At 39.8% G+C, this 255,853-nt stretch overlaps 10 protein-coding genes across 16 annotated transcripts in view; 4 read left to right on the top strand and 6 right to left on the bottom strand.

Annotated features, from left to right (window-relative positions):
* The window catches only part of cxxc4 (CXXC finger 4), a 29,600-nt gene extending 28,408 nt beyond the window's left edge, over positions 1 to 1,192 (bottom strand). The window contains 1 exon segment of the mRNA XM_034130306.1: positions 1,007 to 1,192. The gene's annotated coding sequence lies outside the window, so the exon portion shown is untranslated.
* A 27,046-nt stretch (positions 1,193 to 28,238) lies between these two features.
* On the top strand, positions 28,239 to 60,597 carry tet2 (tet methylcytosine dioxygenase 2). Of its 2 annotated transcripts, none has more exons than XM_034129456.1 (10): positions 28,239 to 28,699; positions 50,747 to 53,731; positions 53,808 to 53,898; positions 53,995 to 54,088; positions 54,192 to 54,400; positions 54,979 to 55,129; positions 55,228 to 55,317; positions 55,605 to 55,742; positions 55,895 to 56,243; positions 56,386 to 60,597. In XM_034129456.1, the coding sequence occupies exons 2-10, from the start codon at positions 50,791 to 50,793 to the stop codon at positions 57,792 to 57,794; spliced, it is 5,472 nt and encodes a 1,823-aa protein (XP_033985347.1). In that variant the 5' UTR covers positions 28,239 to 28,699; positions 50,747 to 50,790; the 3' UTR covers positions 57,795 to 60,597. The 2 variants fall into 2 exon arrangements, with proteins under 2 accessions (XP_033985347.1, XP_033985348.1); XM_034129457.1 differs by lacking the exon at positions 28,239 to 28,699 and adding an exon at positions 35,166 to 35,270.
* Positions 60,598 to 60,687: 90 nt separating this feature from the next.
* ppa2 (inorganic pyrophosphatase 2) lies at positions 60,688 to 66,469 on the bottom strand. The gene is made up of 12 exons (XM_034130497.1): positions 66,226 to 66,469; positions 65,236 to 65,300; positions 65,091 to 65,135; positions 64,945 to 64,998; positions 64,490 to 64,609; positions 64,260 to 64,346; positions 63,156 to 63,282; positions 61,848 to 61,975; positions 61,627 to 61,712; positions 61,463 to 61,532; positions 61,306 to 61,345; positions 60,688 to 61,210 (listed from the first exon to the last, which is right to left on the bottom strand). Exons 1-12 carry the CDS (start codon positions 66,413 to 66,415, stop codon positions 61,188 to 61,190), a joined length of 1,035 nt encoding a protein of 344 aa, XP_033986388.1. The 5' UTR covers positions 66,416 to 66,469; the 3' UTR covers positions 60,688 to 61,187.
* A 6,491-nt stretch (positions 66,470 to 72,960) lies between these two features.
* Positions 72,961 to 91,983, top strand: arhgef38 (Rho guanine nucleotide exchange factor (GEF) 38). Of its 2 annotated transcripts, XM_034130202.1 has the most exons (14): positions 72,961 to 73,314; positions 81,961 to 82,145; positions 83,892 to 84,009; positions 84,100 to 84,247; positions 84,362 to 84,379; positions 85,172 to 85,371; positions 85,534 to 85,667; positions 85,924 to 86,028; positions 86,102 to 86,221; positions 87,589 to 87,963; positions 88,049 to 88,186; positions 88,648 to 88,849; positions 90,137 to 90,420; positions 91,315 to 91,983. In XM_034130202.1, the coding sequence occupies exons 1-14, from the start codon at positions 73,098 to 73,100 to the stop codon at positions 91,495 to 91,497; spliced, it is 2,427 nt and encodes an 808-aa protein (XP_033986093.1). In that variant the 5' UTR covers positions 72,961 to 73,097; the 3' UTR covers positions 91,498 to 91,983. The 2 variants fall into 2 exon arrangements, with proteins under 2 accessions (XP_033986093.1, XP_033986094.1); XM_034130203.1 differs by lacking the exons at positions 84,362 to 84,379; positions 85,172 to 85,371; positions 85,534 to 85,667; ... (5 more) ...; positions 90,137 to 90,420; positions 91,315 to 91,983 and having other exon boundaries at positions 84,100 to 84,251.
* A 44-nt stretch (positions 91,984 to 92,027) lies between these two features.
* On the bottom strand, positions 92,028 to 95,545 carry ints12 (integrator complex subunit 12). Its single transcript, XM_034129225.1, has 7 exons — positions 95,446 to 95,545; positions 94,458 to 94,621; positions 94,170 to 94,328; positions 93,863 to 94,044; positions 93,568 to 93,727; positions 93,287 to 93,430; positions 92,028 to 92,824 (listed from the first exon to the last, which is right to left on the bottom strand). The coding sequence occupies exons 2-7, from the start codon at positions 94,611 to 94,613 to the stop codon at positions 92,270 to 92,272; spliced, it is 1,356 nt and encodes a 451-aa protein (XP_033985116.1). The 5' UTR covers positions 94,614 to 94,621; positions 95,446 to 95,545; the 3' UTR covers positions 92,028 to 92,269.
* Positions 95,546 to 95,977: 432 nt separating this feature from the next.
* On the top strand, positions 95,978 to 152,323 carry gstcd (glutathione S-transferase, C-terminal domain containing). The gene is made up of 12 exons (XM_034130469.1): positions 95,978 to 96,075; positions 97,015 to 97,424; positions 98,602 to 99,054; positions 100,991 to 101,260; positions 105,096 to 105,189; positions 135,127 to 135,242; positions 135,592 to 135,636; positions 136,176 to 136,304; positions 143,161 to 143,294; positions 146,341 to 146,371; positions 149,191 to 149,260; positions 151,942 to 152,323. Exons 2-12 carry the CDS (start codon positions 97,026 to 97,028, stop codon positions 152,130 to 152,132), a joined length of 1,932 nt encoding a protein of 643 aa, XP_033986360.1. The 5' UTR covers positions 95,978 to 96,075; positions 97,015 to 97,025; the 3' UTR covers positions 152,133 to 152,323.
* Positions 152,324 to 156,859: 4,536 nt separating this feature from the next.
* Positions 156,860 to 207,647, top strand: npnta (nephronectin a). 4 transcript variants are annotated; one of them, XM_034130441.1, is made up of 14 exons: positions 156,860 to 157,201; positions 166,859 to 166,959; positions 174,591 to 174,641; positions 177,962 to 178,054; positions 184,090 to 184,182; positions 189,101 to 189,220; positions 190,438 to 190,557; positions 193,529 to 193,663; positions 194,687 to 194,809; positions 196,136 to 196,636; positions 201,719 to 201,808; positions 202,959 to 203,057; positions 205,739 to 205,998; positions 207,372 to 207,647. In XM_034130441.1, the coding sequence occupies exons 1-14, from the start codon at positions 157,131 to 157,133 to the stop codon at positions 207,480 to 207,482; spliced, it is 1,968 nt and encodes a 655-aa protein (XP_033986332.1). In that variant the 5' UTR covers positions 156,860 to 157,130; the 3' UTR covers positions 207,483 to 207,647. The 4 variants fall into 4 exon arrangements, with proteins under 4 accessions (XP_033986332.1, XP_033986333.1, XP_033986334.1 ...); XM_034130442.1 differs by lacking the exon at positions 174,591 to 174,641 and having other exon boundaries at positions 156,861 to 157,201; XM_034130443.1 differs by lacking the exon at positions 184,090 to 184,182 and having other exon boundaries at positions 156,864 to 157,201.
* A 7,075-nt stretch (positions 207,648 to 214,722) lies between these two features.
* LOC117482231 (arachidonate 15-lipoxygenase B-like) lies at positions 214,723 to 225,394 on the bottom strand. Its single transcript, XM_034130275.1, has 15 exons — positions 225,332 to 225,394; positions 224,986 to 225,163; positions 223,954 to 224,158; positions 223,782 to 223,863; positions 223,077 to 223,199; positions 222,814 to 222,917; positions 222,505 to 222,671; positions 218,652 to 218,795; positions 218,208 to 218,411; positions 217,943 to 218,029; positions 217,677 to 217,846; positions 216,735 to 216,856; positions 216,530 to 216,630; positions 215,989 to 216,159; positions 214,723 to 214,902 (listed from the first exon to the last, which is right to left on the bottom strand). The coding sequence occupies exons 2-15, from the start codon at positions 225,136 to 225,138 to the stop codon at positions 214,723 to 214,725; spliced, it is 2,013 nt and encodes a 670-aa protein (XP_033986166.1). The 5' UTR covers positions 225,139 to 225,163; positions 225,332 to 225,394.
* Positions 225,395 to 228,834: 3,440 nt separating this feature from the next.
* LOC117482233 (hydroperoxide isomerase ALOXE3-like) lies at positions 228,835 to 253,414 on the bottom strand. Its single transcript, XM_034130276.1, has 17 exons — positions 253,351 to 253,414; positions 253,001 to 253,178; positions 252,501 to 252,702; positions 252,264 to 252,345; positions 251,908 to 252,030; positions 251,698 to 251,801; positions 251,276 to 251,442; positions 250,998 to 251,141; positions 248,300 to 248,503; positions 247,855 to 247,941; positions 247,572 to 247,741; positions 246,715 to 246,836; positions 246,554 to 246,606; positions 245,169 to 245,216; positions 244,446 to 244,616; positions 243,347 to 243,618; positions 228,835 to 229,319 (listed from the first exon to the last, which is right to left on the bottom strand). Exons 2-16 carry the CDS (start codon positions 253,151 to 253,153, stop codon positions 243,439 to 243,441), a joined length of 2,010 nt encoding a protein of 669 aa, XP_033986167.1. The 5' UTR covers positions 253,154 to 253,178; positions 253,351 to 253,414; the 3' UTR covers positions 228,835 to 229,319; positions 243,347 to 243,438.
* LOC117482230 (hydroperoxide isomerase ALOXE3-like) lies at positions 230,358 to 239,316 on the bottom strand. 2 transcript variants are annotated; one of them, XM_034130273.1, is made up of 15 exons: positions 239,209 to 239,314; positions 238,868 to 239,045; positions 238,345 to 238,549; positions 238,135 to 238,216; positions 237,794 to 237,916; positions 237,586 to 237,689; positions 237,107 to 237,273; positions 236,812 to 236,955; positions 235,615 to 235,818; positions 235,129 to 235,215; positions 234,857 to 235,026; positions 233,092 to 233,213; positions 232,881 to 232,981; positions 232,227 to 232,397; positions 231,407 to 232,045 (listed from the first exon to the last, which is right to left on the bottom strand). In XM_034130273.1, the coding sequence occupies exons 2-15, from the start codon at positions 239,018 to 239,020 to the stop codon at positions 231,866 to 231,868; spliced, it is 2,013 nt and encodes a 670-aa protein (XP_033986164.1). In that variant the 5' UTR covers positions 239,021 to 239,045; positions 239,209 to 239,314; the 3' UTR covers positions 231,407 to 231,865. The 2 variants fall into 2 exon arrangements, with proteins under 2 accessions (XP_033986165.1, XP_033986164.1); XM_034130274.1 differs by lacking the exons at positions 231,407 to 232,045; positions 232,227 to 232,397 and adding an exon at positions 230,358 to 230,617 and having other exon boundaries at positions 239,209 to 239,316.
* Positions 253,415 to 255,853: the final 2,439 nt, after the last annotated feature.

Genomic DNA, 255,853 nt, shown 5'->3' with positions numbered 1-255,853 from the left:
TAGACACATCTCCCCCCTACTTCCATTACCTTTTTTCTGGGCTTTCTCTCTTAATTGCCCAAAGCTGATCCATTGCTGGAGCACTAAAGCATTTCAAATCACTTCCATGGTGCTAACCCAGCAGCTTGTCTCAAAAAAAAGGAAATATAAATATACATGGACCTGGAGAGATCGTATGGGTGGCATTATAGTTCTCCTAAACACTTAAATCTATCTCCTTTTTAACCTATCCTGGTAACATGTTGCCTAAACCTTACATTTTAAACCTAAAAAATATCTAAATATTGTCCAACTTCCAGTGGCTTTTACAAATAAAATGTAACTTTCTGACATGCACTAAATTACCCAGCATTGTTTCTTGTCAACTATTCCTGTTTTTCTACACAAACGTGCCTCCAAGAGTCCTATCCATCATCCAACACCAGATCTGCAGGTTCAATGTCGACGTGGCATCCGAAAACAACCCGCAGCCACCAGTAAACAAAACCCTCCTCGGCTTAATGATCAGCCCTCCTCAGGGTCATTATTACTTAATCAATTCACCCCTGGAGCGAAATACGCAGCCCAAAGGCAATCAAGTCACGGACATTGATTTTCAGCCTGTAAACAAAGTTTAGAGAGACAGAAATGTTCAATACTTGCTGGAGAGAGACACAGGGAGAGGTGGAGAGATAGAGAGAGAGCAGGAAGGTGGAGAGTGCGGGAAGGAGATTGAAGAAAGAAAAGTAACACAAAAAAAAAAGCCACGTCCGATTACGAACCATTGTGCTGCACCGCGATGCCATTAATTACACTCTGTGGCAGATATTCAGAGCAAAGGTCATGCATAGATAATCCGAAGACAAAATAAAACCCTATAAAGAATAATCTGACATTGCATGGATCACTTTGCAGCCACGCAATCCGGACGGGGGGAAAAGGAGGTAAAAACGCATGCAAGTGGACGGCAGAAATATGGACGGACACAGAAAGAGAGAGAGGGAGGAAGAGGGAGAGCATCACCTACCGGGTTCCTGATGAGAAGAGCTCCCAAGGTGCTACCAGCTCGCGACCGTGTGACGGCACATTACCGCGAGGCGATACGTGGGGGAATAATAACGCAAAGATGCGAGGAGACTGCACGAGCTGCCGGGGGAGAGCGTGTGTATGTGTGCGCGCTCAAAACAAAAGGAGCATTTTTATCGACTTTCTTGTCACGTTAAAAAAAAAAATGTTATGGAAAGTGCATAAATAAGCCAAAAGGGTGAAATCGCAGAGTGTTTCCTCTCCTCTGTGTTGTGTGGCTGCTGCTCTCTGCGCTCGTGCCTCCTGTCGCTGTGTGTGGCTGATTGGTGCTGAGGTGAGGAAGCAGGGATGTGGACACCTACTGATCATTGGCTGGAAATTACTATAGAAACACTCGGGAGGTGGGAGGGATGGATGGCTCAGGGCGCCCTGCAGGGGGAAAATATCACCGGGAAATATCTCTGCAACCTTATAGTGCCCCCTTTTTTTCTTCCAGCAAATATTTTTTTCTTATATCCCTTTCATGACGAGGCATTTAAAGAGGGAGGAGGGGGTTGTCATTTGTAAGATGCGTCTTTTAATAAGGATTGGGGAAACTTGTCAAATTAATTTGAATGGAGCTGAGCTGTGATTAAGATAAAATGCCTCCGCTGGGTTGCCCCCCCCCCCCCCCCCCCCCCCCCCCCCCCCTCTCTCTCCGTCCAGCGACAGCCATAATTACTAAGACCTCTGGGATTCATCACCATTATAAATCCCGCCTGCTGGCCACCCAGCCTACAGCTCCCACAGGCTGACAACACGGCCACGCATGGCACATTTATTCCACGAGCCCCCCTGCCTGTGTGTGTGTGTGTGTGTGTCACATGTGCGTTCATTCATGTTGAAGCCTATAAGCTATGACTTAAAAGGAAATTATTACTCCAAGCAGCATCCCTGGATTATTTTTTTCCCACATCAGCATTTATCTATGAGCCTCAGGGTGGAGTTGAGCAAAAAGTTAACATCAGACCATCATCACCTCTGTAACTCCATACTGAGGCGCATTACTCATTCACACCCTTACCAAATGATTTTAGTAACCATATACTGCTTTTTAGAGAAAAACACTTACAGTGTAATTTTGTTATCTGATTTGCATACACTTACTACAAAAGATTGTACAGTAAAACAGCATTATGAAAAAAAGTAGCCTACAATAAGGTCAGACAGACAGAGCTTAACTAATTCTTAAAAAGTCATTTAGAAATATTTCTTATATCAATTATAAACCAGAAAAACAAATGTTATGTTTCCAGGTTGTGAGAAATCCCACTGGCTGGGGTTACTCATTTTTGTTTTGTAATAACGCACATGTCACACATCTACAAATGCTTATGGGTTTCTCCGTTTCTGGTAAGAACTCAAGTCTACAGTTATGAATCTTAATAAGGCATTAATGAAGGGTTTAATCCATGAAATCTGCAGGTCTACGTGGTCATTTATTAAACTGATTAAGGTCTAGATTGCACTTGCAGCCAAAAATACATGCAGATGGTTAAAAATATTAACAACTTTAAAGTTGTTCTTATTATTGGATTAAAACATATCTATAGCCCAAACTGATCTCTAAATTGATGTCAAATTAGCTTTTTATTATTTATTCTAAATGTAGAAAACCCAACAATAATCACATTTCATATCATATCAAAACAAGAAAAACCTGTAAATATTCCTATTTGCTGCTCGATCACCAGTAAATTGTTGGTACTTTAGCGTAAAAACAGACAATTAGCAGATAATTTTTTCTGTCAAGTGAATCAAATCAATAAATCACTTAAAATGACATCATGCCACAGAGGAATTAACAATCCCAGCTCTACTTTCAGCTCTAAGAGTAAACACAGTGACAGCAGCACTGACACATCTCAGTGACGCATGCCCTCCGTGAGCCGTGGGACACAGGCCTATAGGCTGCTGAGGGCTACACTTTGATGAATGTATTGAGAGCTGGCAATGGAGAGGACAAAGAAGAGGTATAGACTTTAACCACGCTAAATGTTTTACCTTTTCTTTTTTCTTTTTTATGATCTGTTTATACCTAACTTAGTCTAGAAGTGACATTTCGTTCATAAACAAGTGATATATTTGAGTTCAGAGATCAGTTTTGATTATTTTCCAAGCTCTTATTTTTTTACATATGAAAAACCACACACTCAAATGGTGACATTCACTGATACATCATTAACGCTAAGGATGCTTATCTTATAATATGGGGGTGTTGGTGGCTAAATGGGCAACTACCAATCAGAAGGTCAATGGTTCAATCCCCAGTGCCTGCAGTCAGCATGCCGAAGTGTCCCTGGGCGAAATACTAAACCTCAAAAGTGTATGTAAGTCAGCTAAATGACATATAATGTGGGCTTATGTCTTGTTTTTAGTGATTGTGTTGACCTGACATGTAAGACCTTGACCCTATAACGTCCTCATTTTCTTTCAACAGCTGTCAGATCATCGCTCTTTCAATGGCTGTCAATCATCGGGAGTGTGGAGATGTACAAACGACTCGTGCCTGGAAATACTTTTGAGGAATGCAACAGATACTCGTCACTGAAGCCCCAAAGCAGCAGCAGCGGTGGAGAGTGGGCGTGTTAACAGAAACAGTTCGACAGAAGTAAGTGTCAAAATATATGGGTTTTAGGTTTGGAGTCGTAAAGACTTCATAAAATACAGTCAGGTCTGTCAACGCACCTTCAAGCTGTGATCTCTGAGTGCACAGATCTTTCCTCATCTGTGTTCAAATCTCATCCTACCATAGTACACCTTTTGTCATATCTCACTGGAGCTGTATTCTATCATTTTAATTTCAATTGTTTCTTCTTTCTGTTCCGATTAGTGGTTTTAAAAAAAAAAACAATATATATAGGGTCCTAGATGACCCCAGTACAAACACTCAGTTGCATCCAATGCTTTTTTAAAAGATACAATAGAATAAATAGACGATTGCCATGGGACCTAACTTTTAATAATTCACCATCAGGCGGGTAAGGGCATTCAGTCATTTTAAAGGAGGCACACACAGATTTCCCTATGGACAACATCATATAACATGTACCAGGGTTTTTCTAGAAAAATATAGTATGAGGGCAATACTGTGGCGCTGATCTTGTATATAAGATATGTTAATTCTCGTGAGAACAATAACGCCCGTATACAAGATGACGCCGCGGACGTAAACAACAACTCAACGTCGGAGCTCCGTAAAAACAAAGCTGTCTATGCCGTGTGACGGTCTATTTCACATGATTTTGATATTTTTTTTGTAATTATATTGTTTTTGACGAACAGAAATATTGTTTTCTGGCATCGCTTTACATTTTACGGGGGAAATCTGCATTTTGGTATGAGGGCGCATGCCAAAAGTCAGAGGGCGCAGCGCCCCTGTTACACGGTTTAGACAAAACCCTGCTATGCAATACGCAAACTAACTTTTCTAAAAGGTTTTCTTATTCCAAAACATTAATTACATAATTGGTACTGTTTGACAAGAAAATAAGTTTAGCATTTGCTAAAGGTTGTTTCTTACTGTAGTTTATTTTTCTCAGTCGATAGTCCTTGTATTTAATATATAAGGGAAGAGTAAAGGTTATTCAAGAAATAAAACACAACAGTCACCATACAATACTAACTTTATTCAAGGTGATGTTATGAGTCGGAGTATATAAGTACCAGTTCACAAACACTCAGATTTTTGCATGACTCTTTAAGTGTTTGTGCAAATGTCAACATTTCTTTAGAGAAATTTATTATTATTCCATTTAAACTGTGTTTATGTAACAACGTTGTTATCAGATGTTCCGTGTAGAGACACATGTAGTCAGATTCTGTGTGTACCTTTATAATAAATGTAGTTTCTGGATGAAAATAATCTGAAAATACCTGTATTAGGGTGGTCTGTCCACCTTTCACCTCAACTCATGGTAACCTTAACCTTTTCCACCTCTCCAGCTCATTAACTCTTACTTTGGAAGGTACTTATAGATTATTTTCTTCTTCCTTAAAGGTGGGGTAGGTCATTTTGGAGAAACCGGCTCGAGTGCGCTAGAATTTGAAAATACACAACCGGAGAAAATCTGCCACTTCCTTACAGAGCCCCTCCTCCAACACACACGAACGAACGTTTGTGCACAGATGGAAGGCTGACAGGCAGGTAGGCCATCCAGTTATTTTAGCCGGGCCGGCTAAAATGATTGGTCGTACTTTTTACAGTACTACGGCTTCCACAGATGACATTTTTTTATGGATTTTTTGTCAAAGCACTTAAGATATTCATTGCTATCGGGATGTTAAGAGCATTCCTGTATTCCTTTGGAATATAACAAAAAGTGTATCTCGAGCCGGTTTCTCAAACTTACATACCCTACCTTTAAACAGACTTAATAATTTTTCTTCCTGTGATATAAATTATTTTCTTTTTTTTAATCATTCTGCATTGCCCCTTTAACACTACAATAAAAGCACATGTTCTTTTGACACCACAAAATTCACATGTGGAAAAACAAAATAATGATGAATCAGCCCTTTTGTTCTTAGACATGATTGACAGTTACATAAAAAAAAGAAAAAGGAACCATCCTTGAAGCGTTGTTTCCTGCCGTTTCAGACCCTTTGCATCTGTGTGTGTGGAAGCTCCTCTGCCTGAAACTCATTTTATCTTCCGGGCGATAATAGCCCCCAGGGGAAATCTGCCTAGGTGGTCCTAACCTCCGTCTGCAGATCCACGGCAGCATGTGGGTCTGTAGCAGTGGGAGGCATGAACCCTCGTGGCGGGCCTTTGTTCCTGCCTGCGTGCTCCCGCCTCGCTCCCCGTGCGTCTACTCCTCCCCCCCGTTTCCCTCGGCTTTCAACTGAACTGGGAGGAGTAATTAATAACCATGACCCGAGATTTAAACGTAGCCCGCATTTAGTCGATGGGAATAGAATCACAGAGGAGCCAAGTCATAAGACATGGGTGTTTGAGGGGTGATGGTGTGAATCCATTGATTCATCTGTCTCAATTTGATGCGAGCACTGCGTTCACATCTGTCACAAGAAACTGTGAAGATACATCCAGTGTAGCTTTCTCTTCTCGTGAAATATGAAAGTCCCGCAATTTCAATTAAACAACTAATTGATCAATTAAAAATATAAAAAATAAACTCAAAACTGGATGGGAATAAGCCCTATATCTATGTATTTCTTTAGTTTTAAATGGAGGATTTTGATGGCCAAACATACTGTTAACATCTCAACAATTGTTCTTATCTATACAAAATAAATAACAGAATGTATACATAAGATTAGATTAGATTAGATAGAACTTTATTAATCCCGAAGGAAATTCTTTTTGCCAGGTTGCTCCAAAATTACAATACAGATAATACAAATACATCTTAATAAAAGTATGCAATATACAATAGCTCAATATACAATATACAACGTTTTAAAGTAACGTATTACAGTGCCCCAGTAGAGAATAGGTAGCAGTCATTTGGTGACAAGTCATATTGCACATTGAAGTAAAATACTAAATATCAAATACTAAAAAAAACTGCTAATTTCTCATCGTACTAAATAAAATTAGGTTAAATATTAAATATTAAAACTGCAGATGTTATGAGATTATGACATTATGACATTAACCTAATATTGCACATGGTATTATAGTTTAATTTCCCTTCCTGCAGAAGGAGGAGGAGTTATAAAGTTTGATGGCCACAGGAAGAAAAGACTTCCTGTGGCGTTCTGTGGTGCTCCTCGGTGCTCGCAGTCTACTGCTAAAGGTGTTCCGATAGGCCTCCAGAGTGGCATGCACGGGGTGAGAGTTATTATCCAGGATGCTGAGCAGTTTCCTCAGCATCCTCCTCTCTGACACCTCTAGCAAAGGCTCAAGCTCTACTCCCAGGACCGAACCAGCTTTCATGATAAGCTTATTGAGCCTATTGGCGTCAGTTGCCTTCAGCCTGCTGCCCCAGCACACTACCGCGTACAATATATATAGACGCCCAGGTACTTGTAGTGATCCACGATTTCTACCTCTGTTCCATTGATGGTGACTGGGGTCGGGGGGGTCTTCTGTTTCCTAAAATCCACCACCAACTCCTTGGTTTTTGTGACGTTGAGTTGCAGGTGGTTTAGTCCACACCACTCCACAAACCTGTCCACCACACTCCTGTACTCAGCCTCCTGATCCCTCTTGATGCAGCCCACGATGGTAGAGGCGTCTGAAAACTTCTGCAGGTGACAGGACTGTGATAGGGATCTGAAGTCAGAGGTGTATATTGTGAACAGTACATCTGACTGCTTCATCTTAAAAAATCCTACATAAAGTGGTAGCGCATCTTCCTCAAAGTGCAAATTGGGACATACATTGATTAATTAGCAGGTTATTGTTATTCATTAATCCTCAGTGGAGTCAGAAAACCGTCAAATAAATGTCCATCACAATATTCCTAAGGCCCATAGTGGTGGTTTACATTGATGATGTGGGACCTATACATTGATTTATGTTATTTAAAAGTCAAACATGTATTGTTTTGCAGTTTCCGATCATAGTAAATCTACAGTATATTTGTTTAGTGTTTATTTCAGTAGTCAAAGTATTTTTTTATGCTTTTATTTTGAAGGCAGCTCTGGGCGCAGGGTGATTAGGTGTTTAATGAAGACAGGTGGGATTGGCGCACAAAAAGTGGCATATGTTTTTTTTACCAGGGAAAGCCACAGAAAACCAAAATGGGCATTGTCATCAACCTGTTGGATCTTGGAGTAACACACACAACGGACGTACTTACCTGGACATTGGATCATTTCCCTGCCTGAGAATAGCTATCTAGTGCCTCAGCAGATGTTTTATCTTTGACATTTTCTGTTTAATTGATTTATGATTTAGCTGCTACAGATGTCAAATGACTTACTTTGTTGAAAAACACAAGGTGGAAATGGAGGGATAAGCCTATATCTTCACCTGTTTAACAAGCATGTTGTATACTTCCTGTTGGAAAGTGTTAAGAGTCTCCAGGCCCGTGCAGGATGTATATATTTTGGTATGCATGCAAACATAATCAGAGTTGTTTGTCGGGGGAATAATGAAGAAAATAAATCTGACCAGGAGAAGGGAGGAGCCTGACGGTGTGTCCTGGAGGTGTTTCAGACGGGCTCACACACACTGTTATGGTGAACAGCATTCCTCTGAGGCCTTCAGAGCAGGAAGAGAGAGACACTGACAGAAAGAGAGTGAAGAGGAACTTAGGAAAATAAACAGTGTGAGATTATGGCTTTGGCGGTGATGCTCCACAGTGCAGCAGCAACCTTGGCAGTATTTATTTAGAGACCTGACTCATTTCCTCCTATAGGCTGTAATGTATGGTGCCCTCGGCTCACACACATTAGCCTTTGCTGCGATCTGATGTGTATCACCCGGTTTTATGCTACTTTCCTCGGATACAGCCGAGCGATCCCTCCTCCCTTTCCCATCGCCTGCTAATTGGAGTGTATAGCGCTCCCTTAATTATCCAGTTAGTAGCTCTGCTGTGAGAAAGCTGACTCCTGGCAGAGTCTGGTACTGATGACAGCACCTCGCACAGAAAAACATCAAGTGACATGTGTGGATAGAAAGCCCTGCGTCTGCATGTAGGCTGCGTGAATGAAAGCGCACAGTCACATTGTGTAGATGTATCTGCGATTCAAACTTCGGGAAGAAGGAACGACACTGGAGATTTCTTGTTTTCTCATTTCAAGTTCACTTTCTTTTTTCCTCAAGAAATGTAAAATTAGCATTCTCTGTTCAGATCCATCCATCACTGTATATGAGTGTGTTACATAAACTGTCTTTTTAGGCGTGTTTTCTTCAGGTTTGAATCTGCAGCCTGAGAAATAACCAATTACACATGTATTTTAATGTGATCTGCGGTGGGAGAAGCATTCAGTTCAGTTCAAGAAAAAGTTTCAATACCACAATGTCAATACTCTATCTCAAGTAAGATTCAATATCTTAAAGAGGACATATGTGCTCATTTGAACTTAAAGGGGACCTATCATGCAAAATGCACTTTTGTACATCTTTTATACATGAATATGTGTCCCCGGTGTTCCAGGGAACTCACCAAGTCTCAGAAAACACAACCCTCTCTATTTTCCTCCATACCCAAATCTCAAAAAAAGGGGCTGCAACGGATCTGATAAAAACTGATCCAGATTTGAACACTGTCCTGACGTCAGGACAGTGGCGCTACGGCTATTGGGCGGCCAACTCCACCAATCAGGAGGAGACAGCCACGGCCATTGCCGTTCGAAAGCGCTGGAGACGCTGTAGTACATATGCCAGGCCTGTAGATGGTGCTGTTCTCACAGAATCTGCCCTTGCTAAAACAGGGGTAAAAAAGTGCAAATTGAGCGAAATGAGGCATGGCTAAAATGCATGATCTGTTTGGTATTTTGAAAAAAAAAAGTATAAATATGCCTTATATAGGTATGGTCCTACACTATATTATTATAATATAGCATGATAGGTCCACTTTAAATTGAAATACAAAAGGTATTTACGACCTTAATGTACTTAAAAGTCCTCAATTTACCGCTTTATGATCGCAGTGTAAAGGGCGGCTATTAGCTAGCCAGTGGTGCACAAAAACAAGGACTTACAAGCACCCACATCCCACTACATATCTTTATATAACAAACGTCATGCTTTATTAGTGCTCTGAACGCTAAATTGAGAACCTTTAAAGTATCAAAGGTGAACATGGTTATTATGCAGACAAATTGTCCCTTTGAGTATTATATCATTTAATTGTTAAAACCAACCTATCAGTGTGTAATCTACTGACAACAGAATGTGAAGAGCCCACAAAACGAAACCATAGGTGTTTTAAAGTCATTTAAATCAGTTTTATAAATGTTAATATTGAGTTTTATATGGATGTGACTGGCCACAGGTTTAGTTCTTAATAACAAAAAGAGCTAATGTTTTACATACTGGTTTTTATCAACAGTATTCACCGCGGTCAAGCATTAATGTCCATCTGTTTGTGAGATGAACAGACTTATACTTAAATTATTGTTATTTCACTAGAACTTTTTCTTTCTCAAAACTAGATTTTAACTGTTCAATAAATAATCACGTTAACAGCATGCAGAGATGATCCTGCTGAACAAAATGTGTAACAGTATCCTTTGTAGTTTTAGGGTTGTGAGGACCAGATGTATCTTTGGCTCGAGTGCACACGTCTCTCATGATTGCTGCTTCCAGACAGGATTTGCAGGTGACAAAGGTCATCAGCTGGAATTAAATGCCACCGTACGTACGCCCACAATCAATATTTGCTCTCACCTATCCCAGGGCTGTCCTGCTACATGAATGTAAACACTCAGATAATAATGATCCTTGGTGGATGTCAGAAGGTATTAAACTGACCAGAGACAATAAACAGCAGTGTGTGGTGGAAGGGTTAGGTGTCTATAAAACACCAACCTGCGCTCTGTTGGAAATTAGTGTCAAACAGAGTTGATCATTGTCTTGTTGTGGCAGCTGTAATCCATCTCACACCAACACATTATTGCCGCTAACCTTGACAAAAAGATTACTTTTCCTTATTCAAGTTTCTTAACGTTTTCTGGCCAGTGACTCTTTTATAAAATCCCCAAATTCTCATGTTTATATCATATGAATTTGAGTAAGTTGGTTCTTTTACTAACTTAACTAAATCGATTTTAGAGCAAGGATCATGTATTTCCCACCCAGTCATACACATTAAACAATAACTTGTCAAAGGACCTCCAATGGATTTAGAACCTGGAAACTTTTCCGTCGTATACCACATTTTTGAACATTTGTCAATATAAAGTGTCTTTTTTTTTTACACACCGAGGCAGTTTCCCACTTGAAGAATAATCTGTTTAACACAAAAACAAAGATTATCAGACAAGTGATTATATTCCAAGTGTCCCTAAGATTGGGGACACTTTTGGTTTTGTGTTAATGTGTGCAAACACATGCTCAGCTGTCAGTGAGGGCGAGCAAACAGCTTCAGCAAACACAAACATCTTGGAAGCGTCCGTAATGTCTATAAGTCACATTCAGGGTGTGACTCAGTTAAAGATGGCTCTCACCACATTGTGTTTGGACCCAGACTGGTTACACTTATGTGTTGACATGTGGCCGGGACACAATCAGAAGTTACAGAATTACTTTTGTATAACAGCTGGTTATCAAGATGTTGCAATTTTGTCACAAATGTATTAAATTATGACCAATTAATTAAAAGATTCCATTTACACCTGTTATCAGCATGTGATCTGTATCTTGGTTGGCTATAATGACATCTGATTGCTAGCCTATGCATTTACACCTGCTGTTAATAAGCGTATTCGTTATCTCCATTCAGCATTATCGGAGGATAACACAACTTGATATGCAAATTGAGTTAGAATGTCGACTTATCAAGACGCATGGCCCAGGTCAAGGAAAGGAAAGTGATTGTGCTGCAAGGGGGCTACTTTTCCTTTACTGAGCTAACCCTTTGCATATGGATGCATTTTGTTGTTGTATTTAATGAATAAATGCTCAGATTAGATGACAGCAAGAGAGTGAGTTGAGGGACCTTTTAAAGAGGACATACTATGCTTGTTTTCAGATTCATAATTGTATTTTGTGCATCTACTGTGACATATTTATATAAAAGTAAAGAAATGTGTGTTTGGTAGATTATTTATTGGTTGTAACAATGCTTCTTGGCAATAAATCTTATATCGTTGGAAAGCCTGTTTTCTTACCTTTCAAATGGTGCCACATTTGTGAGGAACAAGCATTTGTGGGATGAGCAGCAGAGCTGAGTATGAGGGTTGCGCCCATGAAAGATTTGACAAATCTCTGATTTAATGTTAAAAAAAAGATGCCCTGATTGGTTAGCTGGCCGGCTCTGTTGTGATTAGTCAACTGCTTAAATATGTCCCTCCCCTTATCACGTACAATGTGTTGCAGCAATAGCCAATAGAAACACAAGTGTTACATAGTGATGTCACTATGTTCCGGAAGTAAAAGGAAGAAAGGAAGCAAACAATGGAGGGGAGTGTGAGAGAGAAACTCCTTCGCAAGGGAACTTTGGGATTTTAGCCTTTGCCGACCATTAACATGCACACAAACCTAAATAACACACTACAGGAAACGGAAATCCCCGAAAAGGGCCTCTTTAACTTCTTAGACAGACTCTTCATAGCTACAAAAAACTGCCTACAGTTTTGCTTATTTTTATTTTATAATAAAACACAAAAACTCTAAGACATTCAGGGAGTTTTGGTCGAATGTAAGCCGGACTTACAGTTAAGAAGACCTCCATGAGTGACCATTCACACACACACACACACACACACACACACACACACACACACACACACACACACACACACACACACACACACACACACACACACACACACACACACACTGATTCTATAAAACCAACTTGACGCGACGATCGTTTCATCAATATGATGTGAGATGAATACAACATTTATACTTCTTTCTCATGACTCTCAACCAGAACTAGCCTCTAGCCTCTATTTATCTGCGTGACTCAACCTCTGAGCAGCAGCCTTGGCTTTGATAAAGTCAACAATGGCAGATGCGGAATCTGTCTCCTGCACAATAGCTGTTCTAAAAACCAATTTAGGAGGGCAAAATAGTTTTGAACTACTAGGACAGTGAATGGACACAGTGTTATGAGAAGTAGCAAGAAGCATAACAGTGTTTATGACAGTGTGCAGAAGTCAGCCTCTTTACTTGTGTAATTTACAAGGTTCTGACAATCTAGGTATTGTCAGGCTGAGCTTTATTGATACAGCAAGTGTTCCTTATGGTTTCCGCCAGATCACATGACACTTCATGTACTTTCTGAGTGTTTCAAGATGCATGATAACTTAAAACGGTTGTCCCCAAAGGTATAAAACCTATGTTTTACAGTATAGTACAGACTATGCCTTTTCTGTATAAGGAGAGCTGAGATAACGTTGGGTATGATTTGGTGCTACATAAATATATTAAATCAAATTGAATATCAAGTATCAAACTTACCCGTCTTCACTTGTTAATTTCCCAAATGTGGTGTAATTTCTTGACTTTCGAGACATAACTGCGTGACATTTTGATCTGTGAAGTCTGTTGAATACTTTCAGCTTATTGGTTTCTTAGTTTGTGTCCTCAACATACATCACAGGCAGCATACATAATGTTTTCTCCAAGATGCTTTATGTTCAGTTTCCCAAAATAATTCCAGTATGCTCCTTTTTCGTACTGAGTATGGACAATTTAGTGTAATGTAGTGCTTTCCTTTGGTATTGTGTTTGCTCAATGTGTGGCTCCCAAATGAGTGCAAACTGCTTCAAATGGCAGTAAAAACTATGCAGGCTTGGTCAGGACATTGTCAGCTTGTATTAATGTTCCATTTTGTTTCTCTTAAGATATTGTGTAGCAAATAAAAGCAAGCAATGTGGAAATAATAAATCTTAGGAATAAAGTGGTCTAATTCGAAGTCCATGAGCACATGTTCTTTAAACCTTTTCTGGCCACTTGGGGGCAGCGGGAACGAGTTCTGAACAAAACATTGACATATCAACACCTTATAGTTAGTCCAATACTCTAAGTATTGAGGGGGGATATTAGAGGCCCCTCCAAACTTGGACTGATCCTTCATTTAGTTAAATCTGATAAGCTCAGTCAATGTTATTGTGACTGCATTGTAGCTTTTGGTCATATCCTTTAAATAAAAGTCTGTATCTGAGTCTGTATTTTTATTGTGTTGCACTGTTGGAGGAGCCTGTGACCTAAGATTTTCATCGACATAACTACACTGTAGCTATGTACGAATGACAAATAAAAGCCTTGAATCTTGAACTTGAATACATCATGCACCTAAGAAATGCGCCTGGCTTTAAAGCACATTTTCATAGTGGCCGAACGGTGGACTAACAACGTGTGTGTCCGTTACGCGATGACATAGGGCCCAAAATGTTATGTTGGGAAAGATACAGCTGTAAATTGTGATATTAAAATAAAAGTAAATTCACTTCCAAGTGTTATTTTCCCTCTTCCATTCATGTGACTGAGCTAAGACCGACCGTGAAGGAGTTTGCAGAAGTTGGCAGTTTACTGTGACTTATGTTCTTGGCGGTTTTGCTTGGCAGATTTGGTGCAGTGCTTACACAAACTGAGGAGGCAGACGTCAACAAGGCATCCTAACATGTATTAAAGGTCTTCTGCATCATAACATTATCTTCATGCCGCAAACATTTTTATATTTATATATTTATCATCCTGCGCCCTTTAGGCACACCCTTAAAACAGTTTCACTCCCAGTACATTTCTGATGGTAACAGTAAAATGTCTCTGGTCAAGCTCAGAGTTGAAATCCAAGTCAGACCATGCTCCACTTGGTTTTAAAAGTTCAGTGCTAGGCCTGAGGTTGGTTTGACCAATCGTTCAAAATGTCATCAGCTTTTCTGAAGGCATTATAATGTGACAGTGCAGCAGACATTTCCATGACTTGTGTTTGTTGTGAAAGCTCCCACACTGGCCGGATGGACCTGGAATATCATGCTGAAAATATTCCCCTCCATGTCACGCATGTGAAAGGGGTTTTCATGTGTTTCCTTGAGACCCTGATGGATAAAAAAACACAGACCAGGCTCACTTTTACACCGGGTGTCAGTCATTCTGTGAGGCAGGAAAGCATAGAGGGATGCATCTATAAAACAAACATGGTAGCAGCAGTGGAAGGGCAGAAGTGGCAGGATGGGAACTGCTGCCAGACACATTACAAGGAGCTCTAATGAGGGAGCCCACACTCTCATCCCCCCCCCCCCCCCCCCCCCCGCGCCACCATGGAGGAACGCAAGGCGGGAATTAATTGTGAGGGCGATGATGGCGAGCGAGCTGAGGAGCAGGTCATTACTGCACGCCTCCTCCCGGAGCGCCGCGGGCAGAGCGGGGAACGCCACGCTACTTGCACAATTCCCATGATCCCACAGGAGGAGGAGGGGGTGAGATAGCAGGAGGGGGGACGAAGGGGACAGAGAGAGAGAGGAATAGGAAAAGATACTAAAAGAGAAGGCAGGCAGATTCCTCTTTGTTGGAAACCAAAATATAAAGTGTATGTATTATTATTTCACTAAATCTGGTTGAATTATTGCCATTTTCTATATTCTTTATACACCATACCACAGTGATAGCTACCAATAAACAGGTGGGGAAAAAAAGTAGTAAAACTGTATTTTAGATCCATCATCCTTTCCTTTTTAATAAATCATACTGCAAGCCGGATCATTACTGGCTTTAATTTGCAGTTTGACATCGCAAGGTGGACAGTGTAAAAAACACTACCTGAAAATTGCTCCATAATCAGGTCCAAAGAGCAACGGCAAAACATAATATGACACCTTGAAGGAGAGCTGGGGGAAAGAAAAACGTATTTCATATCAAGGTAATGATCAGATTTCAGGGTGCTTCATTCCTCTAATCTGCACACTGCATAATAACTGACTCTTTGTCATTTCTCTTTGTGTGGTTTCTCGTCCTTATGAAACGTGACATCTGACTGAATGCATTGGACACATTGCCCTCTAGTGGACATGTAATGTACATCACAGCCACAGACCAAAATGACGTCTTTTCATCATATTTTTATCCCGCAGAAGTTAATTTTCACAGCAGATGTTAATGGAGTGAGATTAATATTGAATGAGTTATAGTGTCCTCTGTGGTTAGGAGCAATCATAATAGCATATATCTGCATACAAATGAATTTATAGTAATCATTAAAAAAAACACATTTGTCCTATATAATCATGTATCCAGGTACAAGCAGTTATTTATTATGGATTTATATAATTAAATTCCTATTGATCTCAAAAGAGGAGGTGTTAATAAAGTAAATATGAGCTAAAAGGGTTTTTAAACTTGAATACATCCAATCTACGCAACTGGTGTCATTAGCTGCTACGAAATTAAATAGTTTCCTTAGACATGGAAATTTAATTAAGATTCAGTAATTAAATACAAAAATAAAAAAGCTGCCTTTTTTCCCTGCATCCCCCCCCCCCCGCCACCCTAAACCGGGAGCTTTTTGCGTTATCTTAAGTTATAACGAGAGAGCAGAGACACACCTCTTTGATGATGTATTTAACGACCCGATTCAGCGCGTTTCCTTTTCCCCTCACTTTCATGACTAGAAACCTTAATGAGACCAGTGCTGTTGCCTTGGGGATGGCCAAGCCCATTGCATTAGCACATGAAATCATTTAGGCCATGTCTCCCAGAATAAAAATATCATTATGGTGTGGCTCTCTGTAAAAGTGAGCTCAAAGCCCGCTGTGTTTTTTTGACGAGATATATTCAAAACGAGACTGGACTTAACTAAACTTCTCCCCAGCTTGCTTTTCTGTTGCTTACAAGACTATTAGATAAACAACTACAGCGTAGTTATGTGAAACAAATGAATCCAAAAGTAAAATAGTTTAGTTACGTTTAAGTGCAATACCTTTAGCTACATAACAGGCAGGTTTATTGGTCTCCCTGTAGAGAGAAGGCATGTTTTGTTACGGGATATTGAAGATGAAGTCCATTTCGTGTTGTATTACTTATTATATCATGACTTAAAGGGGACCTATCATGCAAAATGCACTTTTGTATGTCTTTTATACATGAATATGTGTCCCCGGTGTGTCAGGGAACTCACCAAGTGTCAGAAAACACAACCCTCTCTCTTTTCCTCCATACCCAAATCTCTAAAAACGGGGCTGCAACGGAGCTGATACAGATTTGAAATTGTTCTGACTTCAGAAATGGGGAGCTCCGCCTATATGGGCAACTCTCCACCTATCAGGGGAATGGGGGGTTTGGGCCACGGCCACGGCCACGACCATTGCCGCTCGAAAGCAGTGGAGACGCCGTAGTACATATGCCAGGCCTGTAAGTGGCGCTGTAGTCTGCCACAAAAGCAGCGAAGAAGACTTCTCACAGAATCAGCCCTTGCAAAAACAGGGCTGGAAAAGAGCAAATAGAGCGAAATGAGGCATGGCTAAAATGCATGATCTGTTTGGTATTTTGAAAAAAAAACTTCACAGACATGTTTTATATAGGTATGGCCCTACAATATATTATTCAAATATAGCATGATAGGTCCACTTTAAGTGTCTTTAAAATGTTCTGGTTGGATGATTATCAAAACCTTTTGTTATGTTAAGAAAACTTTTTTGTGAAATGTTATATTGAATAGATATTAAGACACAGTTCTTTTTAGATGTTATATTTAAGAAAACATAATTAACCAGTACAATACCATATTGCTGTCTTATTTCTCCATCTGGGATGAGTACTACATGTATAACACCAGCTATAACATAACTAAAGTCAGACAGATAAGCAGTGGCAGGCTTTGGCTAACCTCTGATTTTGGCTCTGATCATTATTAGACTGGCTTTTGAAGAAAGGTAGATAACAAACCAACAATGTGAATCTCCTCTTTTAACCTCGACTTCCCTCAAAACTTGTAACTGATCTTCCTATTGGTTCCCATTGAGAGCAGGGGTTGTCATACTTTTTTTTATTTTGAGGCACACTTCTGATTTTTACTTTTATTATGCCACTGCCAGCTGCCATTATGAATCCAAATTAAATGCAGTCAGGTTCATTTTTCCTCACCAAACCATCTGGAGCTTTTACTGATGCAGGGTTGCCTCCTCAAGACTTTTTCATTTCTAAAACCGATCCAATTATTTTCACTTTAATCAAAATGGCTTTTTATGTGGTAGAAAAAATCAATAAAAGGTGAATTTGATTACTTTTCTAGAATAATTGTCACTGAGCTCATGGGAACATAAGCTAGCTAACAGTGGCAAAACTAGTTTGTTTCCACCTGATGATGAGTCATGATTGGCATGGTAATGTTCCTACACAACTGGTCATTTAAATGATGCTTTATCTAGGATTAAACAAGAAGTAGCCTAACACAGAGACAGCAGGTCCATCTTTTTAAATTCATTTTGACCCTATATTTTCACAAAAAAGAAAGGAACAGAAAAACCCAACATGTCAAGCAGGAAAAACCCGACCTGAACCCGAACTTCATTTGAAAATATCAGTCTGACTTTGAACATTGCCAGAAAACCGCATATTAGTACGCAAATAGACACTACTCCTAGTACTAGACTCCTGGTACTAGGATGGGTTAAAAGCAGAGGCCACATTTCACTGTGTGTGCTGTGTGCTCTGCATGTGTGACCATTAAAGAGGGTTTCATCCCTCCGATTCTATCTATCTATCAAATCAAATGCTATTTTGATTAAACTGAAAATAGTTGAATTTTTTGTCTTCATACAAATGTTCTGAGTCGAGAAATCCCATTTTAACTGGTCATTTTTACACCATATTTGTTGACATTTTGTTCTTTTTCAACTGAAGTTTCTTATTTTGAGGCTTTACCAATCTTACCAGTCACATGACACATCCCTGTCCAACCAGAATACAATTGCTTGTGTTCGCAGCTCCAATCCCCCGTTTGCTTGACCTCACAGTGAGGGCGGTCTCCCTCACCCAGACGACACTTTTATCACAAACACATCAGAGAGCTACAAAACATTAACGGCTCAACAGACATTCAGTGCTCGATAATCTACGAGGCATCTTGAACCTCTGCTGCTGCAGGACGGTGGCTGAAGGTCAGAGGTCGGAGCACATCACACAGATTCTTACCACCTCCCTGCTTGTTGCATCCTGCAGATTTATCCTGACACACCTGAAGGATTTATACAGCCCACACAGTATCTGCTTAAGAAACGGAGATGATAATAGTTTTTTTCACACCACCTTGGTATACAAATAATTGTATTCAAATGATGTATGAGGAGGAGGACTGAAAGAGGTTGGTGAATGAAGTCGAGAAATGAGGGAATGAACCGAGGGCATGAAAATACTTATGGCTGAAGGGCAGAGGGATTCGTTATGAGGAAGGAGTGAGACTTGCTTTGGGCAAATTCTAAGGTTTTGTAGCTTCATTAGCAGTATATATTAAACCAAACATTTTATTATCTTGTCTCCTACCCCTAGTTTGTTCTTTCAAAAATATCCTTTTAAATGTTTTGTAAATGTGGCTTCTGTATGTTGATAAAAGGAGGTTTACAATTTGTCTCGTCTGTCTTAAAACAATAGGCAGGTGTCAAATAGGGTTTTTACTGCACTAAAGGGGCCCTATAATGCTCATTTTCAGGTCAATAATTGTATGTAGTGTCTCTACTGTGACATGTCTCCATGCTTTAATGTTCAAAAAGCTCTTTATTTTTCTCATACTGCCTGTGCTGCAGCACCTCTTTTCACCCTCTGTCTGAAACCAGAGCCCAGTCTGCTCTGATTGGTTAGCTGGCCGGCTCTGTTGTCATTGTAACAGTACAGTACACTACAGGAAAGGGAAAATCCCAGAAAGCATGATAGGGCTCCTTTAAGAGATCTGCTGCAAATACTTTGAATTGTAGGTCTGATAATCATGTCAGTATTTGTTTTCCTTTTTTTCCGCTGGACTCTAGATTGTGTCACTCATAATTCACTTTAAAATCGTGTTGGGATAATCTTTTATTAGCCAGCACGGAAAAGAGGTTAGTTGCAGCATGAAAACTGTTGGGCATGTGATAGGAAAAAATGAACCTATACTTTAATACCTTAAAAACTCTTTACAAACCTTTGACCAATCACCCTTTAAAAACCAAGTTTATCCTTCATTCTGGGCTGAAGGTTTTACATCCTCTCTCATCCCTCTCTCATCCTTATTTAGCTAAACCCCATACCTGCAAGTAACATTACTGATTCACCGTCAATACCTGCAGCAGCACAAAACATGATAATTTATGTAAGTGCTTGTTTGTGAATTTGTGAGTGGAGGAGGAGGCGACGGGGGCAAATCAGGGAGCGCTCGTGTTTGTGCGTAAATCATGTCTAACCATATGCTGCCTTCCTCCGCAGCGCTCTCGCATCAGAAATTGATCGTCAACCATCTCCTGCTCAAAACAGTGTGGGCAGAGGGAGAGCAAGGTCACAGCCAAGGACTCGCCACAATCAGTGATGAACCGCGGAGGGGGGGGGCTTATGTGTCACGGCACAGCTGCTGCGCTACATCCTCTGAGTCACAAGCACATCTCCGCCACTGCAAAACATCACCTTAATTACCTTAATGCCAAACTGTCTCTCCCCGTCTGGATGAATTCTGCTCTTGAAGCTCTTAATCCGAGCCACCATCCGCACACACTGTTTTGGGAGTAAAATCATAGCATTGCCTTTCTTATCTAGTTTTTATTTCCTGTCAGGTTTAAGTGTTTTATGGTTCAGCGGTTCAGAGGTTTGTCTGGTGATAGACAACATGGCTGGGGGCAGTTTTTTGCGCTGTGTGCTTGTCATGCTGAACCAAGCCCGGAGCAGGTGAAGAGATGATTTCATGTCTGCTATCTGAGGATCGTCTCAGCTGCTGCAGCTGCAGCCTGTTGAGCTGCTGCTGAGCTGCTGCTGCAACTGGGCTGGCATCATTACAGGCTGACAGAAACTTCAGCAACGATCTTTAGCAAGCCCATTGTTTACCATCATGTCTATAGAAGCCATAGTTTCTGAGCTGGGTGCAAAAGTTCAATGTTCACTTATTTAAAAACAGCAGTATTCCTGTGTGGGAATAATATTAAGAGATTATTTACTGGTAGATGTTGCAAACATACATTATAAATAATAAATTGCATAGACACAAAATCGTAAGAATTAACATGTGAGTAGAGTAGGCCACTACTAGGTATCAGAAATGTTTCATCAGAGATCAGAATCAGAAATCCTTTATTTGTCCCACAACGGGGAAATGTTAGGAGCAGTGGGACGCCATTATGTACAGCGCCCGGGAGCAGTGTAGGGAACGGTGCCTTGCTCAGGGACCCCTCGGTAGCACTTGGTCTTTCCGAGTCTTAAACCTATGAACTTCCGGTTCCCAAGCCAAGTCCCTATGGACTTAGCCACCACCGCTCATATACTTGATGTAAAAAAAAAACATTATTTGTTTTGTATGTTAAATCTTAATCTGCAAAGTGTAATGCTGTCTGATCAATGTAGGAGAGTAAAACATTGACACCCTTTTGTCAAAGAAGTAGAGAGAGAAAAACTGCAAAAACAAGTAAAGAGGTAAAACTGTTTTTACAGTGAATAAACATTACGTTTCATTGTAACGGACCGTCTCCACAGCAGCGTTAAAAAAATCTTGGAGGTGGGCGTATCTGAGGCTTGGGGATTTTTTTGCGATCAACCAATCACATGAATCTCCCGCCCGCGACATACGAAGCCAAAAAGCCCGAAGTAAACTGGATATAAACTCCCCAAAACAGGCGAAAACATACCACTGTCTCTGCCACCTCCCTCCATGCCTGGCTCCTCCGGTTTATATCCCGGTAGGTCTGGTCATAAAGCACCGGGTGATTGATTCGCTACCGCTAATTTCTCCTCCATTTTTTGGAATATGAGGAAATGACCTGCGGTATGTCTCTCCCAGCATACACGCCGTTTGATTGGCTAGAGCTTGAACTGCCAGATTTGCGTACACGGGATTTGATTGGCTGCCGCTTCCACCTCAGCTTCAAAAGTTGAACATTGTTCAACTTTGAATCTTGAAAATCCTGAGAATCTCCGCTCGCCTGCCCACAATGCATTTCGGCGAAAAGTGAGGGAAAGTGACGTCACTCATTCAAAGTGAATGGGCAGAAGCGTTTCAAGATTTTTTAACGCTGCTGTGGAGACGGCCCGTAAGGGTAAAGTGAGAAGAATTACTTTGATGTAGATTTGCTTAACTTTTTCTTTTTTTGTACTCCCTTTTTTAATTTAAATTTTTTTTTTTTATCTTTTTTATTGGGTTTTATGCAGACATGTCATTTTCAGCCCAGTAGTTACACTGCAATACAATTTGTCTGTATTAGAGAAAACAGAGAACTTTATTTTCTTAAAGTATAAGGCTGGTCATACCGTAAGGTACATATTCTTATATAATTAACCTTTTTGAGTTAGATTCTTTACTTGTGGTGTACTTACCTCTGAATATTTTTTATTTTTGATACTCCTGTTGAGTAGGAGATAGGTGTCAATATACCACTGCCATCGTATTATTCATTTGAGAAACAGAGTCTGGCAAAGGAATAAAAGGACAGTGTGCAGATCTGGCTGCTGCTGCAGCAGAACGTTTGCTGCTGGGACATTTGTCAGACAGGTGGGGGCCAAACCAGAGGCCAACTGTAGGAGGACGGTGAATCAGGATGTTGTTTAGACAGAACGGGGACATGTAAGGCTTCTGTGGTGTAATGTGACATTACAGTCACAAATGTCAAGTGCCAGCTGTCTGCACGTGCAGTGGCTGCATCTCATTTGTATAAGACATGAATCATAAAACCTCTTTGGGCCTCTACAAAACAACCCAAAGGTTTTCCCTCCAATTTAGTTATATTATGTTGATGTAGAACTAGTTTTCAATACGTAGAAAAGATCAATAAAATGGGAATTTTATTACTTTTCTACAATAATTTTTGTTGCAGAGGGTTTATAGAAAACACAAATGTTAAAAATGGTAAGTAAAAAGCAAGGATTTATTTGTGAATTCAAAAACTTCTATGATGAGTGTCCAGGAAACTGCAAAGCTGGCTCATGCAGCAGCACACACATCTCTTTAAAAAAGAGGATCTGATGCATTGTGGGTCACCATGCTTCACCAGCAGGGGTCATCATCTGCTCTGTGCCAAACACCAGAGAATGTAACCAACACTGGGGCTTTAAGAGCCGTTTGTAGATACTCATCCTGAACAGCGTGGAAATTATGGTTATTCCTATAAAAGTGTGACTCATCATTTTTGCTTTACTTTCTGTCTTTTACCAGGGCCACTTATCAAGTTGATCATACAGTATGTGGAACATTTTAATTCCACGTGTCATTTTACAAAAGGGAAATCTTTGTTCTACCACAGAGATTTTACCCTCTGACTGTCTTCTCTGTTGATTTGTGTTTTGTAGGCAATGGGGCCAAAGACAGAAACCAGTGCTGAGTTGAGGCCTGACGATGACTCCCCCTCTGGGATGGAAAGCTGGAGAAGTGGGTGAGAGGCTTAAAGCACACAGCTGGTGTAAACAAAAAAAGGGCTTCCCTACTCTAAATAGAGGGCCAAGCCTCCAGAGTCTTGAGCTGGGGGCGGTGTGTGAGCGGTGTGTGAGCGGAGGATGGAGGCACCTGCAGCCTGAATGCGGGAACCAGCTCTTAAAGCTCTCTGAAGCAGTAGGTCGCCACGGGAACAGCGGCAGGCCGTGATGGGCCTTGTCCTACCCTGCTGTGCTCGGGGAGGAGCTACTCTGTTAATTGTTAGTTGGCACACGCACCGCAAACTGAGGAGGTCATTTGAAATGGGACAACAATTCTGTAATTTCAACTCTGCACGGCATGAGAAAAAGTTAAAACACCACAAAAAAAATCTATTGTGACACCTTTTGGAGCTGAATAATGTAAAATAACTGCTTTCTAGTCACTCTCCCTCTCTTTCTGTAAACACCCGTCCCCACCACCCTGCACCAGACCCCCCCTGCTGTGGCTTAAACAATTAGGCTATGTGAGACCCACACTAACGACTCTCCCTTGTCTTCTAAGATAACTACAGGAGGAGGGGCAGCAGTGGGTGACATCTTGTTAGGGGGGGATTCCTGTGGTCAGCTGCTTGTGTATTGGCCCAGGCAGAGGATACCTAGCTATTACCCTATATAAAGAGCTTGTGTGTGTTTAGATTGCCCCAGGTGAGATGTGTGCTCATTGCCACTGGTGCTTGTGAGAAGTGACGATTTTCTCAGCTTCACAACGAGCCCCAGTAGCTCCGTCGCGCCTCAGATGTCACCCTTTTCTCCCACTTTCAATGTAAAGAAAGCTGTAAATCAAGGCTTTCGTCACAAAGCAGCCCTCAATTATTTGAGTCTCCTCCTTATTTAGGACCAAATGAGTCACACCAAATATAAAAAAGCTTTCCAGGCAGGAAAGTGAGGTCATGTCAACAGTAATTGGAGTAAATAAAATAAATTAGGTTTTTTACAAACAAGAAGCTCGGTTGTTTTGAAAAAAGTGCTGATCACATTGAAAAGACTAAACAATACAATAAGTAGTTAAGTATTTTGCTTCGGATCAAATATCAACCATGTTTCCTATAACATATTATAAAGAAAGAAATCGTTTTATGAAAGGGTTTAGGAAGTAATCGTAAAATTAAATTCCTTTATTTTAATATGCGTACAGTATGTTACTGTAGCCTGAGGGTAACTAAAACAATCATGTTGGTGAAATGCCTACATAAAAGAAAAGTAGTATGTGTCAATATTATAGTATTGTTCTTAATCAATTAAAAATATTTTACAGTTAAAGTGAAGTCATATCTTCTGTAAGGATCTCTATTCTCTTCTCATAATTTTGTTACTCAAATAGGTTGTGAAATGTGGGAATTTAAAATAAAATCGAATTCTCTTTATGAGTAGAATTTTGTCAGTTTGTCAGTTTTGCCATTTTTGTAAAAGGTTGAACAAAATGACTAATTTCTCTCTGTGGTTTCACCAACCAGAGTGATAATGTGAACTCATGCTTTACCACAGTTTTTTATAAAAGAGCCCACATGGCCTGTTTAGGGAGGATAGCTATAAAACACCACGCGGCTTATAGTGACACACAGATCTTAAGAACAGAGGCCCAGATCTTTGACCTGAGCAGCAACTAGGATCCTGTCTTTGTTTTGTTTGGCATAAATCAACAAGAGCACCAGGCCCGCAAGAAAAACAGTCTTTAATGCTCATCGTCATCTTTAGGTGTGAAATCAGTCAAGTGATAAGTGTGCCTAAATTCTGATGTCCCTGGGTCAGCATGAGGCCACAGCTCTGTGTTTACAGATGAGGTGACGGCACACGCCTCAAGTCCTTTGAAATGTGACAAGGTGAGAGGAATGACGAGATAATCTCTGATTTACGAGGTACAGTAGCTTTCGGGGGAAGCCAAGAGCTCTCCTGCCTGACTGCTGGCAATACACACAGTAAAGTCAATGTGGCCTTTTTTAAGTTGCATGCAAGAAAATCACTGATAAAATGCACTAGCTGCATTTTGGAGTAAGCTACTTTCACTGTTAATCAGTCCCATCAAATTGAACAAATAAATACACTTAAAAAAACAAGCTGGCTGCCTGAGAACATTACATTTAAACTGTACTTTGAGCATTAATGCAGCTAACTGAACACACATAGACATCTTATAACAGTTAGAACAAATGTAATGTTTATTTAGATCAATTACTATTTTACGCGTTAAAATGTCAGTTTCAAAACAGTTTTGATACTACAATGACTTTCAATGGTCTCTATTCCAGTCCAACTTTGCACCAAGACCTCTTGTAACTTTTTTGAGTGGACTGTGCAATCTCTCTGGAGAAATGCACAAGGCTTTATGGCAATATGTCGATTTTGGGAAAACTGGATCATTATTTATTATCAACATTTCAGATTTTCCCTTTGATTTCCTCTTGCTCCTGTGCTTCGACGTTCGGTGATTTATGGAGTTTCCTAAACGACAGAAAGCTTTACTTGTTAACTTGCTAACTGCGGCTAACAGTAGCTGCTGTCAGCTAGCTGTTAGCTCAGTTAGCATTAGTGTTTACTCTGCCAGAACAAGAGCTTTGGACTACTTGGGAGGAGAAGATTTCCAACCTGCGGCAGGGGTAATGTTAGCTGGAAACGGCAACCAAATTCTCTACATATTTAAGTAAAATTAGCTAGCTTGCTATTCTTGTTTTGTTGCACTTGCCTGTTGTCTGGTTGTCAGATAGCTAGTTGTTCATCATAGGTAATGTTACTATAACAAATACCTGTATAACGTTAAAGCATATTTATTTGTTATTACAATAAACAGTATATTATTCCTTACATATTTTATTTTACATTCTGTTTATAGCTCATCTTATTCTATTTTACATGTATATTGTATATAGTTTACTTCTTACACATTTACTTGCACATTGGACACATGCAACATTCTCTTGCAATATTTTATTTATTTTCTGTTGCTTTTTGCACTCTTGTTGTTGTTTTATGTCTTAATTATGTTTATTTTGCATTGTTGAAGGAGCCTGGGACTTAAGTTTTTCACTGCCATAACTTCACTTTAGCTACTATGACTATAAAACCTTTGAATCTCAGAATCTTTAAAGCTGTCCATATTTCCACAAGAAGTGTATTAACGAATTGCATTGTGAAACTGTTGTTGCTAAATACCAAAAATACCAAATCCTACATTATGTTGCTTAAAATGTTACTGACCAGACTGTTGACTCACTTTCTTGTGTCAAAGCAGCGGCCTGAGGCAGCATGGCCAGAGACAAGGCGAGGAAGCTGACCAGTCCAAACAACCGCAGAAAGCCCTGCAGCAGATCACGGGACCCTTCACTGGTTTACTGGTAGGTATACTGCTTTGCTCAGTGTTGCTTTGATTGCAGATGAAGCAAGGGGGGAAATAGGGGCTTTTCAATCAGTCACTTCTACAATCTTCACAACTCATCTGGAGATTAGACATTGGTGGTCAAAAGCTCTCTAACCATTAGCTGTAGTTCAAATTACCTTAGTGTGTGCACACAAGGATTACCAACAACAGCCAAGAATAAACACGCCACTGTCAACAGTCCCCCGGATACTCCAAATGTATTCAGACATATCACACAATAGTAGAGCCATTTCTGATATCAACTTGTTTGCTTTAACTTCAAACTGATTTCATATTTCAGTAGGATGTTTAATAAATGCTTTATTAAGTAGCGGTGCATGCACACTCAAGATATCAGGAACTTCTTTCTGATATTTATTTGCAGCTGCTTTTCACACAAACATCTCCAAGCGGAAAATCCTTCTGTTGTTCTAAGTCGACCTATATCCCCTCCTTTGTGATCAGTCTAAAGAGCAGATCAATGAGGACCTTTCCCTGCAGCCAGAATGACCCATTCTGACTTAATAGCAACCGTTTAATGTGGTTTAAAGGCATTTCAAACTTCACTTATGTAACAGCTGAGTTATGTAAAGAAAGAAGGCAGGTCTGATGTAAAGGGCTCTATTTTGTCTTAACAGGATCTGAGTTGCAGCTAGAGTGACTCCTCCTTCCTCCCGCTGCCTCTTCCCCTCCCCCATTCTGTGTAAAAACAAATCTCCTTTTCTGCTCTGAGCCTGAAACTATTGAGTCAACAAATGTCACTGCAGCTAGGCAGGGGCTGGTAGAAAAGAGGTGGGGTCTCCTTTTAAGCCTGGACTGGAGCTAAAGGCAGATTATTTTCAGACAAGACCCACCTGTTAGTAAAGCAAAAAGAGGAATTAAATAGCAAAGTGAATGGGGTAGGCTGTCCACTATTGAGCATGTTTGTTAAAGCTTTGGCCATATGTTAATAAATCACAACATTTGTGTTTTTGTGTTTTCTTAAAAACATGCTTTTTATTGTTGTGTCATTGGAAATCTGTTTAAGATTAGATTTATGACCTTTTAAATAAAAATATATTCTTGCACACTTTGCAAAATAAACAAGTATGTAACACCAGTATGTTAAACCACAGCAGAGGTTTGAGTACTGTCCCTATTACAACATATTTGTATAAGTATTATTCCAACAACCTCCTGGGCTGTATTTGTCTTTTAAATTGCTCTTTTAAAGCCCCTTTCTCTCTCACACTGCTGTCTCTATCTTTTTCAAGCCCACGTGGCCAGTGTCAACAGGAGGTGGGTCTTGGCAGACGCAATGAGCGAAGTATGCTGCCTGTATGGAGGCTGGAGAGTTGTCTTACGCTCTAAAATGAGCCGGCTGGGGTGTGCCAAAATAGGACACAGCCGTTGGAAATGAGTGTTCAACTGGTTGGACTCCAATCAGGCCACCTCAGAGTGTTGCTATAATGCTCTCAAGAACTAGGCCTATTACACAACAGGGGAACTTCTGCACGCAATGACAGAGAATTGAAAGAAAATGAAAGAAGGAAGTCAAGATAGATGAGGGTAAAAAGGGAGGGAAAACCTTGAGTCACTTGGCTTCCTGTCTGAGGGAAGGAAGGGGGTGGTGGCTTCTTCTGCTCTGCCTCGGTCAGACAGTGCAATGTTCAACATAAAGTGCACTGTGGGTAAAGTCCTGTCCTGCTCACTGAATCCAGTCCAGTGCTTCAGGGCAGCCATCATTATAGTGTTCACTATTGTGTGCGGCTGAGGGGAGAAGAAAAAAAAGAGGAGGGAGCAGGGGAGGGAAGGAAAACCTGTCTCTTTGTGTGGGAGGACTCAGCAGGAAAGTGATTTTGTGATTATTTGAGTTTGCCAGTAAAGTAAGGCTCTTCCCCCTGACCTGCAGCAACATCTTGTGTATTCTGCTGCTTTACACCAGAGTACATATGAGTGTGTGCTTCTCATGCCGGCAAAACAGCGACACCAGGGCTCCTGATGATGAGAGCCGACGTCAGACTGGTTTCCATGAATATTGATGTGGAGGATAGTCTGTTTCATAGAAGAACAGAAGGAGGCAAGATGGCTGCCCTATAGGATTTGTTAAAGAGGAGATCCAGACGGTTTGTTGGAATTTCTACAAAGTGGAGGGACGTAAAAAGGAGGTGAGAATTTGCTTAGTATGTTTATACTCTGCCTACACTTTTTTTTACTTTGTATTTATGTGTATTTTTGGTGATTTTTTGCATCAGGCGAGCTATGGCAAATGTCCCCCACCGTAAAAGCAAGAGCCAACATAATAAGGAGGGGATATTAGATAAAGCTACTCCAACATGGCTGACAATTTTCTTTCTTTTTTTTGCCAGCTGAATCTGAAAAGACACCCTCTGTGTTTTCCTGTGTGCTCTGTGCTCACTGCACATTCTTGCTGCTTTTCAATGCATCATAGAAAATGGTGTACTTAGACTGCTTGTTCAGGAGTTTTTCTTCAAGCATAAATGAAATGCCTCAATAGTGCTCTCTTTCTTTCCTCTATTTGACCTTTGCTTTTTTATAAGAATTTTTTTTTTTAAAAATGTGTTTGAAAGACGTGTAATAGTTATGCATTTGTTTTAAGAGGAGATTCCCATTTTTTCATTTATGTGTAATTATTAGCTATTACAAAATGATGGTATTTTTTTTTCAAATAGGTTAATTTGCATGCAGTGTTACCCCCTGTGGCTTCTTATTCCAATATCCATGGCTGTGTATGTGTTTGTTTGTGCTGTGCAGTGGGGAGACTATGCACGAGAGTAAAAGTCCAACCTGGACGTGCATAGTGTGCACAGCAGTAGAACTGGAATAGCTTTAGGCTCTGTGTATCTCTGTTAATCAGCTTTCATTGCTTTCACCACCGAATACAAGCAGACACAAAGACAAATCCCAAGGAGGAGTAAAAAGAGAAGGGAATTGTGGTGGCAGAGTGTAGTGAAGGCAGACAAGGTCAGAAAGCTCTGGAGGAAATGAAACTCTATCCTACTGCACCATTAACTGGGGGGAACAAGAATGGTCATCCTGGAGCAGCTTTTTTCTTTTAACTAGAGGCTAAACATGAGACTGTTGCCAGAAAGCAGCAGCAGCACACATCCTATGTCTGAGTGTCGACTGCTTTGAGAAACTAAAACAAAGGGATGGTTGACAGGATTGTATATTACTAATGCAGCACAAGCAGTTAAAGGTCACACAACAATCAGATTGCTGTGAAACAGAGCTATTGACTAATAGATTATTGACAACACAAAGAGGAATGTGTATGTGTGTGTTATTCACTGTGGCTTATCTGTAAGCATTTTAAAAGGAGGTGGTGTAGAAATACTTGCTTGAAGTTCACTACAATATAGGAGTGATAACAGTAGAGTTTGTGCCTGCATCACTTTGGTTTTTTACACATGTTATAGACATATACTTGTCATATGTGTGATAACAACATGTCAATTCAGATGTTTAATAGGCCATTAGTTGTTATCTCTAATTAGCACATAGGTAATTGGTTGTTAGTTGTTTTTTCTTCTGCATTCACTAAGTACTACTCTCAGATTAACATCAGAATGGCCCATTAGGTTATAACAGATCTTCCTCAGGTTTGTGTATTGGGCTTGTGTATTCTACTGACTACAGTCGTAATGTAACAGCATGGCCTCAGGAGAAGAGCAAAGTAAAGGCATGCCTGCAAGGTGGAGAATAATGAGAGGCCTTACATTGGGCATTGTAAATAAACAATGTAAACTGTCTGCAGGAATTCAGTTTGCAGAAATTGTGCACATTTGTATTAACTGCAAGTCAAAGCTTCAAGTTAAGAGAGAAACATGTAATGAAATATGTGGGAAAAAGGGAATACAGAGAATATGAAGTGGCAGTTAAGTCAAACCCAAGTCAGTTGCTTGTCATTTGACTTGAAGACAATTGCCAAGCTTTTATTTGAACAGCTGATGATGACAAAGGGGAACATTATTCTATCCCAGCCAACTGCCACTTTCCCCTTCTGAATTAAGCATTTGTTTAAAAATGTGTGTGTTTACATACTGCATTTCTCCGGGTTATAACACAACCGACAACCAAAACACTACAGTGCACTCACTTACTCTCTACTGAAAAGTATCTGCTAGAAGAAGAATATCCAATTTTTTATTCCCAGTGAGCTGTCAGGAAACTTTCGAAGCAACAATGTCGGTGCACCCGTCTGACGCAATGGCGTTGTTGTGTTTTGATATGGCAAGCATGGTCATTGACTGCGTAGTGTCAACACCAGCGCTTAAGCAGGTGTGTTCTCAATAGTAGCACGAGATCAGGTGCTTTACGCTTTTGTGTGTGCGCTTTTACACTTATGTGTGTGTTGTGGTCCCTTTGGGCAATCCAAGATGATAAGACACTGTGAATAACGTGTCATATGAAAGGCCAGATTGGGTCAATCTTTGTTAGATATTTGATTTGTTTTTATTTAGCTAACTAGAGAGAAAACCTAACAAATTAACAGCTCAAATTAACCAACAACTACCAGTTATGGATATTTGTAGTCTAATTAAATTGTTTAGATGTATTAATAACTATACTTTAAGCACATCAGACAACACATTTCACATTATATACTGCATAGTTAGAATGCATCACCCAGTTCATTGCAGTCTACTAACATACACATTATACTGGTTGTTGCCTGGGTGTAATTAAAAATGCTAATCCTGACCTGCATAATAATGCCACATTCTGAAATTAAAAATTAAAAGCACACAATCTGAGTGGAGCTGTTTCATGGGCCTCTGCATGGCTGCTGTTACATCAGCAGCTGAAAAGGCACCAGAGCATTACTGAGCCAATAGGGGGTTGGGTGGGGGAAGGGCCAGATAGATCAATCACATGCACATAGCTTCTCTCATCTATCCACACCTACAGATAAAGCCATGCCATTGGATTGCTTCTTCGTCGTGGTTGTAAGGCTCCTTTATGTCACTCCCAGGGCAAAGACAATATCACCTTTGGTAAGAATGTCCAGTTGCCATAGCGTTGCACAACAATGCTGTCCACTTACAATACCCAAGCCCTTACCCAAGCCCTCACCTCTGACCCTGCTCTGTCCAGCCCACGCATCGTATTTCAAGCCAGGGGCTGCAGCACGAATGACACAGAGAAGCCGGCCCAGTGGCAGGTTAGACATTTTATATATTGCTACTACCTGCTGACTGCCTGTGCAGGTCGTCGCTTGGACTGCTTTCCTGAGACAAAATGGCGAGATACTGAGTGTTGTATTGATTTTTACAATATTGATTTCCTTCTTGTCTGCCATTGGGGGTTGTTCTTCTATAGAGAGCATTAGAAAAGCAGTGTACCACAATCAAGTCTGTCTGCAATGGACATGCCATGATGTATTTGTTCATTTACACATACATTTTTAAACTAAATTAGCCACCAACAGCTTTGATAATTTTCTTGTTGATAAAAGAAAAGTAGGACTTTAAGAATAATGTTAAATAAGCTCAGAAATACCTATTGAGTTTTAATACAAAAAAATAAAACTGCATGCCATATGCCACTATATATAGCATGGTAGATGTGTTGGTTTTTCCATTTAATTTATCTTTCCCAATGTTTTACCCACTGATCAGCTTCTAAGCCTGAATCAAAAGGTCTTTTGATTGTGAATCCCTTCTCTATGTCTGGACAAACTGTAAACATTCTGGGTTCCAGATTTCTCTGTGCTTATTTCCTCCAAAAATAAACCCAAAGAATGAACTGAATCAAAATCACAAACAAAGGAAAAAATCTGTGATCAATAATTGCCTCACCAGGTTCACTGCGCCAAGAATCCTGTCTTTCCCTTGAAGGCCTTAGCCTGCTAAAGAGACTTTGATGTGGCCTGCATGTGGTTTATCGGTCAACACTATAATTATGTAATACAAATGTTTTTATAAGTCTGAGATACAACATTGTTATCAGTAATTGCCTCATGAGACACTTTGGGAATCCCGAACATGACTCGTGGCCTTCTTTTTCCACGAGGCGGTGCGTGGTGAGTCGGGCTGAAGCGTGATTACGGAGTGAGTGTGATAAGGCTCTGTGTGAGTGGCACGGGGCTGGAGGGAGTGCTGCTCGCCCTGCAATGTATCGATGTCAGGGTTTACCTCAGGGGTGAGACAGCGAGGGCAGTGACTCAAAAGCTTCCTCCACGTGAGCACACGCACATGGCCGCTCTGTTTACAAACACTATCCTGGCATTCCGCGCCCAGAGAGGGAAGTGAGATGTTACGTAACCTCCTCAAAGCGAATAGCATCCCTTCCCGCCTCTCGCCGGGCAGCCGCTCCTACGCTTGGACAACCTGCTTGAAAGCTGTGGCGCCAGTCCCGCTATGAGAAGTTAAGAGTAAGAAAAGAGGAAATAAAGAGCTCCAGTCACAACAGTGTCTGTGCTCGAGAAGTAGGCGAGACTGAGAGCATGGGGACGCTGCTCTTACAGCGAATAGCACAGCGACAGGCCTTTATAGTGCAGGTCAGAAGATTAAACTGGCTGTTTAACTTTTCTGTCCAGCTAGAGGATTTTATAAACTCCATTTGCACTTCAAGCTTTGGGTCATGAAAGCAAAATTGCATGAAAAAAAACAACATGGGCAAGGAAACTAATAATATAAATTTGAGTTCACCGTTGAGCTTGCACAGTTTTTTATGGAATATTTGAGAAAACTGATTAAAGAAGATGAACATAATACAAATGTTTGGATGCATCAATGAATTTGAGTTAAATCTAGAGCTCTTTAAAGGTTGTGAAAAAAAGATTAACAAAAGGCATTCCAATGCATGGATAAAAGCAAACCTGAACACAGGCTGTCAATACGCCTTACAGATCTTGAAAAGTGACCCAACCTCATGCTAGGACCCTGATAAGACTTGCATGTCAAGATGTATAGAGGTCTGTTCCAGTCAAATTAAATCTGTGACAATAAGGAGGCTTTGTCACAGGTCTAATGCCGAAGGATTAGATAAAAGGACCAGAAAGAGGAGATTCATTTATGGCTTGTCAAATGGTGTCTTCTGGTAAAATTGGCTTAATTAGAACAATATATGAAAAGGCATTTCCATAACTAATGCCCCTGTCTCATGATCATCACAGCCCTGTCATGATCAGGCCAGCTCAATGGGATCCACGATGATCTAAACAACTGCTTCTGAATGCTGTTAACCCTTTTCTAAAATGGCTGTCAGATATAAACGGTTTGCTGCGAGGACCTGTCATTGAAAAGGTTAGTCTCCGTGGCCCCCTGTTGTCTACGCAAGAAGCGCAAAGACAGACAGCTGGTCCTGAATGTCATTTAGGAGCGTACCCCTACCAAAGGCTCTAAATGACATCACTAACTGTCTCTGAGGGCCTCGAGTGGCTCGCGCACAATATTAGGTTTCCTGAGTGGAATGTATGCGTGCAGCAGCTGGTGTCTTTCCGAGCCGTTGTGTTAATGACAATAAGGCTGGTTTGCGTCTACATATGTATTTATATTAGGAACGTTTCAAAGACTGAGTATAGCTATGGGTCTGAATGGATGGAAACTCATACCAAAATAAGACATATGTTACGTGCAAATGCAGTTTCCTATGCGGTTTTTTATTTATTTTAATGTTTAGTTATGTATGCATGAACAGACTGCATTATTGTCAATGCTCATTCCAGTCCACAGGCTGTTAGAATACTTAAAACCCAACAAAGAATACCCAAGCAACAGTACAAAATCTCAACAATTAGTATGTATATTAAAGCTCCAAATGTTAAACTCAATTATAAAACACAGACAAAACAACACCAATGAAAAATAATTAAAAGCAGTATAAAACTAGAAGCATCAGATCCCTAATGACCACATGAGAGATCCCTCTTTAAATATTATTTCTTATTTTGTTTAAAAGGATCCAACTCCGTGTCGAATTCTAGCTACTGAATTTTACAATAACATAACTGCTGATTTCTAAGGTTCATACATGTTTGGTGAACAATTGAACACAGACGATGTTAAAGGACTCTATATGACATATTGTTTTAAATCTCTGAACTTCCTTATGAATCACTGGCGTGTCAGAAATGCTATTAAGAGTCAACACATTCTCACACTGAAGCCATGAATCACAGAAAATATCCCTCTCTTCGGAGGATTTGTGATTTTTATTCAATGAGAGTCACGTGCCGACGACTCATTGGAGGGAAAAGGGGAGCTTAGCAACACTGGTTCAGGTCATGCTGCTTAGAAACCAATGAAGTGAAGAATATCAACACATTTGCTTAGCAGATGACAAAAGACAGACAGAGCTAATATTTACTCCTCCAAGATATTTGTTACTAATCATGACTAGAAGAAAGTAGAGAAACGTACCTTGCTTTTGGTTCCCAGTAAACCACCACCTAAAGCTCAGTCTTCTGAAATCTGGGATTAAGACCATTTCAAATTCCTTCAGTGCCTTTGTGCCATGTTTTAATTTCCCTCCTAAAATAATGTTTCCCTTTGCTCTGTTTACCATTCACCTCCGCTTCCTGTTTAATTGGAGACTGGTTTGGATTTGGATCATACAAACAGAGAGGAAATATCTGCTCAACAAATGTGCCAAGGCTCGCAGCGGAGAGGACGAATTGTAGAAACATGGGATTCGGTTTAATCATCGCTTGGCTTGAATTTTTCCATTCCATGCCAAATCGTAGTGGATGGGAGAATGAATGACGAGGAAAAGGTCTATATAAAGTATTCCTTAATATTTCTATTTGTTTTTCAATCTAAAAATAAACACTGTAGTCAAAAGAAGACTGTTAGATTTTAATAGTGTAAACTCCAGAAAGAAATGTGGGCCAGGTTTGATTTTTTCCTATGTTTCAATACTCTAAAGCGCAATTTAAAAAGGTGTTGATCCGCACGTGCAAATGTATATGCGGCACTATTGATTTACTGGCCGGATCAATGCATAAAGCACATGTGCACAGCGCGGCAAAGCGGCCTGATCTGCAGCGAGCCGTGCCGGGGCTAATGTTTTGACCAGATGGGCTTTGGGGAGCTCATAAGATGGTCGCCATGGCTACCGGGCACTCCGAGAGAAATTAACTTTGCTCAGCGCACAGTTCATCAAGTTAGTCCGATATATTGACTGTTGCATAGACAAAGGGTCAGAAGGGAAGAGAGACAGGCTGGTGGGGGGGGCAGGTTAGTGGGGTTGTACGCTCAGAAGCCCATTTCTTAATTAGAGTCTCCATGTGATGCAGCCACAGAAGGGTTTAGACTGTGTGTGTGTGTATGCTTTGCACAGTGGGATTCATAGTTAGGCAGGCTTTCCTCTGGTTGTGGTGACTAAACAGGGAGAATGAAGACCAACAGGTTTGTCAAGTCTGTTTAACTGCTGTGCACCATCAGAAATGTACTTCTCTTGCACGACATGCGTGTGAATGGTGCTGAACTGAGCTGCTTTTTGGAGGGAAGGCTGACGCTTTAAAGATCTGATCTATGACTTTGTGGCCTGTAATCAGAGGTTGTTCGGCACGACTTTAATTATCATGTTCCGGTGTTATAATGTAACAAAAAAGGACGAAATATATAATTAACAAACAAGCATAATTCGAAAAAGACAGTTATAGGTAGATGGAGTTTAAAGTAGCTGGATGTTTTTTTCACATGAGTGGGAGGTTTCCCAGAATACCTACTAAACCAGTTGTATCAGAAAAGTACGGAGATGCATCGTTGAGTTTTACATTCCTATATCATGCTCAAAAATGTCACCTTTACCATTTACTTCAGGCGTACACCTCTGTTATGTTCTCTAACTCATCAGACATTGCTCAGACATTATACACCACACGCAGTACAGCCAAAACACGTCCAACGTCCTCAAACTCCTGCATAACATCCCACATGTATGCATTTGTATCTTTAAGTTGAACTGAATTTTTCTATTTTTAAAGGGAAATCTCTTCAATGAAGATCCTGTTGGAGTTTTCCGTTTACATAAGGGCTTTGGATCCACAGTGTGGACTGTGTCAAGTTCAAACTGTCAACAGTGCGGCCTCGCCCCTGAAAAGTAGACTCCACAAAAACGCTTTGTCCTCGGGTCCTTAATAGCTTGCCACAAATCATCGACTCCTATATTACCCAGACCTTGTGTGTCTTTACCAGTAAATATATTTTATGTGTCTTGTCCACGCAACTCTTGAGTGCACTGAACCCTGTGCAACACTATCAAACAATGCTGGATTAATGTTGACATCCATCTTAATTATGGCTAAGAGCACCAAGATAGGGCTTATTATTATTATTATGGTGCCGGTTACTCTTTACCCTGAAGTTGATATTTTTTTTACCTGAAGGGAGCTCTACCAGTAAATGAAATAAGAGTTCTACTTATTATTATTATCCAGACTACATTGTTCCAGTTTTATCTTTCCGCTTCACCCTCCAGCTGCATCAACTTAGGCTGTTTTCAGGTAACTATTTAACAAGTTAGTTGTAAAGTTGTTGTAAAGATATCCATGTACAGCCTTGACATGAATATGTGCACAGCCTACACTTATACCTTTGGTTTTCCTGCAGTCAGCTATTCATATATTCACATTTTTGTATTGTCATGGCTGACAAAAAAAGAACAGATTCCTGAAACTGAATTATGTCGATTTTAGCGGAAAAATAAGTCTTTAAATTGATTAATATTCCCTTTATGATCCTGTGTAGGTCCACATAATGTTATATACATTGTACTCTAGTATTAAAGCTTTAGATTTCCCCTGTTTTACACTTTATAACCATAAATGATTATACAAATTATAACTTCATAGCTGCATAGTTAATCCAAATTCCCAATGCTGATACTAATGAGACATTTGTGAATTTAAGCACTGGTAATAAAATGAATGAAAAAGACATGTATTCAATTAAAGTATGCTAAGTACTGCAAAATGAAGTGCTGCAGTTAGTTAAAATATGTCACAACCCAGTAAGAGAAGGCAATGAGACAAAAAGCTGAGGAGACTGCAGTGGATTCTCCACAAGCCGGCCACATCTGTCTTGCATTACACATAAAGAACAATGTAGATGGTACAGATCCCTTCTTCTTAAGGAGGGGGAGGAGGCTCTCAGAAATTACAAACAGAAGTGTGTGTCCTCAGTGTTCCTGCTTTAATCCATTAATCTTGTCTCTAGATTTGAAGCAGGAAATCACTAGATAGTGAAAAGCATGTACTTGTATCTGAATGTATACAACCATAAAATACCCCAAAAGTGTAATGCTACATAATTAAATTAAACAGCTACATTGCATGCTGTTGTATTGTAAGGAGATTTCACATTATATTCAATTGAAAAAGTGCATTATTTATGTATTGGCATTCAAATTCACAGCATGCTCATTGTACCTGCAGAGCTGTATGTTTTTTTGTTCAACCATGAAGGGAGAGGGACGCATAGAAGAGGGAAGAAAAACAGATCTGTGGCTGCAGGCTGTCATGTGATGCAGCCATTTTTACGTCACAGTGTAGTGATTAGGCCACTGAGAGCATCAACAGGAAACTGCACTTCTCTACCTGACAGAAGAAATAGACCCCGTGTGGTTCTGTGTGAATTTAGATTCCCTTCTTGTGCATAGGCCTTTGTTGTTATCGATGGAAGCAACATGAGACACATCACTAACCTTGAGCTTCTGCATTCCTGGTGAAAACCTTCACATGTGTCTGCATTCTTTCACTGACCAAAACTAGAGATCGCAATCCAAAACAGAAGCGGTATAGGACCATAACATAATGCAGATGGATCAACTTTTAGGGATTCTTTATGACATAAAGAAGTTTGTGCACAGCAATTGAAACTTTAGCATTTCAGGTTATCTTTCAGCGTTAAAGGAATATTTAAACCTTCTAGGAAATATGCTTATTTGATAGTTATTAAGAGTTAAAAGGAAGATTGATACTCTTCTTCTGTATATTAACTAACCGGCCGAGGGTTAGCTTAGCTTAGAATAGCTTAGCCTAAAGACTTGAAACACATGGAAACAGCTAGTCGAGCTCAGTCCAAAAGGTACCTAACCACCTACGTACTAGAACCTATTTATCTTAAAAAGACATGAATTAACACAATAAATATATATATATATATATATATATATATATATATATATATATATATATATATATATATATATAGCAGTAGTTGAATTAAAACAAAAGTGTCACAATGATACAGGGGGTTATGTACCAAACTTTTTCTAGAGGGCAGTGACTTGCTGCAGTAGCTTAATATTTATGGTTCAGGCATGAGGGATGTATACATTTTAAAGTGTAAAAAGTAAAGTTTTCCAAAATATCAAACTGATCCTTTAAGAGAAATGAAAAGTAGTATTTCTATGATTTCACAAATGAGGTATAGAAAGATTGCATTGTGTGTGTGTGTGTGTGTGTGTGTGTGTGTGTGTGTGTGTGTGTGTGTGTGTGTGTGTGTGTGTGTGTGTGTGTGTGTGTGTGTGTGTGTGTGTGTGTGTGTGTGTGTGTGTGTGTGTGTGTGTGTGTGTGTGTGTGTGTGTGTGTGTGTGTGTGTGTGTGTGTGTGTGTGTGTGTGTGTGTGTGTGTGTGTGTGTGTGTGTGTGTGTGTGTGTGTGTGGTTTTATCTAGGTTTTTGTTCAGGAATGTACTTTCATGTTGAATTTGTTTGGATATTTCCTCTCTCTGTGCTATATCCCACATGTTCCTAAGATTACTCATGTGACAGAGCAGCCACAAGATCTAAGCTCCCCCGAGGAATATGCAACAAGGATCTGGCCAGCATGTATATTTGGAGGATTATAGAAACGACTGCAGACACAGGGGTCTTTTGTTTCGGAGCCAGGGTGGAGAGTGTCATATGTTCAGACTGATAGAAAGAAAGAGAGAGGAGGCACGAGCAACCATGTGAGGTGCATTGTACACACTGCATGAGCGTGCCATGTGACATAAATCCCAAGTATGAGGTGCCTGACTGAGAGACTGTGAGATGCAGAACATGAATTAACATCTGTCCTGTAGCCCCAGCAGTCAGTAACAACACATGCTACCAGCGCTTCACTTCACATTGTGCTTTATGACTTGGGGTGTTCTGACCTTGCAGACTTTCCAGTCCACCCCCTTAACTTCCCCCCAAATCTCTCTACAGTGGAGTCAACTCCCTCCGTTCATATGCTAGCCATATGCCACACTGCCATCATTCAAAATGTCTACACGGATGTCTAAAGGAATAACCAAACACTGGCTTGAATCAGCCAAATGTGTGGGCATAACATGTCCTCTTATCCTTGTTGACAGAGCCTTTTCCGGCTGTGCCATCAAAAGCTGAACCCAAAACACTTAGTCGAGCATGTATGGTTAAGTGCTAAGACTCCAATAAACATCAATTTATTCCAGTTTAGTAAACAGATTATTATTAAGTATTGTTTTTTCATGCAAAAAGGACTTTTTTAAAGATTTGTACAAGAGTTAATGTAAAAAATAACAAGGTTCTAATATATATATATATAGACAATATTTATATCATCCTTACACCTACTTCAATACACCTATATGCTATGTTAGACACCAACTGTGACTATATCAACCTTCCATATTATTTACAAAATGTTATAATAAAATGTAGTTTGAAAACAAGATTGACTGAAATGTTTTATAAAATCTGTTGACTAAGAAAAGAATCAAAAGTCAAACATTTTCATTGATCGTAAACTACTACATAACATTTTATTTAGCTGACGCTTTTGCCCAAACCGACTTACAATAAGTGCATCTAACAATTAAGAAACACATTAAGAAGCAAGAAATACTATACTAAAATGCTACTAAAAAAAACCTTTAACAAACAAAATACGACTTTTACTACTAAAAAATAAACTACTACTAGAAACTACAGTTTTCTTTGACTAAGGCCCCGGCTCCACGGGAACGCATACGGCAAAACACATAGGAGTAACGCAAACGCAAACGCCAAAAAGCTTCCGCCCACACGCAATATACACCAGATTGTGTCAAGCTCCACGAGACGGCTCCGTTTACATCCAACCGCTGGAAAAGCTGCAGTACATATGCCGAACCTGTACGTGGCGCTGTAACTTCCTCCACAAAAGCAGCGAAGAAGAATGGTTGTCATGGCTGCACTTCTGTTTATTCTCCTTGGTGGGGGCCGACGGAACCGGGCAGAGTTTTTCGCCGGTCAACGTGTGTTAAAGTTTAAATCTTCCGGACAAAATTATAAAAGTGCCGGTCAAAGGTCTTCTTTGTTATTTATTGAGCTTTAAAACAAATGAATAACGACGATATAATGATATATAATAATAAAATACACGGAGCCTGTCTCTTTTTCCTCTCTTCTGACAGCGTCAGTGTCTGTCTCATGCAGCAGCTGATCCTGTAATGATGACCCGACAGTAAAAATGAACATATTTATAACTAGTTTAGGTAGTTTGAGAGGTAATTAAAATAGCTACGGGTGATGATCTGACTTGAAGTGTGTGTTTTGCTCCCGCTGCATCACAGCGGGAGGAGCTGCGTGTCTCCGTCCTGTCAGATTAGACTTCACTCGCGTTTATGTCCATATCGAGAGAAAGATAAATAATCTGAATTCAGTGTGCAGTGTACTTTTGCGGGGGTGAGCAGCAGAGGCGGGGAGAGGCGGGGCTATTGCGTCGTCATTATCAGAAACGGATGACCGTATAGGCGACCACACGGCCCCCGTTGGACCCCCCAGAGCGCTCCGTTCCCAGATCTATCCACCTTTGGACCCGTTGTCGTATGCATGGTCCGTTTCTACCGTTCCGTTACGACGTCGTCTAGCTTAAAGGGCTATACGCAAGAGAAATATGCGGATTCAACCCGTTTTCGTTCCCGTGGAGCCTAGGCCTAAGATATCACTTAAATGCCCCACTAAAATGTTGTTTGAAAACCAAAACAGTATGAGGTTGACTTGCTGAAAAACCTGAAAAACATTCTACACAAGACTGCTAATAAATATTTAAAAAAGAGCCCCCGTTTCTGAGCATGCATGTGTGTTGTTTACGCAGCCAGCTGGAATGCAGAGTTGTGGAAATGTTCCAGAGGTCATGAGGTTTGCAGAGCAGCGGGTCCCGCTCTATATTTAAGGGGGGGATTTAAAACACTGCAGAATGCAAGTCATCTGACCTCATTACTGTGATAGAGGTTTCTCAGGATGAGGTTTCACTCTGAACCGTCTAACTCCAGTCTGGCAGTATTTACAGACATAATGGTATTTCAATGTTTTGAAATTGAATATCAATCCCATGAGGTTTATAAACAAGGACCTAGTTTTACCTTCTTTACACTCCATATCATGATTTGGATTTATATTTGGATGGGTAAAAGTTATAGGTCAGTTCATCTCCTCTAATATTTCAAGTAAGAGACCTTACTGGATTTCATTATGGCTCCAATGAGGCTCATACATTTCAACAGCTCAGCAGAACTAAGGTCCCTGCTCTAAATATAACTTATAAACACTGTAATTAACTTTGAGTTATATATCATTATTGGGTTTTTTACACCCTGTTTTAAGTTTTGGAATATTAAATGACAATAATACTAACAAACTTTGAAAACAAACCAATATAAATACTACTTTAGGAAGTAAGAAATACGATTGTTTTGGAAATTCTTCCCAGTGAGTGTTTCTTTTCATCGTATTTTGACACTTCTATAAGCAATTGAATTAAAGTTTGAGACATGAGATAAAAATCAGCACTGGATTTCAGTTTGTTTGATAAGTACACTATCAAATCTATTGGTAATGTTTTCAAATTAAGGCAATGTTTATCAGGGTGTCCGCGGGGTCTTAAAAAGTATTAAAAGTTGATCAATCAATTTAGTGAAAATTAAGGCTATTAAAAAGTATTAAACGGCATTTTCCAAGGTATTACATTTTGAGGCTTGTTTTCAATAAGTATATCAATTGTCCAAAGAGGTTGTATTCTACAGTTTGCCTGAATGTAATCATTGCATAGGTGTCCCTGGGCAAGACACTTAACCCCAAATTGCTCCTGAATGCATGTAAGTCGCTTTGGATAAAAGCGTCTAACAAATGACATGTAATGTGTAGTGTGATTCTGTGTAGTTTATTTCCCGTTGGATTTGACGTCATCTGAACAGGACATCTCACGCTCACTGCTTGATAGCGCGCGAAGGTCCGTTTACGCCGGTTGTTAAACAACATCGTTATGGGGAAATGCAAGTTTGCGTCCAAATGGTTGGAAGATAAGGAGGAAGGACAATCAATACTGTATATAGTAAATGTGAGGTAAAGTGTGTCGCCAATGTAACCGGTTAAAACTCGAAGTGGCGATGAGGTCTTAAAATGTATGGAAAGGGTCTTAAAAGGTATTAAATTTGACTTCAGGATTCCTGCATATACCCTGTTTATACTTATGGTTAAAAAAGAGATAGCAATGCAGTGGGAAAGTTGGCTAAATAACTGGCAAAGTACCAAGCAAAAGCCTTCTTTGTAGTAAGTATTGATATTGTGAATATTCATATTAAACTGTTGACGAACCCTGTTAGTTCACTTTTATATCATAGGTTGTGGTGTGTAATGGTGTTGTTATTGTAGCATCAGCATTGAGTTATAGTAGTGGAAATACAGTTATAATATGTAGCCAAGTTATAGAGAAATATTAGTATTACTAATACAAGTAATACACAGACTCTGTTAGGACTCAGTTGTTGGCGCATGTGGTTTGAACCTTTTAATAAGTGCTCTGAGAAATGTACTGTCTCTGGCCTGCTGCAGGTTCTTATCTTACAAACAGGAAAATGCGAATGGACCCAAAACAGCAAAGAAAAGGAAATATGCACTTGAGATTATGGCTTATTCTTGGAGCTATTCATCAAAACAGCGGTGTGGCTTGGCAAGTGTGTGTTTGATTTACAGTGCTGCCCCGCACCGCCCCTTCTCCCTCGCTCTACACCAGCACGACTCTTTAGCCTAGCTGCCTGGGTCTCAACCTGAAAGTGCAGAGACCTGAGTTTCCCAGCAGCTGTCGTTAGCGCTGAATGTCACATACGACTGCCAAGTCCGCCAAATAGACCCCATCTACTATGGCAGCTCTCATATTTCACTGGTTCTCCTTTGGGAATAACAAAAACACGGTGCTATCAGGCGCATTAAAGTTTGTTAAGCTAGTATTGTGAAGAAAAGGCATCAAGAAACCAAGACAAAATATCCATAATACTAATTTTTACAGCTTAAGTCATTGACAAAAATATCGTCTTTTAGCAATTCGATGGACTATCAGAAACAATTGCATTTGGTTAAGCAGTTATACCAAAAACAAAACACTTGTACTAATAAGGCTGTACTTTCCTGTGCATTAACTGCCACCCTTAAATGACTCTTGTGCAAACTGTGTCCATTGTTTTACAACACTGGTCACACTGTGTTCAGGAGTCCACCCTTGCCCCCAGGCTCAAAAGCACTAAAGCAAGTGACTATCTATGCCAGAAAATGCATACCTACAGAGGCAATGACTATGGGCAACGACTGTCTAGATTTCCACTACAGCGTTTAGTGGCCAAACTCATGACTGTGTACAGGATAGATGATAGACTGAACAGGAGGGAAGTGAATGATAATGTGGAGGAACCTGGAGGAGTAATGACAGGGCAGAGGACTGGAGGTAAGGCTGTGGGAGAGGGAGAGAAGCCAAAACAACAGCGTATACAGAGACAAAGAAATTGGCTTCTGGAGGGAAAGAAAGCTTTGTTGGGAGTCCAGTTCAAGCCAAACAAGTTGAGTCATATCATAAACTAAAAACAGAGTTCTCATTTCCCCTGGTGGACATTAGCTACTACGTAGAAAGAAACCCAAAATAGATCAAAGCGTTATAACTTCCAGCAGGCACTGAAGCCACCACAAGGCCTCTGGTTTTAGTTTAGCACTCTACTTCCGGAGCAAAAATAGATCTCCCCGTGAATCACGTCCAATAAATAATTAAGAGGAAGCAGCGAATACTAGGAATGTCTTAAAGCAAGCCCAGTCAGAGTTGGACTTATAAACATTGGTGTGTTTGTGTGTTTGTGCAGTGACAGGCGCGCACACACTCAGCTGGGATCTCTGGCTTTGTTCTAGGCTTGCAAAGATTTTTTTTTTTTGTCAGTGTGGGTGTATCCAACTGTGACAAGCTGCTTGGCTCCGCTCAGTCCTTTGGAAAGCCCGGACTGTCCCGCAGGAATGGAGCTGCGCCGAAAGCAGCTTAGCGCCACCGGTCACCTCTTGACTTAGTTACTGATTTGCAGACTGCTCTGAGGGGCCAGACAAAACAAAGGAGTAGTCACATGGGGTCTGGAAGTGGTATTCACCCGCTTACCTCATTGTTACGTTTGCAGGGATCAGATGCTTTATATGTGAGAGGGTTCAGAGGTGGGAGCATCAGGTCACTCTTTTCTACCTCAAACCAAACTGATTAAAATTGAAGTTCCCGTAGTGAATGTAGAGTCTCCTGCAAAGAAAAACAGCTCCTAATTGGATTGTGTATTTAGTTTATAACGGTTTATCCTTTGTACATAACTTAGTGCAGCTGATTTTTTAGTAAGAATGTAGGTTAACATTTTAAATCAAGGTGGGAATAATTATTTAGTATATTGTTGGCATGGAGACAGTGTATTTTTTTGCATTTGCAACATTGTTATGACCAAAATTAATTATTCTGCACGAAAAGTGTTATATGACCGATCATTATCACCTAATGTCGTTACATCCTCTTCATATCATGCTACAAGCTTCGCAGAAAGATAATGCTAACTTGAAATCAGCAGATCTGCCTCAGATACACGCCTCCGGGATGCAAAGACATTCATCAGCTGTAGACGCTTCACAACTCCCACATGGTTTTCTCGCACTCATTTGTCAAAATAACACATTTCAATTTTAATAACTTTGACATACTCATAAAGAGACTCAGTGTCACTTCTGATTACAACGCTGAGGATGGCGTCTCACTGTGGCTCTTCATGTACGGCTGTGTCTGACAGCAGCACGGGGAGATTCGTTCTGCAACCTGTTGCCCGAGATGCTTCATATTTACATTCCAGTGCTGTGAGAATAGAACTAATGACAGTGGTATCATTTCAGTAGCTATTTTACATTTTAATTATATTGCCCCAGTTCTTAGTCTGACAGTCTGACCACAACATTAATGGATAAATCATCTCTTCAAGCCATTAAGTAGCATTTGGGGGCATTGTAACTTCATCTGACAAACTGAAACAATTTGCATTGGTTAATCAAAGTTATATTAAAGAAACTTTCAGGTGCATGCTGCCATCCTTAAATGAATCTTAAAGCCATTAAATAGCATTTGGGGACATTGTGAAATCAAACAATCTTTTGTCTATGATTAACCTGAACTTTTCATCTATTCAAGTATTATTCATGTTAAAAGGAAGTGGATATTATTATTATTATTTTTGTCCAAATCATTAGTTTAGAGTTTTCTAGACTTCTGGCTTCTGGAACCCTTTCAAACCATATTGGATAACACACAAGTATATTTATATGAAGCTCACAACAACAGTTTTTTCTTAAAAAGGTGACAAAGTTTAAGAAAAGTTAACGAGCATACGCCAAATGAAAGTATTTTCCGCAGCATTGACCTGAGAGCTGTCTTTGTGTTCACTGTGGTGCTCCTCTCTTCCACCTGCTAACAGGCAGCTGCTGCTCTGTTGTGACAACGCTGGGAGCTTCCAGACACCTTCGTAACAGCTTGGCTCGTTAGTGGGAGATTTAGCACGCTAACTTTGGGGGTCTGGAGGGCTGCTAACGTCCTGGAGGGATGATTGACACAGAGGAGGAGATCATTATGTGGACCAGCTCGTCTGCTTGGCCTGACAGCTTCCTGTTCAGGGTGACGTGATGTATTCGGTCCACTGTGATGTGACTTGTTTTCATCTCGCTCATGGTCCGTGTGACCAGTTTGGACATAATGGTTAAAGAAATAGATCCAGATTATAAACATTTCCCCTGAAAGTGCATAGTATCTTGCAGTCTTAGTTTTCTTTATGAAATGGGCAACGTTTTAAAAAGCAATTGAAATATGTTTTTAGACAAAATATGTAAACTGAACTGCTGCAGTGTCCTTGTTTTTAGACAGAAATCTCAAGTCCACAGACTCCCAAGAGGCAGATTCTTCCCATATGTGTAGCGTAATATATTCAATATATATTTTCTGGACTCATATTACACATCTGTGCAGTGTACATGTTTCCATCCAGTGCAATCACCCCTGAATCTTACATTTGTTTATGGTCCTTCTCGAACGAGGCCATGTACATGATTTAATGGATGATTTTTCTTCAAAGGGTCATGCATGTTGTAGTTAACTGGATAGTGTAATAAATATACAAACATTTTTCAAAAAGTTTTATAATGCTTCGGATAAAACGATTTGTTTGAAGACAACATCTCTTCTGCCAGAATCATAAGCAGCTGTAATCTCTTCCAGATGTGGTAATCGGGCGCAATGATGGAGAATGATCATGCCAAATGAAACACGCCATAGTACCTCAAATATTTCTCTATTTTTTCTTTCCATTTTCCCCCCCCAAACATTAGTCAGTGCCTATAGTGAGCCTATAGTAGGTTTGCATTAACAGGAGGCCTTTTGTGGGAACCTCAAGCTGGATCCAATTATGTGTTCAAAGGTTGTAAAGCATATTTCTCTGAACTTTACCATAGCAGCCGGCAGTAGTGACTCCAGGCCTCTCTCAGAGCTCCAAGGACATTATTTACTTGTTTTTAAGTACATAAAGAGCTAAGCTGACCTAATTGTATAAGAACTTAAAGCAGGAAGTCTTTTTAACTTACAGGAACCTAAATTGCCTTGATGAACAGTGCCGTTTGGTGGACACCGTGCTGTGCCAGACCATTTACTAAAACTATTTGAAGCTGCCCGGACAGTTTGACAAACAGTCATATACAGTAGTTGGAAAAAAGATCTTAGGTATGACAGGATGCTTTATTTCATGCCTGTTGTATTTAAATATGTACTTTCAAGGCATTTAAAACCTTTAAGACCTGTCCACATCACGTATAATTATTCATCATGATCACACGTTTGATAATTGACAAATAAATGTCAACTTTATAATTTCATTAGTATCTGGTTATTATATGCTGCAGGTTTATTATTTCCTGGATGAAGTATGAGAAACAAAGAGAAATTAAAGGATGATACATGTCGTCTTTAAAGTATTGTATTTCATGTTTTACAATAATCAAAAAAGGATCACATACTATTTCAGACCTAGTCAAGCGCTCCAAATGTCTGTGAGTATTCATAGTAAAGGTTGTTGTGGCTGTGGGATGCAGGCAGACAAAATGTCAGGACACCAATTCAAGTCAGAAAATTGTATATTCTCTTGTCTTCAACATATGTGGTAAAATGTTTGAAAAGATGGCCATCTATATTGCATTAGATACCGCAGGCTAAACAGAAATGGAAAAACTGTATGACGGTTTATTTCTTTCTTGGAAGTCGATAGTCAAAACCAGGTAAATAATGTAGTCAAATAAAAAGACATGCAAGATAAAAATGTCATTATACTTTCTTTGATGTTTTGTGGTGTATAAGGACACTCCCTAATCCTGCCAACCATGAATTTACATTATAACTAAGATCCGTTTCTCAAGAGCTTTAGTGCTTAATATTTTTTACTGTAAAACTGAATGTGGGCACCTCGTGGTGCTTGTCAGCCGCTCATTCCTTCAGCATCTGCAAGAGAGTTGCCCATAATTATGATGGATTAGACTGCGTCTCTTTGTGCCTACGCGCTGGAATTGTTTTGCAGATGCTGCGGATGTGACATGCATTAATAATTGAGGGAGGCAGACAGAAATCAATGTTCTGCTGGAATCACTGGAATCTATATGCTTTAGGCAGAGAGAAAGGGTGCAAGGAAAGCACAAATAAAACCATAAGCTCTGTTTGCTGCTGAACCTTCTGTATAGATCTTATTTTCAATACATCACTATTACTTTATTTAATGACTTTGTTACCAGATCTTAAGATCCCAAGTTATGAAATTTGAAGCTACTCTCACAATGTGTCCTATTTATCTTGGATCTATTGGACCTGTTTTTTACGTTCATACTTTTTCAGTGCAGTAAAAATGTTTAATGCTTAATTTAATGCTCAGATGGAACCAGATAGCAACGAACAAATTCCAATGTATGTGATGCTAACAAACTCTTTAGACTTGGAAAAAACATTGTGTAAAGAAGTTTAGCCAGAAGGTTTAGTTTAGTGTGGGAAACATTTGTATTCTCATCATAGCTTCATGGCAAAAAGCTTACATGGCTAGGAACCATGATAACAAAAGGCCTCAAACTAGACAACCCAGTAGCATTTGCATATTTGACATGACAATGTGTTCAGGGTGAGGAAAAGCACCACTGAACAGCTGACGAGCAGCCAGCTCCTCCTCCCATCTACCATCTACCATCTGGGACATTAACCTTGCATCCTACTGCCTTCAATCAACTGGACTCATGTTTAGTTTATAATTTATTCTGACATTGATATTACAGATAAACCAAAAAGTATCACTCGTGATTTTGAGTGACTTCATAGAACACTCATGTGGCTGTGGACTGAGGTCAGAATCTAGAAAATGGATTTAAACAGATGCTATCATCGGATGAATAATAATAATAGATTTATTTTGTTAGTGCTTTTATAGTTGCTCAAAGTCGCTTTTACAGAAATAGTGAAAAGAAAAGAACAACAAATAAATATAGTTACATTTAAAATCAAGCAATACAAAAACAATCACACATTAAAAGCCAGATTGAAGAGGTGAGTTTTTGTAAGTTTTTTGAAGGTGGTGAGGTTGTATCTGTATGTATGAAAAAAAGAAAGAAGCTCCTTTTCTTGCATGTTGACCACCATTTTTCAAGTTTCTTTCCATCTGTATTGAAAACTATCAAAGCTATTGTTTTACTACAATATAAATCCAGATTGAGGTCAATAGACATACAATTCTTCCTGTGTCTGTCCAAGAAAGATTGCACTGTTAGGCAAACTGAACCAACTGGTTTGTTTCCAAACATTGTTGTCCTAACACGATCCTTCCCTCTTTTTTCGAAACATTTAAAACAGTTGTACAAAACAGGAAGACACAGCATTCAGTTTGAGATAAGGGTCTTCAAAAGGAAACACTATTGCGATGCACTCCTGATACTGGGCACTGAAAAAAATGTGACCTCAAAACCTGGTGTACCTTAAGGAAACCTTTTGATACGTTGTCTGTTAAATTGAGGGATTAGGTCGGGATGAATCCATTTCAAGTGGATTGTGTTACTTTAACAAATTTACCAAATTACTATACTGACATTCCCCTCACCCAGGTCCTTTTCAGACCTTTACTAACGGTACGTCTACACAGCAGCGTTAAAAAAATCTTGGAGGTGGGCGTATCGGATTTTTTGCGAGCAAGGCACGAACAACCAATCACATGAATCTCCCGCCCGCGACATACGAAGCAAAAAAGCCCGAAGTAAACTGGATATAAACTCCCCAAAACAGGCGAAAACCTACCACTGTCTCTGCCACCTCCCTCCATGCCTGGCTCCTCCGGTTTATATCCCGGTAGGTCTGGTCATAAAGCACCGGGTGATTGATTCCCTACCGCTAATTTCTCCTCCATTTTTTGGAATATGAGGAAATGACCTGCGGTATGTCTCTCCCAGCATACACGCCGTTTGATTGGCTAGAGCTTGAACTGTCAGATTTGCGTACACAGGATTTGATTGGCTGACGCTTCCACCTCAGCCTCAAAAGTTGAACATTGTTCAACTTTGAATCCTGAAAATCCTGAAAATCTCCGCTCGCCTGCCCACAATGCATTTCGGCGAAAAGTGAGGGAAAGTGACGTCACCCCATTCAAAGTGAATGGGCAGAAGCGTTTTTTAACGCTGCTGTGTAGACGCACCGTTAGGGTTCACGATTGTTGAGTTTAGGTGTTGGTCAGAAGATCATATATGACCATGTAAAGTCCCTGCACTGATCTAGGGGGAAATACAATTCTGCGAGAACTGCTGTGTACTGTATACCATTATATTTGTTTGGTTTGCATGGTACATATAATTGTATTGGAAAACAGATGATGAATAATAATAATGTAACTAAAACAATCTCTTCCTCTTTGTGCCCTGCAGGACGGACAGAGGGCAGCCCTGTGGATGGACTCTGAGCAGGCCAGATGGAAACAGAACAGGCCAGACATGAGACGGAAGAAAGTTTGATATTATCACAATTTGGAACATCTCGCAACATCCCTCACAAACTCCAGAATGGAGGCCAGTCTTCAGAGAGTGATTCTCTGGAGAACGCTGGAGATACGAACTGGAACCATTACAAGTCCAGTGCAGGTGCCAACTCCATGAAGAGGCACAGGGAGAACTGCAACAGTCCTGCTTCTGGACAAGGGCTGTTCGATCAAGGGCCCTACACGATGAACGGAGAATTGATGAATGGCGAGTTGAAGCATGCACTCAATGAGCAGTCCTTAATGACCCACCAACCCAAGAAACTTAAAGTAGATTCTGAAATGAGAGGAAATGATGATATTACCTCCAGTTTGGTGGATAGCTTTCCTGAGTTGACAAAGGCAACAGAGTTTGAACGCAATTCCCCACAGACAGAGATTAAGTTGGACAACAGGAACTTTAATTTTCCCAATGGAGATATTTTCGGTCTGCCAAGAAATAAACAAGGCTCGATTCCAAACGGTGCTGAATCCCCTCCCTCAAACATAGAAGGCACTCCTGGTGATCTGTTAGAAAAAACCTTGTCTCAGTATTATCCTGAGCAAGTGTCAATCGCACCGCAAACATCTGGGCAACAGCTTGATGCTGTCAATGGTTCGCTGACAAATAAGTTACCCAGTGAAAGTTCTCAACCCCCCTTAACCTCAGGAATGCCCAATTTAGCTCAGATGCCTGACTCACAGCAACAGCGGCCTGTGGCATCAAGTAATGTTGAAGGTGGCAACAATTATAACTCTGTCAACTTTGTAGTGAATGGATACTCCAACAATTTTGAAGCAGACCACAGGCAGCAGCAGCAGCAACAACAGCAGCAGCAACAACAGCATCAGCAGCGGACACCATCTTACTCTGGTCAAGAGGGGTCTCTAGGTCAGCTGCCTGGCATGATGCCAACTGCAAATACTGCTAATAGCTCACAACAACGTCAAAATGGCCCACGGTGCTATCCAGATGACACAAATCGTCAAGGAATATATGCAAAGGCCAACCAAGAGTTTAACCAGAACTCTTTTCTAGAGCGCAATGCTCCTCCACAGGCAGCAGAGACAGGTGGATATGGACACTTTCCTAACTCTGGGATACAGAAGATGGGGCAAAGTGAAGAACCCAGGTCTATTCAGCATCAGCGCCATGGCAATGACAGGGGCCAGCAGTATGAGATTCAAGCCCAGACCTTTAAGCGAAATGCTGGGAACTCACATGGCGCTGACAGCGCAGGACCCATGGGGCCAAGTCGTCAGCAGCCACATCATGCTGGGTTAGAAAACGGTATGGAGGACACGTCTGAGCTAAGTCCCGACCAGAGAGCCTGGGCAGCGCTGAGCTCTTCACATTCCCAGGAGCAAGCAGCAAGCGCCCTGTCATCCCGGGCACAAGAGCAGGGCATGTGGAGGGGCTTTCCTGCTAAGCCTCAGTCAGAGCAGCAGATAGCTAACCCCCAGGTTCACTGCCAGATGATGGAGCAAAATCCAGTGCGAAGATTCCAGACACAGTCAAGTTTCACAGATAGCAGCAACAGCTTCCAGCAGCAACAGCAGGAACGTCTCCAGGCCCAAACACACAGTGCTCCAGCCCAGCACAACACTGCCCCTGAGTGGCAGCATTCAAATTCGAAAACACCTCAAATGCAACAGCCCTTACCCCAAAAAATGCCTGAGCAGCGTAATTTCTGCCAAGATCAGCAGGCAGACAGCCACTACCTGACCCAGATGCAGTCAGAGCACTTATGTGAAGACCCTGACCTGCAGGATATACTGTCACCTGGGTTTTCACCAACAAAGCAACAACAGCAGCACTGTCATCTCCAACGTCCCCTGTCTCACCCACCACAATTTGAGGGACAGCCACTCAAGTCTCCCGATTACAGACCCCGCAGTCAGCCTCAGCCAAGTCAGCAGCAGCTTCAACACAACCAGCCCCCTAGAAACAATTCTTCTCAATCCAACAACCAACACATTCAGCACAGCGACCGTGCAACATTCAGTTACAATAACACCACAGAGATGCAACAACAACATCAACAACATCAAAGACAGTTTCCACCAAACCCAGACAGCAGTAACCTCAAGCAATTTCAACCACAACAGCCTAACAACCACTGCCACCAGCCCAACCGTGCAGACTTCTCCCAGACCTCCACGCCGCCACAACCTCACTTACCACAAGGCGCGTTAAACCAACAGGTATATGTTAAAGCTGAACAGGAGCTGCAGACATCATGCACTCACTTCCAAAGGGGACCTCGACTACCTCTGGCACCTGTGGGTCCCCATGCAGACTTTCAGAGGCATGCAGCCCTGCGTATGCACCTGTTACAAAGGCAGGAGCGCCAGGGCCCTCCTCATCCCCTTCAGAGCACTATTGATCCCAAACATGGCCTGCGCACTATTAAAATGGAAAACGAACCCAGATTTGAAATGCAGTGTTCCCAACAGCATGAGCAGCATTTGCAGATGCGAGAGGCAGGCCTAGGTGGAGTGCAGATTAAGCAGGAGAATGAAACAGTCCAGTGTGATCAAAGCAGGCGGCCGGGAAGCATCTTGGCCTCCATGGAACAAAGCCTGAGGCAATACCAGCTTTCCCCCGTGTTTGAGAAGAAATCCCTTATCATCAATCCATTAAATAAGGTCAAGGTGGAATATTCTGGGCCTGTCACCATCCTGTCGACCACCACTGACCTCGGTGCATATGAATCATCACCAGCTGCCCCTCCTGCTGTAGGCCTAAAAAGACACCATGATTTCACCCCGAAGAAGGAACCTCTCTTACAAAGCTTTATGGACTCTCCTATGAAGCTATTGGATACTCCTATAAAGAATCTGCTGGACACTCCCTTGAAAACACAATATGACATTGCATCCTGCCACTGTGTTGGTGAGTCTCATTATGTTGTTTCTGAAATATGATTGATCGGTTGGTTTCTAGATATTAATGTTTCTTTGATATTTAGAACAAATCAGTGAGAAGGATGAAGGCCCATATTACACTCACTTGGGCTCAGCTCCGAGTGTCGCCGGTATACGTGAGAGCATGGAGACAAGGTAAAGCCCAAATTTGATTATGTTTTTAAAATTACTGTGTTACATTACCACCATTTGTACTTTGTTACTTATCTTTATTGCTTCTTTGTTTTAAAGATCTGGTCTAACTGGGCCTGCAATCAGGATTGAGAAAGTAATCTACACAGGCAAGGAAGGAAAAAGTACACAAGGGTGCCCCATAGCCAAATGGGTAAGAACCAGTGTTGTATATTTCATTTGAGGGAAAGGCTTTTCAGCTTCCCTTGTATTTGCCTTTACATACCTACAATTTTGTTTTACCTTTCATGTTTCAGGTGATTCGTCGATCAAGTGAAGATGAAAAGCTACTGGTGTTAGTGCGGGAGCGCAGTGGTCACAAATGTGAGACAGCCTGCATCATTGTTGTAATCTTGGTCTGGGAGGGCATCCAGCCCAGCCTGGCTGACCGCCTCTACCTCGAGCTACGAGAAACTCTAACAAAGCATGGAGCCCACACCCAGAGACGATGTGCAATCAATGAGGAGTAAGTGACAGCAAAACAGAATTCAAGTTTGGCCAAGTGGGCAATAGAAGTTGTTTAAAGGTGGGGTAGGTAATTTTGGAGAAACCGGCTCGAGATCGCTAAAATTTGAAAATACACAGCCGGAAAAAATCTGCCACTTCCTTACAGAGCCCCTCCTCCAACACACATGAACGCGCACATGACCAATGAGGGCACGAGATAAGTTTGTGCACAGATGGAAGGCTGACAGGCAGGTAGGCCATCCAGTTATTTTAGCCGGGCCGGCAAAAATGATTGGTCGTGCTTTTTACAGTACTACGGCTTCCACAGATGACATTTATTTTATGGATTTTTGGTCAAAGCACTTAAGATATTCATTGCTATCGGGATGTTAAGAGCATTCCATGGAATATAACAAAAAGTGTATCTCGAGCCGGTTTCTCAAACTTACCTACCCCACCTTTAAAACAAAACATTTGTGTCGTCAATGTTTGGTTGTTATTTCCCCTTTTCAATAACTAAAAAGTCACAATTTGTTCTGAACACTGAGTTGACCTGGGCAAATTGGAACATTAATATTTTTCGTTCTCCCTCTTCAGGAGAACCTGTGCCTGCCAGGGGTTAAATCCTGACGCTTGTGGAGCATCGTTCTCCTTCGGCTGCTCCTGGAGCATGTACTACAACGGCTGCAAGTTTGCCCGCAGCAAAATACCAAGAAAATTCAAGTTACTGGGAGATGATGTGAAAGAGGTATAATTCTCCATGTTTATCGTATATTAATTAATATATAATATATAATAATTAATATAAATTCAGATGACTAATTTTGGCCGATTTTTGTCTTTCAGGAAGAGAGACTGGAGCACAACTTTCAAAATCTAGCAACCTTACTGGGTCCTTTGTATAAAAACTTGGCACCTGATGCTTATGGAAACCAGGTGTGTAATTGTTTCCACACTTACATCGAAATAATGTATTATCAAAGAATATAACAAAAATGTCCTGTTTCTTAAAGGTATCATTGTTTTTCAGATCAAATCTAAAGCAAGCTTTGATTTTATTTAACATATGTACATGTGAGTGATACTTGCATACAACAATGCACATGGTATTTGCTCAAAGTATAAACATAATGAAGTAGTTTGGTACAGATTTCCTGTCTATATTGTATTGTGACTTCTAAACTCTAAATATCAAATGCACGTCATATGATTCCTGGACACAGGTGGAACATGAACACAGGGCACCAGATTGTCGTCTGGGGTTCAAGGACGGCCGTCCCTTCTCTGGTGTCACTGCTTGTCTGGACTTCTGTGCACACGCTCACAGAGACCTCCACAACATGCAAGGAGGCAGCACTGTGGTAAGCAAAACCTGGTGGATGGACTGTATATTTATAGAAGTATCTTGTTTTGTTGAGAAGAAACTGCAAAATGCAAATCGGGCTTTACTTTAGAAGTCCCATTGGAGTTCAAAACAATGTATAAGAGTATTAAACACAAATGGTTTTTCCAGGTGTGCACGTTAACAGGTGAGGATAACCGGGAGATTGGAAAGATACCAGAGGATGAGCAGCTCCATGTCCTGCCTCTTTATAAGGCTTCCAACACAGATGAATTTGGCAGTGAGGAGGCTCAACAGGAGAAAATCAAGTCAGGCGCCATCCAAGTCCTCAGTGCCTTCCGCCGTCAGGTGCGCATGCTTTCAGAGCCAGCCAAGTCTTGTCGGCAAAAAAAGCTGGATGCTAAGAAGGCAGCGGCCCAGAGGAATGCCATCCTGGACAATGAAAAGGCAGAAAAGGCCCTCCTGGCCAAGGCAAAAGCTGGCACTTATGAGAGACCTCCTCAGATCACTCCTATGGCAGGTAGGGTAGCATTTATTCTGACATTTTATTATATGTATTTTAAATATAGTATCTTTGTAGTGAAAAACTTGAGAGCAATTTATTGACAAAAGGTGACTTTGGATTGCTCAGTTGTTTACCTTTTTGTGGTTTTGTTTTCTAGGACCTATCCAAGGTGCTGTGGGAGCAATCCCACAGGCAGGTCAGCCACCACACCCCATGGGGGCCCATCATCAGCAACTACAGCAACTACAGCAACAACAGCAACTACAGCAACTACAGCAACTACAGCAACAACAGCACCAAAACATTCTTCCCCCTTATCCTGGCTCAAATGTAGCCGGCTACCCCAGGTTCCCCAACCACCCTGGGTCTTTTCCAAGCACTTCCAGGCCAGGTACCATGTATCCCCCTCAGCCACCAACACCAACCAGCGCTTACCCCTCTCCTCTTCACGTACCGAACCCTTGCATAAATGGATCAAATCGTCCCTACCCAGGTTATCAATGTAACGGAGGAATGCCCCTGGACAGTTACCATCCGTACTATGCCTCAAACCCCAAGCACCTGGACATGTATCGACAACAGCGGCCAGCGCTTTACTCAGAGCAGCAGTACGGTGTACAGCAACGTTATGAGGTCAATTATCCGCCAAGGTATGGTGATCCAGGTTTACAGGTCAATGGTTACAATGCTTGCGGCATGAGGCCAGTTCACCCTATGAGACCTTACTCCCCTTATGGTCCTAATGGAGCCCCAGACTCCCAGTTTATGGACCCCCTCTCAAGAGCACCCTCAGCTCATGGGGGTCTAGACTATGCTGCTGTGAACAAAGGCAATCAGTTTGGAGGATACCCAAATCCATACCTGTCTCGGAGTCCTCAGATCGTAGCTCCAGGCCAAGATCCATTCCATATGCAAATCAAGACAGAGATGGGCTTGCCTCGCCCACAGATGCTTTCTGCTCAGATGTCTGGTGGGGGTTTACACCCTGAAGCACAGCCAGGGGTAGGTATGCCTAATGGGGGCCTCATGGGCTCTGGTATTAAGCAAGAGCCTGGAACACCACAGACTCCCACAACCCCGCAAAAACCTGAGGTGTGGTCGGACAATGAGCACAACTTCTTGGACCCAGACATCGGCGGAGTGGCATTGGCACCAAGCCACGGCTCAGTCCTCATCGAGTGTGCAAAACGAGAGCTCCATGCTACAACTCCAGTGAAGAACCCCAACCGCACTCACCCTACGCGCATCTCCTTGGTCTTCTACCAGCACAAAAATATGAACGAGGCCAAGCATGGTTTGTCACTATGGGAAGCCAAGATGGCCGAGAAGGCTCGAGAGAAGGAGGAAGACGCAGAAAAGAACGGTGGCGAGGGGACACCTAGCAAGAGCAAGAAGCCGGTGAAGCGTGAGCTTCCAGAGTTTTTAGAACCCCCCGGGGGGGAAACTTACCAGCGCTTTATCCAGTCGATAATGGAGGGGTCCATGACGTCCACAACAAACAGCTGTGTCAATACAACTCCATACGCCTTCACCAAGGTCACAGGCCCATACAGTCAGTTTGTGTAAGATGGACATTTAAGGTGCTTTATTTATGACGGACAAAGAACACAAGCACCACTGGCCTCGTCTAAACACTCCTTCCTATCCGTAAAGTCGGCAACAGTGTTGAAAAAGGAACCCGTGATCAACTGAGATATGAATCATCTTTCCCATCAGGTCTTTCACTTCTTTAACAATCAAGCTCCGATTGTTGACCCTCCTAAGGATGTATTTATTTTTGTTTGGTAACTTTCGCAAGATACACACTGTCAAAATCTCTGGTGCTTTCAATCGAATCCATAAGGACCTATTTTTAATGGAAACAAAGTTTCCTTTTTTGTGGCTTTATTTTTCTTACAAAATTCTACTCTTGGCATAAAACACTGACTTTTTTTAAATGACAACATTCATGGTGCTAACGTGTGTGATTGTTACCATTTATTTAAACTCAAATTCCATCATACTATGACAATACCGCACTCTACGAGTGACACTCAATAACTTATCTCAAAAGGACACTGAAAATATCTTCCCAAGGTCAGTCAATCAGCATTACAATGGTTTTTGGCAAGTCAGTGTTTCTCAGAGCACTTATTAATGATGAGAATTTTATGTTTTAATAATAGTTTTAAATCATGAAATCTAGTTAACTTTATCGTTACATTTAGAATAATTAATTTCTACGCACCACTCAAATTAAATTCATAATTTATAACACTGGATTGTATGGTCAATCCGGGGAAATGTTTCAAGGTCATGCAAAAAGATTTTTTTAACTATCATTGTGTTGGTGCTTCTTTCAATTTACTATGTCATTTATACTGTAAATTCAGCCATTCTAAATGGTGCTTTTTTTAACATTTTGAGGGGAAAAAAGTCCACATTTGTCATATTCTGTTTTCTCCAGGTTTACTTTGTCGTCAACAACTGTTTTCAATGTTCCTTACCTTGGGCTCATTGAACAAACCTGGACTGTGAATATTGCGTGTAGTTGTATGTCTGTGGTGCTTAGGAAATGTGCTTTTTATACACTGAGGAACATGAAACAGGGTCAGCTCAGTGTCGGTTCAGAGGCAGCTGGCTTGCTGTGGGGTCTTTAATTGTTGTAATCTAACTGTAAGATAAACAGGTGAGATTTGTACAGTAAATTAATTTCTTTTTGGAATTACTGTTATAGATTTTGTGTTGTAAAGAATGATAACAGTCTATTTCATTGTATTACTTTGGGTTTCAACTGATTTTTATATAACAAAGGTGCTATCCAACCTACTAGAAACATACAATGTGAGACTTTTTGAGCAGTGAGAAGGCTTTTAAATAATGTACAGTGCAAACCTTTCATATACCTCAAAACTAGTTTGGCAATAGGATTAAAACATATTTTTCTTTTATCCTTTGTATATTACTTTTAAAATGTGCAACTTCAGGCCACCAACAGCATAACAGTTCATGTTTTACTTTCTCATCTGTCTGCTAGAAAGTATTGCTTGAACTTGAATCTTTGAAGTTACTGTCAAATCAGGGACATTTTCAAATTACTTCGTGTTCATCGTCTGAATTCATCCGGTCATTTTCTAATTCAGGTTCTGGCCATTGCATCCTGAATCTGATATATATCTGCTCCACAAGATACTTTCCTGCAATTTTTTTTACTTCTATTAAGTGGGATAGTGTCAATCTTTTAAAAGTAATTTGAACATGCACTGAGTTGACTAAAGGGAAAGTATGCTATTGACAAAGTAACAAAGCAATGTATTTGCTATGGGGCAGGACCAGGGCAGTGATTAACATAGCTGCACATCTTTGTGCCTGTGTAAAGTTAAATTTATTTATAACCACTAAGCAATTGTATAATGATTTTCCTTCCCTGTTTGATTTAATTAATGCGATATGACTGTCATGTTATAGTAATGACTTACCCCACTCTTCAAGATATTCATTTTCTGAAAGCACTTCATTTCTTTTTCAGGAAAAAAATATGTAATAAAGAATTACAAAACGTTTTATTTAAATAGATTGTAAATGTGTTAAAAAAATAAATAAATTATGTCACAATGTACATACCAAGAACCTGTATTCCAGGAATACAACTCATTCTTTGATGTTGATGTATGTTCTTCTTGTTCTGTCTAACCGACCCACAGAGCACATCAGCAATCCTCGTCATATCTGTAATTATTATTTCGGCTCGTTCAGGTTAACAGAGTGATAACAGTTAGATTATCCAGGAAGTCTGTAAATGTACGCTCACTGTCACAGCAATGTTTACAGTTATACTATCCTGTCAGCTCAGATATTAGAAGTTCTAGTTTTTTTTTTAAACTGTTTCAATTTTGTGTAAACAAATATACATTAAAAATGTTGAATTTCCTTGTACAGGACCCAGCTACAGTAGCAGGTTGATGTTGAGAAAGCCAAGGTGTCTAAGATGTAGCGGGTTTAAAAGCATAGCCATACTTGAAGATGCTTGGGAGTGTTTCTGAGTGAGTCAACATTACTTGAATGACTTTCGGGGCTTAACCAGTGCGCTAACACGTGCTCAGCTCAAAGGTCAAGCTAGAAGTTGATACACACTTGGTCTTTTTGCAGTTAGACACTAAGGGTATAAAAAAAATGTGCAACTTTTTCCCTGTCGTTTTATTTTTTGAACGTTCCCTTTGTTCTCCTGAAGTTTGGTATGCTACGAAAATGGAATTAAGGATGGTTATTAATACTGTAAGTATTGTAATGTAATGAATGCAGTTTATTTGAAAGCTGTTAATTATATCATTCCTGATATTGCTGAGATGTGGGTGTTTTTTTAATAAAATTTATATTTATTTAAAACAATTTTATTTGTTAATACTAGTAATTAAATTATTGTGCATTATTGTCCACATGCTGACGTTTTGTAGTAATGGATGAAACTGGACAGACGATACTTTATTAATGGATTTGTTTTTTTATTTGATTTACCAAAACGGAAAGGAATCGGTGTTACAAACAAACTGCGTTATGGTTTCTCGCAGAAACTGATTACAGTCCTAAAGCCCAACCAAAAAAACGTATCATGACTTTAGTCCCATATAAGGCTGGACCTGGACTTTTGACACAAAGAAACTACAGAAAATATACAATATCATTTAAAATTCAATGGAAAAGGAGATACATTTTTGGGGGGGATTAACCTCTGAATTAAAAATATTATTATAAATCAATCTGGTGTCCAACATGACACTAAAAAAACATCTCATACAGATCTTCACTGTCCCATTTTCAAGTCCTTTGAATTTCCATTACATTGTTTTACTCCAAATGATTGGTTGATAAACTCAGATGGCACTTTTTACAGCTGAAAATGTGTCCTTACCAAAAATCAATCAAGCTGCATTCAAAAGTGTTCAGCTGCTTCAAGTTGGTTTCCATGTTGTCTTCAGATCCTCAGACAAAATGCCACTTGCCCACTGTGCGAGCGAGAGAAGATTTAGAATAAGAATAAAAGCATTGAATCATAAAAAAACTAAACACATTTAATGCAGGTTAGACTTTGTGTACTTACATTCTGGACACGCAACATGTGCACTGTCGAATGCAGGGGCCTGAAGGGTCAAACATTACACAGGAGAATTACTAAACATAACTTTCACACAGTTTTATCTAAAAGTATTATGTTTGCTATAATATTTGTTGAAACCCCAGCATATGGAAGAACTCACCGATTCCACCACCTCTTTGGCCTCTTCTGCACTGCACTTAGAGGGGCTCTCACAGCAGGAGATATTTTTGCTATACAAAAATAAAAGTTGTGTTCATTCACCAAACATAGCTAATGATATACATCACATAACTTTACACTGCAGGAGTTTCACCTCCTACCTACCATGCGATGCCTGCGCTGTTTGACTTCTTCTGCACTAGTGCCCTCCAGTGCTCATGGGTGGACATTATGATCTCAACTGCAAAGTCCTATAGGACAATACATACAAAAAAACACATCATTTGATTTCATAGGGAGCAATACATTCAATTTAAGCCACAAAAGACTCTACCCCTGGGTAAACATGTCTAAATGTACATACTGTGTTACAAATGTTTCTGTACCTTGTCTTTAAATTGTCCGTTGAATCCAAATTGGTTCTCAGGCTTTCCATCAGGAACCTTGTATTTCCTGAACCAGTCGACAGTGGCCTCTAAATGACCAGGCCGGCTCTTGCGGACATCCTCTATGCCTGAAGAAAACACAACCAGATTTAACAGAATCACAACAGAGTACTAAATGCACAATAATTGGTCTTAAATATAAATTAGATACGACTCTGACTCCATTTACACTTTAGGGATATATCTTATTGCAAAATAAAGAGTATGTTGAAAATGTACATCCTTCAGTAGAATGGTATTTGTTTAGAAACGTTTTCGAGATTAGAAAGGTAATTAATTAGAACTGCCATCTCTTATTACGAGTATATATGTCATTAATTAGAAAAGTACTTTTGAAATAGTTAGAAAGTAATTGTTGTGCCTTTATTATTTATTATTATTATTATTATTATTATTAATGACTTTCTTTCAACAAACATATGAGCACAAGATTTAACATGGTGCTTTTGCAGGATCATTTGTGGAGAAACTCAGTTTAACATGTTTATTATGCCCTGTTAAAACCACATTAGGAGAAGGTTGCAGCTGTATAGTAAACAATGCATGCTTAAAAGTAGAACAGAAACAGGTTATTCAAATGCTGTAAGAAACATTCAGCATGTTTATAATGCCTTTAGGATATACACAATAGTTTAGTAGAGAAATGTTGATTGTAAACAAAGCTGTGTTGACAATGAAAACTCCACAGGGAAGGTTTTAGGTAAGAGTTGAAACTATAGTCTGAAGTTTCTGTCTGACTTGCCAACTCAGACAGACAAACCATTTATCATATGTCGGGACGAATCCCGATGGGCCGGTACCCTCACAAACGTCGATGGGATCATTGTCACTTCATTTACACTTCGTTACCGGTAGGGGCGGACTGGCCATCTGTAGAATGCCGACAGAGGTTGTTGACAGTTCACTAGCCCCCCCCCCCCCCCCCCCCATCCCCCCCCCATCCCCCCCCCCCAGTGAGGATTTACGTGGGCTGGGCTGGGTGAGATTCCAGGGCTGATTTTTAGTCCCAGTCCGCCCCTGTATGTGATAAAGTGTGGATCTGACAAGCTCTGGAGATAGGTTGGGCATATTCATTTACTTTAATTGACACTTAATATAAAACCATTTGTACTTAAAAGTTTTGCGTATAGATAAATCCCTATTTTCCCTGATGCAAGGATTCCTGAACTAAATTATTCCAGGCTAGACAATGGATCATTGTAAGGCCGTTTTTAGATGTGGTTGATGTGATCTGAGGAAAACACCCACTGTTCAGCTTTTTGGCGTCAGGGTCCTTAACGTTGATAGCGATGACCTTCCAGTCCATTTCTCCCTCATCGATCATGGCCAGGATACCGAGCACTTTCACCTGGATCACCTGACCTGGAGAGCACACCTGAAAAACATCACAACAGATAACAAACAAGTAGTCAAATCAATCCAAGTTATCTTCGAAAGATATAAGCCGCTTTCACACAAAGTACTTTGCCGTACTTAGTGCCCAGCACTTAGTACCCCCATGGAACTTAGTACAGATCGCGTTCACACCGGAATAAGTTCCCTGAGGGAAGATTACGCAAATGAAGCCGCTGACGTCACTTCTTCTTCTTTGGGTTTACTGGCAGGCCGCAAACCACTTCACGGCGTATACTGCCACCCGAAGTCCCCGGAGTTGGGGACTGGCTTCAGTAGAAGCTGCTGGGACTCCCAGCAGCTTCTACTGAAGCCTTCTGAGTAAATCGCCAGAACGCCGACACCTCCTCATCACTCCACCGCTCCCATGTTTTTTTTTGTTTTGCCATAAGTTATTCTCTCTCCGTTGATGCGTGGGGCTAATGCTAATAATGCTAATGCCAGCAAATACAATGGTGGCTTCACAAAACTTTTCAGAGTTTTACGGGGCGTGGTTTGCAATTCGCCCAGCCAATCGAAATTGGTACTTTTCTCTCCCCAGGATAGTACCACCTCTCTAGCAGGCACTAAAAATGGGGGTAAAAGTTCTCGGAACTAAGTACTCTTTTTGGTGTGAACGCAAAATTCCAGGCACTAACGGAACTAAACGGGAAAAGTACGGGTAAAAGTACTCCGGTGGGAAAGTGCCTATTGTAATTAAAAAACCTATAGAATCAGAATCATAATACCTTTATTAGTCCCACAGAGGGGAACGTTACATTGTTACAGCAGAAAAGAGCTAAAGACAGCTTAATGTTACCTAAGCATGCATACAAAAAAAGTAACAGTTCTGAGGATTTAGCAGCCAGGTATATATTGCACAGTTTTTAACCGCATATATATTGCACATAGTTGGTATTTAACAACAAGAGGTGTTAATGATAGAATTTGTATATTAATAAACACTTAAAGCAGTCTTACTTGGGTGCCGATCTCACAAACGTCGATGGGATCATTGTCACCACAACACTTTGTCTCTGCGTCCGTGTGGTTCGGGTCTTCCCACGTCTTTCCATAGAAACCGTTCAAAAACATGTAAGAAATGAAAATGTTCTACCAAACTTTTTGAACCATCACTAGGTCTAAGTCTTATGGATGTTTTTAGATAAAAAGCCTGAATAACTTAATTTTCTTCCGTGCATTTTCCTCACCTGTGGAATCGCCCCATAATTCCAGATGTAACCTTTGTGGGGAAATATGTTGGCAACATACCGGAGCTTTCCTTTCTTCACATCTTGCTTGATCGGGTTCAGGGGTTCCTTAGTTGCAATCTGGAAAAATAAGCAAATAAGACTTGTGTAATTTTGCAAACTTAATTAAATGTTTTCAGTGTCATTAACACTCAAAACAGCATCAAGCTACTGCAATGCTAACTGCGGAAAAAGCTAGTATTGGATCCTCAGTTTAGAAACACATTAAATAATAACAGTAATAGTTTGAGGCTACTCATGTTAAATTCTTGGAGTTTCAATGAATAGGAGTTGGCGTTCCAGTTATAACTTGAAAATGTCAATACCAGCCTTTACCTAAGCAGTAGTAGCTGTAGTAGTAAATGTGAAATAATAATAAACAATCATAAAAGTGAGGTAGTGTATGGCCTTCTCACCTCCATTTTAGCATTTGACCATCGAGGTACCTCCACCACCATGTTAAAGAGCACCTGGAGGAAGAAAGAAAGCTTTATGCAGTGTTTGCTGGGGTCGAACGTTTCCAGGTGGTCAAACTATGATAAATAATGTAATCAGACATTACCTCACTGTCATTCTTCTTGGGCTTTTTAGCTGGCACATCATTGTCCTGTTAAAACAAATGTGTAAATTGCTGGTTTGAATATTGTGTTTATCCAGGTTGTGAACTTTTTACAGTATCTATCACTCAGGTGTTATCAAAGTGTTACCTGTTCTGTCTCCGCTATGAGTGAGATGTCATGGAAAGGTGAAATGTATTTTCCATCAGATGTTTCTGAGAAAAGACAAACCCAAAAAGTTTTAAATAATACAGCAACCTCAATACAAACAGTATGAACATACAATTATTTGTAAACAGATAAAGTTTTGCTTTTGTTAAACGTGGCCTCTTTTTTTCAAATCAAGTCTTTTCTCCTTTTTTTAAATTCTTCATTCACCTTGGAAGCATGCGAGATAAACACGTTTATATTTAACAATTCAAAGTGACAATGGGTGAGTAACTGATGCATTTTGTGGCTGAAGTATTCTATGAAATGCAAATTTAGCCAAATACAGCATTTGCTTTTTTGATTGAGACAAAATATATGATTGTATTCGTGACCTTTATAGGCATAGTTTTTCTTGTCATAGCAATGTTCGAGTCACTAAGAAAGGCTGGATATTTTAATCAGTTTTTAGTCATTCATCTTCATTTATAATATACTACACTATAAATTGCCACCTTCTTATTGTTTAAATTAAAACACCTACAGTCACGACCAAATATAGTAACATTATCCATATTGGACACAGAACAAAGTGACACTTTACTAGGTTAATAATGTGTTGCATTATATCATAATTGTACTAGTTAATCTCAATATTTAATATTTCTGTGTAGCTATTATCCACGTGACAGCCCAAACAGGATGTAAAAACCACGTGAGGATGTGTCCCGGATCTAAATAGAAACATCTTTCTCGCCTTTCTGCTTATGCACCATTTCAGCAAACGGGGAACTATCGTTGAGCATTTTAATGGGGGTTTCACTCCAAAGCTAAGTGCTAATAGTGCTACAAGGCAATAACAACCTTGCACATGCAACTCAAAGGTCAAACCTTGACCTGCAGGGTACCTGTCACACAGCGTGTGCTAAAACACTACGAAATGAATGGGACACGCATTGGTTCGTCCCCATGGCGGTGATGATAATAACTTACTAAAATAAATCCGGTAGTCAGGAGAATGGGGGCGTCCTCTCTCCTCCGTTTGATAGTGCATCGTTTTCCTGAAATAATACAGATGCGGAACTGCTGCTGCTTGTGTGACGAGTTTGTTTCTAGAAGCACGAAATGAGCCGAAAACTGTGTCCAGGCAGCCGAGCGGAGGGCGCAGCAGCAGTGGTCTCATTATACACTATTTCCCGGTTCCTGCTTCCCGTTTTCACCTCAGACACTTCCACAAATGTCAAGTCCGCCATGATGAAACCTGGCGTTTCCGGTTAGAGGTTTTCAAAGTAAAAGCACTCCAGGCTGAGACTATGCTCACTACACATTTTATATGAATACAAAATGAAATCAAGACCCAATGGAAGAAACATAACATTTAATAACAACATATAAGCGGTTGACTGAAAGACAAAATGGTTCACTGCAGGGTTTACCTTGAATCCTTAAATGTATTAATTTACTTATTACTTACTTATTATAATAACTTGATGTATTTCATGAAATAAAGTAGTTCTCAATGGGAAGCGTTATCATATGTATGTATAATGGGTTAAATGTATAAATTCAATAAACATGCTTACAAAAAATGCTTCTGGGGGTTTCGAAAGTGGAGAGGGTCATCAATCTTCTATTTTTTTATGTGGGATATGTGGCCTGATAAAATGGAAATTTCCAGACAGGCACAAAGACATTTTTGGCATATGTTTGATCTCTGTTTATCTATATATATTTGATGTAAGCTACTGACTGATTTTGGAACACAAAGCTGCTTGTAATTCATAATTGCACTTTTATTTTGAAGTAAAATCAATGCAACCGGTAATTTGTCCATATAAACTTCACGGCTCTGCCATTGCATGCTTGTTGTGGTCCATGATGTGTAGTAGGCTATATTTATTTTGCTGCCACCTAGCAATGGGACGCATTAACACACACATCTTTGTCCAATGACTGGAAACATAGCTGGCTGCCCCTTTTATTAAGAAAAACATGGTATTGAATGTGATTACTCAAGCATGGCTGTCATGGAGAGAGAAGAAAAATGAATTTCTGAAGACTTTCTTTTCTATTCATTTATTATTTTGATATTTTTAATTGTAGCTATTTCCATATTAGAGTTTACAAAAGAGAAACAAGTTGTAGTTACTACTAGTTGAATGGGAGCTAACACAACAAGTTCGTACAATACAATACAATACAGCTTTATTTATAGAGCACTTTAAACCTCCAGACCAAAGTGTTGTACAGTCAAATAAACAAAACAAAACATACAAAAAGTAACACAGCTCAGCTCACACACCATAAAACAAGTACAAGTAAAAACAATAGACAATTTAAAAGCAATAAAAGCAACACTCTAAAAGATGTTAATACGCTAAGGAGAAGAGGTGGGTTTTAAGAAGCGATTTAAAAGCAGGCAGTGTGGAGGCCTGTCTGATATGCATGGGCAGATCGTTCCACAGTGTGGGAGCCGCTACAGAGAAGCAACGGTCCCCTCTCCGCTTTGACTTGGTTCTGGGCACATTCAGGAGCAGTTGATCCGCTGACCTGAGAGGGCGGTTGGGCGTGTAAGGGTGTAGCAGCTCAGAAAGATATGGTGGGGTCATGCCATTTAGTGATTTAAAAGTAAATAAAAGGATTTTGAAATGAGTCCTAAGATGTATTGGCAGCCAATGGAGCGAAGCCAAAATGGGGAAAATGTGGTCATATTTCCGCGTGCCAGTTAAAAGCCTTGCTGCGGCATTTTGCACCAGCTGCAGACGAGCGAGGGAGGACCCACTGACCCCCATGTAGAGAGAGTTACAGTAATCCAGCCGAGTGGTGACAAAGGCGTGGATTACTGTCTCAAACTGCTGTCTGGAGAGAAAAGGTTTTATTTCGTAGACCTTTTATTACTATCATTATGCCCACTGGCTTTTTACAATGGGTTTTTCCATGTTCAATAACTGAGTGTATTGATCATTATTGCCTCCTGTCTTGGCAACTTTGGCAACCATTTTCAGGACAACCATAAAGGTCATTGTCGCTCTTGCTTTAATGTCCCTGTGCTTTTATTTTTATGACATGAAGGTGATGGATTCAATGGTAATAATCTCCAGAAAACAGCGTGAGATCAAAGTCCATATGTATCCATTGTGTCATAGACAAACACCCACCCCAGCGACCTTGATGTGTCTCCTTTGCTGTTGAATAGCTCTATCTCTGTTCAAACACATTTCATAAAGATTGGCAACCATAACAAAAAGTTGCTTTATTTTCTTGCAGTGGATGCTGGCCTTTGATACTGTTGCCAAGCGGCTTTGATTCTGCCGAGCACATAATCCCATTAATGCTGTGTGCTTCAGCTAACAGGAATGTTTTTATTACAAAGATCGTGCTGAAGTTCCCACAAGAAAAAAACTTAAAACAAATATTTCATGTTGTAAAAGTTGGAGCCTAGTAGTGGCCAAGGTCAAAGCATTATACGTTGATATGATGATGATGATAAGAGGATGCATTTGGCTGTGTGGGAATGTCAAGTGAGATTATGAAAGCTTCACAGAGGAGTAAAATGTCTCCTTGTTTTGGAAAATCTGTACAAGAGCCAAATGAGAAGAGTTCCCATAAGCAAAGCAGTCTGCCATGACTTTTCCAGTGATGGTGCCCAAGTGGCCGGCAGTAAAAGTCTGTGGCTGTCGAAGAAGGTTTTAGGCATAAGAATGTTTTTATTTTACACTTTTCACTCACCTAGCTCTCTCCTTCAGCTCCTTCCTCTGGCTGCTGCTGACAAAAAAAGCACCTCTTTGTTATTTAGTCAATAACTTTGAGAATGAAGTCCTGTTAGCATATGTTTCTTTTAGCATAAGAACATTTGTTTGTTAGTCATTATATGTTTCATTTGTGTCCACTTGATTGTCTCCTCCATGATTTCCTGTTTTTGGTTTTATCATGTTCTGTTGCCTATTAGCGTTTTCTTTTTTTTAACAAATTGTACGGTGTCCTTGGGTGTCATGAAAGGTGCCTAAAAATAAAATGTATTATTATTATTATTAGTTAGCTGAACAAAAGTACACAGCATGTGGTCATAATCCAACAGTAGTTTATACAAATGTGTTTGCACATTTGTCTTGCACTAATATTTTGCACATTCTATCTACAATTTTGCACTAATGTACATTCTCAAATATTGAAGTGACTGTTATTTTGTATATATTGATTGTTGTGTTTTTATTTAGGTCTTAATGTGTGCACAAGTAAAAATGTGTCTTTGATTCTGTGTATATATATATATACATATTTGCACACATATTTTTATACACATTTGTTTTATATTCGGGATTGTGGGAAACGGTATTTCGATCTCTCTGTCTGTACACACAAACTGATTGACAATAAAGTTGACTTTGACTTTGACTTATGTTTGACTAGTATTTTCTATTCAAAGGACATTTTAAAGAACAAAGTGACCAAAGCATCAACCAACTATTTATGTTAAATGTTAGGAAGTACCTAATAAAAATACCCAAATAAAGTAATTTGAACATTATTTTGACATAATATATGGATTATATAGAATATTTACACACACACATATGAATTATGAAGCAAGTACAGTATGTGAGTGATTCTATAATTTAGGGTGCATTTCACATCAACAAAACAGTACAAAGAAAGTGTTCTTTCTCAATAGAACAATCAGTGGTTCAAGTTAGTATATTCTTCAGTGTAACATATCCACTAGTTGCAAAGCTTAAACATTTTTTTATTTTATTTTATTTTAAGGGAAAGGATGTTTTCACTACTCAGTTTGTCAACTATGTTACGGACAAACTTGATGTCATTACAATCATTTGATTAAGTCCTGCACTTCAAGTAAAATCACATTTGAAAGGCTCTTGAGTCTATTCTACCATATATCCAAAGATTTTTTAAAGTTTAAAAAAGAATTGTATTAAAGTTTTGTTTTTTCATGTGATATGTTCAGCACTGTCATTAAGTTTAGGGATATTTTGTATTATAAAACTACCATACAGGTCATTTTGATAGTTTTAAGAGATGTCATGTAAAACTCCAACCTGTGTAGATATACATTATACTATAAAGGATATCAGAAGCACTATTTTAGATATTTTAAATTTGAAAAAATGAGGTGCAACATAGTTGACAATGAAAGTCAAACATTTGACGCAAATAAAATAGTTGACTGGACACATTATTAACCATCAGCACTATGTTAATTTCAAGGCAGAAGTGCAAAATTCCATTGATAATGATGTGTAATGACGTCTACATGTCCTACAAATTGTCAACTAGGTTACCTGTCAACTAAGTTACTACAGTTATTACAGTACTGGGTAACTCAGTTGACAGGTAACTTAGTTGACAATTTCCCTATTTTGACCCATCATTTCAATGGTAGGCCTTGCTTGGATGACCACATGTCATTTTCTTGAACAGGTTAACATCACATTTGAACATATAATTGAATTAAAATCATTAAACAATTGTAAACCATAACAATGTACGTAACATTGTTGATTGTCAATGAGTATATTAATTGACCATGTGCTATTATACATAAAATATTGTAAAAAATTAGAGGACAATCACCACAGTGTGTTCAAAATGTCTGCCAAAGAGGAACATGGCATCATGTGATGCTGGTGACATGGTATTGGGACAAACCATTTTTGAGTTAAAGGGGGGAGTTCTCTTAGTAACATAGTTGACAGAACTTTTGCGGACATTCATATATTAAGATATTTAAATTATTTAAAGGAGGAAATCAATTAAAAATATGTTATTATTCTTTAGTATTTAGACTTTTGAAATAAATGAATACTTTTTTTTATTTACTTTAATGGTTTTTATTCATTATTTTGAAACCAAGACACCCTCAACTGAAAAACGGACAGAGCAAAAATTGACAATTTAAGAACATCATGACACATTTCAAGCTAAATAAAGCATAGGATACACATAATGTTTGTGTGATATTATAACATGCTTTCCAATAATAGGCAAAATATGATATTTTTGAAGAAATACTTAGAATAATTATAATTATCATCAATGGACATCAATGGACATGGAATGTACCCTAAATTGTAGAATCACTCATGTATGTCAACCATTCTCTTCCTAAACATATACTTTTTTTGAATACTTTTGGACATTTTAAAGACCTATGAATAGAGAAAATTATCGTCAGGGTAATCCCTTAAAAACAAAAAGAGTAATTAATTGGATTCCTTGTTAGAAATATAACTTTATTCTGGGCGAAGAATACGCTTAATGACTATATTTGGACTGCCTGAAATTGTTCTTAACTGTGAGAAAGTTCTCTCTAGACTTCAGGTCTTGAAAAGCCACACCCTGAGTTATACGATGTCACATGAGCGGCTCCAGGGCTAAACAATTAATATCCTCATGCTGACAGCGCACTGGAGATAACATTGTTTACTCACTTTCTTTGTTTGCATAAAGTATGTGATTGTTCTGTAAGGTTTACCAACTTCCTGTGGTTACATAATACTGCTAACATTGACGTCTGCTTTGTTTGAAGAAAATTTACCTGTGCTTGTTTAACAGAGATTACAATGCAAATTTGTGAAGATTTTTCTTGAAAACAAATAGATGATGCAATGAGAATAATGTAAAAAAAAAACAACTGTCTTAAATTGATGACCAGCTGATATAGTTAATGTTTATCATTCCAGTTCAATGGAAGTTTAACAGGTGTATTATGAGCGCACTGCACAGAGATCTGAAAGCACAATGGGAGCACTCATTACCTGTAGTTCAATGAGGAGGAAATGCATCCATTCATTGTCTGGTGAGGAACGCAGTATCTGGTTGCTATGACCAGAAGTCATTGTGGCAGCATGTGTGTTGATGAATTACCTGTCCAACCAGATCTGAAGTTTAAAGAATATATTTTTGCAGATGGAAACACAAAACTTGAAAATGCCTTGTGTGTGATAATTAGCCAATGTGATTATCACTAACACTACACTTAAAGGGACTCTATTATGCTAATTTTCTGGTTGATATTTGTATTTTCTGCCTGTACTGTGACATGTCTCCATGCTTTAATGTTCAAAAAGCTCTTTTTATTTCTCTCATACTGCCTGTGCTGCAGCACCTCTTTTCACCCTTTGTCTAAAACCAGAGCCTAGTCTGCTCTGATTGGTTAACTTGAGTGTTACATACAGTAGTGATGTCATTATGTTAGGGAAGTAAACAACAAAAGGAGTCCAATGGAGGCATATCAAGTTCTCTGATAAGACACTTTTAAAATGTTACTTCTAGGCAGCTATAAACTGTGTGATTAGATTTTGTTGCATTCATATTATGGACATTTCCTACATTTAAAGAGTAGATTGTAGACATAAAAGTTTGACTCACTTGATGCACAATTGACTTGCACTTTGTGTAAATATAAAGCTTTCTTTACTGACAAGGGGGATTTACAGCATTGGGGCTATTTACATAAATACTTGTCGACAGTTAGCGCAGTGTTAGTGTCTCTGTGAGCTCCTACATGAATTCTTTTTTGTGAGGACATTTATTGATGCTTTAAATAAAAGCAGAACGATTACTTCTGCTGGGGGTTATTGCTCTGTCCTTAACTCTTTTCCTATATGTAATGATCTGAGGGTAGAAGCACAGCACAGCACAGCAGTAAGAGGTGTGGCCACACAGCCTTCCTGACAGGTACACATGGGGAGGAGCTGGGTCACCTGCAGAGCTGACAGTCAGTGCACACAGAGAGCACCTGTTGCACCTCCCAGGCTCGCTCTGCTTCTCTTCCCTCCTCCTGTCCCTCTCTCTTCCCCTACTTTTCTCCTTGGCTGCTCCGAAAGGCAGCTTACGGCCTCACCATGGATCCCAATGAGGCCGGCGGGGGTGAGAAGGAGAAGGACAAAGAGAAGGAGAAAGTGATAAAGAGGAGAAACCGGCCTGTGTTCCTGCGGTACCTGGAGAGGAGGAGGACGGACACTATTGTGGCTGAGGATTCGGCCAAAGGTGACTTCAACCTGGGGACGCTGGTGAGGAGGACCCAGTCTGACAAGACGGAGTACAGCGCTAAACTAAAAGGTACACCTGCTAATGACCTCCCGGGGGTCACAACTATAGCAACAGTCTATACACACGTGAGCCAACAATTAGTCTCTCAACTCCTTACATTGCAAACTTGTTGATAACATGCTGGTTGGGAGAACTTTTTAGACAAATATGTAGAAGGACTCTAAGAGCAACATCTATGGCTTAAGGGCAAACATTTAAAGATGTTAGATCTAGATTAGGATTTAATATCCTTGGGTGATGTTTGTATTCACAGCAAGAAAGTACACAGAAACATGTAAACGCTCAGCAACACATAGGGCAAAACAAAGATATAGACCGTAAACAAAAACTTTATGCAATTGCCAAAGCCCACAACAGTGTCAGTGAGGTGCATTAAGTATGCACTGCTCTATAGCTCTGGATACAGGGCACCTGTTGTGTTACTATGTGTTAGCCGGAGAGACTCCCACAGGGATGAAGCCACATATGCAAACTGTGCTCCAAACTCAGGCACAGAGGAGTGGCTTTAGAAGTGTTCCAGACCGGCTAGTAAACAAGAGAGTGACGTGGGAAGAAGGCTGTACAGATTATTTTCATCGTCAAATAAAGCGACAAGAGTATCATGGGACGTAGGGCGATGTCAGGCGATAGGGCTGTGTTTGCATTGAATATAAAATAACAGAGCTATATGCATTGTTTGACCAGGAAAGTAAAAACTCTGGTAAAGACAAATGGTATTATGCTGCCTCATCACAACTGCTGACACAGACTTTTCACACACACACACACGCACACGCACACGCACACGCACACGCACACGCACACGCACACGCACACGCACACGCACACACACACACACACACACACACACACACACACGTCCACATTTATAGAAAAACTGGCTTCACCTGTCCTTAGAGTGCTGTCAGTGACTGGGAATGCTGCCCTTCAGGCAACAGGACTGACATCACTGTGTCAGCAGGGGGTTACTATTAAAGATTACCACAAGTATGCAGGCTTTCCTGTGCCACTTGTTTCTGCATTTCCTTTTTCTTCTGAACAATGGCCATCACATGCCAGAAGGATAAGTGCCACCTTGTTTAAAATAGCAAAGGATAACCCACTTTTCACTTGAAGTTGAACTGATAAGATAGCTTTTACACACACCCTTTCCTTATCAGCAGCTGCTCTGTTTACTTGAAATAGAGACACTCTCTAATTCTTTGCACTGTTATTCTTGACCAGCCTGCATAATGACAGGCCGGATTGTCAAAAAACACACTGTGTTGTTTTCAGTAAACCATTCTCCCACCCTGTTTGACTTTAGCCCCGCACCTGACAGGCCGTATTACATATTTACAGTGGTATTACCATTGCAAATATTGACAGAACGATGACTTCACTGAAAGAGGAAACACGTGAGTTGCTGTAGTTCTCATCTGCTCGTCAGACAGGTTGTTCAAGCAACAGAACCATGGCAACGTGACATCAATACGTATAATAATTTACAGCGACTAAATATAATAGCCCTGGCAATGGTTTACCAGAACAAACGCACATAAAAGGACAGTAATAAATTACATATTCACTTGTATTCTTTGGCAGATCATGGATGGAGATCATTAATATGGGTTTATACTCTTTTGTGTGTGTGTGTGTGTGTGTGTGTGTGTGTGTGTGTGTGTGTGTGTGTGTGTGTGTGTGTGTGTGTGTGTGTGTGTGTGTGTGTGTGTGTGTGTGTGTGTGTGTGTGTGTGTGTGTGTGTGTGTGTGTGTGTGTGTGTGTGTGTGTAACCTTGACTTTCATTGGCATTCAATATTTTGTGGCATTATCTTTTCTTAATTAGACAAAATAAATGTTAACATACTTACAAGGATAGATGTCCTACTTTCTTTTTAGTGATAAATCATTCCAAGCGCTTAATATTTTCGAGACATTTCCAGGCTTTTTTTTTCTATTTCAGCATTCTTTATAAAAAATATATCGTCTCATTGATAAAAATCCCATTGTGCACTGCTGTGTGGTGAAAGTCAAACGTGTCATCTTTCCTGCTGGTGTCATGTGATACACCGTGCCTTGTACTCCGTCTGTCGGATCCCTTTCTATGGGCTGAGCAGTGAAAAGCCCTGTATCCACTTTCATGGGAACTCCTGTGCCGGCAACCATACCTCACCAAAGATAATGCCAGAAAAAACAACCAGTCAGCACAGTTTGAGATCTGCTGCTGAGTCTTCATAGGATATATAGTAACACATTTTAGGTTTTGTATCATTGAGAATGTGCAGGGGAATCCTTTCAAGGCTAGTTTTGAGTGGGAAAACTTTCACACAGAAGTGCTGCAACAATATGACACTTTTCTTATCAACACTTTGTACAGTGGCAGAAAAATTAGGTTAGGTTTAAGCTTAAACAATTGTATGAATAGAGTATGCTTTTGTCTAATGAGCCACCAGGATTCCTCTATCATTAAGGGGACCTTTTCTCACGGGTGGAGGTTTTCAGTGGTTGAAAAAACTGGGGTCACTTTTCACACTGAAAGCTCATAAAGACACATGACACTTAATGTGGACATATGACTTTGATACTTATTTTACATAACATTCCCACTAGTTTAACAATATCTGAGGTTCCTAAAGTGAAACATTTAATTCCACAGTTAAATATGGCTATATCTTTAACAGGGATTTATTCCAAAGCTTCATTTGACTCATACAACAGATGACCTTGACATTGACAAGTTAATAAATAACTACTAATGGGAAAGGTCTCAGACTGCACAGCTCTGTGTGTGTGTGTGTGTGTGTGTGTGTGTGTGTGTGTGTGTGTGTGTGTGTGTGTGTGTGTGTGTGTGTGTGTGTGTGTGTGTGTGTGTGTGTGTGTGTGTGTGTGGGTGTGTGGGGGTGTGTGGTGTATACACTGCCAAACATGTTTGTATACAGCTCCGGGAAAAGAGTCAACTTCAAATTGTTCTTAAATCTCAATCTCTACATGTATGGCAGCCATTCCATTAAAGTGTATGTTGAATTCCAACACAGAGAAATGTTGTCAGTAGTTTATAGAATAAAATAAAAAAGTTGTAATTTTACGTAAACACATACATTTAAATAGTAAAACCAGAGAAGTTGATAATGCTGCGGTGGTCTCTTAATTTTTTCCAGAGCTGTATGTTATAATTATAAAGCAGCATTCAGAATAAAGCTGTGGTCCTTTTTCTATTTTCAGCTGTTTTATTTTTGTCAACATTCATTAGTGGGCCGGATGTTAAAAGCTTTAACTGATACACTGTCCAAAAGGCAACCACATTCAAACAAGGAATTAAAAAGTGATCTGTATCAAGTGGTGGAGACGAAACACTTTATTAAAATGCATATTACCTTTTAGATTTTTGTAATGTTTTTCATTGAGAATTCCAGAGGTTATGATTCACCTCTGCAGGTGTTTTATTTCCTGTTTATCAGGGGAAAACAATGTAAGGTGTAGCTGTACGCAGTGTCCCAGACAGAATGTGATCAGATCGCTGCCAGAGTCAATCACGTGTGAACACAATCTGTACAGTGTTCGCATTCATCAGAAAGTTCTGCCCCACTGGCCAAAGACACACAAGCCATTATACTCAGCTTCAGCCACCAGTTACTCTACTTTCCCCCCCATTGAGACGGTGTTGTGTCATTCACAGCATTTGCATTCTACTTTCCTAAAACAACAAACATTACTGTAAATATGAAATGATATGGAAATATACACCGGGAAAATAACATGTTCCAACACCTGCCCTACTCCTTTTTATTGGACATGCAAGTCGCTCACTGGGTTATCATGCACAAAAAATGTTATCTGATCCCAGAATCACATTCATGAGAGCACACATTATTATGGGATGATGACATAAGGTATGACTGGTCTGATTGTTACACAGATAGCGAGCCCTTTTCTCGCTTTAATACGATGTCCATTAGCACTAGCTAAGCATTGGGACTTATTTCTGGGGTCCACACACTTACAATTAAACAAACCATCAGAACCAGAATCAGAAATACTTTAATAATCCCACGGGGAAATACATTTTTTGTGACAGTTGTTCCATTTTAGAATGAATAATATATAATAAAATAAAGAAATATAAACATAAGAAGTAAAAATATGGAATTACATTTAAAGTAAGATGTATAAACGTAAACAATTAAAGAAATATGTCCCGTAAAGATAAAATACAAATATCAGAATTCAAGTACCAGCACATTGACCAATGTTCTGGTACTTTGGGTGGGAGACATTGTCACAGATGATCCGTACCTTGGACAGCATCCTCCTATTATAAACACACTATTTCCACAAAAAACTAAACAAATTTGCTTATCTCCCCAAAAATTGAAATAAGAATAAAATGTTAATTCAATAATTAATGACATTTGCTCAAGAATTGATATCCAACTTACATTCATGATGTATGGTATTCTTTTGAAAATGGACGCTGTAATAAGGTCATGGTCATATTTTGTAAACCAAATGTAACTATTTACAGTAGAATTGCGTGCATGTTTACTGTATGCATAAAATGGGTAAGCTGAAGTGAGTGTAGTACATCTGTGTGAATGTGCATGCATGACGTACGTGTCAAACAGTGTGTGTTTGTGTGTGTGTCCTCACATATGTAGATGTGTGTTCCTCATCCCATGCCACTCCCAGTCTGAGCAGATGGAATGCCTGAGCACGACGGAGCATTACATCAGCGGCACGATTATTTCTGTAACCTGACACAAGCCTCTCCCTCTCTCTCTCTCTCTCTCTGTGCGCACACACACACACACACACACACACACACACACACACACACACACACACACACACACACACACACACACACACACACACACACACACACACACACACACACTCTCTCTCTCCCCCCGGAGAAGGAAGTGGTGTGTGTCGTTGATTAGGCAGTAAGGAAGCATCCCTCTTCCCTGAGCAGACAGACGCTCCTGCCTGCCATGCAAAGCACAGAGCAGCCACAGACTGATTAGACAGCGGAGCAATAAAAAAAGAGAAGTGAGCCTGACTGGCATGTTAAGTGAGGCCTTTTGGCGCTGGAGTCAAAATAATTATATCACCGTGAAATACTGATGGCTGCTCAGGCGTCAAGCGGATGCGTTAGAAGAGATGTACCGTTTTTCCCAAGCATGCACACAGCCCACAGGGGCGGGATGTTTACCAGCCATTTTTAGAAAATGCACACAGATGGCTTGAAATGTTGGCAAACACATATACATTTTGGGGGAAATTGCAGGTTTACAGCAAAATGTGCTCTTAAAAAGATCATTCGTTTTTGGATGCCTTTGAATGACCTCTATGACACATCGATAAAAAAAAATTCCATTTCCAAATGTTTCTTTCATCCTATCTTAATAATAATAATAATAATAATAATAATAATAATAACTTTATTTATACAGCACTTTTCAAACAAAGTCACAAAGTGCTTAACATGGATTAAGAGGCCGTTCAGGCATGCGGTCAAAATTCTCCAATTAAAACCTGTTTCACACCTTCCCCCCGGTACCGGGCGGATAAACGCGTCATTTGCAGGAAACAACGTCTAAGGAATCTTAATATTGAATAAAACTATGAATGTGTTATATCCATGTAACGGGAAGAAACTCAGCTAACTGATCTTTTTAATTTTTTTTTTCAAAAAAACCCCACAATGCTAGCACTCAGCCTCTGAATTAGCCTCGATCAAAAAAACGGGACCTACAAAGGCACATAAACTCACTCATAACTCCCTTATTACTTATCCTAGATGCACAGCCAACCACTCGTTTTTGGTGTCCTGGAGACACTGAATCTACCGGTGCCCACCTCAACACTCAGTGATAAACATTCGCGACGCTATCAACGAAAGCGTACATCATCACATGTGGAGCTAAGAAGCTAAACACGTAAATAGAGTGGCGAAGTCCCTCCCCTTCCGGTTGAGCCCCATGGGACCTTATTTCGGAAAAGTTATGCATTGAAGTCAATGGAGAGAGAAAGATTATCTTTCGATCCCGTTTGAATTGTGCCACGAATTACACATATGATGTTTGTCAATTTAAAAGATAATTTTGCAAGTCAAAAAAATTAAAATGTGTCGTAAAACTGTGAAGTAACACATTTGTTTGTGTGAAAGGCTCAATGAACTACATCTCTGGTCAACCACACACGTCACCAAGATGGCCGTCACTACTGTCTTGTCAACAAACGATTGACTATCACCACAATGAAACACGTCCTGAAGAATGTCATGCAAAGCCTGCCTTCCTTTGATTCTCTCTGAACTGCCTGGTCGTTTTAATGTTTAATGTCAACCATTTGTGCAGATAGCATGAAGTAGAAAAGATCGCCGATGCTAACGTTAGCGTTAGCATTTCTCCCCCGGAATTAAATGGTGTATTATAGAATGATCACACCGGTGACAGTACTATTCAAAGGGTTCACGAAATATGACTACTACTCTTACTGTTTAACATTTTGGGTTACTTAATGTTACTTCATGTTAAGGCTAATAAAAATGACAAGGCTGTAATGCTAACTAACGTGCTAGCTACTAGCTAGGTAGCTAACTTGATCAAGCCACTCCTGGTCGTTTCATCAGACGGGAAGCAAAAGAACGAGCAAGACCCATTGCTGGTATAATAACAACCTGGTACTAAGCACACAGGCATCTTGTTAAAGTTATCTTATCTTAGCCAGCGCCATATAGATAGATTATATCTATATTGCGCTGATCTTAGGTATCTGAATGGTGGAGGTAAACAATTGTGACATCACTTACGCGACTCTGGGATTTGTAGTCTTTCTAGTTACGTATTTTTCATAGTCTTATATTTCAACAGTTTTACGACAAACTGTGACTTTTTTGACATGGAAATGATTTTTTAAGATTGACAAACATCATATGTGTAATTCATGGCACAATTCAAACGGGATCGAAAGATAAGTTTTCTCTCCCCATTGACTTCAATGCATAACTTTTCCGGAATAAGGTCCCATACCCCGGAAGTAAGTGGGAGGGACTTCGCCACTCTATATGGCTTACCTTGGTCAAAAGTGGTCTTCAATGGCATTAAAACGATAAAAAAACGATGCTGCAGTTAATCCATAGGTTCATCCTATGTGTCTGTGCCTTCTTTGAAATTATTTCTGATAATCCATAAGCAATACAACTGCGTTTTAGTTTCCAAACTCCAGAAGGAGACATTCCTCCACTTTGGTTTCGTTTTCCACACGCGAAGCGCCCACATTATTTCTTTACAGCTTGTGTGGGTGTTGTCCTCCCCCTTCGATTCTATTGGCTCTAACGGTCACAAGGGTATGTCAACCAACCAAATCGAGCAAGGGGGGCCAGAGATAGGTCAAATCCACCCAAATGACCCCAGATGGCCCAGTTTTTGGCTAAATCTCTCTAAAAAGGTCAAATTTCACTTGTTTTGCATCAATCTTGATACAGGGTACTTATTATATGTTGTACTTTGGATTCCTAAAGCTTTTAGTCTACTAACCCATCATCCAAGGGTAGTTTTCACTATCTGTAAAAAATAATTTTTGGACGGACACTATAATTTACAGTTTTTTACTATGTAAAATCTGAATTTTCTTTAAAATAAAAAACATTTATATTGATTCTGACACTTCTACATCCAACTCACAGGTTTATCATTACTTTGAGAAAAAAGATTATTAATTTAACCCTTTTAGAAGGGAAGATATGGTCATTTGTTCTGGGAATGTCATTTTCGAGCCTGAGACCTGAAAAACAGGCTCAGAGTGGAACAGGATATACAGCGTTTCAACAATAGCAGCAGTAATACAAAAAAAGAAAGTAAAACAAATAGAACATGGATGTCGAGTAAAACAGAGTGGTGTCATCATTAGTTAAAAGCTTTAAAGGTCCCATATCATGCTTTTCTGGTTATTACCTGTCCCCTTGTGTGTTATGAAGCTTTTTATGCATGTAAACGGTGTGCAGAGTCAAAAACCCTCAAAGTACACCCTGTAGCGATTAAAACTCTAACACAGTCTAGCTGCCCCAGAACGCCTCGTTGGAGATTTCTCTTTTTCCATTGTTTACTTCTTGGGTATAGTGACGTATTTCGTTACGTTTGGACCAATCTGCGGACTTCCTCACACAGACACACTCGACGGGACGTTGCGAGGCTCGCTGCTGCGAGGAGCGGGACACTGTGAGCTGGCTCACTGGTGTGGGGTCGGCGAGACAGCGAGACACCGCGGAACTCAGCCTGGGAACACACACAAACTCCCAGCCAGGCTGCGGGTGTGTGTGTGTGTGTTTCGCGCTGGGTTTCGCTGTGTCTCGCTGTCTCGCAGACGGCCACTGGGCTCACAGGGAGGGGGGGGGCAGGAGCTCCAACAAGCCGTTTAGGACAGAGAGTGAATACACATACTGTACAGAGATGCTGTATGAGAAACCAATGTGAGTTTGGAAAATTGCACAATATAAATGTATTTTAGTATACCTCAACAATGGAATTATGATCAGTAGAAATGGCCATGACATGGGACCTTTAATGAAAAGGTGAGTTTTAGGAAGTGATTTCTTCATTTTGCTGGCCTCTACTGACCACGTAAGAACACTTGTTTATTTTATACTTATTATATAATGTCCTCTTTTCTCAGAGAAAATGACACCCCACGACCTGTCGACGCCCCCCTCTCCAGCTCTGGACCCGGAGGAGGTGCGTTTGAGGAAGATGAGCCGCAGGGCGAAGGTCATTCAGGAGCTGGTGCAGACTGAGAAGGACTACCTCACAGACCTGGAGCTGTGCATCAGAGAGGTGGTCCAGCCTCTACGTAACATGCAGGTAGATGATCGGTAGATTTTAGTATACGCCAATGAATACACTGGCCTAATGTGGTATTAACTCCACTAACCTCTACACAAAAGCAAAGAGAAGATCATTTTAAACAATGATTTCTTTAAAAAATGTAATCTGTAAGATCCAATGTTAATACTGAACTAGCTGCCTGAGGGAAAAAAGTTAATGTTTATCAGTGTTGCCTTTTTGGTTCTTTTTGACCAACTTCACAATATGATATATATATATATAATATGACACTGGCTCTGACCTTATTTTTAGCATTTCATTTCATTTAATCGTTTATTTGAACCGGGACAGTGCACATCGATGAACACTTTAAAACAAAACAATCCTTACAAGCATAAATGAGCCGGATTTTAGCTTTAAGCTAATTTCCATCTGCAGTCCCGTCACATACAACATACAAGAACATGACATTTATATACATAGCAAAAATAAATACATGACATGCAGGAAGCATACAAGCATTTACCACATGGCAGTACAATGTAGCAGCTACGACATATAAAGTGCAAGATAAGATAAAAGTGCTACCTAAAGTGCAAGAGGAGATACCCCTGTGTTAAAGTGCATTTAGCGGTGATTGCACGTCTGTTTGTTTCTCAACCATTCTCTGAGTTGACCTTTGAAGCTATTGAGAGTGGGACAATCCCGTATCTCAGTTGGGAGGCTATTCCACAATGAGCTGCCTTTAATGGAGAGGACATTTTGTCCAAAAGTGGTCCGTCTACGGTGGACTTCACAGTCTCCTCTGGTTTCTGACCCAGTGCATTAACACAAAGCATAACAATTACTGATTCAGACACTAAGATCATGAAAATCAATTAAAACTCTGAAATATATGATGGTATAATTAACATTGATTAAAGAGGACCTATCATGCAAAATGCACTTTTGTACGTCTTTTATACATGAATATGTGTCCCCGGTGTTCCAGGGAACTCACCAAGTGTCAGAAAACACAACCCTCTCTATTTTCCTCCATACCCAAATCTCTAAAAAAGGGGCTGCAACGGATCTGATAAAAACTGATCCAGATTTGAACACTGTCCTGACGTCAGGACAGTGGCGCTACGGCTATTGGGTCAACTCCACCAATCAGGAGGAGACAGAGACGGACATTGCCGTTCGAAAGCGCTGGAGACGCTGTAGTACATATGCCAGGCCTGTAGGTGGTGCTGTTCTCACAGAATCTGCCCTTACAAACACAGAGCTAAAAAATGTCAAATTGAGCAAAATGAGGCATGGCTAAAATGCATGATCTGTTTGGTATTTTGAAAAAAAAAAAGTATAAATATGCCTTATATAGGTATGGTCCTACACTATATTATTCAAATATAGCATGATAGGTCCACTTTAAATATTCAAAGAAAAAGGGTGGCCAACAGGATAATTATGTTATTGATAAATGGCAACTGACAGTGATTCAGGTCTCCTCATATGCACAGAAAGTGTACTTATATATATATATTTTTTTATTTGCACGTTGTTGGCATATACAGTATGTTTTGCATTATGCTGTTGTGCCACATGTATTGTTGACATTTATGTTTAGTGTTGATTTCTGTTTTGTTCTGTTATAACGTCTTGTGCGGAATGCTTTGGCAATACTATGTTTAAAATGTGGTCATGCCAAAAAGCCCCTTTGTATTGTATTGTATTGTACTTATAGCTAATTCTAATTTAGTTTAATTTGCACTGAGTTTTTATTTCCTTATCCTCTGTCAGGTTGTGGATGTAGACCGGCTGTTCACCAACACGGAGACGGTGTGTGAAGTATCTGCAGCTCTTCTTCACAGACTGCACAAGGCCATCGCTGACCCTGATCCCGAGGCGGTCGTCATAGGTAAGGCCATTTCTAACAAGATTTTATTATTTGTTGACTTTCACTGCTCTGGTTGATATTAACAATCTAATATCCCACTTTTAATTGTAGGGGAAATATTCATCCAGGCAAAGGCAGCTTTAGAAGATGTGTATAAGATTTACTGTTACCATCATGATGATGCTAACATGTCCCTCAAATCCTATGAAGAAAATGAAGAAATTAAGAAACATTTCACCACATGTGTATTAGCTCTGAAGTAAGTCACTACTTGTACTGTATATACTTTCAAAAATATGTATTACTTTTCTCATATTTGAAATATTATTAGTATAATCATGTTGGTGACTGTTTTTTTGCTTTGTAATTGCAGGAAAATCTACGACCAAGAGTAAGTACTTCTTTATAATGTTGTCACTTAAAATATAACGAACTGCATAAGAAACAGACAGCTTTTCAACTTTGTATAACCTGTCATGTCCAAGTGGTGTAATTGTGGTTGTCGCTGTCACAAAGACAATCTGATGGCTAGGGTTACGCTTAGGGTTAGGGTTAGGGTTAGGAGGAAACACTGTATTTGTTTCTAAACAAACTGCAAACACAGATATAGATAAGATATTTTCTTTTGTGTGGTTAGCATCAAAGCTACAGCTAGCTGCCTGTCTTCTGTTTTATTCCACTCCCTCTTGGCCTAATCGTCCACAGGGCTCTTTAGCCGGGTAGAGTTTCCACAGTGAACAATACTTTGGTTGTTCTGCTACCTTGGGATAGCGACTGTAGCTATTTTATCATGGTTCAAAATGCCCTCTGGTAGGCAGTCATGCAGTGTATATCATGTGTAGGGCCTTTATAGTGAAAGGTAAGGCCGACAGAGTTGCATTGTAAAAATAAGATTTATAGGGAACCGATTGTAATGCCGATGATGTCATTATTCGACAGCTGTAACCTTGTGCAATTAACGTTTACTTCACATTCATAATTAAAGCAAATGTTATCTATTGTAACTAATACATATGTTGTCATACAGTATGTTGACTGAATAATTTGTTGACTTGACAGTTGTTTTTGTCGTGATTCAGCCTATTGTTTAATTTTCTGAATCTCTGTCAAGAAAAAAGTAAAGCCAATACATTTTAAGTCATGGAAAAATAAATGTTGACTTTATACCGTAATCTTTTTGCAGAGGGAAACCCAACCTGCTGAACATGGGTTCACTGCTCATCAAGCCGGTGCAGAGGATCATGAAGTACCCTCTGCTGCTCGGGGAGCTGTGGCACGCCACGCCTCAGGACCACCCGGACCATCAGCCCCTGCAGGAGGCCTACACCGCTGCTAAGATCATCAACGTGAACATAAATGAGTTCAAGAGGCGCAAAGATATCGGTGAGATGTCATTAGGGTGCTGATCATTGACGTCTATTTATATAATAGTGTGATTTTGCTTCATGTGAGCTCAAATCAGGTCTATGACAAAGCTTTTCAGATGTAGGGCTGGCCTTACACATGCAATGTTGGTTGTCTGAAACTCTTTCTGTTCATTCTCAGTTATGAAGTATAAGAGGTTGGATGATGAAGGCACACTGAGGGGGAAACTGAACAAGTTCAACATCCACTCTATCCGGAAGAAAGGCGACAGGTTTGCAGGCTATCTCAAGATCCTCACTGGAGTAGAGCCACAGGTAAAATACTGTTGTTCCCTCCTCACTCACTTCACCACATTTAGTACATGTAAGAAAAGTCATGAGGCTTGTTAACTTAACACTTTGCATGAATATATTCTGTGGCCTAAAGGTAAATTATTTATACGCACATTGCTGCTTTTATGAAGTTGTAAGTAGTCTCGCAAGTAGAAACTCAAGATGTAGCATAATGCAAAGGCATATTTGGTATTTATCAACTTTTTAGTCAAGCTCATTTACTCTACTGTCTGTATAGGTGAGAGATGAAGTATTTGACCGAGAGGAGAAGCTGTTCAGGAGTCTGGAGAAGGCTGTGAGGCAGCTGGCCAAGAATGTCCAATTTTACCTGCTGCACATTCAGGTAAGTACAGATATTAGCATCTCTGACCACAAAGAGTGTGTTCTTCTAAAAGTTTCTGATGTGTGTTCTGCAGGAGATGGTATCTGTTGCTGTTCAGAAAGTCCAGGACATGGAGGACATGATTAAGGATCCAAACAAAAATGACATAAACGGCTCATTGCACCATAATGGAAATGACCCTTATAAGCACTTTGTAAGTTTGGCTGTTTTCTGTTCTTCACAACAGTGTCTCATTCAGGGTATAGTTAGCCTTCAAATACAGCTCATCTCTTTCATTTCTCAAAAATCCTGGTCTTGTCTGTCCATGCTTTGCTGTCCTGTTTCCTTCATGACCTCTCATTCACCTTCCAACTGTGAGTCACCTGTCCATTTTATTAATCCCCTTCTTCTCTGCCTCTAACCTTTCTACTCGGTCCCTTTATACATTTGCTACCTCCTCTTTCCTACACTCTTTTATCTGTGTATTGCATTGTCACCAGTTCTGGAATAACTATACTTTTGAACACAATTATTTGTGGCAGCTATTTGCTTTCACAAGATTTCCAAAATAAGTGTAGACACAAAGACATGTGTACTCCACGAAGAAAAACGACAGACATATCTCGTATGAAAATGGGTCCATTGTGTCAGCTGTAATGAAAACACCACAGCTGTAATGTGATAGATGCTGGAAGGGGACAGAACATTTTCACCAAAGAAACTGTTATTTTTACTTGACGTCTAGTACTACCCATTACATGCTGCGCACTATGATAGATGAAGTATGCTTAAGTCTCACAGTAAGCTGAATAACATCAACTCCTCTGGTTTGTGTGTATGCAAATCTAGCATCTCCAGTGTTATGTATTCCAGGTTAATGTAAAGCATACGTTACTGTTTCCCATCAGAGAAACTACTTGGCAATTAGAGGTGCTGCCGCATTCTAAAAACAATACATTTATTACAAACATCATATAAAAAGACACAGAAGTAGGGCTGTGCAATTAATCGTATTTTAATCGCAATTACGATTTTGGCCTGCCACAATTACGAAAACAACATAATCGAAAAAAACGATTATTTTGCTTTGCTAGGTTGTGACAGTGCACTGCAACATATTTGATCAAATGTATTTGTATTTATCATATTTATATATGTTTAGTAGCTTGTTGAAGTGCGCTCCAAAATATTTGTTGATTTTGTTTATTGGTATTTATTATTTTGATATTATTTATTTAAACGTAGATATAAATGTATCATTTATTTTTGTATTGGTTTTTCAGTTGAATTATACGCTCAGGGAAATCAACAGTTAAAAAGATACTGTTCAAATCATTATTTGTATTTAAAAGTTCAATAAATGGATGTTTTCAAAGTCATGAATAATCGTATTTAATAATCGTGATATAAATTATTCACCAAAATAATCGTGATTATGATTTTTGCCATAATCGCACAGCCCTACACAGAAGTACACTGAAAGTACATTTTAACATGTACAGAATGCATACTATGTAATGAAAGAACTTGTACTTGGTGTCTTTATTCATCTTCTGCTGCCTTTTCGACGTCTTCCCGCAGAAAGACAGTATGGAGCGCTCGGTCCTCGCCCCCCTCTCCTCCCTGCAGGGCATGTTCACAGCCCCACAGAAGCTCATCCAGAAGCGCTATGACAAATTACTGGATTACTGCAGCCGCCTGGAGCGCTCTTCCTCCTTTTCATCCTCATCCTCGTCGTCCCCTACTTCTTCCACTACTTCACTGGCGTCAGAAGACCCGCCCGGTCCCGCCAAAAGGGACTATGAAGCCATCAATGCTCTGCTAGTGGAGGAGTTGGAGAGGTTCAACAAGGCAGCCTATCACATCCTGACCAACTGTGTGCTGCACATAGTGACCCTGCTCAGAGGGCTGATGGATAAAATACTACTTCGTGCCCCGTCCATACAGCAGCTACCGGTGAGGGTCCCACGTATAAATCACATTCAGGTATTATCAAATTGTCTGTTTTATATTGAAGCTAAAATGTGTTTGTCGTTTGAAGGCGCCATTGTCAAACATTACTGAGGTTCAGAACAGCATCATGGATGAGCTGAACAATCTGACTTTTGTCAATGATAACGCTCAGAAGTTGATGGAGCGAAAAGTCAGCTTTGAGAGACAACGAGACAAGAAAATAACGGTGAGAAAGTTAAAATAATAAAGACTCAACTTTACAAAGCCTAAACTCTGTATTTTTAAGATTCGTGGTTAGTAAACTGATCTGTAAATGTCTCATTGATTGCATGTTAAAACTTTGAATATAATTCTCTTTTTGACCAATTACAAGCCAAGAATGAGCAGCTATAAGTATTATCAAACACAAAAAAGGAAAGAGCTCCAGGCTGTGATTAACTGGGGAACTTGGCAATCCAAAGTCATCATCAATCCCCTGACACTTAAATGTCCACATGTGTAGGTGTACACACACATATATATAGACACATATGAGAATGTGCTTGTGCTCGGACATGAAAGTGGCTGTATTTGAATCTCCTACCCCCGGGTGCCTATTACCTCGGCTCACACACAGATAACCAACAACATTCCTACATGTGCCCACACACCGGGCCAACTTCAAATAATTACACTCTTTGTATCCAGGTGCCGGAGGTGCAGCATCAAAACGAGGAACAGCGAGGCTGGCTGCTGGCAGAATATCCAACGAGCCATCTGTACCTGCTGAAGAGGAAGTGTAATGGCTGCCAGGAGCAGGACCTCAGCCTGCTGGAGGGGGAGCTGGTGGCCCTGCTGGAGGACACGGACCCTCTGGGCAGCAGCAGCCGCTGGCTGGTTCACACTGGAGGCAAGTATCTGTAGGGGGGGGGTGTGTGTGTGTGTGTGTGTGTGTGTGTGTGTGTGTGTGTGTGTGTGTGTGTGTGTGTGTGTGTGTGTGTGTGTGTGTGTGTGTGTGTGTGTGTGTGTGTGTGTGTGTGTGTGTGTGTGTGTGTGTGTGTGTGTGTGTGTGTGTGTGTGTGTGTGTGTGTGTGTGTGTGTGTGTGTGTGTGTGTGTGTGTGTGTGTGCGCAAGAGGACAAAGACCCGCGGGGCAGCAGTAGCTCTTAACACATTAAGTTAGTAAGACACACACTGTAATTGAAGTTATAGAGGTATGGTAGGTCTCCTTTAATACATATTCCTCTGTGAATACACCTGCATCTATGGCTGTGTACACACACCAAACTTTACTTTCGGAAAGTGACAAGTCAGCACACAAGAATCAGTCCCAGGAGCCCCGGGGTGTCAGTGTTGCCTCTCCGCCTGCCTCTGGAGATGGTTGCCTCACAACAGGCCCTTCTCCATAGCTTGTCTCCATCTTCTCTTTACGAGAGGCACATGAGATCCCGATGTCTTGTTTGGAACAAACCACTGCACGTTGGAAGCAGTGTTACCTAGAGTACAAAGCCTCTCCCGATGGGAATTCGGAAACAAGGACGGAGAGATGACGCCTGCGCGCCTCTGTACTCGGCAATAACAAGTTCTTTTTTATGAGCTCTAGAAAAAAAGAGTGTGTGCATGTTCTTTCAGACAAACTACATTCTTCACACACTTGTCCTGTCCTCTGGGATTACTAGCATTCCCAGGAAGCTGTTATTGTTCAGCCATCTGTTCTGATATCAACACTATAAATATTCTTGCCTTACATTTACACATTATTCAGTTCACTCACATGGATTCAACGTTGTGTAGATTATGCTTACAGTCTTAATGTAAGACCCGTACATTAAACACACATTTATCCTCCTGAGATGGTGCAAATTAATTTTTCTCAAGCAGCTTTTTTAAATACCAACGTAAAATGTCTTATCGGTTACATTTGTTCTGTAATTGCCTTACTGTTTGTCATTCAAAGGCTGGTTTTACCCAAATTACAAAATGACTGGGGGCAAGTTTTGTTGTTAGCTGTCTGGATTCAGTTTCAACAATACATTAACCACATAAACTTTACCCAGGACTGGAGAACGTTCTGAAAAGAGATGCTGTGATGATCTTTCAGTGGATTATGTGTCTCAAGGAGGATATGCATATCTCAAAATATGAACAATTAGCTGAACCAACCCTTTAATTGAACTGTCTCTTTGTGTCACTGATAGGTTCACAGGGCTACGTGTACTCCACCTTCCTGAAGCAGTACAACCCTCTGAGGGATTCCCAGAGGAAAAGCAAGATGGCCAAAGAGCAGCAGCAGCAGCAGCCGGCGGCCATGGTGGACGAGGACTTTGACGACATCAGCCTCTTCGTGTCGGGCAGCGGCAGCAGCAGCCTGCGCAGCTTCAACCTGAACACCACCGACAGCGGCTCCACCCTCTCCGGGTTACAGGGGGAGTCAGAGAGTCCCGAGGACCTGGAGGACACCTCGGACGCAGAGGCTCAGCAGGTGTGTGGGGTAGCATGAGTGTGTCTTTCATTTTCAGTTATTGCAGTGCTTAGAACTAAAGAAATTGAAATAAAAAGTCTTATTTCTGCTCATTTTGGCTTCTCATATTGAGAACAGATGAGTTCAGGTATCTCAATTCATCAACAGTTGCATACAAACCACATACCTCAAGCCCATGTGCATAAATGTGCAACAAGTTTGAAATAAACTAAAAGTATGAAGGAAAATAAGGGACACAACTAAAAATACTTTAACCCCCACACAACATTGACCTCATTATAATAATAAAAATAACAGCTCAGCAAGCCAAGTAACTTTAACTGCCTATAAGTGTCTCCTTATATATGAGACTCCACCTGTAAAAAATAAGGGTTATTCTTTCAAGTGGCCATTAAACTGAGGTGAGCAGTTACAGGCTGGAGGAGCAGGGGCTCACTGTCTGCCCACTTGATAGCTTTACAGTGGCTGTCCAGCTCACATTGATTTTTAATTGAGCATTAAATGATGACAGCACTGTCACCCTGGCTTCAAAACTAAGGCTTGTGGTCAAGTCTTCATCAGCTATGACTCTCTAATATGACTCCAATCTTCATAACATGACAGTTATTGGTTTTGAAATGTAAAATGTTGACAAGGGTCAGTAGACTAGCTTGTAACCAATACACATTAAGACTGGTGGTAACAAAATACACATGTGGAAAAGCTGATAAACAGTGCCACCTTCTGGATTTAAAGGTGGATACACTTCATGTATTCTTTAATGACATCATTGCACATAAAGATTTACTACAGTTTAATTTGTGTATAGAAAAAAACAACTATTGCTGTCACATTTTTCAAACAGTATAAACGTTTTTTCCCCAGACTTCATCTAATTCATGTGTTTTCCCACAGTTCTATGCTGTGTATGCGTTTCAGGCGCGCTGTGACCAGGAGCTGACCCTGCAGGAGTACCAGCACGTCCGCATCCTGAAGTTCTCAGACCTGGGAGGCAATAAAGACTGGTGGTTAGCTGAGGCTAACGGACAGAAAGGATACGTCCCTGCTAACTACCTTGGCAGGATGTCCTATGCATAAGAAGGAAAACAATCCATGAAGAAAACCAAACCAAAAACCAACCTGTGGCAATTAAAACAAACATGTTTACAGTTTAAAGAAATAATGAAATAGCTGTAAAACATGTTGCATTACTGCTTTGCAAGAGTCAAATTAGCCCTAGGTATCTATGTCTCATACCAACAGTGTTGATGTTTAGCCTTGAGAAGCTCATATGAGCTCAGCAATAGGACTTGACCTATAATCTGTGATGAATATAAATAATGGTAGGAGAACACAAGGCACTGTGCCGAGCACTTTTTCTACTTCAGTGTTGTAGAGTTTATATCAAAATGAAGTGATTTATACATGAAGTTAATTTTAAATGTGAATTGATTTACAGATGAAGTAAATGTTATATGTGAAATGAAGTATATATATATATTTAATGTGAATGTAAAATGAAGAAATCTATCGTCATGGTTTATATTTTAACAATTGTCTGGAATAAATATGATCTGTTCTCCACTTGTCCCGCAGAATATAATGATTCAAGAACACAACACAACAAGTCAGTTTTTAAGAAGAGATTTATTGACGTTTGTGATAAAAAGTGACACTTTTAAACGGTTAAACTAGTTATGACATAAAGAAGTACAATCCAGTAGCATTAACACAAAGTAAGTTCAAGTATTTGACTGGATGGTGTAACTCAAGTACAAATGATATTTTGAAACAAACAGAAAGATCCGGCACTTATCCACATCGTTTAAACGTTTATTTTCTACTCCCTCCCACCTTCAGTTCCCTCAACTCATTTCTTCAGCTTCTTCTGCGCTGCTTTCTTCTTCACCTGTTGTAACCGTTTCATGGCGTTAAGCTGGGACTCTTGGGACGTCGGTGCTTTCTCCCCGGGAGCAGCCTTCGACCCGTTCCCATTGTTCCCGTTACCTCCTCCGTTATTTCCCCCGTTCCCTGCTCCGCTGCTGCCGGGGGAGCTGGACCCCGACGCAGGAGACCCTTTGGCTGGGCCTTCACCGCTGGATGAGCGATTCAGCGGCTGCTTACCCAGAGTCAGGGGGGGCGGAGGTTTAAGAGGCGCCGCACTAGAGCCGTTTCCATTGCCGCTCCCGGGTGTTTTTGCACTCCCGAGCCCCGATTTGGCTCCTGCTAGCCCAGACAGCCCGACAGGTTTCTGGCTGGAGGGAGTGGTCAGGGTCTTGTGGCTCCCACTTGGACCAGAGGACCCCAGTTTGGAGCTGGCAGGAAGAGATGGGCCCGTTTTGGCGCCAAACGCAGCCCACCCTGTGAGACCGCTGCCTGCCGTGGAGGAGCTGCTGTTGGCCGGGTTGGCCGATGTTGTGGACGCCTGAAATTATAAACAGCACAATTATCACAGTGCAACCGAAATGTACAGAGCCTTATATTTCATTGTTGTATTTCTATAATAATATTGAAAGTTATGTAATTGAGACTTTAAGATGATACCAAAATTACAGAAGTCAAACACTAAAAAAATGTATTATATATTAAAAGATGAAAGCACTCAATAAAGCCTTTGGGCCCGTGGGAATACTTGAAATCTCAACAATAAGGTAAGGAAATCTTTTATATTAACCATAGGTAATTTACCACTTTGAGGCAAGAGGGATATACCAACTTAATTGATGTAAAGACGGAGCTTTGTTATCTCTTCTACTACTAGGTTACCAAGAAATACGTGTAGGGCCACCGTGAAAAAGGAGCCTTGCTTGACTACAGTGTGACACAGGGGCACACATAGTAGTGGATCAAAAAAGGCCGCAAACAGTGATAATTATTGAACCCATACCTTCACTTCGGTTCTTTTGAAGGCCTGGAAGGAGCTGGCTGTGTCCGGCTTGGCTTTAAGCTCCGTCTTTTTCACCAGTGTGTCTTTTACAACGGGCGCTGAGGATGCAGATGCAGGGGACGGCTTCTGAGCAGGCTTTGATGCCTAATGGACAAACAAATACAGCTTGTTATAAACGGAAGAAAAACCTATTCAGAAACTACTAATATGATTGTGCACTGATTAGTCACATTAAAAAGCCCATATGAGGTAGACGACAAAATATTATTTATGTTCCTTACCATACGCTTCATCTGCCTGGTGCAGCGGGCACAATACCACACGAGCCGTGGATCATTCACTTCCTTGTCGGTCACTTGGGGCTTGTGACAGTCCTGGTGGTACAGGTTATGGCACTCCTGGCACTCCACCAACTGGTTTCCCATGGTCACTGTCATTTGCCTTTTGTATTTAAAACACAAAATCAACATTTGAATGTGTATTGAACAGCATGTTATTACCGAGGTTTAACTGTCCATGCTGAAAGATAAATTTACAACACTGCAATTATTGTATTTGCTAATAATTAAGATGTACCTGCAAACCACACACGCCAGACCCATCTCCATGGCAAAGTCATCGGCATTGGTCTCATCGTAGTCGTTTATGTTTGGCAGAAGGTCTTTGCTGGTTTGAACGGTAATTGGAGAAGAGCGATTCTCCTGTTTCTCCAAACGAGGCTTTTTCGGAGGGTCCACTTCCGCCAATTCAACCCTGACCTGTTTGTCAGTAAGACAAAAAGAGGCATCAGTGCCATACGTAATGAAAACATCATGGCCTTGTAGCCACCTTGTGTATTATTATACTGTGGAATTGGGCATGCTTGTCTTTATTTATTCCATACCTTCTCAGCAGGTCTCTTCTCTGCCTCCTTCTTGCTCTTTTCGGAGCTGGATTTGCTACTGCTACTGCTGCTGCTAGAGGAGGAAGAGCTGGAGGAGGACTTGGAGTCCTGTTTACTTAAGCTCAGTTTTGACACAGACCCCTTGGACACTTCTACATCCTGGGGACACAACATGAGAATACAGAAAGGTTAGCATTCCGTTTTATAAAATATATACCAAATCAATTAGAAGAGAAATGAACAATATCAACAGGACATAGCATGATAAAAACAAAATGAAATCCTTACCTTTTGTAATGAACGGTAAGATGAGTCACTTCCTCTTGAAAGGGATTCATCAAGTAAAGCTTTGAGTTTCTCAACGGAGTCTTTACTCTTGGAGTGCAGGTAGCCGAGTCCCTTTAGGAAGATGGGATCCAGCTCCAGACTGACTGGTCCAGCCATAGTCAGAACTGTGAAATATAAAATAATATCAGTTGTTTAGGGTTAAGCAATCTATTTATTAATACCATTGCTGAGGAAAATAAGTAAGGTCACACAAAATACAGATTTCTGAAATATAAAAAGACAGAACCAAAGCTGTAGCTGCCATTTAGGTATTGCAGTGTTAGCTTGGACTGACACTTAACCTGGCTGAGAGCTTCAGGATTATTAAAAGTCAAAAAACAACATATTGATTCAAAGAACAAAATTGATTTTAAAGAGACAGTTGCTACAGTCTTTACAACACAGCACCACAGTGTAAACAAAAGGCTTCTTACATAGACAGCCTCCTTATTGGAATTACTTAATGCATGATTAAAATACGTGTTAGTAAATGTCTCTGTGTTTCTTCAGTGTAGCCTCACCCAATCTAGTCTGTGTCATGTCATGTAACCACTGTTTTTGTAGTTGGGATATGTGCACTCATGACCATAATTACTTATAATGATTATCCAAAATTCACAGATCTAAACTGAAATCAGAGGAGACGAGGGTAGAAAGAGGGAAAGGCCACAGAGTGGGGCCCTGAAGAGATGGAAAGACAGGGTTGATCAGGATTGTTGTGTTCACTATGATGTTTAAATAACACCTTTGTGATGCACTGTGTTGTCGGATCTAACCGGGACCAATAGGTTGACATCACATGTATTTATTGTCCTGAATAAAAGAAAAACAAACCTTGAAATGGTGTACATTTGGTTAAACGCAGAGCACAGGAGCTACAGTTACCATCCCCGTCAGATGTCAGTTATAAAACCAAATACACGTTATAATTTAAATTAAATTACGTTACCTCACAGTCTGCTTCTGGTAAAAACCTGCTCCTTTTACCCGATATTTTATTGTTAATGAGCAACTGACGTTAACGGTTGGGCAACACTTCCTACATGAGAAACAGCCGGGGCGGGCGCAACCGCTTAATATGTCCGGAATCAACAGGCGCGGAACCTTACCTGGAAACAAAAGTTATCTAACTTTACGCTCTACGTGCTATGTGCAATGGTGTATGTATGAAGAGAAAAATGTATGTAGCTTACATATTTCTTATTTCTTATTTAATATAGCGCGTTGATTGGTATATATCGGGAAGAAGCCGGGACGGGCGCAACCGGTAAATATGTCCGGAATCTACTGGCGCGGATCCTAGTTTGAAACTCCTTAAAACATGTGATATAACTTTACACTCTACGTACTATGTGTAATAATAAACCATGCATATATTAAACTATTTTAATATGGCGTTTTGATTTGTATGTATACGTTAATTAGTATTAATTCGTAAGTTCCGACAGCAGACAGGTGATGGCGCTGTGGTGCTATCCTAGCTTTAGTTGAAGGAAAGAAGAAGCACACCACAGGAAGTAAAAATATCAACGTGCCTTTATTTTGATATCCGACATTAGTTCATCTTGCTGAAGCTGTTGTAAGTATCTCTTAATGACATTTGTGATGCCGTATGATAAATGGTATTTCCGCTAACATGTTCTTGCTGCCATTGTTACTGATTGTCAGAGGAGGTTTCATTAACTTTGAAGAATAATTAACTCCTCCAGGCTGCATGTGCACTCATTTGGTCAAAATGTAACAAATGCAGACCTCTAATATTATATTATATTTTTGCTGTATTACAAACATCAATTGTCTTGTGGGTAATGCATACAATACAAGTATTAACATCCAATCATTGTATATAGTAGCAGGCAGTCCATGCCCCGGAGGGACGTGACTAAAGATAGCTTGTAAAAACTGTGCACCCCCATCTCCTCCTCTCCACTCATTCCAGCAACTACACACTAACCAAAGGTCTAACACAAGACACAGGACAAAATCAGCAAGAGATAAAGATACAGACATCTTTAACAGAGCATAACAATTATAACTAAGGAGGGTCACTATTAGTGTTGTAAAACTGAAAAGTGTTTTCTGTCCTGGCTCAGAAATGGTTGTACCATTGATATCATAAATGTATAAGATATCAGGACAGCAGAAAGTTTACTAATCTTCTGTCACAGATTTAAAAAAAAAAAAAACACCCCTTTCTACTGCAAATTGGCCAATATAAAAAAACGTCTAATTTCTCTATGCAGCATTCAGAAAAGTTTGGCTTTTTTTTATGCCAAGCAGCAGCACTTATAAATGTTTGGCTTAGTGAGAACTGATGATCTTGCAGAACGTTTGCTCTTTTAAGTTCATATCTTCATGGTTCATTTAATTTATGTATGTTGCTTTGGATTAAAGTGTCAGCTAAATGAAATGAGATGTACTAACCTTTCTGAACCACTTAATGAACCATTCCTGTTGTATCGACTGGCATCTATACAAAGCCACTAACCCATACTGTTCCCTCTTTTTGACTCCACAGTACTATTTACCATGAAGCAGACAGAGGCCCTTTATCTCGAAGTTTCCAGCCAAAATGAAGAGCCATGTCTTCCTTTGCACACCTCCATCACCCTGTTTCTCCTGTCCTACTGCGAGTGCAAGTCTTTCAAAGTCTACCTGGTCTTCACTAAACCTGAAAGCTCCCAGTCCCTGAAGAGTCGGCTGCCAGAGGGTTTGGACGTGTCTCACATTCAAAGAGAGGACTTGCCCCTGTTGGTGAGGGGCTGCCGCCTGCCTGCTGCTCTGGATGAATCCGGGATGCTCTGCAAGGCCGGGCTGGCGGTGGTTCTGAGGCACATCATCAACAACACACTGGAGGCGGACCCTTCCAGAAAGGATGTGTTGGCTCTGCTGGGATTCAAGAAGACCTGTCTGAAGGCCTGTGCTGAGGTGAGAGGCGAGCAGGGACACGCATGACCTAAACACAAGTCCATAACATCGGTTTACACTTAGCATGGGTCATAGTGGGGATTCCAGCAAAACCTGACCTACTTTATAGAGAAGGTAGCTTTGTAACTAAAGCTACAGGTCAGTTTATTGTGAGACTGACCTATGCATTACATTACCCTTTTAAACTGAACAACACTCACTCAATGTCTGCAGGGGTACAGCAACATCATGATAACACTACTGCTGACTCCAGATTTAATTTATGTATTTATTTAAACAAGGACCATGCATGCAAATACATTAATCTCAGAAAAGAGAAGAGATTATTTATGTCCAGAATTGGTCACACATTGATCGATTAAAATTGAACAAAGGGTCTAAGGTTTTTGACAGGATAGTCTAATTACCACTAACCTAATTCTATATGTTACAAAAATCCCTACAAAGTATCTTGCAATTCATCGGAACTTGGTTCTCATCATGAGACTAAGACTGCCTTCATTTCTTTAAATTAGATTTGTATTTAAGTCTTTTTTAGAAGGGAGATCTTGCCAAGAATAGCAGCATCTTATTATTTCTCATGTATTACTAGTTTATTCTAGTTTTCTAGTCAGTGCACAGTAGTTCATTTGAACATGCAAAATGGAAAAATGTGTCCACAGGCAAAAATACATCGCAACATGGAGAATACTTTAGGATGTAAATGAAAAATCTATGAATAATTAGTTGGGTTTCATTGGGGAAGACCCTATTAAGAGTGCCTTCAACTGCTTATTAACTCACATGTGAAACATATATCAATTAATAATTGTCTCATTACTTTTCCCAGCATTTACTGGTATCGGGTAACAAATTATAAAAGTTATTCAACAGATAATTCAGAGGAGATGTATTACCACTGCTTGTTGTTCAGTGACTGTTAAATGTATTATATTAGCAGTTTGGAGTCTAAATTAACTTTTATTTTTCTGTAGTAGACCACACAGAACATGATTTGGGTCTATTTGATTTATTTCACTTTCAGCATGTCAATTAGGGTCTGGGTTAGTGTCAGCAGCTTTCTACTTTTGATGGACAGCATTATAACATGTCACAATAACAAACTGTTTTTTTTTGTGCTCTTTTAAAGACACTACTGTATTTGACCGTAAAACATATTTTCTTTCCTGCCTTAAAGGTGAGCAAGTGGACCAGACTGTGTGAAATTGGCATCCCCTCTGCTGTTGAAGAACACCTCAAAGACCCCACAAATCAATCGGAGCAGCTGCCTCTCTCCATCCTCACCCTGGAGCGAAGGCTGCCAGCGCCTGTCAAAGTCCACAATGATGACAAGATACGGAGGCAGAAGCTCCAAGAGCAGAGAAGGAATGAGAAAAATGAGTCCCCTGCAGGGAACTCAAACTCTGAGTCTGAGCCGGTCCAACCCCCTCAGGACGGAGATGAACTTGAGCTCAGAGCAGCTTTGGCCAAACTGTCAGTGGATTCAGTTCCCACGGCGACCACCAGAGAGAGCTGTGAGATCAGGAAAGTGAAGACCCCACACCTGCCTCTGCTGCAGCATGTGTTTGCTGAAGGACTGTACTTCACTCTGACGGATGTGGTGCTGCTGCCATGCATCCATCAATACCTGGTAAGGGCCTTGGAGTTTATGATTCATGGTGTTGTCAGTATTGAATCTTTTTGGTTAAGAACCGTGCTCCTTTTTCTGCCTCGAGTATCGCAATATTTACATTCTTAAATCCACAAGTCAAATGCCCTTTTAATGTTAGTTAAAATAGCTATATCTTTTGTATTATTCTTCCACTTTCAATGCACTGACACCCTGTGAACTTTATAACTTTTACTGTAAGCAAAATACAATTATTGTGCCGTGGGCAATCAAGTGTAGCCATGCAAGGAGTTGTCTTTCAAACACAGTAGCACACATGACTGAAATTTCATTTCACCCCATAAATATATATATATATATATATATATATACACACATAAGGGTAGCATGAATGTCACGATATATATATATATATATATATATATACACACACACATAAGGGTAGCATGAATGTCACGATATATATATATATATATCGTGACATTCATGCTACCCTTATGTGTGTTTACTGACTTATTAAAGCCTTTATTATGATGATTGGCAGAATTATGCATGACTTTACACTCGGGTCAGGGTGAGCAGGCAGTGCACCCAAATGTTTTCAGATCCATCCAGGCAGAAACTTGAGTGAAGAAGACTCGCTGCTTCGCACTTGGCACAGGTTGAGCTCTCAAAGGTGGTCCAGAGAGACACCTGGCACACAGTGATAACAGTGAAGGGAGGCTTTCTATTTATATGCAGCAGGTTGATAATGCATTTCCATGACTTTCCTTTGGGTACCTTTTTTTTTTGAGGTAGGTGACCTTAGAGTGATAAATTAAATAAAAATACTGCAAGCTTCAAAAAATCATTTTCTGTTTATTCATCACACAACATAATGGCATATTTTACAAGTTGGCAGGACTAATTTAATAAAAATCCGAATTGGGATTATTGCCAAGGAGATTTCACATGCAAGGAATTTGCTTTCGTGAACAGGGATGCATAATACACATAGTGAGATAACATGTTTTATGGGGCAAACTATAGAAGTATTACAAAAACTATAGTTTTATCAAAACTATTGTGCATATCTATATTATGATTTAAAAAAATATTTTCTATAAATATATGCTTTCTCTTATTTATACATATATTTATATATATATACTGTAAGTAATTTGTTTCTTAGTTTGTATTCATGTGTAATGTCTTTTTACATGCTGCTGTAATGATAAAGTATACAGATTTAGGATTTAAAAAGTATATCTAATATAAAAATGTTTTTAAAAGTCCAACATTTTTCTCGAAATGTATAAAAATGGATATGACAAATCACTATAAACATTTTAAATCAAAGTGGAGGAGCTGCACAGGTTTTAAAAAGTGTAGGTATGGTGGTAATTAGTCTCTGCAGCAGCGACCATGGAGTGTCACAGCTATTTAGTTAAACGTATATCGTTATTGATCAGGAGTGCTGCACTGTCAGGCACTTGAGTGGGTCTCAACCTCCATTTCACCCTTCAGCCGCCCTCAAACTGTTCCTCGACTGTGGGAATGAACTGAAGTTCTCACAATGAGGCTTTTAGTAGTCAGCTGTGCTCCACTGGTTTCCAGTTTCACACTCAGCCTAGCGCGTCTCCTCTCAGCGGCCATCACTGTCCACGATACACGACGGACGCTTTCCACTGCAGCCACTTGTCATACTCTCTCCCTCTATGTTCCTCTTTCTCTTTCTTCTGTCTTCCACACACAGTTGCCCACAGTGACAGGCGCCTCTGATCAGGTCTCTGTTTGTGTCTTTACCCTCCCCACCTGCCAACGCTGCTTTAAGTGTTTTGACTGCCGGCCCCTCGTGTCCTCCCGTCCCCCATCTGTGAAGAGTGAATTCTGGTGGAACCTGACATAACGCTCCACTGGAGATGACATGTCAGATGAGTCACTTAATCAATATCTCCTTGTTTTCTTTCTCTGATAGTGTTCTCTCCAAGCCTATGCTGCGAGCCTCCTCCATCAGATCCCCCACCTGCTGCGATGGTACAGCCGTGTTCAGGAGGTACCCGGGGTCCTTCGCGCAGCAAAGGCCTGTGGGATTGCTTTTTGCACCCCCCAGGTTCCCACGTCCAGCGCCCCAGGGCCTTCAGCAGAGAGCAACCCTCCGAGCCTATTGGACCAGGAAGAAGATCAGGAGAAGACCAAGCAGCCTCCCTTCATCGGTGGCCCCAGACCCACCATGACTAAACTCAAAGTAAATAATTACAATTTGTTACTTATTCCTCATGTTTTACCTGCCTGGTCATTTACTCACACACTTCTGTTAGTTTCAAGATGTCTCCCAGTGTTCCTCTTCACCACCTGCTTGTTAACTATTATCCCTTTCATTTCATGTGCCCATGTTCTGCTGATTGTGCCTTCAAGAGAGTAGCTCTTAGTTAGTGTTTCTGCTTTTGGCATTCCTTCTCAATTGTCCATTTCTTCCTCTTTCTGTCAGTGCTTAAGTGCTTTCTAGTCTCAAAATTAACATTTTAAGTGTTTGACTGCTTGTCTGTAAACTTGGTTTTCTTCTCACAGGGCTTGTTTTTAATGTGTTGATCAGTAAAGACAACAAAATCAACCCGTCTTAAAAGAATAATAGAATCTGTTTACATCAACAGTATTGTGCTGCCATTATAAAATGCAGCATTGAGTATTATCAGCACTTTCAGCCTATCCTCATTTCAGGTGCAATAAAACCAATGAATCCAGTCTCAAACTAAACAAAGTTTTATAGCCAGACCCAGTCGTTTATGTAATGGCCCAACTTCTTAGTGTAAAGAGACACAATGGCACACAGTAATAGCATAAAATGTCCAAACTACTAAAATGCAGTTCCCTCAGGTAGCATTGGTAAGACATACACACTCAGTCCCACACATTTATAGCGTTCTTAGCTCCACAGCAAACACTGCGCCTGCAACATTTTTTTTCTGCTAGCTTTTCCAGAAGGAGATAAGCGGGCCCAGCTGTTTTTAAAAGGAGAAAGTCTCCTCAGCCCTGACTAACCTCTCACTGCTAAGCCTTCAAACTGTTCTCTTGGCTTTGTCACAATGCTCTCTCAGCAGAGATATGTCTGTGATTTCCTGCTGGCAAAGTGTCTACAACAACATGACTTTTAAGTGGCGGGAAGAGATGACGAAGAGAAAGCAGTATTTTGGAGAGTTTGAGTGAGGAGCTGGGTGGTCAGGATGGGATGTGCTATGCTACCGGATTAAATTCAGCTAGGCACAGATGTGCACAAATGACAGTTTGCATGGCAGGTTGAAATCAGACATTAAAACGGGAAGGAATGTACACACACACACACACACACACACACAATGGCCACCATTCTTTCTTAGCCTAGAGGGATTACAAGGATGGCTGCGTGTCGCCACCATCATGTCTGCACTGCAGCTGTTGTCTTGGCCAAGGTGTGTGTGTGTGTGTGTGTGTGTGTGTGTGTGTTCGCATATGTCATATTTGACTGTGTGCGTCCCGGGGCAAGTACATGGAGACAGAGCGCTCTGCCGTCTCACACCGTGACACGCGATCCTTCACTGCTGCTAACCAGAGGCACCAGGCTCATCCGGCCTCTCTCTCCGAAATATAAATGGCTCGTAAACTCTCCCTCTTTTCTCACTTCAGTTCACACACGCTGATGCATGCCAGTCAAACGGCCTGCTCAATGAGCTGTGTACACACAACCTGTGATCCGAATGTAAACAAAAGAGTAACCCTGCTACCAAAATGCAAGACCCGAAGGCTTCTGTCACTGACAGTGATTAATGGTTCTTTAAATGCTGTTCGTAACGTTAGACACATTTTCAATCTGTGAAAGCAGTAAAATACGAGGGTGGTCTAGAGGAAAAGGGATAGTGAGTTAACAGGAGTCCAAATTCAGGGACATCTGGGGTTTTCTGTTGGCAAGTCAAGTCAATTTATATAGCCCACTATCACAAATGTGCCCCAGGCGGCTTTACAATCTGTACAGTTTACGATTCCCTCTGCCTTTTTCGATTTCACTTTCGGATAAACCCCCAAAAACATTTGAATAGGGCAAAAACAATGGAAGAGAACTTGGGGAAGAGCAACTGGGGAGGGATCCCTCTCGATAAAATGAACCCTTATTGATCTCCGTAGTAAAATTCAGGTGTTGAAGCAGCGACAGGAAAATGATTGAAACACAGGATAGGACAGGGAAGAGAGATACAAGGACAAATAAAAAATAACAATCAACTGTTTATATTTATACAACTATAAGTATTGAAATATATATATATATAAATGTCTGTATGCTAGTGCAACTCTTAAGTAGGTACACACGGTACAGGTTGTTACGCTTTTAAGTATTTTGTGGGGGTAAAGCCTTGATTGTGGAGCCTGATGGATACGGCAGGGTTCTTACGGTCATTAAAAACCTGGGAAAGTCATGGAAATTCAAAATGCTAATTCCAGGCCCTGGAAAAGTTATGGAAATGTAACTAAAGTTGCGTCAAATATAATTGATATTATATTTAATCGCCCAAATAGTAATACTATAACGATAATAAATACTGTATCGTATAGTAATGAAACGTAAAATGGCATTTAACTGACGAGGTATTTTGCTGGTGAGAGATTTTAGTTGCTTTAGCGTGTAGAAGCTAGTAAGCCTACTATTGGATTTGTTTTAGATAGGCACAACATGTTTCATATGCAGACCTTATTTTCCTGTTCCATGTTAAAATAAACCATTTTCAGTGGTACCGCTGAGAAAGAGTCATTTTTTTGGTCATGGAAAATTAGGTAAAGGTCATGGAGAAGTCATGGAAAATCATTGGTGAAAAAGTGTATGAACCCTGATACTGGTACAAAGGACAGACATACGTGCAATAGATGTGGAGTGTACAGCATAAACCAACATAAATAATTCAGTATATAGACAATCCAAATGCCAAAAAGATACATATGTATATGAACATGTGTCCAGGAGGAGGTAAAGCATGAGCCACAGAACTCCCTCTCTGTCATGCAACATGGAAGGAGGGCAGACTACACAAACACACAAGAAGCTACACTGAAGCCCACCATTCACACGGATCGGAGAAACAAACACAGGGAGGAGCGAAGAGGCAGAGTGTTTGCAGAAAGGGGCTCAGAGGAAAGCCAGTGTCCCAGAAAGGGGGATTACTGAAAGTCTGTCCCTTGGAAACTTGTGCTGAAACTAACCAGCTGTGTGGCACAATACTCACTGCTTTTAGTCCTCAGTGGGGCATACATTTGGCCATTGTTCGCCATTTCATAATCGCTCTCCCAGCTTTAAATTCGGCTCATTTTTAGGTTCATGTTTGTATGTAGTGTCTCTACTGTGACATGACTCCAAGCTTTAATGTTCAAAAGGCTCTTTATTTTTCTCATACTGCCTGTGCTGCAGCACCTCTTTTCACCCTCTGTCTGAAACCAGAGTCTGCTCTGTTGTGATTGGTCAACAGAGATGTCCCGCCCCTTAGCAAATCACCACAATGTGTACAAAAACAGATTATTACACATTCATTATCTACTAAATATAATAAAAGATAATATTGTTGTGCAAAAATGTAATTAAATTAACACACAGCAGCCTGACCTGAACTAAAAAGTGCTTTCATTTTAATTAGGGGCTTTATTATCAGATTTAATTATGAAACCCACTGAAGGCCAACAAATATGTTACAAAATGTGTTTTTTTATTAATTTGTTTGCAACAATTAAGACTCTACCCGTTTCCTTTCTATGAAAGACCTTGCCTATTCCTATGGTTATGAAAAAGTGCTATTCTTGTGAACTCTTTGACACCAAAATGTTTTCAGTGTTTCTCCAGTAAGATTCTGAAGTGTACTGGATGTTCAGGAGTTATTGTACTGAAGTGGTGTTGTCTTGCGGTGGCATTTCCTCTGCTATAGCTTTCCATCACCATGTGACGAAGGGATTGTTCGAGAACGATTTCTTTAAATCACTTCATTGCAACCATTTGGACCGCAGAACCCCAAGGCTGAAGAGGGGTTTCCATGGTAACGTGTGTGTGTGTGTGTGTGTTCCTTCCCTAGGAAAATGGCATTGAGGCCATCTACGCTCCTCATCCCTGCCCTGCCTGGACCCTCCCTTGGGACAGCTTACCAGAAGCCATCAACCCCACTGAAGGTAAAGTCAAATCTCTGTCCTCCATTTTCTTTTTGCCCTTCTGCCCTCTCACTCTTTTCTGTGCTCAATTATTTTCCGTTTTCTAGTTCCTAACCCTTTCCATCTGCATTAAAACCTCCTCCATCTCTTAATCTGTGTGCTTCTACGTTACACCTACTCCCTTTTGCTTTCTCCTTATTACTCTGTGAAAGTCAAAACAAATGCTGATACTGTAAGAGCGAGGAATGTGTATAAATATTTGCATAACACCTTCCCTTACTCCCGTGGCCTGGTGGTTTTTAGTGGCACCTCACAAAAGAAAAATAAGAGCCACCGATGCAGAGATTACTGTTGAGCCTCAGCTGGATGTTTTCTCCCCACGAGGCCCCGTAATGAATTTTAAAGTGCTTATCTCAAAGTGTTATCCTGCTTATGTCACGGGGTGAAAAGTGTGAAATAGGTCTGTGACCAAAACAGCCTCGGCACAAAAACATGCACACACTGAATGCACACACGCCTGATGCGCATGGTGGAACTTGTGCATATGGGTTAGTGGTTACTGATTGCAGTGAGCGCTCTATCTATTAGGCAATGAAGCTCTCTGATTGCTGCCCCAGGGGGCACTGCAGAGAGGAGACCTCTAGATCTCTCTTTATATCTCTTGTATGTATGTATGGTTTTTATTTTATATGAGTCATTTCTGATGCAAAATGGTATGAATGCATGAGTTAAAGCTGCAATATTATATCAGTAATATTGCTTTTTAAGAAAATGTAGGGTTTCATACCAGTAGTTTAATGTAACCAAGTACATTTACTCAAGTACTGTACTACTTGAGAGACCTGAATACTTTTCTTTTTATGCTAACTTACTTTTTTAACTTCTAACTATAGGTTAAACTATTCAGATTAGTATATAAGGTGTGTGGCAGACAGTGGACTAGTGCGTTGGTGTTCGGATCGGGCGGGCACAGGTTCAATCCCCACTGCATGTCGTTGTGTCCCAGGGCAAGACACTTCACCCCAAATTGCTCCTGTGGGGATTGTCCACAGTATTTGGATAAAAGCGTCTAACAAGTAACATGTAATGTAATGTCATCCAAATAAACCGCACCTTTACCAACTGAAACATTCAAGTGATGATGCTTTAATAATGATCATACATACATTTTAATTTATATGATTCTGAAATGAGCCATTCTACATAATGAGCACTTTTACTTTTCGTACTTTAAGTACATTTTGATTCTAATACTTTTGTACTTTTAATTGAGTACTGTTTTACGGACTTTTAGTTTACTGCTAAGTAAAAAATCAGTATTTCTTCCAACTCTGGTTCATACTAGGGCTGTACCAGTTGGAATAAATCACTAATAATTAGCGATTACTTTGACCGATATTGCAATTGTGTACACCATATTGGAGGGATGGATCATTTTGTAATCATAGTGAATTTTCTTTTTTTAACCATTATGGTAGGATTACTTTTTTTGAGGATCTGTATCGAACAAACATGTTTTCTTAAGTCTGTAGAATATTATTTGTAGGCTGGGGAATCTCAAGAGCACCACAATACTTAATTTGAACACATATTAAAGCCTTTAAACACTTACTGCGATTTGGATATTTGCATAAATCCATATTCCAATTTTTAAAAACATTTTGATTAATTGTGCAGTCCTTTTTGAAACAGACACACAGTCTATACTGAATGAATATTTAAGATGTTTCTCTTTCTCATTTTGCAATGCATTCATTTCTTGCTTCTTGTCATTTTCACTTTCACTTTTCACATTCTCATCCCTTATCCCTCCACTTATCAAAGAACAGATGAAATTGAAATGGCTTCCTCTCTTTCTGGGCTCTTTTGTTTTGCGAGTATACTCTTATTTACCCTCGAATTATCCTTTGAATGAACTTCAGTATCACTTTGATCTAAACAAGACTTACCGCACAATAAGTAATCTTTAACTTTCACTGTACAATATTTAACCTTACATTCTGTTTTATATTTTATTGTACTTTCATGTACATAAAATCCTGCATTCAAAATCATCGTACTCTCTTTCATTTGCACTATTTCATTTATTTGTATTTGTTGTCTTATGTCCTCTATATAATATGTTGCATTGTTGGAGGAGCTCAGGACTTAAGATTGTCATTGCCATAACTAAAATGTAGCTACAGTACTGTGCACATGATAATAAAACCCTTGAATGTTGAATTCAAGTTGTACATTCTTTCATAGACCCATGGTTACAAAGTGCGTCACGACACAATGAAGGGCAGGGAATAATGTAAACAATGTTTTTGGTCATTTTTGCAAAAATACAGAACATTCACTGGTTTCAGCTTCTCAAATGAGAAGATGTTATTCTTTTCTTTCATTAAATATGAATGTATATACTCAATATCTTTGGTATTTTGACTGTTGGTTACATAAATCAAGTTATCCAAATGTATAATATACATAGTTGTGGTTTCTTTTTGATACTTAAAGCCATAATAATGTATATCCCTCTGTAGGTTTTATTTAATTGATTCAAACAAACAACATTCAACACAAATCAATTTATTAATCACTGAGTGTCATTTTTCTCCCCCTTTATCAATCCAGTATGACCTTGAGTCAAACTGTTGTTTTAATGGTTGATTTTTAAATGTATGCTCCAATTGGTGTAAAGTCAGCCATATTAGATCAGTGACACTTGTTTAAAACAGTTTTCTTTTACCGTATCTACATCTGAAAACAATGCTTTTTTTAATCATCCTACAATGAGGGAACATTTTGGGCTATGAGTCTCAACAAAGTTACCTGATACTTGGATTCAAAACATAAATAGTAGTTGGAGTAGTGTATTATAACTTAAAGCTAGCCCTTAAAGGTAGGGTAGGTAGGTTTGAGAAACCGGCTCGAGATCGCTAGAATTTGAAAATACACAACCGGAGAAAATCTGCCACTTCCTTACAGAGCCCCTCCTCCAACACACACGAACGCGCACATGACCAATGAGGGCACGAGATAAGTTTGTGCACAGATGGAAGGCTGACAGGCAGGTAGGCCATCCAGTTATTTTAGCCGGGCCGGCTAAAATGATTGGTCGTGCTTTTTACAGTACTACGGCTTCCACAGATTACATTTTTTTTATGGATTTTTTGTCAAAGCACTTAAGATATTCATTGCTATCGGGATGTTAAGAGCATTCCATGGAATATAACAAAAAGTGTATCTCGAGCCGGTTTCTCAAACTTACCTACCCTACCTTTAAAACCGATAATCAAATTTCAAGTACAAAGCGCTGTATGGAAATCCACACAATGAACAACATCATTATCTTTTGACTGCTTTGTACTAGCTGTAATTTCCCCCCTCTTTGCAGCCTATTCATGTATCTCCTCTGTACAACTTAATCTGTTTCTATGCTAAGAAACCCCGCTGACATCCCAGCAGAAGTGCTCTTGATGATGTGGGCAGCGTATCTATTCTGAGAGTGAGATAGACTACATTTGAGCCGTCCCATTTTTGTCAGCACTCTGCATGATAAATGGCTCTGTTGATATCTCCTCCTGCAGTATCAGGCTCGCAGGTAGCCCTTCTGTTCCAGTGCTGTGTAATTAAAGAGGAACAGAGACAAAAGGCAGACAATTTGTACTGAACCCCAGCGCGTGGGCTTCCCATCCATCTCCCTTCTGTTTACGCAAATGGCTGCCCACACGTACTACCGGCCAAAGAATTCTCCATACCTATGCATAAATATTTCCATATCTGCAAAATGTACAGCATGCCCTCTTCGAAAGCCGTTTTATTTATAGGTAATGTCTTCCAGTATTCATGTGAGTTCATGTAAAGTTTTCTGGTGGTTTTGTTTCGGCTTTGCACTGTCAAATGAATCAATGATTTGTATTCAAGTCTTTCAATCCATAGAGCGGTGTTTACAAATTTGAGCCGTTTAAATCCATACCCATGAAGGGTAAAAGAGGCTTCATTTTTCACAGTCAATATTTATGCCTTTTAACACCTCAAAAATGCCCTTAAAGCTGAAAGTCAGCACTTTAACCTTGTGGAAGTTGTTTAATTTAAAATCCATTATTCTGGTATAAAGCCAAGACTAAAAAAATCTCAGTGTCTTGAAACTTTATGACTTTACAGCGAGTTTCTTTCACATTGTTCATATATATATTTCGACAAAACAGATGAAAGATACTCCCACTTTATGGAGTGTTAGCCTTATTTTACAGCCAGCTCCATTATAATTGACCCAACTAATTGGCCTGCAATGGCAACCAGTACACAGTGACACTCAGGTATGCACAATGTATGAGGAACAAAGAGACCTCTGTGTATCGGAGCTGTTTACATTTTTCCCTTCTTGTGTGGAGAGCTGCTCTGCTAATTGTGATGAGGGCTGTCTGCAGACACGTAAACAGCCGTGTGAATACAGGGCTCTTTGTATAGAGCAGCGTCTTGTCTGCAGCGCTTCACTTAATAGAGGGAGGAGGGAGGGGAGGTATAACGTGGGTTAGAATGATGGCGTGTGTGACAGTGGGAGATTGAGATAGGAGTGAGACAGCCTGAAGAGAGACAAGGGGTTGTCAGGAGAAAACAAGGCAGAGGAAGAGAGGTGAACGAGACAATCGGGCATTAAAGTGGGAGGGCCGCTGCTGTGGACTCTGCATAGTTGTCATGCCTTAGACATCCTGCTGTTTGGTCCTCCAGGTTGTTTTGGTACAAGGAGATGAGTTGGACTGCTGGAGTGAGAACTGGCTCCATTTGTCTCGTGTCTCCATGCTGTATCTGCAGGAGAAATGTAATTGAGATCTCACAAACTTGGCTCCTGTGATTTTTAAAAATATTTTTCCTCTGCAGTTATAGAAGAAAAAGTAGATAATTGGACAGTAAATTGGTGTTATTTGTAGATATCTAATCTTGTGGTTCTCCAATATGCGTTTTTCTCTGGTAGATGTGGATATTTAGAGAGAGAAATTGACATGATGCCCATTTATTTATTTTTTTTTACATGTGACTTGTTGAAAGATGCAACATCTCCCAAGTGCTAATGTTAGCTTGTACAGTTTAAGTGTCAATAGGTTTTTACAGCACCCTTAGGCAAAATGAAAAGGTGTTTTTTTTACTCTGTGATGTTTCAGCTGAGCTGGACACTTCTACTTCTTCTCAGACTTCTTCCTGCGTCATCATCTTTTAAGTAATTTAACTCTCAATAGAAATGCTAGCCACACAAGAAGTCTTGGCCCACACTTCTCTGTGCTTTGCTTATTCCCCCCGCTGTGCGCAGGTCTAATGTTAAGCTTATTGCTTTGGGATTTACATAACCTGTCTGTAAGATGCATCAAAGGTGGAACATCAAATATATGTTTGATTATTTCTCTTTTTATTTCTCTGACTTTGATTTAAAGATGTTCAATGTGCTCTGATACTTCAATGTATTTATCTTTCTAACCCCCTGTTAAATCAGTTTGGCTGTAACGTCAGTGATTTGCCCTCAGGCATATTATTTCACTCTTATTGATCTTAGATGAAGATAATTAGCTGGATTTGGTTTCTATCCAAGATTTATGATTTCCCTTTACATTTTCCTAATTTTCTTAGACTGAATATTTAAAGAGTGCCCTTAGGATACAGTTCAGTCTCTCTCTGCTGCACTTTACTCCAGTGCATTATCATTAACTTCAAATACAGTAATATTGCAAAGGTTTCATAACGGTAACTCACTGAGAATTGTTTCTTCAAGAGCATAATGACATGGCATCTTTCACATTTCAATACTGTCTGATGATCCGGTTCACATGGTGTTTTGTCTGATTACAATCAGTGCAAGGTGTTTGTAGAAATGATCATCTTTAGAAGTTATTCTCAGAGCAGTTTCAACAAGAGATCCTTAGGCTAACCGTGTTCATATCTTTTGATTTAAATATATTATTCCGGACTCTAGGAGGAGTTCCACTTATGCTCATTTTCAGGTTCATTTTTGTATTTTGTTCCTTAAAGGTGGGGTAGGTAATTCACTTCAGAAACACTTTTTGTTATATTCCATGGAATGCTTAACATCCCGATAGCAATGAATACATTAAATGCTTTGACAATAAATATATACAAATATTTCATCTGTGGAAGCCGTAGCGCTGTAAAAAGCACGACCAATTATCTACCTCGACCCGCGGCAGATAATTGGATGGCCTACAGGTTGTTTTGGTACATTGTAACCTGCTTGTCAGCCTTCCATCTCGTGCACAAACTTATCTCGTGCCCTCATTGGTCATGTGCGCGTTCGTGTGTGTTGGAGGAGGGGCTCTGTAAGGAAGTCTGAAGGAAGGGGCAGATTTTTTTCGGTTGTGTACTTTCAAATTCTAGCGCACTCGAGCTGGTTTCTCCATTCTTACCTACCCTACCTTTAACTGTGACATGTTTCCATGCTTTAATGTTCAGGTGTGTGGGAGAGAAACTCTCTCTGCAGGGAACTTTTATTTACATGCACAAAAACCTATTAAACCATAGAGCAAAGGGAAAAACTCAAAAACAATCGTAAGGGCCTCTGTAAAATTCACATTCTGCGACAGTCTGCTGGCCATAATCCCTAAATTGAAAACCACTGGCCTTGTCAGATTCGAAAACAGCTCTAATCAATATCTTTGTTTTAACAATGGATCAAATGATAATGTGATCTGCAGCTTCCCCTCAGCTCTGTGGAGCTTTTTAGCTGATGGAAATAGTGGAGAGTTTAGTGCAGGGGTGTCAAACTCAATTTCATCGTGGGCCACATTAGCATTATGGTTGCACTCAAAGGGCCGGTTGTAACTATATAAATATACATACATAAATACATAATATATATGAAATAATGTATTATATTATTGCCTCTGCATTGGATTATTATTGGATAGGGTAATAACTTCATAATTAACTACGTCTGAAAGCAGGGCAAATAATTGCAAGTCTCTTCAGTGCGCATGTCACAACATGAGATGCATTGTGGGACATATAGTTTATGGGCAACATGCGTCTGTAGATAAGATAAGATGTACCTTTATTAATCCCTGTGGGGAAATTCAGTAGTTCAAACAGCAACAGGGTAAGATTGAAAAACAGGACAGCACAGATTCACACAGATTAATAAAATTAAGGATAAATCAAAGATAAAAATTAAAAATTATAAATAACTATGAAATAAGAAATTAATTAAAATGAACATATATAGATATACTGTAAAGTAGCATGTAACCGTATAATAAACGTATTATATTCTTTGCAAGCTCTTGCGGGCCACATAAAATGAAGTCGCGGGCCGGATTTGGCCCCCGGGCCTTGAGTTTGACACCCCTGGTTTAGTGGCTTAAGAGCCAGATGATTCCCTCAGAGGAGTTGGTGGTTGGAGATGAAAATGAAGTTTAGAGAAGAGGGAATATATTAATTATTATTTGCTAGGTAGCAGCAATCATGACCTTAAATTAAATCTAATGTTGTTTTGTCTCTGCTGGGCCATTGTTGGGCCACATGTTCATCCTTGTATCTGTATTCCAGCCCTCACCTTTAGTCATGAACTTTCAGTAGTGATTGAATGATTAGATTTGATTGTATCTCTTTTAAATCCAAGGTGAACCTCTCTTACGATACAATAGACCACAGTCATTAATTACAATGGATTTATCCTCTTACTGAGCGGAAGCATTCATAATTCAATAGCAAATCTTGCATAGTGTCATTTTAATTCCCATTCCAGGAAAAAGTAGATATGTTGATTGAAATATTTTGATTGAACTCATCTGAACACAAATTCATTTCCCTGTTTTACCCGTGGAGCTTATGCCCAACACTTCACTAATCCAACTGAAATGGAGTGTATTGGGCTGTTTTTTCCCTGTCCAGCTGTCAGGCTGAATGGATCTCTGCTGAGAGAAACACAGCGGGCTTAGTCACAGATCGCTTTAACGGCTGGCCTGCATATTACTACATCAGCTTAGTGAAGAGATAATGTTGACTGATTCTCTCCATTTCCCCTTCTCTGTGTTCTTCAATTGCATTAGTGTTTTGGGGGGTTTGTGAGTTCAAAACAAGTGACAAGGGCAAAGTCGAGGCAAGATCATTTAAATTAAAAAGCCTGTCTGCCTGTCAGATCCTTGTCAAAGGGTGCTTGCCATCCTTAGGCTTCTGTCAGACAAATGTCAAGGGTAATCGAGATGGAAGATTAGTGGTTGGATTTTTTTGCCCCAGACACAAATTCTACCAACCTGAGTTGATGAGAGGCAGACTCTAAATCTAACTTACTGATCTTGTCACCTTTCAAAAATCCAATTCTCCCACTCTAAGTGTATTGAATACAATATTCTACCTCCAGAGTGTTTTGTAGAATACTTGATCTGGGAAGTTTCAAAGGAATATTAGAAAGAACTGCAACATTTCTTAAAGCACAAATGTACCAGACAAACTTTGAACGTTCACACATCATGTCCTTGAGGCAGGACAGCATTTCTGCAATGTACTCACGCTGAATACTAATGTCCACATTGTAACATGCTTACAGTGACAATGCTAATATAACATATTAAGCAGTATGATGTTAACCATACTCATCTATTCTTAAGGCCCCTACACACCAGGCCGATATCGGCCGTCTTGCGTTGTTGGGCGAAAACGGGTTCCTTGTCGCCCAAAGTCAATTTGGTGTGTCCCGAACCCTCGGCCGTGACACGCCTTATTTGGCCTTTCACGGTCGACACCCGGCCGATTCAACATGTTGAATCGGCCGGGTGTTGGACACAAGCTATCGGGCCAAGAAACCACTCTGATCAGCTGTTCAGCTAGCAAATGAGAAGCGAAACGGAAGTGAGGGACGTAAACAAACGATTTAAGGCACAAGACAGCAGCTAAACCCCAGCAGGTGATACTTAAAGACATCAAACATAGCCCTTAAATGTCCTCTCTTACCTCCCACACATAGCAGGGACATCTCTGATATCGGCGGGAGCGTCCCCGGCTGTCCTCTGCTGAGAGCTCCGTGATTTGTTTGGTCAAGTCCGGTTTTTCATCTCATCGTAAATTTAGCAAGAAGTGGCCATTATTACATTGCTGACTCAATAAACTACACACCCGCCAGAACACTGTGATCATCAGATGCAGGTCTATTAACTGTGATTTTATAGTATGTCTGCACTTTACGTGCTCATTTCATCATGCATGTATTTTTATATTCTAAAACATGTTTTCGATGGACGAGAGTGAAAATGGAACGCACACGCTATTTGTTTGTATATCAGTCTGTTCTTCTTCTCTGTCTTCCGGTTGTTGTCTATTTTGAATGACGAATACACGCTACCGCCGCCTGCTGGTAAGGAGAGTTATTGCCACTCACGCATGCGCAGTTCGTACGTGCTCGGCTGTAGTAAAGCGGTGTATTTCAGTGCGACACACGGCCAAGACACAGGAGAACTCGTCGATGGATCTGTCGGTGTCGGATGTCGGCGAGTTCTCTGGTGACTGCCTGGTGTGTCAGGGCCTTTAGTGTAGTTAGCTTGCTGACGGTAACGTATTAGCATTGGACATAAAGAAGAGCTGAAACTGATGGTATTAATATTACTTTTGTAGGGATTTGACCATAATGACAAAGTATTGGGCAAATAAAATACAAAAATCACCTCATGGCTGCCCTAGATTAAAGGGGCCCTATTTTCAGGTTCATATTTGAAATGTGTTCCTCTACTGTAGGGTGACCAGGGCCCCTTTTTAAAAGTAGGAGGCTCATTAGCGGTTTTACAATTTATTCTGTGGGGGACAAGAACGTCAGCACCATATTCCATCTCAATTGATTCCTTAGACATTTCTCTACAAAACCACACATTTTCAAAAAAGGCAAGCAATCAGTCATTCGTTTTTATTTTGTACAAACCATGAGTGTGGTCACAAAATGTGCGTCTATCAATCTAGTAGTGTTGAAATATTTTACTGAATAAATCCAGACTTTGACCTGCTGGTTCAAACGTGAGAAGAGCATTAATGTCAGTAGGCTACATAACCTGAGGACACTCGCTGTTGATACAATAGTTTTTGCCATTCCTGCACAAATGGTGGAGATATGTCCGTCTCTGGTGGACCGCCATTGCCTAAAGCCACACAGCTCTCATGGCTAAAAGCTATCCAGGCAAAGTGTGCAGATGTTCTGCTTGCCTCTACGGAGAGGTGCGTGTTTACCAGTTCGCATGCGTAATGTGCAATTAAAGGTAAATTGCCTGTTATTAAAACTAGAGATCAGAGAGTTTTTTTTTGGAGAGCTTATGTTAATACTAGCTCATGGATGTGATTTGATGAAAATGTTGTTATGGACCATTAGTGGGTGTTTCTGTTTGTACTGTGTGCTGCTGCTCCGCTATCACCTCGTTCCCTTGGGCTTACAGATCCAAACCGGCTGTGGCTCCCAAATCACTCCTCTCATTCTCAATTAATTGAACTCATTAGAGCCTTTAAATTGGAGATTTAAAGATATGCAGTAAACATGGGACCAAGCACAACAGGCTAGCTTTGTTACTCCCAATTAGAGGGATAATTGGCACTTTATTTCTACAATTCAAGTTCAAACACACCCAGGCTCCCTGGAGGAGCACCACGGAGTTTCACTGTTTGCACTGATGTTTGAGTTGTGCCCATTTAAATGCAGAGCCACTGGCTGCCGTCATGATGAGCTTCCTGCAAATGTCATACCATGAATATTCATTTGTCTCCTCAGTTTTGTTTTGCTCAATAATCTCTGGTGAGGCATTGCAGTGAGGGTATGGAGGAGGAAGACAATTTGCCTAACCATTGCCAGCTTTTACTGGGTTTTGGATTTCATAGTGTTTCTAAATCTGTTTCAATACACTCGTAATGAATTACTCATTAGTGTTTTCAGCCCTGAGTAGACTGTAAAACTGAATCAAAGCAAGACTTTCCTTTGGTGCACAGTTTTACACGATTTGTCTATTAAAATCTTGTCCTTCTCTGATGTAGAGATGCCATTTGAAGGCGGATTGAATGTAATAACTTATGTTATCTTTTAGTTGCTGATACTTTAAGACATTTGTGTTCATAGAGATATTACAAAAGTTTTTTTTTCTCTTCAGGATACACGTAGTATCACCAGTGATGAAAAGAAACTAAGTATTTAATTCATTATCAATACTTAAGTAGTGTTCTTCTTACGTAACATTTTGAGGTAGTTTACCTCACTATTTCTTTTTTTTCTACAAGGCATAATGCAGTATTTATTTAGCAGATTCAGACTGAAAAAACTAAAAATAATTATAGGATCAGATAATAAGTAATTCAAATTCAACAGATTATTGCATCAATAATTATAATATAATGTTCTCTGAAATGCACCATGGCACATTGCAGTATACTTTTTTTTGGTATTTTAAAGGAGACATATTATGGGAAACTCACTTTTTTGGTGGTTGTGCACATATATGGGAACCTGGAGTGCTTACCGACCCTCAAACTGTGAAAATGCAGTTTGTCGTGGGCGTCTTGGATCAGAATATATGGGATTCAATAGGCCGTTCAGATTTGGCTCCTTCTCTATGCCAGGTGCAGGTTCAGGTACACTCAGATTGAGAAAAACAGTATCTATAAAATGTATACTTTTTTTTTAACATTAGAGCATGTTAACTTGTAGAAACCAAATATACAAAAATAAACCTTAAAGGTCCCCTATTATACTGTTTTTCATCAATATATTACAGGTCTCAGATATATACAAAACATGTCTCTGAAGTGTTTGGCTGAAACACCAAACAGATCATTGTAGCATCCCATAATCCCCTCTGTTTCAGCCCTGTTTCAAAAGTGCTGATTCTCTGTCTGTTACTTCAGATGAAAATAAGGAGCCCCTCCCCACGCCCCTCTGAGAGATATTTGGTTAAAAAGAACACAATGGTGCTCTAGGAGGAGATTCAGGTGATAAGGTGGGGGGAGGGGGGGGGGGGGGGTTACCTTGGTTGGTGATTGGCTAATGGTTACACAAGCTCATACATCGTTATGACATCATAAAGTGACCAAAATCTGATCAGCTCATTTTCAGACAGGTTTTTATATAAATGGATCAGGACAAAAAGAGAGGGAATCTTTTTTCCTGAAACTTTCAGAGTCTCTTTACACAGAGGGGACACGTGTTGATGTAGAAAATACATGAAAAAGTGGATTTTGCATAATAGGTGACCTTTAACATTTAAAAGAAAAGAAACATTTTGACTGCAGGTCTTTTCAACAAAGTATTACAACCATTTTTTTCCCAGACAGATTGTTCTGTTAGTTATTCCTGCAACATATTGCACGTTGACACGTTTTTATCTCAACAAAATCTGTTCTCAAATGAATGCGAGGTAATGTGTCAGACTATCATAGAAAATAATGGTGATGTTCAAACAGCTATAGATATTTCGAACAATTACCCTACTTGTTATTTCACTATTCTCTGCCGTAGTTGTTGAATGACAACAAGTGATAACTGTTGCCATGGTTTTATCCCCCCTCAAGTGGTTTTTCAAAAATACATGTTATGCTTTGGGATCAAGCTTCAGCGCACAATGAACTCTTGTCTAAAAACAAACTGACAGCAACTATTCTTCCTTTGTCTTCTATGCATTTCTGAAGTTTCTAATTCAACTATTGCTGTTCAAAGTGCCAGACCTTTTATATACATAAAGAAATAACGGAAGAATATAACAAAAATATCTACACTGACAATCTTACATAATCCTAGCTATAACTGTTACCCGTTTTCCTTGACAGATGTAGTTTCCTTACACAATGTGAAGAGAAATGTTCAAGCAGCATTTATAAAAAGAAAGTCAATAGAAAGATGCCAATGGGGGGTAAAGGATCAGCACTTACGTGTAAAATAGAGGCTGAAGCATATGAAAAGGAAAATTACACCCTGATTAGATGAATAATATGTCCCACTGCGGTCTTCTCTAATGCAGTTAACCTAATAAGCAGCTGAAAGTTTGAAAAGGTAACACGACACCTCGTTTGGAAAGATGCTCCGTACATCTGTCAGTTTAATTTGTACAATTTGTGGCTTGGCAAGTTATGAAATACGTGTTCACAGACTGGAGTTAATTACAGGAGACACAGAACGAGTCTCAATGAAAAGCAGGTCATGTGTGTTTAAAGTTTTCCCTTTCATTTTTTGGGGGTTATTTTTATCCCTCCCAATGTCTGGTTTTGTTCAACTTGGTTTTTGTTTGTGTATTTCTCTGCGCTAGTTTACTTCTGTTTCCCTTTTCCTTACCTGCCCTGCATTCTCATTACACCTCACTTCCTCTTTCAACCTCAAACTGTAAACATTTCTTCAACATGAAAGGCATTTAAAAATAAACAACATCTTACCATTTTGCAATTTCCACCACTTTATGAATGTGTATTTGTTCCCATCCCTGAACAGAGCGATCTAACTAGAAATCCTAATTTTGTCGGCATTATTTGGAAGAAAGGCTGAGGGCTTATTATTATGTTCTGTATCTGGTGAACACTGTAATAGATGATGTGTCATATTTGGTTTCAGTGTGTTCTGTGAGATGTGCTCCTATTGTGGCAGAGACCTCCCCACGGTGCCCCTACCCAATTTGGCTCAAATGAAGGTTGTGTATGGATTTTGACATGCGTGTCTCAGTTGTCTGTGTTCACCATTTCGTTCTTTAACACCCGCATGGTGGTGGCTTACACTGCTATAGGGGTGAGTTGTCGTGTTTGTGTGTGTTTTGTCTGTCTATGCATCTGCAAGGCATTTAACACTAAATATAAATCACATACGCTGCAGGGGCCATATCTATAATCACTGTTTAGAAAAACACATCACTCATGAAATGTTTTTGTTTTGTATGCATGTGCTCAGTAAGACAATGATTCATCTAAAGCACATGTGTCAAACTCAAGGCCCGGGGGCCAAATCAGGCCCTTGGTGGATTTAATTTCGGCCCGCAGGATCATTTCTAATTACTATTAGATCTGGCCCGCCGGTATATTGCACGCACACCTTCACTCAATCCTGAGGGTTTCCTCAGCTCAGAGCCTGACCCCAAACATTGATGAACTTGCACCCAAGATGAGATGCCAAGTATCTGGCTTGAACTAGCATCACAGAGCAGCACACTGAGTTTAAATGGATGTTTCCTTCTGCACTTCTTTTCTTGAGACAACAGGGCATGTTTGGTTTTTTCTTTGAGGGAAATAGTTTTTTTGAAGCTGTTGTTGGCCTGTGGAGAAATGTAATCATAAGAAATGACTCTGCAGATAGAGCCATAAGAAATGAATGCAACTGATTATTTAATGTTTAATGTTGTTTTTATAGGCAATCATTTAAGCTTTGTTAGTTCCAGGTTTAATATGTGCAATAAGTTCATTTCAATACGTTTTGCTATAAACATTGAACCAGTCCGGCCCTCGACTAGTACCCATTTTTTTATTTTGGCCCACTGTGTATTTGAGTTTGACACCCCTGGTTTAATGCCTGCTCTAATTATTCAAAGGGCACATGTAGTGTTTGTGGCCAATCTGCAGTCCCTTGATTCTTGTCCCACTTTCCCAAAGAAGAATATATGTGCGGTGCCAAGGCATTTGCAGATAGGGATAATGAATAGCGATAATGAAAATAAATCTGTCACTAAAGTATTTGTTATGGAAACGTTCCTTCCACACACCTGGAGTCTCCCTCTGCAGTGACGTTTTAACTTAACGCACCGACCTGAAGGGAGAATCCTTTTATTTTCTCACCCGAGGGCCCCTGGTTATGGCAGTCCAAAGTTTCTGTGAGAAAAAAACAAAACCGGAGGAGCAGGAACACCAGCTGGCTGCAATCCAGCCAGGCTTTATTTATCCTTCAGTTAGCACTGTGAGGCTCGAGCTAAAAGCCTCACTGGCTGGGAGACTTTACAAAGGTGGCAGGCCAGAAGACGTTGACACGTCTTCTGGCCTGCCACCTTTAAATAAATGACACGTCCCTTCACAGATGCCAGCGTTGTGCCACTTACTCCCCGACTCTGACAGCTCTGGTGGAGCACAGAGAGCGAGGGAGGGAGGGGGGGAGAGGGCACTGAATAAAAACAGACCACTTAATTTGAAAGAGCGATACGGGGGAAAGGTTACCAAGAGAAATAACAGGAAGGAATGAAGTGTTTTTAACTTTATTTAGGACATTTATTATTGTTATTTAAGATTTGTAATAGACAGAATCTGCTGAAGGAAAACAGGTTGACCTTTACAGTTTATCAACATTTAGCTCTTTGTAATTTCAGTCATGCATTTGTGGGAAGTAAAAAATTAATGATGCCTATATTGATGTGTATAAAAACCCTCTGCATATTCTATGGAGATGCAGCCAAACTTTACACCCAATTTGTTATTGTCGATCCAGAGCCAAAATGATACTTTCCATATAGTAGTGGTGGCAGGAGGAACGGGGCGAACAGACTGTCCTCATGCAGTCACAAATATAGAGGTGTCCACACTGTATACCCGGACTGTAGGCGCAAACCAGCCTGTCAAATCCATGTAAACAGACACATCATTAGCTATAAACAGATCCATGTGCTTGCCAGTTTTGGTCAAAAACATTGCCAGACTCCGCTCCTCACTCTCTGACTCTGTGGCAGAAACACTCATACACGCTTTCATCACATCCCGTCTGGACTACTGCAATGGAGTCCTGTCCGGGGTTCACAGCAAAACCCTGGCCAGGCTCCAATATGTCCAGAACTCTGCCGCCAGGCTTCTCACCCGCACAAAGCCATGGCAACATATCACCCCCACCCTCATCCACCTCCACTGGCTGCCGGTCAAGTCCCGGATTCACTATAAAACACTCCTCCTCACGTACAAGTCCCTCCATACCCTCGCCCCCCAGTACCTAACAGACCTCCTCCATCCCTACACCCCCTCTCGGAGTCTGCGGTCCTCAGACATGGGCCTGCTCTCCATCCCCCGCTCTCGCCTTCGTACTGTGGGTGACAGGGCGTTCAGTGTTGCGGCCCCCACCCTCTGGAATGCATTTCCTGCTGAGATCCGGAACGCTGCCTCACTGGACATCTTCAAATCCGCACTGAAAGCGCACCTGTTCACCCTGGCCTTCGGACCCTAGTCCTTTCCTGGTCCCCCGGCTTCCTTTATTTTATTTTTGTTTTGTTTGCCCCTCTTTGTCTGTTTTGTTTTGTCTGTCCACCATGTACAGCGACCTTGGGTCCCTTGAAAGGCGCTTTATAAATTCCATTTATTAGGGTCTGAGACCTAGGTCGGCGAAGACCCTATTGAAATCGGTCGCGCAGCGACCGATAAACCTTTGACCCCCGCAACATATGTGAAAACTCACCAAATGTTGCACGCGCGTCAGAAGTGGTGCAACTTGCGATATGTAATTGGTTCCGGAACTTTGCGTAAAAAATTGCGTAGGCCACGCCCACTTCCGTTTTTAACGTAAACTCCCCGCACTTTAACTTTCACGTAAACGAACGAAACTCGCTACCCATATCTAGGGTGTGGAGACGAACAAAAAAGCCTCTTGGAGGGGTATAAAATAACGTACAGGAAGTCGGCCATTTTGAATTTCGCGTCGGAAAAACGCGATTTATCGCGTTTTTCGTCCTCCGCACAAAATCTATCTTCTCCCAGGGACTTTATCCGTACGACTCGAAATTCGTCGGGTAGCGTCTCGAGACATGGGCAATTCAAAGTTATCACGGAAGTTTTTTTCTTTTGCACGGCGTAGCCGTGATTTGGCGCCAAAGTTCGCGTTCGCTTGATGCTAGGCGATCCCTCGCCATGGAACACGATGATGTCATAACACCAACTGACATACTCAGAATGCCACCAAACTTCACATGATGGTTAACACTGCGGCCCTGAACAGCTCTACGTCAAATTTGATGTTACTTAATATGGCGTTACCATGGCAACGCATCCCTCGCCATAAAACACGGTGTCGCTGTAACTCCAATGGACACGGTCCCATCGTCCCCCAATCTTCACTTTTATATCACCGGTCCATGCCTCAACAGCTCTATGTGAAATCTGAGATCTCACCGTATGCCGTTTGCATGGCAACGCATCCTTCGCCGTAAAACACAATGTTGTCTTAAGTCAATGGAAATGGTCCAAACTGCACCACACTTCAGATGATGGCTAATGGTCCGGCCCTCAACAGCTCTATGCCAATTATGGGATGTCATCATATGCCGTTACCATGGCGACAGATCCCTCGCCATGAAACACGGTGTTGTCCTAACTCAATGGAAAAACTTCCAAACTGCACCAGACTTCAGATGACAGTTAAGGGTCCGGCCCTCAACAGCTCTACACCAATTATGGGATGTCATCATATGCCGTTTCCATGGCAACGCATCCCTCGCCATAAAACACAATGTTGTCTTAAGTCAATGGAAAATGGTCCAAACTGCACCAGACTTCAGATGACAGTTAATGGTCCGGCCCTCAACAGCTCTACACCAATTATGGGATGTCATCATATGCCGTTGCCATGGCGACAGATCCCTCGCCATGACACACGGTGTTGTCTTAACTCAATGGAAAATGGTCCAAACTGCACCAGACTTCAGATGACAGTTAATGGTCCGGCCCTCAACAGCTCTACGCCAATTATGGGATGTCATCATATGCCGTTGCCATGGCGACAGATCCCTCGCCATGAAACACAGTGTTGTCATAACTCGATGGAAAATGGTCCAAACTGCACCAGACTTCAGATGACAGTTAATGGTCCGGCCCTCAACACCTCAATATGACAATAGTGAGTTTTCCTCAAAAGCTGTTGCCATGGCAGCGCATCCCTCGCCGTTAAGCACGATATTGCTTTAAGTCCTGTGTAAATGGTAAAAAAGTGTTGAAATTTCACATGTGTGCTAACGGTCAAGCCCTCGAGACATATATGTGTCAGTTTTGAGATTTTGTCAAATGTCGTTGCTATGGTAACAAAATGGTCGCCGTGAAACACGGTTTTCTCATAACTCCAGTTAACATGCTCCAAACGGCCCAAAACTTCACAGGTTTGATAACGATGCAGCCCTCAACACATCTAGGCGTATTATGGGGTGTCATCAAATTCCGTTGCCATGGCGACAGATCACTCGCCATCAAACACAATGTTTATGATACTGCTGTAACTCCTAAATACATTGTCCGATCGGCCTGAAACTTCCCACGTTTGCCAACGGCCGAGTCCTCGAGACACCTACACACACACCTCGACGTGTGGACAACAGCCTGCGGAGCGTTGAAGACCCGCTCAACGCTGCTTGCAGCTTTAATTATTATTATTATTATTATTATTATTACTAGAGGGTGTGAGAAAGGCCGTACAAGATGAACGTTTTTTCAGTAAAGTAGTTTGAAATTGACGCTTACTAAGCCTCATAAACATATTGTTGTGGATCTACTTTGATGTTTGATGAAGTTTGGACCAATACCTCTCCAAAAACACTAGCTCAGCATATAACTAGTGCACTGGAGTATTATCATTATTTCCCAAGTTGGTCAGATTAAGCCATGTAACTTTTTTCCAGGTTTCAGTGGTGAATGTTGGGATTCAGGGTAAAGTGAGGGAAGTACTGTGAGAGTTTGGGTACATCTGGGTGGAAGAAATCTACTTTGTTATGTTTGAACTTTCAAAACCACCTCAAGTCAAGAAACTGAGCAAGGCAGTGCATCAGCGTGTTAGTAGCCTCAGGTCATCGCTTCCTTACCTGAACTGACTAGTGAGTGTTGGGTTCACTCATTTGAATCCTCTCCTCTGTGTTTCTCTGCCCATGGCAAACACAACTTCACTGGCAGAACGGATCGATTTCAAACTACCTAAGTTTTCAAGGAGAGGAGCGTATGTTTGTTTTGTGCCACGTCCACCACAAACAGTGCAGTGAAGTGCACTTCTGAGACAAACTGCAAGTCAACATTTAGACTACACTGTGAATAATGGCCAAATGATAGGGTTGGCTCTGTGCACAAGACAAAGACCACATGACACATCACAGTGCGATTATCTTGGCGAAAACATGCCATTTTTGATAAATAACGGAATATATCAGACGTGTTTTTGAGCTCTATTTGACATTTCAAGTACATAATTGTCATTCCCGAAAAACAATTATAAACGTATTCCGTGAGAATGAAAAACGTTCTGTTGCCATGATAAATGTGAGGTTGGAGAGGCCTCCCTTGTGCTTGTTGTCGGTTGTTTTGACAAGTCCAGTGAGCCGAAACAATGTGAAAAGGCTGAGGGTCTCCATTCAGACACTCTGGCATGTTACAACACATAACATATTGGCTTAGGGGCAACGCAATTCTTCTAGATAGCTTCTTTTCCTCTAAGGAATAACGATGTCATGCTATTTAAGGGAAAACCGACAAAGTTCTTTTTAGCTTAGTTCTGTTAAGGGAAAGAAGGGAAGAACAGGACTAATTGGAAAGCATGAATAAGGTGTACTTTTAACTGAACACCAACTCGTGTACATTGGTTCGTTACAGGGTTCATATGAATTTTAATATTGGTTTCTTTAGAGGAAATTATAGGAGACAATGGGATCTGGAACAGAAGTGTTTGTGGCTCACGTTTCTCTGCATATAGTGCCAGAAAGATCATTTTAATGTATGATAACTGTGTGCCTATCCTAAGCTGAATATTATTCATTATCACACTTCAACACATTTTAGAATTCCAAGCAAATCTTTGAATTTCCGACATTGTGACCACCTACTATGAATTCTCAATATGTGGTACATTATCTCTCAATTGACTATTGATTAATTGACAAACATTTTTAGCCATACCAGAATGCTTTCAGATATTCATTGTCAAACTGTGTTGATTTGCTGCCCTTTCAATGTGTAACAGAGAAGTGAGTAATTGGATTTGTCTGGAAGAAACAGACTGATGTCTCAGTTTGGTTGTTTGCACATTTTGCAACAAAACAGTGCCGACAAATTAGGTATGTGCTCTGACCGGAGAGAGGGACCCTGGGAGTTTGGTAATTATGCACACCTCTCGCCTACAGCCACGTCTGGACATGTTTTGACAGACATTCCAAAAATAGTTGAAGGATGCTCAGCGAAACGTTTTTCCTCTCGTCTTCATTACCTTTTCTTTCTCTTGTTATCACAGTCTTACGCAAACACATTGAGACATTTCTGCGACTGCTGCTGTGGAAGCACACATTTCCTTTCTGACAACTTGTCAACAGTTTGAGCTTTCAGCATTGTGAATGTTTTTTTTTTCTTCTACTTTTTGGATCAACAACATTATATTGAGTTTCTGCTCAGTGTTTTGCTTTGTCTATTCAATCCTTTCTAAATATCTCACAGCACAACACAGCTTGTGTGATGTTGCTCCCCAAAATACTTACACTGCCTGAAAAGGACTCCATTTTCGAATTCTCTCCCGTTATTAATTACTGCCAACACTCTGCAAAGATGTGACAAAGTTATTTCCTCATGCTTCAGTTCATATTTGCAAACTTTTCTGCACTAGCGCATACACAACGACAAGATAAGTCAATCTTCATATTATGACGAAGACATTGCAAGATGTCTGCAGTAGTCAATGTCAAGTTAGAAATGAAGCTCTGCCAGATAGATATTGTGGCCGTTCATGAAAACATCCTAGAATCTGGTCACGAAAAAACGCATGTTGAAGGTGCTCTAGGGAGCTGTGAGAAATAATGTTGGGTCCCTCTACAGAAAGGATTGTCATGCAAAGGAAATCCAGTTCTCGAGAGTATTGTTGAAAGTATCATATAGTCTCATTTAGTTTTCATCATTGTAAGCGGGCGTGTTGCCATGGCTCACTGTGGTTGTGACCCTGTGGCTTCTTCACACATGTAACACACGTCTGCTGTTCAGGGGCCTCATTTATAACGCCTTGCGTAGGATTGACGTAGGAAGGTTGCTTACGTAGTACAAAGCACAAAAATAGGTACATACATTTTACCTGCAGACATCTGTCCTTTCAGCTGAAATAGATTGATTCTGTTGAATGCTTTAACTCTAATTAAATAACACAACTTTGTTTTAACTTTTGTATTTGTTCATGTCTTACCAAAAGGTGATTCAAATTGTGGAAATTACGTAACACACCATATTTGATTAAGAACAGTTTTTCTATTTGTTGGCTTAAATATTATTTTTAAGGCTTTTCTGTGCTACTGACCTTTTCCTCCAGTGCTATCTGTACAAATAGACAATGCACACACAATCTAATTACAATGAAATAGTGTTGCCACATAAATTGAAACTCCATTGGGTTTTAAGGAGTTCACTAAACATTATCAATGTCATACAGTGAAAACACATTTTTCTTTTCAAAAGTTATGAAAATAGATTATTTTTAAACACAAAGTCAGGTTTCTTTTTTCTCGTTTGTCTAAGCCACTGCCATTATATGTGGCATTTTGTTAAACCTTTAGCTTTCCTTGTATCCACATCTGTCAGAAAATGAGTAATTCATATCACTTGTATTCCTGTGCTCCAGGCACTTTTGTTTATTAGGTGGTAAGGAGCACTCTTTATTTCTGTTAGTAGGTGTGCTCCTGCAGTAGCCCTGTGTGCAGTTCAGCACTTCAGGGAACAGCAGTTTGCACTCTTCTAGTCACATAAAGGAAATATAGCACACTCTCCAACTTTAGGCAGTCAAACAGGAGTTATGGTTGCATTAGCCAGACTTTCATTTGGGGAATGACACATCCATATACCTGAGCCAATGTGAGAATCAAATATGTATTTCATCCGCTACGAAAACACAGTGCTGCTGCAGGAGTCGAGTGTCGAGCACCAGTTTGCGTTTCTTAAACCCTGCAGTCATGCTAACGGCTCCCACGCCACCCTTACATTTGTTTTATGACACGCTGGGATGTTTTGAGCAGCTGCCGAGAGGAGAAAACATTGTTATTGTTCCTCGGAAAGACAGGCCAACTTGAGCCTTTGTGAACCGACACACTGGTACATTCATGACTTCTCGAGCAGGATCCAGTCATCCAAACATGATATGATCATAAGAGCAGCAGAAGATAATGATCCCCTACACCTTCCTGTTTCTACTTCACTGAGCCATTGTAGTGTTCCTGTATATGAGCAAACATTCGCAGTGCTTGGATACGGCCTGATTCTGCACGACCTGACATGTGCAAATGTACTCGTATACAGTGACATGTATGAAACTCAATGCAAAGGTTCAGTCTTTATAGAAACCTTACTTACCTCAGATGCTAAACACGTACACGTCTCCTTTTCCATCTAGTGAGGCGTTTCAAAGTTGATTTATTGGCTTGTTCTTTTACTTTTTTTAAAAAATTTAATTGGATGTAATCTCTGAAAAGTAGTAACTCTTCTAGAAGAGCACCAACATCACCACATCAAAGGATAAACCACATATTTATATATATATATAATCGTTAGGAGATAGTGCTTGACTGTCAATTTCATGAAAGAAAATGTATTATTACCCCGCACTAACAGCTGCCCAGACAGTTTACTATATATATTGAATGTCAAACTTCAAAGCAGTATTTTATATGAGCTTAAATGAATATTAGAGATGACCATTTCCAACACCTGTGGTTTATTTATTCAACATAAATGATATCAAAGTTGGCTTTATTCAATCCTTTTCTTGTGCAAACATACATTCTTAAAAGAGATAATTTTGTACTCATGTAAGGAGTTTCTCTGCAACATAAGTTGTTTTAAGACCCTCCTTCTAGGATGGCCATCTTCTAACATGACACCCTGTGACACCACATGTCTTGGTGGTTGACAGATGACTCTGTCTGGGACATTTTTGTGGTAAACACGTCTGGAGTCGTTTCCGTCCGTCAGGAATTTATTTCTTCCTTGACAGCAAACACCTAACAGGAGCCTACAGAAAACTCCTGTAGGTATACATGACTCTTTTGGGTCTGCCTATAAAACTGGTGTTCACAGTATAGATGGACTTAACAAATCTTTTAATGTCTAACAATATATTACAACACACTTTTAAACTAACTCTTTAACACAAAAGCTTGTTCTTTCTCTGTTCAAAGACAGCATGTTATTTTGTAAAAACACTATGTTTATCCTCAAATGTAATTCCACCTTCCACATTCTTTTGAAATATTTTGCCCACCATGCCAATAACTAGAGTTAGCAACCATTTCAAAACAAACATCTAAATTTGAATCTTAGACCAGCTGCATATATATAATTTGTAGTTTTGCACCAGCATATCCTCTGAGAGGTGTTAGCTGTCGGATCCTGTAAACCTCAACCTCCCCCCCCCCGCCCCACCGCAATGTGTTTACATTTTAATCTGTGAGATGGACCTATTCGATAAGGCTGTGGGCATTTCTGCAGCATCAGGGGAAAAGAGACAAGCTCAGGGCTCAGTGCCAGCAGCGAGACGTGGTAGGCACTTTTTAGGAGTAGAGGACACCGGGCTAATGGATCCTCATTCTCCCCTGAGCGGCCGGTGCTTGTTTTCTCTTCACTGAGCATTGAGAGATGTCAAGGCAGCTGCAACCCGCTAGAATAACAGAAAACTCGTCTCTCAAGAACTCTTACTGGTTCAGTCATCTCTGGCTTTGTGCCAGTAGTTCTTCCGGATGGGATGACGCCGTGCCCCTGTTCACTAACACCAGCAACATCAGAATATTCTGTTTTCAGGTTATCAGCCTGTGACAGGAGGTTAAGTGCAGAAGTGTTTCGGGAGATAATGGCAGAGTGCCATCAGATTCCAACCATCGTTACACTTCGGCAGAGGAGGTCAGGAAAACATCAACTAGAACATGGCAGATTAATTTTCAATTGCAGAGGAAGGCCTGAATTGTGCCCAGCCAAAATGTAGGAAAGAAACAAATGTCTCCATAATGCCTGACTAAAAATCTAAAACTGATTCTGTGGACCTTTTTTTAAATCCAAAAGAACTTGTTTGACTGTATGTAGCATGACAGTTGATATGCAGACACATATCTTCAAACAAAACGATAGACAATCTCTGGACATTTGCATTGAAGTTTGGATTTGAAACAAAGAAAATAATCTTTGCACGTTGGTGTATTCATTTAATCGGTTTTGCGTGTTCCAACATAATAAGATTTTACTATTCAATAACGGCTGGCCACACATTGTATTTTTCCTTTGCCAGTGTTTTCCGCTGTTATTGTTTGTGTAACACAAACAGAGGATTATATTCCATGTTGCCAAAATTCAGTTTGAAAAGAGTCTTTGAATGCAGCTTTTCACACGGTTTCATTTTCTGTAACGTAAGCACAGCTCGACTAGATGTTGTCTCAGTTGTCACTTGTTCAGAGATCAATTCATGCATGATTATTAGCATTTTCAAACTTGGCTTGATGCTAAAAGAAGACAACGTCTGACTAATTGCTGAAACATTAGAGCCCACCCTCTCTCTTGTACAGCCTGAGTAATGACAGAGGAAGAGAGTTGAGCTAATGTCCACCTGTCAACAACTATTCTTCCTAGCGGATCATTTGGGCTTGGCTACATGACAGTTGCATACAGTTTCTGTCACACTTGTGATTGCTGTGTCTGTTTATAAAAGGGGCTGGAAGATAGTAGTTGGGATGCATGAAAAGATGTCGGGGAAAGAATCACAGTAAAGACAAGCCTCTCTACGTCTGAGCTCTCCGTGAATTACATGGTTTGTGATTGTTTTTGTCTCACAAGTTTGGGTTCAGATCAAACTTTTGAGGATTCCTTGTCAAAACTGCGTTGTTTCATTATTGTATCTCATAAACTGAATTTATAGGCGGTGGTTGTGTTATTGTCAATTAAGGTAATTATTCATGTCACCTTGATGCTTGTTCTTAAGCTGGGAACTTTGGCGACGTGTTATGATTTTGCTTATTGGAAAGATAGACTATCCTTCAATCAGAAATTGTGCCTGAACACTTTTTACTCTGGTTGCTAATACTAGGACATTGATAACTGTGACAGAGAGACATTACAGCTGCATTGAATTGATTTCCTATTGATCGGTCACAGCCGCTATCTGCAGATGTACACAGCAAAGGTTCAATTACACAAACCCTCACAAACAAGCCACTTATGGATGTTCCTTTTGTGCCTTCATTAGGATTTGACATTTACTTGAAATCCCTTTACGACTATTCTATGGATTAGCTCACAATTGTGTACAAACATTTCAGAGATCCAAGAAGAGGATTCCTTAACACGTTGGCGATCCTCTGACTTTTCCTTTAGTGCCACCATGATGTTCACATGTGTGGTTTTGAGCCTAATAACTCAGAAACACTTGGAAGACTTGCCATCAAATTTGGTACAGACATTCATGCCCCATCCAGCAGCATCGTGAGGAAGACAAATGCACTGTGTCCATTATGTGTTTAGTGCTAATTAGCAAATAATGGCATGCTAACAAGCTGAACTAAGATGGTGAAAATGGTTAACATTTTAGCTGCCAGCTGTCAACATGTTATAATTGAGCAATATCTATGTGCGTTTTAGCTTCAATACCTTGAGGACAATCTATTTTTCAAAAGCATATGTTAAACTAGATCGTGCCACAAACAGACTGCTATGTGAAATAGTGGGAAGAGCTGTTGAAAAATGCATTCAGAAATCTCATCAATGAATGTAATCATCCTCTCTCAGCTTTCTGTCTGGCGAGAGGATTGCAATTCAGTGCAGAGATCCTCCTGAGACGCATGTTGATGAAGTCTCATGAGGACCCTGGGGGAGGTGCTTTTCTGCGAGTCGTGTCTCTGTGACCTTCTTTGCAAAAAAGACATGTAGGAGCATTACCTCTTGGGCTCATTACCTGAATCCACTGCCTGTTAGGCAAGGGACTGGGTCAATTAATACATCTACTCTGGAACTTCATACATCTCATACAGCATTATTCATTGAGAAGTGAATGAATTCAGTTCACAGGTAGCAGCATCTTTCTGACCCATCCTCTAGCGACTTTGAAAAAGTAACACAACATCCAGATGTTATACCATGTTAGAGTAATACAGTCAAATACTTTTGGCTTTTACAGGTACAGGCACACGTGACAGCAAGTTAAGATCAACATGATAGTTAAGCTTTAGATTTTTAACAATCAGTTTATCCTCACTTTGAGCTGCGTTTTCTTTTTTTTTAATATATGATTTATTTGTGACATTGTCAAACACAGAAAGCATACATAAATAGACCCTCACATGTACAATAAAGGGAGTAAAAGAGACCATTCTACCAGGGTCAACAATACCAAAGAAAACAAACAAACAAACAAACAGACCGTAACCACAAAAAATAACATTGAAATAAAAAAAAATAATAATAATAACAACAAAATCAACATACACATTCTAAGGCAGGGGTGTCAAACTCAAGGCCCGGGGGCCAAATCCGGCCCGCCACTTCATTTTATGTGGCCCCACAAGAGCTTACAAAGAATATAATAAGTTTATTATAAGGTTACGTGCTGCTTTACAGGAGCACGTTGCCCATAAACTACATGTCCCACAATGCATCTCATTTTGTGAGATGCGCACTGAAGAGACTTGCAATTATTTGCCCTAGACTTCTGCTTTCAGACGTAGTTAATTATGAAGTTATTACCCTATCCAATAATAATCCAATGCAGAGGCAATAATATAATACATTATTTCATATATATTATGTATTTATATATGTATATTTATATAGTTACAACCGGCCCTTTGAGTGCAACCATAATGCTAATGTGGCCCACGATGAAATTGAGTTTGACACCCCTGCACTAAACTCTCCACTATTTCCATCAGCTAAAAAGCTCCACAGAGCTGAGGGGAAGCTGCAGATCACATTATCATTTGATCCATTGTTAAAACAAAGATATTGATTAGAGCTGTTTTCAAATCTGACAAGGCCAGTGGTTTTCAATTTAGGGATTATGGCCAGCAGACTGTCGCAGAATGTGAATTTTACAGAGGCCTTACGATTGTTTTTGAGTTTTTCCCTTTGCTCTATGGTTAAATAGGTTTTTGTGCATGTAAATAAAAGTTCCCTCCAGAGAGAGTTTCTCTCCCACACACCTGAACATTAAAGCATGGAAACATGTCACAGTTAAAGGTAGGGTAGGTAAGAATGGAGAAACCAGCTTGAGTGCGCTAGAATTTGAAAGTATCCGATAATAATCCAATGCAGAGGAAATATTGTAAAATAATACATTATTTTATATATATTATATATATTTATCTATGTATATTTATATAGTCTTAAAGTTACAACCGGCCCTTTGAGTGCAACCATCATTCTAATGTGGCCCGCGATGAAATTGAGTTTGACACCCCTGTTGTAAGGCAAGCCACTTTGAGCTATGTTAATGTAAAATAAAAAGTAAATTATGAACAAATGTATGTTTGCAAGATGTAGATGTAGGATCAATGCCCACTTATAGTGCAACAGGTGTGTGGATTATCCTTTGTTGAATACAAAGTCTGTGTGTGTGGGTGTGATCGACTCTGTGAACTTCTACTCAAACAAGACTTTGTTTTGGAGAAAGGTCACCACAGCTAAAGGTCAAACGCATCAGATACCTAATGCTGAGTGGGTGGGCGCAGACAAGCAAACCTACAGTTGACCTCTTCCTTTGTTTTCAATTTCATTTTCTGATGTGCTTTCAAGGAAAAGATAAAAAGTGAGAGAGGTCTTGAGAGTGGGTGTGTGTAATTGCTTTGAATTCACTCAGATAACAGATAGAACAATTGAGAGAATACTTCACACTTCAATATAATGGCACAAGTAACAAGAAGTGTGTTTCATCGCTTAAAATGTGCTTGACCTTAAAGACGACTATAATCAGCAATGAAAGCTTGAAGAATTTAATTGGTGCTGCTTGCCCAAGCCAATTGACACACAGTTTAAATTGTCGCGCATTAAAGGAGACATATTATGCAAATGTTCAAGTTCATATTAGTATTTTGTGTCTTTACTGTGACATGCTTTAATGTTCAAAAAGCTCTTTACTTTTCTCATACTGCCTGTTCTGCAGCACCTCTTTTCACCCTCTGTCTGAAACCAGAGCCCAGTCTGCTCTGATTGGTTAGCTGGCCGGCTCTGTTGTGTTTTGTCAACAGCATAGGCTAAGGGGCGGGACATCTCTATCGGGACACTGTGTTAGAGCGAGTGGAGGCGTGTGGCAAGACACTTCACCCCAAATTGCTCCTGTGGTGATTGTCCACAGTATTGAGTATGTAAGTCGCTTTGGATAAAAGCGTCTGACAAGTAACATGTAATGTAATGTAATGTCCAATAGGAGTGCGGCTGTTACATCAATATGTTCCAGAAGTAAACAAAGGAGTTTAAAACCGAGCTAAAAGTTGCTAGTTTAAAAGTACACACTTGGAGGCAGTATGACTTTATTCTCTGCTCAGGACAACAGTACTTCACTCTATACGAATAGTTTTACTGGTTTAATAATGCTCTGAATGTCTTTTATGGAAAGTTTTAAAGTTTTCTATTTCACATCAGAAGTTTGAGTCTTAAATGGATAATTTGCGCTCTTACTTTGTCTGGCTGTTCTATTCTTCCTCACTAAGCTTTGTCTTTGATTCCCATTTCTATTTCTGCCCACTGCAATTAAAATCTAAATGTGTTCGGATGCATCAAAAAGCCTTCACACTGAAGCCCCTCTGGAGCCACGGATACATAGAAGTGCCTGCGCCTGTGTGAATTACTAATACAAATCAAGCGCGTAGTCTTCTCCATTTCCTTCCTGCTGTTTTTCTGTATTTAAATTCATCCCTCACTTTCTTTATTGTGCTCTCCCTACAACTGGGATCAGTTCAATAACAGCCAGCATGAGAACCTGAATAATGACCCTATAAAATATCCTATTGTTGTCTGCAGAATGAAAAGTCCTTCTTCCGCTCTCTACCTCCCCTGGTGTCGTATACAAAGCAGAGTGAGCGAGAGCGTGTAGGAATAATATTTTGTCTGATACTTCAGTGAGGGAATGAGTATGGGGTAAATGAAACACTCACCACTCTAGATTTATGGACCGGAGATAGCATCTGCGCAGCGTGTCACCGGCTCACTGCCGATGCACCGTGCTAGAAGAAGGGTGATGAAGATGCCAGAGACTGAAATGTGCTCCGAGTTAATGGGGTACACACTGATCGCATAGCAACAGAAAGTTCTGCCACAAACAAAGAGGACACTTTCTGGCCCTGAGGCACGCTTTTGATTATGTTGAATGATTGTATGCTCTCCCTGGTTGGCAATTGCCTGGAAAACTTGCTGATGACGGAGTGGAGGTTTTTTTTATCTGTGCGGTGTAAACATTACCTGAAATGGCTGCTTGTTAAATCCTAATCTGAGCAGTTGTGTGGAGGGAACTTTTGCCCGCTGACGGAAAAGGAAAAGAGGTAGAAAAAAAGGTAGTGTGTATTAATAGATTTTAAATGGTCAAAGATTAGCACCGTTTATAGTATATTTGTGTAGGTGTTTCGAGCCTATAGATGAAAGCACCACGTCCGGGAGTGACTAAGCGCTGCTCTCCCCTATGTTGAATATTGCCTTTTCGTAAGAGATTTTGTAAATGGGGGGGCATAGAGAGATTTCATTTGACACGTATTCTGACGTGTTATGTTGTTCATTGACTGAACTCAACCAAGCTACCAATACATACAAAAAAACCAAAGGAAGCAACAGTTAAAAAAGCAATACAGTGGGAAAACAGATACAACCAAACACACCAATAAACAAAGATGCTATGAAGAAAAGCTCATATGTTTTGGGTTTAACAGAAAAGTCTGTTTATAAAAGTGTCTTAAAAAGATTTAGCAGGACTTATATCCTCAGGCATATTTATAAGAAAATAGTTTTCTTTCATGGCAGAGTTTTTTTTTTTCTTACTTCTAATGGACTTTTCATTTGAACTTTCCTCTTAAAAAAAACACCTGTTGCTTTCCGCTTTGTGCTCTTTTGCAGGGAAAATGTCAAACATCCGTGCCGTCAGGAAGAGGCAACAGCTGAATAACTTGGTTGCCATGGTTACGGAGATAGCCAGGCCTGGGTACACGGTGGTGGATTTCTGCAGTGGGACGGTACGTGGATTCATCCATCAGTGAAGCTATGCATGCGCATTTATCACCGCTCCAACTGATGGATCCATTATACGGCTGATCCATTAGCAGCCAGCTGAAGGGAGCGAAGTCTCAACTTCCCTCGTGTTTTCCTTAAATGACTTGTGTTGTTGGCCGTTGAACACAGACGCACTGGTAATTACCCTCATATAAATGCACGCTCAGAGCGATAGTGCTGCATGGCGAGAGGGTCAATACTTAGTTGGAAAGGGTAGCACTAATCATAATTCCATTCATGACCCCTTTGATGGTTGCTGTTTTCACATTGTGCATTTTCATTTGTTTTCTCTTTCTTCGTGCCGTTTCTCAGGGCCACCTTGGCATTGTTCTGGCTCACACACTTCCAGATTGCCAGGTAACGTGTGTGTGTGTGTGTGTGTGTGTGTGTGTGTGTGTGTGTGTGTGTGTGTGTGTGTGTGTGTGTGTGTGTGTGTGTGTGTGTGTGTGTGTGTGTGTGTGTGTGTGTGTGTGTGTGTGTGTGTGTGTGTGTGTGTGTGTGTGTGTGTGTGTGTGTGTGTGTGTGTGTGTGTGTGTGTGCTGGGACTCGTGACTCTAGACTGGTAACCTTTAAATGGCATTTATCATTATTTTTGACATTTAAAAAGAGATTAGTAGGTAAATTATTAGATGTATTTTTTAATGATAAGGTGATGAGAGTTGAACTGGTCATATAAATAATGTTTCTTTATTAATTGTACAAATAAATCCTTTTATTTTATGTTTGTCATCTTATTCTAGTCTATTTTTCATTTTTGAGAGGTGTATTCATTCATTATTTTTCCATAAAGCTGTGTTTTTATGTTGCCATGTATTAAAAATGTATTGTATCCTATTCCAGGTTGTATGAAAAAGTTGCAATCACATGCAGCTGTGTTGTTTCTGTTTTTATTCAAGGTGATCCTCATAGAGAACAAAGAGGAATCCTTGGTCCGAGCCCAGCGTCGTGGCGCTGAGCTCGGTCTGAAAAACATCGGCTTCATTCAGGCGAATCTGGACTACTTCACCGGACCCTTTGAGATTGGGGTGAGCAAAGTGTTGCTATTAACACTATACAAAGATGCCTTTGCATCAATTGTGTCTCTATTTGATTGATGATCCACAGGTTCTATAGGCAGGTAACCATTTAAAGTGATTTGGCTAATTTGTTAAAGGTCCCCTATTATACAGTTTTTCATCAATATATTATAGGTCTCAGATATATACAAAACATGTCTCTGAAGTGTTTGGCTGAAACACCAAACAGATCATTGCAGCATCCCATAAACCCCTCTGTTTCAGCCCTGTTTCAAAAGTGCTGATTCTCTGTCTGTGACTTTAGATGAAAATAAGGAGCCCCTCCCCACGCCCCTCTGAGAGATATTTGGTTAAAAAGAACTCGATAGTGCTCTAGGAGGAGATTCAGGTGATAAGGTGTGGGGGGGGGGGGGGGTTACCTTGGTTGCTGATTGGCTAATGGTTACACATAGAAAGATCGTCAAGCCAAGAAATCGTTATGACATCATAAAGAGGCCAAAATCTGATCAGCTAATTTTCAGACAGGTTTTTATATAAATGGATCAGGACAAAAAGTGAGAGAATCTTTTTCCCTGAAAGTTTCAGAATCTCTTTGCACAGAGGGGACACATGTTGATGTAGAAAAGACATGAAAAAGTGGATTTTGCATAATAGGTGACCTTTAATATTAATTTAAAGCACTGCACTCAAATGCAGTGTGAAACTTGTTTGTGATGGTAAAATTAAACCATAGCCATAACTGGAAAATAAGATCATTGGGTAGTCACAATATTATCTGAACTGCACCCTGTTTTTCCCCTATTTCAATCAGTATTAAATAGCAGCACTGATTTAAGTCCTTTGTGTTCAATGTCGTTTGCATTGTTAAACTGTAATCACAACCCAATTTGCAATCACCACATTATATTATATTTTTAATGCAAATCACATTGCTTTTCCACACTCACAGTAGCTCTCTAAAAGACCAGTGAAAATATTGTTCGGACACAAAGGAAATGCTATTAGCGACAACATGGAGTGTGCAAACTCTAAAGCTTAAGACGCACAATTTATTTAATCCATTACAATACAGAAAAACAATCCACTGTAGTCCCATTATGTACAGTGTGTATATACTAAAAGTGTACCCCATTATACTATATGGTCATTGTGCTCGTATTATTGAGTTACATGGCAAAGACTACATGTTAATGTCAAAAATGTGCTGCAATACATTTCTGTAATAACCTTATCAACGTGGCAGTCATCCAGTTCCATGTTGCTACAGTTTATCTAAAAGTTAGGATGATGTTTGTAGGCATCATTGTCAAATCAGCTCCCATTATCTGACATGAGCAACATTATATTTTATTTAAAAAGGTTAATAATGATTATTTCGCCAAGACCCGGTTCTTCATATTTCTGTTGATCAATTTCAAGATGTTTGATTTACACTTCATAAACTCTGCCACAATCACAATGTCACTGCAATGTTTCTGATCATTGTATATCTAGTCTTATAAAACGGACAAGTCAAATCAAGCAATCTGATTGGTTCTTAGCCGTGATATAATGAGCGTATATCACGGGTAGAATTGCAGTTACTTTTCACAAATCAGTATCCCTCCGCGTCTGAGAAAAGCTACAACCGTTACAGCTGTTACATTACGTCCGTTACGAAACTAACTAACTAACAAAGCTTAAGATGGAAACATTTAAGGTTAACTTCAACCTCCGGGGTGGCCTTACTATGGAGGAGTGGATTGAGCAGTGCCTATCTCCAGAAAGCACCTAAACGACGACATGTAGAGCTACGTGAAGAGCAGGTAGACCAACTGGAAAAGTATCACCATTCAAAAGCTTTCTGATGCGGTTCTTGAAACAAAGCAGAGACATTATGACCGTTAGTGGCCGCCGGTGCGAAAGCTCTCTCCAGAGCTACTGGAAGCCGAATCTCGGGGACCGGAGAAAGTGGAGCAATATTCTCGCCACGCCAAGCAACAGCCTAGAACAACCTCAACCTATACAAGTAACCACGTTAGCCATGCTACTGATGCTGGACAGTTTTTCAGTGGGTGCACAATAAACGGCAACATACAAATTAATGTAAATAAATAGCCAAATAATGGATCAACGCTCTCTGTCTAATATGTTCGCTAGCTGTTAGTGTTGTTGCATAGCAACCACCTCGCACTATGTTTTGTGCAGAAGGCAACAGAGGGACTATTTTATTTTGAACATCATTATTTACTAATAAAAACTATTTAAATTAGAGTGTGTATTTTTCTTTCATATTGCCACATATGGTAACCGTTTTATAAAAGCAATAGCTCACTTCAGGCCGTCGGGCCGAACCACGCCCCTTAACTGTGATATAATGACCATATAAGAAGTAACATTTAATCCCCTGAGCTTTTTCCGGAAACTGTAAATGCCAACGTTCAATTATTTGTGTCAGTTAAGCTAAGGTGGCTTTCTATTTTCTGAAGGGTAGCTTTTAATCAGAAGCCTTTTAGTGTTCTGCACTTCAGTCGAGCGGTGTGTGTCACGCGTTACCTCTCATTATCGCAAAGCCAAAAGGTAGTTTTACACAGAAATTGACGGGCAAAGCTAAAGTAATGGTTGCCAGCTGTTTGAAGTGTCTTAGTTACCTTGACCATGTCACGCTTTTACATCTTAATTCATCACACACATTTACAGCAACAGAATCTGCCAGCTGCTGGCAGCCAGCAACGCAGTTCTGCCTGTTTGCGTTTAAGCTTAAGATCCAACTTAGTGAATATTTTTAAAGTCTCCTCAGCTAAGTGTGACAACATAATACATATTTCACTAGCTCTATGCTTAATGGGTCTAAAAGGCGGCTTTAGGTAGAACTCTCCCACTGCATGTCAAAACGGTTGCTGGTCCTTTTTAAAACACCCACCACCTTCCACTCAGCGCTTGACTTCTCGAACTGATAATTACCATCTATTTAAAGCGAATAGTTCCTTAACTGTGATTGTTCACTCGGTGCTTGAATCTGGCTGCCACACTAAAAGGTCTTCCTATGCCCTTATGAAGAGTTTCTGGTCCTGTTTCCGCACAGGCGACATTTCCCTCTCCCGTACATTCTCCATCATCATCATCAATCTTCCTCCGTGTTGTTATTTATACGTCTCAGGTCAGTGTCTTCACAAACATGTTGAGGAGATCCATCTTCCTGCCCCGTGTCACAGCCCAGTTTCACAAAAGCCAGATGTTCTACTAGCCTCAATCTTAACTCTCTATTTATACCTGCAGTAATTAGAAGCTATTGTTCCAGCGTCGTCACTCCACTGAGACCCGCTCCACTTGGCAAGAAACAAACAGATCATTCATTTCTACAATCACGCGCACACATGGATTTTAAATGAGTGTTTAGAATTATGTATAAAACGGGTGCTTAAAACCTGTTAAGCCCCAAAGCCCCCCTCGGCGGGTCTTTTTTTCGGGCGGGTGGTTTTCATTATAAGTAATGGGTTCTTTGTAGGCGGAGGTAAGAATTTACCTTTTTTTACTATGTTCCATCTGAATTTACTCTGACTGAGAAAAATCTATATTGATTCTGACACTTCTACATCCAACTCACAGATGTAACCTTGCTTTGATAAAAGAAATTATTCATATAACCCTTTTTTCATATAACCCTTTTAGAAGTGAAGTTGTAGTCATTTGTTTTGGGCATGTCATTTTCGAGCCTGAAACCTGAAAAACAGGCTCGGGGCTTAACAGGTTAAGTTTATTCTTTTCTGCACTGCTTGACATTCATACCTCAAACTCTGTGCATCCTTAACTGTTGCTGTGGCCAAGCTTCTTCTTGCGTGACACAGATATTTCTACCTGAAGGAGCCAACCATCACACTGGGTTATGTATTAAACATGGCTCCATTTTTAGTCACGCTCATTAAATCAGGCTAATTAAATTCCCTATTCTTAGTCACTGTCTGCTCGTCCTGTCTGCAGTTAAATGTCCCAGGTGTAAGACGAGTGGAGCGTCCACATACAGCGTATATTGCTTTTATTCTTTCTCTTGTCAGATAACATTGAGCCTCGGAGGCAGGTAAAGTTGTAGATTGTTCCTGCATCCAGATCCATTATCGGTTCGGCTTAAGGGTGTGATTGTCTGCTATTGATTTTTCCTGTAAACTTCGTTATGCTTGTGTGGAGAAAAATGTACTTGTCGTTAAGACTTTAAGACTTTTGTATGTGATCAATTTCAATAAGATTTTATCAGCTAATGTCATTCCATTTTCTTCCTGGTTCTTTTTATTATTATGTTTTTTTCCAGTCAAATCTATAATCCCATCTACCTTTTGAGAGGAACAAAACAAAGCACACCTAGTTTTGCAAGATTATCTTAAAATAAGACTTTATTTATCCCGAAGGATGAATGAACTGAACATGTAAAACTCCAACAAAGCAAAGCAAGACTCTGAACAATTTAATGGGGCCCTATTATGCTATTTTTCAGGTTCATAATTGTATTTTCTGCCTCTCCTGTGACATGTCTCCAAGCTTTAATGTTCAAAAAGCTCTTTATTTTTCTCATACTGCCTGTGCTGCAGCACCTCTTTTCACCCTGTGTCTGAAACCAGAGCCCAGTTTGCACTGATTGGTTAGCTGAGATTGGTTTTGAGATGTCCCGCCCCTTAGCCCATCACATACAATGTGTTGGAGCACTAGCCAATAGAAGCACGAGTGATGTGATAACATGTTGATGTCACTATGTTACGTAAGTTAACAAAGGAGTCCAATTGAGGTGTTTCAGGCAGAGGGGGGTGTAGGAGAAAAACACAGGGATTTTAGCCTTTGCAGACCATTTACATGCACACAAACCTATAGAACACACTGCAGGAGAAGGAAAACCCCAAAGGGCATAACATGGCCTCTTCAGTAACTGTTGCGTCACACCTTCCTGCTACAGTATTGCACTGTGGAAGAATGCATTGTTGATTAATAAACGTTTTACTTAGCTGTACTGCACGAGGGTCTGATGGGACAGGGCAGAGATGTAATTACTCGTATAAGAGTGAATAATGAAGCCTTATTATGTCTGTGTTGTGAATATTGAGAGGAATATACAGATGGAAACAGCTTTTCCTCTCCCCCAAAGACTCATTTATAAAGGAACACAGTTTAATAAATGACCGTTGGTTGTTGCATATTGACTTTTTATTGCAATAGTTGTGTACAAATGTGATTATCCGGGCATGTATAAAATACTGTATGTCTATTGGAATACTTTAAATCAGCCTTGTTTATATTTTAATCTTCCATTAACAAGTTTTTAATTATATCCAGCATAACATTTTAGTCACGGAAATTGCTTAATTAGACTGAGACAAAAGACAATCTGAGTCATTGATTAAGCAATGCTTTTTAAATCATGAATTGGAAATGCAGAATTATTTATCAAAACATATCAGAATGTTTTTTTTTTCAAGTTGTGTGCCTTATTTTGGTTGAGTGGTTTTGTGTGTGTGTTAAATTCAAGGCTAAAGGCCATAAAATGTAATTAGGATTTACCCCAGCATGACTAATGCACAGCATTAAGTAGCTGGGTAAGAGTAATGGTGTTACTTTGTTAATTATTTTTTCTTTAGATGTGAGAGGATGTAACATCATGCAATCTCTGATAGGGACTCCTCATCAGCCGTCAGAAACAAGCTGTTGAGAGAACACAAGCCTGTCTTTTCCCTGATGCCGTGAATATATGCAGAATATGAAATTAGGTGTCAAATAGATACACGGCCGTGCAGGTAATTGATAACAATTTCCCAGTTTTTGTAAAATCTTTCATGAGCAGATTCTCCTTGTTTACCTTCATCTTCGAATCAGTGCACATCTTTCTGAAGTGGAATAAATGCTTCTTTGATGATCAACATTCAGAGACCAAACTCATCTTGTGGAGCTGTTAACGCAGATGAGAAGACTTGGTGTCTACTTCAGACTGTGAAATGACATATAAAAAGCATTCCATGTTTTCAATACGCACCTTGTTGTGTATTTGTGAGCTGAAGGATTGCTACAGCTTCCCAATTTCCAGGGAGCGCTTAAGCATGTCTGAGAAATGCACACCGGCCCAGACATTTCAGTGACTTTATGAGAGTGTTTGGCCACGTTTAGACTATCTGTATCTTCTCTAATCTTTTGTAGCTGCTGCCAATCTCTGCTTAGCCCCGTCCTGACCGAGCTTTAACTTCTGCTCTGTGGCACCGCTGTCAAGGCAACGTGTAGGAATCAGACTCCCGGACGCCAAGTGACAACTTCTTGGAAGACAAAGAATAGAAATTTAAGACGGCTGCTCGAGTTGGATGGGGTTAATTTCAATGAGCCTGTTCAGCTATTGTCACATCAGACTGTATATGACTCATTTTATGTGGCCCATTAGCAGAGAATCTATTTAGCTAATGCACGCTTGGGAGGAAATCATCTGTTTTTCCACTATACTTTGGATATTATATCCATTGCATCTAATGAATGATAATGTGTTTTTGCAGGCTGGAATGCATGCAGGCTTTAATATTGTCTCTTTTTGCTATCTAATATATAACCACACCATTACTAATGCATAGCTAGGTGTGCAGCCCCACGCACTGTTTACCAACTCAATGGGAATCCTGATGCATTCGTGCCTCTGCCCCTGAAGCACTAATATATTTTGTTTGCTCTAACACCCCAGACTGCACCTCTGAGAGTATAGATGTATTTAATAGCAGCATCCATTATGAAGTAATCAATGGGATTGAGTGGATGCTCTCAAGTGCTCTCCTGTTTTTACCTTGCTGTAGGACAAAGAGGTTTTTTTTAGGAAAGCTTAGGATTTACTCGTGATAAACGTTTGGTTTCTTTGTCCATTTCACTTCAGGTTGCCCTCCATGCATGCGGCGTTGCAACGGACATGGTGATGGAGCATTGCATCAAGGCGGCAGCGGCCTTCGTCATCAGTCCATGTTGCTACGGCTTCATCCAGAACGCAATCAAGTTCTCATTTCCCAAGAGGTTTGCACTCTTCTGTTTGTTTCTGACCTTGTTGTTTTCTTCTGTTGGCTCCCATGCTTCCCTTCTCTCTTAGTGATTTATTTTGTCTTTAGGGGCTCTTGCTCTCCATCATTTTCACACTTATTCTCCAACTCACTCTCACACGTACACACAATATCCGTATAACTCTCGTCATTGCTTTTTTGTTCACCTCCTGTCTCTTAGCACCACCACTGACAGCACCAGGCAACGGTGTCATATCGCCAACTAGATCCTCCCCTCATCCTTTTTCAATCTCAACCCCCGTTATAGTAGCAGTATCAACGCTGTCTTGGATATTAAAGAGTGAAAAGAAAAGCCAGTTGGAGGCACAGACACGAAATGCAACTCTGGTGGAAATGACTTCATCGCATGCAGTGTTACACAGAATGAAGTTCATTTTCAGTTTTAGGAAGGTTGTTTAGAAAAAAACTAATGACAGAAAAGCAAGAGGCAATAGTTAAATGTGTTGATCCTGCTGTTGTAGCAGCGCTGTGTTGACTAATGGCACTGTAATGGCTCCAGAGTCATCACAAGGTATTATGCTGCTGAAACCACTCAATGCAGGCTTCAAAACAAAATGTTGCTGTGAAGAATTGCTTTTTGTAGCAACTGGGAGACTTTGATCACAAGAATGTTCAAATGGAGATACCCATTTAAATTGTTGAGCTGATTATAGTTGTGATTTTGTCTTTTAGACTAATTACACCAAGTTTCTTGTCTGGGAAAATAATATCGTGTTTTGACAGATTTTGTGTTCTGATCTAGTCGCTGCCTATTGTTCTCTTATGATTATTTAAAATGTGAGTAGGGACACCTAAACTTAGGGGAATCTTTTTGATTTCTGTTAGTTTTTTAAAGATATTTTTGGGGCAGAAGTGCCTTTTTATTATAGATCCAGAGGTGAAAGTGGGAGATATTTGGGATGACGTGAATTTTTTTCCGCGTACTGTGCGGCAACAGACACCAATAATGGGCTAACATCTCTAACCACTGAGCTATCAGTCTTCCCAGAAATGTTTTTTTTTTTATCAAGAAATGCTGAGAAATTGGTCATATAATTATTTAACAATCAAGTTATCAAGTGTCAATCCAAGTAAAATCCAGCTCTCTCTTCATTTCCCTTGTCTTCATCTCTCCATCCACTACTCAGGATTTGATTTGAGTTCCTGCAAGGTTTCACAGGTTGTAACTTTAGTCACAAACAGCCTGTTGTACTCAGATAATCTCAACAAATGCCTCTTTTTCTCAATATTTAAAGTACTGCTGTAATAGTTGTAAGTGTGGTAGGTAATACACTCAAATTGAACCCTGTAGATGTTTTGAGTATAGCAGTAGTGGCCTGTTTCATGTGGCACTCAGCAGCAGTGATATGCCAGAAAGGAATCATGGTAAGCCTGTTGGGAGAGGTACGTGACAGTGGAGGAGGAGGAGGGCTTTACTGTTTCTGTTTACATGTGGTGGTCAAACAACAGTAACATACCATCAGTCCAAAATACATACAACCAATTGGCATAATACATCTATTGAACAATGTTTATATACGACAAAATATACCTTCATGGGTAATGAGGTCTTTAAAAACATGTCAGAATCAAGTTTATTGCCAGGTACGTTTACACATACAGGAATTTGCTTTGGTATCTGGTGGTGTGAACATACATAATCTAAGAAAAATAATTACAATAGTAGGTAAAAAAAGAAGTATATAAGGTAAGTATTTTTAGAAACAATTTAGCATTATTTAGCAAAAGGAATATTTACACAACATTTACATTTAACTATACAAAGAACCTTAAAAGCTCAATGACATTGGATTGTTAGACCATTGAATCCATACCTTAAGCTTAAAAACAGCTGAGGTTCAATCGACCGGACTTCATTCTGAGGATTGATATGACTGCAAATAGTCCCTTGATCCTCCTTAGCAACGGTCATGTTATCCGAAGCAGCGGTCTGTTAGCGAGAATGAACCTTCCGGAATGTCAAATTTGACCAATCAGAATCGAGTATTCTGATTGGACTTAACCTTGTAATCAAAATGATTAAAGAAGGATAACCTTATTGACTAGTTTATTGCAGAATCTCCACCAAAATACCACCAACAAATGTGCCAGTTTGTTTCAGTTATAATGTTTAGGCTAATCTCCCCTCTAAAATAAGTTAGCATAAATCATAGATATTTTTGTTACGGTTGCCAATACTTTTTTTGACAGTGGTCAAACTGTGTACTGTTACTATGATTCAGTTTTTCTAATATTCTTCAGGGACCATTGTGCCTGTAGGAGGGCTCAGTGTACTGTACACATATTTAAGAGTTTTCACATACTTACTTATCCTTTCCTCATTTTTTTTGCAAACTTGACACTTCACCCCTCCTGACTCCTCATAAAATATTAAAGAATGTTAAAAAAAAAAGGACTTTGCAGCTGTAATTGACAATAAGAAGCTGTGTGTCTGCAGGGCAGTTGTGCAGTGTGTGTGTGAGGGGCCTACAGTACGCACCTGACTGTGTCAATCTTCATCCTGCCACTTTTAGTGTTTTACCCTCAGGTCATGTTCCAGGTACTCAGGCGAATACTGTGCAGGTGTACACATTCCTGGCAGTTCACAGGTTTTTATGAGCGGTAAAACTAAACTCTCCGTTTCATTAACGCCTGAACAGTTCAAGTTAAACCGAACACTTCGTTCCATGTGACCCGACTGGCCCCTAACCCCTGACCCTCCTCATGTTGACTTTTAATTATCTTTGGTGATTATGTGACTACATCTTGCCAACAAACAAACTCTTTTCCCATGTCATTTCAAAAGCCCTTTTTTCATTTCATTTTTCCTTCCCAGAAAGAAAGTGGTTTGTTTTAGAGGTTAGTGCATGTTGTTTGTGGAAAGTGATTTCCCACAGAGAATAAAGTCTACACCCTAGAGCTTAGCAAGTAAACATACGACTTATAAATGTAATAAACACATTTTACTCCCCCAGTTTGATCACTGCCCAAAGATGTTCAAATATTTGTTTTCCCTTTTACAGCAAGAGGTTCCAGGAGACTCTGACTTCTAAGGTATGCTTTTAAATGTCATTTTATCCCTCTATTGCATGTATTATTACTTTGCACTCTGTGAAGTTCAGAATACTCAAATACAGCAACTCGGTTTTTACAAGGATTGTGTTTGAGATTCTCCCTGGGTCATGACTTGCCTTAAAACAGCCTTATGTCGTCAGCTACAAAATGAGATGCGTTTTTCTCGTTGCTAATTGCTTATTAATTCAGTAGTACAATGGAATCACAGAAAACTATTTTAAAAGGTTATAGTTTTACATATCTACAACAGAGGGAAATTACCCAGTAAAATGTGGCATACCACAATTGTCACCACCCAGCACACAAAGAAACCACATGAAAAAATGTTCAGACGTACCTTAATTAGCCTCCATTAGCTGTTCCGTAAATCCACTATTACATTTGGGCATAACGTTCTTAACTTCCTTAATAATTGTAGGTATTCATCTCAAATCTTTCCAGTTCAAACCAGCATTTTGTCATGTTTTGGCTCAGGGCAAACATATCAAAATGTTTTGCTTCCATTTGTCTAGCGAAGCAGGCCCTTTATATTAGCATGCTAACATTAGCTTCCGTTAGCTACGTGCCTCCAGGCGCTTTACATGTAAACATTGAATAACAACTCATTTTTTTAATGTATTAATTAAGGGATTTGTTCATCTCTATTTAGAAATGAGTCTACACTCATGTTTGAAATAGGCAAACATGAACCTTATCAAGAGCTAAAACACTAAACACTGAATGACACGACTTCATATTTATAGGTATTAAAACGTTCTTGTTTTCATACAGCCTTACTGTTTTGTGTAGTTTTTCATTTATTTGATCATATGTATTGTTAAGCACAGTAAAAATAAAATGCATTAGATCATCTTAGCCACAAAGATACTACAGGCAGTTCAGTCTCTCAGCCCCTTATCGCTCAGCACAGACACCACACTGTACTCTGGCCCGTCCCACGATGATGTATGGGACCTGTCAGAGCCCCCGGGGAGAATCTCTGCAGAAGTTGCTGCAGGTCCATGGAAACCTCAAGAGCCGACATGTCACAACATTGGACCACCTTTAACTCCTTTTCTGTTGTGCACTAGAAGAAACAGACTTTGACAGACGTGGCTTGAGAGGGACAGCAAATGATATGTTATTTACAAGACGGTGGGAAATTGTTTTGACTTGTTTTCACCCTTTCTCCAAAAGCACAGTGAGCTAAATAAACCAGAATTGCCATATTTTCGGTCTGGAAATTACAAGCTTAACATGTACGTAGCCCATCACACAGCAGGAGAAATCAGTATATGCTATTTAAACCGGCAGACACATTATCTGCCACTTTAAACCTGAGCTGTAAATCTCCCCTGCCTCTCCTCATGGTTTTGCTTCCAACAACCATGTTTGGTATTTGCTATTCATTCAGGCTGAGTGTCCAGGACCCCACTGTTTCCTGTCTATGCTACTGAACCCTCAGCCGACACTCGCAGAAATAAAAGCAGCATTACTTTGTTTTAAAGCAGAACCATAGTTGTCCTTCCTGAACAAAAGTTGTTAAACAGAATGACAGCACAATGACGAATGGTGTATCGCTGGAACAAAGGGCTAATGGTGTGCGATATTGGTGCTGAGAGCTAACTTTAAGCACCTATACCGTGGCCTTGCGTTCAGCATCGACCCTGTGGAGTGAGAAATCAAATCAATTAATGTAGACGCGAGGTAGAACTGATGAAGCGCTCACCCGATACTCTTTGTCCATGAACTGAACAAACCATGGCGAGCTAAAAACAGGACAGAAACATTTTTCCTTCTGTTTGAAACTAAAACACAAGTTGATCTGGCCTTTTCGGAAACTTTACAGGGATGTTTCTTGTCTAAGAATCTTAGAAGTTTACAATGTGGTTAACAAGCATGGAAATCGTTCCTGTTTTGGTTTCCTTCTTGATCACTTTCACGTCCTACAACTAGTCGGCTTGTTTACAAATGATGCACACAATAGAGGGAAATCAATCTGGAGAGACAACGCACTAAAACAAGGCTGAGAGTCTGCATTCATGCTAGTGTCTCTGTGCAGCTGTATGCTAATATCAGCATGCTATCATTCTCACAGTGACAATGCTAAAATGCTGATGTAATATGCTGTAATGTTCGCCAGGTTCACCTTTTAAGTTTAGCCTATTGCCATAATAAAGTTAGCTAATTAGCACTAAAACAAAAAACCACAGCCATTAGTTGCAGATCATAAACCGAATTGGAAATGCAAACCTTGGAATGAGAATGGGTGAAAAAAACAAAAATATTTGATTTGGTCACCAAAACAAATGTATTTGTATTATATTCAGATATGTTGTTATATTTTGAAATTGCTTAAAAAGCTTAAAAATCAGGATTCTCTGGAGGAAAAGTTAAGGGATCAAAAAAGTCATCCTTTATAGAGTATGAATGTCTGTACAAAATATTATTGCAATTCACCCAAGGACTTGTCTGGACCATAGTTTGGTTTCAAATACTTTAGGTGTGAGTTCTTACATGGAATTTGAAGGTCATGTGATGGACTAGTAATCTGCTGAAGACTTACCTCTCAGCTCCACAGGATAAGCTGCTAAGATGACTAGATGGAAAAAAAACATGCATTCTTGTGTGCATGTGCATGTATAACCCTGTTCGTTTCACTGTATATGGCTTATCTCGGTTGTATTGGTTACAAATTGCTGCTCGATCCAATTGCTGGTTATCTCCATGGCAGAGCGACTTGACAGATACCATCCAAAGCTATTGTGGTAGAATTAATTAATAAACAGTTCTTGAACTAACGTTTCTTCTTGTTTCAGGAACACATGATCCTCTGTCGCTTCGCAGACCAAACTGCTGTCCAGCTCCATCCTGAGAGGAGACTCGTAGGTACGGTTTACACTCTTTTACTCTTCCATACTATTTATTTTTCTCAAGCTATGCTACAAAAGAATTGCAGTACACGTTGTACTCTGTATCTGTGATGTGTATGTGACAAATAGACATGATTTGAATGGATTGACCTTTCCATAATGCTGACAATAGACATGGATACTCTTTACAGATGCATTCTTCTTTGGCTGCTGTGTTGAAAATGTACATTTAAATGCTTAATTTCATTGTTTAAAGTCAAATCAAACAATCACACCTAAAGTTAGTCTTTGTTTATTATATAGTTCGGCGTGATGGACACCAGCATGGCAAAAAAACAACCAAAAAACCCTAAACCGTTAACTTCAGGGTTCTTACGGTCATTAAAAACCTGGAAAAGTCATGGAAATTGAAAATGCTGATTCCAGGCCCTGGAAAAGTTATGGAAAACAATATTTTTCCCAAAGTTTTGGAAAAGTCATGGAAATGTAACTAAAGTTGCATCAAATATAATTTATATTTTATCTAATTGCCAAAATAGTAATATTATAATGATAATAAATACTGTATCGTATAGTAATGAAACGTAAAATGGCATTTAACTGACGAGGTATTTTGCTGGTGAGAGATTTTAGTTGCTTTAGCGTGTAGAAGCTATTAAGCCTACTATTGGATTTGTTTTAGATAGGCACAACATGTTTCATATGCAGACCTTATTTTCCTGTTCCATGTTAAAATAAACCATTTTCAGTGGTACCGCTGAGAAAGAGTAATTTTTTTGGTCATGGAAAATTAGGTAAAGGTCATGGAGAAGTCATTGGTGAAAAAGTGTATGAACCCTGTAACTTGGTACATGCTGATGTTTTGTTTTTAAGATTTGTTGTTACAGTGTGAGCTTCTTCTCTACTCTTACAAACGGTCTAGACGTTTGAGAAGTGTCAAAAATGTCAATGCTGGATTTGTTCAGTGTGACGAAACAGCTGCGGTGAACAGCTGCTACAGTATACGATGTCGGATTCAAAGTATTTTGTCAGACCTTCAGGCCTGTGCTGGAGCTCCACTGTACAGTATTTCATTATGTGGAGAACATTCTCTGCCTGATCGTTCTCCAGCTTATCAAAGCTTCCCCTCTGAATCTGAGGAGGCTCCCAGATGCCTCGTCAGTCTGAAGCTCTTTCATACGTACCTGACACCACCTGTCACGGCGTTTCTGCTTTATACCAGCTAACAGGGCCCAACCTCTCCCAACATTTTCTCACCATGTTTGATCCAATTTCTCCAGAGCATACCAGTGTGACTGTGAGCAGCATGGCAGACCAAAGCTCACATTTACTGTCAGGCACTGGTGTAACAGGTGGCAAACACAATTGAAGTCTGTCTAAAGGAAATACTGAGAGACAAGTGTGATAATCAGTGAGAAAATGTTGATAATAGAGAATGTTCTGTAGGGGCAATCTTAAGAACATACAGGAATACCTACAATAATACAGTAGCACTATAATGAATGCTTCTAAAAGGTTTACTCACTAAAATGTCTTAAAATGGAGAGACTTGTGTTTTATATTTTTTCATCGCGGGCCACATTAACATTATGGCTGCACTCAAAGGGCCGGTTGTAACTATATAAATAAATAATATATATAATGTATTATATTACATTATTGCCTCTGAATTAGATTATTATCGGATGGGGTAATAACTTCGTAATTAACTACGTCTGAAAGCAGAAGTCCAGGGCAAATAATTGCAAGTCTCTTCAGTGCGCATGTCACAAAACGAGATGCATTGTGGGACATGTAGTGTATGGGCAACGTGCCTCTGTAAAGTGGCATGTAACCGTATAATAAACATATTATATTCTTTGCAAGCTCTGGCGGGCCACATGGAATGAAGTCGCGGGCCGGATTTGGCCCCCGGGCCTTGAGTTTGACACCCCTGTCCTACAGCGTCAAACCCTACCGGGCGCGTTTCAGAAGCGGAGCGTCTTGCGTGTCGGCTCGCAGTTTTTGTTGATTTGGGCATATTTCCTGGACAGGCTACTTCATACAGACAAAGTTAATAATAATTGTAATATTCCAGTTACAAACGACATGAATCAAAGATGTTTTGCTGTATTTTAGTGGTAAAAAAATGCATTCATCATCGTAATTATTCTATATATATAATGTACACAGTGCCTGTAAACCGGAGGAGAACGCTGGCATTTCTCCTCCTACTTGAAAAACTACGGAGGGATAGGGTCTGTAAAATTAGTTTATTTTGGGGATTGACTGGATGCTCTGACCGGTCCACTTCCTGCCGGCGCTATGCAACGCCTCGCGACACGTCGAAAATAGACCAGCCGCCTATTTTTAGCGGAGCCCATCGCCGAGACGCTTCTGGGACGCTTCTGAGCCGTAACGCGGCACGTCTGGTGAAAACGTTGTCTTTGTGGCTAAGACTGTGGGATCTGTTGCATTTTATTTTACTGTCCTAAACAATAAATACGATTTAAAATAAAGGAAAACAACACAAAACTGTAAGGCTGTATGAAATCAAGAAAGTTTTTATACCAATAAACATAAAGTCATGTCATTCAGTTTTTTGTGTTTTAGTCCTTCATAAGGTTCATGTTTGCCTATTTAAAATATAAGTGTGGACTCGATTCTAACAATGTCCCTTACAATGATTAAAACTACCTTTTTTTTTTACCGTTGCAGGAAAGCAGTGCATGGGCCTCGTGGACTTGGACCGCTCCTGGGCAGCAGAGGCTCATGGGTACTCGTTGCAGGTGATGACTATGGAGCCTGATAGCTGTTCCCCAAAGAACAACATGCTGCTGGGAAAGCCTCCGCACAAGAGTGGACAGGAAGTCGATGCTGGCCAACAGGAAGCAGCGCTGCATAATTAGGACTGCGAGCAGCTCGGAGTCTTCAGTTCAGCTCGGTCAGGGTTTAATTAAGTACCGTGGCTCCTGGCTGTGTGCTCACTCAGAGTACCACTATGTTTTTATCCACACTCTTGATTTTATCTTAACTTATTTTTTACAAGCCATTTTTGTGAGAAACAGACTTGGAAAATAAAGGAAGTTATTTCTCATTACACCTGGACTACCAAAAGTTACTACTTTTAAAATCTTCCTCTGACTTAAAGCAATCATTTTGTGTTTTTTTTAAAGCGATGAAACAGAGAGCTGTTTGACAACTGCTCCTCTCCCTTGTTAAATGCTAAATTGCTGGACGCTTTGTAGTGGTGAGAGCTCCATTCTTTCATCAACGTTCGTGTCTTTGCCTAAACCGTGTGATCAAGCTGTCAACGCAAACAGAAGCAGCAGGAATTACACACACACACATTGTGAATTAAACCCGCCATACTTTCAACATGCTGTTTAGTCTGTATACCACCTTCTGTGTTAAAACTCAGCAGTCTGCTCTCTACAGTATGCTGCCAGGCTTTAACACAAGCAGGAGAAATGCAGTGCTATGAAGTAATCTGCGCCTAAAGATCAGATAGAGAATTACCATTATCTACCGGTGTGTGGTGTGTGGTGTGTGTGGTGTGTGTGTGTGTGGTGTGTGTGATGTGTGGGGTGGTGGGTGTGTGTGTGTGTGTGTGTGTGTGTGTGGGTGTGTGTGTGTGTGTGTGTGTGTGTGTGTGTGTGTGTGTGTTGTGATGTGTGTGTGTGTGTGTGTGTGTGTGTGTGTGTGTTGTGTGTGTTGTGTGTGTGTGTGTGTGTGTGTGTGTGTGTGTGTGTGTGTGTGTGTGTGTGTGTGTGTGTGTGTGTGTCAGACAGAAAGGCGAATAAATTGAGAGAAATGGACTGATCTCGTATCACTACAGGTAAAATAAAGCATTTGTCATTGTACTACAGAAAACTGATTATTCCTTATAAAAAATGTATGTGAATATGGTATCCATGCAGAGATGTGTGGAACAGGAATGAATATTTTATGACGCCGGCAAAAAAGGTCTGTGTTCTTGATTGTATGCGCACTGTTCGGAGCCTAGAAGCTGAACCAGTATACTTTATGCATACTATACTTCCTCAAGCTTTCATTCATGAGGTAAAACTGTTTAATCTGTTCCTCTGAAAACTCCTGTGTTCTGTGACAGTGTATTGTGGCTGCTTGAGGAATCAGTGGAGGTAGCAGGAGAGACAGTTTTCCTGCTCACACTGAAGGAAAGCGAACAGAGGCGCAGGCTTTTCCAGCGTGGAGCTCATCTGAATTCAGTCTGCGGACTCAATCTATCTGGAGGTGAATGGCCAGACACGGCTTCTTCCAAGGACTGGAATTATTTCAAAAGGAGTCGTCTCACTCCCTGTTCGTGTTTGTGGCTCTGCACAAGTGCACATTACAGAAATTCATACAGGCACAAAAGAGGAAAGAAAGTATAGGTGGCTCGAGCTTGCATGAAAGATGGGAGAATATTGAGGTGTGAAATGGGTCGATTCAATCCAAACACTTGGCGCTGGAAGGCGACTAAACAAGATTCTCTCTGTAGACAAAATAGGCGAGATATCTGAGCTTATTTCAATGTTTTCTCTCCACTGATCAGTCACATGAAGCCTTTCAATAAGTACAGAGAAGAGTCACATATTGAACTGGATGCATTTGTGTTTTGTAAATCTCGTTAACATCAAAAGTTGACTATATGTGAGCTGTAGCTGAATCTTTTTTTGAGGAAATTCTGCGATTTAACACAATTTATATGCATAGTAGATTTAATCTGCAGTAGTCTAAATGTATGCGCTAATAATCAGCTTTAAATTAATCTTGGGTTAACACTTTGATGTGGAATCTTCTCTGGGAAACTCACTCGTCGTCGTTCGTTTAGGTTTTCAAAAGCAGATCCTCACTGAACCGTTTTGCAGCAGAACATCTTAACTATAGGAAATAACGGCACTTTCATTATTGTATTAACGCCAATTATTACTTGTGATAAAAACACATCTGGTCTTGGTTTTCCACATCGTTACTCTGCATTTATGGCCGTTCGTCTGCAGCAGTTCATCGCACCATATTTAGGGTTCCTCCCTTGGTATGAATTTCTCTTTTGACAAACGGTAGTCTTTTGTTACTTTAACAGGCACTGATCAAATATACAAGCCCACGTTTAATTGTTACAAGGAGCCTGTGCTGCCCTTTCAATTATCTTAAATATCATGTTTTATATGCTGTTAAATATGCCTTACCACCAGTGATGTGTTTTTTTCATTTCACTTGTATTTTTTCCTAATGAACAACATAGGGCATAATTATAGAACTCTGGAATAACAACAAATAATTAAGCTCACATTTCCTCTTTCATGCAGGACTCAGCTTCTGTTATTGTGCTCAGCCTAATCATGTAGTAATCTATTCCCCGATGCTTCTCCCCCTACTTATCAATTCTGCCTTCACCTTATATATCCCCAGTTTGGGATTCCCCTGCTTATTTCCTATTCTTGCAATTATTTACTTTAGTCTGCTGTAGCATTGTCTGATCTCATGTAAGGACTCACTTTCCCAACAGAGTTCATTAAAAAGCGACTTCATTCAAATCTCAAAAATACCTTTTTATTTTTTTATTTACCGCACAATTGGCCGCCTTTTTCTGGAAGATCCAGGGTAGTTTAGACATTAATATCATGTTTGGTTTTTCAATAATTGGTGCTTCTTCCAATAATTGTTTTACATATTGTCCACAAATACTGACATCTAAACATACAGATGGTGACAATAATTAAATGAGACAAATTAGTCAGTGGTTCATGTATAATAGATAAAAGTTCCACTTGCTCAACACACTTGATTTACAAAAAAATAAAAAATAAATAAAACATCCAGTAACAAGACTAGGGAGCAAATCAAAATTGAAAAAGCAGTTAGCGTTTCAACAATTTCAACGGGGGTTCGTATGGTGTTGAAGAAAGGTGAGTAAGGGATACCAACTGTGCTTTCCTTCCTTTAGCTGTAAGTGAGTCATTCCAGTGCTACACAGGATGCCATTTCTTTCCCCCGCCCCATTCATGTTTTTGAAAAGGTACATCAATGTTTTCTTCCAATGACTTAATTTCATTCTAACAAAGAGTCCACAGTTCACAGCAAGTGTAAAAGTATATGCATGCAATTCAGCAGCCAGAATTGGAGGTTGTGTGGCCTATAATAAAAGACCATATTAAAAATGTGGGTCTAAAAACATAGAATACAAAAAAACTGCTTCTAAATTCAACTTTATCATAAAATAACTTTGTATTGGAGTCCACACTTTGAAGCTTTGCATGGCAGTACCACTCTGGAGACAATATGATTTTTTTTAGGTGAACTCACCTTGCAAAATGTCCACAACATACCAACAATATTGGTATTAAGGCATTATTCTGAGCATCTGCATACCCCATAAGTTTTCAAATGTAATAAATCATCACAGTATTACACTCTTACATTACAGTCATGAACATAATATGATTAATAGTGTAATTATACGCAACTGGCATTTCTCCATTCTCATGCTTCTGGAGATGTAAAACCTCTGTGCCACCGTATAGATTTATTATCAGATCGGTGACAGGGCGTAACAAGGCAGCAGTGCCATGCATCAAAAGGCTGCGGTGACTGTGAACAACCAGCAGTAATCACAGCAAACCTTCATCTCATCCATCTCCTGCGCCATTGCTGAAAATAATGGCGTTCAGTAACCCTGTCATTTCTCCATGCTGCCCCCTCCCCTTCCATTTCAATGAGTCCTTACTGGAGATTATTTTATTGACTGACTTCTCGGTTTCTCGAGGCAGAAGTCAGAAAATGAGGAAGACCTTTCTGCCCCCAGACGGGAAGTGCAATTCACCAGCTTTTGAATATGAAGTACTGCCTTTGAGTCAGGCAGCAGATAATTATCCTAAACAGCATAATTAACCTTCTGTTGAATAATGAGAATATTAAAGGCCAAGCTATTTCATATAGGGTGCATGCAATGTTCAAGATGTTGTGCAAAGTATGCTGGGAAAATGCATGCAGGAAAAGCACATTTCACCTCTTCCCTCTTCTCTTTTTTTACAGTTACGCAAAGAATTAACCATGTGACGCAAAACAGATTCTCTCTTTATCTGGATTCATTATGCCAAAACAATATTTCAATCAGAAGTCACATCCCTGGTGTTTTTATTTACAATAATTACAGGTCCAAGTTCAACAAAAGCCTTCTCTATTTATCCAATACCCTGAAACAGTGTCAAACCACTCATTTTGCATTTTGTGCTGCTTATGTTTTTGTCCCTCTCCCAAATCACCCCCCAGTAATTTCCACTGCATTGTCTTCTTTACTGTGTGAGCAACAACATCTACCTGGGCGGGCGATGCACCTGCGTGCCTCAGCAGGCTGCGCAATTAATGAAAGCATGCGCGGCTCCGAGCTACTGCATCTGGAGCCTCTTCCTCTCCTCTGTGGCTGCAGGTCATGACTTTACATGTGAGGAGCATTGGGCTCGATCTTCGCTGTGTTTTGACCGCTGGCTATTTAAAAGACGGGGGACTGACTGCAGTGGGTGCTGTTGGTTGAAGTGCCCGCGAACTGAACTTGTGAGGAGAGAGAGAGGGAGCTGTGCGCTTTCCTCCCGACAGAGTGCTCCACACACACATATATATACACACACACACACACACACACACACACACACACACACACACACACACACACACACCGGGGTCACTCCACTTCCAGGCGGCGGACTGCTTTCCACTCCTCCTGCATATCGCACACATGAAGAGGGAAGAACGTCCGCAGTCATTTCCTACCTGTGCGCCTTCAGCGTGCGTCACGGAAACTCCGCCGTTTCTTCGTCTTAATTGTTTCCTCCGCGGCTTCCTAGACCCGGTGATTTTGGATTACGGAGGATAACAAGCAGCGTGGGCGCGGAGCAGCTGAAATCATGGATTTATGGATAAAGTTGGTGTTGTTGTGCAGCTGCTGCTTTGGAGCAAGTGCAGACTTTGATGGCAGGTAAGGGCACATGGTTCACATTGTTCTGCGGAAGCCGATTGTTTAGTGAGATAACATTGATTTTGATTAAGAGTTTACATCACAGTTCAATCCTTGTATAGGCTGTTTCTGCAAAAACTGCGCATTTGGCTAAAGATAGACCATGCCAGTGCTTGTACACACAATTATTTTAAGATCTCCAAACTGGGGAGCTTAATTTAGATGTGAGTTAAAACATGTTGCTCCTGGGAAATGATGTGCGTAAAAACTGAGATTGTATGAATGTTGTTTCGTGGCGAATCAATTTAACTTTTATTTTACAATAATCCAAGTGCATCCAAACCGGTTGTTTCTGCGCCCGGGATCAGATACTCTGTTATGAGTGAAGCAGTGTTTCCATGTGCCAAAATCCCACCGCGCGGCTCTTGTCTTGTGCAGACATCAGGCTGATTATTAAGTGATGTGACAGCACGTTGCCCGGCGCTTCATGTTCAAACACGAATCTGATGAAGTATGTGAAGGCAGAGGTGTGGAGACGCGCCAGACCCCGAAGAATGCACGTGTCCGAGATTTCCATCTGCCTATAGGTGCTCTTCATCTGAGTTAATTAACATGATGGATGCTTTTTTGTTTTTTTACATCCTGCATCATAAAACCAAGTTGTTATCTAGGTATAACCCCGGCTCATTCCCTTGGAAACAAGTATGTTATGGCATCTTTATAAATAGTTTGTGGGAAAGTAATTGCACCATTTGTGGTTTTTGGCAGGATGCTGATGAGACTATGTGTTAAGTTTGTGTTTACAGATAAAGTATGTGTAGAATCGAAACTGTGATCCATTGTGTTTCATGTTTACATGGATTTCTAGAGCTCAGAATAAAGTTGGACTGAGGACCATCTAAACAATGAGAAAGTTACACAAATAGTCCTACTGCCAAATGTCTAACAGTGATGCAGCCAAGTGTTGTACTTTATTATTTCCCTCATGTATCTCTGTCAGGAGGCTCAGCACCAAAGCAGTATCAGCTCTCATGCTTTACATTTCTTCAAATGAATGAAACCCTTTTGAAAATGATTGGAGGTAATTGTTATTTAAATCGTGTGCACACATTTCAAAAAGCTCTTTCAAGACTATCTGCTATTCCACCTGCTTGATGATAGATTTTGACATCTGGAGGTTTCTTCCCTTTTTTCTTCTTTCAGTTCACTTTTCTGCTGCCGTGTTCAAAAGCAGTTCAGAAGGAACGTTTTTGATTTCAAAGGTTTCAGCAAGAAGTGGGAGAGGGAATCAAGGAGAGGGCAGAAATATAACAGAGAACTAGAGTTGAGCATTTGAAAGCACACAATATGATTTGTTAATTAGGACTTATTTTCTTCCCTAACCTTGGATAATGTCTGTGTGAAAGGCTGAGATGAGCTGAGATGTGCAGGGCTTTGACTTTTATTTCACGCATTGCCTTTGTGTAATGATCATTTGCTTTAACCTAACAGCAGCATATTGTACATTATTAACATCCCTGCTGATGGAGTGGCTTGTCACCACGGTCATAATTTGCCAATTTCTATGGGGATAAACTTGCCCGGGCCTGAGCCTCCGCCTCGATATGAATTCATTGAGAAAATATCCCCAGAGACTGAGCAGAAGCGAAAAAAACATTTATTACCTGGTCTCTCCCTTATTGCCTTTTAGAGAGCGCTCCTAACAGGCTTATCCATCCAATCCTGAAGGGTCCTTCACGGCCATCATTGCCGAGATCATTTTGTTCTCTCATGGCTGCACATAATATGCTTACCTGCAAATCTGTTGCTAAAACATTGCGCTGTTATTGTTACCATCTTCATTCCAGCTACGGTTTCAAACAGCCAATAAATGTCATATTACAAAGAAGCTTAAATCAACTGCAACACATACAGTAAAGATATTCTTCTCTAGTGAAGTCGTTACGTTGTTAAGGCCTTTGCAGCCAAGCAGCACATACCAGACCTCCTCAGTAATAATCTGAAGCCGTGGACTTGTGCCAGGTTAATGTTGGCCTTGTACTATCAGCCCCACATTTGGGCTTTCAGGGGTTGAGAATGAGTGCGGAAATAGTGTCAAAGCACATTTTATGGGTTGTTTAACAGGCAGTAAGAAGAAGAACACAATACATTTATAGTGTTCTCTTTGTTCATCATCTATAGCGAATGTGAGTGGGGAATTAATGATGAATGTGCCGACATCTTTCTTATGAGCCATGGAGGAGATTTCAAGCGTAACCTTGCCATATGTTTTTCTGACAGTGAACAATACGTGACGTCAGACTCTGATGACTGATGCTTCAGTTTTGTCTTAAGGGATGTACCTCACAAAACAACTTTCTCAGGCCCCGATAGAAAACATCAATTCAACTTCTTTCCCCTCTGCTATGTTTTCAATTGAACTCATCAAATAGGACTGTTTGGGAATAAGTGGATATCAATTAAGACACCTAACGTTATATTAAAAAGAAGTGCAACATGAACAAGGAAACCTACTACCATTTGTACCCATGACAGTGTACTTTTAGTCATTTCATGTGAAGTACTTTGTTTAATTTCACTATACCAATTAACATTTACATATTGCTCAGTCCTTATTATTAAAAAAAACTTCAGGAGGGTTAAGTGGCTTGTTGCCTGCCTAGCTATCCCAGACATGTGTAAATTGTAATGCAATTTTACAGTCCTGAATACTGTGTTTACCTCTTTGCCAGCGTTGATTCTGAGGACATTTCTTTGTATGCTGAAATCGTTGGTGTTGAATCCGAGTCACTGTCCCTCTTTCTTCTCACAAAACCTTTTCAGGCTACATCCAGACAAAGCAAACGTTTTATTCAATTTACGAGAAAACATCCTGTAATTACTTGTATTGCAGCACTGAACATGCTTTTAGCCATTGGTTTGGAAAGAGTGCACTTAAAAATGTTGACAAGACCCTCCTCTTTATCTTTCAAAGGTTGAATGCACTTATCGTAAATCACTAAGAAAAAAGGTCTGCCAAAACAATCTAACATAATGTAGAAAAAAATAAAGAAAAAAGCTATATATTGCATTTCAGAATATCGTTGGAAGTTTCAACATTTCTCTCCGATGAGAAGGAGGTGGACATCTGTCAAAAAAGGTCTCTTTTAAAGTGCACACAGACTGATAAGTGCCACATAATTGAGTTCAAAACGCCTATTCCAACTTCACAGCTGTCTCCAAAGAAAAGCTGTTAATGCACGACAACTGTGTTTCATTGCATTACATCATAAAGGTCTTTTATATTACCGGCCACTCTGTGAACACCTTCCACTTTTTCTCCTTTGTACAGAAACACATTTTTGAACGGGTTATTTCTCCCTTTAAATCGTTACCTCAGATATTTGTCAACATCCCACATGGTGATGTGTGTTGACGCGATAGAATTGGCAGTCTGCTGCAGGTCTGGCAGCGCGAGCTTCATTAAGACGCCAGACACCTTCTGACTCCACAAACTCTGGCAGGTCCGAGCAGGTCTTTCACACCCGGGTGTTACAAATGCAGCAATCAACATCTGTGGGTGTTTGTGAGAGGAATCCATTCAACAGTCACGCTTTGCAATGCTTTGGCATGAATTCATGGATGGATTAGATGGATAGATTAAATGATACACCTTCATGGTCCTGATTATCACACTGCTGCTCCGAGCGATGGACTGACTGCTCTTCACTGCTCTGTATCCATTAGTAAAACAATGGACGAAGGATGGAAATGAGAATCACCCTCTCAGGTTCTCCTGGAAGAACCTTGTCAGACAGTGTGAGTTTGAGAAGAGGTGTCACACGGCATGTGTGAAGGGTAATAATTATCTGCTTCAGTTCCTTCAAGGCTTAGTGTAATTTGAGGATCATTATTCAGAGCTCTAAGATAATAAATACAGGTATTATGCTCAAGTCCATTTGATATGCCAGCTTTCGGCTCAGGAAAATATCACTGGCGACAAAATGTATCTGAAAGAACGCTTTTCTTATCTGTTCAATTCGATTTTTTTGTGATTCATCGCAATTTTGTTCTAAAATGTTCTGAGAAAATGTGTGTTTGACATTTGCTGCAGTGGTATGAATGGGTGAGCTGTTGCATTGTATTACATTCTCAGTTCAAGTTCAGAGCATGTTACAATGCCTCTGGCTGAACTCAGCATAGAGACAGCACTGGGATTCCATATTCACTTCAGTGTGTGTGTGTGTTAATATGGGAGTGTGTAGGAGAAAGCATTTGAGTGAAGTATTTGATTCAGTAATGTAGGACCTTTTTTGCATCTCTTGATATTCTTGTCTCCTTATCGCTCTTTCAGCTTCAAGCTAATCTCAGACACCTTTTTCACCCACAATCCACTGGGATATAAAATGTGCGATTAATTTGCGATTAACTATGGACATCATGCGATTAAATATTTTAATCGACTGACAGCCCTAATTCCAATATGATGATGGTTTTACATTTCATTGAGCTTGATCTCCTTTTAATATACAATCAAAAATATGAAGGCTGCCTGCCATGCATGGTTGTTTTCAAAATGTATCAACCTGTTTTTCACTTGTGTGATTTATGATTTTAGTTTTTCTAAATGTCAGAAGAGTCACAGTTTCCCAGAGCTTGTGTTGACATTCACAAATTACTTGATTTGTTAAAGCAACAGTCCAAACAATACATCTATTTAATGTAGTCTCATAGAGGACACATATTCACATTTGAGCCATAGAAAACACATTTTTGGCTCTTCACTCGAATACAATGAAATAAAAATAATGAGGACATTTCCATCACATAACTTTCAAGTAGCAAAGTCACACAAGGCGACTAGATTTGCTTTGATGTGAAGTCGAAGCTAATTGGCTGCATATCTCTGTATCAGCTCACTGAATACCATCTGGCAATCAACACTGTTTCAAAGAAACTTCTGGAGAGGAGGAAGAGAGAATCTGCTGATTTGTTTTCGACGTTGCAAAATGAAAACAAAATCAATCCTAGATTAAAAGATCAAGAAACAAGATTAGTGCTGTGGTAAGCACTTATTTAGTTAAGATCATTACGGTACAAAGATTGTGTAAAGAAGACAAAACCTGGACGCTTGACTGCTTTTCACATTTTGATGGAGCTCTGTAATTCAAAAATATATATTCAACACAACAGAGCCTTTTGTGAAACAGTGTTGATTGCCAGATGTTGTTTATTTACAAAGATATGCAGCCAATTAGCTTCAGCTTCATATAGCCTTTATACGATTTCTGCTATACTGGGAGTCATCTAGTGCAATCATAACTTGATATTATCATATAACTGCAAAGGAAATGAGGTAATAAAGAGCCAGGTGCAGCCATAGAGGCATAAACTCTTTCTACATTATGCCTCCATATTCTATAATGATAATTACCTTATGGAGACTGAGGAATACATTTAAAACGGCATGTGTACACGAACGTCAGAAGCAGGGGGTGGGCAGTGTTTTTGTTTTTTAAGTGCCACCATCCTTGAAATGATGTGAAGTTTGCCAGAGTCAGGGATAGTCCTGTTGTATGTTACACATTTACAGTATGGAGGGACAGCAGCTGCCGTGTGTGTGTGTGTGTGTGTGTGTGTGTGTGTGTGTGTGTGTGTGTGTGTGTGTGTGTGTGTGTGTGTGTGTGTGTGTGTGTGTGTGTGTGTGTGTTGTGTGTGTGTGTGTGTGTGTGTGTGTGTGTGGGTGTGGGTGGGTGGGTGGGTTGGCGTGTGTGTGGGTGGCTGCATGTCACTTGCAAAGATAGTGGCATCTTAATATGGCTGCTGTCCAGACCTTTCCCTCTCCTTTAGTTTCTTTTTCATTTCCTTTCCTCTCCTTAATCTCCCTTTTTGTTTCCTTTAATTCTCTTTAATATCCTTTTTTTGTTTTCCTTTGTCTCCCCTCGCTCCGTATTCTCTTCCGTACTTCTCCTCTCCCATACTATGTTGGAGTTGTTCCCTCCCTGTCTGCTTTCCAGGGTGCAGAAAAACATTTTCCCTGGATCTGCCACTCTCACTTAGTATCCATCAGGAGGTTTTTTCCAATGAGGTGATTGGCAGCAGGGGCAAGCATTAGCATTTCCTCATCTTGGCACAGAGACACTAACACGCAGGGATAGTGGCAAAGAATGTGCCATGAATACTGAACACCAACCTCACTATCACTAAATAAAGAATATCCTGGGCAAAGGAAGTAAATCAAGATAATTTATTTTGTTTTGGATCACATTGTTACTCATACTTTCCTGCATTGTCTGGTTAGGTCCTTTTAAATGTCCCCTATTATACTGTTTTTCATCAATATATTATAGGTCTCAGATATATACAAAACATGTCTCTGAAGTGTTTGTCTCCAAACACCAAACAGATCATTGCAGCATCCCATAATCCCCTCTGTTTCAGCCCTGTTTCAAAAGTGCTGATTCTCTGTCTGTTACTTTAGATGAAAATAAGGAGCCCCTCCCCACGCCCCTCTGAGAGATATTTGGTTAAAAAGAACACAATGGTGCTCTAGGAGGAGATTCAGGTGATAAGGTGGGGGGGTGTTACCTTGGTTGGTGATTGGCTAATGGTTACACAAGCCAAAAAATCGTTATGACATCATGAAGTGGCCAAAATCTGATCAGCTCATTTTCAGACAGGTTTTTATATAAATGGATCAGGACAAAAAGAGAGAGAATCTTTTTTCCTGAAACTTTCAGAATCTCTTTACACAAAGGGGACACATGTTGATGTAGAAAAGACGTGAAAAAGTGGATTTTGCATAATAGGTGACCTTTAAATATCCAACGTATTCAATGATCTACATGCCTCTGATGTATTCACTATTCTCTAGATTGTAGATACCATCTCCTCAGAGCCAGCCTCTAAAAACAGGCTGCTTTGAATTTCATCAGTTTCCTTAAATGGACTCATTCCTTTGCCCTATTCTCTCCATAAATATGTGGTGAGCCTTGCTACAGATGAAAAGGTAATCCACATGCACGGTCTGCCAAGAAGCTATTTCTTGCTCTGAGCAGAATAGGACATGGTGTAACAAAAACATCCGGCTGTAATTTGTCTAGGAGGAATTGCAGTGCTTTGGAAAATAACATATATTTCTACAAACACTTACACCTGCATGTTCTCCCTGTAGCAGGAATGATATTATCTTGTCATGAAATTGCCTGATAAAACACATATAGCGAAGTGACACATGCTCTAATCACATGTTACTATAATAGATGGAGATAGGAAACCGAGGCTGCTGGATCTTTTCAAGGGCATCAGGCGGCACATAGCTTGTATTCTGTTTCATAAGCCTTATGATGAACGCAACAGTAATGTGGTCTTCTCAGATGTAAGTGTCAGCGGTGCACTGATACTCGTTGAAGGCTGAATTCAAATCGGGTCTGGCATGCTTTCAACAAGGGTCTCCAGTTTGACATCGCACAAACCAACACAATCTGACGTGCTATCAGTTATATTTCCCATTCTGCAGAGGAAATCTGCTAAAGGGAAGCAGTGAGATGACAGCCAGCCAACAATTTAGTTTTATATTTTATTCAGTTTTCAAGCATATATGTCCTGGTCCAATCCTTTTATGTGTGACCATTTGTTTCTGTTCTTTCTTATATGATAGTAAACTGAATATCTGTTTCCTTTTGAATAAAAAGACATCTGAATAAGTCACCTTGGGATCTCGGAGAGTGTTATAGTCATTTTTCAATATTTTACTGATGTGTGACAGTATTTTTTATCTTTATTGCTATTGAAGACATCTTAAAGGAACATTGACACATATTAGATTGTGTCTGTTTTATTTTTATGTAACCCGAAATCACAAAAAAACTGAATTGCCTATTGACTATGCAGTCTGTTCAACATGTGACACCTTCTATCCCTAAACTCAAGATTCAGACACAAAAAGAAAAGAAACCATAATGGTCTGTTCTCGCAGGAAAATGAAATGAATCGGCTTCAAAGCCTTCCTCCAGGATTGAAAGACCCCTGCTTTTCATTGAGACATTTATAATTCTTACTTACAACTAAAGAACATTATATGTGACTTTTGGCTATTCATTGCTATTGAAGAGATATTATGTATTTAGACATTTTTTTGACACAGATTAGATTTAGTCTGTATGTAACTCACAATCATAAATGACACATTTTTCCCTCAAAGGGCGTTACCATCGGTAAATCATGTGACACATTTTTCCTTAGGAACAGGAAAAAGATGAAAAAGCGTAATAGAGTTTGTTCTCTCTACAGCAGGAACATTGAATAAATGATTTGAACTCTTTGAAGTCTCCTTCCAAACAACATTGAAAGAGCCCTGCTTTTAACCAAGACATCTTCATTCTTGCTTACAACAGAAGTACAGTACATTTGACCTAATTTTGCTGCTATTGAAGAGATACTAAATATGTTAAAACATTGACAAAGATGAGGTTTTATCATATAATGAAATGTAACCCAAACACACATTTGCCTCAGGGCTTTGTAATCTATAAAATGTGCGACACTTACTATCCTCAGACCCTTAAATCAGAAAAAAAGACTCTTATTAATACGAAAACTAAATGTTCTCTCTACAGCAGGAACATGAATCTGCTTTGAAACCTTCCAAACAACTCTGAAAGAGCCCTGCTTCAAGACATTTTAATTATTGCTCACATCAGAAGTACAGTACATTCGACATCATTGTAGTTTTTTTGCTGCCATCGAAGAGATATTAAATATTTTAAAACATTGACAAAGACTAGGTGTTATCATATAATGAAATGTGACCCAAACACACATTTGCTTAAAGGTGGGGTAGGTAATTCACTTCAGAAACACTTTTTGTTATATTCCATGGAATGCTCTTAACATCCCGATAGCAATGAATACATTAAATGCTTTGACAATAAATATATACAAGTATTTCATCTGTGGAAGCCGTAGTACTGTAAAAAGCACGACCAATCATCTGAGCCGGCCCGGCTAAAATAACTGGATGGCCTACCTGCCTGTCAGCTTTCCATCTGTGCACAAACTTATCTTGTGCCCTCATTGGTCATGTGCGCGTTCGTGTGTGTTGGAGGAGGGGCTCTGTAAGGAAGTCTTCGGTTACGTACTTTCAAATTCTAGCGCACTCGAGCTGGTTTCTCCATGCTTACCTACCCTACCTTTAAGGGCTTTATAATCAATTATGGCTTTAAAAATGTGTGACACTTATTATCGTCAGACTCTTAAATCAGAAAAAAAGACTCTTATTTATGCGAAAACGAAATGTTCTCTCTACAGCAGGAACATGAGTCTGCTTTGAGACCTTCCAAACAAAACAAAATGTTCTCTCTACAGCTGTTTGCAACATTCATCTGTTTGCATCTTAAATATATCAATATTCCAATTACTTGTAAATAGACTATTCTGCACTATTTCTATTATATTATATTTTATTTTATTTACTTGCACTATTTTATCTGTTTTATTGTGTTGCACTGTTGGAGGAGCCTGTGACCTAAGCATTTCATTGTCATAACTACACTGTAGCTATGTACACATGACAATTAAAGCCTTGAATCCTTGAACAGCAGGAACATGAATCTGCTTTGAAACCTTCCAAACAACACAACCTGCTTTTCATCAAGACATTTTAATTGGCTGTGAACTAATACTGTCATCCCCACACAGGTGGCCGCGGCAGATGGCCTCGTCCAGTGGCCTGTGTCGGTACGGGGCCAGAGTGGACTGCTGCTGGGGGTGGACGCGCCGCTCCTGGGGTCACTGCCAGCGTGAGTGCCATCACGCCTGCTTCTGCTGCTGCCAGGGGGAAACAGGGCTAACAAGGTTGCTAGGTTTCAAGCTGGGGTCAAAGATGCAATTAGACACAGGAGAGGCTGCGACATTGCCACAGTAACCATGAGGCTCGGGGGAAACACACAGACATGCACGTTGTCACAACACATCGCCTACTGCTAATGGATAGAGATGGCAAAAGTACACTCAAGTAGAAGTATAGAGACTCGTGTTTAAAAATACTCTGGTAAAAGTGCTGACTAAACTTCTTTACTCAAGTAAAAGTAAAGAAGTATGGGCTTTGAAATGCACTTAAGTAAAAAGTACCCATAACTAGCAGCTGTTTTAAAGAGTACCTGACCTCCCTTTATATTAATAGAACAATAATGTCATTGTTAGCTAATGAATGTTTCCATGCTGAACAACGGCAACATGACAACGTTTTCATTGGTCCCTCTTCTTTAGAGAAGACCAGGAAATGATGGATACACGGATCGTGTTCAAATCAATAGGCACGCAATGACTCTAAATAATAATGATCACGCCACCAAACACACATTCAAACTAAAGTAACCAGCCTGTTTGGAAAATGTAAGAAGTAGAAAGTACAGGTGTTAGGGTTCAAAATGTAAGAAGTAAAAGTAAAAAGTCGTCAGAAAAATAAGTAGTGGAGTAAAGTAATGATACCAAAAAAATGTACTTAAGTACAGTAACAAAGTATTTGTACTCCACTACTTCCCACCTCTGCTAATGGAGAATCTTTGGGTGAAGACTGATGGTAATGGCTCAACCCAGTCTCACGGCATTTCGTGTTATTAGTCACGAAATTAATTTAATCTATTGATTCGTGTTCACCAACACGATTTTCACATTTTTTTCGTGTCACACAGAACGATTTTAAATGCAATGTATTTCTATTGGTAGTATGTTTCGTGCCTGCAACACGTCTTTTTGTCCGGTCGGGTCTTGGAAGACCAGAAGCTGTGTGGTTCATAAAAACATGTTCTTACTCAATATCTTACCCTAAGCCTAACCCTATCCCTTTTATTTTAAATTGTATAATGTCTGAGTTTTTTTGCCGTCAGTGAGGAAAAGAAATGGGGCTCAGAGCCTCAGAATACTGAAATCTGTATTTTATGTCATCTTTTTTTCTTTATAATTTGTTATTATTTGGTGCAGGCACGAAACATACTACCAATATAAATACATTGCTTCTAAAATCGTTCTGTGTCAGAATACTTAAATCTGTATTTTTTTAAATGTCTTTTTCCTTCTAATTTGTTATTATTTACATTGCTTTTAAAATCGTTCAGTGTGACACGAAAAAAATGGCGAAATCATGTTGGTGAACACGAATCAATAGATTAATTTCGTGACTATAACACGAAATGCCGTGAGACTGTGTTGAATGGCTGGATGAACCAGGGAAAAAGGCTGACATTTATATTCGCTCTGCAGGTGGACATAATGAGGGACTGTAGCTGCAGGTGGATCAAGATGGGAGATTTATTACAGATTACTACTGTGCAAAAATCTTCCAAAACAAGCCACATGAACACATTCACCTCAACTCAATTTGTATTCAGCAAAACCACTTGAGAGAATTGAGAGGATTCAGAGGATGTGTCCTGTGTCACATGAACTGCATGAAATATTAACGCATCACATTTCCGACATGTTTACATTGTGTGAGGATCCTCCTGTAACCCAGGGAGGTGTGAATATACATACTAACATGGGCTTTAGATCCGGCCACTTGCCTTACAAATGTCAAATCCTCTGCATGGCTTGGTGCCTACGGTGTAGCTGCTGCTTTGCTGTGGAGCTTTAATCAAGAAGGGGTTAACACCATAGACTGTATATATAAAGGTTAACACTTAAAAAGACTTTTCCTACAGCAGGAACTCAGCAACAAGCAACTTGAAGGAATAGACCTTTAGGAAATAGGTATTGAATCGTTACTAAGAGTTGGAAGAGAAAATCAATACCACTGAGTCTTATATCTGTCAGTTAAATGAAGCAACAGCTAGCAGTCGATTAGCTTAGCATAAAGACAGTAAACAGGACATGGTTCACTCCAACGTAGATTCTTCAACTTACAGACAGAGCCAGACTAGCTGTTTTCCCATTTTTTAAGTATTTATGCTTAGCTGAGCTATTTGGCTGCTAGGTGTTTCTTGATATTTACAGATAGAGAGGTATTCATCTTCTCATCCCTTGGCAAGAAAGTTCATGTTTTTCTTGTAAAACTATTGCTTGTCATAGGTTTAACTTGTTCTGCCTTGTTGCCAAAAGTAAAACACTCTGACTCTTATCTGTCTGTTACATGAAGCTGCAGCTAGAAGTCGATTAGAGTGGCTTAAAGACAGTAAACAACTCTGTCCAAAGCAGGTGCTAGTTGGGAACATGTTTTCAACCTGACAGAACCAGGCTAGCTGTTGATACCCCCTTTTACAATACCCTATTTATGCTAAGCTAAGCTAATTTGCTATAAGGCGATTAAGTATTTCTTATGAAACTATTGCTTGTCACAGGTTCCGCTCGTCTCCTCATTCCCGAAACTAAAATGTAGCTCTAGTTTTCAGGAGTATATACTTATTCCAATTTCCAGCTACTGTCACGGGGTGAAGGCAGTGCTTTCATTTGTGATTAGTCAAGCAAGTGTCGTGTGTCAACAAACAGAGCAGTAACCTGAGCATTTAACTACTGAAATCACTTGTTGCACCAACACAGCGAAGTGGGTATTGTTGTTGCACTAGAGCAGGGGTGTCGAACTCAAATACACAGTGGGCCAAAATAAAAAAATCGGTACTCGTCCAGGGCCGGACTGGTTCAATGTTTATTGCAAAACTTATTGAAATTAACTTGTTGCACATATTGAACCTGGAACAAAGCTTAAATTATTGCCTATAAAAACAACATTAAACATTAAATAATCAGTTGCATTCATTTCTTATGGCTCTATCTGCAGCTTTTCCGGAGTCATTTCTTATGATTACATTTTTCCACAGGCCAACAACAGCTTCAAAAAAACTATTTCCCTCAAAGAACAAACCAAACGTGTCTTGTTGTCTCAAGAAAAAAAGAGCAAGAGGAAACATCCATGTAAACTCAGTGTGCTGCTCTGTGATGCTAGTTCAAGCCAGATACTTGGCATCTCATCTTGGGTGCAAGTTCATCAATGTTTGGGGTCAGGCTCTGAGCTGAGGAAACCCTCAGGATTGAGTGAAGGTGTGCGTGCAATATACCGGCGGGCCAGATCTAATAGTAATTAAAAATTATTTTGCGGGCCGAAATTAAATCCACCAAGGGCCTGATTTGGCCCCCGGGCCTTGAGTTTGACACATGTGCACTAGAGGCTCATTATCCTCCCATAGACCTGATTTATAAATCTCTCTACTTCATGATGTTTTCTTTCCTGTTTTGGAATATGTTCTGTCTATGGTGGCATACAATTTTCCACCTCAAATTCACAAATAACCCAAAAGAAATGTTGAATTAAATTGGGCTTCTTCTATTATTGCCTATCACACAGTGCATCAAAATGGCATCTATTCCCTTTATAATCAATGTTCAAAGTTGCTGTTGCCTTTTCAGCTAAGCATATCTAAAATGTTGAGATTTACAAAACAGTGGAAACATTAAGCCGAACTTCGCACCAAAGCCTAATGAGTTTTTTAAAAAAAATGGTTATTTAAAGGTTCATGTTGCAGGTTGTCAAGTTTCTGCTGTGGAAAAGACAAAAAACGTTCATAACTGCATGTCTGGTTCTTGGGGCTTACTTACTAGCTTGTTAAAATATTAACTTTGTGTTTTTCATTGCTGCAATAACCACATTATAATTATGTTCCCATTGTTTTAAGCTCATCATACCATCCTTAAGCTTTTGTTTATTTGTTGTATTTTAAATGTTTTCCGTGGGAAATATGTAACAAACTGCTTGTTGGGTCCAAAGGTTAGGTTCTTTATTTTCTTGGTTTAGCAGCTTCATGTTAAAGTGGCAGACTGCCATTTTTCACTTGGTGCTGGAATTCATTGCAAGATTTATTTTTTGTTCCAGAGTACAAACAGTATTACTTGGAGTTCACTCAGTATTTTGTATCTCCTTTTAGCTCAGCTAGATTAACCCAAAATATGCTTTTATCCATTTCTCGCCTCATCTCTTTTACGGACAAATAAGATAGTATAATTCTAGAGATCAGAAAAACAAATAAAAGTAATGGTTTATGGGACAGACTGAGACTTGTATTACATTATTACATTACATTACATTACATTACATTACATTACATGTCACTTGTTAGACGCTTTTATCCAAAGCGACTTACATACTCAAGACTGTGGGCAATCCCCACAGGAGCAATTTGGGGTGAACGACATGCTGACTGCAGTGGGGTTTGAACAACCCACTGCACCACACGCCTCCCTCCCATCGTATCTTGGATAGGTTGATTTCATGGTTGGGAAAACCTTGACACTTGAACTTTTCAATCTGTGCTGGAATGACTGAGGCGAAAGCAGCACTGTTTTATTCAAACAACTCAATTGTATCATTTGATAGGGTCTGTTTGAACATGGGGCCAGACTCAGCAGTAATCCTGGCACGAGTCGGCTCTCTCAATGCCCAAAACCTCGCTGTGCATCTGCACCGGGCTCTTTACAGCTTCCCATGCTCAGGAAATTAATTAATAGATGTGGGTTTTAGATGGGAAGAGAAAAAAAAAGGAGGACTTTATTATGGAAGAAGCTTAGATTTAGTGGGCAAGACATGATTCATGTGCTCATATTTTACCCAATGAAAACAGTAATGACTGTTCCAAAAGACAAAACATTCATTATTTGTCCTAAGGGCAATGATACATCATAGCTCACATATACTTTATAATACATCAAGCAGAGTAACATTTAGAAATTCATGTTTGCGGTGTGTGAACAAGTTTTCTTTGTTGTTCTGGAGTCCCACATGTTCCATTTTGAGCCCAAAAATATGATTTTGTTTCCGTTTATATGCACTGTATCAAGCTGTTAGAGCACTTTTACTTCACCACTTTTTATTTTCACCCAAACTAAATCTCTTCTGTGAGTTAAATCAATCCTTGAGTTCTTGCCTTAATTCTTTAAAATGCTGCTGCCCCGGTTGCACAGCTCAAATCCATTCACTCGAGACTACAATCAGTATTCCATCGAGTCAGTAAGGTGCTGATTTAAACCTTAGAGGTGGAAGGTTTGAGAATGAGAGGAAGTGTAATCATGAGTGTGTGCCAGTGAGGGAGAGGATGCAGTCAGTACAGATTTCAGGTCTCGGTACGTTTTTTGTGGCGATAGCAGGGATTAGATTGGAGGTAGGATTGTAGTTTTCTCAGCGATTGGTTTGTGAGACTTCTCGCAAAGAATAAGAAACTTAATGGATCAACGTTCGGTCGTCAGGGAGAGAGGAGAGAAAAGACTAAAAGTTGGAGAAAATGAAAATCCTGAGGTGTAAGGGAAATGGTTCAGAGGTAAGGAGTAGGAGACGACTGCTGCTGGAGTGCAGGCGTCAGGAGAGGGAGACAAGTGAGAAAGTCAGGCAGATGGGGAAAGAGAGAGAGGAGCTTTAGATTTATGGGAGAAGAAGCTCCACTTATAATTTTCTGACAGGCCATCCGGCAGGCAGAGCCACACTTGAAGATACTTATTGTAACCAGCTGCCAACATGGACATTTTACTGCCTGTGGGAGCATTTGGTCATTTGCCTTTCCAGTGTAATACAGCTAACAGTAATTATACTAAAAGTACTTTTCATCTCTCTTAATGAAGATGGAAACAGTTGAATCAACAAGTTGATCCCACTGTTTGCATTTAAATGGTGTACTCAGGGAGCAGCAGCAGGAGCGTTTAATACGTGTGATGTCAGGTGATATCAGACCTGTGAGGTTGGTGATTTGAAACTAATTTGATCGATATGAGATGGGCTTTTACTGTGAAAATTAAAAAAGGAATTGAACAAAGAACTCATGATTATACTTCCCTTTATTCATATAAATCAACATTTAATATGCAGGCAGTAATGCACCCATATATAGCAGAGGGGGATGGGCGTGAAATGGTAATTTATGTAATTACTATGACTATTATTATTATCTCAAATGTTACAGATAAACTAAAACAAATCCTTACTGCACACTGTGTTATGGAGACAGTATGCCGTGTCTGTTCAAAAGCCTGCAATTCATGTTTTTTTGTATTATATTTGACCTGAACTACAATCATTTTCTAACCTTAACCGAGTGATTTTGCTGCTAAACCTTAACTATACTTTACCTTAACGATAATGAAGCTACTATACCCATCATAGTTGCCTCGCATAACATTTCAATACTCAGATTGAGATATATCGGGGGGCTTGTTATAAACAGATTGGCAAAACATTGCACTGAATATAGTTTTAGAATCGTATAATATTAACATCCAGAGGTATTGTTGTTGTGTCACAAAATTCTGGGTAACTGAAAACTAAACATGGACTTTAAATCAACAAAAACTTTAAAGTTAACGCTCAAATCAGGTTTAAACATTAATAAGGCAGTAACCAGCAGACCTTAATGTCCTGAAGGGCTTGACTTAACTTCTTCCAAAAGACTTGATCAAAAAAACCCTGGCAGAAAGACTTACAGTTATATTCTCTGATTGTAAAAGAACTAGGTTGAATATCACCTCCATATTAAATAGATCACACATTACAATTTCCTCAGACCAGTCCTGGTGGATGTTACAAATCCACTGAGACCGGGATTTAGTTTGATTGAGTGCCGCCTTTGTTTCTACAAATTCTACGGCCAGGATTAAGGCAGGACTTTTGAATTGGTAATTTGAGCTAACAAGTGCGCGCTGAAAGCAGAAAAGTGATATCTCCATTTAAGTAATTCACTTTATGGTGATTTTCTGAGCAGTTTCCTTGCCTGCTCCACTTTCTTTCATGATCACTGGGCTGTAAAGCTATCGTCTAAAAGTGTGCCTTTTCATCTGCTTGGGGTACCAGAGTGAAAACAAAACGGCAAGGTTTGCACATAAAAATTAGAGTGCATTTATGCAGGTATAATTGGCACATGTTGCAAATTACTTGACACAATTCTGGCTTTAAAAGCACTTTGAAACCGAGCCTATTAAAAATCTGCCTCCTCACAGTCAGGTACCTGCAGCATTTAATTTCATATTAAAGGAACCAGGATCTCATTGAGTGATATGGATAGCGTTTTCGACTTTCAACGCACTGTTTCTAAAAAAGAGTGAATAATAATTTAAGTATTTCACAGTGTGCGAGAGAAAACGACTCTCTTCCATTTAGATGTGAGTGATAGGGAATATAGTTCACATTCTTCATAAATACTAGATAATCCCAGGAGATGGTGGTTTTATTCAGAAAGACATCTGAAAAACTAAATTGTAAATGCATTCAAAACGTGCCTACAGGCAACTGGGAATATGTGTGACTCCAAAACTCCAGACTGTGTGTGTGTTTTCTTTTTTTTGCAGGAATGTTTGCTTGTCGAAATGACCACGCTCTGACCTCTAACATCATGTTTATTTTTTCGCTCTCTTGACTAAACATTGCCCGCATCCTTTGTTTGTTTGGCTATTTGTTTTGCAGCTCTCCTCGCCTTAACTCACAGAGTAGCCGGGATAAGGTGCCAGCCCCAAGGTTAGCTCCACATGTTTCTTGAAATAATCTTGCTCGACATTTTTGCTGGGGGCACATCCTCTGAATCCTGGGCTCGCTCACTTATTTATAGAGCTGAGCCCACCCCTCCACTAACACCTCACACCCCCTTTGGTAGCGGCCATCTTGCTTCCTCCAGGCATCAGATCTATGCAAACAGCCTCCGCTCTGCAGACCTGATTCCACCTGAAGCCGTATCTTAACATGAGTTATACTGGAATGATTCAATGATTCATTAAGATTCAATGATTCATTAAGATTCAGCGCCCCTTAGAATACTAATGAAACCCTCAAAGGTGAAATCCATAATGTTTTTTTATTTTATATATTAGTAATATCTGTAGGGACGGTAGAAACTGAGCATATTAATGTGGTGAGTTTTCTGCATACCTAAATATATAGAAATCAGTGAGGTGGAGAATGCCAATGCTATCATAATTCATCACTTAGGTAAATGAAATATTCCCCGTGACATTACGAGGTCAATCAATGACATTTCCACCGCATAGAAACGCACCCCGGACAGATTACATGTCATCCATATAGCATGTATGCTGACATTAATCCTCAAATGATTTATTTATGGACGGGTAATCAGCTGAATATTTTAAAAGAAATAAATGATATGTCGTTTATCAAGCAAAAATGCAAAATATTATCTTAAAATGTTAGAATATACGGCTTTTCTCTGTTTAATATAATTGTAAAAATGGGTTTGGGTCTTAATCTGACAAATAAGTAGTTTTAAGATGTTACCTTGGTCTTTGAGAACTTTTTAAACAATTCAATGATGGATAAAAAAACAAAAAACAGACACAAAATCAACGGCTGATGAAATAATGATTACGAACAGTCTTAGATAATTACTCAGTTGATTGCAAAAGGGTGCAACTTGCGTTTGATGAAGTAATCGTTTTTTCATCTCACTTTGATTAAGTCATTAATTTCACCAGTTTAAACATTCTTACGCATTATTGGTCTCAATTAAAAATGAATACTCTCCCCTTGTGTTCACCATCAGGCGCCCATTAGCAGTCGATAAATCAAAAGACTCTGCGTCTGTAGCCGGCAGCAGTGTGCTGTCCCGAGGAACGGCTGATGTAAACGGGAGTGAAAGTATGTCATCACCCGGCGTGTTTTGATACTGTTCATAGATGGAGGGTATGCTATGTTTGGCCTTCCAGCTGGTGCCACCATTTTTAGCCCCCCGTATCCTCTGCTGTGGTTAATGAACACGGGCCGTTCCCCTGATCTTTCTGCCAGGCCCGAGGCTTAAAAATACCCTCCGAGGCAAATCCTGCTGATGCTAGATCCTGCAAATCAAATCCTCCCCCATGTAGGAGAAAGACAAAAAAGCACTCAAATTCTCTCCAACAACACCACAACCATATTTCATTTTATCTGCTGACCAGCAACAAGTCTAATAAACTCCTACGCGTAGAAAAGTTCCACTCTTTTCTTTTTCCTCCAACAAATTAGGCGACTTTTTTATTTGTAGTTGTGGACTTTGGCTGCTTGGTGTGCTAGCAAACTCACATCATATCATATCACAGGCTCTACCAAGTGTGCTAACAATACTATCTTTCTATTTGATTACACAGGCAAATAAAGTGCAATGAGCCTGGAGATGTTATCGACTCGGATTCATCACATACCTTTGTGCCTTTGAATTCACTTTGAACAATGTTACAGACAGAAACCTGAGCTGCCACCCTGCAAGCTGCATGGGTATGAATGGATATTTCTGAGATTGTAACTCAACTCTGAAAGTGTGCATTTCATTTAAAGAGTGCATTATTAAGCCCATTCTTCATCAGTTCTATAGGGTCTCCCTCAGTATGTGTTAAAACAGCTTTAACTTTATTTCCAGATTTTATTAAAATCATGAATAAAAGAAGGCACTTCAAACGTGAATATCTTAACCAAAGTTGCACATTGCAATGCAAACATATCACGCCATTAAATAGCATTAAATTATGCAGAACTGCTGAGTTGATATATGCATATTGTATAATATGTAAATGTTGGTGTGACTAATAGACGCAGTGTCAGCTGAAAAGTTGAACTTAACTTAAAGGGCAGAGGACAGCCTTTAAGAAACTTTTTAAAACTTTATAAACAAGATAGATATTTTGGATAATCTTTCAACTTCTCTGGTATTTGAAACATTAAAAACACACCTTTGCCTTTTTTTTAAAATGCCGTTCTGTTTTCTTTCTGAAAGTCTGCTTATCTGCTCATGTATAATGTTTCCACCCAATTTAACAAACATCTGTGAGGTAGTTTTTGAGCTTTCCCCATAATAGTTGAATGGTGACAAACCTAGTAAACCAAAAGCTAAATCCTGTCAGTTGAGGTTATGTAAAAATAAGGATGTTTTTGGAGTAATATGTATAGCATTACAGACACAACAACAGATTAAATACCAGTGTTCTCACAATATAACTACACTATCACACCTTTCCAGAGACACAACAAACTGGCTGGTGTGATAAGCACTCTCACCCAAAACCTCTTCACACACGTTCGTAAGCATATGTACTACCTCTTCCAGCACAGTGGTAATTAAGTCCTCTGATTGCGCTGTATTATGACAGAATTAATGAAGCTTTTAATGAAAATTAGTAACACTTGGCTGAGGCCCCGTGTATCAGACATGCTTAGCAGCAAGCTGCAGTAAGCACAGTCAGATAAGCTCACAGCGCACTGAGACAGAACAGGAAGATGCGCAGCAGCTACCACAACTCAAAATATCTCCATCCACGCACTGTGTACCATCTGCAAGAAACTCGAAGCGCTCATTATAAGTTACAGTTTTGGTGCTCTAATTGTTCCAGCTTCAGTCTAAGCGTGGATTTTAATGGCCTAGGTTACCCTCGTTGACTGGGTGCCAATAGAAATATCAATGTGCTGTATTTAAAAACATGGAAAATCAAAACTTTGCTCAGTATAAAAGGTCAAACTCCCTATTTATTTCACACAGTGTGAAGTTATTTAGTATCAGTAAGGACGATGAAACTTTTCCAGCTCTGTACAATGTGTAAATGATGTGATTAGCTCTGAATGGCTGCTCTATTACCATTAGTCAATGATAATAAGGCTGTCAAGCAAGGAGAAAGAAGCATTTTCTTCATGAATGAGGCTTCATGCTGTCTTAATGCTGTATCACGGAGTTAAAAGGCAATTTACAGACAAGTCAAGGAGCAGTAGGATTAAGTGCTTTGTCAACCTGATCTGAAACAAGTAGTGTGCCAAGGCGCTGCACTGATCTGTCTGTCCCTCTTTGAATCCTCCCTGAACAGCTGTGTGCCAGCCCGGCTGTAAGCATGGAGACTGCGTGGGACCCAATAAGTGCAAGTGCCATCCAGGCTTCACCGGAAAGACCTGCAATCAAGGTGAGTCTGGAACCTGTACACAGTATGAAAACACAGCTGTGATTTTTTATGTGTCAAAGGGCACTGAGGTTGAAACGTACACCACAGAGAAAGTCAGTAAAACATGGTCCTTACAACTCGATGCTGACATCCACATTTATCACATGAAAACAAAAGGCGCCCTGAGTAATTGCAGGTTAATCATTGTGTATTGTGGCCGGATTCCTCCTAGAGATGCCACTTTATCACGGAGCGGAAGCTGTTTCTGCCACCAGAAAAAGAAAAGCTGATTCAGCTCAAATGGAAATAAGTAGAGGCCATGTTGAATGATCCCCTGGGAGCATCCTCTCTGTGAAGATAACATCTCAATTACTGACCTGAGATAACTCCACTCTGCTGAGTGAGCCCAATGCTGCTGAAAGTGTGTGTGGGACTTTTTTTTCATCACTGACAGATCAGACATGTTGAAAAGCGTTAAAGCATCCCAGTTAGTAAGTAAATTGACGTGGATCTAAGCAACTTGAAAGCACTTGTGGAATTCACGCCCTGAGACAGGAATAGGTATAGTGTGCAATTAAAAACAAGGGTTGAGGTGGTGTTAAGGAGGTGGAGGTGTCGAAATCCTCTCTGGTATGTTTCCAATGACTCATCCTGCGTTTGGAGGCTATAGGTGGCTCCTGTCTGCCCGGCCAGACGGCTGCACTTTGTCTTAATCTGCAACAAAGGGGAGAGGAAAAAGGATCAGCGTCCCGTATCCAACTACAATAGACTCTGCTGCCAAACATTCAGACAGATTTATCTGACAAATGTAATTCCAAGCCCTTTCAAGATGAAACTGTACTTTCAAGTGTCCATCGAAGCCCCATTTGTCCAATAAGCTCTGGACGTATCACTGAACTATCCGTTTTACTCAGCGTTGAGTGGCACACTTGCCCTTTCAGACTATTTAGGTGGAGATAACCTTGGATTCAGTTTGGAGCTGGCACACGCTATGGAGACCAATTTAATTATTCTCAAACTATAGATTAGATCTTCTCATCTAAATGCAGCCCTCCATGAAACATTGATTTGAGGTTTACTATTGACCAGTGTTTCGCAGCAGTCTCATATCCGGAGCAATGCATTCATCTTCAGCGCCAACTGGAGGAGAGAAATGAGTTGCCCAGGGCTGTTTTCATTCAGCGATTATGTGGAATAAACTGATCCTTTATAATTAACTTAAAGGTCGCCTCCACCCAAAAATATGTTTTTCTTAAGTTTATGTCCCCCAAAAAGTCTGACCGCGACTACACTGACTTGTTGAGTCTGTCACTAGAGATGTTTTGCATTCTGTGGATTTAAGTAAGATTAAGTTCGGAACAAACAGTCAATCGCTGTCTAATCCGTAAATGGTGACACATGTCAACAGCGGTAACACCGGTGAAGCAACCTGAAACCTCCTTTACAGATTCACAGAGAGCAAGAGAGTGCATCAGCACGGTGAACGTTTTGATGACAAAAATGGCAGTGTGCAGTTTTTTGGATGTAAAATGGACTTGAGGCTTCCTTCCATTACCTACCAAAAACTCTAACTAGAATTAATTGTATATTTTACATCCAGTAATGCTGTTTTGACCTTAACCTCAAGCTTACGCTAGCAGCGGTTTTAGACGAGGACGGATCCATGATTTCTTATGAGCAAGATAAACGTGTTTCTTTCATTGTCGGAAACAGAATTTAAAGAAAATAATATCATAGCATGGTGCTTTATATACTTCAAAACATGCCTGAAGGCTGACTTTGATGTATGTTTTATTCAGTTAATGCCTTTCGAGCCTACTGTTTTTAAATGATTGTACTGCTGAAAGTTCACTGGCATTATGCATGTTTTCAGCATAATGATAACATGCATTAGAAGACTTCCCAGCATGCACTGCTATACAACGTTTAATCTTAAATATCTCTGTTTTATTATCTTTGGAAAAAGTAGTAGCAGCTGTAGTTTTGGATTTCACTTGTTTATGAATCAACTGTGGTCATTTATCTTTTCTTTTCTTTTCCATATTATAAAGTCAATTAAAGTTTGTTTCGTTAGCTCTGCCAACGATCTCCGGCAAACCGCCCACAGTTATGGAGATTAAAACCCACGGCTTGGGATTTGTCCAGGAAATGTGATCTATGGCATCAACTACCATTGTGTTCATTTGCCAATAGTTCATAACTTAACTTAACATCTATTTAATGGAAACCTTGAGCACACTGAAGAATAACGACAGAAAAATGAAAGTGTGTACTTGTAATATAAGTTGGTTATTCTTATAATAATGAAAACATTTTGAAATACGAAGTAGGATGTTTGGACAGTTTAGTTCCCTACTTTTGATGAAGTATCCAAACTTACTTCAGCAAGCTCACCGGTATTTATGGCATGATGATATCCCCAAAGATCCATCCATTTTTAAGCTAAGAGGGTTAGGGTTAGGGTTAGTAGGGTTAGACTAATGGCGCGTTTCCACTACAGCGCGGAGCACGGTTTAAGAGGGCTGTGACGTCAGCGGCCCGTTTTTGGTTGCGTTTCCACTTGGCCTAGTACCGGCCGGTGGGTCCTAATTCACAGTTTTTCTGGCCTCATAAAATCGTGGGTCGAGGGCCAGAGACAACGAGGCTGAGTCGGGCTGAGTATGCTAAACTAGAGAGAGAATCGCTGGCAAGGGGGCTACAACTACAACAAGATGGACATATTTGACCGTGATTTAATTGTAATACACGTTTCAAAATGATGCCGAAGTAACAACATACTGATACCGGTTAGTAAAAACCATGAATTAATGCTTTGACAAGTCTGCAGACAGACGGCAGGCGAAAAACCTTTTAAAATGCGTGTTTTCTAAATGGAGATTGGCTAAGCTAACGCAGTATATGCTCCGACCGTCCACACTCACAACAACGGCCTATACAGACATAAATAAAGCAGCGACTGTATTCACCATGACACAGGCAGTCTGTGGTTTGTACTTGTTTAACTTTTGTCTAGTTTCTGAACAGATATGAGGAGCTGTGAGCTCTGAGTGCTAACAGCTAACGGCTGTGTTGTTTTTCTGGGGTTCTCATTGAAGATGACGTCACGGCTCCGCCTACACTGCGTTACTATAGATACTACCCCAGTTCCTAAACTGTAATGGAAATGCGCCATAAAGTGAGCCAGTCCTAACGAGGCCTAGCCATACCGAGCGAGGCCGAGCGAGGCCGTGTAGTGGAAATGCGCCATTAGTAAACCTGCATTGGCAGATAGTTGTTTTGCATGCATGGCCAAACATTCCCTGACTTTTTGGGGGGGGGGGGGGTTCGGACAGATGTGTGACCCTGGAGGCGATCTGATTAACTAAAGTGTTTATCACCTTAGGAACACCAGGAGCATAAACAAACCTCAGAGGAAACATGAGTGTTTACAGCAAACACAAAGCATGGCAGCTACTGTATTGATTTCATCACTCTCAGATTCAAAGCCGTATTTTCCTCTGTCAAAGTTTTATGACCCTGTACTGTTATGAGATATTTATACTTCAAGGACTACATGTCTGTTTTACTGCCAGCTCTCTTCACCTGCCAGATCATTTCACCAAAGTGTTTATATCACTTTAATAGCTTTTCCGATACAGAGAATCTTAACACCTGCAGGTGACATCATTTGAATCAGATTGTGCTCATCATTAAATTAACAAGTGCTCATCTGTCAAAAATAATAATCAACACTTCGAGAATCTATCATTTTTTTAGAAAGTGCTTCATCTGTGTTGATGAGAATTGGATCTGTCATGCCGCATGGTGAGGATAGATGAACACGCTGTCTCTACACAAATAAACTCATTATAGGGATAATCTGTTTGGCAGCATACTCCCCTTTCTGAACCAATCATTTTAATAAGATAATTATTGCATACAGGTGGATTTAATTAGGTGTAGTTGACCTGCTGTTAAGAGGCTTTAAAAAGACTTTCCTGGAGGAATTACTTCAGAAGCAATATATCTGCGGCGCCTCCGGATGCTGCTTTATTCTTATCCCTCTTTTTCTGTCAGGCAACTATATAATTAATACCACAAGTATAATAGTCTTGAGCCATGGTTAAAGTTAGTGAGCAATTTGTTCCTGTGGCTGTTTTTGGAACACTATTGCAATGCCAGTTTTAAAAAGGGACGATTGCTTCGCCTGTGGTATTCTGCTATTGCAGCTTCTCAAGAATCGCTCATCCAAACAACTTCCCACTCAACATGCTGAGTGAGCTCAATTAAGTCAAAGCTTCATTCAATGTCTATGGATAAGCCCCAGATATATTCTTGATGGTATGAGCGGTTGCCAATACATTTACTAATATATGTCTCTCTTGGATCTCTGTGCAAGCTGTACCTGGCATGCCAATAGGATGTGAAGTATGCAAGAAAATCAAAGGACAGACAGACATACATTACATACATACAGACAGAAACTCTCTATTTCAGACAGATTATGTCATATCTGGACCTTTCTCTGCTTTTCTTGGCGACGGCACATTGCTGTCTCTGAAAATATTGTATATTTCAGTGTAGGTGTAGAAAGGTACTTTAGGAAACCGATCGCTCTCTGTCACTGTTTGTCTTCCTGGCTTGCAGCTGTTAATAATCTAACAGCTGCAAGTCTACTGTATTTTCCCTCAATTATCAGCTAATCACCCTAAATTATATTTGTTTTATCAATGTTCTCTTTCAGAAGATCATTAAATATCAAGTGGGCTACAGTATGAAGTCATATTTGACCTTAACCTCCATTAGCAGGACGATGGACCTGGAATAAAATTGATAGAAATGATCTCATCTAACCGTTGGGTGGCGATAATAATGATGCTATAAAATAAAGTGATAATTGAAGTCATATCAATCATCGAGCTCTTGCAAATCATTTCATGTAATTTCGTTTTACCTCAGAGCAAACATCTCACTCCGTTAAATGACCAACAGCGTACAATAGACACAGCACAGCCTGTTTGTTTGTTTTATACCACATGATGCACTTTCTGGCATTTGACGAGCATTTATTGCGTCCCACGGGTATCACTCTCAGATAAGATAACCATGCAGAGTGTGTCCCTGGGGGAGATTTGTGGTACGATACCCACTATAGCCTCTTGTTCCAGTAACTGCTCTGTTTTCCAATTTCATGGGATATTGTTCAGGTTTAGCTTTTGTCCAAACAATGTCTTCAAGAAAAATAACCACTCTTATAAGACAACGCTGCCCTTGTTAAATCATTCTCTCAGTGAATTATTGTTCTTAGCTACTAAAACGTTTCATACCAATATCAATGGAGCCTTTTTGCAGATAAGGCCTTTGACAAGTGTTGGGTAGAGTTGGCAGAAATGCAGTAAGCTTTCAAAACCTCCCAGTCTAAGTTACCGCTTCCCTCAATAGGGAGACGCTTGAATGATTTGAAGCGTGCGAAGCAGTCAAAGGTAGCTGTATCATCTTCCAGTCACTTAACAATAGGTGTTGTTTGATGACTGCCGGAGGAAAGGTTGCAGGATGGATGGATGGATCTTCACAGAGGGGGGGGGGGCTGAACGTCTCCAGGCTGTTTGTAGTCAAGCAGTGATTTGCCTTTTTGCTGTCTATCGTTTAACCTCCAGAAACAAATTGAGAAAGGATCCTCTGAATCCGTGTGATAATGTAATTCTCTCAGATCTTATTTCACCCTCAGGACAAAATAAGAATACCGAAGCGGGTAGGAGGAGAAGGGACACTTTCACTGTTTCTCCCATGGGCCCTCATGTCCAATTCCCACAAGTGTAATCCTCCTTACTGCATAATGTTCCTCTTTACTTTCCAGGAATGTGGTGTGGTCAGAGGTGTTACTAATCCATTGGTTGGTCCCTTTCTCTCTCTCTCTCTCTCTCTCTCTCTCTCTCTCTCTCTCTCTCTCTCTCTCTCTCTCTCTCTCTCTCTCTCTCTCTCTCTCTGTGTCTCCTTCTATCCTTATCTTGGATCAAACCCCCTTTCCTCCCACTTCCCCCCCATCCCCTCTAACCCATTTCCTTTATCTAAAGAAGAAGTGCTCGACTATTTAACCCCACCAGTGTGGGCCAGTCACCTCCCTATCTTCCGTCCTGTGGACCATCAGCCGGTGCGGGTAGTGATGGAGGGTGAGATTTCGACAATCGACTTTCCCCCCCCGCTCCTCTTCCTCCCTATCTTAGCAACATGCATGGAGCTCCACTGTGCAAACTGCGGAGGAGTGAAAGCCACCAGTTTCTTTGACACCTCCCAGACATGCCAGCATGAATGCCAAGCATGTCACAGTCTTCACCACCTCCTTTTTCTGTCACCTAAGAAACCTTTCTCAATAGCAAAGAGCCATTATGATTTTCCTTTATGCTCTGCCCCCTTCTTCTCTCTAATTTTCCTCTCCTCCGCACCCGGAACAAAGAGCTCATCCTTTCCTTTTAAAAAGAGACATAGAACTGCTCCTGCTAGAAAAAAAGGGCTTCGAATTTTACCCAGTGTTATCTTCCCTTGAGTCAAGCATATCCCCAAGAAAAAAGCCTTCTGCTAATCTCTCTGTCAGTGATAGAGGCGTGTCAGGAATGTAGCATACCTCAATGGAGTTGACCCAATAAATCACTCCACTTTGCATCACTTCAGATGTGCCTCAGAAGTTCATTTACCGTACAGTGAACACCCCAGAGGGGCTCTCCACCTCCGCTATCGCTCAGCTTTCTTCAGTCCTGAGGCCTCGTCGAGCTGTCAGTCGCTGGTCTGTCTGCTATCTCTCCGTTTTTCCACCACTCTGTGTCCTCGCTCCATCTTGTCTGTTTCTTTCTTCGCGAGGAGGCCCTGGCTGCGTCTGGCATGTGCTGATGCTCACAGAGCTGCCTCTGTCTGAGAATGTGACCATTTCAATAATCCCTCATTTACATTTTTAAGCTGTTTCGGCAAGTTAAGACCTGTTTTCTCTGACAGTGGACAAAGTGTTGCTATGGTTTTTTGTTATTGCAGGAATGAGAATGCAAGTTGTTTACTGTGAAAACCAGGGAGAAAATAAGGTTGACAGCACTAATTAAAACATTGAAATGTGTGTATGTGTCTGCAGAATTAAGGGATGTGGATATTATGTTGTGGGAGAACAGATTCATTTTGCCATGACATTAGACCTGAGTTTCTACCTGCCTAGAAATCTTCTTTGCGTGCAAACTAAAACATTTAACCTACAGTACAATGTTATTTTATTCTAGACTTTTTATATCTACTGATACATTTAAATTATATTAGAAAACTCTATCCTTAATCAGATACAATTAAACGTGCGTGTCACACATGTTCACGTATAGTGGAAAAATCAATATTGCTACTCCTTAAATGCCCCTTGTTAGCCTTGCTCATGAGTGGAAGTAACTCTATTAATGTTTCACTATACCGGCCCTCAAGTAACAACTGCATTCACAAACTGACCCCTATATATCCTCAACAGTTTATAGTCATGAAGCACTACTTAAGCTTGGTGGCACTGTGTGGCATTCAACAAGCTGACGGTCAAATTCCAGCCGCGCCTTTTGAATCAGCTAACATGGCTTAACTTAAGCGACCATTAATAGACGATGGCTCTGATATACAAACTGGGCATCTGCTGCGTCATTCATCCAAATCAATCTTTGGTATCTGTTAAATGTGGGAGGTATGTGGCACTCTAAGAATGTGCCCTGCATGTGTCCCCGCGGCTGAACACAGCGCCGTTCATAAAGCGGCCGGCCAAGATGAAAGCAACCCCTCATGTGCGGTACAGTGCACTGAAATCTGTTTGTGCTGTATCCCAGAAACAGGGGGTGATATTTATAGTTTAATTTGTGGACTTCTTGGAGCATGTGTTATCATTCCACTGTGATGGATTCCTGTTGTATTTTCCCCTTTTGGGCCTCAAACAGACGCCACATTTGGGGCTGGAAAAACTACCAAAATGAAAGAACTGTCACTTTAACTAAATATTAGCAAAAGGAAGAAGAAGTAAGATTTGATAGCTACCCTCCTCAAGTGAGTGATGCTCTGTAAGAGTAGTGACACTATTTCTTTTGAGAAAACCTAATCTAAAGAATAGCTTCAGGAGGAAACAGAGGTAAGGGGAAAACTGGAATGAAACATATTCTTTCTTTCTGTCAGAGCAGCAAAATACCCGACTGTACTAAAATCCCTCTCTATTTGAAAAGTGCATTGAGAAACACGAGTGTACTCAACAATTATACAACAAAGATTCTCAATTACAGTAATGAGAGCAATTAGTTACTTCCACCACAGCTGATGGCAGCACGATCAATATTCTATTAAAAGCAATATGCATCTAGAAATGAATAAAAGCCTCTTTCACAGCAGGCATTTTAACTTTTGCTAATAGAAAAAGCACAGGTTTAAATAATAACATTTTAGTCCGGAGACTCACTCATACATTAGGGATGGCTCTTTTTCATTTAAATGTCCCAGTATGCCACTTAAGTGAGTACAGACATTAATTGATCAAATGTAATTTATTACACCAGCGTAGTAAACTGACTGCTGTGAAAAAAAGACAAAAGAGGAATCAATCTGTTTTTAAAGTGTGCTATATAAATCAAATGTATTATTATTATTATTATTATTATTATTATTATTATAATCTATTTTTTGTTATTTATGTGATTAGAGTTTTCTTCTTAAATCCAATATTTAAACATTTAAAAAAAGACCCAATAGACCTCTCACACAGGTGTAACTAAAGTTATACCAAGGATCTTACATGGAACACCTACATTGAATATGGCCGCCATTAAAGAGGCCCTTTTATGCTTTTTGGAGTTTTCCCTTTCTTGTAGTGTGTATAGGTTTGTGTGCATGTAAATGGTCTGCAAAGGCTGAAATCCCGAAGTTCCCTCCCAAGGTAGTTTCTCTCCCATACTCCCCCCCTGCCTGAAACACCTCCATTAGACTCCATTGTTTACTTCCGTAAGATAGTGACATCCCTATGTAACACTCGCTTTTCTATTGGCTATAGGGCACCAACAAATTGTACACGATAGTCTAAGAGGCAGGACATCTCTAAGCTGTTGACCAATCACAACATAGCCTGCCAGGACAAAATACCTATATGAAACTGAAAATGAGCCTAATAGGGCCCTTTAATGCATTTGATGTCAAAACAATATCTGCTCTATAGAGCTATGAGGTTCTTATTAGTTGGTTTGCTACAATTTGAATTTTGACAATGCTACTTTACTTTAATTTCAATCTTTAAAATGAGTGTTCAGTGGAGTCCATAGTAAGAAATAACCGTTCTTTATCTCAGCCGCTATAACCATTTTAAAGGTCACCTATCATGCTATTTTTAGGCAATAGCATAGGTCTCAGATATATAAAAATATATAAAAAACATGTCTATGAAGTGTTTTGCTCAAAATACCAAACAGATCACCCATTCTAGCCATGCCTCATATCCCTCTATTTCACTTCCTGTTTCAAAAGTGCTGATTTAGGGTATAAAGCTTTAAAAAAAAAAAAAGGAGGGGGCTGAGCTCATGCGGGACCCGGCAGCTACTGTCTAAACTAAATACTGCCGTGATGAAACGCCATATCATGGATTATCAAGGATTATTTCTGAAACAGTATGGAGCTCAAAGGCTTTCTCTCTTGCCGGTTATACCACAAGGTGAGTTCCTTTTTATTTGCTGCTTCTTCACACACATGCTCTCCAGTACAGGTTAGCTCTGAGTGTTAGCGATGCTAATGTAAACACCGACCATATTACGTCCAAAACAGTCGGGCATTGTTTCCGATTTCTGATAGTGCCGTGGGTCCACATTTCCGATATTACGTCATATCGGACGCAAATCTGGATCAACTCCGTTGTAGCCCCGTTTTTAGAGAATTGGGTACGGAGGAAAAGAGAGAGGGTTTTATTTTCTGACGCTGCGTGAGTTCCCTGACACACCGGGGACACATATTTATGTATAAAAGTGCAAAAAGTGCATTCTGCATGATAGGTCCCCTTTAAGTAAAGGACACATGGACTTGTTATTGCAGGAAGTATACAGGTATAACTAATAACATTTATGATGTCTTGAAGTGAAGTCTCAGCAAGTCATCCCAGGAAGGCAAATGCACCGGGGAACTGAAACTATGACTAATGTTTTTAGTTACACCTGTGTGTTTTCTGCCAAAATGTCAAATATGTCATCCATCATACGTGACTACCTTGTTTTTCAACATTTTAAATCTTGTGAATGACTCTTAACTTTAGTCACAGTATTTAAAATAAGATTTCAGTCAAACCTACAGTGGGAATAAATTAACATAAATATATTTATTTTATTCAGCCAGCGTACAAACCCTCCATGAAGATACTTTGACTTGTCATAGCAGAAAGTTCCCAGGTGTAACTAATCACATTAATGGTGTCTCTGTTCCATTTAGAGGTGTCAGTAAGTCATTCCACCGAGGGAGTATAAACAACGCCAGCGCCCTGCGACAGAAACATATAAATGTTGTGCTGTGAGGAAGGTATAATGACTTTAATTTGCATAAGCATTTGACAGGTGTTGAGCTCAGGGCATATTTCCTTCTCCCAGGAGCCCTCCCTGCTACGAAGTCACAGCATCATTTTCTAATTTGATTTTCACGGTCTGTTGTGGCTGAGATTTCTCTACTTTTACGCCTGCACGAAAAACACTGGAATTATATGCATCTATCAAAGGATGCTGCAGCTTTAAGTACGTGAAGTCGTGGTGAGTCAGAGGGTATAATAGCATCTTTTATCACTTGCAGGTAATGGGTAGGTTGACAGTTGACACTGGCTTCCTGTTAAATCATCAAGGAGGGAAGTTGCAGGCTTGTCAGAACATGACACTTCCTCGAAGACACCTCCACCCTCTTCCAAAACACACACATTAACGCACGCACAGACAGACAAACCCATACATAAATGGATGGGTGAGGTTTGACATGACTGACCTCAGCACCTTTGCCCTCTGACTAATTTCACCTCTGTGCAGGGTCTCTCTGTCCTGCTTTCCACTTACGCTGTCTCTCTCTCTGTGTCCGCAGACCTGAATGAGTGCGGTCTGAAGCCCAGGCCCTGTAAACACAGGTGCATGAACACTTATGGAAGCTACAAGTGCTACTGCCAGAACGGCTACATGCAGATGCTTGACGGGACATGTGGAAGTGAGTCTTTCCCCCCAATACACAAACACACACATCTCTGTTGGTATTGATGTCTGAAATGTGGATATTGTGGTTCCTGATCTATGTTATTCTTTGTGTTTTCCACCATCTCTCTTTTGCTTTGTAGCCTGTATACTGTGAAGTTTATTTTTACGACAAATGTATTCATCTGAATGCCAGCAGTTGGCAACCTGATGACATATGCTCTCTATTAAACAAAGACAGTTTTCCACTTGTGTGAGTAGCTTTGACAGCAATCCTTTGATAGAGTGTTTTGATTAAAGCCCCTCGTTGATCCGCTTCATTACAGCAGCTGAAGAACCCCTCTGAAGAACCCTAAGAGGCCTACAATGAAAAGTATGAGGGAAACACAATCTTTAAACCCTCGGGTGCAGTTCTTATTGCTCGCCCGAGGTATTCGAAGAAGTAATGCCTGTACATGTCTGCCTGTAAATGATGTTTCTCACCTGATAGGCTAACTATTTTCTCCCCACATACATTAGAGCATAGCGTGACTCCTGGTGCCTCATTTTAATAAGGCTACAGTAGTTCTTTTTTTTTTATCAGAGGAAAATAAATGTCTCTCTTGGATTTTTCCCACTTGAGGCAATCTCAAAGAATTCCAGGTGTTGATGTGGGCTGATAGCATGATAGTGTTAAACACCGTGCCACTCCTCTTTTCTCCCCTGCTACTGCTTTGATCAATAGATCGCTGTAGCATTTAATCAGGCTAGCCTTCCTCCGTCATCAAACTGTACTCCTGGGTGCCTGCGGCGGCTGAAGTGGCGACTGCAGCAGCATGAGGCTCACTCTTTAATTTCCTTTTAAGGGTCTGATGTTATTGAAAGAGGCTGAACAAAATCTGATCCATTATATTATTATTTTAGAGGGGTTTGATCTGCCCCTGCACGGCTCAACAACAGCACGCACACTACACACGCTTCAATAGGATGGAGGGGGATTATGATTCCTCAGGTGTAGGAAAATATGAAAGTGGGGGAAGATTGCGTGGGCTAAGGTGCACAGCACAGGAATCTCATAATGGCCGACTGTGTGTTGTTCTGTTGTCTGCGCCTCAGGGTCAGCTCGACTAATACCGTCTATAGTTGGTGGATAGGATAAAGTGTGAGTGTGGATGTGAGGAAGAAAGAAAGAAAGCCTCCCTTGTGGCACCATCATGTGTTAATAATGTGCTGTGATTCCCTTGTATCCTTCAGATGCTCGCACTTGTGGCATGGCCAACTGTCAGTACGGCTGCGAGGTGCTGAAAGGAGAGGTCCGATGTCAGTGTCCGTCACCGGGGCTGCAGCTGGCTCCGGATGGAAGAACCTGTGTGGGTACGTGGCAGACTTTATATATATCTCCAGAGGCCTGAAAACCGAGCCTCGTGCTACCACTCCCTTCCATAAGCTACCCATGTAAAGCATCACAAGCATTTTATTGCCTTTTTTTTTATATCTTCTTCTCAGACTTTAAATTAGCAGAGTGATAATGAATGCCATCGTTTTGGCTGAGCGAGAAGGAAATCTTGGCAGTGAAAAGGCAATTTTGGAAATAATACCTCTTTGCAAGCGAAGCTGAAATTCATCCAAAACATATTTACCAATACATCCGTTTTGCTTTGATCAAGGACCATGGAAATTTGTTTCAAATATTGGTATTGAGAAGAAGCATACAAGTGTAAGCAATAGTACAGACTTCTTTGGGGTGGGAATCATGCTTCCCTTTTTCAACATATAAGAAAAACCGAACAGCCAACAAGAAATAATACAGAAAAAACATAGCATGACAGGAATACCATACTGAATGACATACATAGTCATAGTGGGAAAGAACATACAACATAGTATATATAATACAAATAAATAAATAAACCATGGAAATGTAACCAGCCTTGTCAACCAAATGGTGACTATATCCAACTTACTTCCTCCAGCTTTTACAGCAGAAATGTGATCAGGGGAAGCCCACCCCCTCCTCCATTCCTCCCCTCCTTCATTAACAGCTTCTCGAGTGGGAAGGACACAGATGAAGGGGGCAGTTGAGGCAGTTAACCTGTGTCCGGTTTAAATACAGGCTGTTCCAGACTGGACTTTTCCTGCTACAGTATGCTGCCCTATATTCCCACTTATCTGTGGGCGGATGGGAGGCGGATTTTTAAACAGAACGAACATCAATCATGAAAAATGATGGAGGTGGGGAAGGACAGGTTGCCCGCCACAGGTGTTAAAACTGTTAAATGGAATTTTTCTGGTTTCCCAGAGAAGCAGATGTTTTATGGAGAGTTTCTCATCATATTTAGGAAGATTTTTCCTTAACAGAGACTTGGAGAGTTTAAAATGTCTTTACTCATTATGTCAACACCTTTCTAACGTAGGTGTGGCCTGGGCAGATGTTTATCAAACTTTTAGAAAAGATGCTTCATAATGCTTAAATTATATATTTTTTAAGAGTAAAAAGGTACATCTGTTGCACATAAAATAGACTTATAAATAAATAATATAATTGAGTTGTTCGCTCGTTCTGAAATATATAACACAAGCACGTCACTGCAATGTGGCTGCATACTCTCGGCACGGTCTAATGAGTCATACCTGCGCATATACCAAGAGTCTGCTTAGAATGAACCCTATAAACATATAAGCTGACACTATTCAACACACATACACTGCTCACTATTTAGAGAGTGGCTGCATACTCTCGGCACGGTCTAATGAGTCATACCTGCGCATATACCAAGAGTCTGCTTAGAATGAACCCTATAAACATATAAGCTGACACTATTCAACACACATACACTGCTCACTATTTAGAGAGTGGCTGCATACTCTCGGCACGGTCTAATGAGGGATGCTTACTTTTGTGGGTTTCACCAAAAGGACCCCTGAGCTGCCCTCTGTGCCTGTGTGATCTTTACTCCGTATAGTTATAAGTAAACATTAAAGTGCTTTTGAGAATAATACAGTTTCCTGTCCATTACCAGGCCCAATATTATGGGATCACACACACATTGCTTTTCATCAAATACGAGTCAAATATGAGGCATGATCTCACATTCAGTTCTTTTACTGAATAACACCTAAAGTCTCTGCAAAGTAGCTCCAGTACCAATTTAAGTGTGAAATTCAAATCAATCTATAATTATATTATTATATATAAATCTGGATTCATGTAATTTCTGCAGCCGGTAGCAGATGTATAATAAACAGAATTTATTTAGTCAATTTCAAACATTGTGCACTATAGGCTAGAAATCTCTTGAGCACGATGTCTGATGATCCAAAGGAAGTATTGACTTGTTTTGCACTGTGACAGAAAGCTGATTAATGACAGAGCGTATTGATGTTTCTGCATTGTTGCAGAGGCTCGCTGTGAGATGGCTTCATATATTTTAGTGCTGCCTCTCATAGAAATTGCTTAATGTATCAGACGAGTTGTCAAACAAAACCCAATTGCAGATTGTAATGTTGGCCAAATATTTATCCTGTATATAACTATGAATAACTGTTTAATATGATGCTCTGAAAGAAATGTGTCTTCAATGCTGGATGTAACACTCAGGCATTATGTAGGCAATATTATTACACATTTTGACACAGGGGCTGAATTTATGTGTACGTGTGTGTATTTTGTAAAACATGATAATTCACCACCGCTCTGTGAGTTGCTAAATAATTCAACTGTTGGCCATTAAGCAGCTCTAGTGGATCAGTTTGGGATTAAGCGCCCTGCTGATGAGAAGCCTAACAGCAGTCTTTAAGGGATAAGAGAGCCCCGCCCACCTACTTCTCTCCTTATTTTCCCAGCTGCTCCAGGTGTCTCTGTGTTTTTAAAGTCCTTTCAAACAACAGTCCCTGCAGCGCGGCGGGGCCTCAGCTGCATCGTGCAGAATATAAATTAATGATTGTAAAGCAAATGCCTCGCTGTTTCTAAATATGAATGCCCACATGCCGGGAAAGGTGATCAACAGAGAGAGTGAGAATAGGTCTTTAAATAATGAAACAACGTAGTGTGCATTGTATTCTGCTCACTGAACAGAATAGCTAATGTGCTTCGTTCATAAATGAATGCTAACCAGGGAAGGTAAAAAAAAGTCTCCATGTATGAATAGAGATGTTTATCTAGTTTCATATTTAATTTCCTTTTTTCTAACCTTGACGTTTTTCACTGCATTGTGGTTTTTGAATGCATTTAAAACTTTATGGGACCAACTCCGAGACCTTAAGTGAAAAACGATGAATACATTATGTTTTGTTTTGAATATTTTCTTCTGTGCAATGACCTGTATTTGTTGTGCTCCTCCTGCAGATGTGGATGAGTGTGCTGCAGGGATAGCAGTGTGTCCTCGGTTCAGGAAATGCATAAACACTTTCGGTAGCTACATCTGCAAGTGCCACGAAGGCTTTGATCTGCAATACATCAACGGGAAATACCAATGCATAGGTACGGTCAGGAGGTCGCTGCAGTGAGGCTTTCACAGATAAAACACACAAAGGTCATGAATGTGCTGATCAGTGATGATTTATGACCAAGGTATTTTCAGTGAGGCAGGTTTTGTTTTTTACACCCTGTAAAGATATTAAAACAATTTGTCTACATATAATGTCTAATAATAATCCGATAATATGATATATTTAATACAACACAGTCAAAAGAGCCATTTTGCAGGATTATAGAATTCACTTTCATTGCTATATTACATTACATTACATTACATGTTACTTGTTAGACGCTTTTATCCAAAGCGACTTACATACTCAATACTGTGGGCAATCCCCACAGGAGCAATTTGGGGTGTAGTGTCTTGCCCAGGGACACAACGACATGCTGACTGCAGTGGGGTTTGAACCTGTGCTCCCCTGATCCGAACACCAACGCCACACACCTCCCATATTACTCTTTTACTACTTCTTAAGATGTTGCTGTATTCATCAGTACCCCATTTAAAGATACCACTGTTTAGTGTGTTGAAAATATATCTCAAATAAATACAGATAAACGAAAAAGTCATTTGAGGCTGTCTCATGAAGTGGGATGACTGATTTCATTGTTTTACGTTTGCCAAGTACTCACTAGTTGAAATAGGGGAAAAAATGTAATAAACAGGAACTGACACAACGTCAACAACGTTCAGATTAAATAACTATCAATGTTAACCTTAAATCTCGGCAACATCTGAAAACATATCTCCAATGTTTATCTATTCATTTTTCAGAACAAAAGCCAAAGAATAGGAAAAGGTTGCTCCTATTCTAAGACTTTGCATCTCCATCTCAAGAGTGATTTTGTAACTCTAAGGGTTATTCACTGAAATGCTTTAGCTAGCAGTGCGCATGATATACACTTTGAACCCCGTTGGAGAGGATGTGAAGCAATTATCCTTGGATATTCTGCTGTTATGTCTAAAGTTTGCTTTTGCGCTTGCACCCGGTAGCTGAATGTTGTTATGTTTCCATTATCTTTCAGACGTGGATGAGTGCTCTTTAGGTCGGAGCCACTGCAGCGGCTTCGCCTCCTGCTACAACACGCCAGGCTCATACAAGTGCAAATGCAAAGACGGCTACCGGGGGATGGGCCACGACTGCAAACGTAAGAATTGAGAACAAAACCCCTGGCCCCCGATGCTCACTTTTGCAAACGGGGCCTCACGTTTTTTGTTTTCTTTGCTGGTGTTTCTCAAAAAGCTAGAAAAGTAAGAAAGAGGGAGGAATAGCCTCCAAGCGAAGAGCTGGGACTGAAATTCCTTTCTTTGTAATGGCTGTCAGTCAACACTTAAATCACCCTGCTTCCTTATCACGTGTGCGGAGAGTGAGCCTTTACTCCTTTTTTGACATTTGGACATTTTAATGTCATCATGAAATATGAGTTATTTCTTTCCCTGGTTAGTTTGTTTCATTTTGCGTGCCGACACACAGTTCATTAGTCTGTGCGTCGGCAGTTTTCACAGCAGCTCAGTGGGCAAGAAGTAATATATTCTCCAGAGTTATTTAATCATTGCGCAGACACAACTGGTGTAACAGTCCATAGAGCAGGGCGGGGGGGATGCCTCATGGCGTAGCACGCTGCAAATATTTCACCCTGTCGCCTGCCCAAGGGTGTGTGAGCCACAAGTGCTCTGGGAGTCGAGTTGCAATATCCTACGTGTGTATCACATATCAAAGTCGCCTGCAACCTGAGAAGGCAATAACTGAGTTCAAACTCTTTGTCCACTCTCATTCCTCACTCATGAACCCCTTATGAAGCCCTGCATCTCACCCCCCCCCCCCCCCCCCCCATTCAATGCTCCTGATGGAAAGAATGAGAGGGGTAACAAAGGAAAAGGAGGTGTAACGTTGATGACATCAGCAGAGCGAGGGTGATCTCCAAGGCCTGTTTGAGCGCAGAGATCGTTCCACACACACAGAGCTGCTGAGAGGCCTCCGGCTATGAACACACAAAGAATATCTAATTAGGACAAGCATATAAACGGATGGAAAAAAAGCCACTGACAGAGAGAAATATTGATTTCTCAAAAGCAGACATTTACTGAACGTGGGGTGTCTTTGTGGGTTTTGTTATTGAAGGCCACCTTGTCATGCTGCACACTGTTTCTCCTCTTTCAACTTTCCCACTGAGAACATTTGTACAGAATTCTTTTTTTTTAAAAGGCACAAAAGAAAGAATGTGAACGTGCAAAATTAGGATTTTATAGGCCTTTCTTGTTTGAGCTTTTGCATCAGTGAGATTAGAAACACCCGATCTGTTTTAGGTGCTAACATTTGGCTAATAGAAATAAGGAGAAAGTCTCGGTAGATAAAGGAAAGCCTTCACTTCCAATGTCAGACTAATCATTGCAATTAGTCTGCAATTCTCCGCCTCATTAACTCTTAAGTGCTCATATTTCAGTACTTAATCTACATTCTCTTCTTATTCCAGCCATCCCTAAGGTGGCTATTGACCCTCCGAGGCCAGGCAAACTGCCTCCAAATCATCACAACCGCCTCCCAGATACAGATCAGAGGAGGACCACCACCACCGTCCGCCCACCAGTGACTCAAAGGAGAGTCTTCCCCGTAATCCCAAAAACAACAACAGCCGCCCCCACAACTACGACAACCACGACAACAACCAAAGCACCTCCAAAGAGGGTTACCCCACCTCCACGTAAACCAGCCCTTCCCACCCGGAAGCCCTTTATCCCGACCCGGAAGCCCTTCATCCCGACCAGGAAGCCCTTCATCCCGACCAGGAAGCCCTTCATCCCGACCAGGAAGCCCTTCATCCCGACCAGGAAGCCACCAGCACCAACACGCAAGCCCTATATCCCACCCATAAGACCAGTTCCTCCCACCAGACGCCCCCCAACCCCCCCACCAGTCACTCCTGTGGACAACACCATCCAGAAGGAGGTCACCAAACAGAGAGGGGACGTCCACAGTAAGAACTAGTTTTATATTTCATTGTTTTCGTTTTGAATAGATTACATTTATTACAACTTGCACTTGCATTCGAAATCTAACGGTTGTTTCATAATACTTGAAGGGTTTGAGTGATAGGTGGAAATCAGATCTTGTTTTAACTTATCACACTTGAAATCATGAAAATAAGACCTCTTTACGAAACGTATTATTGCAAGAAAACGTTTAAAACTACATAAATGTATTTTTGTTGGCCATTAGGGGGCAGTAAAATAGTGAATAAACACAACATTGACATATTATACCTCCTAAAGTTTTTCCAATTAAATAGCTACCAATTAGTTGCCTTTTTACACATACATTAGGTAATGAACATTATTCTTATTTATTGGATTCCTATCTCAGGCCACCTGACACAAATAAGTGTCATATTTACCCTGCTTTTAGCTCTGTTTTTGGTCTCTACCAACTCCTGGGGGAGATATCTGGCTCTTTGGATACTAGATGCTCCACACTGCTTCAACTAACTATTACTGACTGCTGTTTTAACTAAGCAGGTAATGTACAATGGGTATTTAGAGTTTAACTGATAACAGCTGCTGTTTCTTGAAATTATACTAATAAGAGTGGGTAGATTTTACTTATAATGTAAAGATTTGGGCTGTAGAAGCAAAACAACAAGCTGAGAGATGATAAAACCCTCTGAGTCGACTGATTAATTCTCGTTGGTCAATACGAGCCTCACCTTTCACATAACCCAGTACAAATAACGGAGTCGCAGTAGCTCAACTGGTGGAGAGCACACTGTGTACTGAGGCCAGTCTGACCCATGATCCTTTGCTGCATGTCATCCTCTATTTCCCTCCTTGCTGTCTATCTTCAGCTGTGATACAGGCACATAATAAGGTTTAACAGCTTAGAAAGCTTAACACCTCGTTGCATTAGCAAGTTTCATCCCTGCTTGTTTACATTTGAGTCACAGGCTGACACACAAAGGCAGTTGTTGTCCAACAATTCATCTTCATCTGCTCCCAGACAGGTTTCCTCGAACCAAATTGGAGCATGTCAGCATATTTCTTCATCTGCATGCTGAAACAATGTGTTTATTATGACACATGTCACCATCTGGGGATCATTACACATGGAGCACACATGTTGCTGAGCAGCTAAATATCAGGAACCATGTGTACACAGTTTATCTCCAGCCAGGCAGATGGTGAACTGGAGAAAATGTTGGTCTTGATATCATATTTAATATAAGGGCATGAGAGCTCTGTGCATTATTGCCTTCACATAGTTGTCTCACTGTCATACTTTACCATCTTTACATGATCTCAATCAAGCTATAAACAAAGAATATTGTTTTTTTTCATTTTAAAATGCTCAAGTAGTGACCTAAATGTTTAAAGAGTTTTTCTTCCTCTTTCTTTTGATCTATTAGACTATTTGTCTACAGGTTAAAACATTTTTATTACAATATTTACATTTTGAAAAGACCAAAAGTTCAGAAGAACACCAAATGCATATTCATGCATGGCATTAAATAGTTACCAATTGAATGCACCACTAACCATTTGAGTAAAATATTAAACTGCCCATCTTTTATGGGAAACAAATTGACTTTTTAAAGATTTAAAGATTAACTTTTTCAGTAGGAATACATTCATTTAAAAGCACTGACTGCCATAGACAGAAAATAGACTAAAATAATTGTTGGCTTTGGGTTTTATTATTTTAATTGTTTACACTGCCCACATTATACTTCTTGTATTCCCCATTTTATTTCACAGCATACAGTTTAACGAGTAACTTCTCGAACATGTGCAATTTCAGTAAATGTACACATTATTATGATATAGATAGAGCCATACAGAAAAGGCAACAAGGGGAAATTCAATAACATAGAAAGTTTACTCCAGATGCACTTATAGTCAATTGTGCACAAAAACTTGTATTTGAACATTGATAGAAGTGTTGTTTTTGGTGTCATGCTCAATTATGCGCTGCAAATCCAAAACCCTTTGAGACAGAAATATCTGGTGTGATATAACGACAAAGTACAGGATAAGAGTGGATATTCTGAGGTTCACCTTGCCAGATGGCTTCACATAAATTAGAAAGAAGACAGAAGAGAGAAGATTGCATTAGCACCTGTCTGCACTGCTTGAAGGAGACATCAATCTAATAGTTCGCACCACGGCAGAGCAGTTCTAGGAATCCGAGCTTCCTGAAGATGGTTTGAATAAGATGAGAGGAGGGACACCGCTGAGTGATTACTCGAATAATTACACAGAAATAGGAATGAATTTGAATAAGATCCTCAGGACATGAAGAACCACTCAGCTGTGCTGCAAGTGCAGGTGTGTAAAGAACGCTGGACTTATACAATCAGCACTAGTTTCTCTTCAACTTATTTACTAATTCAATTTCCTGCAGGAAGATTAAATTAGAAGATTGATAACACGTGAGAGTGTTATCAGTCATCTCACCTACATCTCAGCGAGAAAATAAATAAGCATATTTTAACAACATTTTAATATGTTTTCCTTAAAGAAGTACATGTTGCTCTGTGAAAGAAAACCCCCTCAAATATCAGAAGCTAATCAAACCCTTACAACTTCCTCTCTATTGCAATACAAATGCAAAAAAATTACTAAGAATTCAAGGTTTTCATATGAATATGATTACTTGTGTCATCTCTTAAAAGGGAAGTTTAGTCACGTTGTATTTAAAAAAAATACTAACATGCACTTATGACAGTGCATGCTTGGCTTTTTATCCATACCTCAAAAAAGTTGAAGTTGCTGAACATTTTGGAAGAAAAAAGAATTCCCCTCAAGCAGCTTCTATTGACCTGACAGAAATGTGGATGAAATACCGACAAAAGGTCAAAAAACAAGGGTGTCCAGTGAAGTGACATTTAGAAGGTGTTTCAACAAAGTTGTTCAACAAATAAGAGGTTAACAGGGTCACTTCCAAACTTAACTCTGGTCTTGTCCAACACAGCCCCGGAAAATACACTGTTCCTTGCTGTGGAAAGTTCAATTGAGTTAATTTCTTCTTAAGAAAAAAATCACTTCTGTTAACAATGAGGTCTGTGGATCTTACAAGGTATCAGTGACCTTGTTTCTAAGAAAATATATGGCTGTAGACATTTTTAAATCTACATTTTTAAGATGTAGACATTTTTTGAGCAGCGCAAATAAAATATAATTCCCTTTTTTAGGCGATTTGGTTTAGTCTGGTTGTGTATTTTTTATCCAGTCAATGTGACACACCTATACCTAAGATGTTTTGTTCTTAAACCGATCAAGTTAATGGAATCAGAGTAAATAAATCTAACATATACAATTACAGGGCCCTTGTTTTTGACAAGACACATGGCTATTGAGGTTTTCAAATCTATATTTTCTAAGATTTGAGCAGTGCAAATCAAATATAATTCTATTTTTAGGCGATGTGATTGTGTCTGGTTGTATATTTTATATTCAGTCAATGTGACATACCTATATCCGTTTAGTACTTACTGAGTGAGTAACTGATTCTTAATAGCATCAAAGTCAATACATCTCTCATATAAAATTACCCACTTTCTTGGTTCTTTGGAAGTGTTAAGGACCTTGTTTCTGAGAAAAAGGTTTTAAAATCAACATTATTTCAGATTTGGTTAACCCCATGCTTTATGGCATCAGAGTCAATTAATATAACTTATACAATTACACAGTTCCCTTGGCCAGAATTTGTGAAGTTGCACAGTGTATCTCTCCTGTCCCACAGCTATGTTATGCTCACAGTGTCACTGTTCAAGTTACCGCTTCCCTAACTTGTGTTGTGTTTACTCTTTATATATCTCCTCTATGAGCGGACACAAGAAATCAATGGGGGTCTCGTTCCTTAAAAGCAGACACACACACACACACACACACACACACACACACACACACACACACACACACACACACACACACACACACACACACACACACACACACAGAAACCTGGATGCCTGGGATATCTGGAGAGCCTGGTCTGAGTGTGACCTCCCCACTGTCAGATTCCTTCGACTGTCAGACTGCATTTCAGTCTGCCAGGTGGTTGTGACCCGTCTTGGGGGTGGGTGGCCCGTTTCAGAGGCTCAGGCTGGGTGGTGGGGGGGGGGGGGGATTACATGTTGGGGAGTCTGGGGGATTGACAGTTCAAGTGCAGGTTACAGCGCATTCACAGCATAGGGGCAAGAATCTGCCGGGGATGCTGGGAATAGTGTTATTGATAGTTGTCTCAGTCAATTCCACTGACTTATCTCATCTGCAAATGCAATACATACTAAACTGATGAGGTTTGTCACGTTTCTTTATATAGAACCTCTTCATAAAGGCAATTTAAAACCAGTAAGGGATATTTATTGCTTACTAATAGAGCTAAAGGCGCGGCTGTGGCCCAGGAAATAGATAGTTGTCCTACAGTGTTAGATCCCCACCTTGTATGGCAGCCCCTGTCTCCGTATGAATGTGTGTGAATGTTGTCTTGTAAATGTAAAAGCTCTTTCAGGGTTCCCAAAGACTGGAAAAGTGTTTTATAAATGCAGTTTATTTACCATTCAGACAGCCAAAGCTTTTATTTCCCCAAAATGCTTGCCGCTGTGAAAGCAGGACCAACTACTTTCTGTCCTTCCCTTGTCAGTCGACCTTTAATAAGAGAGCTTGGCTTATAGTATTTTGAGCAGTGTGATGCCATTGGAGAAGGAAACAGGCTATTTCAGGGCGGTGTACTGTTTGTGTATTTTCATGTGCATGGACTTTAGCTCCATGTTGTGTGGCGGCAACATTTGCCCCGACGTTGCATCACAGTAAACCATCTGTCTTCTCCTTGTTATGACTCACATTTGACTTCTGCCGATTTTTCTCAGGTATTCTGGCCAGGTGCTGTGTGGTTAAACGTGCTTAACTCTAGATATGCAGGCACTAAACCGTGACATTGATTCATCCTTGCAGAGTCCTTGTATAGTAATGAAAAAAAAGTCAAAAGCAGGGATGCCAGTGAGCAAATATAATACCTTTGTTAATCCTTTATCTAAACCTGCGTGTCTCACCTCTCTCCACAGTTCCTCGGAACCACGATCGCAACACCGTCCTTGGCGTGGACTTTGACATTGAGCTCGGGAACACGGCAGAAGAAGCCAAGGACGACCCAGGTAAACACAACACGTTCGACAGAGACAATCATCCAAAGCCCTGCTCATAGCAGACGGCAGCCTTCAAATGATGATGGACGAGCCACATTTACCACGGGAAAATGAAACTGACAATCAACGCCTGCAGTGGTTGCTCGCGAGGCGACGATATTACAGTGACCAGATGTGTTTTGATAGGCCTTTCACCAGGAGGTGACACATGACATCTGGCAGTTTCCTTTTAAATGATGGCTCACAGCCCAGATCGTACTGCAAACCTTCTCCACTTTACATATTACGCTCGCTTGATTGCTTGACTGCTTGAAAGATTATTGATCCTTTTGAAGTAAATCAGAGCTCCACTCATAAGCTCAATAGTACATAGTTTAGAGTTCCTTCAGAAACAACAAGAAAATCGCTTTTGTGAAAAGACAGCGTTTTATGTCACATTTGCTCGATCTGTGATTTATTGATGTCAATGGTAGGCAGATTAAATTGCCTAATGGTTTAGTCACGTGTTTATTTTGGTTCACGGTGCATCATTTGCTATGCTATGTCAAGTGAAAGGCATTTTCATTGGCTCAGAAAATGAACTGAGACGTGTTTTGCGGTAGCTGTTTTCAGGGATAAAATGATGGATGCTTTTCTTATCTCCAAACCAATTTGTACAGCCATGCATGGATGATACCGCAACAGTTTTGCCGGCATTCCCTTAATGTTATCTTCTAGGCATCATCGCTGGGAAAGAAAACATCAGTCATTTAATATTAACACTGTGTTGTAACTGTAGTGTATTTTATCGTGGAGGAGGGTAGCCATACAACAGGCTGTATATGTAAAAGTACACTCTCTCTCCTAAACACACACACACACACAAAGTAATATCAATTCATGCAACATTAAATGTGTGTTTTTTAGATGAATGCATTCCCACTTGTGATCTATGCAGTTCCACTTGATTTTTCCCTAATGAAAACAACAGCACAGCAAATGTTTACTTTTTCCTGTCTCATCATGCTCGACAGAAGGAGCTTCAACAGTCCTCTTGCTCCCGGTAACGTTACAGTCACACAGCAGGGTTCCTGTGAAGCATCACAGAGAGCCCAATGAAGCCTCTTTGCATACGTGTGCATCCTCCACTTCTCTGAAAATTGTGTTTTATTCCCTTTAGAGTCGGGGTATCTGAGCTGCTCCTTTGATGATGGTCTTTGTGGTTGGATCAGGGACAAAGACGGAGACCTGCACTGGGAGACGACGCCTGATCCGTCCGGTAAGTGAAGGGCTACTCTCACAAGGAAAATAGATTTTTTTTTAAGTCAGTGATAGGAAATAAGAATAGCTGCTTTCCTTTACTGACAGGCATATATATATGCAGACAATATAAGCAGCTCAATTCTGTTCAACTCAATTAAAGGTCAAGATGAAAATTCCCTGTGGGAAGTAGTTTGTCTTTCCTGCGGATTAGTGCTTTGCTCTACAAAGCAATGCAAATGAGAAGTGGATTACGTGACCTGTCAGCCATACCTGTGACTCACATTAAATAGAAACACAACACTGTTTTTCTTGGGGTTCAGACAAGAACAAAGCGTGATAAATTATGTTGAGCGGACTCAGTAGACGGCGTGTGAAGACTAAACAGTGCAGCGTACTGGCACTCTTTAAGCGACGCTAACTACATCTGGCTCTCTCCGCCAATTGGCGTAGTCTCGCAGTTACTCGTGTGTTTTCAGACACTCAGACTGAAGCCTCATTTCAGCCAAGACTGCGCTCACTCATTACAGAAAATAAAGATTTTTGCCCAGACATTTACATTCACTTGAAAATTACTGACAGTAAATCGTAAACCAAGCCCTAATTAAGAGTAATCCCAAATGTTAGAGGCAACACTTCAGTTTTGAGTTACATGTAGTGAATACATTTAAACAGAACATTTTAAGTGTCTTAATTATGGGTTTCTGTGTGTACAGTTAGGGTTAGGGTTAGGCTAACCTGTACATGGCTTTAAATACATCTTCATTGTGTTGTGCATGTACTGTTCCTCACTTACAGTCCTTTTGATAGACAGCCACTAGCACAGATACAGAAGGGGCTCATAAAGTATGCAGAGAGCCTCTGTGGCCTGCAGATACACACCGAACCCCCCGTGGTTAACAGCAGCCCCACACGGATCTGCTAGATAAGCATAATGCATCAGCATTAATCAGCTGTTTCCCAGGAGCACTTTAGCCTTTCATTTTTCAGAACTATATCGCACCATTATTACTAACTAATGCATAAATTAATTTTAAAACAAAATAAATGTGCCACTGGCAACTGGCACCACTTTGAGGTGACGAAACACAAGTGGGTCAAGTCTTTTTGAAAATATGCAGTTTTTTTCACAGATTGTCTTTTACACTTGGCTGTCAATGATGAAATATAATGTTATGTGTTTTAGACAGACTGACTTGTCTAACTAATTACCTTTTTAAATATACATGTTAAAGGGTAAATTCGCCAAAGTACAAACATTTTATTTTTATTTTCCGTTTTTTGGTTTGGCTGGCACCCAAATACAATAAGGTGAAAGGGATTTGTCACTCAAACAATACAACAAAAATGTCCTGAGCCAAAAGGGGATCCAGGTTTTAAATCCGGCCCGGGACCATCGCTGCATGTCATCCCCTCTGTCTCCCCCCATTAACCCTGTCTATACAATAAAGGCAAATCTTTAAAATAATTAAATAAAATACTGCAAGTTCACAATAAAAGTCAACAGCATGAAACGATATTCACTGATTCAGGGCGATCACAGACCTCGACGTCAACAGTTTGTGTTGGGACTGTCCCTGAAGTGGTAGTAGCTCCAAACTGTTCATATTGAGATCTGTCAATTATCCTAGAGCAAATATAAGTATAGGGTTTGTGGAGAGCTACTTATTTGTGTAATGCCACAAACATCACAAATACAAATTCACTCACTACTTTCTGCTGGGTTTGCAGCAACAAACAACACACAGATAACCTTTGTAAATAAAACCACAACTCTCTGTATGGCTTGATTTCATTGGGTAATGGAGAAAATATGTTATTTTGGTTTGTTTGTTTGTTAGGGTGAACCAATGCCCTTTAGTTAATGAGACATGGTGTCATTTGTTTTCCATTTTCAATTCATTTTGTATCAAATTGAGGTCAATATTTTTTGGATCAGTAAAAACCAATTAAAATCAATTTAGAAATGTTCTCAATCCATTAGGCATATGTGAACAAACTGGTGTGTATTACAAAATAATAATAGTTAATTCAGAAAAATATGTGCAATCAGGGCTGGAATGTTTCAGTGCTACATTTAGAGGAGCCAGTGTCATCAACTTATTCAGTGTTGACCTTATTGACTAAACCATTTTACTCTGTGTATATTCATTTGTTTAAATGTCTCCTATTATACTGTCTTTCATCAATATATTATAGGTCTCAGATATATACAAAACATGTCTCTGAAGTGTTTGGCTCCAAACACCAAACAGATCATTGCAGCATCCCATAATCCCCTCTGTTTCAGCCCTGTTTCAAAAGTGCTGATTCTCTGTCTGTTACTTTAGATGAAAATAAGGAGCCCCTCCCCACGCCCCTCTGAGAGATATTTGGTTAAAAAGAACACAATGGTGCTCTAGGAGGAGATTCAGGTGATAAGGTGGGGGGGGGGGGGTTACCTTGGTTGGTGATTGGCTGATGGTTACACAAGCCAAAAAAATCGTTATGACATCATAAAGTGGCCACAATCTGATCAGCTCATTTTCAGACAGGTTTTTATATAAATGGATCAGGACAAAAAGTGAGAGAATCTTTTTTCCTGAAACTTTCAGAATCTCTTTACACAGAGGGGACACATGTTGATGTAGAAAAGACATGAAAACGTGGATTTTGCATAATACTGTAGGTGACCTTTAAATCTGTTGCTTCTCTCTCCAGGTGGACGGTACCTCACCATTCCCGAGGTGGGCAACAAGAGGACAGGGCGGGGGGCGCGGCTGGTGCTCCCCCTCACCCCCCCCTGGAACGATGGCAACCTGTGCCTGTCGTTCAGACACAAGCTGGCCGGCCATCACGTGGGCATGCTGCAAGTGTTCGTGAAGAAAGGGAAGCAGTACAGCCCTGCAGTCTGGGGCCGGACGGGGGGGAATGGCTGGAGGCACACCCAAATCACTTTATGGGGCACCGGCTTGGAAAGTGTAAGTATAAATATTTCAGTGTTCACTCATACAAGGAGAATTTTAAATGATTATTTCAACTTTTTTGACAGAATGTCGAATGTTTTTTTTCCCAGTTTATGAAAAATAAATCTGAGACGTAGAACTAAAAAAAATTGATCTGTGAAATATAAGATTGACATCTGCTTTGGGAATAAACACATGCAGCTCCCTTTTCATCATAAAGTGGCATGTTCTCTGTAGCAGTGGTGGAAGAAGTACTTCAATAAAAGTAGCCATACTACATTTTGAAAATACTCTGTTACAAGTCAAAGTACTGCACTAAACTAAAAGTACAAAAGTATTAGCTAAGAAAAATATGAAAAAGTACTATACTTTATAAAGTACTCTATAAAGTATAGTCGATTTCAGAGTTGCTTATACAGTCAAATGAATGTAGTGTTTTAAAGAGTACAACATTTGCCTCCAAATTGTAGGTTCGTGGAAAAATATAAGGTAGCATATTATTAAAAGTTACAAGTTCTTCAAATGTATGCTTAGTAGCAGTTGCTTTTTTAAATGTATCGTCTTATTTCATAAACAGATGCAGAATCTAATCTTATATTTTTCCATGGAGATTCACAATCATAACAAGCAAAGAAACAAGAACAAATAGAAAAAAATGTGGAAGAAATATATTACTGTTTGTAAAAATCTAAGCAGTAATATATTTATAGTTAAATTAAAGCTGATTACAAAGCAACAAACATAAGGATGATTTCACAAATATACATTCATACACACTTAAATACCCCTGTTCAAAAACATACATACACACTTACTTGTACACTAATACATATGTACATCCATATACATGTGCAGCCTAACATTTAGCGAGTCAGCATAACTGAAACAATCAGCATCCACTGGAGAAGAGGAAAACACGTTCAGTGCTTTAGCCCCAATATTAATAATAGTCATTAAAAAAGAGCATTTAATTTGTATTTTTTTGCATTACATTACATTACATTTCATTTAGCTGACGCTTTTATCCAAATCGACTTACAATAAGTGCATTCGACCAAGAAGATACAAACTTGAAGAAAACAGAATCATATAAGTACATCAGGTTTCAAAGAGCCAAAACATTTCAAGTGCTACTCAACTGGCTTTAGATAAGCCAGTCCTTTGTTAGTATGTAAGTGCTTTGTTAGTATATAAGTCCTTTGTTAGTATATAAGTGCTTTGTTAGTATGTAAGTGCTTTGTTAGTATATAAGTGCTTTTTGCTGGAGAAGATGAAAACATGTTCAGTGCTTTAGCTCCAATATTAATAATAGTAATAAAAAAAAACAGCACTTAATTTGTATTTTAGTTTTTAGTTTTTTTGCAATATTCACTCGTGCTGTTCCCCAGGTGATCCTGAAGGGGGAGCGTGGGCGGGGCCGGAGCGGAGAGATGGCCGTGGACGACATCACTCTGAGGAAAGGCTCCTGCACGGAGGAGCACAACCTGAGGAGACTCTGACTGACAGGACTCTAAGAGGCAGAGCGAGAGGGGAAGTCATCTCAAAGAGAACTGACTCTGTTGTGAAATACCCTCCCTCTGCCTGGGCTATCACTGAGCACACACACACACACACCCACACACACCCACCCACACCCACACACACACACACACACACACACACACACACACACACACACACACACACACACACACACACACACACACACACACACACACACACACACACACACACACACACACACACACACACACACTCACACGCCACGCCTCACAGCCCTTCAGTGAACGTTATCCATGAAATTGTGCGTCTGCAGAACAGTGGGTTTCTCTTTCTCGACTGTCCATGAATAAAAAGATTGAATCCAAATGTCATGGGTGGATCCCGGCAGTCCCCTCCCCCTCTCCTCAGCCTCCCTCTCACTCCATCACCGTGTTACTATGAAACCTGCATGCACCTACTTACCATGGAAATGTCCTCCGCCTAACACAGCCCTGGCGGCCTCCAGCCACACCGCTGAGAGACCACGTTCACTCCATGTCTTCCCGGAGAGGGATCGTTCCCCCGCCTATGAGTCTGCTTTTACCTTACTTTGATCCTTCAGCTAAAAGCCATTGCTTTTTCGTTTTTGCTTGATGTTAAAACATGTGGCCAAGGGTGAATTTTGCAACGGTTTTTATCAGGTAAATATCAAAGTAGTATCGGTTTCTTTAAGGGAAATAGATTTAAAATATATATCAAAGGAAAATTGTAATTGTTAGCATTTGTTTTAAATCCAGCTGACTCAAAATTTGCAAAAGAATAACCCAAACTTGATCAATTTACCTCCGCTTTTTATTGTCTAATCTGAGTTTGAAATGAAACAAAGCAGCTTTCTTTCCTTGTCATATTATTTCAAAAATCTGTTTGGTGAAAGAGGGGGTTACAAATTAAACACCTTCCATACCCAGATCTTTTATCGAGCTGACTGAAAACTCCATGTCATCTTTTTTTCCAGATACTTAAAAAGTGTCGATCAGAATCAGTGTATGATTTCTGACACTTGCAAATCAACACTTACTTTCTATTATACAGTATGTGCTTTGTTATATTAAGTGCAGTTTGTTATAAAGACGATACCAACAACTTTTTAGGCTTTCACAAATTGTATTATTGTAAATGTAGTTGTGTGTACATACTCTAAAGATCTACAATCCCATGTGTTGTGTGGTTTATATGTTATGTTAATTCATACATGGACATTAATTGAATTTCAAAATGGTTGGTATTTCAACTTTTAATCAAAGAACATGTATACAGATGGAAACCCTGTGTAGTGCAAGGCTGTGTTTAACAAGGACACATGTGTATGTCCATGTGTTATGGTATAAAGCTCTGTCTGTAACTTGCAAAGCACATAGTTGCGTATCGTATGCTGTGACAATGAAGGGCATCGGCTGGAGTTTTAAGGTTTTCTGTATGCATGGGTGCATTCACCAAATTCATATTTATCCAGACCAGTATGTAAATAAAATACATTTGACTGATATGCTATGAAACAAAGCATGATTTTTGTTGTAATCCCGCTAGCAACACAGTGTCTAATAGAGAAGTAAAATGTATTTTTAAAGGTATCCTTTTGAGCTGTTGAATTCTATGGCACTGGCAAGCTACAGTATTTGTTGATGAGCAGCTCCTCCATTAAAGGTGGGGTAGGTAAGTTTGAGAAACCGGCTCGAGATACACTTTTTGTTATATTCCATGGAATGCTCTTAACATCCCGATAGCAATGAATATCTTAAGTGCTTTGACAAAAAATCCATAAAAAAATGGATTAGCCAGCCCGGCTAAAATAACTGGATGGCCTACCTGCCTGTCAGCCTTCCATCTGTGCACAAACTTATCTCGTGCCCTCATTGGTCATGTGCGCGTTCGTGTGTGTTGGAGGAGGGGCTCTGTAAGGAAGTGGCAGATTTTTTCCGGTTGTGTAATTTCAAATTCTAGCGATCTCGAGCCGGTTTCTCAAACTTACCTACCCCACCTTTAAGGTGGCACTACAATGGTTAAAAACGTTTCCATTAGGAGATAAGTGATGCAGTTTCAAAATATCTTCACCAACATGACAATACATACGAGGCATTTGGAAAACATCTTCACCAACTTGACGAAACATGCGCAGTGTTTACTAAAAGCCCTACATTAACAAAACACTGAACATACGGACACAGTTACACTATAAAATAAACCTAAAATGTTAATATTATTGGCTAATTTAAACATGATCTTCCTTCTGATTTTATTGCAGATCTGCTGTAAGCTTGCTAGCTAACGTGGCTAACCTAGTCATTTCAAATATACTGACACAATACTTACAATACACACAGGCTCTTAGTGACAGTGACAGTTGGCCAATTTTATAATCCCCGAAAGGTCAACGTTATATTTGCAATGTTTCTGAAGCTGCAGCGTGTTTCTCCTAATAGAAATGAATTTAGTCTTTGTAGCGCGTTGGCCCTTGTCAGCCACCGTACTCTTTTATTACATATGCCATTAAAGGTTTGTTTTCAGTTGATGTCAGCAGGATTACAGAAAAGCTAATGGCTTGACTTCTATGACACTAGGTGGAAGAGTGCAGCATGTTTCACTGAAACTTACATTTTGGTTCACATCAAGCAAATCTGAATCATGGGGCGTACACACAAATTATTGTTCCCTTTTTTTGACATTGAGAGCCTTTTAAATTGAACTGTAATGTCTGTCTGAGGCCAGTAAGAGCACAAGAATAGCAAAAGTAGACGATGCAATTTGGCATTACGACGAAGATAAATTATGTTAACATCAACCTTAGTAAATAAATGAATACATGATTTGTTTGTTTAACTCTAAATTTGAACCCAATGTATGAAGATGAAGATCAAACGAAGTTCTGTTTGTGTAGAGTAAAAAACTCCAAAGATATTCTTTATATAATGATGTCCCAGGATGTCAAATTGCTTTCTTTATATTTGGGCTGGGTACAACGATCAAAGTATCATATTCTGATATTTCTCTTATTTATGTTAAACGAAGGTGATGGATTTATACGTCCACAGTTTCACAACAAAATCCAATTACTGTTTTTTAGCGCAACAAGTGAGTTCACATAACTTTAATCTCTTATCAGTTCCTCTGCCCTTTACAGGAAAGTTTGCTTTATTTAGCACAATTTGATATTAAAATACCTTACCTAGGGATTTAACATTATTTTTATGAAACAAAACAATAATTATTTCAGCACCAGAGATTAAGAAGTCCTTTAAAACACCTTGTTAAATTCTATGTAAATTAAAGGAATATCTGAATTAATCCAACATTTAATTTCATGGGAAACCAAATGGGACAAAAATGTCATGGAGAGAACAATAGTTTTTCAAAGCACATAAAATAAAACAAAGAAAGAATATTCTCTTTGCAAAACAAACAGAAACTATACTCTGCTGAGCTATATAGCAGAAGGACGCATATTTTCATCAAAAATGTCATATTCCTCACAGACATTCAAAGATAAATAATCATCATTTCGTAGGCTGCATTTCATTCAAACTTCATTTCTAGTTGACTCTTTACATAATCATTCATCAATTCACTTTGAAACAAACACACACAATCCCTGTGTTGTATATGATAGGTGACCATGATACAGTTATTGTATAAGCACAAGAAGCACTCAGTGGAGTTTTCACCTTTCGTCGGGTACATTTTCTAATTTCAGGATACCTCATTATGTTTTTTCACAAAAGTGGACACCTTAAAATCAGTGGATGTGCTCGCAGCGGTGAATTAAACTTGCATACGGTTTTCATGAGTTCATTTCAGATCAGGAGTGTGATTGCTACTGGCCAATAGTCTCTCTCTCTCTCTCTCTCTCTCTCTCTCTCTCTCTCTCTCTCTCTCTCTCTCTCTCTCTCTCTCTCTCTCTCACAAAACACACACACACACACACACACACACACGCACGCACACACACACACACACACACACACACACACACACACACACACACACGGAAAATGAATAATATTGCTGTTCAAAAAAGGTTTGGATTTTCGATATTAGATCTCTTCTCAAACAGAGGATTCCCTAAAGTCCAGCTACTGGCCTGCTGAAAAACCATAAAAGGAATCATAATTTTCCCCTAGGGGAGCTTATTTTGGGACAGCAAGGGCAAGCAAACAGTCCGTTTATTAAACCACCGCATAGCAGGAAGAAATCCCAAGGCTAGAGGCAATAAATAACACACATGTGTGTATTTGTCTGTATCGCTGTTTTTGTGCGTGTGTACTGTTTCTTATGTGAGGTTTTCCAGTTGTATTTTGGTGGGTAGCAAAGTCGGTCATTTTTAACTCTTCTCACACTAATTGCACACAAACAGAAAATGACAGACGCCACATTAAGAGCATACAATATTAACCCTTAAATGGGCACTCACATAGAAATATTTAGGAAAATGAATTTGATTGCGATTTTCAAAATTACACCAATACAACATTGTTATTACACCCATATCACACATTAATTCACCCCTATTACACCCTTATTACAGCCGTATTACACCCATGTAACACTGTTATTACACCCATATCACACATTAATTCACCCCTATTACAGCCGTATTACACCCATGTAACACTGTTATTACACCAATATTCCAAAGTAATTACACTGTCATTATATCCACATTACAAATTAATACAACCCTACACCAGTATTACACCTGTATTACACCCATATTATACCCATGATACATTGATATTACACCTATATTACAATAATAGTAGACCCATATTTCAGCCATGTAACACAAGTATTACACCTGTATTACACCCATATTATACCCATGATACATTGATATTACACCTATATTACAATAATAGTAGACCCATATTTCAGCCATGTAACACAAGTATTACACCTGTATTACACCCATATCATACCCATGATACATTGTTATTACAACTATATTACACTGTTAGTATACCCATACTGTATTTCAGCCATGTAACACAAGTATTACACCAATTTGAACATGGACACAGCCTGTATCCCACAGGATATAAAAAACAATTATGGGTTAAACCTTTTCAGTTTCAGTAAAAAAAAGTTTGAAGTCTCTGGATGAATTAAGGCAAAAGACCTTACCAAAATCTGTTATGGTCGTTCCACAGAAACATGACTTCTATCAGTGCTAATGTGATGTTAATGAAAGTCATAAGAAGAGTTAAATGATACAGTGAAATATAAAGAATTGTTAACAGAGATAAACAGCTGTGATGACCTGCATCATGAATAAGAGCTGGGCAAAAAAGGACGGGCAAAGGTTAACTTTAAAACCTCTATTTGGCTATTTAGCTCAATAGTGAGGAATTTTTAAATTGCAAATGTATTGCTGTATTGCTTTTAAATATAATCTCATTATTTAAAGTGCTCAGTGTTACATGAGATAGAGATGGATAATGAATATTTAGTTCTCAGCTGTTGAGTGTGCCAACCTTTTGTCTGTCTTTTACTGTATTTATTCAAAGGCAGTTTTAATAACTACCCAGTTCACTTTTCAGATGTTATGTTGAGATGTTTATCAGCAATTATTTTTGATGTATCAGGTGAAAGATCAACAGATTAATTGTTCTATGTTCTAAGATGAATTCATTACATTGTCTGAACATTACATTTTTACACCTAATAATGCGGAAGTCAGGCATAAGATCTGCAAACTCCGCTGATTGATTTCATTTAACAGAGCGCTGCCGTCTAACAGAGATTTGTGTCAGGCATTGTCAAGTTATCAAGCAGAAATCAGTTATCTGCCGAGGCGAAGAAGAGGTCTCCCAGATGAGACTGGCAATGCTGACTCAGCAGAAAAGTCTTGACAGGTCAGAGGAAATGACCGCTGCATGTTCTCAAAGAGGAAGATGATGAAATAAATAGGGGATAGAGTTTGAAGGTAGTTCTTCAGTGAGGAACTTGACAGACTTGCCCTCTGGATGGCAGTCAGTAGTGGATGATTCACAAATCTCGTTGGCAGAGATCGCTGTGGAGGCGGCTTGAAAGATACTCTGCAGAAATGGTTCCTTGGTGATTGAGATTGGATGGGAAATTATACAAATTCTGAGCTTTTAGAGTCATTTGACCAGATCCTATACTCTGCCTTATTCATGAAATGTTTTAGGATATACTAAAATATTACCTTTTTATGACGTTTCCTTATTACACTTTTTGTGACATATTTATGAAAATCATATTTTTTAAATGCCATTTTTACAGCTTAATGACCTTTTAATTACTTTTTTCATGAAGTAACAAAATAAGGCTTTTTAAATGCCACTTTTGACGACATAGTATACCATGACCATTTTATGCAATTTTTCATAATTTTTTTATGACATTTTAACAACATACTACACTTTGACCCTTTCAAAACCTTTTTTATTTATGACATATCATAATAAGTCATTTTTTTTGTCTACTATATCTATTCTACTAAATTACCTGTTTAAGTTTATTTTTTACTGAAATATTTTACTATAATATTTTCATACTACAGTATGAAAGTCAACTTGCACAAGCCTTAAAAAATGCCAGAGAGAGATAATCCATTTAGATCTGGTTTTATTATTGACAAGCGACTCATTGCAAGATAGTACAGGTGTGAGTACAGAATGATATAATATCCTAGAAACAATAAATCAGCAACAACATATACAATAAGCAACAAATCACCAGCAACAAAACATCAACGGAATAAACAATAAATATACAAAGACAAGACTAATCTGTTGCAGGCAGAGTTACATTTAGTCACTGCACGATTGTTTGAGATTAGTATATTTTGTTCCTGAATATATCGTTTGGTCCATTTTCTGTTTATGTAACTCGACTGAGCTAGCAGAACTGATGCTAAAATGCTTAGATTTGTACATTTGCTCTCAGCTAACACAGCAGTATTTATATAGCAGATCTCTGAGTTGTGTTCTGCATGCAAATGTTTGAAATGTATTGAGTTTGCCCAGTGGTAAAGTTGCCATCAGTAGATTTTTAAATGAGCTTTAAAATAAGCAATCAAATGACCAAGACACTGAAAAATCATCAGTAAAAAATGTAGAAGACTAATGAGGCTAATAAAGATTCTCTCATGAGGATACCAACCCTATAGCGAGAAAGAGATCAGGAAACTATCCAATGTCGGATTGAGGGAGGGGCCCACACCTTCTTTCACTGCAACATTCAAATGGCCACACTATTTTCCACCAAAGCAGGGTCCATGTAAGTGTATGGGACCTCCAGGCTCTTGTTTCTGGTTTTGATCACTGTGCTTAATATTTCAAGTTCCCCTTGAAAGGTGCTTATCAGCTTGCAGGGAACTTCCTCACAGAAATGCTCCTCTGGGTAGAGGCCGAGACAGACCTGGGAAAATGCAACATTAGTGTTACCAATATGAAGAACAAGACAAAGCTAACATTACTATTGTACATTTTTTGTTATAACTTAAAGGGGACCTATCATGCAAAATGCACTTTTGTACGTCTTTTATACATGAATATGTGTCCCCGGTGTTCCAGGGAACTCACCAAGTGTCAGAAAACACAACCCTCTCTATTTTCCTCCATACCCAAATCTCTAAAAAAGGGGCTGCAACGGATCTGATCAAAACTGATCCAGATTTGAACACTGTCCTGACGTCAGGACAGTGGCGCTACGGCTATTGGGCCAACTCCACCAATCAGGAGGAGACAACCACGGCATTGCCGTTCGAAAGCGCTGGAGACGTTGTAGTACATATGCCAGGCCTCTAGATGGTGCTGTTGCTCACAGAATCAGCCCTTGCTAAAACAGATCTAAAAAATGTCAAATAGAGCGAAATGAGGCATGGCTAAAATGCATGATCTGTTTGGTATTTTGAAAAAAAAAAAGTATAAATATGCCTTATATAGGTATGGTCCTACACTATATTATTCAAATATAGCATGATAGGTCCACTTTAAGATTTCTACAGCACTTTGTAATTTAAAAAATAAGAAAAAGTTTCAAGCGAATGCAAATTGACAAATGTATTATAAGTTTGAAGATTCAAACGGTTTTATTGTCATATGCACACACTGAAATACTAATATACTTAAGCCATAAAGAAATAGGAAGTTAAATAGTCCAATAAAAAAATACTGCTGGTGTAACAATGGTGCAAGTAAAGTGCAGGAATAAGTAAGCAATGTATATGTAAGGTAGAGTGAGATAAAAAGTATGTATATTTAAATAATGTACAGTATAGAATCAATACTGTGTACTATACAGATATAAGGATATTTTGGAATAAACAAATGAACTATTATAGACATATGTGAGTGGTGAGCTCAGGAGTTCAACAGTTGTATCTCCTGTGGTATGAAACTGTATGTTCTCTTTGATTTTATTTAACTAAAGCTGCAGCGGTGTTTAAAAAAGCCAAATAGGAACTTGATAGATATAATATTTTCTGAAGTCTAGGACACTTACGAAGTCAGAGGACTGCTTGCTGAGCAGCCACATGGTGGACATGCCCTGGACTGTTGTGTTGACGTCAGGGAATGTGTTCAGCATCGTGGCCTCGCTTGTTTTCCCCTTTGTGGATGGTGGAGGAAGTTGAAGGGAGATGGGATTGTTGGGCATCCAGCCACCATAGTCAAACTGCAATAAAAGCAAAATACATTGTCAAAGATTATAAAACTATTAACCAGCATTATCTTTAAACCATATGTACTGTAACTGATAGTCAGGTGTAAAGGGGAACATTTAAAGCTAAGAAGGCAAGGCCAGGCAATCCAAAAAGGCGGGAAAACACACAAAGACAGGAAGTAAAAACAGACATGACACTGTGGGAGAAGTATTTTCAAAATAAAACAGGAAACAGATTAACAAAGAAATGGACCATGACACCATATCATAGTATTTGCAATCAGATTGTGGAGCTCTCTACACAACATGCTATGTGTCAGAGTTAAAACATAGGTAAAATGCTATCCCACAAAAAGATTACATAAAGATAACAATGATGCACCTGTCCACAGTTCACAGCCGAGTGCTGTCCTGAGCCAGTGAAAATCACCATGGTGACAAACTTGACCAACTCTGCCACGGATGCAAGCCTTTGAGGGATTCCTGAGAATGCATATTAATTGAATATATTAATATAATGTAGAGTAATTATAATATGAAATGAGGACTTGGTGGATAATAACACATCAGCTTGTATTTAAGCACACCTGTGTTTGCCTGGGAGAGGAATCCATGTTCAAAAATGTCTTGAATCCACTGTTGGAGTTCAGAGTCCTGGCTAACCTCAGCATCACTCTTGTAGTAGTGACCAAGCACTCCTTTCACAAACCTGAAAGAAAGAAGAACCAAATAAAAAAACTTTAGACAATGAAACGGTGGCTTATTCTAATTTGGTTTTTCTCCACTGCAGCCCTTTCTGGGGCTTCCAATATATTGTTAGGCTTTTTATACAATTTGATATCATTACTTTGAGATCCTTTGGGAACAATAATGTCACATAGCAAATGAAAATGGCAAAACAGTTTGACTTCTCTTCCTGGAGATGCTCCCTGCTGCTGCAATACAGCAAATAAGCATGAAATGCATTGAACAATGAGATGTAACAAGGAAGAAACTGTAAACAACACCCAAGACCTTTTTATTTTTCTCTTTTCTGGGGGCTTGTTGAGGTTAAATTATTATTCTGCTTATTAAAATGTAAACAATAGTTTCTGCTGCCTCTTTGAGTTATTTCCATATTTTGAAGTAAGCGTGTTTATTGTGCTGCTTATCACCTAGACTTTCCAAACATTATTTGGTAAAGTTAGAGAAGTCAGGACCTGCTTACATTTTAAAAGGCCCAGAGCACTTCGCTCAGTATTTTGTGTGTTTTTCTTTAAGATGTAAAACACATCACTTCTTCAACTTCTTTGAACTGGAAAGACTTTCTGACATCGTTACTCCTGACATAGGGTAATGAATTGAACTAAACCAGGAAACTAACATTGTAATTTTAGGTTTTTGTTTAGTTTTTCTGTTGCTCATCTAAAACACCATCACTTGTGCAAAATGCAAATATAGTTAAACATGCAAATATAGTTAAACATGTTTAAAATAGCAGTTTTAAGTTAGATTGTTTTGTATTATCACATTGCCAGTGCCAGCAGTACCTGTTGATGATATCCCAAACCATGAGTCCGTCATTCCTGTAGTAGTAGTTTGGCACATCCTCCATCCCACGCTCAGCAATGTCTTCCGGCATGCAGAGAGACCTGTAGGTCATTGAGGACATGGATCTCTTCATGATTGTGATCATAGCCTCGCCGCCAGATGATGCAAACTAGAGTCAAATATGTAAGGAATACATTTAGAGAAAAACACTATATATGAAATATTGTGATGGTAATGGTCTCAAAGTGTGTTGGTCTTTTCGTACCTGTGTGAAAACTCCACTTGGAGATATGAGAAGAAGTCGAGCTAAGAAGTTGATCTGCAGAGTGTAGCGAGTGTGAGGTATGAGGAGCTGAGGGAAAGAAGGAAAATGTTAATAACACTATTTAACAATGTCAGAATCTGGACACTTCTATAACATTAAGTAGCATTCACAAACACTAAAACTTAAACACAAACAGCTTTGGAAGAAACAAAAATCAGCAAGTTAAAAAAACAACAGTAAGTTCAGTTTTCTCCCCTTCACTTACCTTGTAGAGTGGATGCACCATGGGCACGTTGCGCAGCAGTGACACAGCAAAAACCTCAGCCAGCAGATGAGTGCGCAGCAGGTGAACATTTAGTTGATGCTCGCTGAAATCTGCACTTCTCACAAATATCTTGGCTGTTAACCAGTCGTACTCAGAGTCAGTAGGAAAGAAGATGGGGTTGTCATCTGCTGGAGTCTGCTTCAGCTGCAGGAGAAGAACGTTAAATAAAGAAAGGTTGATTCATGGATGGAACACAATAGGGTAGAAAATACTTTCTTAAAAAGTTTTAAACTTAATTTTACTGAAGAAATCCAGTAAGTGTTGCTACAAAATGTATAGTGTAATGTTAAAAACTTAAAATGTTTCAAAATTGGTCATAAACCCAATGACCTGTCCAAAGTACAAATCCACCTTATCTAGCAGTAAATCTCAATACAATCTTACCTGAATAGCAATCGGCATCAGCTTATCATCAGGGGTTTTATGGAGCAGGACAAGGGGAGCCATCAAGTACTGCTGCTTCCCATTGATGACGTTTGCCTTCAGTCCATCCAAACGCTTGTAGTCACACAGGAAGATGTTGCCGTCCTGTTTATGACAGTCACAAATATAACAGGGTTTGAACTTTAACCGTCACAATAACAATTTGTTTTATGTCAGGTTCTGATCGATTAAACCCTGATTTCCCCCCTTACATTTAATCTTGAAATACAATTAATTAAGGGATCTTTTGTGTACAAATTATACATTTGAGTTTTAAGATATCAAAATAGTAAGAAATTATCCTAACATCTGACATGTTTACATACTTCAATGTTCAAAAAGTGCTTTATTTTTCTGCGCTACAGAACCTCTTTCAGTTTGAAGTCAGCTTATTCATCGGTTTAACCAACATCCCAGCTAGCAGGGAACGTTCTCACAACTTTTGCTAACGTTACCTACAGGTTCTAATAATGTTTTAAAGAAACATGATGTTCAAAGAACCTTTTTAGGATGTTTATTATTTCAAATAATGTTCCTATAAGGTTTAAGGTTAACTAAGACATAACGTTTTAACTGCAACATTCAGAAGATGTTTTGAGGATGTTATTGAGGCCTGAGATGACAGAAAGTTTTTTAGAAAACGTTCCTTTAATGTGATATGTTAACAAAGGTGGAACGTTTTGCCTGCAACATTCTGAGGATGTTTTTGGGACGTTGTTGAGGTAACATATTATAGACCAGGCATGGGCAAACTAAGGCCCGCGAGCCATATACGGCCCGTTGGGCTTTTGAATCCGGCCCGCCGAATATTGGTACAAAATTGTCCAAATTGTAGTAAAGACCGCATTCATTTTGCCTTTTTCCTGCAATACCCGGCATTTCAGTGGATCCCACTAGATGGCGCACTCTAGACACAATTGACCTTTGCTGGAGTCTGGTCTATTCTCTCAGCTGGCCCCACTCGGCAACCCGGCAAGGTCGGCGAATACAAGTTGTAACAAGCAGTAGCGCTGAGCAAAGTGACTAACCATCCGTTCACTGTTATTGACCATTGTTAAGAGGCAGACGTTTTCCTTTTGTTTTGTATTATTTCAGCTATCGGATGGAATCAATACATGGGCTACATGTGGCCATCACAAGTAAAATCATAACGAAAACTACGCTGGTAAAATATGCGTGTAGAAAACGGCTTATGTCACAATATGATAGCAACAAGTAGTCAAGATAGTCTGATTAGCTTCGGTTGCTATGCTAACATCACCTGTAGAATGCCAGATACACTTTCATAACAGCGTTGTGATGCCAAACAGCGTTCAGACTAAAACACATTCACTGATGGGGATGGGGGACATTTATCAGCTGCTTGTGTGACAGTCAGACAATGAAAACTTAACAGCGGCTGCTGCCGCGAGTTAACGGGAGAATAAACTCCGGTAGACGAGCAGCACTGCAGCAGGCAGTAATGCAGCTGAACCACATTAATAAACAATACACCACGGCACTCTGGAGAAAGGTACAAGGTTGGAGAAGTAGTTCTTTAATTTAATCTGGCTTCGTATGATTAAAAACTACCAGTCCTACCAGTCCTCTATTGATGTTGTTGTGAGCGGTGTTGCGGAGAAAATCAGCGACGTAAAACGCTGTGTGGGTCATAAGAAGGCACGTAAACGGTTACGTCATGACGCAAACGATGACGCAATGATGCAATAATTCACCTTTGAACCTAATTCACCTTTGAACCTGCATCTGTAACAATGAGTAGACCAAAGAAAAGAAAAGTCAACATTGAGTGCCGAGTGTATAATGAGGAGTGGACAGCTAAATATTTTTTTACCGATCTGCTACTGGCCCGGCCCGTCTGTCAAATTTAAAACTCATAGTGGCCCCCGAGCCAAAAAGTTTGGCATGTGTGAGTTCCCAGCTAGACATTGTTGGTTCTAAAAACATTCTGAGAATGTTACCATCCATTGTTCTAGGAATGTTTTCTGCGGGAAGTTTTAGTTTGGTTCCCAGAATGTTCTTCTGAAAGGTAGGATAACGTTCTTTAAAAACATTCTTGAAATGTTTGGTGATAACCTTCTTAAGATGTTTTTGATAACATTGTTAGAATATTATGCCCTACTGTTCTTAAAACGTTTTCAGCGGGACGTTTTATTTTGGTTCCCAGAATGTTCTTCTGAAAGGTAGGATAACGTTCTCTAAAAACATTCTTAAAATGTTTGGTGATAACTTTCTTAAGATGTATGAGCGCATTGAGACAATGAATAGGACGTATAAAAACGAATTTGTTATTCACTCACATGCACTTATAATCACACTAAGGTATGTAGGCCCACAGTATTCATAATATCATATGTGTGAAATATCAGAAAATAATCACACTTTTTTTCTGACTATAAAGGTTGTGTCTCGTATGTAGGTTCTAACTGTTAGATAAGCTATCTGGCCGTGTGTGGTTTGTGAGGGCTGCGTACAGGGGCGGACTGGGACTAAAAATTGGCCCGGGACTCTCGACCGGCCCACTTCAGTACCGCAAGTAAATACCGCTAGTAAATTGTCAACGGGGGGTGCTAGTGACTTATCCGACCGGCCCACATTGTCCGACCGGCCCACTTCAGTACCGGCCCATCGGGATTCGTCCCGAACGTCCCGATGGCCAGTCCGCCACTGGCTGCGTATAAACAGTGTCCGCTGTGTATGCATAGTGGATAAAAATCGTTATTGCACCCTTTAGATTTGAGACCGACAGACATATAGAAGAACGGACCGACTGTCACTGCCCGTCCCTGAAACCCCTGTTAGTGTTTGTATGTGTTTGTTTCTACTGTGTGTGTCTCTCTCTCCTCCTCCCCCCCCCCCCCCCTCCACCTGCCTGCTGGTCTGCTCTACACGGCTGGGAGCAAATCTCCAATCAACCACATCTGCAACCTGCTCATCAGCCACACTATGAAAGCCTGCAGCCTGCACTCATTCCCTGCTGGATTGTTGCCGTGAACGGTTTGTTGCGTGCCGCTCTAGCTTTTTGCCAGCATATTCTTTGACAACTTTTCCTGCTTTTGCCTCACACTCATTTGTATGTCTCTCCCAGGAGGAATCCAAGGCCTTCCACACTCCCAAGACCAGCCAGGCCTCTCTACCCGCCCTGGAACAACTGTTTCCCACTGCCGCCATAACCAACCTCCACTCCCAGCTCCCCTTTTCTAATAAACAAATGTTACTTTCACCAGCTGATTCCGAGTCTGATTCTGGGTCCCCTCCAGTACATGTGACACCGACAGTGACTAGCTGCTGGTCGCATACAAAAAAATGCTTCTGATAAATCGGAACGTTAAAGCACGTTATCCTACTCTAAAATAATAACATTCTGGCAACATAAAAAAATCTAACTTGCAGCTGAAAACGTTTTAAGAATAGTAGGGCATAATGTTCTAACAATGTTATCAAAAACATTTAAAAAAGGTTATTACCAAGCATTTTAAGAATGTTTTTAGAGAACTTTACCTTTCAGAAGAACATTCTGGGAACCAAAATAAAACTTCCAGCTGAAACCGTTCTAAGAACAGTAGAGCATAATGTTCTAACAATGTTATCAAAACATCTTAAGAATGTTATCAAAAACATCTTAAGAAGGTTATCACCAAACATTTTAAGAATGTTTTTAGAGAACGTTATCCTACCTTTCAGAAGAACATTCTGGGAACCAAAAGAAAACTTCCCGCTGAAAACATTCCTAAAACAGTGAATGGTAACATTCTCAGAATGTTTTTAGAACCAAAAATATCTAGCTGGGATACTGTCTTGAAAAAATAAATACCTGCATTTCTTTAGTTAAGGACTTTCCTCCGCAGAGAAACAACATGTCATCAGTGACAGGGAAGTTCTTGGGCAGGACTGTACAACGTTGGATCAAGATGGGGTTGACACCATTCAGATACTGGTAGCCAAAAAAGGCATCGTCCCTCCAGTGTTTCTCGACATACTCTGGAAAGACAGCAGGAAATACCGCTTGTGTGTTAATCTGAATTTGATCCATGTCATCCATGATCCTGTGTTACAGTACATTGTAATTTATGATTAGGTTATAATCAAATTGAAACATTTCCTGAGTGTTTCAGCGTTGTACCTGATATGTCTGTTGTTTTGTTGCAGAAGACTTTGCGTATATCATCAATGTCAGTCCACTTCTTCTTGCTAAAAGCCAGTCCCTTCAGATTCAGCTCTGTCAGCCTACGTAATCAAGACATGAAGCGTTTTGATGTACATAAATTAACATTTATTTAAACGTCCTTATTTTGCATGACATTCTGTTCTAATCTTTGAAATGGTTATATAAAGATTCATCAATGTTTGGACGTGTAAACTCCTGTCAGAATTGAAAGACCTCACCCCGTGGTTGCAGTCAAGAGGAACTCTGAAGTCTTGGTGAAAGAGAAGCGGACCTCGCTTGGCAAAGCAAGAGGATGTTCTGCTTTAATGCAGTGAGGTATTCCCTCCTTATAAACATCCCAGCTGCGAAAGATAAAACAGACTTGTGGAGGACAGCAATTTAAAATGATGGTACAAGTACAGTATAATACGTTACATATTATAACTAAATGGTATTATGTTCATGTGTTGGAACCTTTGTTACTGTTCACGTTAAATTGACCTGTGACATGATTTGGTTTTAAAAATCTGAAGAAAAAGGAAAAATAATTACATGCATGATCCTGTACAAATATTGTGTTCATCTCAATTACCGAAATTACTGTTAACATATATGATTCATGTTTGCAAATCCTCACATTGCTATATGACATTTAACATAATTGTTTTTTGCGATAAAGTTCTTAATTATGTGAGAAAGAAAATCCAATACAGAAATTAAAGACTAAGGCTGCATATTACTGCTTATGTAGAAGAAAATAAAACACGTTCTCTTAATTATCTTTGTAACTCTAAACTGATTTTCAATTTAATCATAAGGGTCAAAGATTTTATAAATAACTGAAAAGTCACAGAAAGAGGTTTCTGTGATTTCAACACTATCACAGGTGTGTGTTCTTTGTGAAGTGTGTGATATTATACATGAACACACAGCGCTGCTCTCACCGATATAGCTCCTCTCTCAACTTCAGCTCCTTCTCTCTGCTGTACTTGCCAAGATGATGGTTGTCATCCAAGATTCTTAGAGCTGAGAAAAATAAATTGAAAATAGCCATTTCTGTACACTTATGTTTAGAGGGTGGTAAAAGTGTAGACAGTCAAGTACAGTTTCACAGACCTGTTCCCTCTCTGAACAGGTGCACCTCGCTGTCAGCGATCCAGCGGTAAATGGGAAAGTTGTAGTCGTCTCCCTCCGGGGACCTCACCTTCACCTTGTTGGGAAACCAGGCGTCTTCTGGGAACAATGGGAGAGGTTTTTTATCGACCTCAATCAGCACCAGCTTTCCAAGAGAGGTGGGGCACGACACAGAGAATGTAGACACCTGCGAACAGAGCAAAAGAGAATATGAGAGAGGTGCAGTGAAGGCTCAGTATCAAATGTAAATAGGATTTTGTAAGAATTACATTTCTTTGCACCTTAAGGTGTACTTATGCAAATCAGGGTTGCTGCGCTCATTACAAGCACAAGTGCAAAAAAGCAATTTAGTGTGTGCATTTGGCAAAGACGAACACTGCCAAATACCATGAACGTTATTGCCTTTTTCGCCTGGTTGTGGTATTCATTTGGACAAATCTTAAATATAAATCACCATACAGACATATTGTATACATATCTGATTTTTGACAGTACATTTTTTAACAAATGTTTTAATGTTGCATTATACTTTCCTTTAACAAAAGAGTATTTTCATTGTCGTAAATAATGGATGTTCCCTGAACCCATGCACGGAACATAATTTAGGATGATAAAACAATGAACAAATCAGACCCAAGATGGCAATTTTGTTTTAGCAGATTGACTGGAGATTAATTTGGAGATTAACAACAGAATAAAGAGGAAAGAGGAAGAAATTGTTAACAGACTAATTTGAGGCTTTAATCTGAGAAATCCGATTTATTCATCACAAACTGTACTGACTATAAATAAGAAATGTTTTCAGTCTTTCAGTATTAATCTTTAAAAAAATACAGATACATTTAATAAAATAATACATTTGTGTGTGAGGTTGATACGCTTAACTGAGTAGGCAATTTATGATTTAATTAAGGTTCATCATAACAACGCACTGATATAATGACTCGTTTGTGTTAAAATATTAGCCTATAATGTACAGGTTAAAGAAAAACAATATATATAATGCACACTCACTGCTCCCAGGTAGAGGGTGGCGGTCCCTCTGATGCTTTTAAGCCACGTGCGTTTACTCTCTCCATCTGTGCCCACCAGCTTCATGAAGATATTGTTTGTCGTGGTGGCATGTAAAAGACTTGAGGTGGTAACAGTCACTTCATACTTCACCATTTTGGATTAAAAGAGAAGTTGGAGCCTTGTTGAGAATAAAGAGAGAAAAAAACAGAGTCAATGATGTTCATAATAATATGGAAAAGACCATATTCAACAGCAGATACAATGTGTAGCAAATACTAAGGTAAAATTAACACAAAAAATAGATTTTGGTCAACATACTAGCAATTCAGATCCCCAACCTTCTTACCTTACAGTCACCTTTCAAACAACTGTTGCCTGCAGTCGTTTCCCTTCCCTTTATATGCACAGAACAGGTTTGGAGGTGTGTCTAGATCATTTACTGTTACTCCATAACTTAGTGGTCAAGCTGAGAAAATGACTCAAAAAAAAAAAAGAAGCAGCCCAAGCACAGAGTAACGCCATCTTACATAACTTTTATAAGATAAGATAAGATGTAAATTAAAAGAGTAGAAATAAACAATTCTAAAATAGAAACATCTCAAAATTGAAAGAGAAATAAACCAGCATTAGAGAGTAAGAAAAATATACAGATGACCGTGAAGATTAAAAAAAATCTATAAACTGTCTGAGAAATAAAAACACTGTTGAAGGGCCAATTTCTGTTAACACAATATACACAATATAAACAGGATATTATTTACATCAAGTGTGCATGGAATGGAATATTAAATTAAGTATACATATAACATGTACAGTGTGAATGTTATGCATCTTTATCAGGGATGAAAAATAGCAATGTATAGTGTAAATACTAGATTCAGGTCAACATATGATGACATTTAAACAATAAATGCCAAAAACTGCTGGTTGAGCGGTATGACCCAGTAGGAGAGATGAAACTGTCAGGGTTAATGTTACAAAGAATCACCAACAAACTGTTGCAGAAAAACAATGAGACCACTTCATTTTTGTTTGATGATATAAAACAATGAAACATTTCTTCCTATTAACTATCAAATGTAATCATTGAACCAAAGTTCAAAATTAAAGTCATTCAGACATTCAAGAGGCTTTTTTGTTCGTCACCGCACCCTAAATATGCGTAGCTAGTTTCGTTCGTTTACGTGAAAGTTAAAGTGGGGGGAGTTTACGTTAAAAACGGAAGTGGGCGTGGCTTGCGCATTTTTTTTACGGAACCAATTACACATCGCAATTTTCACCAGTCCTGACGCACGTGCAACATTTGGTGAGTTTTCATATATGTTGTGGGGGTCAAATTTGCGTTCAAAGTGGAAAAATGTAAATCTGAATAATAATAATAATCCGTTCAATATCAATAATGCGCAAGCCTAGTGTCACTAGGCGACCTACTGTCATGATTTAGGCTACTTTTCTGTGCTTTTGCCCGTCGTTTTCCCAGTTTTGTGTGGGTTTTGCAGGTTTATCGCTCGCTGCGAGAGCGATTACAATAGGGTCTTCGCCGACCTCTGGTCTCAGACCCTAAAAATGACTACAGAGACACAAAATCAATTATAAAGAGACAAAAGAAACTACAAAGAGAGCGGCACAATAAACTACAAAGAGACACAAAATGATAAAACATGACTGCAAAAAACACACATTAATAAACAACAAAGAGAAAATAATAGAGACAAAAAAATAAACTACGGTCACTGGAGACAGAGGGACTACAAAGAGACACAAAACAACTACTGAACAAAATGACTTAAAAGAGACACACCAAGACTTGAATAATAATACAATTATACAAAAATAACAATTATAATAGTAAATCATTTTGACCTGTTTCTAAATGTTTTATAAGGTGTTATTTCATCCAATTGGCACAACATAAAATGGTTTTATACTATGCTCTTCACAGGAATAAAACTGCTTTTATTTAATTATGTTGGTTTTGTAATTCCATTAAATATTGTGAAATGGTTTCAAAACATCTGAGAAACAGGAACTGAGGACAGATGTTCGACTCCCTTTTACTCGTTGCTGGAATGAGTTTAAGAAATCTGCGTGGGTCAACAAAAATATAAGGGTCAAGATAACCACAGAGACATAATGACAAACATTTACTTAAAATGACGACCAAGAGACAAAATGACATAGAAATTAACTTCAAATGACAAATAAGAGACAAAATGACTAAGAAATAAACTTAAAATTACGACAAAGAGACACAGAATGAATATAACGTGATGCATAAATGCATAACAACTGCAAAGAGACTTAAAGGTCCCATGTCATGCTTTTCTGGTTATTACCCGTCCCCTTGTGTGTTATGTAGCTTTTTATGCCTGTAAACGGTCTGCAGAGTCAAAACCCCTCAAAGTACACCCTGTAGCGAGTAAAACTCTAACACAGAAAATACCTGTCTATGCTGCCCCAGAACGCCTCGTTGGAGATTTTTCTTTTTCCATTTGTTTCTTCCGGGAACCGCATGACGTCATGCGGTTCCCGGAACCAAAATGGACCAATCCGCGGAGCTCCTCACACACCAGGACCTTTAGCGTAAATTTTCAACGAACAGAAGCATTGACGTGCATAGAGCTCCCTGAACGTTGGTAATAGACGAGTTGGGATCGCGGAGAAATGCTCTCCGCAGACCCATTCTCACAGCGTTTATAAACCTTTTTCTTACTCAACATCAAGCCAGATGTTTTTACTTCGGTTGTGAGTGTTTGTGTGTGCTCAGGATGAGTTTCGCTCTGTCCCGCTGTATCGCCGACCCGGAAACCACACCAGTAAGCCAGCTCACTGAGCAGCGAGCCTCGCAACGTCCCGACCAATCAGAGCACACTGGGCTCACAGGGAGGGGGGGCAGGAGTTCCAACAAGCCGTTTAGGACAGAGAGTGAATACCGGTGAATACACATACTTGCTCTATGAGAAACCAATGTGAGTTTTGAAAATTGCACAATATAAATCTATTTTAGTAGACCTCAACAATGGAATTATGATCAGTAGAAATGGCCATGACATGGGACCTTTAACATCATTTTGTTTTTGAGAATGTTTCCCCTTTGCGTCAAGCCTTGTATCTTTTTCTTAAATTGCCATCCCTATTTTGCTTAGCTTTTCTACCATTATTCAGCCAATTGCTTTAGCAGAAAGTTCGACCACTCGATTAGTCGTTTGTGTTACAACTCGCCAAGTAAATGACTTTGACCAATTCATGTTATGTCCCTGGTCTAGGGGAACCTAGACATACCATAAAATGCACACTCGATACTCAGTCAGTGACATAGAAAATCTAATTTGCAGTTTTAATTTCATCCGATGTGAGAAAAATGGCATCATAATAAACACAAACTTCTGAACACAAAGAACCCTAAACTAACCTAACCAAAACCAAACAAAAGACAAGCGTCTTAGCTATCACCTACCATCAAAGCATGAGAATGCAGTGACTCATATTAAAACAAAATGTGCTTTTCACTCCTAATACTGCTGGCTTCTTTTAGCTCAACAATTCAAAAATGTTCACAGATTACTTATTACAGTAATTTCCTTAAATCTAATTTAAACTAATGGTGGCCTTTACCAAAACGTCCTCCCATCATTTCTGCGCATTTATTTACATTGAATCCCATGGCAGTGAAAAGGCGAGTAAAGCGGGGGAATGTATTGCAGACCATTGATACCTATACATTGATACCTATACATTTACAAACCTATAACAGACTACAGAGCAACATTTTTACAGATAAAACTAACAATAAAATATGATAAAGATAGGTAATGACAATCATAATAATGATCTCCCAAACACTTAAAATATTGTAGAATAAGCAAACTTTATTTGGATTAAATGTGGTCAGTTTAAAATACTTAGTGATAGTTAATACAATTCAAAGGAGGTATTACATGCAGAAAGTCTGACACAAACTTGACAATTCACTCTACAACAAAGCAAAATTGGAACACATTTCTAGAATATGAAGAAATTGTAGATTATAGAGAAAAATCATTAAAAGTTAAGAGATAATCAATCCAGAGAATATGCTGATCAAATTTTCTTGGAACTTGGGCTATGTTGTGATTTTTAAAGGGGTATTTGCAATTTTTCGCATATGCACCATGCTGGTATTTTTTCACAAAAATATAATTATATTCTGTAAACCTATTGGCATAAAACAAACAGGCTCAAAAAGGATCCCTCTGTATCTCGATTATTAGAGATGCCCAAAACGTTTTTATTCTGATTTAAAACTTAAAAAACACTTAACTTGAATATGCTATATAAATCACAGATTAGCATATATACTTAAAAACGGAATATTCAATATTCCCTTTCTCTCCGCTAATATTAAGCGAAATGTAGCAGACAGCTAAGGGTCTCACATTATGATAATTATGTGGCCACACTGTTTTCCATCACCTCTGGATCCATGTATGTGTATGGGATATCCAGACCAATGTTTCTGGCTATGATGTCTGCACTTAACACTTCAAGCTCTCCTTGAAAATCCTTTATCAGCTGACAGGGAATCTCCTCACTGAAATGCTCCTCTGGGAACTCGCAAAGACAGACCTGATGAGATCAATGATACATTCAAAAATAAAAGTTCAAAAGTATTTCAAAACAGATAATTGACAATATAGTGTGCAGTTGTTGTAATCACAAGTTTTTTCAGGGCTCAAAGAGGGTATTCAGAAAACCAAACAGATCATGCATTTTAGCCATGCCTCATACCCCTCTATTTCAGCCCTGTTACAAAAGTGCTGATTCTGGGTCTGTAGCTTCAAATGTAACCCGCTCCGTTGGAGCGTGGCCAGCAGTGAGCTGTGTGAAGAAAAGAGTGTCTACTCAGCAGAAACTCAGCTCAATGCTGCCGTGATTAAACGCCATTTTATGTTCCAAACCACATCAAGGATTCTTTCTGAAACAGTAAGGAGCTCAAATGCTTTTTCTCTTGCGGGTTTACCACAAGGTGAGTACCTTTTTATATCCGGCTTCTTTACACATATTCTCTCCAGTACAGCGTTAGCTCTGAGTGTTAGCGATGCTTGCTAATGTAAACACTGACCATATTACTTCCAAAACACGTCGCTAATTGTTTCTGATACAGCAACGTTTCTAATAGGGGACGATAGGAACGTTGCCAGAAGTTCAATGTAAAGCCAGCCCACATTTTACTAATGTCGTCATGATCGAAGCAAATCTGGATCAGCTCCGTTGTACCCCCGTTTTTAGAGATGTGGGTAAGGAAGAAAAGAGAGAGGGTTGTATTTGCTGACACTTTGAGTCTCCTTACAAACAGGGGACACATTTGTGTATAAAAGTAATCAAAAAGTTCATTTTGCATAATAGGTGACCTTTAATGAAAATACTATGTGTGTACTTGAATTTGAGTAACAACATTTTTATTGAAATATTGGGCACTTACAAAGTCAAACGGAGGCTTGCTGAGCACCCACAAGGCGGCCATTCCCTGAGCTGATATACCGATGTCAGGCAGTGTGTTCAGCATCGTGGCCTCGCTTGTTGTCCCCTTTGTGGTTGGTGGGGGAAGTTGCAGGGAGAAGGGAGTGTTGGGCATCCAGCCACCATAGTCAAACTGTGATAACATTAATAATTGATTAAAGGGCCCATGTCATGCTTTTCCGGTTATTACCCGTCCCCTTGTGTGTTATGAAGGTTTTTATGCATGTAAACGGTGTGCAGAGTCAAAACCCTCAAAGGACACCCTGTAGCAAGTAAAACTCTAAGACAGAAAATACCTGTCTATGCTGCACCAGAACGCCTTGTTGGAGATTTCTCTTTTCTTCCTGGGTACAGTGACGTGCCCATACCCAAATGGACCCATTGGTAAATGGACCAATCGGCGCACAGCGAGGCTGTGAGTCTGTGTGTGAGCATAAACACACAAACTCCCAGCCAGGCTGCGGGTGTGTGTGTATGCTCGGGCTGGGATTAGCTGTGTCTCGCTGTCTCGCAGACGGTCACTCTGTCCTCCAACAAGCCGTTTAGGACAGAGTGAATACACATACTTTACAGAGATGCTGTATGAGAAACCAATGTGAGTTTGGAAAATTGCACAATATAAATCTATTTCAGTATACCTCAACAATGGAATTATGATTAGTAGAAATGGCCATGACATGGGACCTTTAAAATATACTATAAAGAGAAACAAGGACACAAAATTATTGCTTTCAAAGAAACAAAACAAGACAAAAAAACTAAAGAGAACAAAAACAAGCAGCATTGATTGATTGACATGATTTAGGTCCCTTTTTCTGTGCTTTTGCCCGTCGTTTTCCCTGTTTTGGGTGTGTGAGCGATTACAATAGGGTCTTCGCCGACCTCTGGTCTCAGACCCTAATAATCTGCCAAACACTTAAAATATTGTAGAATAAGCAAGCTTTATTTTTGATTAAATGTGGTCACAGATTAAAATAGAATTAGTGATAGTTAATACAATTCAACTGAGGTATTACATGCAGAGATTCTGACACAATTCACAATTTCACAATTGACAATTCACCCTCTTCAACAAAGCAAAATTGGAACACATTTCCAGAATATGAAGGAATTGTAGATTATAGAGAAAAATCATAAGAGAGTTAAGAGATATTCAATCCAGAGAATATGCTGATCAAGTGTGTTGGGAGCTTTGTTTAAGGAGGCCTGTGTTGTGATTTTTAAAGGGCATATTAGCCTTTTTTTTGCATTTGCACCATGCTGGTTGGTTATGAAATATTTCCAATATGTTTCACAATAATATAATTGTATTCTGCAGACTCACTGGCATAAAACAAACAGGCTCAACAAACAAGCTCAATTTGGTCTCAATTTATGGAAATTAAATGGTCACACTGTTTTCCATGTCCGCTGGATCCATGTATGTGTATGGGATCTCCAGCTTCCTGTTTCTGACACTGATGACTGTAGTCAACACTTCAAGCTCTCCTCGAAAATCCTTTACCAGCTCCGAGGGAATCTCCTCAGTGAAATGCTGCTCTGGGAACTGGCCAAGAGGGACCTGATGACATCGATGCAAAATTAAACTTATAAACTATTTTAAAACAGACTATTGACTATAGTGTACAGTTGTTCTGATCAGGATTTTCTCAGGGGATCAAATAGGATATTCTTGCTTTAATGAAAATATTTTGTGTATTGAATTTGAGCAACGTCATTTTTGATGAAATGTGGGCACTTACAAAGTCAAACGGAGGCTTGCTGAGTAGCCACAAGATGGCCATTCCCTGAGCTGATGTACCAATGTCAGGCAGTGTGTTCAGCATCGTGACCTCGCTTGTTGTCCCCTTTGAGGTTGGTGGGGGAAGTTGCAGGGAGATGGGAGTGTTGGGCATCCAGCCACCATAGTCATACTGTGATCAAATGAATAATTGCCAGACAACTAATTCATACTTTTTTAAGCCAGGCCATGGCATTATTTTGATAACAGTCCACTACTTTGGCACAGTAATGTTCAACAATTGCATGTCTTTTCATAAATGTGGATACAAACAGAGAGATGAATGGACCCAAGATGATTCATACTGGAGATCATCTAACTTTTCCTTAAGCACCACCATAAGGTTTAACATTCTTTGTTTGAAGATAAATGCCTCAATATCTTTCTGCTACATTGCCAATACATTTTCCTTTAGACATTCAAGTTGAACATGAGATTATAGTTTAGCTTATGGCCATATAATAAAACAACATGTTTGCATGTGGTAAACTAAAAGTGTGATCTCAGTAAATATCATCCTTGTCTCAACCACACGAAGGTGGCGCTTTTTTGGCATGCTAGTGATTTCAACAATAGCAACTTTAACTGATCATATAAGAAGATTAAATGACCTCACCTGTCCATCGTTCACAGCTGAGTGCTGTGCTGAGCAAGTGAAGAGAACCATGGTGACAAACTTCACCAACTCAGCCACAGAGCTTAAGCACTGTGGAATTCCTGAAAATTAAACAAAATAAACAGCGTTACTGAAATAAATCAAAATGGGGACATGTCACTTTCCTAAATAATGGAAATGTATCCCTATTGAATGTTTCTGTAAAACCTACCTGTGCTTTCTTGGGAAAGAAATCCATGTTCAAAAATGTCAGAAGTCCACTTCTGTAGTTCTGAGTCTTGCTTGACCTCATCATCACTCTTGTAGTAGAAGGTGAGCAATCCCTGCACAAACCTGTAATACAAGTAGAATCTTACGTTTTTATAAACTACACACTTATCTTAATAATGTGTACACCAATTTACAATGCAACCCTTTCTGAGGTATTTTGTCTTCGCTTTTTCTCCAAGTTTTGTCATGGTTTTGGATTTATGTTGCAATTTTCCGGTTTTATTTTGAAATTCTGTTCTCCCTGTGTCTGATTGTCTCGATGTGTTCACCTGTTGCCCTTTTGTTTCTGCCTCCCCTGCCCAGCTGTGTCTTGTCCTGTGATTACCCTTCTGTGTATTTAGTCTTGTCTTCCCCATTGCTCCATGTTCGGTCGTCGTCTTTCTCATCCACGTTACCTGCCTGTACCTGTTTGTAAGTTTGTTCCTGTTCCTCGTGCTCCCCGATTTGTTTTTGTTTTTTGTTTTTTCTTTATCATCGGCTTTTTTTTATTAAAGCTGCTTTTTGTTACATGCCTTTTGTCTTTTACTGCATTTGGGTCCTATTTCCCCCCAAGCCTGACAGTATGACCGAACCACTATGGACCCAGCAGTTGTTTCTTTTCACCAAGAGCTGTACGAGCTAAAGCACACTCTTGAGTGCATTTACAGAGACTGGAAGAGAGCCTCTCCTAGAGGGGCCAAAGTTGATGCCGTTAATGAGGCTCAGATGGAGGTGGCCAACAAGCCATGGCTAAGGAGCTTGTTACCTGAATGGCTAAGACTATTTTCAAGCAGCCCCAAGTGCCAGTCTCCAGCCTCAGACCCCTTTTTAGGGTCCCGCCTGGCGTTAGGAGTTCCGCGGAGTCTCCAACGGTTTGTTAAGAGACGCAAGGCCAGGCTACCAGCTCGTTCGCCGGCATCCAGACTACCGGTCCAAACCCCAGCAGCCATGCCTCCATCTCCTGTTTCGGCCCAGGAGCCGGGCCTTCAAGGCCTGTTGGTGGTCCGTCCTACTCCTGCCCCCTGTGTCCTGTTGGTGGTCCCGCCGACTCAAGCCCCTTTTCCGCTGGGGATCCTGCCTAAACCATGTCCTGTCCCGTCGGGGACACCTGTCCCGCCGACACCGGTTACTGTCCCGCTGACCACGGTTCCTGTCCCGCGAGGGATCACGCAGACAGTGGTTCCTGTCCCACCGGTGGTAATGCAGACACCGGTTCCTGTCCCCTCCGGGGTCCCGCAGTCTGCTGCTCCAAGTGCTCCCGATCCCAATACTCCTGCTCCGGCGATCCAGCTGACTCCGGAGGGATCCCATCGCGGCCTACGCCGCCCTCCTGCCCGTCCTCCGGAGCTGTCCCGTCGCCGCACTCTTGCCCGGCCCCCGGAGTTTCCCAGCCGCGGCCTTCGCCCCTGCTCTGCCTCTGCCTTGCTCCCGGGCTGTCAGCCCAAACCCGTCCTCCGGACCCCCTCCACCCACCCTTTTGGCCCTAGTCATGCATTTGTTTTTCTTTATTATGTAAAACTGATCTCTGCTTGTTCACGTAGGAACTGGAAAGACTTGGCATTAGTTACTTGTGATGAAAATAATTCAACTAAACCAGGAACCTATCTGTTTTGTTTTCATCTAAAACACAATCACTTGGTAAATTTGGCAAAACATGTTTAAAAAAGTTAGATTTAAAAATAAAGTTATAATGTTTTGTATTATCACATTGCCAGTGCCAGAAGAACCTGTTAATGATATCCCAAAGCTTCAGTCCATCATCCCTGTAGTAGTAGTTCGGCACATCGTCCATCCCACGCTCAGCAATGTCTTCCGGCATGCAGAGAGACTTGTAGGTGATTGAGGACATGGATCTCTCAAGGATTGTGGACAGAGCCTCACCGCCAGAAGCTGCATACTATAGAGAACAATCAAATATGTAATGAATAAAGACAAACACTATACATGACATGAAAAAAGAGTAGGTAATGGTTTTCTGATCATGTTGGTCCTTTCGTACCGTGTTAAAAAATCCACTTGGAGATATTAGAAGATTTCGAGCCATTAAGTTGATTTGCATAGTGTAGCGAGTGCGAGGTAGGAGGAGCTGAGGTAAAGAGGAAACTCTGTAAGCAACATTATTACATTCAAACCATGTGAGACATGTTGATGCTTCTGTACATTTATCAGTGTAAAACAAAACTAGAAGAAGATACAAAAATCAGCAGATTAAAAAGACCATAAAACTAAAACACTACATGTTACTTGTTAGACGCTTTTATCCAAAGCAATTTACATACTCTATACTGTGGGCAATCCCCACAGGAGCAATTTGGGGTGAAGTGTCTTGCCCAGGGACACAACGACATGCTGACTGCAGTGGGGTTTGAACCTGTGCTGTGGGGTTTGAACCTGTGCTCCCCTGATCCGAACACCAACGCACTAACCCACTGCGCCACACGCCTCTAAAAACTACAGTCAATTTAGTTTTCTCCCCTTCACTTACCTTGTAGAGTGGATGCACCATGGGCACATTGCGCAGCAGTGACACAGCAAAAACCTCAGCCAGCAGATGAGTGCGCAGCAGATGAACATTTAGTTGATGCTCGCTGAAATCTGCACTTCTCACAAACATCTTGGCTGTTAACCAGTCATACTCAGAGTCAGTAGGAAGGAAGATGGGGTTGTCATCTGCTGGAGTCTGCTTCAGCTGTACGGGGAGAAATAGGGGTGCAGTTCTTTCAATCGATTTGATCAAGTACCAGTCTTGGTCGATAATGCTTAATTATTTGATTGTTGAAAGTTTGCCTATTAACCATAGGTTTTATACACACAGTCAACTTCAGAACAGTGGCATTACTTTCTTCAGTCTTACATACGCAAATAGATTAATGTATCTTAATGCGTCAGCTTTAGCATCAGCCTTGTCGGAGTAAGACAGACAAGACAAAAGAGTCTTATAGGAGTCTCGATGAGGCAAAGTGGAGGGGAATTCAACTAATTCTGATTTAACAAATATGACAGGTGGGGTTCCTCAAGGCTCCATCCTAGGACCTCTTCTCTTTTACATCTACATGCTACCACTGGCTCCGATAATGAAAAACAACAAAATAAGTTACCAACTATGGAGATGATACATACATTTACATAACCATTTCACCAGGAGACTATGCTCCAATTTAAACACTGAGTAAGTGCATTGAACAAATCAATGACTGGATGTGTCAGAACCTACTTCAATTAAACAAAGGTAAAACTGAGGTAATTGTTTTTGGAGCCAAGGAGGAACAAATAAAAGTCAGTGCTGGGCCTCAGTCGGCAAAACAACAGAAATAGCCAGAAATCTAAGTGTAGTAATGGACAAACATTGAATGGTTTAGGAGCAAAATACATTTCTGATCACTGCTAAACTATGAACCACCCATAACTCTCAGGTCTTCTGGGACGGGTCTGCTTTCTGTCCCCAGAGTGAGAACCAAACAAGGAGAAGCAGCCTTCAGTTAATATGCTCCAAATATAGGTGGTTGGAGTCCAATATGTGTCAGGACAGCAGATACTCTGCACATCTTCAATCGCAAACTGAAAACCCATCTGTTTTGATTGTACCTTGGCAATTAAATTCTTGAATAAACACTGGTGTTTTTTACTAAAGCCATTTGGCTTACTTCTCTGTACATATGACATATGACAGTGTTTATCTTACCTGTATAGCAATCGGCATCAGCTTATCATCAGGTGTTTTCTGGAGCAGGACAAGGGGAGCCATCAAGTACTGCTGCTTCTCATGGACAATGTTTGCTTTCAGTCCATCCAAACGTGTGTAGTCCAACAGGAATATGTTGCCATTCTGTTTTAAATTTGAGTGATGTGAGAGATATGATGTGACTGACATGCGTACAGTGTGGATATGACACACAACACAAGTGAAGAACTCAGTGCAAAATGTCATTCAAAATGTAAAACATGACACTTAGCTCAATTCTGGTAAAGAGAATCACCTTCATTTCATCTGCCAAACTACTCTGACCATCAGGGAAGATCATGTCATCAGTGACAGGGAAGTTTTCAGGCAGAGCTGTACAACGTCGGATCAAAATCGGATTGACACCATTTAGGTACTGGTAGCCAAAAAAAGTGTCCTCCTTCCAATGTTCCGTTACATATTCTGAAAAAACAAAGACATTGGAATTGTATTGTTTAAAACTTTGGGCTAGAAACTGTGACATTGCATGTGAAAATGTATCTAGAGTCACTGAGTCATAATTGGACACTTTTTCTTGTTATTTTCAAGTCAGTTATCAGTCTTCCTGGTATCTATTTAAATGCTTACACTTAATAAATCGTTTTCTTATAAGTAAAGATAAAACTGAGCGGAATTTGTGAGGGACTTTTTTAGATACATTTTCAATATTCAGTAGAATCTAAAGTATTATCTGTTTTTTATGTAGGTATATATATAATATGTATATGATTGTACTTGATATTTCAGTGTCCTTGGAACAGAACACACGATTGATATGATCAATATCAGTCCAGTTCTTCTCGGAGTCAGCGATTCCCTTTACTTTCAACTCAGCCAGCCTAAAAAATACAACAATTAACTTTATTATAATGCCCTAAAATGATTTGAGGCTGGTACATAGTTTGTAGATTGTTGGATATCTAACAGGACTTGAGAAACTCACGCAGTAGCTGCTGTGAATCCAAACTGAATGGTCTTGTTGAAGGAGAAGCGGACCTCACAAGGCAGAGAAGAAGCATCTTCTGCCTTCATGATGTGGGGTATTCCCTCTGCATACACATCCCAGCTGGGAGTAATAGAGAAGAGAGGTGAGGAGATGTGCACTGTCCAGATACTAATTGCAATTGTTGTTTATAGTATACAAACAAATGTTTTGGTATATGACATTTGCATATTGCACAATTGGCCAATGTCTGTTTCTAAAGTTATTATATATGACATTTGGATGGATATAAGTTTTCTGGATGCATGAAGTTAAAATGCGTATAAGCTCTGAGCGCTCACCGATAGTCTTTCTCTCGCTGTTTCAGCTCCTGCTCCCTACTGTACCTGCCAAGATGATGGCTGTCTTCACACACTCTCAGAGCTTAAGGAAGAAAAAGGTTAAAAAATGTTGATATTCACATAATGTTGGAATGAATTTACTCTGACCTCCTTGCATTCTGTGGTCTGTGAACATTTTACTGGATGTCAGACGAGCTAATTTCCAAATACCTGTTCCTTCTCTGAAGCGTTGCACCTCGCTGTCTGTGATCCAGCGGTAAATAGGAAAGATGTAAGTTTCTCCATCAGGAGACTCCACTTCAACCTTGGCAGGGAACCAATCGTCTTCAGGTAACACTACGGGATTCTTTTTATCGAGCTCTATCAGGATCAGCTTTCCAACAGAGACAGGACAGGACACAGTAAAAGTGGACACCTGAAGTAATGATGGAAAGGATTTGAAAGCAATTATACAATACATTTATTTACATTATAGTTAAATAACTCTTTTAACCCATGTGAGTTACAACAGTTGTATTCAATCATGTGGTTAAAAACACAAAATTGCAAGATGAAGCAAGTCAGTCAACTTGATCAAAGAACAAGATAATAATACTGTTTTGATGACTAAGTTGACATTAGCCTTACCTAATTGATATTTAATATCCCTTTATAATCTAAAAACTATTAGCAAAGTTGAGTAAGAGTGTTATATTTTTAGAGAGATGAGGTACGTACTGTATGTCTGACTTACTTTCCCAGCAATGAAAGCTAACGGCCCGGTGATGCAACTGAGCCTGGTGCGATCACTTTCCCCATCTGTGCCCACCAGCTTAATATGGATGTGGTTAATAGTTGTGGCATTGACAGGTGTACCAGTGGATACAGTCACTTTATAATCCACCATTTTCTCTCCGAAACGAAGAACAATCCTGTTGAGGAGAGAGTTATATTCACCATTCTCAGCCATTATTGTGTAAGATACCGTTTTAATTTGAATTATTTTGTTTAAATACTAGTATCAGAAAGAAAAAGACTGTGGCAAATTAAATTAAACAACAAATATTAAATGTGTCTCAGAAGCAGTGTTCTTACCTGTTCTTGAGTTCCTTTGACGAACTGTCCGTTGGAGTTTTTCACCACTGATCCTCCTCTTTTAACACATCCACATATTTGGGTGTGTCCAGTGAGTTACATGATAAAACATTATCTCTCATGACTGGTTCACCCAGATAACCAGCTTCTCCAGCATTAAACTTGAAGAAAAACACAAGGTCAACTACAAATATTAGAAATGACCAAATACAGGATTAGTTAACACAGTTTTCTCACATTTATATGATAGTTTTATTATAAACAAATGTAACATGATAGTAAAAAAATTCTACAGCATGGCAATATGTACAGACAACTCAAAGGAAAGGAAACAAGGTAAATACAAATAACAATTACAAGATTAAAGGTGGGGTAGGTAAGTTTGAGAAACCGGCTCGAGATCGCTACACTGTAAAAATATTCACTGTGAATTCACAATAAATACCTGGCCAAATGTTGCATGACTTTCACAGTAAGATTCACAGCAATTTACTGTGAATGTCTTCACAGCAATGTATTGTAATTTCACACCCATGATATTACAATACATTGCTGTGAATGTCTTCAAATGTCTTCAAATTTTACAGTAATGGGTTGTGCTATTACAGATTTTTATTTAGCCTTTATTTATACAGGTTTAAAATCTCATTGAGACACAAGGTCTCATTTCCAAGAGAGACCTGTTTTGATGATTTTGAGTACAGTGCTTTACTGTGAAATAATAGTTAAATAATGTCAAATCCAATTTTACTGTAGTTTTATAGATATTTTGTTGTGATATTACAGGGGCTTTTTATTACAATATTTCTCTGTAATATGATACTCTTAAATGCTGTGAAATCCTTGCAATGTTTACAATGTTGTTGTGATATTACAGAGGATTTTGATTGCAGTATTTTATTGTGAAATAATAGTTAAATGCTGTGAAATCCAAGGATACAGTCCTTTTTACATGTATTTGTTGGGATATTACAGGGGGCCTTGATTACAATATGTCACTGTAAAATAATACTGTTAAATGTAGTGAAATGCTGGTAAATTTTTACAGTGTAGAATTTGAAAATACACAACCGGAGAAAATCTGCCACTTCCTTATAGAGCCCCTCCTCCAACACACATGAACGCGCACATGACCAATGAGGGCACGAGATAAGTTTGTGCACAGATGGAAGGCTGACAGGCAGGTAGGCCATCCAGTTATTTTAGCCGGGCCGGCTAAAATGATTGGTCGTACTTTTTACAGTACTACGGCTTCCACAGATGACATTTTTTTATGGATTTTTTGTCAAAGCACTTAAGATATTCATAGCTATCGGGATGTTAAGAGCATTCCATGGAATATAACAAAAAGTGTATCTCGAGTCGGTTTCTCAAACTTACCTACCCCACCTTTAATACAATAAATAACAATACAATGTTATTTATTTTAATAATATTTGTATTGTTCCCAACAGAAACATAATCATGAATCATAACTTTCACTCAACATTTTATTTGTACCTTTTCAAAAATGTATTTAAATGATTATATCCATATTACTGAGGTTATAGTTAAGGGTGGTGTTTTAAGGTTAAATTGGGACATGGCCCTCTGGGGCTCAGCCCTGGCACATACATAGACCACTACTGCTGTTCATCAGACTTGCACATCTTCAACAAATGATATCTTCAGAAAAACATGTTCAAAATGCGTCTCCGCCTTTAAAGGAGGCTGCTGCAGATCAAATCAAGCGGTTTCTAAACTAACAGCCATACAGCAGCCAGTGTTAGAGATGTTTTGACTTTGAGCCATCAGCATGTCTTTTTGACCAGTTATAGTTGGTGAGCTTGGTGAAGGTATGTTAACCCCCATTGGAAACACTGGGATTGGGAATGCACGCATCATGAGTATCCCCACCAATATTGACATCTTAAGTATCTTTACATTTAGACAACCACCGTTTCATTTTAAAAATAATTAATCATTAACAACACTTTTGCCTTGAACCATGTTTAATGTCTTTTTTTCCCTCCTGTGGCAATCAACCCATCGGAGAATCAAGCAATCACATTGTTTCATCACACAATTTATTGTAACTATTAAAGGTCCCATGTCATGCTTTTCTGGTTATTACCCGTCCCCTTGTGTGTTATGAAGGATTTTCTGCATGTAAACGGTCTGCAGAGTCAAAAACCCTCAAAGTACACCCTGTAGCGAATAAAACTCTAACACAGAAAATACCTGTCTATGCTGCCCCAGAACGCCTCGTTGGAGATTTCTCTTTTTACATTTGTTTCTTCCGGGAACCGCATGACATGACGTCAAATTGGACCAATCTGCGGAGCTCCTCACACCTTTAGCGTACATTTTCAACTAACAGGGAGTCCCATTGACGTGCATAGAGCTCCCTGAACGTTGGTAATAGACGAGTTGGGATCGCGGAGCAATGCTCTCCCCAGACCCATTCTCACAGCGTTTATAAACCTTTTTCTTACTCAATATCAAGCCACACTTATTGTTTTTATCTCGGCTGTGAGTGTTTGTGTGTGCTCAGGATGAGTTTCGCTCTGTCCCGCTGTATCGCCGACCCAGAAACCACACCAGTAAGCCAGCTCACTGAGCAGCGAGCCTTGCAACGTCCCGACCAATCAGAGCACACTGGGCTCACAGGGGGGGGGGGGGGGGGGGGGGGGGGGGCAGGAGCTCCAACAAGCCGTTTAGGACAGAGAGTGAATACGGGTGAATACACATACTTGCTCTATGAGAAACCAATGTGAGTTTTGAAAATTGCACAATATAAATCTATTTTAGTATACCTCAACAATGGAATTATGATCAGTAGAAATGGCCATGACATGGGACCTTTAACATCATTTTGTTTTTGAGAATGTTTCCCCTTTGCGTCAAGCCTTGTATCTTTTTCTTAAATTGCCATCCCTATTTTGCTTAGCTTTTCTACCATTATTCAGCCAATTGCTTTAGCAGAAAGTTTGACCACCCGATTAGTCGTTTGTGTTACAACTCGCCAAGTAAATGACTGTGACCAATTCATGTTATGTCCCTGGTCTAGGGGAACCTAGAAATACCATGAAATGCACACTCGATACTCAGTCAGTGACATAGAAAATCTAATTTGCAGTTTTAATTTCATCCGATGTGAGAAAAATGGCATCATAATAAACACTAACTTCTGAACACAAAGAACCCTAAACTAACCTAACCAAAACCAAACAAAAGACAAGCTTCTTAGCTATCACCTACCATCAAAGCATGAGAACGCAGTGACTCATATTAAAACAAAATGGGCTTTTCACTCCTAATACTGCTGGCTTCTTTTAGCTCAACAATTCAAAAATGTTCACAGATTACTTATTACAGTAATTTCCTTAAATCTAATTTAAACTAATGGTGGCCTTTACCAAAACGTCCTCCCATCATTTCTGCGCATTTATTTACATTGAATCCCATGGCAGTGAAAAGGCGAGTAAAGCGGGGGAATGTATTGCAGACCATTGATACCTATACATTGATACCTATACATTTACAAACCTATAACAGACTACAGAGCAACATTTTTACAGATAAAACAATAACATATGATAAAGATAGGTAATGACAATCATAATAATGATCTCCCAAACACTTGAAATATTGTAGAATAAGCAAACTTTATTTTGATTAAATGTGGTCAGTTTAAAATACTTAGTTAATACAATTCAAAGGAGGTATTACATGCAGACAGTCTGACACAAACTTGACAATTCACTCTACAACAAAGCAAAATTGGAAAACATTTCTAGAATATGAAGAAATTGTAGATTATAGAGAAAAATCATTAACAAGTTAAGAGACAATCAATCCAGAGAATATGCTGATCAAATTTGCTTGGAACTTGGGCTATGTTGTGATTTTTAAAGGGGTATTTGCAATTTTTCGTGTATGCACCATGCTGGTATTTTTTCACAAAAATATATAATTATATTCTGTAGACTTACTGGCATAAAACAAACAGGCTCAAAAAGGATCCCTCTGTATCTCGATTATTAAAGAGGCCCAATACGTTTTTATTCTGATTTAAAACTTAAAAAACACTTAACTTGAATATGCTATATAAATCACATGCATACAAATATAACAGGCAGTAGCTTCATTCCAGTATATACTTAAAAACTGAATATTAATTTATTCCCTTTCTCTCCGCTAATATTAAGCGAAATGTAGCAGATAGCTAAGGGTCTCACATTATGATAATTATGTGGCCACACTGTTTTCCATCACCTCTGGATCCATGTATGTGTATGGGATATCCAGACCAATGTTTCTGGCTATGATGTCTGCACTTAACACTTTAAGCTCTCCTTGATAATCCTTTATCAGCTGACAGGGAATCTCCTCACTGAAATGCTCCTCTGGGAACTCGCGAAGACAGACCTGATGAGATCAATGATACATTCAAAAATAAAAGTTCAAAAGTTTTTCGAAACAGAAAATTGACAATATAGTGTACAGTTGTTGTAATCACAAGTTTTGTTGGGGCTCAAAGAGCGTATTCAGAAAACCAAACAGATCATGCATTGTAGCCATGCCTCATACCCCTCTATTTCAGCCCTGTTACAAAAGTGCTGATTCTGGGTCTGTAGCTTCAAATGTAACCTGCCCCTTTGGAGCGTGGCCAGCAGTGAGCTGTGTGAAGAAAAGAGTGTCTACTCAGCAGAAACTCAGCTCAATGCTGCCGTGATTAAATGCCATGTTATGTTCCAAACCACATCAAGGATTATTTCTCAAACAGTATGGAGCTCAAATGCTTTTTCTCTTGCGGGTTTACCACAAGGTAAGTACCTTTTATATACGGCTTTTTTACACATATTCTCTCCAGTACAGCGTTAGCTCTGAGTGTTAGCGATGCTTGCTAATGTGAACACAGACCATATTACTTCCAAAACACGTCGCACATTGTTTCTGATACAGCAATGTTTCTGATAGGGGACGATAGGGCCTTGGGCGGAATGTTGCCAGTAGTTCAATGTAAAGCCAGCCCACATTTTAGTAATGTAGTCATGATCGAAGCAAATCTGGATCAGCTCCGTTGTACCCCCGTTTTTAGAGATGTGGGGAAGGAAGAAAAGGGTTGTATTTTCTGACACTTTGTGAGTCTCCTTACACACCTTGGACACATATTTATGTATAAAACTCATTAAATACTATGTGTGTACTTGAATTTGAGTAACAACATTTTTATTGAAATATTGGGTACTTACAGAGTCAAACGGAGGCTTGCCGAGTAGCCACAAGACGGCCATTCCATTAGCTGATGTACCGATGTCAGGCAGTGTGTTCAGCATTGTGGCCTCGCTTGTTTTCCCCTTTGTGATTGGTGGGGGAAGTTGCAGAGTGATGGGAGTGTTGGGCATCCAGCCACCATAGTCAAACTGTGATAAAATGAATAATTGTTTAATACTTTTTGAAGCCAGGCCATGTCATTATTGTGATAACAGTCCACTACTTTGGCACAGTAATGTTCAACAATTGCATGTATTGTCATAAATGTGGATACAAACAACATTTTTGAGAGATGAATTGACCCCAGATGATTCATACTAATGACATTGGAGATCATCTGACTTTTTCTTAAACACCCCCATAAGGTTTAACGTTCTTAGTTTCGAGATAAATGCCTCAATAACTTTCTGCTACATTGACAATTCATTTTCCTTTAGACGTTCAAGTTGAGCTCAGGATAAACAGTGATGAATGTGGTAGAGCAAACATCAGATTATCGTTTTTATTTCTCCAGTAGTTTCAGGCTATATAGCCTCAGCTATACTTTGCAATAAACCAACGTTTTCATGTTTGCATGTGGTAAACTAAAATGGTAAATATCATCCTTGTCGCACCCACACCAAGGTGGCGATTTTCTGGCATACTAGCGATTTCTAAAATAGCAACTTTAAATGAACATCCAAAGTATTAAAAGACCTCACCTGTCCACCGTTCACACTTGAGTGCTGTGCTGAGCAAGTGAAGAGCACCATGGCAGTGTTGTAGTCAAGTCACCAATTCACGAGTCCAAGTCACTCTCGAGTCACCACTCTTCGAGTCCGAGTCCAAGTCCGAGTCACCAAGGGAGAGTCGTAGTCGAGTCCGAGTCCAAGTCCGAGTCACCCAAGGAATGTCCGAGTCGAGTCCGAGTCCGAGTCATCATTACCTGTGTTCGAGTCCGAGTCCAAGTCCGAGTCACCCAAGGAGTGTCCGAGTCAAGTCCGAGTCCGAGTCATCATTACCTGTGTTCGAGTCCGAGTCCAAGTCCGAGTCACCTAAGAAGAGTCCAAGTCAAGTCCGAGTCACAAGTCTTCATGTATTAATCTTCATGGATATATGTGTTGAAATGTAGCTGCTCCTCTACATTGCTTTTATCCTGTCATGTTATACTAATCTGTCTATTGAACTGCTGTGAAGCGAGTTTGGCTACAATTCTTGTAATAGGTGCTATACAAATATAAAGCTTATTACTAATATTATTATTATTATTATATATAAACTATGTTTAAAATGAGTTACCTTTTAGAGAAGTGATTATATTTGTATGCCAATATTTTCCTATGGTAAAGTTTTCGTTTTGCACTTTGATAGTAATAAGATCGGGACTCTTATTTTGAAGGAACTTTTACCGGTTAAATCGGTTTACTGATAAAGATTTAGCCCCAGAAAGCACATGGCTACTTAGCATGCAAAATGACGTCATTCTGCATGTTAAGTAGCCATATGCTTTCGTGTTATCGGCTGAATCTTTATGTATTGATTAGATGACGTTACTCTGATGATAGTGTTCAAGACAGCCTATATGTCTGAACTCGATGTTTAGAGTAATGTGTTCCGGAGCCTTCTCTTCAATATTGTTTCCACATAGAGCATTTTGCGCTGCTCTTTTCCAATGTGGAAGCAGAATGTGTGAAAGCATACAGCACGATGCGGGGTGTGTCTCTAGACATCTTTAGACTGGAATAGCGGGGCCCAGTACGTGAACTCGCCTCGCGGCCGGTGCACACGCCAGGATAGAGGACATCAGACTCCATAGAAAACTTGCTCGAGTCCGAGTCCGAGTCCAAGTCGGAGCGTCAATGTACAAGTCGAGTCCGAGTCATCATGGGGGGAAAAATGCACGAGTCCGAGTCCGAGTCCAAGTCAGCGTACGCGATAATTCACGAGTCCGAGTCCGAGTCCAAGTCATCGTGCGCGAGAATTCACGAGTCCAAGTCCGAGTCGCGTCAATCAGTGCGGGAGTCCGAGTCGAGTCACGAGTCCCGAAAATCGGCACTCGAGTCCGACTCGAGTCCGAGTCCAGGACTCGAGTACTCCATCTCTGCACCATGGTGACAAACTTCACCAACTCAGCCACAGAGCTTAAGCCCTTTGGAATTCCTGAAAATTAAAAGGCAATAAAAAGCGTTACTGAAAGAATTCAAAATGGGGACATGTTACTTTCCTAAACAATGGAAATGTAACGCTGAATGTTTCTGCAAAACCTACCTGTGCTTTCTTGGGAAAGGAATCCATGTTCAAAAATGTCAGAAATCCACTTCTGTAGTTCTGAGTCTTGCTTGACCTCATCATCACTCTTGTAGTAGAAGCTGAGCACTCCCTCCACAAACCTGTAATACAAGTAGAATCTTAAGTTTTTATAAATTACAACACTTATCTTAATAATGGTTACACCACTTTACAATGCAACCCTTTCTGAGGCATTTAGTTCTTGCTCTTTCTAAAAGTTTACATCAATACTTTGAAATTATTCTGGTTCATGTCACAAAGCAAATGAAAAGAGCAAAACAGTTTCATCTTGGAGATGCTCCCTTCTGTGGAAACATAGGAAATAAGCATGAAATAAATTGACACATATATGAGAGTATATATATAGAGAATATGCAAGAACCTTTGTTAACAAGAGGTTTGGGGGTTTGTTGAGGTTTGATTATTATTTTGCTTAGTAAAATGTAAACAATTGTTTCTGCTAACTCTTTGAGTTATTTTCAATGTGTGAAAGAAGCTTGTTTATTGTGCTTCTTGACATATAGACCTTCCAAACATTATTTGGTAATCATTTGCCTAAACTTGGCTCAGTAACTTGTGTGTTTTTCTTTATTATGTAAAACTCATCTCTGCTTGTTCACGTGGGAACTGGAAAGACTTTCTGGCATTAGTTACTTGTGACAGGGGAATTAATTAAACTAAACCAGGAACCTCACATTGTATCTAGATGTAGATTTATGTTTTGTTTTAGTAAAGTACAATCACTTGGCAAATTTGGCAAAACATGTTAAAAATAGTTAGATTGTTTAAAAAAGTTAAACTGTTTTGTATTATCACATTGCCAGTGCCAGAAGTACCTGTTGATGATATCCCAAAGCTTGCGTCCGTCATCCCTGTAGTGGTAGTTCGGCACATCCTCCATCCCACGCTCAGCAATGTCGTCCGGCATGCAGAGAGACTTGTAGGTCATTGAGGACGTGGATCTCTGCAGGATTTCGAACAGAGCCTCACCGCCAGAAGCTACATGCTATAGAGAACAGTCAAATATGTGATGAATAAAGTTAGAGACAAACACTATACAGTACATGACATGAAAACAGAGTAGGTAACGGTTTTCTGATAATATTGGTCCATTCGTACCTCATCAAAAAACCCTTCTTTCGATATTAGAACATTTCGAGCCAGTAAGTTGATCTGCAGAGTGTAGCGAGTGTGACGTACGAGGAGCTGAGGTGAAGAGGGAACTCTGTAAGCAACATTATTACATTCAAACCATGTGAGACATGTTGATGCTACTGTACATTTATCAGTGTTACACAAAACTAGAAGAAGATACAAAAATCAGCAGATCAAAAAACTATATCAATCAAATCAAGTTTATTTATAAAGCACATTTAAAAGCGATTTTTGGTTGGGCCAAAGTGCTGTACATGTAATAAATACTACAATCACATAAAAACACATTACTACAATCACAATAAAAGACAATAAATTACAACAGATATATAAAAAAAAACACAGGGAAAAGTCAGGAGTCATATATATATTAAAAAAAAACTAAAGTAAGTTCAGTATTCTCACTTACCTTGTAGAGTGGATGCACCATGGGCAAGTTGCGCAGCAGTGACACAGCAAAAACCTCAGCCAGCAGATGAGTGCGCAGCAGATGAACATTTAGTTGATGCTCGCTGAAATCTGCACTTCTCACAAACATCTTGGCTGTTAACCAGTCGTACTCAGAGTCAGTAGGAAGGAAGATGGGGTTGTCCTCTGCTGGATTCTGCTTCAGCTGTACGGGGAGAAATCGATTTGATCCAGTGACAGTTTTGCTCAATAATGCTTAATAATTTGCCTATTTACCATAGGTTTTATACACACAGTCAACTTCAGAACAGTGGCCCTACTTTCTTCAGCCTTACATACACCAATAGTTGAATGTGTAATTTATCGTGTTTTCGACAAAGAAAATGGGAAGCAGGCTGATAATTGCCAAAAAGTCCTTTAACCTGTTAAGCCCTGAGCCTGTTTTTCAGGTCTCAGGCTCGAAAATGACATTCCCAGAACAAATGACCATATCTTCCCTTCTAAAAGGGTTAAATTAATAATCTTTTTTCTCAAAGTAATGATAAACCTGTGAGTTGGATGTAGAAAAGTCAGAATCAATATAGATGTTTTTTATTTTAAAGAAAATTCAGATTGAACATAGTAAAAAACTGTAAATTATAGTGTCCGTCCAAAAATTATTTTTTACTTATAGTGAAAACCACCCTTGGATGATGGGTTAGTAGACTAAAAGCTTTAGAAATCCAAAGTACAACATATAATAAGTACCCTGTATCAAGATTGATGCAAAACAAGTGACATTTGACCTTTTTAGAGAGATTTAGCAAAAATAGACCACTTCTGGGGTCATTTGGGTGGATTTTCCATATCTCTGGCCCCCCTTGCTCAATTTTGATGGTTGACACCTCTTTCTGACCGTTAGAGCCAATAGAATCGAAGGGGGAGTCCCCCATACACACACGTTGTGAAGAGAAAAGGTGGGGGCTTCGCGCATATAATTTTGCATCAGAGTGGACCTATCTCTAGTTTTGACATCTGGAAACGGAAAAGCAGTTTTAATGCTTATGGATTGTCAGAAATAATTTGAAAGGGACACAGACACATTAGATTAACCTATGGATTAACTTCAGCAGCGTTTTTATCGTTTTAATGCCATTGAAGACCACTTTGGAGAGACTACAGAGCCAAAGTAAAAATGTTAGCATTTTTAGCTACCTAGCGTCACCTGTTTTGATGTCCGTTTTTGTCTCTCGGGCTTAACAGGTTAAGTATAGTTTTTACGGTGATTCACAATTTTCCTCTATGTTTGCACACAACGTTGCAAGCATGCAAGCAGTGAGCTCTGTGAAGAGAAGGCTGTCTACTAGCAGAAACTCAGCTAAAAGCTTTTATTTGTTTTGTTTTATTTTATTAATTTATTATTATTTTTTGTTTTGTTTTGATTTGTTTTATTTTGTTGTTTTTGTTTGTTTTTGCCTGTCCTTGTTTGTCTACCCTCCCCCCGACTGTAAAGCGTCTTTGAGTTTGAGAAAAGCGCTATATAAATATAATTTATTATTATTATTATTATATCCGGCTTTTTTACACATACTCTCTCCAGTACAGCATTAGCTCTGATTGTTAGCGATGCTTGCTAACGTAATGACAGACCATATTACTTCCAAAACACATTGCGCATTGTTTCTGATACAGCACATAGCTTGATATGTTCTTTATTTAGTGTTTACCGCAAGGGTGTAACTTTGGTTTGAGAAGTGGGGGGGGACACAAAATAGGGGTCTGGCTGTCCCCCACAATGACATTTTTTTTTTACTGTCCTATAGTAGCCTACACATTGGAATGATTTCTTACCTTATTTTGTACAATTATATGAAATATATAAACGTGTGCCATGGAAATATGTGTTTACATAGATGACCAAACCGTTTGAGACCCACTGAGATTAACTAAAATTAACTATCTGAACCCTCAGAGAGTCCTTTACCTCACTGAGCTGAGGTAATCAGTGCCTCACAAGATTTTGAAAAGTGGGTCGGACATGTCCCCCCTGTCTCCAGTGGAAATTATGCCCATGGTCTACCGCTAGAACTGTGCCATTGTATGTATAGTATATATAACAACTTTACTCTAAGTCCCTCCCGAAGACATCCTGCTGAATACACAGACACACAGCTGCAGGGGGGGGATTCAGCTAGCGACTGTATATGGAGACGATAGGTAGGGCCGTGGGCGGATCGTTGCCAGGAGTTCAATGTAAAGCCAGCCCACATTTCAGTAATGACGTCAAGTCTGCAGCAAATCTGGATTAGCTCCGTTGTACCCCCATTTTTAGAGATGTGGGTAAGGAGGAAAAGAGAGAGTGTTGTATTTTCTGACACTTTGTGAGTCTCCCTAAACACCGGGGACGCATATGTATGTATAAAAGACATAGAAAAGTGCATTTAGCATCATAGGTGACCTTTAATGAAAATACTATGTGTATACTTGAATTTTAATAACGTAATTTTTTATGAAATGTTGGGCACAAAGTCAAACGGAGCATTGCCGAGTAGCCACAAGGTGAAACATATTTATGTATAAAAGACATAAAAAGTGCATTTTGCCTAATAGGTGACCGTTAAGCTATTTGCTTACTTCTCTGTACATATGAAATGTACTGTATTGAATGTTAGTCCGTCCTTACATCTTAGATGTTAGCTTTATTTAAGCGTGTATCTTACCTGAATAGCAATCGGCATCAGCTTATCATCAGGTGTTTTCTGGAGCAGGACAAGGGGAGCCATCAGGTACTGCTGCTTCCCATGGACCATGTTTGCTTTCACTCCATCCAAACGTCTGTAGTCTAACAGGAAGATGTTGCCATTCTGTTTTGAGTGAAGATGAGATATGATTTGACTCACATGCAAACAGTGCAATATGAAACACAGTGAAGAACTTCCAAGACTACCAAATTCTAAACAAATATGGCTCTAAACTCAATTCTGGTAAAGATAATCACCTTCATTTCATCTGCCAAACTACTCTGACCATCAGGGAAGAGCATCTCATCAGTGACAGGAAGGTTTTCAGGCAGAGCTGTACAACGTCGGATCAAAATGGGGTTGACACCATTTAGGTACTGGTAGCCAAAAAAGGCATCCTCCTTCCAATGTTCCTGGACATATTCTGGAAAAAAAAATACATTTTAATTTTATTGTGTTTCAGACTTTGGGCTAAAAACTGGGATATTGCATGTTCAACTGTATATAAAGTCACCCCGTCATTCTTGTTGTTTTAAAATGAGTTATCAGTTTTACTGGTATTTATTTAAATACTAAATAAATAGTTTTCTTCTAAGTAAGATAAAACTCACTTTTTTAGATACATTTTTGGTATTCAGTAGAATCTAAAGTATTATATATAGTATGTAGATGATTGTACTTGATATGTCAGTGTCCTTGTTGCGGAACACACGATTGATATGATCAATATCAGTCCAGTTGTCCTTGGAGTCAGCGATGCCCTTTAATTTCAACTCAGCCAGCCTAGAAAAAAAGCAACAAGTAACTTTATTATAATGCCCTAAAATAATTTGAGGCAGGTACATAGTTTGTAGATTGTTTGATATCTAACAGGACTTGAGAAACTCACGCAGCAGCTGCTGTGAATCCAAACTCTATGGTCTTGTTGAAGGAGAAGCGGACCTCAGGAGGCAGAGAAAGAGCATTTTTTGCCTTCATGTTGTGGGGTATTCCCTCTGCATACACATCCCAGCTGGGAGTAATAGAGAAGAGAGGTGAGGAGATGTGGACATTCTAGATACTAGTGTATAAGTTTTAGTTTGGAGTATACAAACACATGACAAGTATTCAATATAGCAACATATTTAGGTATACTGTATTACATTGCATAAAGCTTGGCAAGTGTCATATGTTTGTAATATGTTTGGATGGATGTAAGTTTCAGGATGCCTGAAGTTAAAATGTGCATAAGCTCTGAGCGCTCACCGATAGTCTTTCCCTCGCTGTTTCAGCTCCTGCTCCCGACTGTACCTGCCAAGAGGATGGCTGTCTTCAAACACTCTCAGAGCTTAAAGAAAGAATCACAGGTTAAAATATAATATTGATATTCACAGTATGTTGGCATGAATTGACCCTGACTTCCTTTTAGTCCAGCTTGCAGAACTTGTATTCTGTGGTCTGACATTTTTTTACAGGATGTCAGAAAAGCTAATTTCCAAATACCTGTTCCTTCTCTGAAGCGTTGCACCTCGCTGTCTGTGATCCAGCGGTAGATGGGAAAGTTGTACGTTTCTCCATCAGGAGACTCCACTTCAACCTTGGCAACGAACCAATCGTCTTCAACGACCAGTACAATCTCTTTATCGAGCTCTATCAGAATCAGCTTTCCAATAGAGACAGGACAGGACACAGTAAAAGTGGATACCTGAAGTAATGACAGAAAGGATTTGAAAGCAATTATACAATACATGTATTTACAATATAGTTAAATAACTCTTTTAATCCATGTGAGTTACAATAGTTGTGTGGTTACAAACACACAATTGCAAGATGAAGCAAGTCAGTCAACTTAATCTAAGTACAAGATAATAATACTGTGTTGATGCCTAAATTGACATTAGCCTTACCTAATTGATATTTAATATGCCTTTATAATCTAAAAACTATTAGCAAAGTTGAGTAAGAGTGTTATATTTTTAGAGAGATACGTATGTCTGACTTACTTGTTTACGACTGAAAGGTAATGGCACGGCGATGCTTCTGAGCCTTTTGCGTTTACTTTCCCCATCTGTGCCCACCAGCTTAATATGGATGTGGTGTTTAGTTCCGGCAAAGACGCGTGTACCAGTGGATACAGTCACTTTATAATCCACCATTTTCTCTCCGAAACGAAGAACAATCCTGTTGAGGAGAGAGTTATATTCACAATTCTCAGCCATTATTGTGTAAGATACCGTTTTAATTTGAATTAATTTGTTTAAATACTAGTATCAGAAAGAAAAAGGCAGTGGCAAATCTAAAGAAACAACAAATATTAAATGTGTCTTTTAAATTACAGAAGCATTGTTCTTACCTGTTCTTGAGACCTGAGTTCCTCTGACGAACTGCCCGTTGTAGTTTTTCACCACTGATCCTCCTCTTTTAAAACATCCACATGTTTGGGTGTGTCCAGTGAGTTACATGATAAAACATTATCTCTCATGACTGGTTCACCCAGATAACCTGCTTCTCCTGCATTAAACATGACAGCATTAGGTCAACTACACATATTAGAAATTAACAAATAAAGGATTAGTTTACACAGTTTTTCGACATTTATAGGATAGTTTTATTACAAACAAATGTAATATTAAAGCACATTTCTACAGCATGTTGTAGCATGTCAAATATGTACAGAAAACTCAATGGCAGGGGAAAAGGTACCAATTACAAGATTGTATTGCTTCCAACAGAAACCGAATTTGTTAGATACACGTATAAAATATGTGGTGGTAGTAACAGTTTTTGTTGACATTTTCAAAAATGTATTTAAAGGGGACCTATCATGCAAAATGCACTTTTGTACGTCTTTTATACATGAATATGTGTCCCCGGTGTTCCAGGGAACTCACCAAGTGTCAGAAAACACAACCCTCTCTATTTTCGTCCATACCCAAATCTCTAAAAAAAGGGGCTGCAACGGATCTGATAAAAACTGATCCAGATTTGAACACTGTCCTGACGTCAGGACAGTGGCGCTACGGCTATTGGGCCAACTCTCCACCTATCAGGAGGAGACAGCCACGGCCATTGCCGTTCGAAAGCGCTGGAGACGCTGTAGTACATATGCCAGGCTAGTAGATGGTGCTGTTCTCACAGAATCAGCCCTTGCAAAAACAGAGCTAGAAATTGTCAAATTGAGCAAAATGAGGCATGGCTAAAATGCATGATCTGTTTGGTATTTTGAAAAAAAAGTATAAATATGCCTTATATAGGTATGGTCCTACACTATATTATTCAAATATAGCATGATAGGTCCACTTTAAATGATTATATCCATATTACTGAGGTTATAGTTAAGGGTGGTGTTTTAAGGTTAAATTGGGACATGGCCCTTGGGGGCTGAGCCCTGGCACATAGACCACTACTGCTGTTCATCAGACTTGCACATCTTCAACAAATGATATCTTCAAAAAAACGTTTTCAAAATGCGTCCTCCGCCCATCAAATCAAGCTCTCAAACAGCCATACAGCAGCTAGTGTTAGAGATGTTTTGACTTTGAGCCACGTCTTATCAACCCATTTTAGTTGGTTAGCTTGGTGAAGGTATGTTGAATTGTTTTAAGAAAAAAAGTGATAGTATTGTATTTTTAAAAAGTCAGAATGTAGAATGTCAAAAAACTAAAAAAGTCTTATACTGTGCTATGTAAAATAATATATAGAGAAAAGTAATAGCACAGTATGCAGTATTAAGGAGGGTTTTGTCACTTATACATTTAGAATTAAGGATCTTGTAGTTATTACATTCATATAACATTTCAAAAAAACGCAAACTGTATGTCATGACACTGTTTTAACAGGTGATATAGAAAAAGTCATGCATGTGTAACATATCAAAACTGGCCTGTCCAACATCCTGACTGTACTAAATGTACTGTAATCCCCAAATGTCCTCAGCTGTCGGGTTTCACTCTGTTGCAATCTCTCGTATTTATTTTTCAGGGAGTCTATGTAAATCACTTGCCTCTTTTTGTACCGTTTCTGGATCATCTCCTATTTATTTACAAGTGCATCGTTTGTGCTGCTGCTTTAATTTCTCTGGAGGAAATTATACGAGGTGAGAACAATGCCAACATAATAAACAAAACTTCTAAACAAAAATATGTAATAATAAAGTAGCATATTTCTACAGCATGTCAAATATGTACAGAAAACTCAATGGCAGGGAAAAAGATACCAATTACAAGATTGTATTGTTTCCAATAGAAACAGAATTTATTAGATACACAAATTATAAATATATAGTATAAAATATGCGATGGTAGTAACAACACATTCTCACTCCCAACTCGTCCTATATTGACGTTACGTCAGGATCCCTTGGCGTTACTTTCTAACGCAGTGGGGGGCCCTTTAGCGTCAACTATCAGGGACTCCCATAGACTTGCATAGAGCTCCCTGAACGTTAGACGAGTTGAGATCGCGGAGAAATGCTCTCCGCCGAGCCATTCTCACAGCGTTTATCAACCTTATCTTACTCAATATCATGCAACACTTATTGTTTTTACGTCTTTATTTTAATTGTATTATGTTATTTATGTATGTGTTACTTTTGTTGCCGTCAGTCAGGGAGAGTATAGCTGGGCTCAGAATACTGAAATCGGTATTGTTTCATCGTTTTTTCCTTCTAACCTTTTATTATTTTCTAAACCACACACTGTTATTTACTCAACAATAAGACACAATTATCCGTGTGTTCATTTTATTGTTTGATTGTATAATGTCGGACTTTTGGAGTCCGTCAGGACCGACAGTCGGAGCAGCTCATTCAGGTAACAGTTTTTGTTGACATTTTCAAAAATGTATTTAAATGATTA

Source organism: Trematomus bernacchii, unplaced genomic scaffold, assembly GCF_902827165.1.
Source record: "Trematomus bernacchii unplaced genomic scaffold, fTreBer1.1, whole genome shotgun sequence".
Classification (NCBI taxonomy): Eukaryota; Metazoa; Chordata; class Actinopteri; order Perciformes; family Nototheniidae; genus Trematomus; species Trematomus bernacchii.
This window is presented reverse-complemented; position numbering and strand designations above follow the sequence as displayed.

Excerpts from the sequence above, each read along its gene's own strand:
- ppa2 (XM_034130497.1), bottom strand. The coding sequence starts at position 66,415 with ATGAGACCACTGCTGCTGCGCCCTCCGCTCGGCTGCCTGGACACAGTT. Across the intron at positions 65,136-65,235 it reads TCATAGCGGAGACAGAACAG|GACAATGATGTGCCAGCTAA; the intron begins GTAACACTTTGA and ends TTGTTTTAACAG. Across the intron at positions 64,610-64,944 it reads GGTCAAATGCTAAAATGGAG|ATTGCAACTAAGGAACCCCT; the intron begins GTGAGAAGGCCA and ends TTATTTTTCCAG.
- LOC117482230 (XM_034130273.1), bottom strand. The coding sequence starts at position 239,020 with ATGGTGGATTATAAAGTGACTGTATCCACTGGTACACCTGTCAATGCC. Across the intron at positions 238,550-238,867 it reads TAGCTTTCATTGCTGGGAAA|GTGTCCACTTTTACTGTGTC; the intron begins GTAAGTCAGACA and ends TCATTACTTCAG. Across the intron at positions 232,982-233,091 it reads TCTTTCCCAAGAAAGCACAG|GAATTCCACAGTGCTTAAGC; the intron begins GTAGGTTTTACA and ends TTTAATTTTCAG.
- LOC117482231 (XM_034130275.1), bottom strand. The coding sequence starts at position 225,138 with ATGGTGAAGTATGAAGTGACTGTTACCACCTCAAGTCTTTTACATGCC. Across the intron at positions 223,864-223,953 it reads CCTGTTCAGAGAGGGAACAG|CTCTAAGAATCTTGGATGAC; the intron begins GTCTGTGAAACT and ends TATTTTTCTCAG. Across the intron at positions 214,903-215,988 it reads GCAAGCAGTCCTCTGACTTC|GTCTGTCTCGGCCTCTACCC; the intron begins GTAAGTGTCCTA and ends GCATTTTCCCAG.
- npnta (XM_034130441.1), top strand. The coding sequence starts at position 157,131 with ATGGATTTATGGATAAAGTTGGTGTTGTTGTGCAGCTGCTGCTTTGGA. Across the intron at positions 189,221-190,437 it reads GCTTGACGGGACATGTGGAA|ATGCTCGCACTTGTGGCATG; the intron begins GTGAGTCTTTCC and ends TGTATCCTTCAG. Across the intron at positions 196,637-201,718 it reads ACAGAGAGGGGACGTCCACA|TTCCTCGGAACCACGATCGC; the intron begins GTAAGAACTAGT and ends CTCTCTCCACAG.
- gstcd (XM_034130469.1), top strand. The coding sequence starts at position 97,026 with ATGAAGCAGACAGAGGCCCTTTATCTCGAAGTTTCCAGCCAAAATGAA. Across the intron at positions 136,305-143,160 it reads CCGGACCCTTTGAGATTGGG|GTTGCCCTCCATGCATGCGG; the intron begins GTGAGCAAAGTG and ends ATTTCACTTCAG. Across the intron at positions 149,261-151,941 it reads TCCTGAGAGGAGACTCGTAG|GAAAGCAGTGCATGGGCCTC; the intron begins GTACGGTTTACA and ends TTACCGTTGCAG.
- ints12 (XM_034129225.1), bottom strand. The coding sequence starts at position 94,613 with ATGGCTGGACCAGTCAGTCTGGAGCTGGATCCCATCTTCCTAAAGGGA. Across the intron at positions 94,329-94,457 it reads CTTACCGTTCATTACAAAAG|GATGTAGAAGTGTCCAAGGG; the intron begins GTAAGGATTTCA and ends TTGTGTCCCCAG. Across the intron at positions 94,045-94,169 it reads AGAAGAGACCTGCTGAGAAG|GTCAGGGTTGAATTGGCGGA; the intron begins GTATGGAATAAA and ends ACTGACAAACAG.
- arhgef38 (XM_034130202.1), top strand. The coding sequence starts at position 73,098 with ATGGATCCCAATGAGGCCGGCGGGGGTGAGAAGGAGAAGGACAAAGAG. Across the intron at positions 85,668-85,923 it reads TCACTGGAGTAGAGCCACAG|GTGAGAGATGAAGTATTTGA; the intron begins GTAAAATACTGT and ends CTGTCTGTATAG. Across the intron at positions 86,029-86,101 it reads TTTACCTGCTGCACATTCAG|GAGATGGTATCTGTTGCTGT; the intron begins GTAAGTACAGAT and ends TGTGTTCTGCAG.
- LOC117482233 (XM_034130276.1), bottom strand. The coding sequence starts at position 253,153 with ATGGTGGATTATAAAGTGACTGTATCCACTGGTACACGCGTCTTTGCC. Across the intron at positions 247,942-248,299 it reads TGGTGCATCCACTCTACAAG|CTCCTCGTACGTCACACTCG; the intron begins GTAAGTGAGAAT and ends TCTTCACCTCAG. Across the intron at positions 246,607-246,714 it reads CCTTTCCCAAGAAAGCACAG|GAATTCCAAAGGGCTTAAGC; the intron begins GTAGGTTTTGCA and ends TTTAATTTTCAG.
- tet2 (XM_034129456.1), top strand. The coding sequence starts at position 50,791 with ATGGAAACAGAACAGGCCAGACATGAGACGGAAGAAAGTTTGATATTA. Across the intron at positions 54,089-54,191 it reads GGTGCCCCATAGCCAAATGG|GTGATTCGTCGATCAAGTGA; the intron begins GTAAGAACCAGT and ends TTCATGTTTCAG. Across the intron at positions 56,244-56,385 it reads TCAGATCACTCCTATGGCAG|GACCTATCCAAGGTGCTGTG; the intron begins GTAGGGTAGCAT and ends TTTGTTTTCTAG.